The sequence below is a fragment of the Lycorma delicatula genome, chromosome 2 (genome assembly GCF_047948215.1).
Source record: "Lycorma delicatula isolate Av1 chromosome 2, ASM4794821v1, whole genome shotgun sequence".
NCBI lineage: Eukaryota > Metazoa > Arthropoda > Insecta > Hemiptera > Fulgoridae > Lycorma > Lycorma delicatula.
The window spans coordinates 24,846,774-25,135,131 of NC_134456.1; the positions used below are offsets into that span (position 1 = coordinate 24,846,774).

Genomic DNA, 288,358 nt, shown 5'->3' on the forward strand with positions numbered 1-288,358 from the left:
ATTAAAGAGTTGGAGGATCGTATCTCACTTTCAAATGAAATAAGTGCAGTAACAAATGTGTATAAGTAATTTAATAGGCGTACAAGGTAGTCATGTGGTGTTCACATCAGATTTTTTGGTTTATTTAAATATATAATGATCATTTTACAATAAATCTTCTTAATAAAATACCCCACCCCAAAAAATAAATCTTAGGAAACTTTTTCATGTATCATTATTTTTCCACGTTACAGGCTAAGACTATATAACCAAGTGTGGAAATTATTAATTACCTTATTGTGAGCTTTTTTATTAGAATGGAGAGAGTTTTTAAGTAATTGGTAGAAGAAAAAAAAATAAATAAAAATTCATAAAAATTAAATGCATTAAAAAAAGCATTTTAATGCATTTAAATTAAATGATAAAAATTGCATTATTATTATTTTTTTAAATTAATGCAATTTTTATTAAATAGTCCATACTATTTTAATTTAAGCTTTTAAAATTTTATTAAGTATTATCTGGACGGAATGTTTTCAAATTTTTATCACTGGAGGAGTAGATAAATTTAATTTATAAAAACTGAAAATAAGATCTTTCATACATTGTCACTTAAAAACTTTTAAATAAATATTGTGATAAATTATGACAAAGCATCTCCGTACTGGATTTAATTGATGTTAGTTCTTACAAAATTAAATCGTTTTAAATCAACGTAGATCTTTTAAAAAAATTTTTTCGATAAGAGTATTAATATAAGATATAAAGGATAGTAATTATCTTCAAATTTATCACTGAATTATGGGTTAAATTTTTTATCGGATGAATAAGAATTTCAACGAAATTGACACAGTTTTTTTGTATTTTTGTTATATATATAAGTCATTATTTATGTAATCATTTCACTAAAACAATTATATAAAAAAAAATTATTTCAAACAGTAATAGATAAACAAGCACATTAAAGGAGATATGTCAAGTTAGACTAACCGTGTAAAACAAATTAATTCACATGTACGTTCTAAAAATGTATGTATTCTTAATTCAAAATAAGTCATCCAGTACTTCCGTAGGAATTGTAGTGTCTATATATAAGTACAACGGTTACTGATTAAAGCATCTCGATATCAAGAGATAACTTTTTGATATTAGTATAAAATCTGAAAATTTTTTTTAAAATTTCCTAATTATATTTAGCGTAATAAAATTTTTACACTCGTAACCGTTTCATTGTTGAGTGTAATTACAGTTATTTAGGTTGATTATATTTCTATTTCGAATGCTGTTTTGGACTAATAACGCCCCTTCTGATCTTGAAAAAATGATATCGTTATAATTTTGACGAGGTCTAAAAATGTATCTTTCGCAATGGTTATTATAAATTCTAATTGTACGGTTTTAAAATATGAAACCCTAATTTATTCTTATATTTAAAATTGTAATTTTCGTTTAAAATTCACATTTCATGAAAGATTACTTCTTAAGTTATAATTAGAAAGGATAGATCTCCAAAAAAAAAAAAGAATAAATAATCGCGTATATATATAAAATTACTTTTAATTCAATAAAATGTAAAATTTTCTGCAAGATAGAGATTTTTTTTTTATTTGCTAATCAATTATTATTTTTTTTAATTTAAATTAAAACGCTAAAGGAAGTTGAAGAAACTTTTATTAAATCTGTATGTCTTTTATTACGAGCTACGGTTAGAAAAGATTTCATTTCATTTTTTTTTTTATACTAGAAAAGAATATAAAATAAGCAACCACTAAATTGTGTTAAATTAAATTACACTACTTTATATGATGAAGATGTTTATAGTGAAAATTCCTTAGGTTCTAATTATTTATCTACAATTTTGACGATAACAAATCTTTTTTTTTTCTGCGATAATAATCGAACTCAAAAAAAAAAGCAATGAATTCCTTTTTTAATGTAAACAATGTTTAATCTTTAAACTAGTATATTGTTCTTATTCAGTTCAGTTTATTTGTGCTGATAGATTATTGGACTTTCAGTTTTCTTTGTTTAATATAATTGCGCATCAGTTAGTAACTAAAGTTATATGAATATTTTGTATTATTAGACTATTTAATAGTTTAGATAACTTGTGAACTTTCAATGATAGGATAAATTTATTAAAGATTTATTAATTATAGAAGATATGTGTTTATGTTTATATATATATAATATATATATACGGTATGTCCTACGAAGATGTATACGCTTTTGATTTAGTATTTCACTCCTCATTCTCCCAACGATTCTATTGCAACTTTACAGACCTTTTAACTTATGTTCTAAAAATTTGTTTGAAAATTTCAACCGTCTAAGATTTATGGAAACAAAATGAAGGCTTTTAAACAAAAGAAAATCTATTTCAGGTATACCACATTTTTTATTCATTACAAAATAGCTGGTAAAAATCATTAAAATAGATGATGTATTGCTGAACTGCCGATCAAACTGAATAAAACAAGTTGTAATTAGTCATAAATTATCTAACTGTTTTTGATTATTGTAGTTCTAATTATCATGAAAAGCGTATACTTCTTCGTGGAACATGCTGTATATTTGTCAGTTAAGTTAGTAAAAATAAAACTAAAGAAAATGTATGTGTATTTATAAAAAAAAAGAAGATTAATTCAAAATTATAAATTATGAGAAACATGTGTTTTAGTAGCGTAAAATACTTTTTTAGTAGTTTCTTCTAAATTTTAATACAGTATTATTCTACTAAATTTATTTTTAATTATTTAAAAACAAAATTGGCATACCGTAGTACATAAAAAAATAAAATTGAGCTTAACCACCGGTTTGGTCTACTGGTAAAACTTGTCATCATAAATCACCTGATTTCAAAGTTGAGGTTCAAATCTAAGGTTCAAATTCTAATAAAGGTAGTTGCTTATACTCGATATTGGGTACTAGATCGTAAATATCGATGTTTTTTGGCGGTTGAGTTTCAATTTGACACTTCTCAGGAATGGTAGACCTAAGTCTGTTCAAGAATACATGTTTACTTCTATATTCACACAGGTATTGATGAGACGCTAATGACTAGTTGCTATGCACTATAAATAAAAATAGAAAAAGGAAGAAAAAAATTGAGTGTGAAAATAATGTATTGATTTCCTGTTCTCTTTTCTCCTAAAGTAAGTGTTTTAGGTTATCTTATTTATTAGCTTATAAAAATCAATTAAAAATCGTTATGAAGATTGAAAAAATAATAAATCAAATGAAAATGCAGGTGAAAATAATTCTCACTGTAGTTAAATAAAAATTAATTTTCATATTTTGTAAAGAAAAAAAATCAATTAAATATAAGAAAATAAAATTCTCAATTAATTTCATTTCATAGCTCAAAGTAAAAACTCATAATCGGTTCAGATATAAAATATTTTAGGATATTTTGGAATATACCACAGGGTACAGAGTATTTATTATTTAAAATATTAAAAAGATTAAATACCTGTTGTTAAAGAAAAGTGTTTTAATATTTATGTTAGGTAATAAGCAAGATTGGATTGTCAAAAGTCAATCATCCAAATTATAAATTTCTAATTAAACCAAAGTTCAAAGTTTGTCTTTTAGTGAATATCTCTAGTTAGTTTTCCTTAAATATAATTTGTGGCACATTTTATTTTTTTTGCGCAGTATTACAATTTTTAGTAAAATAGAATAGTTCAAGAAGTTTTTCCGTACAGATGAAAAATGTGTTAATTAAATTTTTACTTATATAGTTTCTATAGTTGTATTAATTAAGTTATACAAATTTATCATGAAAATTAAAAAAAAGTATATAATAATAAAAAAAATTAACATTTATTTACTAACATTTCATAAAGAAATATGTATTACATTGTAAAGCTGAATATTCATGTTGTAAGAAAACAATCTAATCTCTTTGATATTAAATTAATAATTCAAAATTTATATATTTTTTTATTTATATTATATATGATATTATTATAAATTATATGTATTATATTTTATTACTATTTTTAATTTTTATATTTATATTTTTTTTTTTGAAATTTAGATTAATAATCAATAATTTTTTTTATTCATTATTATAAAAAAAACTTTCTGTCTTCATTTGTTATATTTTGGATATCTCCAATTTTTTTTTAATTATTATTTTCAGCTTTTTCGTCGTAATGATGTGCTAAAAATATCTCAGTTTTCTTTTGTGTTCTTAATGATTTGCCTTCAAGAAAAAGGTTGAGTGTCTGACAAATTAAGAGATTTTGTAGGCCTTTTTCACCAGACCGAGATATAGCCACTCTCAAACAAACAAACGTTGAACTATTTTGTTCTCTCTCTCTCTCTCTCTCTCTCTCACTCTCTCTCTCTCTCTCTCTCTCTCACTCTCTCTCTCTCTCTCTGTGTGTGTGTGTGTGTCTTTAGTATGAACCGAGCACATCCTTTATATAAGGTATTGCCAAGATCGTACAGATGAGGATGAAAAAAAAAACAAGATTTTTTCGACATTTACAGAAGAGACTATACTACACAAAATAATTCTGAAACAAAACATTTTCGGAATATAGATTGCTAAATCATGTTATAACAGTTATAAATTCATTACTTGTAATAAAAAAAAGAGGAAAATGAATTAGGAAATAAAAAAATTTGTATATACATACATATATTTTGACAACTTAGTGATTTATTAACAAATGAAAAAAATTATTATAATAATATTAATGTACAAGTATCTTAAATTTATACAAACAAAATTATGTTACATTCATGCACCATCTATTACATAAATTACATTATAATAAACTCCATGATTATCAGAATATAATAATTATTTCCAACAATTAAATACAATATTTATATAACATTAAAAAATAAATTTTATTATAAATAAAATTGTAACAATTATCTTTTTGAAAAAAAAATTTAATAACAAATTATAAAAAAATTAACAATTATTTAATTAATTTAGGCTACAGAGCCTACAACAAATAATTTTTGGATATTTATTAAGTAATATAATTAATTATTGGTAACTATTACAGTACAGGATTTCAGTTAAATTACTCATTAACTAAATCAGTCTGGATAATTAAGAAGAAAATTCTTTTAGATACATTAAAATGTTTAAATTTTTTACACAAATTAAAAACTAAACACAATAAAGTTATCTTTTCAAAAAAAGATTTTTTGAAATTCATTTTAAAAATGTATAATTTAATTCTTTCGTACACGTTACCATAATCATCTAACCTTATTTATTATTACTAAATACAAACCAAAAATAAATCGTAAATATTTGTTTCTGTATGTTAATTTTTAAATGTACATTTTATTACTATAATTTTCCTATATTAAATTCTTACCATAAGATTATAATGTTGTTATTCCTTTTGCAAAATTCTTTTTAGATTCCTTAATTACATTAATAATAGTAAGAAAAATATTTGAATATATAATTACTATAATAAATGGGTTATGAGATTTTCAGGTATAGAACTTGATGTATACTTTTCCATTCTAGTGCTGCGTGGACACCATGGACACTTCCTACAACTCTTAAGATGTAAAAAATAAATGTTGAAAAAAAAACAGAACTAATTCAAATGTCACATAATAAATTTGTTTTTATCAAAAGTAATATTATAAAAGATAAGAAAACTTGTTATAGTAAATTATCCAACGAGTCTGTTATGATGCCATTAATACACGAGTTCAAATTAAGTTACGACAGGAACCTTGGCGAATGTCGTAAACTTTGCAAGAGTGCATTAATGGTCATTATAGGGAGTTGCATACCATATTTTTTCTACGGCTGAGAAAATATTGGAATTATTAATTTAAATTAATGATAGAATACATTGTTTACGAATAATTTTTTTAAAATTTCCCAAAAAATACATTAAATAATACATTTCTGTGGCAATATATTGTTAGTCATAAGGTGTGCCGCCTTTTCTTTAATATCGATCGGTGTTAAAGACATTTTTTCCTCAGAATCAAGCATAATTAAAAACGTAAAAAAACAGTGTAGTTTAGGAACTTATTATCTATTGTTGTACTTTCAAATTAGCCTCGGTTTGCTAACTACTAAATCAGATTAAAATCAAAGTAAAAAAATAGCTGATACGTTAAATAATACCCGCTTCTGATCGATCAGTGGTTGAAAAGAATAGGCTTTTAATTGGTTAAACACCTGTATCAAATTGAAAATCTGTTTCACAACGACTCTCATTATGATATAGTAGCTGAGCGATTCAGACTATGTAATGTAGACGTAGAAAAAAAGTCATTTCTCTCCAAAAGACGATTGAAGAGCACCCAATCGCAAGAAACTTCTAGTTCTTTAGACAAGAGCGTTTTCTAAAAAATTTTATTTACGAAAAAAAACATTTTGCACTAAATTCTTTTGCCCGCCAAAAAAAAAAAATATTAAACAAATTAACACTTATTTCCACACATTTGATTCCACACACAAAGTGTGTGGAATCAATTTTTGGATTTAATAAATCACGAATAATGTTTATTTATTTAAATTTCAATCTAAAAATAATAATTTTCATTATTTATTTACATGAAAATGAGACCAGATCAAAAAAAAACATTTGAACATTTGTAAGTAAATGACAAGGAAATTTAAAGAAAATCTAAATTTTATTAGTAATGCAGACTGCTTTATAACAATTTTTTTTTAAAGTAAATTTTATACTTGATGGAATTGTTATTTCCTAAAACTAACATTTAGTTGTGGGTGATGAAACTTCTGATTAGACTTTCATCAGGTTCCACTAATGAATGGAGAAAAATATACTCAAAATTCGGTTAAAATAATATCTGATTACATATAACTGGAATGTAATTATTAGGATTTTTCATTTTGAAGTAGAATAAGAAAAATTCCTATCATTATTTGTTAATCAATGATGTAGTTTTAATATTTAATTTTCAATATTTTTATTCAGTATTGAACTTCAAAATCATTCAAAAATTATTAATTGATACTGTTCAAAAGAATACCGTATTAGTTTGTAATAATATATGAAATTAATACAGTTTTTTCCAAGCTTGTGCTAACTCTATCAATTAAAACTTGTGGTTTTATCATGTGATAGCCGATTTGAAAAACATTAATTATTCACAGAAAGGTGCGGCTAAGGGAAGTTTTTCATAATTTCGAGTAGGGTACGAATAACTTCAGTCGATGGAACAAGTAAAGCAAGTGAAAGCCAACCCAAACTTACAATTTATGAATAAAAAGAGTATATTATAAAAAACAAGTTTGTATTTATCCGTTTACACAGAATATAATTAAATTTTCCTTTATTTAAACAAATGAAAAAAGTTATTTTACTATATACGTATTATCATATTGTAGGGTGTATGTTTTTAACACAGGGCATCCTTGATTATAGGAAAATAATCGATCTGTCGGTTAATACTCTCGTATGATATGAGTATGAAGTGGAAATTCATACACGAAATTAAGTATCGGAAATCTACACAAAACTACGTTGGAATTAACTGACATCAATTAATCTCGTAGTTAATTGTTCTATCTAATAAGAAGTTTATTATGTAATGAGAATTTATTCCGGATTTTTTAAAATCGTTTTGGAATTTGTTTTTCGGTCATTAAATAAAGCAGTTTTTGTAGTTTGATGCGTATAAATATAATTTGTTTTTAATATATTGTGCTTTAACAATAAAAAGGTGTACTTCATAATGGATGTGACGTTTTGGAAATTGTTTTAGAGTTTTTTGGCCATTCAACAAAATATGGATTGTAGTTTCGTGCTTAAGTTTTTATCATTATTAATTATTTAGTATTTTAACAATGGAAACATGTATTTCTAAGTATATGACATAGAATTATAAACCCGTATTTTAAAAAAAGAAAATTGCGGAAATCAAAACCGTTGGATTTATGTTAGACGACATGAATATAACGCATATTGTATGATAGAGAGTTAGAGCTAAATACAGTATAATTTTAATTAAAAATATTGTTTATCAAAATTTACATCCAAATGAAACATTCATGATATGTTATGTATCATTTCGGCTGTCTATGCCCATTACAAACTTTTGTTTCTATAAAATTAACTTATTTTAAATACCATTAAAAAAGTTTTAAAAAGTAGTATACGTTGTTGTGAGTTAAGTCTTTGATTTTCCGATACTATCGTAGATGAAATATATATATATATATATATAAGTATAAAAACATAGTGTCATCTTAACCGTATGTCGGTGAAAAAAATTAGTAGTAGTGGAGGAGGGAATTAAATAATATAGAGAGAAGCAAGAAAGTTGGTCGGTTCTGTAGTTTATAATCAAATTTGGAAACGGGGTGCGGTGTTGTACAGCTTTTATCATGCTGTGAATTCCATATTCCCTAAGAAAGCTTTCAGTAAGACGTTCTCGAGTTACGCGGGTTTCACGGGGTGGGAAACGCTCTTGCCTCGGAATACTAATCCGTGGATATTGAGCCATCATGCCGAGATAAAGTGAAGAAAACCAAAGTGAAGATTTATACGGCAACACTCCTTATACGATACTCTTTTTAGATTTCCAATCTCTCTTCCCAACCTTCTGTTACTTTTATCGTTCTCTCTCTCACTCTCTCTCTCTCTCTTGCTCATTCTTTCTCTATCTTACTTCTACTCTTATACCGATTCCTCTACGCCATCACTCCTACCAGTTTTCTTTTCTAGCGCGGATGAAAAATTTATCTCTCATGTAATGTGAAAACCCTGCTTTCTTTACTCGCTTTTAAAAAGAAATCGAAAAGTAATAGAACATATTTCCTTATTATATAATCTTAAAATAACTGAACTGGATTGTGAATTAATGAATTTATTTGAAACAAATCTATAAATAAAACTGTAATTGCTATTTTGGTTTTACATTTTATAAGCCAGTAATAATTTTTGTTTTCATTTAATCGATTTTACATCAACGTATTTCAAGATTAATAAAATAAAAAAAAGTTACACGGTAAAATATTAAATAAATTGAAATTTGCCATATTTTCGTGGTAGAGTGGTAGCGTCTCGGCCTTTCATCTGGAAGCCCCGGTTTCAAATCTTGGTTAGGCAATACTTTTTCACATGCTAAAAATTTCCATTTCCATATCCTACGCACTAGTTTCACTAATTATGTGGTGATATCATCAAGCAAAAAAATAAATAAATTGATTGTACTGTCTTTCTTATTTCCGATGTATATATGTTTGTAATTAAGTTTAAAGAGATTTTACAAAGTATCCGATATTAATTAATAATAGTAGAAATATTATCAGAAGATTAAAAAAAAAGATTGCAAATCTTCATGCGTCATATCACTGTATAAAAAACAACATGAAAACTATAGCATGAAGTTTATAAAAAAATTACATAACAAAACACGCACGTATATGCTAACATCCACAAATAAAAACAGAAACTGCCTATTAACACATTTCATGATAACGCCCTTCACTGAAAATAATTAACGGTAAAGATAATTGTACTCATGACCTTGCGTTCCCTTTAATTTCCACTTAATAAATTTTCTCTCCTATTTTTCGTTTAGTGATTAAAATCATCATACACTTTCATATATTACGGTTAATAATATTTTAATAAAAATTTAGTCGGGTTAATTTTAATTAAAATGTGTTTTAACTTATTTATACTTTCTCTAAAATCTTACAAGGTTTGCCAGTTTATCTTACTAGGGATACTATTTAACAACCAGTACAAGACGTATAACATTTAATTTTATCACTTTATCTATGGTACCCCCTTACAGATGCATTTAAATCTTGATAGCGGATATATTTACTGAAGAAAAACCTTTTCTGGTTTAAAGTTATGAAAAAATGAAATGCTATTTCTTTAATTACTTTTACTTAGTCTATTGAAAAACCCTTTTATTATGAAATAAAAAGACACTAGACAATTGAAAAAAGTTGATAAAATAAAAATGTAACATTATAATTCTAAATACGCTTATTCTGTGATATGTGATATCTGCTTTTTGACGTTTTTTGACCTTAAATGAATTCGTAATTCAGTAAATAAATTTGCATTTTTCTTGTATTTATAAACTATACTTTAGGATTATTTATTACATAAATATGAAGTAAAAGTTAATATGCATTTAAAAATATTGCCAAAAGTTTTAAGGCTTGCCGAATAAGATACTTTATTTAATTTTCTACGGATGTACGAAGAGTAATAATGGATACAAAGATTTTCATTAACAGCTGTCGATAAAACAGAAAAAGTTAAATGTAAATTATTTAAATAAATGTTTGTAAAGTTTTAACTGCGTTATTTGTTTGTAAAAATAAGTTACTGTTTTTAAATACCTACTAATAATATGGAAAAATAATCGGTTAAATTCATTCAATAACTGACCAAGTAAATGCATAATTATTTAAAATTTAAAAAAAATATATTTAATATTTACATATATTCTAATGAAAATGTAAGTTTAAAAAAATTTGTACAATATTTAAATAACATTAATGAGATCTATATTTTGTAACTTAAGTTTCGTTTAAAAATTTAATACAGAAACAAATATATTGACGAAGTTTAAGACTAGATTAAAGAAAAAAGTATAATTATTTTAGCTTATCATATATATATATATAAATATACATTATGCACATTCATACATTCAGATAACACACAATTAATTTACAATAAACAATGGTCGACATATAAAATATTTATAGTGTAAATTTCAAATTACACCGTAAACTATATTTACATCAAATATTAAGCTATAATATAATATTTACATATAGTACAATCTTAAATAACAAATAAAATTATAGTGAAATATCGTTAAATTTAATATAATTAGCCTATAATTATTTACAATTATAAATTATAATAATACTCGTAAAATTTATTTGTACAATAATTAAACTACAATAAAATCATTTGTATAATGTTTGAAAATTAGTAAGTAAATATCCATGATTTTGACCAGCTATTTCTTTGGTATAGTATATGTAACCTAATTTTGAAACAAAATGATCATTTATTTTTCGAATTTTCTTTTTCTATATCAAGATTTTATACCTCGTGCCTTGAAATTGTTTATTATTATGTAACAATACAAAGAAATTATATTAACATAGTTATAACTGCAATAAATTACTATTAATGAAAAAAAAAGTTAATTAATGATGATTAATTAGATAATAATAATGTAAATTTATTTGATTAGAATTATTAAATTAAAAAGAAACTATTATTTTTTACCCTAAAACTTTGTACCCAATTTCTTAAAATAAAATTTAAGGAATAAAAATTCACGCATTCTTTTTTACAAAAATTACTAGCCAGAGATCATAGAAAATATATTATTTATCATATTTTAATATTAATTCTAAGTACTTCTTTTAAGTATTTTCCCCGAAAATTTATATATTATTCATATCAAAAACGAAATAAAATTTGTATATTTTCTTCATTATTTTCAATAATTAAAAAAAAATAAACTCATAACTGATTTTTAAAAAAATAAGTGAAGTTAAAAAATAATATTAAAAAAAAATGATTGTATAAATTAAATTAGCTAAACAAAAAATTCAAACAGATTAAAAATATAATAAAAATTAAATTTTAATTTTTGTATTTTTTTATTGTAATTTCTTATTTTTACATTCAATGGAATAGAAATAGTTAGGTGCCTGCATAAAATCTATTACACTAATATTTTATTATAAAGTTTGTTTTTTTAATGTAAAAGTATTGGCTGTTTTTAAAATATCTTAATGCAATTAAATACTGTATGAATATAAAGAAAGAAAAAATTTTAATATTTAAAAATCAAAATGATAAATTAATTTAAAAAATATATATAACCCTATAAATATCCTTAAGTCTTAACTGATGATTTTTAAAAAAAGATTACATGTTTTTACATGTAATAAAAGGATAGATTTGTAGAACAAAATCAAAATATAAATTTTACTTAAATGATAATTTTTTCTTTTTTATATTTTTAGAAATGAGTAGCTAAGGTTGATGTAATTAAAATTATTATATTAGTAACTTACATAACTTTTCGTATTGTGGATCTATATTGGGCGGATGTTTTTTACTCCACTAAATAAAATTATTTTTAGTGGAAATGAAAATTAATAATGAAAATAATAATAAATATTATTATTTAATTAAAATACAGTTTAAAATTAATAACTATTTAAGTTATATGAACTATGTGACCGGCCTCATTTCCGTGTGTTGTGTTTCCTTATGTCTTCTAAGATCTACTTTTCGTTGAAATGCTCGTCCGCACAAATCGCAAGCGAAAGGTTTGAATCCAGTGTGCTTACGACTATGAGTTATTAAATTTGATGATTGACTGAATGCTTTGCCACATACTTGACATTTGTGTGGTTTCTCTCCTGTAACAATAGTAAAAATATTTTTTTTATTATATTCTATTTTAAAAAATTATATCAAATTTAATTATTTGTTTTCATTAAAAAAAACGGAATCATCAATTGTATAATCTATATTTTAATTAAATGCATAATTTTAATGAAATTATTAAATAGTTTAAACGAAATGCTCGTTCATTTATGCGTTTTCGTAAATATAGCCCCCGGGTTCTGTCATTTTTACCGTTTTTATGTTACTTTACTTCAGTTAATAGAATAAATAACGGGTTAATTATATTAAACAATAAAAAACATCTAGTAGGTAGTTTTTTTTTGATTTTTATTCAGTATTAATAATTGTATGATGCTATGTATTATTTGACACAATTTTATTAACCTAGAATAGAAACATAAATTAATCTCCTTAAAGTAGTAGTAACATCTCAACCTTTTATCCGGAAGGTGCTACGTTCGAACTCCGGTTATAGATTTTATACGCGAAAAAATTCAACTTACAATGTTATTGGGTATTTAACTTGCTGTCACTAAACCAGTACTAATTAAATTTATTTTAAATAAATATATAAAAGATTTAAAACGATATGATATCTGTAACTTTACTTATAATTATTTTTTTAACGTAATATCATATCGCTCAAACCATTTCAAAAATTAAGTTGGATAATGATATTCTACAAAGTAAGGTGCCCGTATTGTTTTATATTGTAACCTGAGGGTTACAACTATAAAGCAGTAGAATAAAAAGATTCAAGGGATAGAGATCGGAATTTGTAGGAAATTTAAGGAGTCTTGATCGGGCCATTTACACAATTCAGTACGTTCTGTTTTAAATACTTATAGCTTGAACGATAAAATTCTACTTTACGTAATCGATAGTAAAAATGAATATAGAATGAAAGAATACCTTTAAAGATTAAATTTTATACTTTACAAGGAAAAAAGAAAGTCGGATAACCTCGAAGACGATGGCAGTAATATCAAGAATAAATACTTGTTTAACAATCATTAAAATCTTAAAATGTTATCTTACTCTGCCGTTATATTTCCTATTGTAGTTCATCGTCATATTATTAAGTAACTAACTTTGTTAAATATTGATGTTTACAAAAGAAAATTTGGTTTGTAAGCTTGGAAAAGGAGCAAGCCTCTTGAATGTAAAAAAAATTATTCGTAAGTAAATTAAATTTTTTTGAAAAAAAATATAAAAAATTATGTATTTAATTTCAAAAAATTGCCAGTTATTTCCGTTTTAGGAAAATATTTTATATATTTTTAAAGAAGTCTATATTTAGGTGATATTTTTTATTATTATTGTTTTATTATTTTTTTAAATTCCTTAATTTTCAATGTTTGGAACGGTAAAAAATAAAACATATAATAAAAAAATCAACTATAAATAATGTAAATAATTTACTGAAAATTGAAATAGTAATAATAACATAAATAAAATTTGCTTATTAAAAAAGGAATTAATAGAAAGTATTCGGGATCAAAAAATTATAAATTAAATTAACTATTATTAAGTAATTATAATTAAATGAAATTATAAATTAATTTTTGTTAAATTAGTAACAAGGGTTTATTAAAAAAAAGATAATTGAACTGATAGATTTTTCATCAAATCGTTCATTTCCGCTTGAAAACTAAAAAATTTAAGAAAAGATTACTCAATTGAAAAAACTAGTGATAGAGAAAATAAGCCTAACCGGTCCCCTTTCCAATGAATGGGAAAAATTTAGGAAGCGTTTAGTTCTGCCATGCGATCAGCTGCAGACCAGCATGTGAAAACTGATTTTGAATTTCTATTATCACGAATGAGTGTAAACCCAAAATGTTGTGGATGTAATGTCAGAACGATACAACTGTTTACGATAACATTTTAGTGAACGGTTTTTAAAACTGATCTTATTTTTCAATTTATAATGAATTTTTTAATTAGTAGTCATAGTCGATTTTCATTTGCTTATTTGTTTACATTAATTCATTATTTTCGTTATTACTATGAAAATATCCCTCTAATATTCTAAGAATTGTTTAGGAATATTTTATCTAGGAACCTAAAAAACGAAATTTGTTTCTAAATAATAATAAATAATGCTAAATATTATAAATAATTTTTGCGGAACATTTTATAGCAGAGCAATAATTTTAGAAAGGAAAGTATTGTAATCGGTCCAATTTGGGCATATGCGGTTTTCACCACATCATTACGTTTTGACACCTAAGGAACACAAAAAACCAAAATGCTGGATGGACATTTTCCGGATGTTCGTATAAACGTGTGTGTGAGTGTGTTTTCGGTCTTGCACTCCTAATATCTCCAGAACTACTGGATCGATATTTACTAAACTTGGTCAGATTACTTCTATATATGGGGCATTGATGCTACAAAAATTTCAACTTAAAAGGTCAAGGGGATGTGGCTGGGATGAGGCTGTACAGCAAGGTCACCCTCAGTATCTTGAGATTTCGCCTAATTAAGATCTTATTTTTTTTAGGCACATTTGTTAAAAATTAAAAAAAATGAAATATTGCAAAAAAAGCTTTTTGCAAAATCGATTTAAAAAATAAAACTCAAAAGAGATTTAAATAAACTAGCGACTAAGTGGGTATTCTGCATCAATAGTACCCTACAAGAATAGTCGCCATTAATAGTCACCACAAGAAGTGCCATTCTAGCACTGATGTACAGCTATTGTAGTCGTCTGCTATGTTTTGACGTCTCAGGTGAGCGGTAGAATTAAATAAATGAATAATTTTTAAAGTATAAAAAAGTATTTAAAGTGGCCGCTAGTATCGCCACACCCGCGCGAATGAAATACGGTATGTGCGCGTGCTTTAGTTAAAGTAACTGAATTAAATACACAAAAAATATTATATCTAAATAAAATAATAAATATTTTTAATTAAGTTGTGTGTGTAAGCCGTGCATCAGAAAAAAACCTGTGGCGAGAAAGTCCTACAACTGTGTTGTCAGCTTTTTTGTACTTCTATCTGCTATTAACTGGTATCCAGTACAATTGATTAAGTATAAATTTATTAAGATTGAAAAGTTTTTTATTGTTTTTTCTTTTAAAAACATATTTCAGAAAATTTGACTAATAGCTTAAAGAAGATGTTCATGTAAGATAAGATGTTTGGGGTACTGCAAGCAGCAGCAACGTCGAGATAATAGTGTTCCAAAACGAATTACTGAGAAGCATAACAGAAGCAACTTGGCTCGTAAGAAACAGTGAAATCCACGGATATGTGGGTTTACCGTATGTCCGAAAAGAAATATAGCGATTCGGTTCAACGTATAAATTTCCGCCTAACAACCACGTGAATTATTTAGCTATTAACCTTCTAGACAATAATGAAGACGTTAGAAGGCTAAAACGACTCCTCATGTTGGACCTCGTGTATGTGATTTGAGTTTGAGCTGTATCAAATCAGTGTTACTCATCAATTCATTTCATTTCATTCAGTTTCAGTTAGTATTCTTTCGTTATTAATATTTTAGTTTCATTTTCTTTTTTTCTCTCAGTATTTCATCGTTTTTCTTGTTTAATAATCCTTTGATCGTATTTGTTTTGTATTAGCAATAAATGGTACTGTTCTCTGAGTTAACTTCATGTGTGTACTTACATTGAATGTTTTGAATAGGAATATTAGTATGTAATATTTGAGAAACTTCGATGGAAGTCTGTCTGCACGTGATTTTTTTATGCTATCATATTTACTTATGGTTTCTTTAATATTGTAGCCGATTGTAAATAGGTTTTAATATTTGTAAAATATTCCGATTGTTAAATCGGGTTTTATTTTGAAACAAAAAAGTAAAATAAATAACTTTTATATTTTATAAAAAAAAAAATTATACTTATATTTTAGGAGAACTTAATTATTTATTTCCACGAAGGGAAATTATTAGTGGGTTCTTGAATTTCCTATAAACTTATTAATTATTGTTTAATTTAAATTTAACGAGAATTGTGTAAAAAATACATATAAAATATAAAAGTAAAATTATTACATCCTAGCAATCAAAGTTGGAACTTATTGTATATCGTTCATTATTTTAACCAACTGAGCTACAGACATGTAGACTGCAAAAGCCATCCTAGAATTGGATATTTATCAACAAGTAACCTTTTCATTATGTCATGTCATGACAGTTAATAATTAAGTGCTATGAATCACATTATGTTGCAACTACAGTCGAGTGTGGGAAGGTGTAGGCTTCAGTAGAGGGAAAGAGAAGAATAAACTAGACGGTGTGAGAGAGAAAGGGAAAGAGAAGGGAGGAGAGACTGAGAGTGAAAGAGTGATGAGAGGGCAGAGAAGATTATGGTGATGACGAAAACAAGAGCTAAAGATCGGTAAGAAATTGTAGGGGATGATATGAAGCACTCTTTAAGTGTAAGAGGTGCGGGTTGTGGTATGCTGATGAGGGCGGCGTGGGAAGATGGTGGTCGCAAGCAGTGATTGGCTCGCGTCTCGTCGCTTGGCAACGTACTCTCCCCCCCGCTTTTATTCATCCCTTCCATTCAAGACCAAGACGTTACCGGGCTCTTGCAATCCCATTACCACTTCTAATTACACATGTTGTACTTTAGATCATGCGTATGTCACGACGTCTTCAAGACGACTTAAGGATTCGAATTAATAATATACCGATCAGAGTAACTTCTTTCTATTCGGGCTGCCTTAGCGACATTCCGACTTTTGCATTCGGTAATAGTGAAATAAGAAAATTTATTAGTTGTGATAGCCCACGTTATCCCTTTGTGGCTAAGATAGTAGGGTTGGAAGGCCTAATCAATGAATGGTCTTGGGTTCAAATCCTGCCGATCTTGCAACTACTCGAATTTGTAAGGTATACAGCTGAACTTTATTTCCAGAAATTCCAGTTATAAAATCATTAGTCAAATAAATGATTACATGCATGCCTTGTTAAATTCTCATATTTTAAATATGATACTGTTATTCACAAACGCGAGTGCGTTTGTGACATACCTACATACGTTGTACACACACACGTACACACACACACACAGAGAGAGAGAGAGAGAGTGAGAGAGGAGCTACATGTGAACATGTACACGCTTTTTATGACGAATCAAACATTCCAGTAGACTACGTGAAAATGCAACAAAAAAATTTTGTTTTTTTAAATCTTTCTTGGTTTTTAAAAAATTATGTTCAAAAAATCTGTATATCTTTTGTATATTTATACATACATCTGATTAAGTAACTTTTGTTAAGACAAATAATGCACATATATCAGGGTTGAAAAATTAATTCTGTTTTTTAATCACTTCACCCTACCAACAACCCCTTGGCACATAAAATCAACATAGCTAACGGTTCAAAATAGAAATACATGAAAGAGGTTAGTCTCTACATATATCTAATATATACTACTATATACATATATATATATATATATATATATAGTATATAGTAAACTTCTACTATGTTATACATAGTATACTATCTGTATATACATATAAACGTTAATTACTTATTTGGTTATTAATTAATTTATTTTAAATAATATTTTTCTTCTTTTTTCTTTAGTCAGTCTAATCTTATTATCAATTCCATTATGCTCTGTTTTAATGTTTTAACATCAAAATGATTATTACTTCCTACATTCTCAGTTATCTGTTTTTAACATTAATCAATCAAACTTACTTTTCTTTACTATAGAGTCTGCTCGTTTTATTCTCTATTTATGTTCTTCATTTGGAATTTTTAACACAAGCTACTCTATCTATATTCGGCGAATATAGATAGAGTAGCTGTATTAAAGGGGATAGTATGGTGATCAGGTCAAAAGTGCGGTATCGAGTTTTGCAAATCCTTACGTTTTAGGGTCCAACCATCTAGACAAAAAAAAATAATCTATGCACATATGAGTGTCGTACATTTTTTGGTCTTATATTTCAGGATTGACCGAACCAATTTTCTTCAAATTTGGCTCAAATATTTCTATATATAAGGTATTGATAATATTCAATTTTTTTTTTAAATTCGTTAAGAGGTGGGGGATATCGCGAATAAACCAATCTCGATTTTCTTCAGAGGAATTTTAGAGAGAACTTTATTAAAGAAGATTTGTTAACTGCAATGTATATATAAATAATTCAAAAAAACGTTTAAAAAACAATTAACCCCCACCTCTTAAAATTGGATTCTATAGTTTTTGTTCTTTTGTTCTATCTCCCTTCGGTTAAAATATTTTTCAAAAAAATTTTGAAAGTTTCATCCTATATAGAAGTATCAAGAAATTGCTATAAATTTTTAAAATTATAAACCCTGGACCGAATATGCAAAAAGGCTATGTAATGAAAAATCTATTCAAGCTATTGTGTGTCTTGACCGGCGTAGTTGGAAAAGTCATGCAATACTTTGCCAAGTTTTACTAACATAAACTGCTGCACTCCACATAAATATTTAAAAAAATGACTGACTAATACTTAGATTTACATCTGATACTAGCGGACTTCTCTTTTTAACACGAAAGTGCTTTCGTGTCAGTCTATTTTATATCTGCCTTATGCAGGTGATCTTTTGAAATTTTACTAGCGTAATAATAAAACTCACCAATTTTCTCTATATTAGATTCTCTTAACGTCTAATTCCTCATTATCCTTTGTTACATTTCATCAACTTCTTTTTTCTTATTTATTTTAAAATTGAATTTCTCTTTTAGTAATTAATCGATCCTGTTCAGTGTTTTTGTACCTCATTCATTGTACGGTAAATATCTTCAAAATCGATCACTCTTTAGTTTATAAAAAATTTTTGAAAATTTATTATTATTTTTTTTATGGAATTATCAGAAAAAATTATTTAAAAATATAATCTAAATTTAAAATTTTATAAATTGTAATCATTTTTTTGAATTTTAAACGATTTATCACAACTTAAAATTCGGTTTTTCTATTTATATTAAAAATACAGATTTCAGTGAGGACGTTTATGGATTATACGGTACACAATGTATTTTACTATTTGTCTATCTTCTCCAAGGTTCATTGATTTATTGATTTCTACTTTATTATAATTTTAAAGTTAAAATTTATATTTTAATTAAAAGAAATTATTTAACCAAAAATTTTGAAATACTAATAAATACATATGTTTTAATTATTATCAGACTGAATTAAAAAAAAAATAAAATAAATTGATTAATATAATTAATAAAAACAATAATATAAATTAGTATTAAACTCTACAGTTGTACAGTTAATTTGTTTTGAAAACGTCAGAATATGTAGGTACATTAGTCTGGATATTCGTACAAATAACAACGATGATTTCGCATACATAATTAGCATAACTTTTTCAGCAAAAATAACCACGTTGAAATAATTGTAAAAGCTAAATAAACACTCGCTTCGCATTTTAGAAATTTTCTAATCACTTTTGTGTTTATTTTCATACATATTACTAAAATTGTACACTTTAATCTTTAGGCTATATTTATTTATTCCCTCATTATTTTGAAAATATATATATATTTTTTTAATTAATGTATTTATTTTAATAATATACGAAAAACTACGCTATTATACTAGTTGATACCGCTGCAATTATATTTCCTTTTTTTGACGACAGTAAGATGTAAATATAGGAGGTAAAAAAATGTTTAAAAAACAACTGGAATTGGCCTCATAAAACTTAGTATGACAACAAAATTGAAAAGATGTGTTTACATATCACTACAAAACTAATATTATTCTTATAATATTGTATTTAACAGAAGATTTGACATTATTTCCGCCAATTTGAATCCAGTTTTTGTTTTTTAAATAAGATAAATGTATATTTTTGGCATGAAATATTTGACGAGAAAAAGATGATGAAATCAATTTTGTCAGTAACTAACTATTCTTTGTTTTATAAAATTTACATTCCCGTATAGCGCTATAGCAGAGCTATAGCTATAGAAATGAAAGTATGATAATCGTTCCAATTCGGGCATATGCGGTTTTCGCCATATCTTTACGTTTTGACGCCTAAGTAACCCAAAAACCCGGATGGAAAATTTCCGGATGTTGGTATGTACATTTGTGCGTTCGATGTTAGGTATCGCATCCTAAATTACCTTATAGCTCCAGAACTACTCGACCGATTTTGACTAAACTTGGTCAGATTACTTCTTTATGTGGGGCATTGATACCATTAAATTTTTATCTCGAAAGGTTAAAGGGATGAGACTGTAGAGCAAGGTCATCCTCAGTATCACAAGATTTCTTCTAATTAAGGTTTTATTTTCCCAGGCGCATTTTTTTTAATTAAAAAATAATAATATTTAAAAAAAAATTTCTGCAAACTCGCACTCCCATCCCAAAAACTTTTCTAAATAAAATAATGACTAAAGTGTGTCATTAGTCCCCCCTCTCTTCACAAGGAGCGCTAGTAGAGCTCCACTATGGTACAGCTGCTCCAATCGTCTTCTATTTTGCTGGCCTCCGTGGCGCGAGTGGTAGCGTCTCGGCCTTTCATCCGGAGGTCCCGCGTTCAAATTCCGGTCAGGCTTGGCATTTTCACACACGCTACAAATTATTCATCTCATCCTCTGAAGCAATACCTAACGGTGGAGCCGAAGGTTAAAAAAAAAAAGGTCGTCTTCTATGTTGTAACGTCACAGGTTAGCGGCAGAATTAAATAAATGTATAATATTTAAAGTGCAAAAAGGTATTTAAAGTGGCCGGTAGGACTACCATATCTGCGCGAATTAATTACGGTATGTGCGTGCGCTTAGTTGGAATCATTGAATTAAATAAACAAAATGATAAATATTTTAAATTAAGTTGTTTGTGTTAGCCGTGAATCAAAAAAAAGCCGCATGGTGGGAAAGTTCCGACAACTGTATTGTCAGCGTTTTTTTTTGCATTTCACATTCTGAATGTATTCAATAACAAACTTCTAACCGTGACAATTGTAAAACGAATTCAACATTTTATTTATAAACTTTTCAACAGTATTAGATATAATTTGTAAAACTATATAACAAACAGTTGTAGATCAGGAGATATTATTTATTTGAAGAACTACGACGAATTTTTAAGTAAAGAAAATCGGCTGCTATTTAATAATTCAACTGTTATCTTTCAACGATGTAAAAACTTCTTTTTTTTTCATTGCTTAGTTCAAATATTATTTACCGTTGACATATCACGAAAGGAATAAATTCTATAGTTTTGTTTATTGTTCGGTATTAAAATTTTTTTAATCCGATTAAAGATTAGGAAACGAAATTTATAATTATCAGAAAAAAGTGAATTTTTTAATTTTGTAATAATATTGTAATATGGAAGCGATTTTTAGAATTTTTACGTATACATATCGACTAAAGCTGACAAAAAGAGAAAATGTAGCAGTAACGGGTTTAATTTGTCCCCATTTTTAATATTTTGTATATTATAGTGAATCATATATATAGTGAATATTATAGTGATTACGTAGACAAAAATTCATGTCGACCTAAATATTGTAATAAATTTTACTAGTTAAAAACATAAGTAATTATGATCATATTTAACTAGACTTCTAAGTTATGTTTGTGTAGTCATCATAGCATACTGCATTACTATTCGGGTTAAAACAGATAATCTCACAGCCTATCCATGTAATCCCCTTCTCCTTACTATTTTCCCCTATTTTCCTTGATTGCCCATATTTCTTTTCTACCTTCATATACATTATCGACTAACATGTACATTTTCTATCATTTTTGTCTTCAACCTTTATTTCCAAATCATCTTATTCGTTTAATAAGTTTTTATGATTCTTTCTTCACTAATTCTTTTCATCACCGCGTTTCTCACTGTTTTTCTTGGTAGATTTTTCTAAACTTATTTTAGTTTGATACACTTAAACGTATAATTTATGTTACAATTATTATCATTTTTATTACGATATGATTGTCAATTTAAGAACTTTATTTTAAAATTGTCGTAGAATAGGTTTATCAACTAATTTAAAATAGATTAAATATATCGTGCACTAAAAAAAAACTTTTAACGATTGAATTTAAAATTGAATTGATTAAATTTAAATTTAATTAAATTTTTTTCAATTAATTTAATATTGAGATTTTTAATTTTTTGTCATAATTAATTAGCATTAAATTGTGAAACAGTGAAATGAATACGCAATGAACAAACAATAACATAAACAAAAAATTTGGCTGGAAAATTTGCATATGCATCCTAAATATAAAAACGTAGATTTAAAACGATTTTAAAAAACTATTTTGCCTGAATATATTTTTTAATAATATACGTATACTACTAATTAAAGATTTAATATTTTTACATATAGTTCCATATTTTTCAGAAGATTGGGTTTGTGCTTAGTTTACTTGTTTTCACTTCATTCCTTTGCTTAATTTTATGAAGACGCAGATTGCTCGTCTTTTTAACTTTTCCTGTCGGTTTATTCATATTTGCGTTTTATATTTTCTACGCTTATTTGTTTTTTAGCCTCCATCACCACCATTAAGTATTGTGTCAAAGGATTAGGTGGAATGACAATTTTTTAGCGTGTGAAAATTCTTTGCCTGACTGGGATTTGAACCCGGGACCTCCGGATGAAAAACTGAAACGCTACCACTCGCGCTACCGGAGACCGACCATGTTTTCTGCAGCTAATCTTCGTTTTGTGTTTACCCTAACAACTCAAAACTACTTAACCGATTTTGCTGAAAACTTTGCAATTTATTTTTATTTCTCTCGGGAATGTTACGTGTTATTAGTTTCATAATAATTTAATATTTAATAATATAATAACTTTCTGAGGAAATCGATATTGACATATACAACGATCGGTGTAAACGATAATAATCGATGTAGATGATATCTCACGATATGTACAACGACATTAAATTTAGTACAGATTTTTAGGGTTTTTTATTTATTCTTTTTTTTTTTACTTTCCCCTCTAGATATCGCTATAGCTCTAGAAGGGAAAGTATTGTAATCGGTCCAATTTGGGCACATGCGGTTTTCTCAGGATCTTGACGTTTTAACATCTAAGGAACCAAAAAAACCGGACGGAAATTTTCCAGATGTTAATGTTTGTATGTACGTGTGTGTGTTTGATGCCATTAAATTTTCAACTTAAAAGATCAAGGGATTAGGCTATAGAGCAAGGTCACCCTCAGTATCTCAAGAGTTCGTTTAATTAAGATTATGTTTTTCTTAAACACATTTGTTAACAATTAAAAAATAACAATATTTTCAAAAAAAGTTTTCAAAACTTCATCCCACCCCAAAAATGCTGTTGCAGTCGTTTGCTATATTCTGACGACACAGGTGAACAGTAGAATTAAATAAATGAATAATATTAAGAAAAAAAAAACGTAACTCGTTCTGGCTGTGTCTCGAACTCGATCGCCCTGTTGAATCGGTACCTGGTGGGTTAAGCCTCGCGGCTACACTACTCTGCCAACCGTACAAGCGATATTTATTTTATGTAAGTTATGAAATTTCATTATTTTAGTTAATTCCTACCGTCGCCGCTAGTACCGCCACAACCGCGCAAATCTAATACGGTATAACAGTGCACATTAGTTAAACTCATTGAATTCAATAAATGAAGAAATTATATTTAAATAAAATGATATATACTTTAAGTTGTGTATGTAAGCCGTGCATTACAAAAATCCGCAGTTGTACAACTGTGTTATCAGCTTTTTTTTAATAATTTCTATAGTAGTGAAATTAGTGAGGTTTGAACTGTAGTATACATTCTGGCAGTAGCAAAGCATTGCCGGGTCCACCAGTTTTAAATATTGAGGTAAAACATAAAAATTAAGTACACGTAAAAAACAGACTTCAAAGAAAACAAATTAAAAATATTATGTTTCCTTTTATTTTTTAATTTCGACCTAAGTTAGTAGACATCAAACTCTATGAAAGATGGTTAATTTCACACCCCACTTCAGTAAGTTGATATTTAAAGAGTGATTAAAAAAGTGCGTTTTAATATTATTATTATTTTAAGTCTATTGCATATTTTTTTAAAGTTTATTTCTTGTTCGCTTAACAAAAGTGAGGAAATGTACTAAAATATGTTGTTTTTTAAATAAAAATAATTTCTGCGAAATGTTTTGTGTACAGTTTCTATTTAAAAAGAACAAAATTTTTTCAGCTATTCTGGAACTGTAACCTAATATTTATTTGTTACATTAACGATTTAATTTATTAAAAATTGTTATTAATAAGACTGTTAATTATGCATTATATAAAAATTATCTGTTTGAACATCACATCTGAAGGGAAATTGTTTTTATTGATTCGAAGGTTTATCTGATCTTGGATCTAATTTAAACATAAGCTAAACAGCATTTTAATAACGTAATATAGGCTGCCAGTGTCCTCTCATGCGGTTTTTGTCATTTTATTCTTTTAAATGTTAGTTTAATAATAAAACCAAGATCTTAACAAATTTATATGTGAAATATTTTTTGATAAATATAAGTGTTCCTGTAGTTAGCAAACAAATTTTATGATAAAAGAAACATTTAAGTTCAAAAACTCGTACGTTTTCTGTTGGCAGAATACTCAAGACAGGTAATGTTTGTTGAAGATTTATGATAATATTTTAAATTTTGAGTAGAAGTAGAAAAAAAAAAAGAATTCAAGAATATTTTAATTCTGTATGATTTATAGGATATTCCATACTTATTTATTTATCTTAGGTACAAAAGGATAAAAAAAAATAAATAGATTCGTAAATAGAAAACGCTCAAGAACTATACACAAACAAATAAAAGCTTAAAATTATATGAGCATTTCGTCTGTTAGTCATCATCAGTAGATATTGGGAAAAAAGCAAAATAATAATAAAGAAAAAAATAAATATAAAATAAACATAGACAAAAAATTAATAAATAAATATCGTAATAATTATACGTCAGAAAATACAAAAATTGACTTAAAATGAAAGTAAAAGCAATTATTAAATAAAAATGTATACAACCAAAACCACTTAAGCTTTCCACTTGGGGTAGCCAACACAGTTTAATACCCTCGGACTGAAGTGTCTACGATTGTGAAATAACCTGTAGTTTTTTAAAGTATTATTTTTATTAAAGCTGAATATCCTCTTTATACTTACACAACATTACAGTATACGACTTTTTTTCGATATTTGTTTTTATTTTAATTTTACAAATAAAATTAATAAAACTTTTTTTAATGTTTTTTCAATAATGTTATTTATTTATTTATTATTATCGACATTTATATCGTTTTTTGTCAACTTTTAAAGATTTATTTAAATTTTTTCATTCTTCTCTTACCTAATTCCGTTGTTTCTAATGACGATAACTAACAACTGAATTGTGTATTAAAAATTCAGTTATAATGAAAAAAGGTGGTTTTAGCGTTTTTTATTTACAATATAATTTTTTTGTTTTATTTTTTTGTAGGACTGAATCTGAATCGCCGTCTGACGTGGTAGATTCATGTTAGGGAGAAAAGGACCTAGCTTAACATTAACAAGTTGCTGTAATCAGCGATCATGAAACCGATTTGGACCCCGGAGGACCATGACAGGCGAGAGTAACATCGAAGTCGTACAGCGATTTCAGAATAAACTAAAGAGAAATATAATAGCAGCGCTGTGGTTTGCGAAAAACACTGAAATATACAATTATCTGGGATTGCCAACCGTTCGAGAGGATATACGGCGATTCGATACAAGGTATAAAATCGGACTACCAAACACGTGAACTGGCTCGCGGTTAACCTTGTGGATAACAACGAGGATATAAGGCGCCTAAAGCGACTGCATATATTAGATCTGTAAGTTCTCAAAAATTTGAGGTGAATCAGTTAACCTAGGTAACTGATTTGGCAGTTTGGCAGGAGAGAGCCATCTAACCATCTGCTGTTATTGCAATGCGGTTGATGATGCCGAACACACTATTTTCGTGTGCAGGCGATAGGAGGAACATCGTATAAATGCAGGACTGATGCATACCCGACCGGAGCAGCTCTCGGAGTGGCTCTGCATAACTCTGCAAAACTGCATAATTTTGCAATATTTGCAAGAGCAGTGCTCAGAATAAAAGATGATGTAAGATGACTGGGATACTGAGGGTTTTAGTTTATAGCAGGGCAGGGTGGACAGCCCTGTTCCTGAGGGTTCACATGCCCTGGTGTGTGGGTTCCCGTGATGGAGCGGGAACTCCTGTGGTCTGGCTGGCGGTGTGGGTTTTCGGATACGCTTCGGCTCCTGCGCCGACGGTTTGAGGCTGGCAAAAGGAAAGACCGAGACCCGGTCAACGGTGGCTGGGAACGGCATAGTCGGGCCTGGTTTCTTCCGTCGGAGATTACAGGCAGGTAATTAAAAGATCCTGAAAGGACACGTCCCCGAGCCGAGTATACTTAATTGGATGTCCGGCTCGGGGATGTAGGGAAAAAAAAGTTACCCTAGGGTGTATTTGTGCATCGTCAAAATTGTTCAGTTCGTTTCGCCACTTTTGTTGGTTCTTTGATTTGTTTCACTGTTTCTTTTGTTTGATTACTTATTCTTTGTGTGTAAGACTGTTATTTGGCGTTTTTTTTTCAGAATTTTATCAATGTTCCTTGGATTGATGTTTGTATTTACTTTTACGTTTATTATATATTTATGTATATTGTATAAGATATGTATACATTTACTCAATTGAAATCCCTCTCAGCATGTCATTTTTGTAGTCAAATTTACTTATGGTTCCTAAAAATTGAAACCGATTGTAAATTAAACACTGCGTAAATTAAAGTTTGATATCAATTTCTTTCAAGAATTTCCAATAAATCAATAAAAAAAATCTGATGTGAATACTACATGACTTCCTTGTACGCCTATTAAATTACATTTACGCATTTTTAAAAATGAAAAGTACATAAAATTTTATTTCATTAAAAATTTCTGATATTTTTTTGTTGATATTATTGAATTATTCATCGTAAAAGTTTTTCTACAATGAGAGTTTAATTTTTAAATTGTTAATAAATCAATATGTTTTTTTAATTTAAAAAAAAAGTTAAAAAAAGGAGATGAAATCTGATTCGAACCGAAGTGCCTTCCCGTAAGATTGATATATTTCATTAATTAAAACTTCATTCGGGTATAACTCTGGAACTAATGAAAATAGGTACCACTTATGGTATTTCGTTGAAGTGCTCTCAATGAGGGCCTATTAGTGCAGTTAAGAAAAAGTAAAAAATCCAATTATTTTGGATTTTGGGCTTTTTTGGACACTTTTAGTTCAGTCGATTGCAATCAAAAGGGGAGGTGCACACTCTATTTAGGACTATTACCACAGTCCTAAATACAAAATTTCAACATCCTACGGCTAATCGTTTTTGAGTTATGCGAGATACTTACGAACAGATGTTACGCCGAAACTAATCAAAATGGATATTTCCGTTGAAGTCTGGAAATCAAAATTTTTCACGATCACATTATTTTTTTTACTTCGTACAAGAAAGCAATATTTAGTGGTATGAATTTTTATGTTTATTAATATATTAATCAAACGATACATATGTATTCTGTTTTGTTTTATTACTATTTTACACACTTAATGTTATTTTGGATCCTTTTAACGATCAACATTTTTTAAAAAGTTTCTTTTCGAGAATTTTGATACCTGTCTGACTAGTTCTCAAACAAAATGTTGTTTTTCATTAACTTAGTTTTATTTTATAAATTTGACGAACAGATGTATTATTTACGCTTTGTTAGACCGTTATTTTAATTTCAGATCGTCCGTAGTTTACGTTTTAGATTTTTTATGTTTTTATTTCATATCTTATAGTATTAACGTTAAAAGAATATTAATGTTCATCACGTAAAGCTGTAAAACATGAAAGCAGAAGGTTAAAAATGAAATAGAACATTGTTGGATGAACGGGTCGGGAACAACTAATCATGTGACTATATGGAGCATATCAGACAATCTCATTGAGTTTACTGTTGCTGTTATTTATATAATGCGAATAAATGTCAGGGAAGAAGGGAGGAAAACTTAGATAGTCTACTGAAGACGAGGCGGTCATAACCTGCAGTAGTCTCCAGTGGTGGAAAGAGACCCTCTCTCGTAAACATTCAATCTGCGTCCACAGCTCCAAGCACACGGCTATCACAAAAATTGAATCTCTGCGCCACTGCCACCTCACCTCTTTCCCGGCCATCTTGGTCCTAAACTCTAGAATGTCTCTTGACTCTTGTGAGGTCGTATCTATTATTACTTTGCTCTTCTGAGATTTCAACTTTATTCCATAAAGTCTTTTAATTCTGATAATAAAAAGTCATTACGACTTATTATATTTTATTACACGACGGTCTCTTATTCATAAAATATATAACTTACCGAAAATTATTCCGATAAAAATTAAACTATAAACGTACGGTTTATGACATAATTTAACCTCATATGTGATTTTATAATTGCTAAGAAATAAATTCTTAATAAATTTAGGTCATATCTTCAATTTAAAAAACCGATTTTATTAGTTTCACCCAATTCTTTTCTTTGGTAAAGGCAATGTGAAAAAAAATGGTTTTATTCTTTTAAAATAGTAGATCGATCGATAAATTTTATAACCGATTGTATACATTTACTTATGTTCACACTCAAGTACAAATACTTATATGTGAGATAGGAAGCGTGAGAGATTGCGCTCACGATTGTGCGTGAGAAAATCTCTATAAATGAGAAATAATTTTTAAAATTAAATTTAAATGTACTAGTAACTCCTTCGTTGGATTTAAATTAAGCCGTATTATTTAATAAATTAAAGAAAAAGCTGTTTTCATGAAAACGCGTTTATCAATCAATGTTACTATTATTTTTTAAATCAAGAAAAGTTTCTCCTCCACACCAAAAGTTTAATAATTTTTAATTGAAAATCTAAACGATGTTTAACTTTTGAAATCGAAGTGACTAATACAAAATTAAATCTTATTAATATGTGTAATAACTATGTAGTTATTTTCAAGTAAATTAAAAGATAAATGTTCAGAAACTGAAATTCGAAAATTTAAGTTGCAGGTAGTTATTTGTAGATAACAAACAACTTTTTGGTAACTTTAAATTAAAATAATATTCCTCAAACGGCATATCTATTCTCAAAAACAATAATAATCGCATGTCAAGCTAACTAGTAAAAGTAAGAGAAAAAATAATTTTTCATTAGCCAAATATACTCTACTATTATTTATCATGCATGCCAAACATACTAAGTAAAGGTGTATTTATTTAACTTTCAGTTCAAAAATTATTATACATCTTCCATTTCTGTTACATTCTCAATCGCAGGAAGTGTCAGTATATAAATAAATAAATATTTAGTTTTGAGCTAGTGAACAGAAATAAGTCCAGAGGAAATAATTCTGACTGGATTTATTTTAAACTAGCAGACCCGTCAGTGCTTCGCTGTTGCTAGATTTGTTGCTAGAGTTTTTTCTTTTTCCTGTTTATCCTCCGGTAATTACCGTTCAGGTATTACTTTAGAAGATAAATGAGAATGATATGTATGAATGTAAATGAAGTGTACTCTTGTACAGTCTCAGTTCGACCATTCCTGAGATGTGTGGTTGATTAAAACCCGACCACCAAAGAACAACATTATCCATGAATTAGTATTCAAATCCATATAAAAGTAACTGCCTTTACTAGGACTTGAACGCTAGAACTCTCGCCTTCCAAATCATCTGATTTGGGAAGACGCGTTCACACCACTAGACCAACCAGGTGGATTGAGTACATAGGAACACGATTGAAAGTTTGATAAAACATTAATAAAATGAACATTAAGGAAATTCATACAATTTCACCTTTCTCTTTTTACCCTTTCTCCCTTTTAACCTTTCCTCATTACATTTTCGTTCGTTTAATTTAAGAATGGTGTTTAAAAAAAAAATTTACATATTTTTTTATTTTCTGCTTTTGAGTCCATTTAGTAAGTGGTTTAAAAAAAAATTAAATATTTTTTATTTTCTACTTTTTAGTCTTCAAAAGTTTATACTTTACAGCTGCGCTAGCGCACAGGTTTGAGCGTATTTAGGAATAGATCGGATCGGTAAGTTTAAGGTGAGCGAGTGCAATCAAAACACAGGAATAAATGATTAAATTTCCAGAAAACCAAGACCCGGTCGATCAAGAGTGTACCCGATGTGTTAAACAATTAGCGCTCGACCTGCTGATAGATACGCCGTTTGAATCGTGAAAATCGGACAAGCGGTTATCGATATTAAGGTGGCTCCCCATCGCACCCCTAACCAATTTCTGAACGGCGCCCCGGTGACACTTGAAAATATTAACATATGACGGGTATCACTGGAAGTGGGTAGGATGTTATTGGGGTGGTCGAAAAAATTTTTCAGATCGCTAGAACCGACCGTTTTTTTGATATTTGCAATTTTCGTCCGAAAATTAAAGTTAAAAAAATACTAAAATTTCCCAAAACATTTTTGGGAAAATGTAGTTTTTTTCCCAAAACTTCAATATATATTTCGCATAAATATCGATATATATATATATATATATATATATATATATATCGGATTTCGGTGGAAAATGAACAGTCTCTTTATTAATTTTAATAAATGGTTATTTATATTCATTTATTTTATAAATATAATTTAACCAAACTTAACCTACGCTCGCTAACCTTGACTAATTAACACAGTAATTTTTTGAGTATTTATTTAATAAATTCAGTAATTATTGCAATTATTTATTGTTTAAATAATGAAAACACTCCAGTTAATTAGTCAAGGTTAGCGAGCGAAGCGAGCGTAGGTTAAGTTTGGTTAAATTATATTTATAAAATAAATAAATATAAATAACCATTATTAAAATTAATAAAGAGACTGTTTTGAATCTATGTTAAACTTTATATAGGCCCATTTTCCACCGAAATCCGATTGACTACTTTTTAAAAATAAAGCTGTAGCTGTGGTGGCGTTAATACGTAAGTACCAAAATTTATTAATTACACTAATTATTAATTTTACAACGTTTCGATTTTTTACTTCAATTTTCGTCAGACATCTCAATATTTAGTGAAAATAAATATTAACCATACTGCACATAATTAATCAATAAACCCATTACAATAATACAACAATCAGAAACTGATAATATCATACTAATAGTCATTTTAATGAAATTTAGAACACATTCCTGCTAATTTTAACTTAAATAAGTTACTTATATTTATGTGTTGTGCATTTATTACAGAACAACGCCACGTCAGGACAACGTCTGTCGGGTCGCTAGTATATATATATATATATATATATATAGTAATATAACAAGTATACACCTATTCACCTGACCACCACGAGACATGTACTAACGAATTGGGATTTTCCGCTAGTGATCGGTACATTACGGTGCTAAGCTAAGGTGTGTGCGCGCGCACACACACAAACACACACACACACACACACACATAAATGCCATTTAGTTGGGTAGGATATTTAATACAAGATTTGCAATATAGATTATAATACAATTTCTAGAAACTTTTTATGAGGAGGTTTGACTTTTGTCTAAATTAATTTTTATTAAAACATCTTGGCGTAATAAAAATAATAAATGCTTTCATTTGATGATTTCATCTCAAATTACATTTTTCATTCATATAATCTAATAGCTTACAAGATTAAAGCTTACTAACTCTTATTCAGCTTTGTGTATTAACAACATCAAGGTTTCTAATACCACCAAGTTAAGTTTATTGTTTCTGAAACATGTTGAGCTTGTCGTTAATTACAAGGCTGCAGTGATATATATACTCGTATATATGTATTCTAACTGGTAAGAAATAAGCTTATACGAGTATTGTGAATCGGCCTAGAAATAGAAAAATTCGCTAATGAAGGAATTATTTATTTCTACATTATTTTTTATTATTTACTAATTAATTTTAGCCCACCGGGCTGGTCTAGTGGTTAACTCATCGCAAATCAGTTGTTTAACAGGTGATTTTCTGAGTTAAAGATTCTGAGATTCGAATCCTAGTAAACGCTACTTGCTTTTATACGGATTTGAATACTAGGCAGCGGATACAGGTATACTTTGGTGGTTGGGGTTCAATTAACCACATCACATATTTCAGAAGTGGTAGGCCTGAGTCTCTATTAGCCTATATCTAATTTACAAGTCATATACTATAACAAAATATCCTAATAAGAATATTAGGATATCAGTTATTCGGTTGTTTAAAACAGCTTTGTAGGCTTTGTAATTTAAATCCGATGCTATTATAATTTGGTAATGAGGTATATATTTTTATGTAGTTAAACGAATTTGCAGAACTAATAAAAAAAAGGCAAATTTTACTATAAGCTTATTATTATAGTAATTAATATTTGTTTTGTAGAGTCACTTTATAGATGCAATCCAATTTCTGTAAAGATTATATTTTTTTATTGTGGTGTCGTTATGAATTTTATTTCATTGCTATCAGCAATTAATCATGTTAGAATGCTATTAGAAAATTACAGCAAACTATTGCAATATTTTTATGAAATATTGAATTTATTAATGTTACAAATTCAGTAACAAATTCCTTCAATTATCACTTCAAATCAATACTTTCCAACGAATACATTCTCTAAAAGTAATATAAAAGCTACAGAATTATTTTTATTTATTTTATACTATTTCTATTACCATTGCTACTACTATTATTATTATATTACACTTATGAGTGAATTGATAACGCAACGTTGAAAGAGAAATAAAATAGTAGTTACGAGATTTTTAAAATAGAATGACTCGTGTACTGTAATCACAAACTGGGCGTTGGTCTTCTGTAAAGAATACACTCCTCAGTAGAAATGATTATGACTACGTATGTCTCAGAGGGATTATAAAGTAGAACGCAGGCTGATTTGACAGTTCCGCTCGCCCCGACCTCCCGAGATTGATACCTTATCCTCTGCTTCCCATCTCATCCGTCGCTCCTCCCTGGAGAATGACTCGAGGGCTGCTGCCCCGTCTTTTTTAATATAGCTTTGTCACGGTAAAGTGTGATAATGTATTGCATCAGTTGAGTACTCAGTCAAGGGAATGTGTTCATTTTATATTTTGCAATATTTTATAACAAAAAAAAGAAAGTATTTTAGAGGGCAACATAATAATTTATGGACATTGTTTTATAGAAAAAAAGATTTAGTTAATTAAATTCAGTTGATTTTAATCGTAGTTATATATACGAAATGAAATATTACGTACTGATTTCCAACAACATTTTTATATTATATTAATATGACTTATCAGACGCTACAGACATATATAAAACGACTTTGTTCATACTACAACGATCGAGTTGAAGAGCACAATAAAAATCTTTCTATACTGATTTTTATGGAGAGGAAATTATTTACAACAAAATGTCAGTAAGAAATCCTCTTTATTTGTGGTAGAGTTAATTATGAATGTTTTAATTCACAAACATAAATACTGACTGTATACAGAGCATGTTACTGTATATTTCTTAAAGAAAAATTAAATCGTAAAAGATAATACAATATCGTTGAAATCTTTCGATTATTTCATCATAAAACGGACAAAGTATCTTTTATCATGCTTATCACTCTCAGTTTATACTTACACTATCGTTGAAAAAGAAAAGTCACAGTATTTTTTTAATAATAATATCTACTTATATTTATTTAGCGTATGGCACCAAAACACAACACCAATTACAGTCAAAAATTATAAACAAAGATTCAATAAATTAATATAAGTTACTGATTCTAGTGTTGCCATCAGGAAATCTTCAAGATTCCCTTCATAAGCTGCCCTAGGGCAGACTTCTGTGATGTGTTTAACAGTTTCATTTTCACCACACTCGCAAAGGGGCATCGGTGTTTTACCCCATTTATACAGAAAATAGGCGCACCTACCATGCTGAGTTCCTATTCTGTTTAGGGTTGACCATGTCTTACGTGGCAAGTCAAAATCCGGCGGCCTTTGAGTAATACATGGGATTTGGTTATTCTGCTTTGTGGTTCATTCTTGACACCAGGTATCAGTTAGGTTAAATCCGTCCTCCGTGGCAGCAATTGCTGTTTTAATAGGTGGCTTTCTAGATCGAAGGCGACCAGGATTGGCATCCTCAATGTCCTCATGTATTGGTAGATTTCGATTGTTCATAATCTTCTTGTATTCTCTTACAAGAGCGTTCATACGGCGCAGGTTTGGGGATGGTATGTGGCTCAATACCGGGAGCCATTCCACAGGAGTAGACCTGATAACCCCGGCAATCATTTTTATAGTGTTATTAAGTTGAGCATCAATTCTACGAACATAAGCGCTGTTAAGCCACACTGGCGCACAATGTTCAGCAGCCGAGAAGACGTGGTTCAGAGCCGATGTGCGCAAAGTGGAAGGCGATGCTCCCCACATTGTACCACAGAGCTTATATATAAAATGTTGTTTTTCGCTTTCAATTTCTCTGCAGTTTTCATTAGGTGCTTCTTAAATGAAAGCGTTCTATCAAGTGTCAGGCCTAGGTATTTTGGTGTCTTATTGTAAAAGAACCGTGTATTCTCGAATAGAATTTTAAGCTCCCTATTAGCGAACTTGTTACTCAGATGGAAACATGACACCTCTGTTTTACTAGCATTTGGTTGGAGGCGCCATCTCCGGAAGTACCTTCCCAGTTTCTCCAGGTCAGCCATCAGGACCTCCTCCGACTCTTCAAATGATCTACATTTTATTGTTAGCACCCAGTCATCGGCGTAGCCATGCTTTTTAAATCTTGTCTCTGACATGTCTGCAACATAGAGGCTAAAAAGGCGCAAGCACCTCTAATTATAAAAAATGGTTGATTCAGAAATATGGATATAATGTACTTGTTTACCAAAGTATCTTTTATAAAATATTTTTATTTAAAAAAATCTTTTTTAAAAATTTAGTTCGAATCACTGATTTTTAATTATTCAACAGATTTTTTTTTTTTAATAACATATACTTTAAATACTGTAATAAATATTTCAGGAAAAAGTGGCAATGCTTAAATTTTTGAAAAGTAGAATTAAATTATGATATTTGGAAAAATAAATTAAAATGTTGAAAACTTACTGGACTTAGATCACGTAAACGCATAAATTGATCATACTACAAAATTATGATTGATCAGCTTAATTACTGTGTGATCCATTAGTAAATTATATCCTTTTACTGAAGAAAAAAAAAACAATCAATAAGACCAGTCTTGTTGATTTTAAAAACTCGGATAAGACTGTATCGGGACGAACTTGGTTTAACGTGAAACGTTACAGATCTTGGATGAAGTTCCTCCGAGCGACAGACCGACCAGCTTATCTGTTTAGTTAAATGAGTCAGCTACCATCGTATTTTTTTTTGAACAAAACTGAAAGTCTCCAACGAAAAATTTTAGTTCCATCATTTGGCCAACTCTACAGATAAATTGGTCGGTCTGTATGTTAGCAAGTCACTTTTAGTGTATTGGATTGAAATAAAAAGGAGACATTGACTGCGTTCTAAATTTAATTTTAACATAAAAGACACTAAATGGTACATGATATTTTTTTCGACTAATATTCGACGACAATTTTGTTCAACATTGGTCTTGATATGAGAAGTAAGAGACGTAAGGCATAATAAGCTGCGGTAGAGGTGCTCGCGCCTTCGGCGTTGTTCACTGAGCGCGCCGTGCCAGATTTACAACGCTCCCGAAACAGTCTGGCTCGCTCGGCACCGGCTATTGGGGTACCTGTACGTGGCCTATAACCTCCCGCTTCAAACGATATGGGTAATTTATATTTCCGGCTGGCTTTTGCGCGGGCTGAGGCTGACAGATTGTATTTTTATACTTTTTTTTATGTTGCTTTAATTTTTTACATATAAATATGGTCCAAAATACACTTATTATTACTTAAATCAATCTATCTCAACAAACTCTAGACACAAACATACGAATCATCGCGCTATCACGTCTAAGTCGTGAGCTACACTGAATGGAAATGAGCGAGAGCGCCAGTTTTGGTTAATCCGCGTTGTGTCCCCTCCTTACCAACCCACTCATAGTGACGCAAACTCAAATTTGTATCGGTGAGCTGACCAAGTAATTTACATGACACCGCAATTATGTCTCTGAGACTAATAGTTAGGGAGTTATTAAGGCAGGACGGTATATATCTTTTCGTTTCGCTACAAATTTCTTTTCTGGTACCCATATGTTTCGGTGTGATTTTAAAGGTGTTACACATAAAAAAAAAGTTTATCACTTACTAGTTTAAAAAAAATTAAATATAAGAGAATATTTTTTACCTTTTCCTTATTCTTTTAAGTTGTAATGATTTCTAAATAGTTTTTCATATCCAAAAAATCTCCATTCCACATTATTACGCACAAATTACAAATTTATATAATAAATTAATCATAAAAAAATTGTGTTGGAAATGTGAAACTAGCTGATAAATATTTTGATAAAGTAACATAAAATTCTAAACTCCGAAAAATTTACAGATGAAATAATATCGAAGCAAGAATAGATTTTTTTTTTGTCTTCAGTCATTTGACTGGTTTGATGCAGCTCTCCAAGACTCCCTATCTAGTGCTAGTCGTTTCATTTCAGTATACCCTCTACATCCTACATCCCTAACAATTTGTTTTACATATTCCAAACGTGGCCTGCCTACACAATTTTTTCCTTCTACCTGTCCTTCCAATATTAAAGCGACTATTCCAGGATGCCTTAGTATGTGGCCTATAAGTCTGTCTCTTCTTTTAACTATATTTTTCCAAATGCTTCTTTCTTCATCTATTTGTCGCAATACCTCTTCATTTGTCACTTTATCCACCCACCTGTTTTTTAAAATTCTCCTATAGCACCATATTTCAAAAGCTTCTAATCTTTTCTTCTCAGATACTCCGATCGTCAAAGTTTCACTTCCATATAAAGCGACACTCCAAACATATACTTTCAAAAATCTTTTCCTGACATTTAAATTAATTTTTGATGTAAACAAATTATATTTCTTACTGAAAGCTCGTTTCGCTTGTGCTATTCGGCATTTTATATCGCTCCTGCTTCGTCCATCTTTAGTAATTCTACTTCCCAAATAACAAAATTCTTCTACCTCCATAATCTTTTCTCCTCCTATTTTCACATTCAGTGGTGAATGTGAAAATGTGATTAAAATTAAAAATAACTTAAAATAATAAAAATATACTGCAAAAAGGATATACTAATATAATGCAAATTTTAAAAAGAAAAAAGTTACTTGGTATAATTTGTTATACTGGAATACTGGAAGATAGACCAAAATAAAGAAAAAAAAAAATTTAAAATTAGAGAAAAGGTTAATGTTAATTTTGGATAAGTAGACGAGAGTTCGTAATGAAATTATTATAAATTTAATCGAAAGAAACTTTTAAAAGTTAACTAATTATCTGGATTATAATTTAAATATCCGGCATTAGTAAATTCGTTAACGAAATAAACTGAAAGAAAAGATGTGTAAAGAAGGCTGATCGTCGAATAAAAAAAGCGTTGCAAATACTTTGAGGTTAAAGATTAGCGCGGAAGATAAAGATGCAAAAATAATTATTCCGTTCAAGAGAATCATGAAATATTATCCCGTCATTTATTCCAATCGAATAACTATATAAATGGATTCCCAAACCTGATGGAACTTTTGTCTTTTTTAGAACAAATTTTTCATCTAATAACTCCTGCCATGTTACTAATTACGCTAATTTACTAATAAAAAATTATTAATTAAATATTTAATTTAGAATTAAGACATAATTACACTTTGTAACAGGTATTTAGTACTAATTTTAACAAATTAATTAATGATTATGAATTTTATATAGAAAATCGCGTAATTAATATTTGTACCATTCTAAATTCTAAAATATTTTCATTATTTTTTAAATAGATTTTTTTATATGAGGTAATTATTATTTTTTCTGAAAAATTATTTTTATTGTAGAGCGCTATTGAAATGATAAAGAAGCAGAGTGTAAGGTGAAGTACAATTAAGATTTGTCTGAATTCTTTGATACTAGGTCAGGTGTTCTGCAGTTCTCAGATCTAGGTCTGGTTCTACTTTCAATCTTCTTTGCAAACCCCCCGACTCAGAGGACATCCCAGTTACATTGTTTGTGGATGACACACGGCGATTCTAGCTGTGGATGCTGACACTGTTGTAGCTTCTGCTAAGCGGGGAGGTCCAGTCAAGTGAACACCTGATATTTGACTGCCCTGTTCTTTGGGGGGGGGGGGGGTTGGGCAAGACCGGGCCACCTGGCCACTCACAAACGGCGAGTCAATGTGGCGAGAGCCGTATTGTCGGACCATGTGGAAGTTCCTTGATGCGGTTACTATATTCAACCGGCATCAGTAATTTACCTAAAGAAAAGACTCTTACCGCACTGCTGTGTAAAGCTAACGTATATGGCTGACCACCAGCCAATAAAGACTTGGAGTCTTCCAAAGCGTTTGGAACGCTTTAATGTTGTGGACAGGTACTTTCTGGCATTCAACGACCCAGGAGCGGCAGTGAATTGCTGTCTAGACGAAGTAAATTTTAAATTATGGATGTCATATATATTTTTAGTTGTTGACGGGATGCGCTTATTCATTTTAATAAATATATGACAAGTGAGCGATTGGGACATGTAAGCCGGTGGTGTATGGCACCGCGCTTAGCCCGCTCACGCTGCTAGGTAAACTCTAGGGCACTGGTCGCTAAACTGTTTCGAGGCTCAGTAGCCGTTTGTGGCACAGCCATTTCAGTCTTATACTTTAGGGCAACCGAATGGGGTGGTGGCGGGAGAAATGCCAAGGAAACCAATTATAGCTTCTGCTAAACTACAAACTGTATTCGATCTAATTAACAAATTTCTAGATAAATGGAAGATAAGGTTAATCCTGCTAAATCAACGCATGTTACGTTACGTATTTATTTAAATAAAATTATAATATAAATTATAATTCTTTTTTGTTTTATTTTTTAGGTAGGACTGCGTCTGGATCGCCGTCTGACGTGGAAGATTCATGTCAGCGAGAAAAGGAAACTATTGAGTAATAGTAATAGAAGCGCCTTGATTTTTGGAAAAAACTGAAATACACTATTTTGGTTTGCCAACCGTTTGAGAGGAGATTTGGCGATATGGTACAAGGTACAAAATCAGACTAAACAAACAAATAAACTGGTTCGAGGTTAACCTCCTGGATAACAGCGAGGACGTTAGGCGCCTAAAGCGACTGCATATATTAGATTTGTAAGTTCTCCAAGATTTGAAGTGATTCAGCTACCCTAGGGTATTGTGCATCTTCAAATTTCTAAATTTTCATTTTGCCACTTAGTTTTGTTGGTTCTTTGATTTGTTTCACTGTTTTTTTTTTTGTTTGATTTGTTATACTTGTATGACTGCTGAGACTATTTTTTGGTGTTTTCTTTTCTTTTTATGTTCTGAACATTATCAGTGTTCCTTGGCTTCATCTTTAAATGTACTAATTTATGTTCATTATAATAAATTATGATTAAAATATAATAAATTATTAATTTTTTTTTTCATGCTTATATTTATGCTTTATATAAGATATGCTCTGCATGTCATTTTTACTTCCTTGTACGAATTAACGGAAGTATTGTGATTGCGAAAAATTTCGATTTTCAAATTTCAACGGAAATATCCATTTTAATCATCCCTGAATCCATTTTGACTAGTTTCGGCGTGACGTCTGTACGTACGTATGTGTCTCGCATAACTCAAAGATGATTAGCAGTAGGATGTTGAAATTTTGGATTTAGGACTGTTGTGATATTTAGTAGCACATATTTGATTTTTATTGCAATTGACTGAACCAAAAGTGTACAAAAAATCCCAAAATTCCCAAAAATTTGGGTTTTAAACTTTTTTTACCTGCAGTAATAAGCCCTCATTGGGAGCTTTTCAACTATATATATATATATAAGTAGTACTTATTTTCTTTGGTTCCAGAGTTGTAGCCAAATGAAATTTTAATTAATCTATTATTTGGATCTTACAAGGGTCAAGGCACAAGACACATTGGTTCGAATCAGACTTCATCTCATTTTTTTTAACTTTTTTTTTATTTTAAATTTATTGATTTATTAATAATTATTAACTACTGATTGTAAAAGAAAATTTACGATAAATAACAATTTAATAATAACAGAAAAAAAATAAAAATATCAGAAGTTTTATGTACTTTTTATTTTAAAAAAATGCGCACATGTAATTTAATATGCGTACAAGGAAGTCATGTGGTGTCCGCATCAGTTTTTTTTTATTCAAATTTATTTATATTTCCGGTAAATTGGAACCGTTTGTAAATACTGGGCAAAAAAAAATTGTAGAACTGTTCAAATATCAAGTTTAAGCTGTTTGTGATTTATTAAATAATTGTAATTTTTATCATATATTTTAAAAATTCTGAAAAATAATAAATTTAAGTTAAAGATAAAGTTATATCTTTAATAGATAATCTGTAGAATTTTTCCAACCTTGATTCTTGTATAGAAAAGTATATTTTAGAGAGTCATTGGCCTAAAGTATACCAGAATAACAAATAATTAATATCAGGCGATAATTATAAATTTTTATATAATTTTATTTCAGCTTGTGCAATTTACATTCGCGTGTTTAATTTGAGTAATACGTAGTCTTCAATGAATTACAATATTAATAAGTAAAATTATATATTTATTTCATCAGTTTACTTTTATCACCGTGCAACTATCGGTAATGTGGAATTAAAAATCAGATTCTTTAGAATATTTTATTCAGAAATAATTTATTAATTAAATTTGAAAACTTTAATCTACTTTTCATCGATTTTATCAATTTAAATCAATATTTTGATATCGGTTGTAAAAATATATTCCCATTCTTACACTTGAAGAATAAAAAAGGAGCGTTATAATTGATGCGATGTTTTCATTACAGCAGAAATAATATTTGAATAAGTTATGACATAAGAATACAGTACTTGTGGTTGATATATGTTGTTTTGTTTAAGGGGTGGATTTTAATCTCATAACACTAATGCCTTTTTTAATCCCCTTTAGTGTTTGATCTAACGCCTTGTTTGTGCTCGTCTTTATTCATTTAGTGTACGCTGAGCCCTTTTCTTGTACCCCATGTGCATGCCGCATTATTCTTTTGCGTGAATTATTAATAAACCAGAAAAACCAGACTGTTCTGTGCATGGCTGATTTTCCAGATGAAGGATTAGAACGAGGTTGTTGGATTTTCTGGTACAAATGGGAGATTAAGGCTTCTTCAAAGGAAACTCCTATTAATCTTCCTTAACTGTGTGCACCAAAGAGAAGTACCTTGTAAATGAATCATTTTTATTTTTATCAAGCAGTTTTTGAGTATTGGTTAATATATATAAACAACCTTTTTATTCTTATATTGTAGACGTTATGTTTTTTTTTTTTTACTTTAATTGTTGATTCGTATCAGTTTGATAACTTATATAGATAATAGAAAGTAAATCTTTTACGTTATACCAGCGATATTTTATGATAAAAATTATAAAATACACCCTACTTGATACAGATATGTTTTCTTATATTATACTCGTGTATATACATTTTTTTTTTTTGGAAGATCCTTAACCCAATCCTTTACAAATTGGAAGCGATACATCTAACAATTATGTGATACATTTAAAAAAAAACAATAATACACTCAAAAATCATTCACAAATATTTATTTAAAATCTAAAACTAGATGATCTTTTTATAAAATTGAACTACTTCTATTGTACCACATTTCGATAATTAAATAATCATCATCAGTAAATTACGTTAATTTTACTTAGTCTTGTTTTTTCAAATGCTTAAAATACTTTTCTGTTGAAAACAAAGATACTAAAGTTAAAAAAAAATTCAAATATAAAAAAAAAATCACAATGTGTTGTGTATGTATATATGTTGTGTTAAGTATGTATAAATTATCCATTGGAAATATGAGAAGAAAGAAAAACTACATTTTAAAATTATTTCTTATTTCTACTTAGAAGCTTCGCTCGTAAGATAGAGATATACTTTTTTTTACTGAAATAAAATTTTAGTTAATGTATGTAACATCTTTAAATCTTTAATTAAATTTTTAAATCTATCATTAAACCTTTAAAACTTAAAATCGTTAAACCTTTAACTCCTTAAACTTTTAAACCTTAAAACTTTTAATTTTATTTATTAATTGATTACCAAACATTCTTTTTTATTATAAAAAAAAATCCTTTTATTAATGTAAAAAAATTAAATTTTTAAAAATTTAAATTTATTTTAAAATATCTGTTAATACTTTATCGTTTTTTTGCTGTTAGGCTAATAATGAACCACGCAAATATCATTATTTCTGATTTCTTTTTCTTTTCCCCCAATATTCTTTCATACTTTCCACGTGTTTGGTCTTCTCACTTCCAACCATTTCCCTATGCTGTGATTCTTTTCCTTCCTCACCGTTTCAAACTCAACTTCAAGTATTTTTTGTCCGAATAGCTTCTATCATTTATTTTCCTGTTTTTTTTTTTGTTCTCTTGCTCCTTTGGGCCGGCTCAAAATCAAGTATTACTCAGCCCAGGGTCCTTGTGACTCTAATGAGCTTTCCCGTCTACCGGCAATACGCCCGGCATAGCAGGTTAGCTCACCGGTTCCGGATCTTTTCCTTAATTTCATTTTTTTTCTGCTTCTAAACCGCTAAGGCCAGGGACAGCGGGTCGACTATGTCGTTCCCGGGCCCTGTCCCAGCATCCGGGTCTCGGTCGTTATGTTTTTTCTTTTAAAGTAACTCCTCTCACTTCTTGTAATCCACTTCCTTTGCTCGTATAACCTCAGCCACAAATCTCTTTGTTGTCAGCCATCCATCTTTACCTTTCAGCATAAACATTGTCGTAGTGTCCGCGGTAATCTCTTGTATGTTAAACCTTGCTTTTAGATCCTCCCAACGTGCACATTCAAAAAAAGGTGTGGCAGGGAGTGCCCTCTTGACCGCAGTATACACAATTTGGGAGCTCCCTTCTTCTAAACCTATGTAAGTATACACCAAATCCTCCGTGGCCGAAGAGGAGTTATGACAGGTTGTAACTCACGTCACTGTGTTTCCTCCTTAGCCAAGGTCCTATCTCAGAAATAAGCTTCTTTGTCCACGCCCCAGTTGGAGCGGCGTTCCACTTCTCTTGCCATTCTTGTAGCAAGAGATTGGTGGCATCTTTCCTGTTCATGCTCTCATAGATCCGTTTCATTTGGATATTATTTCCTGTACTTGGATCCCTAGGTTCTAAGATTCTTTCTCCATTTGTTATAGGTACCATGGTTGTTCTTTTGTTCCCACAGTTTAATGAATATTTGTTTATTTTTGTCTCTGTTCGTCTATTCTGTACACATATGGCTTAGGAATATCAGTCCGATTATCGATTCTTCATATCGCTTTTTCGATATTCTTTATTTTTTCACACTTTAGTGCTTGGTTGGATTTCAGTCTGTATGCTTCTGGTTTTTTTTGCTTCTATTTTATTCAGCGGTTCCAGGTTGGTTAGGTGTAACGTTTAACTTTCACATAGTAATTTATTGATTTATTTTTTAATTTTTTTATAACGTTTACGATTATTTTAAGAAAAACTACGTTAATACCTAACTGGGTTTCACGTATTTATAAACTCGGGTTTAGCTAATTTGGTGATGGAGAGATGTACAGAAGGTAAAAATCTATTCAGGAAGATGAAAATTAGAACTTATAAAATAAATTATTAAGGACGTAGAATCTAGTAATTATATTGAATTTAAGTGATTAGCTCAAAGCAGTAAAGAGGAGAGAGTAGCATCGAACTAATCAAATAGTTGATGACAAAAAACACTCTAATTTCCTATGCCTAGAATTGTTGCGAAACCTCACAATATGTTTCACTATTTATATCTCCTTATCAGGTTTCCACAATCGTACGTTTGGAGTTTTCCTTACTTATTGCCACTTCTCATCAGTTATATTGTCCAACTAATGTAATCCATAACCTTCTCATCCTTCCGTCATCAACACGTAGGATTATATGATAGGTAATCCGCCGATCTCCGCGACGGAGTGGTAGCGTCTCGGCTTTCATCTGGAGGTTCCTGGTTCGAATTCATGCCATGGAACGAAATCAAAATTCGAACAAAATCAAAATTCTATTTCCATATCCCACAAGCTTCAAGCTTATATGTCGATATCATCAAGTAAAAAAAAAACCCATCACACTGCTATATTATTAAGTTACAACTAACCAGACTGAGTTTAAATTTTTAGCTTTCTTGCTCGATCGTTAATAGTTTTCTTTAAAGTTCTTGAATAAATGAGGAAACGATTTTATCGTAAAATTTCTTTATTCACATCTCTGAACTTCTTAGAAAAATTGACTGATATATCTAATTTAGTAAAAATGAGGGAGTATTGTTATAGATATAAATATTCTACGGTATTAACCTAAATGGATTTATGTTATTAAAAATTGCTTTATATTATTATTTTATTTCAGTTGTAGAATTTTCTTTCACACGTTTATAGGTTAATTAATATATTTGTGAAACTATTTTTAACATTTAAAAACTCATTTAACCTGATATTTTCACCGATTATCTGTAAAAAAGATATCTAAATATATACTAACCAGGTTGATAAGTTTATAATATAATTTTTTTTATTTTATACTTATTTTTTTATTAAACTTCTTTTTTTTAAAGAAAACAATGTGCTAATTAGATAACTTTTATGGAATTAAGTCAAATGTTTGGGGTAGTTTATGAGGAGAGAGTCTTGAAGTAAGAATGTTAACTGTAAATTTGCTAAAAGTACAAAAAAAAAGCAAATAAAACCTGAAAAGGAAAAATATGTGAGCTTAGTAGGTAGGACACTAAAAATTAAAAATACAAAAAAGTAACTAATGAAGAAATATTAAAGAAAATTACAGGTTGTAAAAAGTAATCTATTGAAAGAAAAAAAAATGAAGAAGAATTTAATTGACCTTATCTTTTTAAAAATAATTCTAAAAAGTTGAAGTTAAGAAGGTTAAAAATATGGTACCAGTGATAAAGAAAATGTAGAATAAAGATTAAACCTTGTGATAAAGATTAAACTGTAATAATTTTTTTGGCATGTAAATTATTTATATTGAAAAACTAGTTTTCTTAAGAAATATGTTATTAGAAATTTAAATTTCTTTCTTATTCTTGAATAATACATTGATGTAAAATTATTATATTACTTCTTAATTATATGGTAAGTTTTAATTTTTCCCCATTTGTTATTGTTTGAATACAAGATAATTCCAACTCGATCTCAAATCTTATTGTAATGATTTTAAAGAATAGTTTTATCGATGCATCTAGGGTTTCCCAAAATATACATATATGTTTTTAGGTTAGAGATACGGCAATGAAGCTCCATTAAACAAATAAAAAAAAGTGTAGTTTGATGTGGTGGTTTAGATATAGAGTTGGGGCAGAACCATGGACTAGAGGGGGTGAGACCAAGCAAACATGGAGGGTAAAATAACAGGGGATGTGTGCTTAAGCCGCGTGCCGGTGCAACGTACTTATGAATCATTACTCGACTCCTAAGTGGATTAGAGGAGTGCCACTGTCTGCAGACCGCCACCGCTGGCTTTATGAATCTTTAGAAGCAAACTGGATTACACATTCACAATATTACTCTAATTTCCATTGTCGGGTGGGTGGTCTCCTGCTGCTTACATTGCAGTCTCACTATAATACACAGCTCTGCAAATAACATGCCGACTTTCCTTCGTTTATCCCGTGGTCAAATAGCAAATAATATTATCCTCCAGGACCGATAAAACAAATATTTCTGTTGATTGTTTTTTCTTTAGGAAACCTTTATAATTATAGAATTTTCTGACAGTTTGTTTTGTTTTTTAAAAAATATCTACATTACTTTATTGAAAAAAAAAAACATTATGAAGTAGAAATAGTATATATTGATTAAATAAAAATTCAACTTTTGTACTCGAGAAAGCTGCACCTTAAAAAAATTAGAAATTTGTTAACGACGTATAGAAAATACGTCGTTAACAATAATTTTTGTGAAATATTAATTGGTTAGATGCAACATTCGATAGGATGTGAATGACCGCACTAATCGGCTGATTGGAATAGCGCTAGTTAATAAATCAATCAGAAAGTTCAAGAAACAAATAAGAGGAACTCTCTGAACTATTAAATTAACAGATAAAACTCGAAAAATGGAAAAAGAGAGAAAATACATTGCTCAAATAGCATTAAAATTCTTTAGAAAACTGTACAGAGATGGACGTTATAGAACATAAATTATGAGAAAAATGTAGAGCCTAAAAGTTTTCAGATTAAAGAGTATGAAGTGGAAGCCAACGTAAAAGAGCTAAAAAATAAAAAAAAGCACCAGGGAATGATTGTATTACTAATGAGATGATGAAAATATCCTAACCAATACTTAGAGAAGAAAAACACAGTCATGGTTATCGTGACGTCTTTCCTACCATAAAAAAACAGATACTCAAGACTTAAAAAATTGAAACCAGTAACATTTACCTTTGCCATAAGCAAGATATTCATGAAAGTTATTTTAAACTAAATCAAAATTGGAAGACCATCAACCACCGAAGCAAGCAGGATTTTGTACAGGTTTCTCTATAACAGATCACATCCCCAGGTTATTAATCAGATTATCAAAAACGAAATAGAATTTCAAATACGGATATATATATATACCACTCATTAATTATTATAAAGCGGTAGATTCCATAAAATCCTATAATTAATCCTATAAAGGGCATTAATATCCCCAAACGTGCCTCCTAAAGTCAGTTTAATAAAAATTATATATTCATCGAATAAGGCCAGAATAGTGATGGACGAAGTCGGTTCATATTTTAAAATAGAAAAAAGAGTAAAACAGAAATATCCTTCATTAGCGGTTTTGTTCAGTGAAGTCTTTGAAGAAGCATTTAAAAAACTAAAATGAACAATAAAAAATTTGGAATTAGCTGTAGAAAACTGAAAAGTTTAATATTTGCAGATGATCTTGTATAATTTTTTTCATTTTCAGAAATGTTAGAAGAAACATTGAACGAATTAGAAAAATAAGACCAGGAAGTTGGTTTAATAATTAATGAAAAAAAAGACTTTTCTGACAAATGGAAAGAATTAAAACTGTTAGGAAAGAAACTGCATTGAACAAATGAAAAAATCTATTTAGGACAGTTTGTTAGCTTTAAGGATAGAACAGCAAAGAGACCTAAAAAATAGCAGCTGCTTGAAAGAATACTGCTTCCATAAATTCATTATGAAAAACAACCAGATGAACAGTGTACAGAAAGATAAGTTATCAAACTGTTGTGTAACTCCTTGTCTCACCTGTGGTTCACAAACTTGGACGTTACCGTAGAAGTCCCTACAAACTATTAGAGTTGTAAAGGAAAGACAGAGTTTTTTCTTTTAAAAATGAGAAAAAAGGTAAGGCAATACATTGTAATAGTAGAAATGGTAAAGGCAATTAAGAAATTGAAGTGGAAATGCACTGGTACCTAACATAGTTAGAAGGTAGGAGGTGGAAAACAACAGGTTATGATTTGTAATCCTTTCTATGGGAAAAGTAAAAAAGGTAGTCTGAAGAAACGTTAGGAAGATGATTTGCAGGATGCTGCAGGAATAAATTTGTAAAGGTTGGCATTGGACAAAAAATAAGTAAAAGAATACAAATTTAGTATGCTTGTTTCGTATGTTAGTTTTTAAGAATTAAAATAAATTTGTATTTGAATTTTGATAATTCAAATTGACGACTTAATGATCACCATCTACAGATTATAAAATCAAACGGGAAAAATGATGAATCTAACGGTCATGATCAAACAAGAGCCCAGTTTTCTATTGGAAAATAAAATTGAGAAGCAGCACCTTGGCATTAATACTAAAGAATTATTTACCATTATACCCATTACCGGTAAGAGATTGCTCTTTAAAATTTGGGGTGAAATCGTCACTAACTTCAATATGTGTTTGCAGGTGGTGACTTGTCTAGGCTAGACTTGAGTTCCCATGCCACTTAGCAAGTAGTTCGAGATCGGGTCAGGTCTCTGTGTTCGGTTTCCATTGTTTGTTCGATTTTGCTTAGCTGGTGAATCGGCTATTTCAAGTGACTGTACTAAAATTGGTCGGCCGCGTACAAAAGGACTCGGCCAACCAATGGGAACGAGTTTATAATTCCGACTTCGAGAGCGTAGAGAATTCACATGACCATAGCGAGGTAATCCGAGGGTGAGCTGGGATTTTAACTGGCAAGTTGGTGAATTTCACTATACTTTGCTTCGCGGTCTGCAACGACACGTAAGGGTACCAGGAAAATAGTAATAATTTACCAGATGACAGATGATGCATTTTCAGATCTCATACTACGGAGGGTTCGGCGCAATATACGGTAGGTGATATCCTATCTATGATTTCGATGAAGTCATTAATGTTAAGCATTTAATTAGAGAGCAGATTTAATAGAGCTTCAGGATTAAGTGTTTGCTCGTTTGCCGAATTATAGTTCACGAGAGGTGCACTTATATTTGTGCATCTTTATCCAACAGTCAAGAGTACCTCATCCGTAATAGTTGTAAGAGATTTACAATTTTTTCCGAATAATTATAACGTTTCCTTTACCCTTAATTAATATGTATTAATATTATTATTACAAATACATAAAATAATTATAAAATAAAAATAGTATCGATGGCTATTGTTTTGTTTTGTCTTTTACGAAATATCTTGACTCATTATCTCAGTTCGTTATTGCAACATTAAGAAAAAAGACAAATAAACTGGAAGATAAAATGAAACTTCTTGGGTGGTAAACCTATGTTTACATAAACATTTTTACTAAATTTTATGTAACACACTACCACTTTTTTGTCTTTATATTTTAAGTACAATGTGTGTATATATTTGAAGTACGTTAGTGTGTGTATATATATATATACACATACACACTAACGTTCCCATCGCGGCTTCGCCCGCGCTGTTTGGTTACTTGTGTTTTACCGTCGCAGTCAGGGGACGTTTAGCCGGTCATGGCTCGCTTCTCTCGTCATTCCCATCTAGCCAGAGGACTCCATTCCTTGGACTCTGAATTCATTGAACTCATGCTTGTGAGAAAAATAATGATAAATTAAAATTTAAGCCTGTTCAATTTATAAAAACTATCAGTGTACTGTAATTTCTTCAGAGCAATAGTTTGGCCAGAACAGGACCCGAAACTTTGAGTGATCTGAAGAATGCGGGTTTCAAAATAGTCGGCCTCCATCTTAAAAGTAGTTGTTATATCTGGTTACCCGTTCTTCAAACGGGTAAAAATGTATTTTGGCGGTTCTTAGCGTTACCCGATAAACACCACTAGGATATGAACGTACTTAGTTTCCATATTTTTTTAAATTTATTAATTTTTTTTTAATGTTTTTTAGTCAAGACGTGGAAGGTAGGTGCAGTCAGTCGCGTCGCACATACAGACCAGTGACAGTGGGTGTGTTGGTTGAGCCACCACGCTACACCGTCGCATCCCTTAAAAAATTTAAACTATACAAAAAAAATTCAAAAATGGTTTTTAAATATTTTTCTAAAGAATCTTTGCAAGCCCCTATCTAGTTTTGTATAGTCTGAATCGCGGAGAATTTACAGTAATTGTTCAAAAGTTTTTTTTCTTCACCACCTTTCAAGGTTGAATTTCAAAAAATTTGTTAAATAAAAAAAATAATAAAAATAAATAAAATAGATAATAAATTTTTTTTATTAGTTTTTACATATTCACATGAAGATTACACACACCAAAAATCAAATTGATATCTTCTTTTTTTAGTAAAAAATAAAGAATGAATTTCATTGTTACCCCCCATATTAACCCTTTAAACTCGGAATTCCAAAAATCCTTTCTTAGTGTGAATTGCTCCGTAAGGAGAACGTGTATACGAATACTAATCTTTTATCACTTTATCTTCAGTAATTTCTGTTGGGCGTTGATTATGAATCACTCACCAAATGTTGTTTTATATATATATAGATATGATTGAAAAGTTCTAGATTTATTTGAGTTTGCGTATGTTAGAAATATTTTTGTATGCGTTGTTAATATTTAACAGATTACTAATTAATAAGTAACAGATACACGTTTTTGATAGTTACATTTAATTTTTTCGGTTTTAGTATTATTATTATTATTGTTTGTTAATAGTTAATATCATTTATTTATTATTATGAATTAAATACAGATGATAAACCTTTTATACAGTATTAAAAGCAATAATTTTATTCTAGTTCTTCTATAAATTAGTTTATTTTTTAAAATCAGAATCATTAAATTATTATTTTTTTAAATTATATTCTAATAATTTGCTCATTTTACACAATTAAAAAAAAAAAAATGTTATGATTGAAAGTATATTACGTATAATAAAATATGAATTGGTATTAATTCATTACTATTTAATAAATACCAATAATATAATTTAAGTTATATTAATAATAAAGTAAAAAAATGAAAATCATATATTCGATTTGTAATAATACATTTTAATATATTAATTGGGCAAAACATTTATTGCTTAAGATCGTAAATAAATATTCAAGAAAAAATAGATTATTTTTCAGTCAGAGGCATCGTCTATACGTATCCATAACTATTATCAGCATTAATAATGTTACTTTTCACAAGAGCGAACGGAGAATACCTTGCATATTAATCAAAACTTAATCTTCACTAAAGTTTAAATAACTGTACTATCCAAAGTGTCAATTTTGTGGATATGAAAACATGAAAATAATGAGTTTTAGTTAAAGACGTCCTATAGTTAGTTTTTTAAATGATTGAAAAATATCAAACCACAAACAAAAACGTTTAATTTCCTATCTGACAATAATTTCTGTAATTAAACTATGATTAATTAAAGTAATTGATATATATTTATATTTTTAATAATCGATGTTGAACATTTCTTTTGCTATGAGATGGTGGTATCTGGATCATTAAACAATAGTTTTATCTTGTAATGAATAATAGGAGGGTAAAAACAAAATAAAATAAAAAAAGAAGCAACAAATCATATTTATTATTATGAAAGAAAGAGTATGGTGTAAAATTACTCCACTTGAAATCCCATATAACTAATAATATTGAGCCGTTTCCGCCCTCCTCAGCCAGTATATGTGCATCAGTCTAGCGCCGACACAACGTCCGGTCTGACGACAATCACGCTCCCCTAATGGCTTGGATCATAATTATATTAGCCCTTAATCATAATCTCACGCCGACCCCCTTACAATATAACCACCCCGAACCCTACTCCTTTGTACTCAGTATATATGAGCTAACGTTACACCCTTCATCATCCCTCTTAGGTACACAAACACACAATGACACGCACAAGTATACATATATATATATAAACACATACACACACACAACAGTAGTGACATAATTCACAATAGTTAGAGCGTTTAGTAGTAGAACATTGATAATTTTTACCTTAGTTACGTAATATTCTTAAATAACAATTTAAGTTATAAATACATAAAGAATCATATGTTAACTATTTTTGTGTAAAAATTTTATTTTATGCTATGCAATTCTTCATTTTGATTAATGAAAATAGTAAATTTCAGACTTAAAGTAGATTTACCTTTCGGTGAAATTTGAAGAATAAAATTAAACAAATTTATTAAATAATTATTTATAATGTATGTAAATGGATTATAGATCAGGTAAGGGATAAATTATTCTATTCTGACCATTTGGGATTTTATGTTTCTTATTATAATCTAACATGAATAATTTAACAAATTTCAATTTTCTTAAAAACGACTAGCTTGTACAAGATGAAAAGATTATGTGCAAGAATCTTTTTTCTACGATCCCGATTTATTGTTTTATTACTTCCTTGAACAAAGTAAAGGAAGTATTGTGATCGCGAAAAATTTCGGTTTTCAGATTTCAACGGAAATATCCGTTTTGACCAACCCTAAATCCATTTTGACTAGTTTCGGCGTGACATATGTACGTATGTACCTCGAATAACTCAAAAACGATTAGCCGTAGAATGTTGAAATTTTGGATTTCTGTTGTAAACTGTTGTAAAATCTAGCATCTCCGTTTTTTATTGCAACCAAAAGTGTCCAAACTCCAAATTTCTTTGGATTTTTGATTTTTCCTTAACTGCAGTAATAAGTCCTCGTTAATAGTTTTTCAACGATATATGATAAGTGGTACTTATTTTCACTAGTTCCAGCGTTATAAGCAAATAAAATTTTTATTAATGAAATATTTTGATCGTATAAGGGGAAGGCACATCAATTCGAATCTGACTTCATCTCCTTTTTTTTTAATATAAATATATTGATTTATTAATAATTATTAACCTTTGATTGTAAAAAAAAATTGTACAATAAATAATAATTCAATAAAAAAAATATTACAAGTTATCAATGAAATAAAATTTTATGTACTTTTCATTCAAAAAAAAAAAAAAGTATATTTAATTTAATAGGCGTACAAGGAAATCATGTGGTGTCCACTTCAAATTTTGTTTTTAATTGTAACAAAGAATATAGTATACCAGCATACAGTTAGTTATACACGTTTCAATAAATCATTTTTAGAATTTTATCCTGCAACACATTATAAATGAAGTAAATAAAAAAACGCTAATGCCATTTAATTGATTATATGTTATGTAATTTTGACCTTTTTAGGTCATTAAATTCGAAGTCAGTATATAAATTTATATTTTTAAATATTTTATAAACAAAAATTATTATTAAAATATAATAATACTTAAATGTAATACTTAAAATATTATTGAATCTGGAATAAGTACAAGTAAAATAAACAATTATAATTTAAACCTCAGTTGTTAACAGCACTAGTTCTCATCACTTATCCTTCAAAAAATTCAATCTATATTTATTTATTTATTCTCATAAATATTATATTTTCCATTTGTACTTGTTAATTTTCTTCTTTATAACGATGATAACGTCACACAGTTTCTTTTAGGCGATGATAACGGGGAAGTGTTCTTGCTCAGAAAAAGTTAAAAAAAATCTTCTTTATAAAAAAATTAATTAATTAAATTTTATAGATTTTTTTACAGTAGTTATGTTCTAACTCATTCTAATATATTATGAATAATTTGAGTGCAAATGTTTTTGTATTTAGCCACTCGTTTGCTCTTTAAAAGTGTTTTTGTATCTCAAATTACATTTAAAATTGGTTTCGTAGATTAGAAACCATAAGTAAATTTCATAACAATAGTCAAGTTATGAAGAAGTTTCCCTTGAAACTCCTTAATTACATTATAGACATCAACAGTAAATCAAAGGTAGCATAAGCATTCATAAAGTCTAGCCAGTAACGAACTAGAGATCATAATAATGTCCAGTACTACAAATAAAACCACAATATAAAAAAAATAATAGTAACATAGGAACAGGTAACATTAGAAACATAAATAGTTTGATGATTTACAACTAACTTAAGAAGAGAGGTCTCGTCCTGAGTATCACTTTTAGGTTCCAAGATTCAGTATATGAACCCGCTTTAACCGCCTTACATTTTCCCCACTGTTTAAGAGGCTACGTGGTTGTTAAGTCTTATTTTGTACTTAGTTGCAAGTCGATAGACTTTCTCTCGAACCTACGGTAACTGTAAGTAGACGTGAATTTCGGTGCTCCGTACAAACCATGGTACCTGTGTAATGCATCTCACATATTTGTTGTGGAAAGACTGAATAATCTCAATATTGCTAGTACTCCACCGACTGGGTTGGTCTAGTGGTGAACTCGTCATCAGAAATCAGCTGATTTCGATGTCAAGAGTTCTAAGGTTCAAATCCTAGTAAAGGCAATTACATTTGTACGGATTTTAATCGGGGATACCGGTGTTCTTTGGTGGTTTTTATTCTTCTTCCTTTCCCCAGGCCGGATCCTGCAGTTCAGTATTACAAAGCCCAGGGGAGTGTCCTGTGTCCTTTACCGTAACAGACCTGCACGTCTCGGCCCGCCGGTCGGATCTCACTTTGCGCCTGCCTCAAACCTCCAGAGTAGGATCCACCAGGCCCGGCTATGCCGTCTCTGGGTCCCCAATCCGGGAGCCGGGACTCGGTCTTTATGCCAATGGCTCTAACGGGGACATCTCGAGTGGGCATCCCCGCCGGGACTCGGGTTCTTTGGTGGTTTGGTTTCAATTAACCACACATCTCAAGAATGGTCGATCTGAGACTGTAAAAGACTACACTTCATTTACATTTATACATATCATCGTCATCCATCCTTTGAAGTAATATCTTACGTTGGCCGTAGGCTAAACAGTATTATAACCAATCTGCAATAAATTATATGTTTTTTTACGGGTTTTTATCAGTTGTAACTATACTATTGTGTACACCTATTTTGCGCTATATCTGTGTGATTCTGTTTTATTTTTATAATACGACGATGATCCTTTTGATTCGAAAGGCTCTGTGGTTTAAACGACATATATTTATGTAAGTTGAAGAAACATAAAAAAAATCAGTTCTTATTACATTTTATATATACGACGTTCGTTATATACCAAAAATATCATGTCGTTACAATAATGGTAATCAGCTATTATATTATTCATCAAAAGTTTTCCTATTTATGAAGAATTAGCGGATTATTGAAGAAATACTATTAAATGAGTACCTTTAACATCCTTCAATCCTAACCCCTATATAATTACTACAAAAATTCAAGGTGCATTATTGATTAAAATCACAGTATTAAAGCTTTTTCATTATTTTTGCTCAGTTTGATAAATTTGGGCTTACATCTTCTCTTAATGTCAATTTTTCAGAAAGGAATAAAAATAATTTTTGGAAAATTAAAAACATATCAGTTTTTATGAATACAAAACAAAAAAACCAGCCAGCCACTAATTGATTTTATTTCTATTAATAAGAAATATCGAATTGCCTTAGTTTTATAAATATAGACTGTATAGGTTTATAAAATAGTAACATATACGTACTATATAATACGTTAATACGTATTTAATAAGAACCCTTCATAATATAAAACATAACACACGAAACAGCAATTCACGTTTATTTTTGAATTGTTATTTATTAACAAATACTGAAGATTATTTTAATGAAACCAGTTTTCTTCTTTTTTTGAGGTCACATTGGACCACTTTAGTCAACTCTGATTCGTCATTTCTTTTAATTTTTCTTCTTGATTGCTTCCCAATACTTCATTCTGTCAGATCTTGCTTTCTTGAGGTCTTCTGGACAAACTTTCTTTGTTACTTTCTTTACTTTAATGTTTAATCTGGAGTTTTTTCTTTTAGTATTTTTATATTGTCAGTTTTGTTTCGTAAATCTTCTATTCTGATTTCTAATTCTTGCTTATCTGGTTTAATTTCGGTTATCCAGGTCGGTGTTTTGGACATTTCCTAATATTTTTCAACCAGTTTCCTGACAAGCCTGTTCGGTTCTGTTCTTATTATGTGTCCAAAGAAGGAAATTCTTTTCTTTCTAAAGTAGTCTAGAGCTGGTTCTACGTCTTTATGTGACTCTTGGTTTGGTATGAGTTATCATGATCTGCCATCAGTAAGTCGTCTTTTATTTATGCGTGTTAGAATTCTTTTTTCTGTTCTTTGCATCTCTACTGAGTAGGAAATCTTGGATCTTAGTTTCAAGAGTGTTTCGCTTTCATAATGAAACCATTTGTTTTAGTATATAAGTTATTTCAGCCGATTTTGAATTCGGTTATTACACGGGAGTTGAAATCTTAAAATAAGTTTTATTTATATATTATTTGTTTTTTTTTTAGGACCTAACAGTAGGTTTTTTAAGAGATTCCAATTTTAGTTGCGAAATAAAAGAAGTATTTTTTTATGATTGTTTTCCAAAAGTTATTCACTCGTATTGATATAGCGAATAAGGAGTACTGTGAGATCGGAATGGAACAATTTTTATTAGTATTGTAAAAAGAGACAGAAGATTTCATTTATGTTAGAAGAAATTGATTTACAAAAATGTAGCAACTGGCTTGTATTTTTTTACACGGCTGTTTTTATTTTTCTATAGAAAGAAATCAGGGAAAAATATAAAATATTTTTCCACACTGAATTATATTGAAAGTTTAGTCGGTACAATGTACATCGAACATACGATGCGATAAGGAAGGGTAAACAAAGGCAGGTGAAACGGGAGTTAAAAAAAAACATGCAGCTGTATTAAGGGGAACATTCTGTCCTTTTAAAACTAAGCAAAGTGTGGGCTTTGATTATGGGCAACGTATCGAGGGAACAAGTGTTATGGCAGGCACCAGGATACTTCTATTGTTTGGGTTCGGGTCCCCAGAGGCGCTAGTACGGGTATGAGGGGAGCCAATCGTGTTAATTGGTGATAGGATTTTTGTTGGCAATGGGTCGCCGACTCAATTAGATACTTCAGCCCTGGGACGAGTCAGCGCACGAACAGGAGCGGGAGTGCGCGTTAAACACCACGCAATGGTAAGGGGAAAAGCGCTTCCGTACAATCAAGTGTCCAACTGTTACTTCAACTTCTCTCTCGGATATTTTAAAAATAAAACCCTTTTATTCTTAACTAATTTTGTCTGGTATTAAATAAAACAAATTACAAAATAAATCAAATTTAATAACCATATTATGTTTTACAAAATATTGTTCATAAAAAATCTTAAATATTTTTGATTTCAGTTATACAATTCGTTTATGTATTTTGTCAAGGAAAGTTAATTTTCAGGATTAACATGAAAGTGAACGTGCAATATATTATTAATTGGAAAGATTGTATCTACTGTAATCAGCCATCGTTTAAAAAGCATCATAATTATGCAATTTTTATTATTTTGATTTTAATTTATATTTTTAAACGTCCCTACCATAAATTTTTTCCCTCTGCCACTGAACATGCCTTCACATAATAATTCCTTTTCTCTTCTTAGTTTTATTATTAATGTTTAAATTTATATTTTTTTCAAAATTCGTATAGGCATTTATGTAACCTTCCTTTCTTCGTTATTTTATTTCTTTCAGCTGACGCGCACTCCTAGAAATATATTTAACAATTGATAATGAAAACTGACTTATTTTAAATTTACATGTACAACTAAGTATATTTGCGTTATCCAATTAAATCTCGAAGCCGGCCTCCTTGGCGCGAGTGGTAGCGTCTCGGTCTTTCATCCGGAGGTCCCAGGTTCGAATCCCGGTCAGGCATGGCAGTTTCACACACGCTACAAATCATTCAGCTCATCCTCTGAAGCATTCCTAACGGTAGACCCGAAGGTTAAACAAAAAAAAAAACAAAAAAGTAAATCTGGAAAAGACCAAGACCCGGTGTGAGTGCTCTACACAGGGTGCTCTCACTAGAGGCAATGGCGTCAATGGGAGTCCCGGGTTCTGAGTTGGGGTCCAGGAACGACATAGTCGGGCTTGGATACCCCGCCTTAGGGGTTAGACGCAAGCAATGAAAAGATTTAACCGGCGGGCTGATCTGTCAAACTAGAGTTATGGCTGGCGGCCATAAAAAAAAATTTCAAATGCGTAATTCTGCTATAAAGCTAGTACTAGCTGAAAGTGTATCTTTTAAACATTTGATTAAAGTAAAATAAGAAATATAACAATAATAAAGTCTTAAAAAAAGAAAAACCGTACATTTTTTACCATTTTGCTTAAATTATTATTTTTATGACATATGAATTGCCAAGATTATAATTCAAAACTTCTTTTTATGTATACAAAAGCCAAAATGTAATTTCCATCCAAAAATTGTTTAGAGTAACTTTCTTTGAATCTTTTATTCACTTTATAAAGCAGTAAATTATACAGGAACCGTGTAAAATACTTAATCAATCGAAGGAAGTGTCAGAATAAAGCGATGCGAGCTAAAGAAAGGGGTAACAGAATTAATTGTCGTTAATTAAATCCATTGCTTCCAAAAGGCTTTCGTGCAATAAACATTCGTAAGGGCCCGGTAATGAAAGAAAGAAAATCCTTTGTGTAGTATTTTCCTTCACACACAGGATTTTTAATCGCCAAGTTTTTCTGCGGACACGTCTTCCCTATTCCATTATGTCCCTTATAGATTTCCCTCTGCCTTCATTAAAGGGCGTTCAATTAAGCCAAGACGTGACGGAATTTTTCCCGCTTTCTAAGAAAAATATGCCTCCTTCAATAAAATATGAAAAGGGGATTGTCTGGAGATAATTCTCTCTTTTTACTTTCCTTTTTTTTTTTTTTAAAGCAAATTCTTCTTTAAATTCATTACTTTAAATAATTATTACCATTCTTTTTGTTTCTTTTTTTATTCACAAAAAAAAAAAAAAACATTGCCATAAATAAACGATTGTTACTGGTTAATAATAGTAGTTGAGTTTATTAGGATTTCGCTTAGAACTCATTTACCATATGCGTATTCATTCGATCATTATCAGATGAATTAAAACTCAGTAGAAAAAAAATGAATAGCCGTATGCATTTGGCAAAACGTTTTCATTATTCTTAACATTGAATAGCAATTATTGTAAGCGGTAGTAGAGCACTTAGGTAACTTTTGTAGGTTTGAGACTAAACTTTGGAATAATAAATCCATTTACGTAAAAACTTATAGCCAACGTTTTCAAATTTATTTATAAATTTATGTAACACTGTATATTATAGTTTGTAAGTCTAATTAAATAAATTCATTACTTCTGATTACATGAATTTGAATAATTACCTTTATAGCTTAAAAAAGAATAAAACTATTTCATAAAGTGTTATACGAGTATTATACTGAGCAAACATGGGTTAACTGGTGTTTTCTTTTAACTTTAAGCTTATTTTAAGCTTATTTAAGCTTATTTTACGAAAATTGAGTTAACAATGTTTTTTGTATTTTACTATTACGTTGGCAAGTTTGAATACATAAAAAGAAGTTGTGATCAACCGTGTAGACCTCGCCAGTTCTTATTTCTACTTTTGGCCTTTTCTTTCCAGTTCTGTTTCCAGTTATTCCTAGGTTGGATTTTGTCTAACGGCCTAAATTATACTTAGTTTCTAGTGATTACTATCTCGATTAGATTATCGTTATTCATTTGCAGTAGGTAACTAATTAATTTTTTTTTCGGGTACTTTATTTTCGTCTGATCCCATTTACTAGTTGTTCAATCGTTTAATAGCTCAGCTGTCTTTCTATTTTCGGTTTAAAATTAGTTATATAATCTTTTTTTTGTCTTTTTACTTCCTTGTACGAAGTAAAGGAAGTAATGTGATCGCGAAAAATTTCGGTTTCAGATTTCAATGAAAATATCCATTTTGACCATCCCTGAATCCATTTTGATTAGTTTCAGCGTGACGTCTGCACGTACGTATGTATCTCGCATAACTCAATAACGATTAGCAGTAAATGTTGAAATTTTAGATTTAGGACTGTTGTAACATCTAGTTGTGAACCTCCCCTTTTGATTGCAATCGACTGGACCAAAAGTGTTCAAAATAGCCCTAAATCCAAAATGTACAAATAATCGATAGTTTCCTGGTTGGTATTTAATCCAATTTGCATGTTAAAATTCAGAAGAGATTTCATAATACTGACGTATATTTTTTAGATTCTGCTCACAGAGCCAGATCATGTGCATATACATATTAGGTATTTGAATTTCAAATCCTTCAAGGTCAATTTTATTTTTTCAAAAGTTCACTGATAATATTAAGAAAAAACATGTTAAATAGAATTGGGAAATCCTGTTCTAATGCTTTAATCCCGTTTTGGAATCTAATAAAAATTTCGAAATCATCATCATTTTGCATTAAATATAATAATAATCTTTTAGAAAATATTTTATTCCCATAATTCCTCATCATCATAATAAGAAAATCAGACAAGATGGTTTAAATTACAGTATTCCATGAGTAAAAATAATATTTTAATTTGAAGTATTACCTCATTAACGGAACGTTTCCGGAAAGTACTATCTTTCTTTATTGATAAATTCCTTCTAAATTAGAAAAAAAAAAAAGTAAAACTGTCGTACAAAATATTTCTGTAACTCAAGTAATAAGGATGATTTTCCCTTTTAATAATTAAAAATGAATTTGTTTATGTAACTGTAACTGATGTTTATTTTTTAAAACATAAATGTTGCATTAGAGAAAACCATTATAATAACAATTCTTTTTTATCCCTGAACAAAGGCTCGTATAAATATTTAATTTTCGTACAATAAATTATTACATAGCGGTATGATGAAATCCGTATTCCTCTCTCTTAAACATTTATCCTATTAATTTATTATTTTGTTTTTATATTAGTTAAACAATAGATTTTCTAAACGTCGTATAATAAACTAAGTCGTAAAGCTTTCTCATTATAATAAAAAATAGAAATATAATCGAAATGAAGAAGCTGGAAAAAATCTAACAAAATTTAGAAACGGTTGTTTGTAAGAAATATCATCAGCGATGTATGAAATAGAGCAAACAGCAATTGAATACGGGTCTAGAACGGATTGTAAAAGGGAACGACGCCATTTTATGCATTACGTCTCTCAGTTCAGTTAATTTGTGAAAACAAGTCCAAGTCTGTTGCAAACGAAATAAAATAACAAAATAAGCTTTCTCTGATTAAAACACTGAAGAGCTCTCAGCATGTCAGCCATTCATTTTAGATCATTTTCAAGAAGGAAAATAATGAAGTCTTTACCCTCCTCCCATCATGCTGAGACGATCTGTTTAAAGCAGTAAGTTGTAAAAAACGATAGAAAATAAAATTATTAAAACATATTGTTTTTATTACTTTTTTAAAGAGTATAACTAACGATAATTTTACATTTAAATCAAATGAAAATTTAAATATATTATTAGCTATTCCTTTTTAACGTAAAATGTACACCTTTTACATTAGATTTATATTTATTTATTACATATTAGCCGATCAGGTTTCACTTCACTCGCTCAACCATCTAGCTCGAGATATTCGTTATCCTCATAGCTGTGAGAAACTTTCGTATTTATATGTTCAAACTCCAGGCACTGATCACTTTCCACTGCGGTTTCTTGTTTTCGTGATACCCGGCTTCGCTTAGCGACACTTAATGATCGTCCTAGATTCGAACTCTTCTTAGAGGGCGTAATGAAAAAGTATGAAAAAACAGCAATATTAAAGTGATCCAGAGGTCACGGAACAAGATATTGAGGAAAGTGACGCAACCGCCTTGGTTCGTCAGGCATTCTGAAAAACACTAATACCTGGCGATCCCGTAAAATTCTAGATGAGATTATCGGTTTCATTTTTAATTATATAGTTAAGATTAATAAACAAAAATTCCCTTCCTTTGAACCTGTAAGACAATGGTGATGACATCAGACAATTGAAAAGGGTTCATATGTTGGACCTTAGTGATGGTCGTTGAAGATACTCTATATTCATATTGTTTTTTTGGTAATTTTTTAACATGTGCATATCTGTTTGTTACTATTTTTTGTTTCCGTTGTTTCTACTTAATTATTGCGTTTTTCCAATGCTATTACTGTTTGTCGTATTCTTCCTTTGCAGTTACCTGTATTCTCTTGTTCGCTTATTTTGTCAGCCTTTTATTTATGTCTGTTTAATTTTTCATTCGTTCGTTTATCTACCTGTGTTCATATGTGTATGAGGATCGTCTACTTGATAACATTGCGTGAGAACTGAATATGTTCGACTCGTGTGGTCAATAAATTGGACATGCTGTAGAATCCAGTGATGATAATGTTTATGAGATAATGAGCGATTAATTTTCCTGTTCGTTTTCATGGGAGAGTCATCGTTGGATGACCCTTTCTCTTGTGATGTTTTTAACATATTATTAAATTACGGTTTCGTCAGGAGAAACCGAATGTAAATTTTTGTTCAACAGAAAAATAAAAAGTTCTTTAATGAATATGTTTAATTCACAACTTCACCCGATGTGGTGGGGCCTAAATCTACGGTTTAAAATCCTTCTTTGGGATAATACGAATTTATGTAACCTTAAAATTTGAAAGTAATCGATTGTTTGGTTCTTGCATGATGCTCTTGCAAACATACCTACAGACAAACTTTCGCATTTATACATTATAATATTGAAATGCATTTCTATATAGAAAAAAATATATTTGTTTATATATACGTATATATAATAAAATGAAATTCAATACATATTCAACAATAACTTTAATTTATTCATTTTTTAAACGCATAAATTACAATACGAAAAACTCACCAATAGAAAGAATTATTTTTTTATAAAAAATAATGTTTTTATAAAAAATAATGTAAAAAATAATTTACGTATAAAACACACATTTATTCACTTCTATATAAACTGGATCAGACCAGTCTGAATCTGAGAATTGTGTGTGTGTGTGTGTGTGTGTGTGTGTATGTGAGCGCGTGCACTTTAATTTTAAGAGCTTCTTTCCTATATGCTCTACTAGAAAAAAATGTTGTTTACTTTCTTTTTCAGCCCTGCAAACTTTGTTTAATCTAAAATAAACGAATTTCTTTGTATTATTTATGGAAAGGTACCTTATTACGGCACCATTTTTTTTTTCTTTAGCCGGAACGGTTTCACCTAAATCGGACTATCGTTAGGTATTGCTGCAGAGAATGAGAGGAAATGTCAATTTTGTAGCGTGTGAAAATCCCATGCCTGACTGGATTCGAACCCGGGACCTCCGAATGAAAGGGTGACACGCTACCAATTGCGCCACGGACGCTGGATTATTAATGCATTTGGAACAAAGTAAATTGACTAGAAGGTCACTTAGCCAATTTCCACAAGTTTTTGGTTCGGATTAAATGTCATTAGCTCTGCTACTGAGTCGTATTTCGCATTGATTAGCGGAGTAGTTTAAAAAATAACAGATCGTTGAATATTGGAACAAACCAATCGTTTTTTCTGGCAAGATACTTATTCAAAATCATCATTGAGATCCGTTCCAAATACAGTATATTTCACCAGGTCTTTTTTTAAGAAATAAAAATCTGTTTTATCAGTTTATAATCAAAGTTTTTACCAGAAAATTCTTCTTATTTAATTTTCTCTTTTCATTTAATCGTTGATTAAGAACAATGATTATTAAGAATCTACATCAGAGAATTCTTTTGGGTCAAACTGAAATATAAATTATTGAATTGAAATATTTAACTTCCGCCTATAGGAAAATTTCTCCCATTTTTTATAATAAATTTTTTACCTAGACGTGATTAGAAAGGAATAATTCGTAAGTATTTCAACACTTTTTTCAAATATGTCATCATAAGTATTAATATTTAATAATTTTACTTTTTCTTCAAAAAAAGAAGGAAAATTTACCCTTGTACACAAATTAAGTTTAAAAATGTTAATTCTTTCGCTTTTTCTATTTTTAAGAAAAAAAAGAGTTCTGAAGCGTTTTTCCCTTAGCTTTTTGGTAGTAAAAAAGATTACCATGATAACTGTAAGAACATATAGAAACTAATATGAGTAAAAAACGTATTTATTAAACACAGTTCAACAGTTTGAGCGGTTAAATAATCTATATTCATGAAATTGAAGTACACGAAGAGAATTGAAATACACAATAAAAAAAAAAAAATTATCACTTTCCTATCACAAAATATAATAAATTATTTTATTTGTTTGGTCTATTCATTATTTATGTAAAACAGCTATGGGAGAATTCTGAGTTGATGCTTAGGTATAAAAGAATAAAAATATGTAGGCCTGAGGCTGTAAAGAGTAGGAAATTATAAGTACCTGCCCTGCTGCGAACTTTCAGGTTTTGTATGTATGTGTGGTGCGTGTTTAGAGTATATACATACATATACTGTAATATATAGGTCTTACCATAATTGCAATCGGACTTTTAAAAATTTTAACAAATTAACTCATAAATAACTTTTACAAACATTAATAATCTTATATAACCTTAACTTTATATCAGCTAATATTTAAAATATTTATTTTCAGAAAATAATTATTACTACTGTCATTGGAAGTTGTATTTTAAAATTTACTTCTATATATTTAAAAGTTACGTAATTCAACAAAAGATAAAATTAAAGAATGAAATAATTTTATTTACTCAGTCTGTCACGATAATATCATAAACATTTATTGGTGTAAACTTATGTAATTATTGAACGATTTTTATTTAAATTAATTTGGAAGGAAGTATAATAAAAAAAACATTAGCCTATGGCTTAATGAATTACGTATGCATACGCGTACAAAAAGATTTTCAATTAATTTTTACTGTGAATATTGTTGAAATTCTTTCTAGTGGTACAAAGTATAAGATACGAGAAGCATCAAAACGACCTATGATTTCTTTCAGTATGTTTTAACTGTACGCTTATTTTGATTTTGTAAAGACTGGAAACTAGAATCAGATAAGAGGAGACTGAGGTTGAGATAACAGACAAAGAGAGAAAAAGAGAGAGTACGAGAGAGTCAGGACAGTTGGTTCGTGTAAAAGGGCAGAGATCTGGTATCGGTTGGTGCAGAGGTTCAGGAAATCAATTTGGATGAGTTCTGGGAAGGTAATGAAGTTAGGATCGAACGGCAATCAGGGGCCGGCGCGTGACGCCCCCCCCAGATTTCACACCTCACCACCTAGAACCCCGCGACCCCTTCTCTATAAAACCCGCTACTTCAAACCATTGTGATCCAGCCAACCTTTCAACCTTGCAACACACTTAAACATATCGATCAATAACAAGAGAAATAAGCGCACAATTACTTTTTTCGATAAATACCCAAGTTTTGTGTTCATCTACAAAGAAGAAGTAAAAATTAAGAAAAAACTAAATATAATTATAATAAATTCCAATATAATTTTTAATTCAAAGTATTTGTTTTACATTCAGTAGATTTCTTTAAAAATAAATGTTTTCATTCCTTTCTTGTTTGTATCTAAACTTATCTACAGGTTAGAAAGATTAGGGTTGTTTCATTATAAGGTTTTTGGAGCCGTAACAGGCAAGAAATTCTTCCACGTATGACATCAGATTATCGCGATTATATATTTAAAAAAAAGTTTAATTACTTAATTCAGCGAATACACATTTTTGTAAAATCATAAATAGTCAACACTATCAAAATTCTGTTTTACATACAGCACTTTTTTCAAAATTAAAAACTGCATGATTTATTAAGTTGAATCGAATATCGAGGATTGGATTTGAAGTTGCTTAAAATATTATAGAAATATAATATTATATTACTGTAAGAAAACGTTTGTCTGATTAATTAGATTATACATTAATTAAATTACAAATTAAATTTGTTTCACGGTTTCCGTATTTACGTCTTATTGATTTCTTAAACTTGATACATTTTAAAGAGAAAGACTTCATTTTGTGAAATTTGTAAGTCATTTCATTTTGTGAAAATTACAATAAGAAAAGCTATAAAAAATAAAAAAAGAATCGTGTAACTTGATTTTATTGATACTGACAGATATTGCTTGTTTGGTTTCTTTGTATATTTTTGATAATAGTCTAAAGTATATATCCCACATAAAATTTTAATTCTATCTATACTGAGCTAAGTAGATAATATCTTATAAAAATGTGTTATCATAAAATTTAAATTAAAGAAATATAAAACTGTTTATAGATATTGTTTTATTAAATATATATATATATTAGCTAGCATCCCCCGTCACGGCTTCGCTCTCTCTGTATGGTTATTTGTTTTTCCTATCGCGGTCAATTTTTTATTTATTTTATGTTTTTCAGTCAAATAACTGGAGGTAAGTGCAGCCGGTCGCGTCGAACAGACAGTAACAGTGGCGGTGTTGGTTGAGCAGCTTCGCCGTACACCGTCTTGCCCATTAAAAATTCGAAATTCAAAAAATTTCGAAAATGGTATTAAAAAATATATCTGAAGAATATTTGCAAGCTAAAAAAAATAGAGCATCCTCGTCACGGCTTTGCCCGTGCTATATAGTTACTTGCGCGTTCCCGTCACGGTCAGGGAATATTTAACCAATCATGGCGCGTTTTGCTCGTCTTTCCCGTCTAGCCGGAGAACTCTACCCCTTGCACCCCATTGTGATCTTTAAACTCATACTTCTTAGAATAATAATGATAAATAAAAATTAAAGCCTGTTTAATGTGTAAAGAACATAACGATGTAATTTAATTTCTGCAGAGCAACAGTTTTGGTCTGTTTGGAGGCCGAAACTCCGGCCTCCGTGGCGCGAGTGGTAGCGTCTCGGCCTTTCATCCGGAGGTTCGAATTCCTGTCAGGCATGGCGTTTTCACACGCGCTACAAATCATTCATCTCATCCTCTGAAGCAATACCTTACGGTGGTTAAAAAATAAAATAAAATAAAATAAAAATAAAATAGGATCCGAAGCTATGACTGATCTAAAAATATGGGTATCAAAACAGTCGGCCTCTAAAATTAATTATTAATAAAAATTGAATTATTAGAATAATTAATTAAAAACTGGTTATCCGTACGAAGTACGGATAAAAATATATTTTTCCCGGTTCTTAGCGTTACCCGACAAAACACCATTAGGAGATGACCGTACTTCCTTTCTCATTTAAAACAATTTTTTTAGGTTTTTTAGTTTAGTAAGACATGTGCAGCCAGTCGCCTCGCACATACAGTAACAGTGGCAGTGGCTGTGTTGGTTAAGCAGCCGCGCCGTACCCCGTCGCACCCCATAAAAAATCAAAATTAAAAAAACCGGGAAAATGGATTTTAAATATTTATCTGAAGAGTATTTTGAAACCCCCAATCTAATGAATATCTCTTTTAGTATAGTCGGAAATAGGGAAAATTTCCAGTCATTGTTCAAATTCATTTTACTTTTCTTCACCCCCTTTCAAGGTCGAATTTCGAAAATCTAGAAATTTATTTTTAGATATTTACATGAAAATTACACACACAGATAAAATCAAATTGATTTTTTTTCTTTTATAACCGAGAAATTAAAAAAAAAATCCGAGTTTTAAAAGAAATTCAAAATCCATTTTAAACCTTTAAACACGGAATTTAAAAATTCTATAAAATAGTTTTTAGATATTTACATGAAGATTACATATACCAAAAATCAAGTTGATATCTTTGTTTTTTACTGAGAAATTAAAAAAAAAGAAATTTCATTGTTACTACATTTTAACCCTTTAATCTCGGAATTTCAAAAACAAATCCTTTCTTAGTGTGCACTTACACTGTAAGTAAAATACGTATGAAATTTTAACAAACTATCTTCAGTAGTTTTTTCTTGACGATGATGAATTAGTTACTCAGTCAGGACAAGATTATAGGTACAGGTATATGAATATTGTACTTTTTGGAGTCTACTTCATAGGGAGTAACTCATTTTATTGATTGCAAAACTTTAAATCCATCTATAAATCAATGAAAATATTATATTGTAAAATAAAAAATGCCATAAGAAAGAAACGTTATCAGAAATATATTTTGTATATAAATTGATTTTATACATAAACATATTTATGTATTTTATATATAAAAGGTTTCTCTAAATATCTATAATTCAAAGATGAAGTCTTTATTTTACTGTTCATGCATCACAGTTAAGAAAATGGGGGCATTTTATTAGAAAAACACTGATTGTTTTATTATTAACGTATAAGTTTATTTTTCGTATTTGTAAATTCAACAAATGACCGAATATTATATATATATATATATATATATATATATATATATATGTTACAGTAAATTTCATTAAGCCGGTGTTATGCATAATTACTGGTAAATTTGATTAATCACTCCAATTTTGGAGAATAACATATATAATTTTTATATTTAACGTTAATTAGTCGAGGTTAGGGAGAAAAGCGAGCGTAGGTTTTGTTTGGTTAGGTTATGATAATTTTTTTTTCTCTGGTTAGGGGAGTAATCCCATTTACGGGCAAAGTGTCGGGTTCGCTAACAGGTTCCGCAGATGTTACGGCGTATGTAGCCTGCGCCCTACCGACTAAACCTCCACCTCACCAGTCCCCCCTCCTGAGGCCGGAAACCGCATTTAAGCATTAGCCAGCCCCAGAAGGTGCAGGTTATGATAATCTAATCAAACATAACCGACGTTCGATTCACTCACTAACCTCGACTTATTAACAGTAATGTTTTGATTATTTAAATAATAGATTCAGTAATTACTACTTGTAGTCGAGTTATTTAACATCAGAAATATGTTAATAGGGAGAGTATGAAAAATTAAAAAATTACCAATATATATTTTATAAATTGCTATATATTTAATAAATTCAACAAACTTTGGAGGCGATTAATAAAATTCACTGGTAATTATGCATAATCACCGGATTAATAAAATTTACCGTAACACACACACACACACACACACACACACACACACACACACACACACACACACACACACACACACACACACACACACACACACACACACACACACACACACACACACACACATATATATAAAACTCAACTTTTAAGACTTTTGGTTAACTTTAACAAAAAACTTAGGATTTTTATTTTCCTATAATATTTGTTTTAAGTTTTACAGAACTAATATCCATGAAGTTAGAGTGTTAAAATATATTACAGGATATTTTACTTCATAATTTTAACAAATAGAAACCCACATTTTTAACAGTTTTATATTTTGAGTAATACGCAATTGATGATTGAGTAGGGGATTTTTCGCTGAAGGAAATAGTATGAAATGGAGGAAGGCTAAATAAAGAAAAATCAATAATTAACTGTTAAAGAATTGATTTAAATTTATGAATATAACAATGAAATCAACATGGAAAACCTACGAAGAGTAAAACCCAACGATTATTAAAAACACAAACATTTGTTGACAGTTTGTAAATCAAATAATGCTGTGAGTGGAATGAAAACAGTGGTTCGCTCTTGTATTTGTTGGAGACCGCACAATTTCGCAATCCGTTTTCGTTCCGTCAACACTCGACTGGAAGGATAACAGAGCCCCCATCTGACGGGCTACGAAATTTAGATTGTGGCTCTCGACCCGCTGGGATAATATTTTTCTTAGCTATATAGAGTAGCGGGGAAGAAGGGGGCGCATTGACACAACCCTTGCTCTGCGCTCAACGGGCGTCCCGACCTATTCCGCCCATCCGAACCTTCTGAACTCCTCTTAGCTAACCCTGCTCTGCACAGACTAAGAGAACGAGCCTCCTCCCTTCGTTCGAATCACTCAATTTAATTTCACCTTTGCAGAACAAATCAACCGTGATCTAAAATAACGTTGGGAGATTAAATATATTTCTTTAAATTAAATCAAATAGTATAAAAATTAGGTACCAAAAAAAAAACAAATAAAATAAGTATCTTATCGACGTATAATTATATTTCATGGTTTAAAATAACAAAGATTTATTTAAATTTTACTCTGAATGTATCATTAAAAAAAAAAACGATATCCTAAAATAACAGATAAATTTTCATGCAGCTAAATTATTTTCATTAATCAAAATTACATTATCTGAGCGTTTATTTATATAAAATAACAAAGCCACATAAAATAAGGTAATTTTTAAATACTAACGCATGAGTTATCGTGTTTTATAATATAATTTTATAAAAAAATATTATTTCATTTATAAAAACTAAGGTTTCCTAAAGTTATAATAGATAATTTTTCTTTCACTTTAAAATTAGATTATCTAGGATTTAATATTTTATCTATTTTATTTATTATATGAAATTTGAGCTTGAAATATTGATAATAAAATTTTTATTAATTAATTTTATTTCAGAAAATCGAACTGTGTTTCATTTTTCTTTGATTTGCAATAGTTTTCTTTTATTATCAATTTAATAAAATTGATTGTTTTCCCTTGTTTTGCTCCCTTGTAATAAATAATTCGTTAAGTAGATGGATTCTAAAATGTAATGTGGTTCTCAGTTGTTATATAATTTCCCGTTTTTTTCCTATAAAATAAAATTTTACCTTAAAAATATTTTCTTACTGAAATTAATTTTCGTAGATAAAGATATCTTTTAACTGAAAACGAAGTTAGCAAATGGTTCCTTCAAAATTAATTTATTAAAATAATATTTAAATCTGCTCTAATCAGTAATCTTTCATCTTTAATCCATATTTTAATGAAACATTTAAATTTTTACCAAATTCATATTTTAGTAATATATTATTGTAAAAAATATCATCTGTTTCTTGTAAATGAAATTTCTAGTAGTGGATAATCTTCTATAATGCTTTAACAATTAAAAAAGTAAATAAATTTCAAACAGTTTTAAAATTTCCCATTTTTATCTGCAAATTGATTTAGAATTACATTAGAATAACTTACACTCTTAATAATTTAATTAAATTACGAATGAAAATTTTAGGAATATTTATAAGAAGATAAATTACATTTGATAACCCCAGCGGCAAGTTTTATTATATTTTTTAACAAAGCATAATTTACTTTCTAATATATCTAATTTATTTTGATGAATTTGAAAGGTCTTTTTTATAGTGATGAATTAATTCACACAGAAGCTTTCAAAGAACCTGTTACGTGGGAATTTGGAAATGGAAATTTATAGAGTAAGAAAAATACCGTGCCTGATCGGGATTCAAACCTCCGCATGAATGATCGAGACGCTACCATTCTGCCAAGGAAATTTTCATTATAATATTTAATAAAACAATGAATATGTTAATGAAAAATATTTTTGAAATTTAATGTTTAAGATCAACTGGAGTGAAAAACACTTGTAATTTTTAACTTTTATTCGAATAATAATAGGTAGTCTAAAAAGCATTTAGCCTTTTGCGCATGAGATAGGATTAATGTATTCTAGAAAAGGTAGAGGAATACTGGCACGTAAGTAGTCACAACATCGAAAATGATCATTCATCGCCCGTGTTTAACTATTTGGTGATCTGGCGGCTACAAAAAGAAGCTCGACGTTTGGGTGCCACATGATCCGACTCAAAAAAAAATTATTCAGTCGAATTTCTATCGGTGAATTTCTAATCATACATAACAAAATCGAGCCATTTTTAGGAAGCCGTTGATCACAAGTGGTAAAAAGTGGGTAACTTATGGCATCAATGTGCGAAGAAGATTGTGATTCAAGCGAGGAAAAGCTCCGCAGTCCCAGACCCAGGAAAGTTATGTTGTGCATTTGGTAGGATTGGAAGGGCATCGATTCATCACGAGCGTCTGCCGCCAGGCAGAACGGTAGACTCAGACCTGTACTTTCGACAATTAACGCAATTGCATGTAGCAATCAAAAGAAACGGCCTGAACTGGTCTACGGAAAGGGTGTCGTATACGATGCTGGCAACACCAGGTCGCATATGTCTAATCTGTCAGAACTTGAGTGGGAGGTTTTAATGCATTCACCATATAGCCCGGACCTGCTACCGTTAGACAATCATTTACTTCGATCTCAGCAGAACTCCCTGAATGGTGTTAAGTTAGCTTCTAAAGAGACCTGTGAAAACCACATGTCGCAATCGTTTGACCAGAAACCATAGAAATTCTATAGCGACAGAACTATGGTATTGCCGGAAAAATGGTTGAAGGTCATTGAAAAAATGGTGAATTTGTGGTCTCACAATGCTATTTCCCAATAACAATAAATGTATTATCAATATTGGTCTACAAAGGTTCAGGTTGACAAAAGATTGTCTTTTTAAGACAATCTGATATATTATTAAAATAACAATTAATTAATTATATTATAAAGAAACATCTGCAATTTTCTTGTAGGTATAATAAATCTATTTTACTTGTACTATAAAGAATAAAGGTGTTAATTCTTTAAACAATTGTGTATATTACGATGTGGTAAATACGTTAATGATTTTAAAATAATAATATTTATTACAATTTTATTAAAATAAAAATTTTATAATTTTTACTTCCTTGTACGAGGTAAAGGAAGTATTGTAATAGCAAAAAAATTCGGTTCTCAGATTTCAACGGAAATATCCATTTTGACCTTCCCTGAAACCATTTTGACTAGTTTCGTCGTGATTTCTATTCATACGTATCTATCTCGCATAACTCAAAAACTATTAGCCGTAGAATTTTGAAATTTTGGATTTAGGACTGTTGTAACATCTAGTTGTACAGCTCCCCTTTTGATTACAATCGACTGAGCCAAAAATGTGTACACAGTCAGAACTGTAAATAAAGCGGGGTTTCAATTTTGAAACATTTGGATTTTGGACCTTTTTTTACTGCAGTAATAAGCCCTAGCTGAGAGCTTTTCAACAATATATCATTACTTGTTTCTGAGTTATATTGGTTTCAATTCAATTTGTTCAAATTTGAATGCTTTCAACAAAAAAAATCAGAACTTATTAATGAAATAAAATTTTATGTACTTTAAATATTAATTCAAAAAAATTTATAATCAGTGGTTAATAACTATTAATAAATCAATATATTTAAATTTAAAAAAAAAATATATATATATATATATGCATATGAAGTCGGATTCGAACCGATGTGTGCATGGTTACGTACATTCTCACTTACACTACATATTTATTTAATGAAGTGAAACAAAATTAATATAAAATGCTAAGGAAATTTTTAGGGCCATTTTTCTGTGTAACTGTCCACTTTATTACAGAATTGGAGAATCGTATCTCACTTTCAAATGAAAAAAGTTTAAATGAGTGCAGCAAAAAATGTACATATGTAGTTTAGTAGATGTACAAGGAAGTTATGTGATGTCCAAATCAAATTTTTTTTAAATTTAATTTTTAATTTACGAGGGTTATTTTTTTCAAGGTCCGATCGGTCACGAAATTAAAACCACAGTGAAAACAAAAAAAAAATTATTTATAACAAGTACTAACATAGTTACGCTATTTCTCTACATAGTCGCCACTCCGATTTAGACATTTGTCGTAGCGTGGTACCAACTTTCCAATACACTAGTCATCGAACGGAAACGCGTACTAACCTTAGGGAAAATATAGTACGCTTTCGGATCTTACATATTTCCTATACATTTATAAAGTAATTAATAATTGATATATCCACCTTACCAGCAAATAAGTGAAAAGTCCTCGAAAGTTTTCGGTTTTTTCAAACCATTATCAGGAGTTAAAATATTATAATTAAGTCAGTATACTGTTAACATGCAAACAGTCATAACTGTTTACATATTTTAACGTTTGACTTAATTATAAAATTTTAACTCCTGATGATGGTTTCAAAAAACCAAAGGACCTTGAGGACTTTCCACTTATTTGCTGGTAAGGTGGATAAATCACTTATTAATTACTTTTAATTATTTTATTAAAATATACCAGCGGAACCATGTTCAACAAATTTATGTATATACATATTTATATAAGCGTTTTTATAAATTGAAATTACATAATTAAATAGAATTTGAAGTCTAAAATATCAATTTAAAAATTGTATAACCATATCAGATGAAAAGGAATCATTTAAAAAATATTTTATTCGTGTTTATAGAAATAAATTATTGACAAGTGTTGCCAGATGTGTATAACCTTTTATATGCAAAATAAAATAACAGATTTCCATTACATAATTGGATTAATTAACTAATTGTGCACTATATTATACTACAATGATAGAGGCATAAATAACTAACCTATGTTTATTATTCATATATGCACAAATGGATTCAACACTGAGCATAGTTCATTGTTATTCAATACTCAATACTGAAGTGATTTTATATTCAAATAGAAATTAATTATATTAAATCGTTAAAATTACATTATACTAAAACAATAATCATTAAAGAATATTAAATAATTAGTATTTGTTTGATTTTACTTACATTAAAACGTAATAGTAATATCAAAATACTGTAATAAATAGCGTTTACGGGAAAGGTACAGTGCGTTAATCTCATTAAACAAAATAATATATTGCAATTAAATATTTATACTGTTAAATAATAAATTTAATCATTAATATTTTAAAATAAGATTTTTTCTTTTGTTTTGGTTAAATAATAATGGTATGACATTTTTCATACGCGACAAATTTCCATCGGGCTAATGACCATAAAAGTTGATGATGCCCAGTTGATGCACGTAAAACTAAAAAAAAATAAAATAAAGTTAGTAGTAGAATTAAGATATAATTCCTGAAACTTCTGTTCAGTGACACTTATTAACCTATTAAATATTACGTGCAATCAAGTTTGAAGGCAATTATCTTAGAAATGGATAATCAGATTTTCATTGTAAATAAAAATTTGGTTTAAGTTTTACGTTTGTTAATTTCTTGAGACATTTTATGATTTTAGTTTGGTAGGTAAATTCAAAAAGAACCGTTTTTAAATCTAAAATTTAAGTTTTATAGGTCTAACTTACTTTGGCTAATTATAATTCACGATATTAAAAAACTCACATGTGGTACACATAACTTCCTTGTGCGCCTATTAAATTATATTTAAACATTTTTTTTAAATGAAAAGTACATACAACTTTATTACATTAAAAACTTCTAATATTTTAACATTTTTTTTTTTTTGTTATTGAATTATTATTTATTGTAAATTATTTTTTACAATAAGAGTTTAATAATTATTATTAAATCAATATCTTTAAATTAAAAAAAAGGAGATGAAAACTGATCCGAACCGACCTTCCGCTAACATCCAAATACTTCATTAATTAAAATTTTATTTGGCTATAACTGTGGAACCAATGAAAATAGTTAACACTTACGATATATTGTTGAAAAGCTTTCTATGAAGGTTTATCACTACAATTAAGAAAAAGTACAAAATCCCAAAAAAAAAAATGGATTTTGGGCTTTTTTGGACATCTTTGATTCAGTCGATTGCAATCAAAAGGGGAGGTGCACAACTAGATGTTACAACAGTCCTAAATCCAAAATTTCAACATCTTACGGCTAATCGTTTTTGAGTTATACGAGATACATACGAATGTACGTGCAGACGTCACGCCGAAACTAGTTAAAATGGATTCAGGGATGGTCAAAATAGATTTTTATTTTGAAATCTGGAAGCCAAAATTTTTCGCGATCAAAATATTTTCTTTACTTTGTACAAGGAAGTAAAAACCAGACTGTTTCAAATTTTGAAAAATTATTTGTTAAAGTGTTTTAAATAACAAAAGATATGTGAAATCTCAAACCATTAAATTAGTATTTTTTCTTTGCTTATCCAATTAGTATGTTTGTAGAGTCTATTTTTTGTAACTTTCTTACTTACGTCCACCAATTAATATTTTTTTTTTTTTTTTAACTCTTAATAAAAGATTTTCGTATAATACTTCCAATTTATTTGTTATGACAACGAATTCGTAATCAAGCCAAATCATTTTGTTCCATACCAGTATGAGTTCTTTTTTTTAGGAAATATTACATTTTTATTAAAAAAAAATAGTATAAAACTTAATGATTAGAAAAGTGGCAGATTTGTTTAAAAATGCTTAAAACGTTGAAAGAATGTGATTATAGATTGCACGAGCGAGACAAAAATCTAGAGCTCTATACACAAAGTTTTTCAAATTTACCTAAAAATTTTTAAAATAAACTGTTACAAAAAAATGTTAAATTCAATCACAAACGCAAAGCTTAACGGGAAACTTTTTGATGCCTATTTTATGCACCATTTTATTTTTATTTCACTTCTTTAATTTCAATCATATAAGTTTCTCGAATTTTTCAGGTGTTGCGCAACCATTAGATTAGAAGATATGTGTTTACCATGATATCTATTATTAATAATAATGTATTTCTAACTGGAAAAAAATTGTTACACAACAACAATTACGTTACATTACACCAAGCAATAAAAACATCATGTTGATTGCGACTAAAGAATATCTAATTAAATCATGTCGATGAATATCGCTTCAAGGGACATTTCACGAGTCGGATTACAAGTAATTTATCAAATCACTACCCAAATCATCGATATTCGATTGCTATCATATTAATTAACTAGATATTTTATATAAATATTACTCTAATAATATAGCATAGATTACTAATTTTACTTTATGAGTTGACTGTTTCAGTATTATTTGTTTTTATGGCGTTTTTTCAGTACTTGTTCAATACTGTTTCTATTTTTTTTAAATCTATAGTATTTTATTTACTGTAAATATCGATTATATTTAGAAAAATTTCAGTAGAATTCCCATTAGTAACATTCTGGAAGTGATTTTTGTATTAGTGACAAATCGTACCGATGCAGTATAGTATGGTAGGGGAACAATGAAGTAGGTAATGCTAGAAGAATAGTTATTGATATAGAACAGTTTTGAAAATATTATTTGTACTTTAAGTGCCATAATTTATGCAATATTTAAGCCTGTTACGAGTCACAAGACTCCTAAAAACGATACAGCCATTCGGTTACCCGTTACATTCTTCACCAAACCATATTATACAGCTGCATATCAATATACCAAATCCATCGAAATGCAAATGAAATCAAGCCCTATCCTTCACTCTGTATATCACAGGGATAGGCTGTAAAGTGTAAACAGTAATAGTCGTAAAATTGGAAAAAGCGACTATGACTATGCCGCTTGATTCTCCGGTGATTTTACTTGCGTCACGACTATAAGACAGGTAAATGAAGTGTAAAGTAAACAAATAAAATTATCCCTTTCTGTAATAAACAGTTCATAATAAATACTGTTTCAAATCAGCTAGGGACTTTTGACTATGTTACACTAAAAATAAGATAAATTAAATGTAATTTAAAGCTGATGAATAACTTTATAAAATCAGTTAAATATAGTTGACTTACAAATAAAAATTCCAGTAACACCAAATTAATTTTAGCAAAATTTTATTTTGGTCTGATTTATAAATCCTTTACAAAACTCTTAGTTGTAAATTTTAATTTGTAGGTTTTTCAAAATAGATTATAACTCAAAATAGATTTGAGTTATTTTTCAAATAACGAATAACAATGTATAAAATTACACAGCGTATATTTCATTTATTTAACTAGAAAAAGATGCAAATTCAAAATATAATTATTCAAATATAAATTCAAATAAAATTATTTGTTAAATACGATTTTACTATATTATTATTTATTAGTCCATTAAATATTATTTTATGTAATAATGCAGTAAAAAAACATATTTTATACTGTTCATTTCATAAAATATTCAACTACTACAATAGGTAGGTTGATATATGCATATACACATATATGCATATACACATACATATATATATATATATATATATATATATATATATATATGTGTGTGTGTGTGTGTGTGTGTGTGTGTGTGTGTGTGTGTGTGTGTGTGTGTGTGTAAGATGGAAAAATTAGAATTTATGTATTTTACTGTAAAAAACATATTTTATACTGTTCATTTCATAAAATATTCAACTACTACAATAGGTAGGTTGATCCGTATGTATATATATATATATATATATGTATATATAGTGTGTGTGTGTGTGTGTGTGTGTGTGTGTGTGTGCGCGCGCGTGTGTGTGTGTGTAAGATGGCAAAATTAGAATCACACAGTCATAATCTTAATAACAATTTATTGATATAAAGTAATACAGAATACAACTACATGGAGAAACGTGGCATCAACGGTAACTGACTAACAATAATATCTATCGCACATCTCTTTTTTCCCCGCGTTCGATATGTATATGTATATATATATACCATTATTACACTCATACTTCGTGTCATACGTATATACACTCTAATACTGACTGATAAATATAAAATAACATGTCAGTCATTCATAATCAACGCCCGGAAAAAATTGCTGAAGATGAATTAATGAAAATTTGTATGCACGTTTTCTTACGGTGTAAGTGCACATTAAGAAAGGACTTATTTGAAATTCTAATTTTAAAGGGTTAAAATGGAGTTACAATGAAATTTACTATTTTTTTTTTTAATTTCTCAGTTACAAATGTAGGTAACAACTTGATTTTTTTTTATGTTTGTAATCTTCATATGAATATCTAAAACCAATTTCTAAAGTTTTATGAAATTTCTACTTCAAAGGGTTAAAAAAGATTTTTAAATTTTCTTTGACACCCGGCTGTTTTCTAAATTTCTCGGTAACAAATGAAGATATCAGATTGATTTTTGGCGTGTATAATTTAGGTGTGAATATCTAAAAGTCAATTTTTAGATTTTTAGAAATTCGACTTGAAAATTGCTGAAGAAAGCTAAAAAAAAATTATGAATAATGATGGTTAATTTTCCCTGTTTCAGAATATATTAACGAGTTAATCAGTAGGCATGACAGTTCTGGGCTTACCCATTTTTGAAAAAATATTTCAAAAAAACCAATTTCGGTTTTTTTTGAATTTCGATTTTTTAAGGGGTGCTACTATGCACTATGTACTTGACTGAAAAATACAAAATAAAAAAAGACTGACCGCGACGGGAAACGCAAGTAACCGTATAGAGCGGCAAAGCCCCGACGAGGATGCTAGTACATACATATATAAGGCTTATGTATGCGGTGACAATTACATGAAAGCTACTAAGGAATAAGGAGTAGTTCTCTGTGGTAAAATGTTTATACCATTAAACAATTTGAATATACCAAAAAACTATGATTTTATCTTTAAAAATAAAACATGGTATAGTAACTAACAAATGTATAAGTTGAATTTTAATATACGCTACATTTCGGGTTTCAGAATAAAAAAAAACAAGCTTTTTCTAGGAATTAAATAAGCCTACAATTTAATGTAAGGTGAAAGTAATAAAAATATCTCTTGAGTTTAATATAACTTCCGCTCTACAGGTTCTTCAGAATGAAGAAATTTGATTTAACATATGCTAGGGTCGTTTTTAAAAAACTATATACAATAACCAGAAAAAAGGCGCCCCAAAAATGTTACATAGTTTATGTTTTATATTACACATGATTTTATTAAATGTTTTTGTCAACTGTAACTAAATAACGTTTATGAATTTAGCCTACTAACAACAACAAAAACTTTTACAAAAATAAAAAGCTTGAAAATATTGAACATTTTTAGCTGTTTCTTGAGTTGTGATTTTTTAACACAGCTCTAACCCCAATGTTTTCTTTTTTTATCCCCAAAACACAAATATAATTTTAAATAAATCGTTCGTTTAAAGAAGTATAAATCGTTCGAACGCTATGTACAGTTGCCCAGCTGCCCGGCGCATCACATAGTCCGCTGTGCGCCTGTAGCAGCTAAAATAAAAACGTGTGCACGTACATAAACAAACCCACGCACCATAATTTTTTATAGGAAAGGATACATTTAACCATTCAGCAACAATTAAAATAAAATTTTGAAAATCCTTAATGAAAAAAGATTTGAATACATATTATTTATATATATTAGTCAAAGATGTAAAAAATTTATTTTATTTATTATAATTAAAAATGAGGTCCTGAGTTCGAATCCCGATCAAGCATGACATTTTTCATACGCTACAAAATTCCATTTTCATATCCCACGCACAAGCTTCAAGCTTATGTGGCGAAATCATCAAGCCAAAAAAAAACCTTAACAGAGTGATAATCTTTTAATATGCTTTTTTAACGTTAAAATAATATATAATCCTAGCTAAATTTCAAACACATAAATTGGTTTAAAAAACTTTAAAACAGTCTGATAATTTAATATAATTGTAACAAAAGTTAAAATATTTTCTAATAACCTGAATTTTGTGCTACTTTAAACAATTTAATAATAATAATAATGTTGTTTACCATCGCCATTAATAAATTGATATTAGCCATTCCAGTAGAAATCAGCAATAGCGTCTATGTTGATGACTTGGCAATTGTGTATTCCAGCAACAAGACTGCTATGGTGAAATACAAATTGCAACGGGCGATCGACGCCTTAAACGAAGTTGCGAGGAATAATGGATTTCAATTTTCACCAGAAATAACGTGCTGTGTACACTTCTGCAGGAAAAGAATTCTTCACCAAAGTCCTACGTTGAGAACTGGCAATGATCCAATACAATATACAGACAATGTTTGATTTTTAGGACTAGTATTGTATAAATCCCTTACGTGGGGATTACACATACAGGACTTAAGTGTTAGATGCAAAAAAGCCCTAAACATTATCAAATGTTTATCAAACATTAATTGGGGCTCAGATAAAGAGATATTATTGCGATTGTATAAGGCATTGGTTCAATCGAAACTCGACTACGGATGTATTGTATATTCATCCGCTAGGAAGTCGCATTTAAGAAAGTTAGACGTAATTCATAATAGCGGAATAAGATATGCGACAGGCGCTTTCCGCACAAGTCCGGTGACTAGTCTAATGTCTGAAGCCGGAATACTGCCACTACATTATAGAAGAGAGATCCTTTTGTTAAGATACGCAGCAAATATATGGGTTTTTCCTGCCCATATAAATAACAAACTTTTCAACATACATCCTATGGCTGCATTATACGAACGTCGTGCTACCTATTCCAGACCAGCCGGAATTAGGTACCACGAATTAAAAAGGAAATACGAAATTGCTATTCCAGAGACACTAGCAATTTCTACAGAGAAATACCGCCATGGATTTTGCCAGCGGTAAATACAAGATTGGATTTCTCTCAAGGAGAAATAAAAAAGAAGCCAGCAGTTATCATCCAACAGGAGTTTTGGCAACCGTCAGTAGTTACGAAGAACATATTAGAATTTATACTGACGGTTCTAAAACCAAACATGGTGTTGGATGCTCCATATATATAAATGGAGAAGCCCATTGTTGGAAACAATGGGCTTCTCCATTGATCAACAAAAGACACTGGCCAAATATGGCCAGTGTCTACACGACAGAACTTACTGCCATTCAGCAAGCTCTTCGCTACATAGAACATTATTACGAAGAGAGAGTGCTCATATATGTTCCGATTCTCTAAGTGCACTTGTTGCAATTCGGAACAAGAACATTAAGGATGTCCTAATTGCAAACATCGTGTCCATTTTTTATGTTCTAAACCAACGAGGACAGCGATGCGTATTTGTATGGACTCAAGGGCATGCTGGTATTTCAGGTAATGAAAGCGCAGACGAAGCTGCCAGAAAGGCAACAGTCTGCGATGATTTGGTTACATTTCCTCTAAGAATGGCAGATGTTAAAAACTGTCTAATGAACATAGTAAGAAACAAATGGAATACTGATTGGAGTAGTTTAAATACAAAATTAAACTCGGTGAAAACTTCTCCATATAAATGGCAAAGCGACTTTAAGTTGACTCACCGTGAACAAGTAGCTGTGACCAGACTTAGAATCGGTCACACGCGATTGACAAATTCATATTTGTTAACCGGCGAAGAGAGACCAATGTGCGATGTTTGTAATAAAACACTTACAATTAAGCATCTAATAAGAGCGTACAATATATGAGGGCCTCAGAAAGAGGTTCCGTTTAAGAAGTGACATTACTGCTGATCTGGATGATGGAAATGAAGAAAAGATAGTTGCATTTTGACACGCCAGTGGACTTCTTAGAAGTCTGTAAAAGTTGAAAAATTTTTAAAGCTGTGTTAAAGAATCTCTAAGTGGAATTCATTATGCATATGGGAGTCTCGAAGCGTGGCACGTGTAGTGACGGGAGGTAGCCCTCTTGCCTAGGCCATCCTGGCTCGTCTGCATTCAAGAGCAGTGAGTCTGGGTGTGTTCAGTGATGGCATGAGGGACCCTCAAGGGTAAATTGAGGGCGCGAGGCTACGGGTGGGTGTGGTGCATGCCTACAACCTATTTATAAGGAGGAGTCAACTGCCTAGGCGCCCTGGCGCGACTGATATACTGCTCAACGGCGGTTCTGGTCGCCCCGAGGGTGCTTAAACAAACTATAAACGAGACAGGTAGAAGGAAATGGTATTGATAAGTTGTATTTTTAATTTCATGGTCTTTTGAGAACCTTATCTCAAATTTTAATATCGGGGCCCTTTACACCCCGTAAGTGTTGTGTTTGTCTTTGTTGTTTGTGTCTTAATTTTTTTGTGTAGTTTGTGCTTTTAAATAAAATGTAAGGGCCCTTTACACCCTTACATATGACGATCCTGATGGTGATACTAACTTCTTTCTAAGAACGTGACGTGTACGAGGCATCGACTACTAAGGTCATTTAGTAGTCGATGCCCGTAAAAATTCAAGAAAAAAAGAATAATAATAATGTGTTATCTGGTTTGTTAAACGTGGCTATTTTATATTACTTAATTTCTTTTTAGAAAATTATTATAATTATTCTAGGAAAGGTAAATTTATAAATATATATTTATGGAAGTTAGAAAACGTAAATTTAATGCATATACTCCTATATGTATGGAAGTGGGTTGATATTTAAATACATTTTAGTGACATAATAACATAATTATTTCTAATAAGAAACGTTAAATATGTAGTTTGAATGGATAAACAAACTGATGCAACTTTAAAAAAAATTAAATGTTGTGTTAAATTATTTATTATATAACTTATTAGTAAAACAAATTAAATTTTTTAATGTTGAGTATTAATCCGACTATTTAAAATATATCCCAGAAAACAAGGAAAAGATGTCGGATAATACGTGAGTTTTACTTTTAAGAATATTATTTTGATATTATTAATATTATTCGAGAAATCCTCCTTCATTTATGATGAATATTACGTTTATTTTATGTTGGACACTAAAATCTTACGTTTTAAAATAATAATTTTGTTCTTAAAAAATAATGAATAATACAATTGTACAATTATATTTGTAAATTTAAAAAAATAAAATTTCTCCACCAAAAATCCTCAGAAAAATCTCTTTAAAAGGATATTACAAGGATATTACTTTAAAAAAAATTAAATGTTGTGTTAAATTATTTATTATATAACTTATTAGTAAAACAAATTAAATTTTTTAATGTTGAGTATTAATCCGACTATTTAAAATATATCCCAGAAAACAAGGAAAAGATGTCGGATAATACGTGAGTTTTACTTTTAAGAATATTATTTCGATATTATTAATATTATTCAAGAAATCCTCCTTCATTTATGATGAATATTACGTTTATTTTATGTTGGACACTAAAATCTTACGTTCTAAAATAATAATTTTGTTCTTAAAAAATAATGAATAATACAATTGTACAATTATATTTGTAAATTTAAAAAAATAAAATTTCTCCACCAAAAATCCTCAGAAAAATCTCTTTAAAAGGATATTACATGAAAAGTACGCTTTTAAAAATTCATTTAATGTTCCACAGTACTGCGCTTCTGTATTCTACGTTGTCTCTTAAATAACAACAGATTATTTCTTTCCAGGAGAAAGCGGTTTTTTTTTATTTGACAATAGAACATAATATCCAGCTCAGTATATCCTTGTAACAATTTCCCCTTATCTTTCTCATACCACTACAATTCCAGTCATTGTTCTCAAAGTAATTACAAGCTTTTATTAAAGCAGAAAAAAGGGGATTGTAAAACTGATAGGAATTCTTTAATTTTAAAACCGTATAAAAATGTTTTAAGATGTCGACTACTGCAGCCTATGTACAAATATAAAGCTGTCACATAATAGGACACATTTTATTTTTTTTGACAGCATTATTATTTTTATTTTGAAATGTTAATTAAAATGAGACGTTTAAGTTTAGGGTATTAAATAAATACCCTTTTAAGTAATTAATAAAATATACATTCATAATTCTTTTTTTATGAATAATTTTATTCCAGATCGTACAATGTAACAGTATAATATAACTGAACTGTTATTTCTAAAAGTACAAACAATTACGCGAAAAATTTGACAGAACCGTTAGATCCAGCGGCCAATATTTGAATTATCAGAAATTGATTAAATTAGAATCTAATCTTAACTATTATTTAAGTAGACTAGTTGTAATGTACATACTTGTGTATTTATGTGCGTGCGCGCGTGCGCGTGATCATGTGCTATTGGGTGTGTGTGAATTCGAAGTATGTGAGTGTGGTAAATTCATGAGTGTATTAAAAATTGTCCATTTTCAGCCGTCTTACCAGAAGTGTGGTGTAATTTTAATTATAAATTTCTAGATTTTAATGCGTTGTTGAATTCAGACAAAAGTTTGAGTAGGTACATCTTGAAAACTTTTATATCGTGCTATGTTTATGAAGTGATCTATCTTTTATGTAGTAAGGTTCGTTTTAAATTCTTCTTTTTTATTTTATTAAGTTGGTAGCGTATTTTGTGGAACTCGAAAACATATAGGTCTGAAAACGCTTTTGTACAGGGTCAATTTATTAATACTGAATTATTCTGAATTTCCATTAAATAAAAAATTTTTAAAAATTTCTTGTTCAACTATGTTGTTTTATCTTGAATAGAATATGTATCGACATTCCCAATGAATACCGTGATATTTTCCAAATTATTGTGAAGAATTTCTTTGTTTTTTAATAAGACCAGTGGACAATAATTTTTTTAAGTAAGAAGGTTAAGGATAAAACTTTTACTGAATTTACTTTCGTATGACATAGTTTAAACAAGGTCCTATCAAGTTTTATGTGATACTATGTAATACATTATTGTATTTTGATGACAAAATTTTTCAGTGAATGATAGATATTACTATACTGAGAGTTTCAGAAATTCCTGCCGTATAAATTCTATAGAGAAATGGAAAATAATTTAATTTAAATAATGGGTTTTGTTATTTACGTAACAGTATGATTATTCCGTTAAAGTGAATGATAAATCAATGAAGTTAAGGAATAAACATTAATGAAATTATTAATAATAATAGTTGCAATACGAGAATTGCTTCACATTCTCATTTATTATGGGATACCTTTAATTTAGTCATTATATTTATTTATTGATTCTCACCGTGAAGCACTAGGTGCACCGCGCAATAACGAAGAATGACTTAGATCGCCATACAAGATTTATTTTCATAATTTTAGATGAATACCAATCAAACAGATTGAATATAGTAGATATGAAATGTTTTTATAACTGAAATTTAATTATGATTTTATTATGATATTAGGTGTCGTAATGCAATCTTTAAAATAATTTTTTTTTCACAGTGGGATCTGTTTATATTAAAAACGAAGTTAATTAGTTATTACTCTAATTATTTATTAATGATAATGGTCAATAATAAAAGTTAATGAACTTTACTCAAAGTCTAGAATTAATAAAAAAAGCAGTTGTATAATTTTTTTAAAAATAATGTTATAAACACAAGGTAGATAAACTGCGAAATTTCTTGTAAGACTATATAGTTTTTAATCTCAAACAACGCTACGTAAATAGTAACCTTTTTGAAATAATTTATACATTTTATTTTAATAATTACTTTTTAATGACTTCTGATTCTTTTTTTTTGTATCAGCTGATTTTTATGATAGTTGTGTATCTTTGTGATTCTAACAAAAAGTTATATTTGCTATATATCGTTTTGTTATATTATGTTTGTAGTTACGTCTTGAAAATTAATGCGCATTAAGTATTAAGGTTTTGTTTTTTTATTTAGTTGCAGTATTAGAGATTCTTTTCGATCTACCGCTCCGTTGCTAAGGAGTGTTTTTGTTTGTTTACTTTTTACGTTTAATTGTTCGCCCATTTATTTTTACTTCATGCTCAGTATAGATCAACTACCTTCAGCAGATATGATTGACGTAGGGCTATCTGATGTTGGAGGCTGTCTGATAACATCCAGAAAACATGGTCAGCTGCCGTCGTTGAATAGAGACCCGAGGAGGTTACGCGTAGAAAACGTACTAGAGACAACATAGCAAACAATCTATCGGGAAACACAAGTCATAACGAGAGTGTAATCATGGAATCCCAATGTACTACTAGTCAGTGGAGAACCACTGTGCCGAGGAAACAAACTTTGATTCATAGTTGTAACACTGGCGAGTTACCCTAGTCAAATAGATTTAGTGGCCTTCCATTGGAGGATTCGGAAGTTGTGAACCGGACGGAACCAGTCAAGCCTCCTTCTATGTGCTTTACGGGATAAAATATGCTGAGGCTGTACGAACTATTAGAAACGGTCGTGTATAGGGAGGATTACGTTGTAATCCCCCTGAAATTAATCAGGGAATGCGACTAAGAAATCTTCGGGTTTTGACTTAGTGACGCACAAAATGCTTGTCATGCTACCCCTTAAAGGCGTCATGTACGTTAAGGATCTGTACTGTGTTCTGCAGACGTTACTTCCCAGTGGAATGGAAAGTGTTGCAGCTGGTAATGGTCTTGAAACCAGGGAAGCCTGCATAGAATGTTTCTTCTTACAGGCCAGTTAGCCTCTTACCGGTCTTATCTACTTCGCAGGCCTAGGCCAGTGTTTGAGGGTAAGGGGATAATTCCAGGCTACCAGTTTGGGTTCAGGTGCAGCCCACTCCACCATCAAACAATTCCATAGAGTCGTCAGGGTCTTCAGTAAATAACTGGAGGAGAGGAAATTCTGCTCGGCGGCGTTCTTAGACATCCAACAGACCTTTGATAAGGGATGGATGTCTGGCTTGCTCTATAAATTGAAATTACAACTTCCTAGTCTTATGGAATTATCTTCAGGGGCGTTTCTCTGAAGTGAAATGTAATGAAGAGTTATCGAGATTCTTTGAGGTTAGATTGGGTATCCATCAAGGCTTTGTTCTGGGCCCTGAGTTGTATTCCTATTCACTGAGGACCTTCCAGCTCTAGAGGATTGGATCGTTGCCACATTTGCTGATGACACTGCTATCCTGGCCGTTAACGAAGACTCTGGGCTAGCCTCACAGGAGCTGCAAATGGCATTAGACCATGTCTGTGCGTGGCAGAAAAATGGAGGATTAAAGTCAATCAAGATAAATCGTAGCATGTCACATTCGCCATGCGGAAGGGTGACTGTCCCATTGTGAAGTTAGATGGTGCCTTGATCCCACAAACGTGTAGTGTGCGGTACCTAGGATTTCACCTAGATCAACGTTTGACCTGGAAATGTCACATGAGGATGAAGAGGAAACAACTAGACGCGAGGTATTATATAATTAATGAAATCTTTGGATTTTACTGGGGAAGGCATATCGGTTCGATTCAGACTTCATGTCCTTTTTTTAACTCTTTTTTATTTTTTAATTTAAATATATTGATTTATTAATAATTATTAACCTCTGATTGTAAAAAGATTTTTACGATAAGTAATAATTCAATAATAACAATAAAAATTAAAAAAAAAATTATGAAAATATATCTGACGTTATTAATGAAATCAAATTTTATGTACTTTTCGTTTAAAAAAAAAAAAAAAATTGTATATGTAATTTAATAGCCGTACATGGAATGTGGTGTCGACATTATATTTTTTTCTAAGTGTAGATTTTAGAAATTCGAATTAGTTGTAAATGTACAAAATTATGCTTAACTAACTGAAATTATAAATTACAAGAACCGTAAAGTAAACATAAGTGATGAGATATGCGGATTTCATAAAGGAGAACGAAGCATAACTCATTCTTTTTTATTGGAATTAAAAATTGAGGTTTGATTACCGAGAAAATTTGTCATTTTTGGAAATCCAGTTTTAGGCTATACAATTATATAAGAAACACCTTCATTAATTCTTTCATATACATTTTTGTGTTTACGAAAAAACTTTTTAAATAGAAACCACCAAACAAGATATTAATCGAACCGAATTACGTATCGTCTATTTCAGCTATAGAGAAAATTTGTCATTTTTGGAAATCCAGTTTTAGGCTATACAATTATATAAAAAACACCTTCATTAATTCTTACATATACATATTTGTGTTTACGAAAAAACCTTTTAAATAGAAACCACCAAACAAGATATTAATCAAACCGAATTATGTATCGTCTATTTCAGCTATAGAGAGCTTACGTTTTTGCTAAATTTTTATCGGAAAAATGTCTTCTACACAGTTGGATCTCATTAAAATCTTTCTTCTAAAATTAACAATGAATTAACTTCATGAAATATAATTACTTAAATAATTATTTTTTGTAAAAGCAATTCTTTTAGTAAACATACTCCTCTGTACTAATACAAATTAATTTATATTTAACAGATCAACCCTATAAGGACAGAACAATTGAAATAGGATGATTTACCTTATTTCATAACATATTATTACATAACAGAAGCGCTTTCACGAATTTGATTCGCATCATCAGCTGCATACATCATATATATATATATATATATATATATATATATTAAAAAACCATTAAAAACTTGCAATCCATAACACAATACCGTAAGTACACCATAACACCATACATAAGTGATTGATAGGTATGGTGTTATGGATTGCAAGTTTTTAATTGGTTTGTAATACATATATATATATGATGTATGCAGCTGATTATGCAAATAAAATTCGCAAAAGCGCTTCTGTTATGTAATGAAACAAGGTAAGTCATCCTATTTCATTTGTTCTGTACTTAGGGTTGATCTGTTAAATATAAATTAATTACTTAATAAGTAAATTATTCGTAAGAAAAATAAATAATCTTTTATTCTAAATAAATACGAAAGAAGTACTTCGATGATATATATTAATAAAAGTATAAAGAAGGAACGATGTGGTAGATATGAAGGAAATGTTGGAGACAGAACTAGGTAAGATGGAGTTTTGTGTCTGTGTGTTGCGGTGAGACAAAGCCCAAGAACAAAGTGTGGGTGGAGCAACCTACCAACTTGTTCTCGTTCTACCGTAAGAGACAGACGTTGATTAATACTCGGCTACACAATCCTGTTATTAATTGTCCTTGCCTGTGAATTATTCACTAATTACTCCGCAAGGGAAGGTAGGAAATCTCTTTAAGGGCAGAAGCCCCTCTTGCGAGGAATCTCGCGCTATTAAGCGAGATCTGGGGTTTATACAGGTTTCACAGCGTGGTGCATTCATTCTCCCGGATAAAGTGCTTCCTACTATCTCTAAGCCGTACAAATATTTCTCCTCTCTCCATTACAAAATGAACAACGTTTCTGCCTTTCTTACTTATTAATCATATTCGGAGGAGATATATTTTTGGTTGTTTGTACTAAAACGAATAAACTATTATAAACTTACAAAAGAATTATTTTGAGGCGATAAATTATTTTTATAAACCTTTTAACCGCTCCACTTATGCTATTTTTCTATTAAATAAAGATGATGAGTTAGAAATCTCAAAGTAAGTTCTTTTTGTTCAAATCTTTCACAAGTAAAGTAATCTAAAAATTATGAACGGCTACTTTAACATTTTTTTAATAGTAATTAATGTGTGAAATTAATATTTTGTTGATACAAAATTTAATTTTGTATTATTATTTTTCCGTAATTAAATAAATTGAAATATTTATTCTTACATAATTAGAATTAAATTAAAATCATGATTAGCAATTGAATAACGTTCAATAAAATTATTCAAGTTCGCCGTTAATTAAATGTTTTCACTTGATAAATATCTCTTAAAAACAGATAATCTAACTTAAAACTTATTATTTTATGTTAAATTAATTTAAATAAAGCATGTATACCGTAATAAACTATTCATATGACACAATTTATCTACCAAATAACAATATTTTAAATAGAAATGTAATAGATTATAAAATTTTTAAATGAAAATATAAAATATAAATCAGCCCACCGGGCTGGTCTAATAGTTAACTCGTCGCCTCAAACCAACTATTTAACAGCTGATTTTCGAATTCGAAGGTTTCAAGTTAGAATCCTAGTAAAAACTAGTTGTTTTAATACGGATTTGAATACTAGACAAAAATACCGTTGGCCTTTGGTGGTTAATATGTTATCTCATTCCTTTTGGTGTTTTCCTCTTGGTTAATATGCTATTTCATTCATTTATGTCATTCCTGAGACGTGTGGTTCAATTAACTACACGTCTAAGAAATGGTCGGTCTGAATTTGTATATGACTTTACCTCATTTATATGTCATATATGTTATCCTTTCATCACATTGGACCGTGGGGTATTGCTTCAATAGTTGAACGGATTGTAACGTATACTTAAGGAAAAAAGTAGATTATCATGACCATCGCTGATTTACTCTTACGACACCATCTATTATGGTGAAATAACTGAACTTGTGTTAAAATTCAATGGATAACATAGTTATTATTTTTTTTTTTTTTTAATTGAATTAGAATTTATCAGTGTGATTTGATTATCGAGATTTAATTAACGGAATTTTTTTTATCTTGAATAGAGCTAGCTACTATATAAATAAATCTGTTATTAAAAAAAAATTGTTTACATCATTATACAAGTATGATGGCTTTTCCTTTTTACATAATAATATATGTTATCTTAAAAAAAATCAGTCGTTCTTGTTTGATTTAATTTTATATTTTATTATTGAGTTTAAACTTCTATTTTGAGGAGTAAATCGGCAAAGTGAGCTTTTCCAAAGAAACATACGAGTTAAATTATTAATTTGAATTTTTTCGAGTTAGTATTCCATGATTAATATAGGTATTACGGAAGACAATTCCTATACCAACACAACTCATTTCTCTATTATTTCCAACCGCTACTTTATAATATATTAGCTTCGTAATAATCGTGGTTTAATTGTATTAGTTTAAAACATATTTATGAAAGAATTTGAACCGTGATTGCTTTTTAAATTTAGTCATATATAACAAAGTGCTTATAGTAAACGTAGGGAATAAAAAAAATATTTTATTAATGAATTACAATAGTCAGTATTTATTTAGCCACAGTGTGGCTAAAAAAACGACAGAATACGTAAGTTTGAACAGTTTTAATTCCATTACTAACAATTAAAAGATAATTGTTGTAGATAAGAATTAAAGCTTACTTTTTAAAGATTATTTTAAACATTTTTTTTGTTACAAGATTAGTTTAAACATTAAGAAGCAAAAGGAAGTTTAAAGTTTTCATTAAAATGAAAACTCATTTACGCTGTTGTATAATAAGAAAAATTTTCGTTTTTTATATCTTTGGCAATATAATTTTGCGAGATATTGTAACGTATTTTAAGAATGCTAAAAATATGGACTTTCTCGTCGTTTAATTTCAAATTGTTCTCTTCTTATTTTGATTTAATTATATAATCTAAAAATGATATATCCATTTCTATCATCGAAATAAATTTTTTAAATAATTGAAACAGTTTGTAAAATATTTGTTTTTGAAATATGGTAGTCTAAAAAATTCGAATCAATTGCCCATTAACACCTCAAAAGTATTGTATAATAAATATTTTTGTATAGAAATTCTTGGATTGGTTAAGGAATTACAGAAAATAATAGAAACAATTATAAAAATTAAAACACGACTAACGAAAAAAAAAATTGTTGTATTTACATTTTTTTGTATTTCAGTATTACAAAAAAATATGTATGCATTTGTATGTCTGTATGTGTGTGCGTGTGTGTGTGTGTGTGTGTGTGTGTGTGTGTGTGACCCTTAGCTTAGAACCGTGATGTACCGATCACTAGCGGAAAATCCCGATTTGTTAGTATCAATTTTTAGAATTAAATTTCTAGTTTAACTTTCGTTATATCAGTTTTCATCATTCAAAAAGAATATTTTTATACAAGAGATAATCGATTTTGGACACCTAATAATCCCATTCGGAGACGCCGCCCGCCAGGCCTAGCTGCTGAGGGCGTGCCTGTGGTATGCCTCTGCAGCTAAACTAACGACAATAAATCGAACTAAAAATATCTGATGTGGACGACACATGACTTCCTTGTACCCTATTAAATTACATGTACACATTTTTGTTGCACTTCATTAAACTTATTTCATTTGAAAGTGTGATACGATCCTCCAGTTCTTTAATAAAGGATTTTTTTTTTATTTTAATTTTTTTTGTTATTGAATTATTATTTATTGTAATTTTTTTTTTACAATCAGAGGTTAATAATCATTATAAATCAATATATTTAAATTAAACAAAAGAGTCGGAAATGAATTCGGATTCGAACCGATGTACCTTCCCCTTGTAAGATCCAAATATTTCATTAATTAAACTCTTATTAGGGTGTAACGCTGGAACCAATGAAAATAATTACCAATTATTATATATTGTTAAAAGGTTCTCAATAAGGGATTATTGATCCAGTTAAGATTGTGGGCCATTGGTGTGGGTTCACACTGGTTCCAGGAAGCAGTGTTGTCAGCTGGAGTGGTCGGACAACTCCTGGAACAAAACAATAACTTCTTGTTCAAGGAGTTGTCCGACCACACAATGAAATCCTGTTTAATGCTAACAGGTCCAGGAACGCCATGGACATCTGTTGGCCGATAGGCCAGAGAGAGGCCGTGGATGTTTTCGTCTCAGAACCCAATGGGGGTGGCGGCGGTACATAGTGGCCGCGGTCAGGGGACAACAATGGCTAGTGGATCAGGCTTCAGGAGCTGCGATCGATCTTCTAATAATAAACACCATGTAAAAGAGCTAGTACCACTTTGCAACAGTCGCAGGATACGTGGCAGGGGTCCTAAAAACCCAAGTCCGGGAAGAAAGGAATTGTTTGATGCTTCCAGGTGGATCTTTTAGAGAGTTCCACATTATAAATTTCTCAGACTGAGGTGGAAGAACATGACCGATGGATCGGAGGGTGAAAGACAGCTTTCTGCAGAGCCGTCGTTTGTTCCCGCTTTCGTGAATGGGCAACAGCGATAAAGCACGAAGACTGTGGATCTCTCTGGTCCAAAGGCACCTCCCGGGGAGTGCAATGCATAATTGTGATGCCGTGGTCTGGAAGGGAGGAGCTCCACCCCGGGAGGGTAGGATCGGTGAAATATGAGGTTTAGTCGGTAGGGCGCAGGCACACATACGCTCTCTTAATAACATCTAGCGGAACCTGTTAGCGAGTCCGACACGCCACCTATAAAGGGGATTCCTCAAACTCAACGTAAAAAAAAAAAACAATAAAAAAAAATATATATATATAAGTGTGTGTGTGTGTGTGTGTGTGTGTGTTGTGCACATACATATACTTCTTCGAAAAATACGTGATTAAACCAAAAGTAAATTAAGTAGAAATAGGTTATTATAAAAGGAAATAATATCATTTTATGCAAAATTGTAGTGGGAAAAATAAAAAAATGTATTAGTACCGGATATGTTTATTGGCAGTTCTTAATACGTATCTCAAAAAATAATGTAAAATAGAAAGGCTGACTTATTTCTGCATCATTATTTTTTATAACTGTCAGTTACAAAATTCTAACATTTTCATGTCAGGTTTCTCCTTTCATTAATCCGACTATAGCAACAAAGTTAATAAGTGCCTGAATAGGCTATGCACGAGTAGCTACTACCCCATTTTAGAGCTATTTACATCTTACCTTTCAGATCGGAAGTAGGCTCCCTTAACAGAAAATCAAGTGTTACTTTTTAATGTAAAGTTTGAAATTGCAATATTTTCAAAACGACAAAAAAAAAGATTATATGATATACCATTTGACAAATGAAGGAACAAAGATTAAAATGGCACAACATGAGAACACTATTGTATCAGCCAACCCTGGGAATGAGGGGGTTAAGTTGAGTCGTTTTGCGCCGTTCGGTGCGCACTAAAATTATATCTCTGGACTTCGATATGATAGAACTTTGATTCAGTTGTTGAAATTGGCTCATCGAATACTACCTACATAACATACTTTAATAGCGATAATATTTTTAAAAGATCAAAATAATCGTAATTATTGAAAAAATTATCTGTTTAGACGAAATGTAGTATATCGTTGTTAAACGTGTTCAAAAGAATCGCTAACGCCTATGGGAGAGTGAAACAGATCATGGCAAATTCTAAAAGCATAAAATAGATCAATACTAAACGTCAAAGGGTTTATCCGCTATAAATGAGTACCACCGACCCGCAACCAAGTACATATGCTGTTGATGATGTTTTATGGGAGTGGACGACGGAGATAAAGTAAAAAGAATTCGAAAATGGTGCGGTTGAGGCTGTGAAAATAGATACTATAGTCGAGTTGGACGAAGAAATGCGCCTGACGTTGTAAGTGTATCGACAAATGGATTTCAGCAAAACTTCTGTGGTGATATTGTCAAATATTTGTAGGTTTTAAAAATGAATCTGTCATCTTTCACTTTCTTTCGTAGTATATTAGCAATCCCACACCACACGTCCACACATGATGAATTCTACGTTCTAAATGTTTGTAGCCATGGCTCCGACACAGCCTCCGCCAAATTTTTCTTTGTTGAGATAGCGCAGTTTATGTAATTAATTACAACCTAATATAATGGGTTCAGTAGATTTAATTTTTTTTTTTTTAGAATTTTTTTTTCGTGTGAATTAACAATTTATGAAACTAAATTATATTAAAGCTGTGTTTATTTCTATCATATAATTTAAAGACTTTTATTTCAATTACTTTATCATGTGATTAGGTTTAGTATTAAAATATAAATAGATAGGATTAATAATATTGTTTATGTATATATTAAAATAAAATCTAATTTAAATATTGAAAATAAACATATAAAAAAATTACAATTAAATTTAATGTAAATATATGAATTAATTTTAAAATGTTTAAACTATTTTTAATACTAGTTTATAAAAACACTTTTTTACTGTTTATACTCGCATCCTATTATCATATGCAATTAATTAAAAATAAGTTGTCTAATTTAAAATTTAATAAAATTATTTTCTTGTTTATACATTTTATTGATAAATCACGTGAAATAATTAAATAAAGAAATAAGTATGTAAATAACATCATTTTTTATGCATATAATTTCCTCAAAATTTATTAATGGGTTGTATTACTTTGTTTTCTTATAATTAATATGATATTGTTTTAATTTTATTATTTTTTCGTTAAATAACTGCAATATTTAACACAAAAAAATCAATTTGTTTAAAATTTTTGTATATTTGTTTTTTCTGTTACATATTTTGTAGTTCACCCAAGATTTAATAATCTTAAAAACTTTTAATTGTATATTTCTGTATAAAAGATAGAACTAATATACTACACCAAGAAAGTCAGCTTAGCCCTTGCATACTTTAATAATATGACACGGTTCGCAGTGTATATATTATTATTATTTTTCTTTTCTTTTTAGTTGAATATATCACCACATAAGTTCAAGGCTTATAATACAAGGATATGTGAAATGGAAATCCTGTAGCGTGTGAAAAATTTCAAGCTTGGCCAGGATTCGAACCCGGGAACCTCTGAATTAAAGGCTCAGTCGCTACCACTCCACGGAGATGAACGGAGAAAGAAAGATTTCCATTTATTGAAATTATGTATTTTAGCACGATCACTATCTAAGTAAGAAAAATGGATTAAAGTTTTACATTTTTACATGTATTTCTTTCACTCATAATCTCCTTTCGGAAAGTCTTGAGATTGAATTCCGGTCAGGCAAGAAATTTTTCACAATTGAATTTAAATTCATCTATCATTATTCACATACTAAGCATACGGCTTCATCAGCTATAGTAATTAAATGACAAACAAATAATATGCTTTTTTATTTTTTATTTTTATTTTGACTTTGAAATTTTATTTTCTACTTAAAAATTATTTTTCTATAAAATAATTTAACCAATTTTTTTTAAAGGTATAGTGCAGTCATTTTTTGTAATTTTAATTTTTATCTTAATTTTAATGAACCTATTGATGATTATTACAAATATGTATCAGATATATAACACAAATATGATTGTTAAAAATATGTAGTATTCTTTAGTTGATGCTTCTTTGATTGGTTTTTAATTATAAACAGATTTTTTCATGTGAATTTTATTCTCAAACAAGTTTTTACTGATCGATAATTTAGAAGAAAACCTAAAAAAAATCCCCCGTGTGTTATAATTTTAAACAGAAATTATAAAGGTGTTTTTTTTTTCATTTAATACAATTTTTACTGTAGTTTTAGAAAATTTAACAAAATAATTTATTTCTAAATTTTTAATATAAATAATATATACACTGGAAAGGTTATTTAGAATTTTTGGAAATACAATCCATGTTCGCAATGCCGGTTTTTCCTTTGGGAAAAACAGCAATGGGAACATAGTTTTAAGATACCCTAAGGAACTGAGACTGGGACAGCTTACTGAATAGTGCTTACAAGAGTCAGCCATTTTGAAGCGAATCTGACCCGCCATGCTGTGACGCTAAAACCTTATAAATATATAAAGAGATAGCGATAAAAATCGTCCTAGTATTTTCGCCCGGGCTCGTTTGTCGCGGCATGCACAAGGAGATTCTGAATTTCCCCCGTTTTCCTCACTTGAAAAGCCACTCCATTACCCATTTCACCGCATATACCACTACCACCCGACCATCAAACACACTGCCTTATTCTTCAGCTCTTGATATTCATGACCCCCCCTCTCTTTCTCTAAATATTTTTCTTCTTTTTTACTTCTTCTTGGAAACGTGCACGTAGTAAACAAGCTGTTGTCATCATTGTTAAATTGTAAGGAATTACGAATGATATATTGTTGTCTGATGTGTTCAGATAAATTAAATTTTTAAAACCTTAGATAGAAGTTAAATTATTATGAATTAATTTTTGACTTGCTTTATAAACTATTTTTAATTTGGACTCATTTTTTTCTTAATTTAATTTTAATTGTTGATTAAAGCGATGAAAATTTTGGCTTACTAGGTGAAAATATTTTATTCAGCTTACATGTATTAAATCTCTTTGCTTATAAATAATACCTTCTACCGTTAATATTTACAGAATAAATAAAAATATTATAAATATAGTAAATATAAACTATCTTAAATGTTAACAAAATAATTTTACAATGAACTTATTTAAGCAGATGAGTTTTTCTCTTATAAAATGCTTTATAGGTAAGCGAATTTCTTCAACATTTTACTAAAACGGTATATCCTGCGTAAAAATATCTGATAACCAAATTTAATGGAGTAATAATAATATGGAAGTATTTTATAAAAGTTTTAAAAATAAAAATAAAATAAACTGAAGTCATTATTTATCTAAAAATGAATCCAAAGTTAATATGCATCCATTGTATATTTTGGCAATTGTGACATTTTGAATTGTTTCAGCAATTAGAGTGACATTCAGGCAGGCTTTTACGGAATTAATTAGATGGATCCAGCGATCAAAAAAAGAAGATCACAGTATTTTAATGTCGTAACGGTATCAAATGTTACAAAAATGATGCTTTGAATATTGCTATAGTATTATTATGATAGAATATTGTAATTTTTAATACTTTATTCTAATTCTTAAAAAATTGTGAACACACCAATAATTCACATTTAGAATTGTGTAATTCAGTTAAGTTTTAATTTTAATAACTAGTTTATTATTTATAATAATATAAAAAGTTGAAGAACCTTACCTGTATGAATGTAAGTATGTTTTTTCATATCTGATTTTTGATGAAAACGTTTCCCGCAAAATTGACAAGGATACGGCCTGGTATCGGAATGGATCAGCAAATGAGTTGACAATGTTGAAGATCTCTTGAAAGTTTTTCCGCATTGTTTACACTCGAATACCTTCTCCACATTATGAACAGACCTACGACAACACAACCACCTGTGCTTGCTAGTATCACGTGATGTAAATAAAATCAATTTTAATAATAATTAAGTAAAATGAAATTAAAAAAAAAAAAAAAAAACAAATTAGAATAAATTAAATATTTATTGGTGAATTTTTATAAGATATCTTTTTTAAATATCTATAAAAGATTACTTTTAAAAAATTAAAGTTAGAAATTAGATAATATTACTGTGTCTAGCTTTATTCATCAAAAGCAGAACACGTGTAGAAGATGATGTATCTGTAATGTAATTATTAAATATAGGTAATTAATATATATTATTTAAAAATTTAATAAGATAATTTAGAATAAATTAAATAAAAAACACGACTGGTTGGAAAACGGAGAAATTTATAAAACGTTTTCTTCCATTATTTATTTCAAACTACCGAAAATTTTAACCTATAATTAATACAAAAATAAGCATGACGATCTAATTATTAGATTATCCATTACCTTCTCGTACACGCTATCTTCAAAGACTTTTTTGGTGACTTCTATTCTTTAATTATCTGAGGAATAAAGTGACATATGACTGCATAAGGAGTTTTAAATGTGCCTACGCTTGTCAGTATGTAAATTGAATTAATGTGAACATATATCTCATTTTATATTTTTTTAAATTATATTTCCTTTTGCTGTATCTTTATTATTATATTATTATTTACGATCTGTAAAAAAAGATGATTGTTTAAGATACATACAGCAAATAATATGCAATAAGATATTCAATAATCTTTGAGAGGATTGTGTTCTGTTTTTCTTATCTTTTTGCAAGTTATAAACGAAATTTGGCAATAATTTGTCACAAAAATGTTTGAAAAAATAAGAGAAAATTTGATAAATAGTAAGTATTAACTAATACTAGAGTTAATTTTTACATAAAAATATATTCCATCAGGAAATAAAACTTTTCCACAAAAAAAAAGCTTAAGCTACAACGCGATTAAAACATGACTACATTAGCCACAATTCTAAATTAAAATAATCTGTAACACCAAATCTATTTAATGGTTTTTTTTCTATTTGTATTAACTTTATGCGTGTACAAATTTAATAATTAATTTTATTCATTTTTTTATTTAAAATTATAATAACTTTATAATTTAGTCATAATCTAACATCTACAGCCTTCACTACTGTTGCCGATGATAAACTAAAAAGATTTTGGCGTGAATTAGATTTATTTAGAACTTTCTTTTTATAAAATTTCTTCTTCAACCGTTTTAACAACAAAATTCAGGGAATTTCCGTCTATTATATAGGTTTTAATTTTATTTTCCACTCAGATAATATAAAAAAGAAAGTTTTCGAACACTGATAGCGTGCGCACACACACACACACACACACACACACACAACTACACACGCGTGCTCATGCATACATAACACACCCACACATAAATTTGAACGATTATCATTTTTTAATTTTATATAAAATTAGGAGAAATTAACAGTAATTATAGACCCTTCTAGAAATACTAAAAGAGTATAATTTAAAAAAAAGATCATGAATTTTTTAAAAATTAATCAACAATTAAATAAAAAAGGTGGCACAGTATTGTATGACTTTCCCGGTTATGCTGGTCAAGTCATGATTACCAACATAAGATTTAAGCATCAAATTTCCCAAATTTCTAATGAAAACATTTTAGATTTGCCTTACGCTTAGGTAAGATTTAGGAGACATTTAATTATAAAGATGTGATCCCTAACAAAAAATTTGGGTCCGTAATAGAATATAGATTCCAAACCTAATTTAATATAATAGCCCTTTAAGTGAAAAGAAAAACACAAAGAACCTTTTTTAATAAAATTAAAAGAATTTGAGGCAAATAACAATATATATATTTTTTTAGAAATGAGGAATTTTAAATAAATTTCTAACAAATTTACATTAATCAAATATTCTCTAAATCTATTACTCCCTTCAATAGTGTCTAAAACAAGAAAAAGAAAACTTTAAAAAAACTCGGCATTTTAGATCCATAGTTTATAACTTTAAAAAATTGTAGACGTTTGTTAATAGGTCTAAATATGAAATATAAACTTTCAAAAAATCTTTGAAACATATTTTAACCGAAAGAAGTAAGAACATAAAAACGTTTATTTCAATTTTAAGAGGTGGAAGGTTGATTTTTGAAAAAAAATTGATTGTATACGCATTATAGTTAATAAATTTGCTTTAATAAAGTTATTTCTAAAATGGCTCTGAAGAAATTTGAATTTATTTTTTTACGATATCCCCCCTTAACGAATTAAAAAAAAAATTAATATGACTAATGCCCCAAATCTAGAAATATTTGAGCTACGTTTGAAGAAAATCGTTGCGGTCAATTCAGAGTTATAAAGTCAAAAGTAGTGCAACACATTACGTACATTCAAATATATATATATATGAACAAAAGTTCATTCAAATATTAAGCCCAAAATCCTCAAAAATTTCTTAACTGCAGTAATAAGCCCTCGTTGAGAGATTTTCAACGATATATCATAAGTAATACTTTGGTTCCAGAGTTATAGCCAAATGAAATTTTAATTAATGAAATATTTGAATCTATAAGGTTCAAATCCTTAAACCTATAAGGATTCGTTTTTTTATTTTTTTAACTTTTTTTTTTGTAAATTAAATATATTAGTTTATTAATTATTAACCCGTGATTGTAAACAAATTTTTACAATAAATAATTATTCTATAATAACAATAAAAAAAATATGAAAAAAATCAGACGTTATTAGGGAAATAAAATTTTATGTACTTTAAAAATGTGTATAAGAAATTTAACAGGCCTACAAGAAAGTCATGTGGTGTCCACATCATATTTTGTGAAACATCTGATTATTTAATATTAATTGAAAATTATAATTTAGAATCGTATTATTTTCGGGTTTTCTAGTTTAATTTCTGTTTAATTTTATTTAATTATTTAGGAATCTCTGTTTAATTTTATCTACATTAAACCTTAATTACAGAGTGACTGAAAAATTGACACTCACAAGAACAATATATACAGTGAGACACACATGCCCGGTCTTTATTAAATTACAAAATGTTCTTATCTTTTTGTTCATTAATCCACTGATATTGTAGACAATATATACAAGTATATATTCTTCCTAAGTCGGAGTTGATTATCATTTCGTTTATTTGTTTTTTGTTGCCAATCATTTAATCGCTCTTTGGTTTGATATAACTCTTCTGATCTTAATTTGTGTACACGTTCTCTAGTTTCAAATTTTCTCTCTCTTTATACTCATCATCCGCTGTTAATCTTTTTATTCTTTCCTTGATCTTAACGTTTGCTTCCTCTTTCTATTTATCATATTCTCTTAATCTTTTTATTATTTCTTTGATTTTAAAATTTTCTTCCTCTTTATGAGTGGAAGAAAATGAAATAGAGTGCACTTTAAACTGTCTACTTTATTAAAGAGTTGGAGGATTGTATTTCACTTTTAATTGAAATAAGTTTAAATGAAGTGCAGCAAAATATATTTATACGAGTATGTAATTTGATAAGCGTACAAGAAAGTCATGTGGTGTCCACATCAGTCTTTTTGGCCTAGATAAGGTTGTTGGACCCTAATATGTAAAGATTTTTAGAAACTTGATGTACCCATTATATTCTCATTATATTTTCTCATTATATTCTCCCGTTATATTCTCTCCCATTATATTCTCCGGGAAAGTAATATTTTTGCTTTAACATAAACAATCTTGGAATAAAAAGAATATAAATTTGCGGTGGATTAAATTAAAATAATCTTTAGTACTTACTTTTTATTTATTTATTAAAAAATTATTGCTTAAAACGATTATCCCCATATTGTCATATAATAAAACTAATTAAATTATTTATTGTAAGACATCAATGTATTATGAGGCTAAACGAACTAATAAAAAAAGTAAATGTGATTACTGCGAAATCATACAGCGGTTTTAAAATAAACTGTAAGGTGCATAACAGAGGTATCATGATTTGCAGAAAAACATTGAAGTACACGAATATTTACGTCCGAGAGGAAATACAACGTTTCAGTTCAAAGTACGAACTAGGACTTAACATCCAGGTGAATCAATTAGTTTTGAACCTCTTAGAGAACTGGGATGGCGTAAGAAGACTAATATGGCTACACGTTCTGGATCTTAGTGACTCTATAGTGTTTTAAGTGTAATTTCAGCTGTAACTGCTGTGAATTATCTCTTCGATTTTTATTTTTAAGTGTAATACATATTCTTTTCTTTTTTTCTCACTGTTTCATTGTTTCTCTAGTTATTTATTTCTTCTATTTTTATTTTTATTGTTCTACTGTTAGGAATTGCATGTTCATAATTTCTTAGTGTTTGTGCTGCTTTCCATAAAAGTTCTTTTTAATACTAGTGTATAAGTTTTTTTAGGAGTTTCGCTGGGAACTCCTTATCATGCGATTGCGATTTTTAATTTTTATATTTACGGGTAACTTAATATGTTAAAATTGGTATTTAATTAGGGTATTTATTTAAATTAAAAATAAAAATGTAAAATTAATAATATAAATGAACAATTTTTATAAAAGCGCAGCATAAGAAATTATGGAAACCGATTTAAAATTTTGTGGTTGAAAACAATCGGCAATGTGTGCACACAAAGATCCATATATACTTGTATTTGTTTTATTTTTCTGTTAAAATGAAAGATTCTGTGATACAGCTCATATGAGTATCATCTATTATTAAGACGATACTGACATTTGTTTCGGATACAAATATAGACACGAAATACACGAGTATACATCTACATCTTTCTCGGATATGTGCGTTTCGCTACGTTTTCAGATTTTATTTTCAATTCAAATTCATTTTTTAAGCATTTAGATTTCTTATCTCTTATTTTTATACCTACTCTTACATAAAAAATAAAAAAAAAAAACTTGTAAATCTACTTTTATAAATAATATTAGAAACAATTATTGCTTAGTTTACATTGTTTACGAATAGAAAATGTCACGTCTATCACCACAAGCATAACTAAAGAATCTTTAGTTCGTACCTCAAAGATTTTCTAAATTAGTTCTTTTTGAATAGGGAAATGCGTGAATAATTTTTTTCTCATGCAGTAATTTCTTTTTATCCAGAAATGAAGCGTAAAATGATAATTCTGTGTGTTAACTTTAGTTAAAAATATAGTTCAGCTTACTTCAAACTTAAAATATTCAAAAAAATTAATAATGAATTATATTTAAATTTAAGCAGTTTACCTGTGTTGACTAAGGCTAACTTCAGCTCCAAAAGTTTTGTTACAAAGCTCACACGCGAACGGTCTTTTCCCATTATGAGATCTTCTTGCATGTACTTCCAGTCCATGAGGTGTCGGAAACATTTTATCGCATTTTATACAACTGTAAGCATCACTACCTCTCATCAATAAATGATGATGGTGGTGATGCGGTTCCAAAGGATGTCCACCCCCTAAAAGATGATGACGTAAACGGAATAATTCTTCTGCCGTAGGAGGATGTGGTGGAGGAAATATTGACCCTGTTGTACCTCCACTTGAACCTGAAAAAAATTCATTTGAGATATTACTTTTTACCCGATTGGATATTGGATTTTAAAAGAACAGAAATATTTTTATAAAATGTATCGGCTGAATTGGCACCAAACGTTTTAGACAACACTGGTAATTTATAATAATTACTTAACAGCAATGATTGCTGTGAAAATTCATAACAGTCCGTATTACTTAATTTTAATGTTTCAGTTTTCCGCATAATAAAACTTTATTTATTTATTCACGTTCATAACTACAGACTTGCGACCGACTACAATTGCTGGATGAGTTGTGAACGGGATTCGAAACCAGAAAATTCTGGTGAGAGGCTGAAACGATATCACTTCACTTCGGAATTCAGTATATATTAATAAAATAATAAATTCAATTTATTATTTTTTAACACAGAGCAATGTCCTACTATTAAGAAATTGTTATTCCTACAGATAATTTAAATTATGAGTGATGTGATAAAATATAAATAGGTTATTATATTTGTTTTTTAGATAATAATAATGACAATAGTTCATTTCTGTCAACATAGATTATAATCTTCCATACTACAAAATATAAAATGAAATTTGAAAATTATTGTATATGTAGAGTGTTTCATTTTATTCGCCCCAGGCGGTATTCTCGTAAACTACGTACAATATAAAAAAATAACCTAAGCAAAAGTTACTCAGATTGAAGGGGGAACACTTCATTGTGATCTTGAAAAAATTAAATATAATCATGAGTAAATTCAAGTATGTCGACGTGACATTTTTCGCTTTTTCCATTGGTGCTATCGAAAAAGATAATTCCATTTGAAAAATTTCAATGACCTAGGAACGAACTCCAATGGAGACCCAAGATCATAGTCAAGGTCGCCATCGGATATCCCCCTCCTATCTCAATAACTTAATTTAAATCATTTCTATGTTCTTTTCCATAGTTTGCGAGATAAATAGCCTGAAATATAAATATTCCAGGATTATTGTATGACCGTCAAAAACGTGCAACTCGTATAATACTATCTCTCATGGTTAGCCTGTGATATACAAAAACGTTCCAAGGTCATATGTATGACCACATATTCCAATGTAAAAGTTTTTGCTTTTTTCATTGGTGGGGTCAAAAGTAGGTCATTCATTTGAAAAAAATCGAGTTAACCTTGAGGTAAGGTCCAAGATCAAATAATAGGTCACTATGAGGTTTCCTCATAGTAACTGAGTTACTTTTGTTTAGTTAATTTTTTTTTATTGTGCGTAGTTTACGAGAAAATCGCCTGAGGCGATTAAAATGAAACGCACATACACATTATTGAAAGAATTAAAAAATTAGTAATCATTAAAAAAATATTATTTATAACCTAAAAGTTAGTGGCAATTCGTTTGTCTAACAATTATTGTCATCTGAGGCACCGAAAAATGTACGAGTATATAAATACTAAATACATAAAAACAGATGATAATGAAAAATAATAAATAATTTTTGAAACAGTAAAAGATAAACATTTCTATTTGTATTTATAAATAGCAGTTGATATAAAACGAAATGATTTCGGCAATACCAGATGAAAGTTTCAGTGATTAAATTATTCTTAGGTAATTGTACGCTTTTTTCTGTGGTAGTCATAAATTATACCTAATTTTTATCTTATAAATAGGAAAAATATTCAATTTTTAATATTTCATAATTATTTTAAGTACAATTATCAATTATTATAATGATTGTATCTAACACAAAAGACCCTGTTGAAATATGGAAAGCCACCGAAAATGTTGTTCGTCGGGCGGAGTACTATTTCCACTGTAACGGAGGACATTTTAAGCAGTTTATAATTTAATTGTTTGTAAATTGGTTTTATTATTTTTCTAAAATATTTAATTTTTTGTTTTGTAATTTAAAAATTTTGTTTCTTTTAATATCAGTTGGTTAAGATCTGTCATATTTTTAAATGTTTCGTTTTTAATAAACTTCGAAATTCTTACATTTGTATTTAGTTTCTGTGGACTTTATTCATACAATTTTTCTCAGAAATAAATTTTCTACAATTTTTTAAAAATCCATATATTTCATGGAATGGAATGCAAAAGTGGCGGGAGTATCACAATTCTCCCTTCGAATCGCAGAGCCTGGACAGTGTTCCTTGCTGCTGTATGATTCTGTAATCGGGCGTGTTTCAGGGGTTTATTTTTAGTGTCGGTTATAAGTTTTAAATTTTATTATATTTATGGACGGATTTGTGATTAGCATTCCTATCCGTTTTGGACCAGCATTCTCGTCCCGTTACTGGGTCCGACCGCGGGAGACTAGGCTTTTAAGCCTGGTGCTCCCGACGTAATCCCCCTTCTGACCGTCTGCTTAAGTCCTTTCGGTGCTAGCACTTCATAGGCTAGCAGGAATACGCCACAACGGGGCCGTAGTTGTTTGGCGGGAGCAATGCGCCCCCTTCTCCGGAGGGAGTCGCAATTGCTGATTTAATTAATTGTAAGTATTTAATTGTTTGCTGTGGATAAAGGTAAAGATCTTCATCTTCTTCTTCGGTGGCTGCCCTTCACGTTGCTTCTCTGCTGGGCTCTTCTTCCGGACTCCTGTCCGTATACAATTTATGACCGATTTAACAAAGTTATTTTACGCCAAACATAAAATAGTGTATTTCTTGACTCTAACATTTTGTCTCTTACCCCAGATTTCTCAAAAATTATTAAAAATATTATTTTGGGGCCTATTTTTTTCAATTATCCAATTATATTTCATATAAAACCTATAAATTTACCCCCCTTAATTTGTACCTCAAGAATTACAAACCGGCTTAAGTTTATCGTAGAAGCAGAAATCAGAGCGAAATATTTTGCCAGGCGACACTCCGCTACCGAAGCGTTTTCGAACGTATGTTTATATGAACTTTCTTCTTTATTTTCACCAGTAGAACATGGCCTGAAAACGATTTACTTTCTTTGCAAATCACTCAGCATATATACAGAGTGATTCACGAAATCTTACCAGCGCTTTCTGAGGTCATTCTACTAGCGAAAGTAATAAAAAAAATTCATATAGCATTGGTCCGGAAACTCTTAGTTAGCGAGTTATGTCTAGCAAAAGATTTTTCCCTAATTCCTGGGCAAAGAGTCAAATGAAACCATACTAAAATTCTAGGAACCCAGATTAAAGGGTAAACTTAATAGTTTCTTATGGTTTCTGACCTGACAAATTGAATAGGTTTTAGAACCATATCTCCTGTAGTTTTCATAATATCTGATGTAAAACAGAAATTTTGTTATCTAAAAACATATTTTTTTACGTCTGTAATGTAAAAACTTTGTAAAATGGCTAATAAATATAAAAAATTTATTACCAAAATTTGTAGAGAATTTAGTTCTTAGAAAATTAATGTAAAATAGCCCAATAAAAGACAAATAAAATTTCAAGAAATTTGATTATGAAGTATATTTTAGTATGTAGTATTTTTTGTTTTGTTTCAGAAACTTCTCATTATTTTTAGGAAGGAAGAAATACTCTGGCCATTTAATCGTTATACAGATCTGGTACACCTTGCCAAATCTAATTACACATTGAGTAACAGTAGGTGATTGTGTTCTTGTCAGATCATTCTTCGGGTTGATGTCTTATATGCAGTATTATATTCTACGATAAATAAAATACAGTTTATTAGGAAAAGTGACCTTCTTTTTTCTATAGTCAAATCTTAATTATTTTTATCTTTCCGAAAGTTTTATCAAAGTTCACCAACAGACCGATCTTCTAATATATTACTTACTTAAATTTATATTTTCTCCGTGAACACATAAGCTTAAACATTATCTTTACTGAATTTTATTTAATTTATTGTATTTCAATCCACAGCGTGAATATATTTCAAGTAGCACTGATTAATTACGTCAAAAAGATAACAGTTTTCTTCTTTTATAAAAGGATTTTCTTACAAATAATAATATGACCCGGATTAATAAATGTTCTATTTAATCTCAACTGAAGATTACATAGGTATTAAATTTACTTTATAATATCGCTTTTAAGATATGATATAATAAAACATGATTTATATATATATATATATATATAAGCAAAATCATTAATCCTAGGAAGAAAAAATTTTACAAGGACATATTGTTTACTTTTTATAGCTTAACCTTTAGATCACGCATAGGTTAAATTAAATAAGTTCTGCCACGACTAAACAATTCTTTTACACTGGTTATCATTTTTTTTTTTTTTTTTTTTTTTTTTTTTTTTTTTTTTATTATTAGGTAAACAATTATTTTAATATAAAAATCTAAAAATATTATCTAATAACGATTCGATAAAAAATGTCAAATCAATCGCGACCCTAAGTTTATTTACAAATGAACGAACACCTTTTTGATAAAAAAGAAAATAATACCTAAAAGCTAAGCGTGAAGCATATCAAAAATTATTTTAGCTGCAATTTACCAATGTGTTATGTAATTTAAATAATTTCAATTAAATTCAAACAAAATTTTTGTGTGGTTTTGAAATTTTTTTTTTTTATTAAATGTACCGTAACTTAATTTTATTAATGTAATGCATACACCCAGGTTTTCACACTATTAAACCGTAAAAATTTGCAATTAATAAATGCTAAAATCGAAATTGAAAATATTATATGAAGATATAAATTGTTTAGTTTCGTTATTATTCATCATATAATAAAGATAAATTGTTATATAAATGGTTTTTTAGCTTAGCAATAGTTTATGTTGTTGATATATATAAATTTTAATTCTGTCATTCATTCTTTCATACCTTCTTTCTAGTAGGATCTCATTTAATTTTTGTCTCAAAATATTCATTTTCAATACTGAATAAGGTATTTGAACTGCAACATTTAAAAAATATATCTGAACTAGTTTTATTTTGGGCTTGATGACATCACCACATAAGCTTGAAAAGCTTGTGTGTGGGATATGGAAATGGAATTTTGTAACGTATGAAAAATGTCATGCTTGACCTGGATTTGAAACCCAGGATCTCCGAATGAAAGACCTAGACGCTACTACTCCGCCATGAAGAAATAATTCATCTGGAATTATGCCTCATCCGTTTTAAAATCTCTCACATACGAGTATACAAGGAACATTACAGTTTTTGATTTTATTGAAAAAGGTTAACTATAACTGCTTTCTGATATACAGTACACTCGTATATAAATTTTGTCATTTCTCTTTCAATTTTCTATTTATTCATGTATCAAGGAGCTGTAACACTGACGTCATATTCCAAGAAATAATAACTTTGTTACATTTTTCCAACCGATTTGCTTTTAATCTCTTTGTTCAAGTGACTAGAAATTTTTTTCGACCATCATAAGTAATTTTCACATGAAATTTCAGATTTTCGTTTCTAAATATATTTTTCCCAACAAACACGAAATATTTGGATGTTCATCCAAATCTTTCTTGTCCAAATTGCTTATTGCCGTCCAAATTTGTGGACGACAATAGTTTCAGTATACGAAGTGCTTGTTGTCTTATACGCTAACTGATTTGGCGGTTATAAAAGGGGTTGAATTGCATTTTTGAAGCGGTTCTACATTGGTTACTTCGATCAAAGAGTATTTACCTTTTTTACTGTAAACTTATGCTATAAGCCTTTATAATGGAGCCTATTAACATAGCCTCCATTAAAGCCTTAGGCTTTAACGGAGGTGGAGGCGGAGGCTTTAAGCGGCGGAGGGGCTTTAAGGCGATAATAAGGGCTTTCGGAGGCGATAAGGAGGGGTGGCGACCGGAACAGTCACAAGACACAAGACGGGTGTCTTCCACTACGGGGTTTGAGATGTAAACTTATCGCATAGACAATATATTTTTATTTTATTTTTTCAATTTACGTAAATTTAATAGAATGTATTTATTTATTCACATTTTATTTTCCTATCTCTTGGCATATACAATCATTACTTCACAAGGAACCGTAAATAAATATGATTAATAATAATCACGTGAAGTGTATAAGTTTAAAATTATTTTACAATATTATTAAAAATATAATTGCGTTTATTGTTAACAGAATTTGGACAAAAAAGAACGCTATATAAAATTAAACATTAATAAACATCTGGATTTATAAAATCATTCTTCACTGCACATAGTAGTCTCTATCGGTCATTATTATCCTTTTACTTTAAATTATTTTTTAATTCAAAAAATTTCAATAATATTTTCCTTATCGAACAGTAGTTTCTTTTAATTTCCTGTTTTGTTATGATAAATAAATTCAAAGAATTATTAAGAAATGCTTTTTAATTCAGATATTCAAAACTAGTTCTTTTTTCAAATAACTTTAATGATTTTAACATAAATTCTTTCCATATTTTTTATTATATATAAATAAAAATTGATTTAAAAGAGTTTCCTATAATCAAACTTTAATTTTATTTTTATTATTTTAGTTTTAAATTAGTTTTTATTAATTCTAGTTTTAAATTTTATGAAATTTTTGTAATTATAGATCTCATAACTATTTTTTTCTGAACGTTTCATGTAGCTTTTCTACTAGTTAAGAAAATAAAAAGGCATATATAATTCTAGTGAGATTAAAAATCTCCTTTTTTTACTTACTGTAAGTCTATTAAATAATTAACTTTTTAAATTTTATTTAAAATTTTTTATCTTTTAATATATTTTTAACTGATTTCTAAAATAAAGAACTATTATCATGGAATCAAAGTTCTATGATAGTAAAATTAAAATTTTAATAAAAAAATGAAAATCACTTGAAAAAAAAAATGGTAACGGAAAAATTCAAATTAAAAGTCAGTTAAATTTCTGAAAGCCAATTATTTATTTAGTTTAGTGTTTAAATGAAAATCGTCCAATTATAACTAATGAAAATAATTTTACAGCCATTAAAAAATCCCAATTCTGACCAAGTTTTGAACCTGGAGCTTTCCTGATGAAAGGCACAGACACTACCATTTTCCAAGGACGTCTGTGTTATTATTATTATTATTATTATTATTAGTGAAAACAACGCGCGTTATTCGGACAGCTGTTACGTTTTGGTGCGTACGGGATACGCCCTAACGCTCAGTTTGTATTATATTTATTCGGAAATTATAAATAAATAAACATACTGCAGAGAGAGTTGAGGAGGTTAAGCCTATCTCAAGTCTTACCTGCCCAAGCGTAAGGGGGGACGACTCTGTCAAAATTTTTTAACCGTATTCAGGGTGTTACACGGTTCCTGTCCCATATGATATTTTTGTTATTTTTTTTTCTCGACTTTTGGTTAACCAAACTTAACTAAATTAAATAATTATTTACAAGATTTCTATAAGAAGATTTTGGGTACAATGGCGAACAGCCAAGATGCTGTTTCTTACTCTGGAAACACCTTGGAAGGAGGCGCTGCCAAACATCTGCAAAGATGCAAGGAAATTATCAAAAACATGGTCACCGTTACAGGCAGACAAAAAAACGTGTCCATGGAGATAAAGAACGGGCTCGCTGAGCTTTCTGCCTTAATAGAAGACTTTGAGGCGGAAAGCAGGATCATACGAACAGGAGTTGTGGTGGATGCTGCCACGAACACTGCGGAGTCGAAGGATAACGCAGAGTCGAAGGATAGTGTAATATCGACTAGCCAGAAGCAGTCCAAGGCAGAGAAGAAGAAGAAGAAGAAGAAGAAGAAGAAGAAGAAGAAAAGAGACTCTGGTGGAAACAACGCACCAATACCATCCACGAGCGGGACCCAACCGAGTCCCCTTACATCCGAGGACACTAGTGAATTTCATCCGTGGACACTAGTAGGAAATAAGAACGGAAAAAAGAAGGGCCAGACCTCTGAAGATAAAGAGGTTGCAAAGGAGCCACAAAAATCTCCCAGAGGCAGCAGACAAAAGAAAAATCAGAAAAAGAGGAAGAATCTTAGAGAAGCGATTCTCATTAAAAAGACCGAGGGGAAATCGTATGCCGAAACGCTCAGTCAAATTCGGAAGGGGGTGAATCTGGAGGAGACTGAAGCAGAGGTAGCGGCAATAAGGAAAACTAGGACGGGAGATGTGCTGATTGAACTAGGCAGCGCTACCAAAGACAAAAAGACCTTTAGCGCTGTCCTAAAGTCTGTCCTCGGAGAAGGAGCCGTAGTCCACAGTCTGGAACCGAGGGAGACCCTCGAAATCCGAGATCTAGACTGTGTCACAGAGAAGGAGGACGTGGAAGCAGCACTGAGAAGAGAGCTTGGAGATATAGGAGACTGCCGAGTTAGTGTTACCAGTGCTAATTCCAGGGGGCAGAAAACAGCATTAATACAAATTGGAGAGAAGGCTGCTTCCAGACTACTCAGCCAATCCAAGATAAGGATTGGCTGGTTGTACTGTCAAATCAGATCAAGGGCACAGGTCCCACGGTGTTTCAGGTGCCATGGGTATGGGCATCTGGCTCGTGGATGCAAGGGGCCTGACAGAAGCCGGCTCTGCCATAAGTGCGGGTTAGGGGAGCACAAGGCTAAGGAGTGTTCGGCCCCCCTTCGGTGCATGCTCTGCCAAGAAAAAGGGGTGAACGCTTCGCAGCTGGCTCACGTACCTGGAACAAGGGAGTGTCAGGTCTTCCGGGCAGCCCTGGAGCAGGCGAAGAGAAGGCTCCGTTAAAATGCTGAACATAATACAGGCCAACCTTAACAGGAGCCGACTAGCTGATGATTTGCTGCTGCAGCTAGCCAGAGACAGGGAGGCCGATTTGGTGCTGATCAGCGAGCAGTACCGGAACCGTGACGACTCCCAATGGTTCCGAGACTCGCTCGGGACTGCCGCGATATGGATTCCGTATCGCAGCAGAGCCCAAGTTCGGAGGCACGGCGCAGGCGAGGGTTTCGTTTGGATCTGCTGCGGTGAAGTGACGATTTTTAGCTGCTACCTCACCCCAAATGATTCGATAGCGGACTTTCGCCGGAAAGTTGAAGCGCTGGAGGATGTCATCCTCGCTGCCGCTGGTGAGATGGTGGTAGCTGGGGACTTCAACTCCAGGGCGGTAGACTGGGGTATGGCGCATACCAACTCCAGAGGGAAATACATTCTGGACATGGCGGCACGTACTGGATTCGTGATTCTCAATACAGGGAACACGACGACGTTCCGTCGCCCAGGATATTTGGAAACCATTCCTGATATTTCCCTCGCCTCTGAAGAGTTGGTCACGCTCGTCCAGGACTGGAGAGTCCTCGAGGATTATACCGGTAGCGACCACCAATACATCTCATTTAGAGTCCTACATGGTGGATGAGAGCGCCAGGGGCCTCCACGGCTGTTGAAAATATACAAAATCAATAAAATCGACGAGAAGGAATTCAAAAGAAAGATCCACTTAGGGGTGGTAGCCTCTGAAAACATCACCAACGGGGGGTTGACGCTGGCGCTGAAGCCGTAGTTGCCTCGACCATGCGGCTGATTCCTTCTGCATGCGACGCTCCCATGCCCCATGGAGGGCCGAGGCATCGGAAGCGACCCGTGTACTGGTGGACACCGGAGATTGCGGCATTGCGCCGGGAGTGTCTTCGACTAAGACGAGTGGCGCAACGTGCGAGGAACCGCATAGACGCGAACGCCAGGTCAGCCGAGTACAAGACGGCAAAGAAGCGGCTCCGTCGAGCCATCAATGTGAGCAAGGCACGCTGCTGGAGAGAACTGACGGAGACCGTGGATGCAGACCCTTGGGGGCTAGGTTACAAGATAGTAACTCGGCGATTGGGGGTCTCGCGGTCACCAGCTCCACTAGACGAAGCTAAAGCGGAACACGTCGTTAAGACGTTGTTCCCGGCGCACTCGGTCCGTGCCGAGCGGGACTTCAGCGACGTGGGCGACTTCCCGCTCTTCTCGATGGAGGAATTGGAAGGAGTCCTACGGTCGCTGAAATGTAAAAAAGCCCCTGGTCCCGACGGTATACCGGCCGAGGTACTCAAACTAGTGGGGCCGTCTTCTACTAGACATGTATAATGCATGTCTGAAGGCTGGGTCTTTTAGCGCCAGGTGGAAGACCGCGCGTCTTGTGCTAATTCCCAAAGGAAAAGAAAACCCAGAGTCGCCGTCCTCCTACCGCCCATTGTGTATGCTTGACACAGCTGGGAAGGTATTGGAGAAGCTGTTAAAGAAAAGACTGGTTACGGCGATGAATCAGGCAGGTGGCCTGTCACCTAACCAGTACGGTTTCCGGCAGGGTCGATCGACCCTAGACGCAATTCAGGAGGTTGTTGAGGCAGTGCGGCGAGCAGAGGACCACAATCATTTTTCGCGACGTGTGGTCCTTCTCGTTACGTTGGACGTAAAAAACGCGTTCAACTCCGCACGATGGAGCGATATGATTCGGGCCCTGGAGCATTCGTTCCATGTGCCTCAATACCTTCTGAGAATGGTAGACGCATACCTGAGGAACCGCGGTCTCATTTACGAGACCGCAGCAGGCTGGCGTAGGACTACGATCACGTCAGGGGCGGCGCAGGGGTCGATTCTCGGCCCCGACCTTTGGAACGCCGTCTACGATGGCTTGCTGAGGCTGGAGATGCCTGAAGAATCTGCCTTGGTTGGGTACGCTGACGACGTTGCGCTACTTGTCGCAGACCGCGACGTGGAGCGCGCCCAACTGAGGCTCAGTCGGGCCATGCACAGAGTCGGTGCCTGGCTGGACGATCATGGATTGTCTCTAGCTCTCAGCAAAACGGAGATCGTAGTTCTCACGAAGAAACGTATCGATACCCTTCTTTCCCTGCGGGTCGGGGTAGAGGTTGTCGAGACCAAGCCGGCCGCAAAGTACCTCGGTATGATGATTGACCGGAAACTCAGCTTTGCTGAGCAGCTTCGTACAGCCGCCGACAAAGCTGCGAGAGCCGTAACTGCTCTCAGCCGGCTTATGGCGAATGTCGGCGGACCGAAGGCCAGCAGACGGCGATTGCTGATGTCCACGGTACATTCCATCCTGCTATACGGGTCGGAAGTGTGGGCCCAGGCATTAAGAGTTGCGAGAAACCGGAAGCGGCTCGCGCAGGTGCAACGCACCGCAGCCTTGCGAGTCGCTTCCGCGTATCGGACGGTCTCCGAGCCTGCAGTACTTGTGGTCGCCGGCGTCATACCCATTGCTACTTTAGCAAGGGAGCGCCAGGCGATCTACGGGAGGCGGCGGGCAGGCGGAGACCGGGTGACCATTGCCAACGAGGAACGCACTCGCACATTCCTCGCATGGCAAGAGACTTGGGACCACGAGACCAGAGGACGATGGACCGCAAGGCTTATTCCTCTGGTCAGACCGTGGACGGAGCGACGGCATGGAGAAGTGGAGTACTACATGACCCAATTTTTAACGGGTCACGGGTACTTCCGCGCTTACCTCCATGTCATAGGGAAAGCGACGTCCCCCGACTGCCTGTATTGTCCCGGTGTACGGGACGACGCTGAGCACACCTTTTTCAAATGTGCTCGGTGGGCGGCAGATCGAGGGACATTAGAGGCGGATCACGGAGCACTGAGTCCCCACAACGTGGTTGCGATGATGCTCCGTGACCTGGGCAGCTGGGAAAGCGTAGCCCGATTCGTCGGCAACATACTCAGGGCCAAAAAGGTTGACCTGGACAGTCCTGAAAATTAGGTAGCACCTAACAGGCTAGTATAGGAGGACTCGACCGGAAGTAATGTGATAAACGGTTCCGGGTCGAGCCCTGGTAGAAAGGGGGGTGGTTTTAGTCGGTAGTCCGCTGATGGTGATTGGATAATACCATCAGCGGGAGCCCGACACTCCGTGCGTAAATGCATTTCCACCTCCCTCATCATCAACAAAAAAAAAAAAAAAAAAAAAAAAAAATTATTATTATTATATTATTACTTTGGTAGTTTGTTGTAGGCATATATATTTACGTTGTTGTGTTTTTTTAAAAATTAAACCGGGAATAAAATGAAGAGGGAAGGGATTTTAAACCTGGATACTCCAGACTTTGTTTCACACCCGTAACATTAAATTAACTGCATTACTTTTTAATGTATTTCTCAGAAATTCTATTAAAAATAAATAAATACAGTAGTAATGCTTTTGTCTCTGTTGAATAGTTTTTGTCTTGAAATATAACTAACAAAATGTTAGTAACTTTTTGATCCATTTTTTTATAAGTAAAATTTATAAATCTCACGAAAAACTTATGAATTTGTAAATATTGGTAAAACTTTATCAATTAGCTGATTTATTTTAAAAATATTTAAATTATTATAAAAACCGAACTATTTATAATTAAAAAAATAAAATATTAGTAAATAATTTACAGAAAAACACGAATTATGAAAAAAAAGTTAGATTTAAACATAAATTTTTTGTTACTTTTCTGTACAGATTGAAATTGTTATGAGAAAATAATATTGGAATATTTAAAATTGTGCTAACGATTACCGATTAAATTATGAGTGTTAATTAAATAAAATTACCATAAAGTTATCATTTCAAAAACACAAGTTTTTTTTTTTAAACACAACTAAGTGCTAGTATTTGTACCAGGAGGTGCTGAAGAGTTGGCGATAGCAGCTGCTGCTGCAGCCTGAACAGCGCCCAGGCTGAGGTAGAGCGAGGCGGAACCACTTAGAAGATTACGGTTGGCGTCCACAAGTTCTGCTGTTGAATTTTCCTTGGGAGCTGAATTATAAAGACCGGGAGGTATCGGAAAACCAGGAGGTGCGAGAAAATGTCTTGGTAGAAGAGGACCTCCGGTCGGTTCCTTCAATAAAAGCTCTGAAAATGGTAGTCCCGGGTATAAAAAAGATCTAGTAACAGAAATAGTCTCTGTAAATGAAGGCGGTAATGATTCTGGACTTTTTTTAGCTCGAGGTATATCCGGTCTAAGTAATGCATTAACACTAAATGCTTCTGAGTTCTTCGGTAACGATTTAGTTCTGGTAGGCGATGGTGAAGGTGGAGGAGGGCTATCTACTTCCAGTTCTGGAGAACTTTCTCTTATTGTTTCTTGCCAAGGAGGATCTTCCGTTTTAGGTGATGCAGCTGGACTCACACTTTCAGTCATTGTTGTGACATCGTTACGGTTCGTGTTTTGTCCGACTGAATTTGTACCCCTGCAATTATGCGAATAACTGTTGTTCCCTTCACAATCGTCTTCTTCATCATCCGATTTTTCAACCAATCTGCTTATACCGAACTTGATCCCATCTGCAACAGATAATTATAAAAAAAATTTTAGTGATTATTTTATAAAACTTTTAATGAATTATTTCATAATAAATAGGTCTTTAGATTTATCTACAAAAAAGAGTAGATTCCAATTAAGAAAAAATCTGAAATACTAGGAATTTGAAATAATCCAGCAATTTGAAAATAAGTCGGTGTTTTTTTTTTTAAATAACTTCTGCTTAGTAACTTTAAATTCTATATAAAACTTCAGCAAATGAAGTAAATGGTTGGTAAATATTTTCTACAAATTGCTAATTACTGTGGTAGAAAACATAAGCGGGAGATGAACATACTGAAGAAAGTATTATTTTTTCCTTGTTTCAGAAACACCCGGTAAACTTATTGATTTTTCATGTCTGGAAATTTACCACTGTAGTCATTATATAATTTCTGTACAAACTGAAATGCTCGTTCGTCTTTCTATGTATTTTAATACGACTAAATTTTAATTGAATTAAATTATGAAAAAAATCCGTTATTTTAAAATAAAATTATAGAAAAATTAGTTTTACTCGGTTATAATTTTCTAAAATAAAAATAATTTACATATTTTAGCAAAACTTTTAAGAACTATTTTAATAGCCCAAGAAAGTAGTATAAATGTAAATTTTACGAGATTAATGAGGTTTACCAACTAGTAGACGAAATTGAAGGAAGTCAATTTTTATTACTGAAATCTAAATAAAAATCTGTATTCTAGCGTTTTTTGCATTCTACGTTACTCAATTAGGTTAATAAAATTACATTATTTGAAATTATTATGATACAGTTAATTTCAATTACTTTAAAATTTTAAAAAAATATGAAAATGTCATGCAAATTTGAAGGACTAACTAACTAATTTAAAAAACAAATTTAATTTCAATATTTCAAAAAATTAAATATTTATACTGAGAAATAAATTTGATTAAATATAAATCATAAATTTTCAATATAAATATTGTCATTAATAAAATCCATTCATTCCATTGTAATAAAATTTCATCACACATATTTATGAATTTACTTGTTAGAATTTTTTTATCGAGGTAACTAAAATCTCATTTTCAAAGGTTGCTTTCCAAACTCCAGTTTGACATATTTCTCAGAAAAAAAATAATAATACAAATAAAAGCAAAATAATTACATTATACGTATTTCTATTAACTACCTTTTTTTTTATTTCGCTATAAATAAATATAATTTTTTAATCGTCTTATTAAATTAAGAGTAAACCTTAATTATATAATAATTACTAGTAAAATCGCTTTATTCAATTGTTGGAAAGGTTTTTTTTTTTAACTTTTATTATTTGCATACAATTAATTATGAGGTTACAGATGGTTTAATATATCTTTATTAAAGTCGGTATAATTATTTGAATCTCTTTTCAAGTGTTGCGCATTTAATAGCACAAGTTAGTACAGTCATTGTAGTTTGAGTATGTCACTAAGTAGTTAGATGCATTACATTGCAGTAAAGGATGGTTATAAAGGAACGCGACCGGCAAATCCTCTTCGAGGAGAGAAGTGTTGTTTGTATTATACTTTACAAAAATATTCTTTAATAATGTCGTAATATAAAGTATTAATATTACTCTATAAATTTTTTTCTTAAAATCATTTTTTCTTAAAATTAATTTTTCGTTTTTTTTCTTTACTAACTTACTAATTAAATAATAATAATAATAATAAAAAAAATACTAATTTACTGCCATTAATAAGCATATATTAATTTTTTAAAAATACACGCATTAAATATTTCTCATAGTTCTGCTATGAGAAATTCCATCCAATTAAATTAACAATAGACGTGGGATAATCTAGGAAGTTTGAGTTGCAAATTAAGTTTTACAGCTAACGTTTGGTGGACAAAAAATTTAGTGGTAGAACACAAATTTAATATTTATCAATTTTAGCCATTATTGGAAAATCTGAACTTACAGTTTAATATAAATAAATATTGGCTTAATATTATAGTATCATAAAATTTTATTAGCATTTACAAAAGCTGAGTACTTTTGTAATTGGTCAACTCATTTAGAAGAATGTATTAAACAACTTAGAGATTCATAACTAAATCAATATATTTATGTGTAATCAACCGCTTGGTTACGTATAAACTGTTTTTGTTTCTTAAAAATAAATGATTTATCGATAAGATCACATTCTTGATTTCACCGATTAGAAGTCGTTTAATTTAAAATTGAAGTTTTTAAGAAAAAAATAAACCGATCTATCGCATTGATTTAACTAATGCTGTATATATATATATATATATATATATATATATATATATATATATATATATATAGTGTGTAAACTAATAGTTCTGGGAACAGTTTTAAAACAGAACCATCGATCGTAATTGATTGTGAAAAGTTTAACCAATGACAAAAAATAATCTTATTATATTAGCAATTTTTTTCTTTCCAGGGAAATCTGATAACTGTCGAAAAGTATGTATGTATGTATTATATTTCCGTGTTAATTTTTTAATAAAAAAATTAATTTTCTTAAGTAATAAATTGATCGAAAACCGGTCTAAGATTAAGCATTTAATTATGCAATGAGAAAGATACAGTGCTGTAAGATAGTAGAACAATCTTACAAGCAAACATTACGATTGAATAAAACGATAGAGTAAAACATAAAAGAGTAAAGTATCTTACTCGTAGCCTCTGACAGATTTGAAATTATGGGCGAGATCAGGAAATCTCACATCAAGAATGGAAGTCTACGTGTTCAGTCAATGTTAACTTTCTTCTAATCTCAGCTTTACTTCACTTTACACGTAAGCAATAGCCGTTTTAAAACGGAAAATTTTATGATAAAAGTTACATTTACTTTCTTTCGCCTAATTTAAAGGAACCAAATTCAAATTTATTTTTCGTAAAAATTGGTTAAAAATTTTTAACCATAAAAGGATTTGGCTATAAATTTTTAAAAAGTATAAACTAACAAGTGAAGTTTAGCTTCGCCCGATCAAAAAAAAAAATAAATAAATAAAAGGGATCGTATTTTAATTACATCTTATTATCTAATTTATACAATGATTTTACAACTGATGGGTATCAAACGTATACATTTAACATTATTTGGTGTATCAAAATTTATCGTTCGTAAATTATCATGAGATTATTGAAATGATGTGGGAAATTCAGAGATTAGTTTTCTAATTTATAGGATTCGCTTGTTTTAATATGATAAATATAGTTTAATTTATTAATGTTTATTATAATAATTTAATTTTATATCGCTGGAAATATTATTATTTTTTTAAAAACAAACACGAATGGAACAGCTCAAAGTCAGAAGCATTTGGATATTCAATTGTAAATAAGAGAATTCAAAAATTCATGTAAACAATAAATGAGAAATATGAAAAACCGATAAATGAACAATGAGGATAAATGTGTTATTGAAATAACAAAGAAACTCATCAGGCCGCATTTAGGGGCTTATTACAAGAGTTCAAAGCGTCGGTGTGATTGGTTTTTCCATTATTCACGTTAAAAGGGAGAGGTGTGGATTGAAGTTTCATTATTTCGCTATGTTAAAACCGATCTGTTGATTATTTTCATACACCGCGAGATTCCCAGGATTGGGCCGCTTTGTTTGTGATTCATTGCTAGTTTGTTATCACCAGCAGTCATTAGTATGCACGGGTTTAATCGTGTTCCCGCTTTGTCGCTCGGCAAAGAGACAAAAAACCAGTCGAAAAATAAACATTGCAAATCAAACATTAAATGGGTTTTATTTCACCTCCGGCGCTGAACATGCGATGTTGTGCAAGCACAGCTCAATTATTTCTGCAACGATCCATTTACAGGCAGAAACTCATTTTCACCTTGTTTCCTATTAATTCCAAACACGATGATCATTTTAAAAATTTGACTGGATTTCAAATAAAACCCCTCTTCCATTACAAAACGTTACTCTCTCATCTATAATTGAAAACAATAATTTCCATCGTTTTACTGAAATAATAAAACTGACTATATAAACATGTATACCGGTAATTGATATTTTCGTTTATTACAATTCCAATTAGAAAACTTTTGAATGTAATTCCGTAAGTATCGCAAATAAATGAGCGATTTAATATTAATGAATATATATTAATTATTTCTACTCATTAAATGTATAAAGGCTGAGCATTATCGGATAACGTAAACACATCTTATTTTCTTTTCGCTTCTTATTGTTTTACACCTTTGGTGAAAAACAAAAACAAATTTTTATATTTATTAATATTATTTAAATTATTACTTCTCCACATCTGCTGATCGAAGAATACTTACTAGTTATTTAAAAACTAATATTTATTTTATTAGTTACTTACTACTGGTTGTTATTTTATTAGTTATGTACTAAATCACTAAATACATTCCTAAAAAGGCTAGGCTTTTCTCGACTGAATAAGAGACACTATTTCATAACCAAATTGTTTTTGTCCCATAAATCGTCCATTTACAATCGGAACCGATTACGGAATCACAAATAAACTGTATTAGAAAAAGCACGTAAAGAAAGGTTCCAGCAAACACCCTCAATGAAATGTAAGTAATTATTGGGTCAAAAGTTGAAACATCTCAATAACTTTAAAACCGTTCCAGATAGAATACTGTACCTTTCAGGATAAGGTATCGGTGAATTACTTCACCTTTAACGAAAAATAGAATTTCAACCCCTTCTGTGGTGGGGGGGGGGGGGGATGGCTCAGGGATTGTAACTCAAATATTTTAAATCGTAACACCCTTTGTGCGATAAATCATTTTAAAGGTCTCTTTAAAAAGACAAGAAAAATTGTATAATAAACTATATATGCATAAAAGTCTGTATAAATAAATCCACTTGTATTAATTGGGATCAGAAAGATTCAAGAGATCACAATAGTCTAGAGAAAAAACAAACCAAAAAAGAATTCAAGACATTATTAAAGAATATATAAACAAAATAATAGCATAAAAGTTCATGGAAAGAAATAGAAGAGCTAGGCTTCTCACTAAGGATTAGTAAAGACGTTTACCACATGTCTAATATCGAACCAATTCAAGTGTCATTCAGATATCCCAAGTCCAGCACATGTTGCCGTTTCATTCGCCGGACATCTTCACTACTGTCCAGGAGATTAACCGCTAGAAAGTTCACATGACTCAATCGCTGTATTTAACTTAAACCGAACAATTTGATCTTGTCACGAACAATCCAAGATAGTCGTGAATTTCCTCATTCCGAGCAAACCATGGTGCACTGGGTCTCACCAACTTGTTCTGAAAACACTGTATAATCTCAAATTTACTTTTGCACTTCGTGCTTCATAGCTGAATGCAATTTTTTCAAACCGGTTGTCCAATACCTTGCTCATCAAGGTGATTTTAAAACCTTTATTGGACAACGACAGGAGCAAGTTCTTATCTAACAACCAATAAAGTCTCGTATACTTGATGTTAACTACCACGTGAAAGAGAAAAGGAAGTAACTGTATTATGACTATGAAAAAATTTTGATTTTCCTTAGTTAACAAAATGACTTGACACCCAACTAAATTATAAGCAATTCTAAACTCTCACAATTTACTTATAAAAATTACATATTTTTAATGATATTTAAAACCATATAAATAGTTATTCTGGAACAGAAATGAGAATATAGGCTTTTTCATGTTATGAATTGTTCATAGTTGTAATAGACACATTTTTATTTCTCACATTAACAGTAGTTTACTATATAAAGAACCGTATTAGATAAAGAAGTAAAAACTAAAAAAAAGGCTTTTAGAAAAATTGGATTCTAAAAATCTTTTCAGATCTTTTAATTCAATAGAGTGTGTAACAAATATCGCTGATTTTTCAGCTGGTTGAAAATAATTAATTAAAATTGTTAATGTTTTTTTTTATTTTTATATGAAGACTATTTTTATTTAGTGTTACTTTTACGTAATTTTATTACAATAATTATTTTGCAATAAAATTTCTATATACATTATTCGTTATTTTTCCAACAACTATGATATTCTTATTAAGGTAATAATTTCGTAATTTACAAAGAGTACTAACTATTTTATTTTTCTTCTTGTATATAAAATATCCCATTCTTAATAATAGGAAGTAATAATTTGAATTATGGAGTACAGAAAAACAGCAAAATATTTAGAGGAAAAATCATAGGACCTTTGTAAGCAAATTTTAATTATCAAAATCGGATATCTTTAAATGGCGTGCTGTTACAAAAAATTAATATTTTTATAACTGATATATATATATATATATATATATATATATATACACACGAGTATATACATTGTCATTTTTTTTAAAACTAAAATATTAGTTGAAAAGAATGTAGAAATCTGTAATATGATTGTGTAGGTCAATGAAAGGGAGCAAAAGTCAGTTTTTAATGTCAGTAAAAATGATGTACTAGGAGTATACGGGTAAACCTATATATATATATATATATACACATTTTTTTTTAAGAGAAAGTGTATTTTGCCTATAAAATTACTCAACTAGTTAAGTAATAACTACGGTCTGTGTAATAGATAATGAAAGTATTGGTGAGGGGCTAACCTAAATTCCGCAGACTTTCTTTCGAATTAACAATTCTTCAATAATCAATCTATAATCAGCTTAATTTAACTCAACTATCAAAACAATAAGAAAGAGCTAAGGAGTATTGATAAATTTAATAATTTTTTCCCATCTCTTTATACACTTAACCCATAATATGATCTCTTAAAACGTTAGTATTTAAGTTTTTAACAAGTTTTGAATTGATTTAAATCTTTAATTAAGAATTTTTTTTAATTTTATATATATTATTAAATGAATTACATTATTTTCTACAGATTTTAAAAAAGAATGATAGATTTATATTTCAACTAGAACTAAAGCTGGCAATGATTTTGTTGAACTTTCCTAGCATTTCCATGGAGCATAAAATTTAAGCTTATCCACAGTAATAAAATTAAAGTCTATTTATTTTTATTTATCAACAGATTGTAATAGCAGCAGAATAGTTAATCGTGAGATATTAGATTTATATATCTAATTTTCTAATATTTAAAAGAATATTTTTAGCTATTTTTACTTCCTTGTACGAAGTAAGAGAAGTATTGTAATTACGAAAAATTTCGGATTTCAGATTTCATTGGAAATACCCATCGTAACCATCACTGAATCCATTTTGACTAGTTTCGGCGTGACGTCTGTACGTTCGTACGTACGTATGTGCCTTGTATCTCGCATACAAAAACGATTAGCCGTAAAAAGTTGAAATTTTGGATTTAGGACTGTTGTAATATCTAGTTATGCACCTCTCCTTTTGATTGCAATTGACCAGATCAAAAGCGTCCAAAAAAAGCCCAAAATAAAAAATAATTGGATTTTGAGTGTTTTTTAACTGTAGTATTAAGCCCTCAGTGAGAGCTTTTCAACAATATATCATAAGGGGTACTTTTTTCATTGGTTTCAGTGTTACAGCCAAATAAAAGTTTAATTAATGAAATATTTGGATCTTACAAGGGGAAAGAACTTCGGTTCGAATCTGATATCATCTCCTTTTTTAACTCTTTTTTTATTTTAAATATATTGATTTATTAATAATTATTAACCTCTGATTGTAAAAAAAATTTACATTAAATAATAATTCAATAATACCAATAAAAAGAAGATAAAATATCAGAAGTTAGTAATGAAATAAATTTTTTTGTACTTTTCATTTAAAAAATAAATGTATATATGTAATTTAATAGGCCTACAAGGAAGTTATGTGGTGTCCAGATCAGATTTAAAAAAAATATATTCTTATGAAAAATAAATTTTTGTGAATTTACTAATTTATTAAACAAATAAATGCAATAAGTGATGCATAATGCACACAAGAAGTGTGCATTAATTTCCAACAGAGTAAAGATACTCGTATTATGTAGTCTTGTATGATGTAGAATGTGTCTTATGATACTTAGGGGTTTTATGTTCGGTACTTTATTTCAATAACTGTGTGATATAGTTTACTTCAGTACATTATTTATTTACTTATTTTTATTTATAAAAAAAGGCTTTAAAAATTTTCTAAGTATGTTAGTATGGTATTATGAAGTATATTACCAAGGATGATTCATACGATATTGTCAAATTTATTTTGAATCAAATGAAATTTGATTACATACCTCAAATGAGAGTAAATTAAGCGATTTGAACAAGATAGTTACTTGTTAAGAAAATTTATGGAGATAAATTTTCCAATTATAAGGTTTTACTAATTTATACCTTCTCATTCATTAAGAAAATGTTAAAAACTTAAATTAATATTTTATAATAGTGAAAAGTTTGAAAACCTTTGTTAATACATTATGTAAAAAATCTTATAAATAAGAAAACAAATTTTATACACATTAATTTTAATTATCTTTGTATTAAAATAATAGTAGAAAAACAGGATATCCATTTTTTAAAGTTATTTAAATTAAAAAACAGACGAGTAAAGTTTTTAGAATTCCACATTCAACACCCTTTCATTATTTCAAGACGTTTAACAAGATAGGTTAATTACTACAAAAAGTTTACACATAAATTTATGTAATTCTAACTGAAACTATTGTTTCTCACGATTATACAGAACTGTTAAAAATAATAATAAAATTACTTTCCTTGGCGGAATTATCCACGCTGAAGTAAAGTGTTTTATTAATATTTGTTCAAGATATTAGTAAAATTACCCAAGGAAACTTTCAATCTTCCTTAACCAGAAGATACTGCAGCGAGTACGTAGTTGGTACATTAAGTTTATTTTTAGTTTAGATTTGAAATTTTTTTTTAAACCGTCATTTATCATTACCTAATATTGTGGCTTTATAATTTTAATAAAATTAAACTTAAAAATAAATCTGGAAAATTAATTTTTATGGGTTTAGTCACAAGTTTTACCCTCTTACTATTCCTAATTAAAACTCTTTAAAGTGAATAATAAGTAAAATACGAGCAAGTCATAAAAAGTTTTTGTTGTAAAAGTGTTTAAAAGCTGAAAGATCATTAATAATAATGGGTTTGTTAACGTAAAATTTTTTTGTTATATTTCGGTTATTTTTAGAAGATTTAATTTACAGTTTCTAAAATTAATAATTTACATGAATCATAGATCTATTGTTATTGTGTTAAATAAATGCATCAAATAAGAGTAGCAATAACATGAAATAGTATGAATAGTAGTATGTATATATGTATATATACACATACTACTTTACACTACTTTAGTAGATGTATAATAGAGTATAACACTTATATTTCATGAATAAATTATTTTAATAGCTTGAAAATAAACCAAATCCTTGTTGATAGCCTGTACTGCTTTCATGACAATGATATTACTTGTTACTGAAGAACGTTCGACTCGAATATTATGAGCATATTGAATGTTGTACATGATACGGTTCCCTTAGATAATTCCTCTTCATTTGAGGGCTTGCTGTTGAAATGATAACTACTCTCTAGACGTCAAGATATTTAAACGGCATAGGCTGAAGAACCTTTGCAACAAGTAATTAACATGATAGTAAAAGATTTTCAAAGTTATATTTCATCAAGTCGAAATGATAGCCGACCTCCGTGGCGCGAGTGGTAGCGTCTCGGCCTTTCACCCGGAGATCCTGGGTTCGAATCCCGGTCAGACATGGAATTTTTCATACACGCTACAAAACACTCATCTCATCCTCTGCGGAAAGAATTACTTGACTGCGGATCCGGAGGTTAAACAAAAAAAAAAAAAAAGAAAAGAAAAATGTCTAAATGATAAAATAATTTTAGTCCATTTAATTTAAGCATTAATCTAATACATTTTGTGGTTTAGTAACAAAAATATTATCTATAACACGACATAGACCCAAAAAGTTTGTAATCGAAATAATATGAAATATCTCTTACAATTCTTACAGTTTGCTAATCAGTTGTAGTTATCACTGATCTTTATTCAAGATAATTAAACAGGTAGCGTCTTTGGATTTCGTACGGAGGTTCCGGGTACGAATCCGATCAGGCATGCCATCTTCTCATACGCTAGAATTTCCACCATACTAATGACTATAGCCGTTGATGCTCTTGATAAAAAGTCCCCTATTACAATTTTTTTTTTAATTTTCCCTAAAAATAATAGAACTGAGAATTGTTTAATGTAATTTTGTAATTTTTTTTATAACTTATATTAGGGATTGGAGTTAACTGTATTTAAATAAATTTAAATTCCTTCTGATAAATAATTATTTAAACCATCTCTACAGCACAGGCTATAGCCTGTGATGCTTGTTTGATATACCGAAAGACTAGGATTCAGATCTTAGTCTGAAAAGTTTTACTCGTCAACCACAACTTACTGTAATCTAATTCAGCGCAGAGCGGAGTACGTGGTGGTGCGCGGGAAAGATGCGCGCAGGGCACTAACGATGATTCATTCGTTCGAAAGAATTATAATTTTCGAACGATACATTCATTCGAACGTTTTATACTTCTTTATACGAACGATTTATCTAAAATTATATTTGTGTTTTAGGGATAAGAAAGGAAAACATTGGGGTTAGAGCTGTGTTAAAAAATCACAACTCAAGAAACAGCTAAAAATGTTGAGGATTTTTGAGGAAGCTTTTCGTTGTAAAAGCTTTTGTTGTTAGTACGCTAAATTCATGAATCTTGTTTAGTTACAGATGGTGAAAAAAAAAAAAAAATGTATGAAATATAAACCATGTGACATTTTCGTGGCGGGCCGTAGGCTCCCCTTTTTTCTAATTATAATAAATAATAATTGTAGTAATGTAATAATGTAGTAATTTTAGATGAGTTTTTTATATTTTTACACTTTTTCTTTAATTTACAAATCACAATAATTTATACTATATTTTTAAGATATACTAATTTCACACTGAGATTATTCCAACTAGAGATTTTTTCTATAAATGACATGTGACTTGATTTGTTTAACTTATTATTTAAATAAATATTTAATTTTGTTTGTGATTGATTAGATTGCTTGTCAGTTAGCCATATTTTAGTTTAAAAATAGATAATTGTAATTTCATTGTAAACAAATAATAGAGTTTTCTCCAACAAGTCAGATTACATAAATGTAAATAGAAGAAAAAAAACCGTTATGAAAGTATTTAACAAATATTTAAATTGCATGATTTTACTATAATAAATTAGTATTAAGCAAACGCTAGTATAATATTTATTTATGTTAGCTATCAAACGTACAGGTACAAATAGAAAAAAATGAAAATATAACAGTTTATTATGTAATGAGTTATTTAATCACGACTATTTTTTATTCAATGACACAAATTTGTTATTATTTAGAATAGATTAATTGTAAAAAGATTTAATTTGAATGGCTCAATTATTGGATATCCAATAATAAACTTGGGAAGTTGATTATGGATATCCAGTAATAAACTTGGAAGTTGATGATTTGTATAAGTCTATAAAAAAATATTTATTTTATTATTTGCCCTTCAGTTGTTTTAAATTACAATCAGGTCAAAAAGAATCAGTAAAAAAATGGGGTATAAATTTTTCATTTCTCGATGTTTCATGACCCATGGACCCCAAAAATAAAAAAAAAACAAGTTGGGGATAATGTTCGTAAGTTTATATGTACGTGCGTTGGTGTGTTAGAAGCTTTTTACTAGATAATCGGTTTTGATGAAATTTTTTACAGAAATTCGTGAATATGGAACAATTTGTTGGTCAAATTTTGGGGTCAATATCTCCAGGGAATGTGGAGATTTTGGGAAGCAACTTTTATGAAAATTATAACTCTAACTTAACCCCACAAAAGCCATTTTATACTAAACTCAGTACAAACATACATGCTTATGTTACAATTTTTTTTTTTAATTTTGCTCTAAAATTCCTCGCTTTCTCAAAAATTCGAAAAAGCTATCTTTTTGTTTATTGCATATTTTTTAATTAAATTTTTCTATCTCTTTCTAGGCATAGTAGTAGTGCAAGCGACCCAAAAAAATATTTTGGGACCAATATTAGAGGTAGGGGAGCAGATCAAAGTTTAAAAATATCGATTTTTTGAATATTTAACATATTTTTTGACTTTATTTAGTTTGTGAATAATATTAAAAGTTTAAATAATAAACTTTTGGTAATATTATTACAACAAAATTTCATTATAATTTACCTCCCACTTCTAGATAAGATACCTTAGGTAAATGTTTATAGGTTGTATATGTTTTAGTGGAAATTTTTTTAGTTTTTCCATTTAATATAATAAGGTAGACAAATCAAAAAAAAATTCTTGTAAGGTAATTTTAGAGGTGGAGTAGCTGGAAAAAATGCTAATTTTTTGAATTTTTAAAATATATATTTTTGTTCATTTGAACGTATAATGATTATTTTACAATAAAACTTCATCATAAATTATCCCCATTACAAAAGCAATCTCTGGTAACGTTTTGTATGTGTAGTTATTTTTCTAACCCACCGGGTTGGTCTAGTGGTTAACGCGTCTTCCCAAATCAGCTGATTTGGAAGTCGAGAGTTACAGCGTTCAAGTCCTAGTAAAGCCAGTTATTTTTACACGGATTTGAAGACTAGATCGTGGATACCGGTGTTCTTTGGTGGTTGGGGTTCAATTAACCACACATCTCAGGAATGGTCGAACTGAGATTGTACAAGACTACACTTCATTTACACTCATACATATCATCTTCATTCATCCTCTGAAGAATTATCTAAACGGTAGTTACCGGAGGCTAAACAGGAAAAAAAGAGAGAGTTATTTTTGTAATATATAAGAATAAATAACCAATGTCAGGAAAGTATTACAACTTTGTTGTCAGATTTTTCAATTATTGGCTTTTTTAAAATTGGTAAAATTTTATGTAAAGCTTAATATAAACTTAGGCTACTTTAAGGTGACTCATGATATACAAATAAGATATCGTCGACATTTTCTTTTATTTATTATTTTTTTTGCGTGTTTAATTTACAATCGATTCCAATTTACCAGAACTATAAGTAAATTTTAATAACAAAAAATGACATGCAGAGAGGGGTTTTTATTGAAATCGCTCAAAGAACTGTATTGTTTAGTCATATGTATGGATATGTATACATTATAACTAAATATATTATAAACATAAATAAGTGCATTCAAAAATATGTCCAAGGAACAGTGATAAAGTTCAGAACATAAAAAGCAAAGAAAACACCAAAAAATAGTCTTATTTTTGATAAGACTATTGATTACAATAATTAACACTCATCAATATTATTTTTATAATTTTGAACAATCAATATTACTAATACTTTATTTGATTAGAATAGCTAATCAAATAAAGAAACAGTGAAACAAATCAAAGAACCAACAAAAGTAAGTGGCGAAACGAAATGAAGAATTTTGACGATGCAGAGCACCCTACGATAGCTGATTCACCTAAAATTTTGGGAAAATTACAAATCTACGATGGATATCTCTAAAGTAAAGACCGCTGGAAAATTTCTCTCCTTAAAGTTGGCAAACCTGTGTCGTTCATGGCCACGCTAGTAATGTACACACTGCATTGTTGTCTGTAAGTTGTATTACGTTGTAAAATGAATAGGAGAATCGATGTTGCCGCCGACTGTGAAATACGTGTCATACGTTTTTTAAACCATCAAAACGTTAAGCTGGCTGAAATTCATAGGTAATTGGTTGCTGTGTAGATAATGTAATGAATGAAAGAAACTTCTGAAAATGGTGTGAAAGACTAGAAATAACATAATTAATGTGCATGATGAAGAACGTTCGGGGAGGCGCTCGATAATCACCGAGGACATGTTGAAACGCGTCGATGACGAAATCAGAAAAGGTCATCGCTCGACGATTTCCGACCTGTCCTTCTCTTTCCTGATGTTTCAAGAGTTGTTATCGGTCTCATTGTTCATGACCATTTAGGCTTCAGAAATGTTTGTGCACGTTGGGTACCGCACGTCTTAACGGAACGTCACAAAAAATACGAACAGATCTGCTTTAGAATTTTTGATGCGCTACACAGAAAGAAGTAATAAGTTCCTTAATTCAATCGTTATCGGCGATAATACATGGATTTCGTATTACACGCCAGAGAGAAAACGGCAGTCAAGTGAATGGCGTTATCCACAGTCATCAACCAGACCATCAAAGGTCAAGCCAAAGCCATTTAGACGTAAACTCATGGCCACACTCTTTTGGGATCAGTTTGGCATACGCTGATCGATTTGATGCCACGTGAAACAACTGTAAATGTAGAGTCCTACTGCGAAACTCTACGTAAGTAAGCGCGCCATTCAAAATCGGCGACGTGGGCGGCAGACCGTCAAGGTGCTGCACGATAATGCACGCCCACATGTTGCGGGTCCAACACGTGATTTACTGTGTACATTTGGATGGGAAAATTACGATCATCCATCACATAATCTGGACTTAGCTCCTTGTGGTTACCATTTTTTTGGGAAATTGAAAGAATATTTGAGTGGTAAGCAATTCGCGGTGACGATGAACTTAAAAATACTATATTAATCAGTGGCTAAATGGACTGGCGGCAGAAGAATACGACGAGGGTATATTGAAGCCGGTGTATCGCTACGATATATGTCTTAATTCATCTGGCGATTATATAGAGAAACATCATAAGGTATATAGTTTAAGAGCAATAAAAAATATATATAACGTTTTCAGAATAATTTTTTTTTATAATGAAACGGTCTTTAGAGATAACCTCTCATAAAATATGTAGTCATTTTAGGCTCCCAACGACCTCGCTGTAAATCAGAGATAAACTGCAAGCCAGTTCATTTGCTTGTTCAGTCTCATTTTGTACCTGGTACCGAAAATGTTGGACTGCAACATTTTCTTTGATAAAGAAAAAGATTCATATTGAATATTCTACAAGATAATATCTTGTTTTAAACTTAATTATTTATTTTTTTTTATACAAGAAAAATGTTTCTGAATTTCACACGTAGTTTTAGATAAATTAATATTTTTTGTGATAAAGAAATAAAAAAAAATAGTTTTTCAGTAATAACTATAAAAAGCAGCTTGTTGAAATTGATTTTCTAAGAAATAATATAGCACTTTTTTATTTACGGTTAATGCAGTTTTAGAAACCACAAGTAAATAAGTGTAATAATTACGCAAGCTAATAAAAAAAAAAATGCCAAAAAGAAAATAAATTAAAAAGAAATAAATTATTAAAAATTGAAAAAAGTACAGAACTGAATGTACCCGTTCCTATTTTACTAAGAAAAATAAGGAATATTCTGAAAGAAAAATGGGGAATGGTTTTTCATTCTCTTCAATGAATCAGACATAATACAAGCACGCTAAGTCCATAAAAATTCAAATAATATTCCTTCCAACAATTAACAAATTCACTGGGCTTAATTAACACAGGGGCTTACTGTAAAGTAAACATGAGAAAGGCAGAGAGTAATTTTATTGGACATAGAAACTTTAAAGTGTTGTAGTTAGAAGGAAAATTGGATGGATGGTGTAATCTGATGTCTCCAAAATGGGCAATATATCGCGTTAGGAATACTACAAGAACCATGGAAGGTCTGAACAACATATTTTTATATATTAAAAAGTGGATGATATACATATTTGGGAGTTTTATAAGAACCAAAAAACTATATTGAAGTATAAGCTGTCTAAGAAGATACCAACTTATCTTCAAAAAGATCAACGATAAAATTAGGTTTTCATATCTCCATACATGTATGAAAAAAAAAAAAAAATTTTCAAACTAATGTTCTTAAAACATATTAAAGAGCACTAATTCATAGAAAATTCGCTTATTATACTTCAGCTCATTCTTGATTAATTTTCTATTTAATTTTTGTTAATAGAATAAGGATGATTAAAATTTCCGTTTCATTATCTTTAATTAATTCTTACAACATTATTAGTGAATTTATAAATTTCTCTTTCTCTAAAAGAGAAAGAGAAGTTGTACAATCCAACAAACAGTTTTCTACTTTTTGCTTACTCATTTTAAAAAAAAGCTTACATTATTTTAATAACGTATAACTCAGCTTTTTGGGGAAACCAAGCCAAGTATGCAATTTCTTTTTATTTGTCTATGAATTATTAAAAAAAATCGGATCAAAAGCTGTAATTAAAATTGAGTATTATTTGAATCGCGAAAAATAGTAATTACGTGTAGTTCCCTGTAAAAAAAGTAATAGAACTTAGTTACAGTAATAGTCATAGAGAAATTTATTTGTTATAATTAATTACTGAAATAACAACAAAAATCATGTTCAAAGAATTTTTATTAGTTAAAAAATAAAGTAGGATTTATATATACGTATATACACACACAAATGAAAATATCCTATAAATGTTGAGCTAAAGTGACATTGAAATTATTCATCATAAAATTTTACGCCCGTATATTTTCAATTTTTCTCCCTCAATATTTTATAAGCTATATTAACAGTACAGAATACGTTGTCATTCCTCTCTGCCATCTGTAACCTTTACATTAACATCTTATTTGTAGCGAGAAACTGTGAACTACCAACAAGGGAGTCAATCAGTTTCAATATGGTCCAATTGGACACGCCGAGTCATTAGCCCTTCTCATGTCTGTTCAATTCCTTGCAACATTCACCCTCATCGCTACACTCCTCCCTACATCCCCTTTGTGATGAATTATTCAAAGGGGTGACATCTGTTGAACCTACCGGGAATCAACTCTACTAGGTTACATACTGTTAAGTCCAGTCTATAAACACGATCCGCTGCTAAACATTAAACAAATGACGTGGAAAAATATTTCCTCTATTACTAAACAAAAATGAAATTTAATTGATAAATTATGATAAAATAATACGATACTGTAATCACATCGTGTGTGTACCTACACACAAGATATAATCTAATATAGAAATGCGAAATTTGGGACGGTTCTCTCCGTTTGGTACAGCGTCACTCGAGAACCAACCGATCGACTGCTTTCAAATTTTCAGGATACATTCGCGTTCTCCCAGGGAAAGTTCTAAGTCAAAGATTGAGGTCCTAGCTCCTTTGGGGGTGAAGTTGTGAATTTTTCTTCTGGGCAACAAACGAATATACTTTTTTATTTCGTTTTCCGACTTAAAAATACTATTGTTTGTACGTCTATACTAATGCATTTTCTATACTATGCATTTTATAACGTATCCGATTTTTAGGTCTCTACCTTGACCGCTTCACGAGATACAAGGTATTCTGGAGTCATGGAAAGGGAAACCAACAGGGATAATATGTTCATCTACAACAAGAGCACATCAAAGCTTCTACATCAAGGAACGATGGAAATCTCGGAGGGAAGAGAACTTTTCCGGTTTTAATTGTTATCCACAGCGCTATTATTTCACAACCGTGAGGATAACGAACACAGCGTGGGTTCAGGGACGTAGGTCCTGGTTCGGCTAGTGTACATATGCAGATATAAGATATACAGTTATATAACGTACATAATCTTCACTAACTTCCTTTTTATTTCAAAATAAAACTCCTTTTTCTTAATATTTCGTACTGCAAGACCTATATTTATTTATATATTACATGGAATATTGTATACTCTATATATGTAATAAAATACAACACATTTAAACTGATCAAGAAAGTTTGCATCTATACTGGAAAAATTACATCCGTAAGACAATTCTTCTATTAATTCTGTAGTAATTTTATTCATTTATTATGACTGTAATTATTTTTTTAATTATACGTAGGCTATATAGTTTACATAAAAATATAATTAATTATACATAAAAATTAGAAAAAAAAATACAGAAATTCTCTATTTCAAAGAATTGTATACGCTTTTTAGAGGGGCCCATTATTTGGAGATGTCCTTTAAAGGTAGTTTCGTTAACTATTACTTACGTATCAAACAAAATATTTTTTCTAATAGTTTTAAATAAATTAAAATTGAGTTTACTGCTCAGATACACAATTAGTTATATAATATTAAATGCATTTGAAAAGTATATTGTTAAATTAGTTTTCTCTAAATGTAAATGTAGGCTATAGTATGAAATTGTTGTAGATTATATACTATTTCTTGTCAAGATAAGAAAAGTATTAATAGAATTACCATATTTTATTAATGTTTTTTTAAAAAATACTATTTCTTTCAGCCTAGTGGTAAAGCATTGGTCTTTCCAAGTGTTAGCAAGGCTGTCTAGGTCATGATTAAAGGTTTGAATAGATTTTCGATTAGAAAAATTAGACATAAAATTTCCGAATGAATCATAGATTACATTCTAATTGGTATCCATCATTGTTGACGGATATTTATTAAATGTTATTGAATATTTTGTTAGAAATTATTCTACCTTTCATTATTATGTAGTCATAATTAGCTGTGAAATTAGTTAATTTGCCGGCCTCATCCTGTTAACTTCCGAATAAAATCTAAGGTTAAAATAGTTAAGTTTTAAAATTAATTATTAGAAAGAATTTTTCTAATTAAGCTCCATTTAAAAATTTACATAAAGTGCTTTTTAAAAAAAAAAAATTAAAATGTGAGTAAATTTTAAAACACAACTTTTTTATAAGTTCATGTCAGTTTGACAAATAAACTTCTTTAATAATCTTATATTACAATGATTAAATAAGCACAGTATTAATAAAATCATCTCCCACTGAATTGCAATAAAACAGCTAATTTAATGTTACGTCATTTATTATAAAATTAATAACTTCACTTTAAACAGGTACTGAAAACCACAAATAATTAAATAAAAAATGTATATTATTCAAAGAAAAGGTGCACCAATAAATTGTTTGTAAACGTACTACATTAAAACTTAAGCGCAGTTTTAATTTTATTTATCTTAAAAGAGTACAATAGGAAAGTTTATGTTAAATAATTATTTAACAACTATTTATTGTTAAATAAAGGAAAATTCCTTTATATATCTGCATATTATTATTATTATTATAATATATATATATTATATATTATTCCTTTTAATATCTGCATATCCCTACAAAATTTAAAAGTAAATTTTACTATATATATATATATATATATATATATATATATATATATTTCACAAAATATTTAAAGAACACAATGTTTTTAGTAAATGAATTGAAGACAAATGGAACATCGATTTAAAACGGTCCTTTAGTTTGAGTTAAAGCAAGAAAGGTCCCGAAGGGCTAAAATCGTGCAAGATTTCTGTCGGTGTCACGGAGGCGGGCGCGTGAACGGAATTCGTAATCGCAGTTTGCTCGGATTAACATGGAGATGAGCTGATATAATTATTATCCCTGGGCAGGCAAGGAATACTGATGAGTTCCTGCCGCTGTTAATGAAATCCTTGTCCCTATTGGCGTTCTTCTTCTCTTTCTGTGAGTATGTGATTGTATATTTGTGAGTGTATATGTCGGAACGTTTGTGCATTTATTTACTCGCAAATTACCGAGCAACTGGTGAACGAAAAAAATTTTTGTTATAAGTAAATTGTTATTTAATGTAATAAATATACACATAATATTGTACTAATTTATTTTTTTTTTGTAGTATATTTTTTTTACCCCTAATATCACGACTTTAATTATAATTTATGATGAATCGTGCACTTAGGAATTCCAGTTTATTAAATAGTAAGAATCAATAATTAAATAATTTTTAGTCTATTATATTTTGCAATTCATTCAAAAGTATACAAATTCTTAATGGTCTTCCCACGGATTTCTTTGATTTAATATCATAGTAATTTATCCGCCTTATGAATATCGTCTATTTGTGCACGCTATGGAATTTGGGAAAATAATGTGATCCTCTAATAATATTTCAATACTAAATGCCATAATATTTGCCAAAAACAACCTATTGCATGCACCAAAAGGTTTGCGAATGTAGGACATTAAGATATTAAACACAACAGATATACATTAAAAAGTAAAAAACACGACTGCCAGAAAAAAGACACACTGCTGACAAACAATGCAGACAATGAATGACAATTTTGTATATCGTATAATTTTTTTTAATTTAAATATATATATATATAGCCTATGACACTATGACACTCCCAGTAACGAAATGATTCCAACGCGGGGTCATATTTCTAAATCGGTTCAGCCGTTGAGCTGTTACGATGGAACAAACATACATACCTACATACATCCTAAATACCCTATACTCTTTTTTGGGCCGTCGTGAAAAATCTTTCCCAATGGTTGGCTAATCATTACTATTTACCATTAATCATACTGTAAAATTATAAAAAAATGAATGTTAAATAAGAATTTTACATTCTTTATTTATTCATGGAATGATAAAATTTGTCTAAATTGTCGTCTATGCTTCTATTAATAAGGCTAATCAAACGAACCCTTGTATGTAATTTAAAAAAAAAAAAAAAAAACATTTATAAAAACGTTTTTTAAATTATTTTCCCTTAAGAATAATATTATAAAAAAAAAAACATCAGAAATTGAATATTTAACGAGTTACTATTATAAAAATCTTTTAAAAGTTAACACTGAATATAATAAAACGATGAAAAATTTAGTTTTCAGATATGAATTTTAAAAACAAACATTAAAAACAGAGTGCTTACAGTAATGCTTGTTTGCTTTATAGAACGTTAACGTCTGTTATGGAGTTGTGGAAGGGGGTATAGTAGTCAGTCGCTTATGACGGTCGGTCAATAAAATATTGTTTGAGTTAAAACTATATTTATTGGTCTCTCTGACAAATCTATTTTTGATGGGTGGTGCAGTGGACACCAATATCGAAAAGTAAATATAAACTCCTTAATTTATGAGTTTTAGAAGTAAACTTCATCGGGAGTTCACGAAGCTTTATTGACAAAATCGAGTTTTAACACACAGCTCTGTGCTTTACGTTGTTGACTTAGTGACACGGGGTTGTTAAACTGACGCATTCTTTACATACGAAGATAGGCTTCCTTCCTTACCTGCCACACGACCTAACTACCCTTAAAAAGTAATTCTATTCAGAAGGAAACGAGTTTGTCGATTCAGTTTAATAAACATTTATAAAGAACAAAACAGAAACATAAAGATGTTTTATCGAGGAAAAGAAAATAATTTATTAACTACAGTTTTATTTTCTATTCGTCTCACTTAATATATGTTTGAGACTCTGCTACTCTTTTTAAAATAAATAAAAATTGTATTCCGATTATGTAATCGGTATAGTTTTATTTTAAAACGAGTTGAAAATAACATATAGCAATAATATTCCATATTATTACACTGTTAAAAATATATTCTGGAAAGGTATTTTCCGTCGATGTTTTTAAGAACTGCAGCAACATCAGACGGTCATCAATAGACGGTGTAAATAGTAGAACAATATTCATCAATCAATTATTTAATTCCCTTTAAATAAGTTCAGGTTTGTATTGTGTACATCTCAATCTTAGGTTTGTATTGTGTACATCTCAATCTTAGGTTTGTATAAACATCTATTTCTTAAAGTGATACAAAATTAGTAAAATATAGCAAAACCTTATATAAAAACATAATTTTGAACTGAATTAAAAGTTTATAATTTTAAAAAAAAATTGAAAATTTGTTGAAACTGTTGCGATAAATTTATTTAAAAATACATACTATAGTTCTTTGGTTTTGTTTTCAGATTGGTTAAATGTGCTTTGTATTATTTTCTGTTCTAGGCTATTTCTTCTATAAATCAATTACAGAACGAATTAAATAGCATAACTTAAAGAATTTTCTATTATTAGTTAGTTATCTATTATTATTAGTTTAAGAATTATTAATTCATTAGTATACCGATGGGAATGTCACTCGTGGCATCCTGGCCGAAGCGGATTGGAATATGCCAAAAGCCGAGATTTCGAAGATGACCACCGGTAAAGCCCATAAGGACTTAGAACGGACGGGGGGCTGAGGGTGTCTTCCCTCATTGGGCCAGGATGGTGAATTTATTTATAATAAACTAAAAACTTCCCTCAGCCTTCGTTTTAAAATAAACTTTTTTTTAAATTTATGTAAAATAATATATATATATATATATTTTGGGGTTAATAATTTTAGTTTTAAAAGGTTAATAGTTTAAATTTCAAAAACTCCATCATCTTACGTGGTTGGCTCGATAAAAATTATTTCTCTACATTGAAACGTGTAAAATATTCAAGTATCTCATAATTTTTGCAACATCATAATAGAACTGAGCCAATAAAATCCATACAAAAAAAATTTCATTAATTATCAAAGAAGGTAACAATTTTCAGAATTATTATTAATTTTTTAACTTTTTATTTTATTTTATAATCTTTTAAATTACTGTACTGTGGATGTCATTTAGACAGCACGCAATGTGGGCTTTTGATTATGATGATGACTCATACATTTATCATTTCATATCCAGTCACATCTGTTATATTGTCTTAATGTTAGTGAACTTGCCGCCAATCAAAAGATTTCAGTAAAATTATGTTGATTAGGATTTATAAAAGTGACATAAATAAAGAGAACAACATTGTACCATATAATAGGGCTTTTATCAGTTAAATATAATTTGTGAATGCAAATAAAGTGCTGTAGTACCAAACAACAAGTTTAATGCAATAATTTTCACTCAATAAGACAAATAAATTTAATATTATTGGATATAAAAAATCTTGTATATAATTTTAATCTCCTTTCTTCTTTATCGGTTGCAGAAAGGGTATTTTCCAAGGTATAGAAACCTGAAATTATAGAAATATAATTTTATAGGTTTCGATGAATTGCCTTCATCGAAATTGTCTAAGTTAAAAATAATTCTGAAATTTTTCAAAGGGGAAATCGAATACATCAACAATCCTGTAATTTAGTCCTATTATTCAAATAGCATTAATTTTTAAATATTAAACCAATTTTGCGATATTATAATCTGCTAATATTAATAACCATTTAGATTTTCTTTAAATTTTGCTGGAATTTTGAATTGGATACCATTAAAAATAATTTTATTTAGCTTAATTGTAATTTTTTTTTTAATGAAAATGTTTGTATTCTGTATATATTTATTTATCTGTTATTTTTAAATTTATTAATATTATTCACATATTAAACGCTATGAAAAATCCACGGATAAAAATTAGTTCATTAATATTATATCAATAAAAAACTACGATCTGTGCTACAGAACTTAATTTATAGCTTCAGTTTATTATTTTTGAGAAACTGTTTCTTACAAGAACCTAGAGCAAGGAAATGTTATTTCGGATCATCAATTTGGTTTCAAAAGTGTACAATCTACCGTTGAACAGGCGCATAGATTGAATGTTATCACCAAATGCCTGGAAGAAAACAGGTTATGATCGGAGACCTTCTTGGATGTTCAGTCGGCATTTGAAAGATCTGGTTGCCTGGACTGCTACATAAGCTAAAACACAACCTTCCTTAGCCGTTCTATTTAGTCTTATGGAGCTACTTCGATGGGCGTTTTTCCTAAGTCAGGTGCACGACGAGGTATCTGGATTCTTTGACATTAGATCGGAGGTTCTTCTGGGCTCTGTTTTGAGACTAGTCCTGTACTCAATTTTTACTGCGGACCTTCCGGCTCCGGACTATGTAGCCATCAACTCATTTCTTGAGACACAGCAATCCTGGTGTTTGATGAAGATTCTCGTATGGCCTTGGGGAAGCTTCAATCGGCGTTAAACCTAATAGGCGTGTGGCTAGCAAATTGGAGAATAAAAGTAAATCACAATAAATCAAGTCATGTTACGTTTGCGTTAAGAAGGAGTGATTATCATCGGTCAACTTACACGGCGTTTTCATTGCACATCCTGACCATGTACGGTACTTCGAGCTCCGCCTTGATCGTTGCTTGACATGGAAGTACCATGTGAAAGAATAGAAAAAACTGTTAAACATCAGGTATAAGGAGCTTTATTGGTTACTAAGCAGGAATTCACAGTTGGCACTATCCTTTTCTTTTTTCTGTTTAGCCTCCGGTAACTACCGTTTAGATAATTCTTCAGAGGATGAATGAGAATGATATGTATGAGTGTAAATGAAGTGTAGTCTTGTACATTCTCAGTTCGACCATTCCTGAGATGTGTGGTTAATTGAAAACCCAACCACCAAAGAACACCGGTATCCACGATCTAGTATTCAAATCCGTGTAAAAATAACTAGCTTTACTAGGACTTGAACGCTGTAACTCTCGACTTCCAAATCAGCTGATTTGGGAAGACGCGTTAACCACTAGACCAACCTGGTGGGTTACATTTGGCACTATCCAATAAAATTTTAACATACATTATCATTCTGAAACCCAACTGGGCGTATGGTATGAGGTACGACGAGAAAGAGAACATTGAGGTTATAAACGCTTCCAGAATAAGCTGTCGAAAATCATTATACGGGCACCGTAGTTTGTACGGAACGAAGAAATTCATAACTATCTGGGGTTGCTTTTGTCCGCGAGGAAATCAAGCAATTCGGTTCATATCACAAACAACGGCTAGGTAATTATGTGAACCATCTAGTTCTGAATCTTCTAGAAAACAGTGAATATGTCCGGCGCGACACACCTTTACCTGCTGGACATGGGGAAGTCTGAGTGACTCCTGAGTTGGAATGACATTCCTTAAGTGATGAGAATCTTCTCTATGGCTGATGTAGGGTCTAAATGACTTTCACAAGCAAATTATATTGCTGCTGTGTTTTCTTTTTCCTTTTTTCTTTAATATTATTCGATTTTTTTTATTTTTTGTTTGGGGTTTACGAAATTTTGTACTTTTTATATAGTGTATCTGTTCCAGTGCATTTATAACCAACAAATGTACTATTGTTTTATGTATTTATATATTATCTTATATTTATATCACATTTGAACTATGTCTTATTTATGGGTGTTTCATTGAGGGGATTCATTGGAAACCCCTCATTAAGCGCTTATTGTAATTCTATTTACTTATGGCTCCTTCTTTGAACCGATTATAAATAGACGAATTATAATACAAAAAAAAAAAAATAAATAAATAAAAAAGTTGTTTTTCTTAACTTCAATAATTTTTAATTTACTTAAATTTAATTTGATTTGAGTCGTGTCTGTCTGCATAAGAGAAAATATTTTTGACCCTTTCTTCTAATAGACTATAAATATGTTTATTAATTCGAAAACACTAAAAAAAATTTTTAATTCCAGCAAACATAATTTATTTTAATTGATTCATTAAAATAAAACTGAAAAAATATTTTTCTACTGATTTCTTATAAATTTTAAGAACACTTATATGAAAGCAAATTAAAAATGTTGTAATATTTAAAGAAAATAAATCTGATCTTTAACACGATTAATATTTGATCGGAATACAGCCTAATTATTTAAAGACCGTAAATAAACACTGTATTATCATCAATTATTCGAAGTGAAATAGTTATGACTAAACTTCTATTTATACTTTCAGTAACGATTGCATCCTTTCTAATAGTCAATGATCAATGACATCTTTGGCACTATATATGTTTGCGGATAGATTAAAATTGTTGGATAATTTACTGTACTACACTATCCTGTACTGATATACAAAGTTAATAATTTACATAAACAGACGATTATTTATTTGGTAAAAGTATGTAATCTGTATTTTTATAAAGTTAGAATAAAAACAGATTAAAACTAACGAAGAAAACAAAAATTGTCATTTATAAACTAACTTATATATAAAAACTTATTTTAATTATTATTCCATTGGATGATTTTGCCTAAATCCAAAATGTTTCACTTCAGGATTAGTTTAGTTTACACTCTTACTGAGCTGTTTAACAGGTATAAACAATTTATCTATAATTAATTGTAAATGTTATTGTCGCAACTATCTCTTAATGATTTACATTTCATTACACACCAGTCTCATAAACCAGTTATTGTTGACTATGTTTGAATAATTAAGTCTAGTTAATGGTTTAGAATTACGTTTATTTTAATATTCTGTCCTTAAAAGGAAAATAAAGAAAGTACAGTGAAAAGATTTGCTTTATTTTCAATATATCCAAATGCTGATGCAATAGACCGTTATTAAATTAATACAGAATTGGCAATCTTCCCTAATCTATGTTTTACTTAACAACAAAGATTATTTTACTCTATAAATGTGTGTGTGTGTGTGTGTGTGTGTGTGTGTGTGTGTGTGTGTGTGTGCATGCGCGCGCGTCTGTATGTTTACACGATTTTCTTACTAATTCAGGCATCCAGTTACAAAAAAGCTGATAATAAAATTGTTATACTTTTTTAACAACGGTTACTTATTATTATATTGTAGAAAGATAATGGTACAAGAAAAAATTTATTAAAATTTTAAAAACCGATACTTATTTTTCTGCTCCCCCACCACCAAAATCATCTCTCAAGAATTTTTTTTTTCTACGTTTACTACGAAAGAAACTAAATAAAAATTCCACTGTCTGTATAACCAATAAAAAGTTGCCTAAGATTTATTTTTTGGGGTGGGATGAATTATGATGAAATGTTATTGTTAATATTATATTAAAGATTTAAAAAAGTTAAAAAAATTCATGTTTTTAAACTTTGATCGACTCTTCCACCCATCAATATTGTTCCTAAAGTATACTTTTTGAGCCACTTGCAGTAATACTATGATTAGGAAGGCATAAAATAAAATTCGGTTAAAAAATATGAAAAAATAAAAAGATGGTTTATTTTCTATTATTTTTTGGAAAGGAAGAGAATTTGGGGAAAAATCTTGTTTTTATATGGTAAGATAAGTAAGCGTGTACTGAGCTTAAGATAATGTCGGGTTACGTTTGCAAAATGCAGAGAAAATTGACCCAAAAAACCTTCCCATCCCCTGGAAATATTGACCACAAACTTTTACCAACAAATTGTCCGATATATCTCCGTGCCAAATTTCGTCAAAACCGCTTTTATATAGTCAAAAGATATTCAGCACAAACATACCAAAACATGTGAAAACGTGTTTTAATTTAGAGACTTATTATCTACTTATTAAATTAAATTAAACTCTTCAAAAATGCATGTATTATTTTGATAAAATTTTATTCTTTTATGGATTAAGAATTTTGTACATATCTTAGCACTTCCAGACAATTTGCAAAAAATTATTTTGAAAAAATAATTTATTATTTGTTTAAAGGGTAACATATTGACTGTCAATTTAAGTTGGAGGGAATTTTTATTCATATAAAGTTGAGTTCATATAATATATTTCAGCAGAAAAAAAAATAGAATTAGACAAAAATTAAAATCAGTCTAAGAGAACTCCCACACAAACAAATAAACTCACCCCCAAGGTTATGTTCATTTATCACTCTCCGAATGATACGGATTAAAAGAGAATTATTTTTATTAAATTGACTATTTCTGATAAATTATATATCTTTTTACTATTATTGTGTTAGAAGTTAGAAGATAGAACGTGGTCATAGCAAATATTTTATTTCGTCAGGTAACTATGTTTTTAAACATAACTGTAAACGTGGTTGAATAAATTACGATAACTTTTTTAATTCTAATATACACCGGATGATCATTTGAAAAGTTAGCACGTTTATTATTCAACAGCTATAAGTCCTATCGTATTTTTGTTTGCAGGCATGTACATCATTCTCGGGGGCAACCTTTTTAAAATTATTTTTAAACGGGTGGAACCCACGCTCTCCACTACACCTACCTCAGCTCAAAAATCTTCAATGACAATGGTAATATTTAATTACATTAATTGACAACCCGAAAAAATAATGAATTTTGGTGAAAATAAAATTAAAATCGGCCCACTCCTTTGCTCGGTAGGTGCAAAAATCCATTTAGGGTAGTACTTTTATAAATTTCAGTACAACAAAAATTACGTGATAATATTTCTTAATTCATTTGAAAAATCATAATCTGTGGATTAAACTGTGAAAATTATTTTTTTAATTAACAACACATAATTTCATACATAAATATTTGTAAAATTTTCAAGGATTGAACATTTTTTTTTAATGAGACGATGTAGCTTATGACAAGTAATTTGGTACAAATAAAAAAAAAAAATGGTCACTGGTATCGAAGTTATGATTAAAAATATTGTTTTTTTTTAGGTTATGTTGGGCGTGATAACATCCGGGGCACTCCTTTTTTGCATCCGATAGTGGTCTGTGGTAAGTGGTAAGTATGTTGTATGTCATTGAATGTTTATGTGTGTGTATATTGTTGAGGAATGTATCTATGATGCGGTTCTGTGTGTATGCATGGTACGCGATTGGTGTGTTCCTGTTTATGCTGAAGTAAGTTTTGACGAATGTGGTTGTTGTTAAGGGTGCTATAACTTGTGATATGTAGCGACGTGTGTAGTTTGTGATTGCCGTTATGTTGTGTTGCATGTGTGTCGCTTCTGTCTTACGCGATCTTGTTCGTGTGTGTGAGACTTTCTGCGTGATACTTGATTATGTATGTGGGCATATTATCCGCTTCCTGATGAAATACACACCAACTGTACCAGGAAGGGGTTAGCCAGGGGTGGAGGTTTAGTCGGTAGTGCGCAGGAATACATAAGCTCCTAATATCATCCTGTGGAACTTGTTAGCGAGTCCGACACTTCTTCGGCTCCCGTAAATGGGATTCCTTCATCTCTTTAACAGAAAAAAAAAAAATAAATAAATAAAAAAAGAAAAAGAAAATAGGTTATGTTGGGATATGGTACAGTGTTTCTGATCCAATGAATTAGGTCTGAAATTGTCGTCCTTGTTAAAAATATGGGTTTTAGTTTCAGGTTTCTTCAGCGTTGTAAAAACGTACCAGAAACACAGCACGTACTAGATAACATCAGTTATACGTACGAAAAACCAATAATAGGTACCTACTTCTTTAACCCACCGGGTTGGTCTAGTGGTTAACGCATCTTCCCAAATCAGCTGATTTGGAAGTCGAGAGTTACAGCGTTCAAGTCCTAGTAAAACCAGTTATTTTTACACGGATTTGAATACTAGATCGTGGATACCGGTGTTCTTTGGTGGTTGGGTTTTCAATTAACCACACATCTCAGGAATGGTCGAACTGAGAATGTACAAGACTACACTTCATTTACACTCATACATATCATCCTCATTCATCCTCTGAAGAATTATCTAAACGGTAGTTACCGGAGGCTAAACAGGAAAAAGAAAGAAAAGGTACCTACTTCTTTGCGGGTAACTTGTTGAAAACTTTATTACCAGATAAATTTAATGATTAAATAATTAAATAAAAACTAATTCATAAGTGAATAATTTTTAATAAAAAAATAAAATCTTAAATCATTCATTAGTTAATTTTTTATGAAAGTTTTTTAAGAATAAGAATCCTTAAGAAATAATAAATGAAACATATTTTATTTTTTACTTCAATAAAATGAAAGTATCAATTTTTAAATCACTTATTCACATTTTTAATCATAACTTCAGTGAACCAATTTTTATTTTATTTATACCAAATTACTTGTCATTACAATGAGGTGTCAGAAGCTACATCATCTCATTTAAAAAAAAATAAATTTTTAACCCTTTAAATCTGGAAAACATTTAAGGGCGAATTTTTTGTTATTAATTTAAAAAATAATTTTCACATTTTAATCCACATATTATAATTATTTCAACTCGATTAAGAAATAATATATCGTAATTTTATACTTATCTTTGTTGGACTGAAATTTAGAAAGTACTACCTCAAATGGTTTTTCGTACCTACCGAGCGAACGAATGGGTGGATTTTAATTTTATTTTCAACAAAATTCATTATTTTTTCGAGTTGTCAATTAATATAATTAAATATTACCATTGCCATTAAAGATTTTTGAGTTGGGGTAGGTGCAGCAGAGAGGGTTGGTTCTATCCCTTTGAAAATAATTTTAAAAAGGTTCTCCCCGAGATTGGTGTTCATGTCTGCAAACAAAAATACGATGGGACTTATAGCTGTTGAATAATAAATGTGGTAACTTTTCAAACGATCACTCGGTGTACTGTTTCAAGTTAACGTTTTTGCAAAATATAATATATATTATTTTACGAATAAATTATATCTTATTAGGGAGTGTAATATAATTATTATGTAAAAATAATATTGTTCTCAAGTAGGGATTATCTTTATGTTGCCACTGTTAATTTGGAAAGAAACAAATGGATTAATTTTTATCTATAAAAATCCTAACCTCAAGTATATAATACTTCTAACATTTTTCACGGTTTTACAATCACGGGTAAAAATCGTGTAATAAAGCTTAAATAATATCAGTCAGAACAAGAAATTTTTTTATAAATAGTAAAATCTACCTGAGACCACTTATTTTATAAGTAATTACATCTTTTGGATCAAATCAGAGGCAATAAATATTACGAAATCATTGAGGTAAGAGTGAAATAAAAAATAAACACTTTGGTAATAATTATTATCACAGTTCTTATCGTTTTGTTTCTGTACAGCTTAATAACGTATAAATTGAAAATAAATGAGTTATTAAAAGCCGGTAATGATTCAGTAAGATAAATAATTGTGCTAAACATTATATTTAATGTTTGTTAAATAATATTAAAAAAATATTAAAATAATTATTTTTCATAAAAAAATGTTCTATCAAAACTAATTTTTCTTTTTACTTTTTTTTTAATATTATAAGACATATACTGGTTATCTGCTCAACTATCTTTTTATATGCCAAGTCTACCGTTTCTGATATTTTACCATTAATTTACACCTAATATCAAACTACTGTTTAAAGAACATTGAGATTATTCAATTGTAATTATACTGATATTTAAATTTTACCTCTAAGGAGTTTTCAGCTGTTGTTTATAATGGAAATAGCCATCTTAGGAACTTAGGTAATTGAAATCTTAATTAAGAATATACCTACAAGACTACGGAAAAATCTGACATATCTACCATTTATTAATAATTTCGCTTCTCACTAACCTGAAAAAACATACCACATCACAGATTTTTATTGGAAAAACCAATAAAAATCTAGCAGAAAAATTGTAAGAAAGGGATTAATTTTCAAATTAGACATTATTTGTTCAAAAATCTATTAAAAATTATGGTAATTTTATAGAAATACAAATTATGCACATAATACAGGCAATCTAATGAGGTTGGCTGAAATAATTTTTTGTAATACGCGAGATATTAAAAAATTGATAGACCATAATGGAGTATGCTTTCTTCCAGGTAACTATTCTGCTTTGATAAGGCAGATTCCTTATCGTGTTTAAAACATACGATGATTGGTTAGAAGAATTAAAAAATTAATAATGAACACAATTTTTTTTAAGAGAAAAAAAATAATGGAGTGGTTACATCCACTCTTCCTTAAATCAGAATGTAAAGGGATCTGAAAATGGGTCCTACACCAATATAGAATCGTAAACCTTTACTCACACTATTAAAGATGAGTTTTATGTAACCATATTGTTTTCTACTATTTCTGTAAGTGCTTTCGATTACAATGTACTATTAGAGTGCGTGTAAACATCATGAAATGACCGTTATCGCTGAAATTAGTGAAATCTGATTAAAGAAAAGTCCACGAAACTTTAAGGTAAGCAAAGGAATGTCCCAAAATGAGCTGACATTCCAATCTTTTAATAAAATACATTTTTTATTTGATAATTGATAATATTTTTGCTTAATTAGAAAATAGTGACATAAAGGTTATGTGTGAAAACATTTGACAAATGAGTGGCCCGACCTTGGCTGCACGTAATCACTCTTTTGATATAATCTTCCAAAATATGTTGATATAATTGCTGGGAAATGTCGACACCGTAGTGTCAAATTTTTTGTTTGAGGTTCTCAACTGTTTGTGGTTTACTGATATACACTTTATCCCAAAAAAACAGTCGAACGATGTCAAGTCAATTATCTTGGCGGCCAATTTACATCACCTCGCTGCGAAATAATAGGACTATTATAACTTTTCTTACAATAACTGCATGATTTTATCGGCAATGAGGCATGTTGCACCGTCTTTTTGAAACCACAAGTCTTCCAAATTCATATAATTAATTTTATACCATAAAAAGTCATGACACGACATCGAACTCCAATGACCGTAAAGGTATCTCCATTTTCATTTCCAAAGAAGTGAGGTCCAATCAATCCTTCAGCCCAAAATCCGCACAAAATGACCCGGCGAGGTTCTAAGGAAGTTCTTTAATCGTTTTTAGATTTTTTTATCCCCAAATTCGACAAGTTTGTTTATTAACAAAGCTGGTAAGAAAAAAATTATTTTTTACGAAAACTCGTTATATTGTTATCTTTACAGTTCTTACGCGTTGTTTAGGTATGTATATTCCCATAATTTAATCTCCGTATTTACTGACATAAGCGTATAAACATTTCTACTCTGGTTTTCTGCAAAAAAATGGCGGCAAATTTAAAATATCAGTTCATTTTGGGACATCTTTTAGAATCTTTCTCCCTTCCATTTTTGTATCACAGATTTTTTTTATCTCACATGTTATTCACTACGTAAAATAAAATAATTGATAATTTATTATTACGACTCTTAAACAGCGTGTGTTTCTGATTCTTACTTAAATAAATGGCTATATTAATATTTAATTACTATCCGTCACAGGTTATCTGCCCTGAAGCAGGTTCCTTTACCATGTTCTCTTCTAATTACAGCAAAATTTATGATTTCTTGCGTCATCGTTATCATATGGTTCTTATATTCTTTGAGGGAGATCTTCACATCTATCTCCATTTTCCCCTCTAAATTTGAAAAGATCCTGATAGCTCCTAATTCCTTTTAAGTCGTCTACAATTCTTAATTTTTTTTATTTGATCTTTCTAGCACTGTTTTAATCAATTCTCTTATGACATATTCCAGTCAATAAGCTTTCCTATTCTTCTTCCTCAAGTTTTGAGATATAGCCCGTTAAATTAATACAGCTGATCCTTCCATCGTTTCTTGGGTGACCCAAATTTCTTCGCCCAATCATATAAACGCTTAGGTATTCCGACGTTCATTCATATTGTTGTTCGTAGCTTTCCTATAGTTAATTATTTTAAGTAAACTTTTATTTAAGTTTACTTTATTCATTAGCCTTCATATTTAATTTGTCCATTTAATAATTTCAATAATCTTCATTCTTAAATTTCAATTGCCTTTAGAATTTCTTTTCTTTTTTTTCTTAGTGCATTTCAAAACTGTGCAGAAAAACGCTTCAAAATTCGAATTCCATCTTAGCATATAATAATTTTTCCTTTTTATTGAGCCTTTTCTTTTCTTTATTTTACTTCTTTCATTATATCTTTTCTCATTATATTTCTTTTTATAATTTATTTTTATTCCTCACTTTTTCATATCTTGCAATTTTAAAAACTTTTTTGAATAAATCCTATGCTTTATAGAGTAAAAACATCATGCCAACAACTGTAAACCCTTTACAATTTCTTTTCTTTTCTTGTACCCTGATCCTTTCATCCTTTTGTACAGGATTTTTAATAATTATATCTTCAACAGATATGTTAAATAAAGTTAGGGGTAATCAGAAATTTAATCTTTCTAGTTTAATCTCTCGATTTGTGGATCCCATATTTTTATCACTGTTTTCTGTATCATTTAATTCTTTAATCAATCTTTAACCTTTCGGTTTTATTAACTCCTTTACTTTATCCCATTTGATACAATAAAATGATTTTTCCACAAACACACACACACACACACACACACACACACACACACACACACACACACACACACACACACACACACACACACACACACACACACACACACACACACACACACACACATGTTTAGTAATATTAATTATTAAAAAATAAAATCTGATGTGGACAACACATGACTTCCTTGCTTATACGCAATTATTAAATTAATTTTATACATATTTTTTTTTTTTAAATGAAAAGCACATAAAATTTTATTTCATTAAAAACTTCTGATATTTTTTTTTTTTTTTTGTTATTATTGAATTATTATTCATAGTAAAACATTTTTGTTTTACAATCCGAGTTTAATAATTATTAATAAATAAATATATTTAAATAAAACAAAGTTAAAAAAAATGAGATGTCTGATTCAAACCGATGTGCTTTCCCCTTGTAAGATCTAAATATTTCGGAACCAATGAAAATAAGTACCATTTATGATATATCTTTGAATAGCTCTAAATGAGGGCTTATTACTACTTAAGAAAAAGTCCAAAATCCAAATTGTTTTGGATTTTGAACTTTTTTGGACACTTTTCGTTCAGTAGATTGCAATCAAAAGGGAAGGTGCACAACTAGATGTTATAATAGTCGTAAATCCAAAATTTCAAAATACTACGGATAAACGTGATTGAGTTATTTGAAATAAATACGTACGTACAGACGTCACGCCGAAACTAGTCAAAATGGATTCAGGGATGGTCAAAATGGATATTTTCATTGATATCTGGAAACCGAAATTTACCGCCTCACATTTCCTTTACTTTGTTCAAGGAGGTAATAAGTATAATCGCGATTTATTTTTATTTTTTTTTTGTCAAACCTGTATTTATTTTTAGATTATATAATAGGCTCCTTTGTTTTCTTGGAATTTTTAAAGAATTTATTAGGTAGTATTATCTGATATATATCTAAATTTGCTATGTATAATCTTTCGAATAAATTACATTTGTGACGAAAATATTTTGATTTTATTGGAACTGGTTATTGAAACAAGTGCTAATCGATGTAACAGCAATTAGACACTGGTTTAATGATTATTTCTATTTTACATATACTTATTTTTACATCCTTTAATTATTATTATAATCTTCAATGTGATTAAAAATAAATAAATTTATAGTAATTCTTCTGAAAATTAAATCAATCGTATCAGATTAAAAAAGGGATATTTTGTTTTAAATGCTCTAATATAATTGTTATCATTTAATTTTGATAAAAAGTTAAGATACGTCTCACATGTATTGTGTACAAGTAATAAACAGTTTTAATGTAATTAAACACCCAGAAAATTATTGAAATATTCTGAAATCTTTTAGAAAATCTATTCGTATAATAAACATATGTAGAGATAAAAAAAGGTTTAATATAAATAAGCTTCAGATAAGTTGTGTTTGTAAAGAAATTAAAGGTGGTAGTGGAAAGAAGCGAATTGATTACAGTCTGGGAAAAGGCATCTGATCAAACTGAACTAACGCTTTTAAGAGAACAGGCCACTCTACCAGTCAACTTGTTGGGCGATGTCGTAAATCAGCGTCCCACTATCATAATCCCTTATATCTCTCTTTTACTACTTTTATCTCTCTCAATCAGTCTCTCTCTCTCTTTCAGATATAATAGGTTTTATTTAACTGCGACAAGAATATAAGATTTTGTAAACTTATTGGTTGTAACTAATCTAAATCACAATACAATCAATAAAACAATATCACATAGTATATATATATATATATATATATACATATATTGAGGTATACACACTATCTTACTGATAATTGCTAATATTGTACGATATAATAATTATCTTTAAAAGTCGTTTAAAATACACAAAGCATAAAATATGAAAAAGTTATATTATTAATGGTCCAATAAAATTTATCGGACTAACAAGGAACACTTCACAGTATAAATATTAAATATTTCTTCGTAATCCTCTATCGTGATAATAATAACACATATTATATTTTATTTGTTATTGGAGAATGACGCACCTTAAATTTGTATCTATGTAAAGATCACACCACTAGGAAAACCAACACATACGCATACTTAAGCGCTTGTTCGCGCACGCGCACAAAACACACACACACACACACACACACACACACATACACACACACACACACACACACACACACACACACACACACACACACACACACACACACACACACACTTACATATATAGACAATAAAGCAATGCCAAACAATAGAAAAACAGTCTAGAAAAGGTTATGTAATTTTAAAAATGCAATTACAAGTGAATTTTATCCAATATCTCTAAATTATTAAGCCGTAATAATTCAATATTTTAATTAAACATTTAAATAAACATTAACAACAACACCTTTTGTTTTTAATAAAATAAATTTTATAGTGTGTCAGTCAGATATGAAACTGCGTACTTTTTCTAGTAAATCTAGCACGATGTAATTATGAATCTAAAGAATGGGTAAAACATTCTCTGAATAATTTTTCTCATGCTTGATAAATTATAACCATTTGGTAATGAAAATAAGCAGATAAATTTAAATCAGTCCACTTTGTTTTTTTTTTAACAAGTGGCAACCGTATTTAATAATTTATTTTAATTTTATTTTTACATTCATCTAATTTCATTTTGAGAAAAACTAATAATTAAATAATTTAATTAGTATTCTTTTTTGGGTAAATTAATAAATAAATCAAATTTTTGTGTTATCAGGTAATTTCCCGTTAAAGCCCATCAGGGCTAGGAACGGGGGGGTGGTGGTATGGCGACCGGAAGCGTCACAAAGCGGGTGTCTTCCCCTACGGGGTTGGGATGTATTATCAGGTGGATTGAGTTAAGCAAAAGATTTCAGTTATAGTAGAACTTTCATCGTTATTTATCATAAATCTATATAATAAGTTAAAAGAAAGACATTGAAGGTACATTTTGTTATCGCACCTTCACATTTTTTATGGAACTTCTATGTCAAAAAACAACATATTAAACGTATTATTACAATGTATTAAACAAAAAACATGTTTTTTTGCCAGTGAAGCGGTGTAGATTATGTTTTTTTTAGATTATGTTGACTAGATAGTGGATACGGATGTTCTTTGATAGTTGGGTTTCAATTAACCACACATCTTAAGAATGGTCGACCTGAAACTGAACAAAACTACACTTAATATATATTCATACATATGATCCTCATTCATCCTCTGAAGTAATACCTTATGGTGGTTCCGCAGGCTAAACAGAAAGAGAGATATGTTAACTCCTTGTACTGACGGATCATACGTGCGAGTATATCAATATAACCTAACCTAACATAACCTACGCTCGCTTCGCTCGCTAACCTTATCTAATTAACGTTAAATATGCATATTATTAACAACTTATTAATTACATATACATATATTACATATATTAATAACTTATATACATATAACATATATTTATCAAATAATATTTTCGAGAGGTGTTTAGTGCAGTTGGTCTTTTGTTAGTTTTCATTAAAAATTGTATTTTTTCCTCCTTAAATAAAGGTTATTTTATTCATTTTCTCGTGAAATTTAAAGATGTTGCATCAAGAATAGTGGCGGCGTGATAACAAACAAGTACCACGTTGAAAATAATTAGGCCAATTTACAAGGTCTCATGAACGTCCTAAAACGTACAATTTTATATTAATAAGTAGCCTTAAAATCAATTTGAGAATTGCTAAATAATCTTATTTTATATATATATATTCCAATAAAAACTGTTTGATTTGGCAAATTTTTAAAAAACTATATATTTAAGAAAATTATTGAAAAAAATAAACTTATTAGGAATTATTTGATTTCTCATTATTCTTTATACTTTAAACGTTACTATAATTACTGTAATAAAAAATAATTTTTTTAATCGCCGAAATTTTGTTTTATATAATACATAACACCAATATTTCATAACACTGAATGAAGAAATAGATTTGTTTTTATATTTTTAAAATAGGAAATAGTTTTACACAAAGGTTTTTAAAATTAAGCTTTTAAGTAAAAACAATATTTTTCATTAAGAAAAACTGAGTAATTTTAAGAAACTTCTTTCTTCTAATATCAGAATTATAATAACGTCGTTTTATATAACTAGTTTGTATATTGTCTTACATATTAGATATTAGAATTTTCAAAATAAAAACTTTAATTAGTGAGAATTTCAAAACTGAATTTCTTTAAAACGGCTAGTATGACTTTTTTTAAAAATAAAACTGTAATTTTTTTATAATTCAGGGAATACTTTATTATTCTATTTTTTTTCCATAACATTCTTGATTTTTTTTAATTTTAATGACACAAAAACTTTACAATCTGTTCAACAAGATAATTGAACAATAAGTAAATAAGATCTATATTTGAACTAACAGTAAAGTAGTCACAGACGCAGCGACTGGTGACTTAACGATAACAACGAAATGAAAGAAATAAAATAGAAGAGCACTCCGTACAGCCAGATCATAAAGTCACCTAATTGAAACGATAAGGCAAACCAAGAATATTGTTCTTTAGCAATCTTGAAAAATCACTGATCGTGTTATCCAATAAATTGACCAAATAATCGAGTGCAGATACAAACGATTTTAACAGCGTAGGCTGACCAGCGATATAATCTTGAATAAAACGAGACGCAGTAGCCGGATCCTCGTGGACAGTAAGAATTGCAGAATTGTCAGCAAACATTGCAACTGTGGTATCTGCCGTAATTAGCAAGTCAGCCGTAAACAGAACATACAAAATAGGTCTGAGAACGCGTCCTTGAGGTGCCTCTGATTGTACGAGGAACAAATCCGTTCAAACCTCTCCATGTTTAACCTGAAAACACCTGTATTCTAGGTAAGATTTCATCACTACGTAGAAAACATGCGGTAAAACCTTTTTTAATTTATAGAGAATCCCTACATGCCAAACCTTATCAAAAGCCTGACTGACATTCTTGATGAATAAATTTTTTTTCAGCTTTAAATATTATAAAAATTTAAACATTACTGGTGAGAAAGATTAGTTATATGTTATGCTAATGCTAAGTTATGTTGTGTTGTATGCAATGCTAAGCTTCTTACTTCAATAGTACATAAAAGTAGATATATAGTTTATAAAATATGTCAAAAATAGTTGTATAAATGAATCATTATTTCTCACACAAAAGTGATGTAGATTCTCATCGAGTCCGTTTTGTACGAATTGAAAAATTTCTAAGGAAATTCCCCGACACTCAAAAATACTTCTCTTTTATTAAATTTAAGCTGATTGTATTAAAGATTTATTTATTATAAGGTACTTAGAATGATCGTAACTGTAAACTGTACTTAATAAGCTGATTACTAAATACATGTTGTTATCTACACACGAGTTATCAATAACGTAAAAGATAATTCCTAAGAAAGAATCAGTAGTTAGTGAAGTAAATATTTTTTATTATTTTTCATCTTATGAAAAATATTTTGTATTAAACTAATAAAAGCGATTTAACTTTATAAACAAATTCAGGACAAAATATAATTTATAATTATAATCTAAATTTAGAACAATTATTTTCAAGGCAGAAAACAGTTATAAATAACAGTATATAATCTTTTTAATTGGTTCATCGCACGAATTTAAATTATACATATAAAACTTTTCACGAACTAAAACGTTTTCTTAATTGTTCAGATAATACATATAGTGAATTTTTGGCCAATATTTTGAATATACTTTTTTGACTTAGCAAAAATTATCATTCTGTTAGGTTACACACATTCTTTTTACTAATTAATCAACTGATTTTTATTAAATAAAAAAATCAGGCTTTTTATCCAACTTTATTTAACCTACATTCTTTCAATTCCCACTTTTGCTTAATTCTTATTCCTCCGCTTTCTTTTCAAAATAAAAAAATAAATAAAAATCTACAGTCAGGTTTGTTTCAGCTATATTTTTGTAAATATTTTAATAATTATTGCATAATTGAGAGGACGGTATCTTAGATATTTAGGTAAAAAAAAAATTAATTTAATTTATGTGACAAATTTTAATATTTCTAAAGTATTCCAAAATAAGACCATTGATCTGTCCACATAACTTTCTCAAAAATTTCGGGTTTAACACTACACTTTTGTTTTCTAAATTCCTACTAAAATTAAACAATACATAAGATAAATATAGGCCCCTAAATATATGATAATTTATAACGATTAAAAACAGTCATAAACTTTCCAGGTTTTCTTTCAAAATCTTAAATTTTACCAAAAGTAATCAAAAATTAAAAAAAAGAGTTTTTGATAGGAAAAATTATGTTTTTAACAATACATATATATGTATACATATATACAATACAATACATATAACAATACATATACAATACATATATACATATATTAAAAAAAAAATTAAAAAAACGGATTGTAGATATTACAATTCAATTTTTTCATAAGGTAACGGTTGTAAACGATCTAATACAACATACAAATCACTCATGAAAATAGAGATCCGTTCAAAAGTTAATAAATTCTATAAAATATTGATTGCCTATGAGTATTAGATTTATTATTGTTTGGTTGATATTTAATATCTTTTATTTTAGATATATCACACTTCCTCAACAAAAGATTCGCCCGCAGTTCAAAATCAGTAATATAAATATCGTGGATTATGAAATGGGTAATTTAAAATTGCAAGTAATGAAGAAATGAACTCTTCTATTATTATAATACTTATTAAAATTATATTACAAATGATAGTTATGTACGATTAATTTCAGGAAGACATTATTTATGCACCGACTGTATAGGCTTATATTACAGTAAGGGGTGATTGTGTATACCCTACCATTAAGCGATGAGTTCGTATAACCTACTGCTGCAAATAGAATATAAGGGGGAAGTGTTTTCCCTTACTGTTATTTACACATCAACATATATCTATTAGCATTAACTTTAAGATATTATTATAGCAATATTAAAGTTTAATAATCGCATGATCATATACAGTATTAGTATAAAAGCACACGCGCGCGGTCTTCATTCATAATACTTTGTGTGTGTGTGTGTGTGTGTGTGTGTGTGTGTGTGTGTGTGTGTGTGTGTGTGTGTGTGTGTGTGTGATATATATAATATATATATATATATATGGATGCATGCAGTGAGTATCCTTATGTCAATATGTACGTTTAAGTAAATATTAATCAACAATAATATCGGCATATAAATATTTCAATTCTACATTATACGTTGTAAAATACAAAAACAAAAAACAAATATTATTAAGGTAACACAATGATATTCATGTCTTTATTTAATTTTTATAATAAATTCGTTTAGTCTGAATAATTTATATCAAATCACATTGAAATTTCACAGCGTTTAATAGATAAGATTGTAGCATAATTTTAATCTAGTGACCATTAATTATATACATAAATGATTGGTTTAAGATGAACATGTGGTTCATTATTATTGAAACTATACATTTAAAAATAAAATAATTTTCGGTTTTTGCTAATCTCCGTGGCTAAGTTGGTAGCGTCTCGGTATTTCGTGTGGAGGTACTAGGGTTCAAATACCAATCAGGCATGACATATTTTCATACGCTTTCGATTTACACCGGGATAATGAAACAGCTGTTAAATGCTCGCTTTTTTATAAAAAAATTGACAATTTTAATTTTTTTTTAAATATTTTTTATTAAAACAAATAATAGTTTGTTTTGAATATATAAATTTTTTTATTTGCATAAACTTTTAATTGTAGTAGCATCAACAGTAAAAATCATTAGGGACTTATCAGCGTAATGTAACTCTACCGGTAAATATGTAGTCTTGAACAAACTCAGGCCGATCATTCCTGAGATATGTGTGGTTAATTGAAACCCAATCACCATAGAACAACGGTATCCACGATCTAGTATTCAAATCCGAATAAAAGCAACTTTCCTTATTATGATTTGAACTTGTAAGCTCTTGACTTCGAAATCAGCTGATTTATGACGACGAGTTTACTACTAGATCAACGCGGTGTGACTCACCTGGTTGGTATAGTGGTGAACTTGTAATCCCAAATTAGCTGATTTCGAAGTTGAGAGTTCCTAGGTTCAAATCCTAGTAAAGGCAGTTACGTTTATATGGATTTGAATATTAGATCGTGGAACATCGTTGTTTTTTGTGGTTGGGTTTCAATTATTAACCACACATCTCAGGAATGGTCGGCCTGAGACTATACAAGACTACTCTTCATTTTCATCCGTACATATCATCCTCATTCATCTTCTGAAATTATACCTTACGGTGGTTCCGGAGGCTAAACAGAAAAAGAGAGATCAACTCGATGGGTTTAAATATTAAATTTCCCACATTTTTAATAAATTTAAATAATAATCACTTTTTTCTAATTTTTAAAAAAAATATTAAATGTAAACACTCTTATCGTCTAATGATAAACAGAAGATTTTTTTGGGGGGATATAAATAACACGACGAACATTATATACATTTGTGATTAACGAAAGAGTTCAGTATAAGAGCTTAAAATAATGAAAATGTTAGTCTACGAAATTTAAATTTAGGTCTTGTAAAATGTTTGTTTAGACTAAAAAAAAAATCCTTTTATGATGGAATTGTGTACAAAAAATATTTAAATTATTTTAAATAAATATGTGAATAAAAATTACCATGAGAATATTATTTGTGATAAATAATGTGATAAATAAATATTCATATATTACTGTAAAAATTGATTGCAGTAGAAAACTAGCAGAAAACTTTTATCTATAGATGAGTTATTAAGTTTTTTATAGATAAATAATGGCATTTATTTATTACAAAATTTTGGTTTAAGCATTACGATAAAACTTCTTGAAAATTTAAAACAAAAATATTCTACGTTGTTTCACATCTCATGCTGTAGATTAACCGCGTCCTCTTCTATATGGAATATTGATTTTCTAAAGTACAAGTAGATTTATTTATAAAATATGCAAGGATTGTTTTCAAGCAGTGGCGTAGTAGAAGGGACCAGGTACTCTTAACCTTGGTTTAAAATGCATGGGGCTGGTACAATCAGGGTTATGGTCTCTGGGATTGGGCGTCGTTGTTGGGCACAGGTGCCGCGCGGATGCCTTTAATGCAATGGACTTTGTTTGCTTACACATGGTATGTGCTACGGGACCTACCCTCAATAAAACATTACACCCTACCTAGTATTCCCCACCTCTTTAACCACCCTGTTCACTCCTCTGATGAATCAATACCATTTACTGCATTCATTGTTAAGATCTGTTCTTTTAATCGCCGCTATTATTAGTTTTAAATTATTCGATAAAAATAAAATTGAAAACAATCAGAAAATAACACAAAGACTATTTCGTTTAGCCAATAAAGTTTTATAATCGTATAAAATTAATAGATACTACATTTTATTTAAAGTTGTATAAAACTGGAACTTAACCGTAGTTTAATTCAAAAAATCTGACCTAGACTTGTACAAAAATTTATAATCAAAAAATTAACAAAAAACCTTTTATATTAATAATAAAATTTAATGTAAAGTCCAATCTTTGTACTGATGACGTAATATTCAAGCAACATTTTAGTATTGTAATTGCATTTTGTCTGCAATGTCTTCTATATTATAATCAATGGTCATTTTATCAGATTATTATTCTAGAAGAATTATTTTTATATGTTTTCCATCTGCATCATACATGTAGAGAAAGTAGTAAGGATTACTCCTAATGTGGCACATTTAGTACTACTTAACTTACATTTAACCATTACTGAAATGATTTGGGGAAACAGAAATATGCTCAAAAACTGGTTACAAAATAATTACTTAAAAAAATGTAAAACTAATTTTTCATTATATAATTTTATATTTTACATAAATTTTTTGGAAATAGTTTTTGAAAGCTTTGTTTTGTTTTCTAATTTAACCTAATCTTACCACGAATATTCAGACAATCAGTGTTTTCAAAAAAAGATCTATTACTTTATATTTACCTAATACAATTTCTTTTGTATAATACGAGTATATATTTTTAGGTAGATTTCATAACAAAGCTACGTATTGTAATGAGTAACATGATTTGACTTTCGGAAAATTTCGACATATCTTTGCGTTTCACATTCCCCAGATCCCAAAGCCACCGACAGCTCAAAAGTTTTTATATACGTTTATATATATATATTCACTTTCTTGTGGGCACGATAACTACCGTAATTTTACGCCAATCACTTTCAAATGATTCCCTAAAAAAACTCGACTCAAAATGTCAGTCGAGCTTGTTAACGGCCAAAATCGGATCATGGGGGTAGAAATGGGATGGCTTTATAGAAAAAAACAAAATATCTTATGTATTAAGTAAATATCGAATTCATTTAAAGTTTCTATTGTTTTTTGGATAAGAGCCTAAAACTTATTTCAATAAAGTTTTTTGATATCACCAACCATTGGCTCAGGGGGTGAAAAAATGGGGTTTTGAAGACAAAAAACCATACCGACCTTTATAGGCACACAGTATCGAGTCGCTTTAAAGTGGTTGTTAGTTCTCCAAATATAGTCCTAAAACTTTTGTCTTAAACAATTTTTGATAAAACTAACCCTTACGACAAGGGAATATCATAATGTTGCTGGAATTGTAAGATGGGGCTTGTCGTATGTTGTGAAACTTTTTACACATGCAACCACTATCGCATTGAGTAAATATGAAGTTTTTCTTAATTTTAAGGTGGACTTTTTTTATCCCTTCCTTAGCATTGGTGAAATCTACCTCCACCTTTGGCCATGCCGAAAGGTTTTTTTTTTACAATCAGTTCCACATGTACAGAAACAATAAATAAATTGAATCACAAAACATTGACATGAAAAGACGTTTACATTGAAACTCCTCAAAGGAATTCATATAAGTAAACGTATACATTAGATGTATGAAAAGCAACATACACTGATAAAATTATAAACGAAACTATGAATAACATTACAAAAAATAAATAGTGCAAATGCAATAACAAAATCAAATATAATCATCTAAATCCTAAAAATATGAATGGGATGAATCACAACACAACGGAAGAAGTTCTACTTCTTTTCCTGTGTTTGGGTGTCGTTTCAGTCGTTTAATGTCCTCGCTTTTGTCCAGTAGGTTCTCAGCCAGATGATGCTTTTCATAGAATTTTAATCTTAATTTCTATTTCATACTGAATCTCTGAACTTCCTTATGAACGTTTGATAATCCCAGATAGTCATGGATCCTGCTGTTCCTTACGAAACACGGTGTTCCCGTTTAATTTATTCTGGAACCGCTGGATAATTTCATTGTTGCTGTTACATCTCGTTCCTAAAATATGGATATCGTATGTCCGAAATTCGTGTGCCCGAAGTTTGTATCAAAGATATTTATCAAATGATGTATTTTTAAAATAATTTTTAACTGTATCGATACCTATATGGATTGTTATTTATGTGGTCATTGATGGGGTGAACTAATATAGACTGGTCTAGAACCAATCCAGATACCATTGTTATTAAAAAAAGTAATAATAAATAAATAAAAAAAAATGTAATTCTTTAAATCATTTAATTAATTTTAATATACATAATTGTAATCAAATTAAACATGATTTATAACATGGAAAATTTTGAGTGATTAAAGTGACATTTACTTTTTGAAACGATTCAAGTTGAATAATTTTTTATATTCTCTTGATTATTATGATGTGTAACTGAATTAATCACTACTAGTCAACCAACGTAAATATGGTCCTTCCAATTTTGTATTTTCTAACGTTTTGAGGTTTCTTAAGTAAAAAATATTAAAAAGGTATGTTAAAAAATCTCTATTATGTGTATTTTTTTACATATATATAACTGGTTCTATATTTTGAAGAGGGGTGGACTAAAATTTTATTAAAATCAAAATCTTAAAATTTATTCTTATAATTTTATTCTATAGTATATTTTTTTCTGTATTTGAAATAAAGAATTTTTGAAAATATGCCTACAATCCTAATATTTTTATTTTTGTAAATTTGTCTAACTTTAAACTATTTTAATTAACTGATGGTAAATTATTATTAATTTTTTTATAAGAACCATTCACAAGGTTGAAATCTATTCAAACCTCATCAGAGACTTACGAAGTCCCCCTCCATTTCATAATCTCCAAATCCAAAGGTTAATGTGACATTGTTTAGTTTTAGTACACTGACTTCAAATTTAAAAAAAAAATTGTTTAACATTTCAATTGAATTAGGTTATAAATTTTATCACAGTTATACTAGAAAATTAAACATCTTTGTAAATTTGTTTTTTTTATTTATTTAATAAATAGTCCAAAATATTGCAAACACAATTTTTGGTAGTTTAACTAATTATTTTAGATTGTTTTATTCATTTATCTGTTATTTTTTAGTTACAAAAAAGTAAATAAATAAAAAAGTAATTAAGATAATAAAACTAACAATAATTCTCAATTTTATCAATTGAGAGATTAAATTTTAAGCTCTAATCAAACACTGGAAAAGTTCAGTAACATTGTTGTCAGCTTTCTATGGATATTCTAAAATGATTTAACTATTTACAAAATTGATGTATAAATTGTTTACCTGTATTTGAATTACTTGTAGTGGTGGGTGGTGCGGATGTATATACTGGTAGTAACGGTAAAAAATCACCAGGACGCAAATGAGTAGTTCCCCATAAACGTCCACAATATGGACTCGGTCTTGTATCGGAGTCGGATCCTGAAAATAAAAATTAATCGTTAATTGGTTTGTTTAAAAAATAATTATTTATTAGAAATTATTTCATAATTGTCCTCTTTGCGTTATTAGCTATGCAAAAATAAATTATAAAATTAGAAATTATATCTATTGTTAGAAATGACATCAGAGTATCACCCAATGACGAAGTATTATTATAATAAATAATATTATCTCTATGCCATAGCTGACTTTTAAAAAAATACTTAATTTCATAACTTAATTGAAGATTGATAAGCGTAGAATAAAACTGAACTGTGCCAGATAATCTGTAGCATATATTGAAAAGGCCACTGAGAAACTATTGCTGGTTGATGGGAATCAATAAAATCTTTTTTTTCGCCGATAGGCCTACAAGGATCATCCTGACCCCCCCGTAGAGGAAGACACCCGGTTTGTGATAATCCCGGTCGCCACATCATTCCCTCCTTTCCTAGCCCTGATGAACTTTACCGGAGGTCGTCTTTTAGTCCCTTTAAACTTGATAACACAACACAATCATCAGTTTAACCTCTGTCAGGATGTCAACGATGCATATGCCTCGGCAAATGTTTCCATCTGTGTATCTACACAACCTATTATAGCCTTCGTATGGCCTCTTTCAACTACCACCATCTACCATAACTTAAAACCTTTATCAGATATCCTTATTAATTATCAAATTAACCGATTAGCGGAAGCGGCATCCCCGCGCCATCCTCTAACACCGAAGGTTTCGCCCAAAAGCTCTTCCTAATCTTTCCTTATCTAACTTCAATTAGACTATGCACTCAGTTCATTACATGATTGTGTTTTTAAACACTAGAAATACTATCCTCATACTACCAAAACAAGTGATGATCGCAACAACGACAATTTTGTCCTACAATTCTCAAGAAACAGATTCACTAATATAATAACGGAAACATACCTTGTCTCGGATAAGCCTGCAAGGACCTCTGGAAATATTACTTAATCCGATTTCTTTCTTTTTCTTCCAGAATTTCTTTAATCTTTCGGAATGTTTAGGTCTTTTTTCTTCAGTCTGTTCTCATCTGTAGAGTTTTTTCAACTACAGCAACCTTTAATTCAAAAATCTTCCTTCTATTTTCCCTAAATTTCCAGACAGTTTTTATTTCTGTAATATTGAATTTTTTTAGCTTTTCTTTTATCTGTTTAACATAGCTTCGTAGCTAACGTAGCAATTGAAGAACATAAGAAAGAAGCCATAATAAGAAAGGGAGTCCGACAAGGATGTTCTCTATCTCCGTTACTTTTTAATCTTTACATGGAACTAGCAGTTAATGATGTTAAAGAACAATTTAGATTCGGAGTAACAGTACAAGGTGAAAAGATAAAGATGCTACGATTTGCTGATGATATAGTAATTCTAGCCGAGAATAAAAAGGATTTAGAAGAAACAATGAACGGCATAGATGAAGTCCTACGCAAGAACTATCGCGTGAAAATAAACAAGAACAAAACAAAAGTAATGAAATGTAGTAGAAATAACAAAGATGGACCGCTGAATGTGAAAATAGGAGGAGAAAAGATTATGGAGGTAGAAGAATTTTGTTATTTGGGAAGTAGAATTACTAAAGATGGACGAAGCAGGAGCGATATAAAATGCCGAATAGCACAAGCTAAACGAGCCTTCAGTAAGAAATATAAGTTGTTTACATCAAAAATTAATTTAAATATCAGGAAAAGATTTTTGAAAGTGTATGTTTGGAGTGTCGCTTTATATGGAAGTGAAACTTGGACGATCGGAGTATCTGAGAAGAAAAGGTTAGAAGCTTTTGAAATGTGGTGCTATAGGAGAATGTTAAAAATCAGATGGGTGGATAAAGTGACAAATGAGGAGGTATTGCGGCAAATAGATGAAGAAAGAAGCATTTGGAAAAATATAGTTAAAAGAAGAGACAGACTTATAGGCCACATACTAAGGCATCCTGGAATAGTCGCTTTAATTTTGGAAGGACAGGTAGAAGGGAAAAATTGTGTAGGCAGGCCACGTTTGGAATATGTAAAACAAATTGTTAGGGATGTAGGATGTAGAGGGTATACTGAAATGAAACGACTAGCACTAGATAGGGAATCTTGGAGAGCTGCATCAAACCAGTCAAATGACTGAAGACAAAAAAAAAAAAACATAGCTTCCTTAACCTTTGTAGTTCCAGAATTTATTGAAAACCTAATGGTTTAGCGTTGATTGGTTCATTCGGTCCATGTGTTCATAGAATCTTAGTAGTCGTTTTCTTATTATTTTCTAGGTCTTCAATTTTATCGCATATCTCTTTGAACTCAATCTGTGTTCTTCTTTTTAAAATTCTTCTTTCTATCTTGAATCGATTTTCCATTCTACTTAGATTTGTGGTTTCCTTGCCTGATAAGATAACTGTATTACAGTGTCTTAATTTTGCGTTTTTTTATTGCAAATATTCTTTATATTAACAATTAATTGTTCTAATTTGTGTTTTTGGCTTCAATCTCTAGTTTATTTGATCCATTTCTATTGATTATTTCTCCAAGATGTTTGAAATGGTTTGTGATCTTAATTTTGTTTCCATTATTTTTTTCGTATATTTACTGGCACTTATCACTTCACTTTTTGAAAAAGAGATCTGCAAGCCTGTTTTTTCGGCTACGTTTTAGTTAAATAGTTAAATTTTTTTATAAAACTGATATTAAAATTTTAATTTTGACATTAAGTAAAGGTTTTTATAATGCATGAAATCAAATATAGAATAAAATATTTATTAATATATCTCCATATCCCTAAGAATTATTACAATTCTATACCAAAAAACTGATGCCAATTAAAATGAAACGTAAAAAATCGCTCGATCTAAAATTATTCATTTGAAAGTTTGAAACAACAATAATCCTAAAACAAGAACGTAATTGTTTCCAAAAATGAAGTAAACGAGAGTAATATAGATAAAACATATCTATAGCACAATAAACGATCTAATAAAAAATGATTGATTTTATCAAATGTATATAATATATATATATATATATATATATTAAAATTCATCCATTCTCTTTTATTTATTTGTTTTCTGTTAGAAAATTATGAATTATTAATAATACAACACAAAATTTTGGTTTCATTAATACATTTTTTAATGCATATATTAATGAAAGAAGTTTACTCCCGAATTATTGTTTTTTGTGGTCAGGCCAACCTATGGAACAACGCGAATATCTTTATTCTGGCTTTTTTCTCCCAGTACTCTTTCATTTTTTTCCGCGGCGTCGGAAAATGAATGAATCTTTCATCCTTTGTTCTTGGATCCCTAAATACTGAATTCTTTCTTCATTTATTGGAGGTACCTTTATTTGCTCTTTTGTTCGTAACATTTAATGAATATTTGTTCATTTAGTCTCTGTTCGTCTACTACAATGTACATACGAGCCAAGAATCTCAGTTTTCTTATCGCTTTTTCGATATCCTTTATTTTCTTCATACTTGGTTGTATTTCAGTTTGTATCCTTCAGTTGTTTTATTATTTTATAGCTAGAAATTTATAGTTTTTATAAAAACATTATTTCTTTAGGTAAGTTATTTTACATTTTACATCCTTAAAGAAAATTATTATAACGGTTTTGTAAGTATAACAATAATAACAAATTTTCAGAAAAAATGTGGCTGATATTAAGATTATTTATAAATTTCTTCATAAAAATTATTCATTATTGAATAAAAATAATTTAATAACTTATTTGCAGAACTTATTGTTTTAATTTTAGTAAAATTTACTTTCTTGTATAAAGTAAAGGAAGTATTGTAATCACGAAAAGTTTCGGTTTCAGATTTCAACGGAAATATCCATTTTGACTATCCCTTAATCTATTTTGACTAGTTTCGGCGTAAAGTCTGTACGTATCTCGCATATGTATCTCGCATAACTCAAAAAACGATTGCCGTAGAATGTTGAAATTTTGTATTTAGGACTGTCGTAACAGCTAGTTGTGCACCTTCCCTTTTGATTGCAATCGACTTGGCCAAAAATGTATATATAGTCAGACCTCAAAATAAATTTGGATTTTGAACTTTTTCTTAACTGCAGTAATAAGCCTTCGTTAAGAGATTTTCAACAATAAGTGGTACTTATTTTCATTGGTCCCAGAGTTTAGCCAAATAAAATTTTAATTAATGAAATATTTGGATCTTAGGAGAAGACACATCGCTTCGAATCAGAATTCATCTCCTTTCTTTTTATTTTTTTACTTTTTGTTTAATTTAAATATATAGATTTATTAATAATTAACCTCTGATTGTAAAAAAAAATATTTGACAATAAATAATTTCAATAATAACAATACGAAAAAAAAATCAGAAATTAGTGAAATAAAATTTTATGTACTTTCATTTTAATTCAATAATTTTACAATCAGAGGTAAATAATTTATTTTTTGAACAAATCTCTTATACATATGTTAAGTGTTGTATGCAAATTATTTAGGCGATATGACATGAAATGTCAGCTACTCCTGAAACTAGCATAGTAGTTTAAGCTTATTAATAAAAATGAAGAGTGATGTAGTTTCCCGTTGTCTACACCGAGTTGAATATTCTGTTTCACATCAGCCTGTCTAACTCCCAAAATTTAGGAGACGTTCTGTTCTGTAAGTGACATCATATGTCGCATGGTGATTGCTATAAGATTAATTTCAGAGAAGTTCGCATTCTATGATTTAGATTTATGTAACTAGTAAATTGTTGTAAAAAAATAAATAATAACCTAACGCTTCTGTTATGAAAATGACGAAATGCATAAAAATGATACATATTTTCACATTTCAGAAACCTTAGTGCTCGCTTGGTAACAGTTTTTTACTTCACTTCTAGTTATTCATGTTTTTATTTTTACAAAGTTTTTTATGTTAGAAACTTTTCATTCTGGCAGGTAGTGTTATATGTAGATTTATCCAAATTTTAAATGAAAATGAAAAAATAAAAGAAATTAAAATAAAACATCTTAACCTACACGATCACGAAGAATAAAATAAATATAAAATGATATATTTCAATTCTTCTTTAAATTTTGATTTTGATTCATGCCTAAAGGTAAGGATGGATGAGTAAGTTATTCTAGTTTGTTATTATAATTTGGCACAAATTTCTAAAATTAAAAATTAAAACAAGAATTACAAATTATTTTTTTCGTTATATTTTTTAAAGAAGTTTTATTTGAACATTTTAATTTTTTAAAGTTTCTTTCCTAAAAAATAAAAATTAGAACACTTGAAAATAAATAATTTTTAGTTAAATATTTTTTTCTATGATATTTTATTTAAATTTAATATTTTTTAAATCTTTATAACCTTTATATATATATATATATATTTATATTTATGTGTATAAAAGCTGCTTCTATTCTTGATTAAGAATTATAGATCTAATATTTAGACGTAGTTGAGTAATAATTCAGAGGAGGGTTCTTTTCTTAAGCATGGGTTCACGTATCTAAGATAGTAATACTTTTCTCGAAGAATCTGAAGACTGGAAGTGGTTATAGATCGAAGTACTGGAAGGGGAAGGCTATATCAGAGAGGTCCCCGGTGGACTCTTCTTAATAGAAATATATTGAATTCGGTTTGATGATAACAGTAATAAAAATAAGTGGTTTAAGCTGAGCTTGCTCGAGTTTAATTATTCAGAAGGCCAAGAGCTGGCCACCTATTTACAGCCGTAAGAGGATTGCGGTCAGGAGAAATCGCTCCCGTCGACAGCGCCAAATCCGGATTGGAATTGCAGCACAATCCAGACCCCAGGGATCAGCTGCTGCATCATCAAAACTTCTGACAAATATCTAATGCAGAAAATCTATAAGCTCTTTTTCTCGATAAATAAACTTCAGACAATATTATTATTGATGTATAGAAAAAGATTGTGATAAAAATAAAGCCTTAATTTTTTTTCTTTGAAGTACCAATTAATTTTAGGAATTATTTCTACACATGATTATTGTCCTGTGCGTATGCTTATAACTGTATCATAATTAATACGTATAAATTAGTTTATAATATACTACCTATTTTAACACAAAAGACCTATTTTGATTTTATTAAACGAATTTATTCCGAAGATAATTGTTACAATACTAAATTTAACAAATATTTGATTAATAAATTCTACAAATAACAAATAACACCATTAAAATACAAGTACATACTAAAATTATTAAGCTATTGGTATTAACTGAGACAAATATTAATTTAAAGTATTTGAAACTTACAAACATAAAAAATCTTCGATCTAAAATTGTTAGTATTGACGTTGAAAGTTTGCTAATATAAAATTCTGGCAACGTTGCTGCTAAACTTATCCGAAATTTGAATATTAGGGTTTAAAATTATATTTCTCCCCTCTTGAGAATTATATAAATTGAAATGTGTATTTACGTTAAAAATTTTTATTCTAATACAATGTAAAGTACAAAAAAGATATTATACATTCATTTATTAAATCACAAAAAAATATATTAAAATTTGATACAAATAAAGTAACTATGTATCATCAGACGTAATACAATAGTTTACATGATAGTTTTTTTGTCTTCTCTCCACTCCATCTGGATGGCATTTTAAGCCCCCATGCAGACCACATAAAGTATGTAAATATTTGGATCATTGTCTGACCTGGAAACACCATGTAAGAGAAAAATGGAAGTAACTGATGTTTAAAGAGATGTATTGTTTATTAGGTAGAAGGTTATCGTTGTCAAACAGCTATTATATAAAGTACTTCTAAAATCGGCATGGACCTACGGTATCCGGCTTTGGGGAACGACAAGTAAACGTTTTAAGTAACGATGAAATTATCCAGCGGTTTCAGAATAAATTACTTACGAGCAAGAGATAAAAAACGGTGAGGTCCATGAATATCTGGGGTTGCCGTACGTTCATGAAGAAATTCAACGATATAGTTCAAGATATAAATTACGGGTTAACAATCATGAAAACCATTTTGCTGGATAATAGTGAGGATATTAGAAGCTTGAAACGTCTCTATATATTGGATCTATGATATAATGTGTGATACCTAATGTAGGAGTTTCTTCCCTAAAGTATTGTTGTCTTTCGTTTCATCACTATATTGTCAGAATTTTTGATTATGTTTTTATTTTGTACTCTTTTCATAGAGTACTACTTTTAGTTTTTCTGTATGTATGATACATTTCTCATATACATAACACATACCTTTGCACATATGGATTCTTTTTTGAGAAATTTCATTGAAAAGTTTCTCATTCAAGCCGTTTAATTTAGTCATCTAATTTACTATTTCTGTAAATAAAAGAGATTTAAATAAAACTTTGCACAAAAAAAAATTGTTTTCCATTATTTGATAAAGTTAAAAATAGCTCAGTAGATTAAAACAGGGAAAAATCAAATAAAAATGTATTTATTTTTTCCTTATTTAAGGTGCCCTTATTTTTTTAAGAACATTAAAAATGCCAAGCCTACCAGGATTCGAACCAAGAATCTTTATATAACATCTATTTTTAGTATAGATCTATTTACCTCCTTACCCGCTGATAAGTAATCTGATATTTACACCAAATTACTCCTCATTTATAAAAAAATAAAGTTTCAAATATATCTAAATTAAAAAAGTAAAGATTTCAATATTAATCTTTTGAATCATCAGTCATTTGACTGGTTTTATGATATTATCCATTTCTTTTTGTTCTGTGCTGACCTCATGATAATTTTGATCTTTTATATCCTCAATTATTTATTTTATATTTTCCAATCTTTGTATTTTTCTACAGCTTTTACCCTTTGTTCATCTCTCCATTAAAAATTATCTGTCTTGATGTATAGCAAACAAAAATAATTTTGTTAAGCATAGCCCGTTGGTATAGTATATAATTAGAGTTGGTATACAAAAAATAGCTTACCAACAATTGAATTCGATGCGTTCAAGCGCTTTCGAAATTAAATTCCATCTTCAGGAACTCATATTCGTTTAGTACGTTAAATATCACGATTTTTTGTCATTTATACGTGAAGTTTTAATTTTTATAGTTTTTTTAAGATTATCATTCAAATTCTCGGATCTATATTTTATGAAAATTATTATTTTCTTCATGAAAGCTCTCCTTATTTTTGATAGTTAGTTTAAAATCTCTATCTTATTTTGCTCATACTTTCATAAAATAACTTCTATATGAAAAATCATTAACTTCTGGAAATCATATCTCCCATTTTAATATCTAATTTCTTATTAACTTATTTTTTCTTATGAAACTTAACAGAATTACAATGTTTTTCATTTTATTATCTAAAATGATATTTTTGTGAACTTTATTTTTTAGTAAGCTAAAAACAAAAAAAAAACGACTTCATTTATCTAAACGACTTGAAAAAATGTTATAACAAAAAATAATAGGTCTCTCTCATATATAAAAATAAACTAAATTTCACTCCTGATTGCAAGTTAAATCACTCCCGATTGATTATTGATGATTTTTACGATCGACGTCAAAATAGATGTCAATATACATAATCATACTCATATATATAGGTCTATGAAATCAATATTTCGATAGTTCTCTATTCGAGGTATCTCAAACGCCCACAAACGTAGCAAAATGCAAAATTTATATCTAAAATACTTTTTTATATCTTTTTTAACTGATAGTAAAGCTTTACCTTTATTAAATAAAATAGCTAGGAAAATAAATTCAGATTACCCTGATATATTTTGATTAACATTAGATTTTACTATGTTGAGTATATATTTATTACAAAAAAAGGGGTAATTTTAATTAATATTTATCAAATAAACAATAAAGTATTATACATTTTTAAATTGTTGTACTAATCAATTTGCGTTCCCGCATCTAAATCATACGTAACGTTTATTAAATAGAATAAAATAGATCTACGTTAGACTTGGTTGAATAACTTGTCTGCGTTTATTACAAATCAACGGGGGTGACATCGTAAGTGCTTTTTTAATAAAATAAACGGTGCTTGAAACAAATCAATTCAATTTAGATTTAAATATTGGATTGCAAGAGAATTAGTTCAGTAATAAAGCTTCAACTACGTCCTTGATAATAAGCAACATGTTTGTCCTTGTCTTAATGTTTTGTGTAGTTTGTGCTCTTAAATAAAATGTAAGGGCCCATTACATATGACGATCCTGATGGTGATAATAATTTCTTTTAAAGAATGTGACGAGGGCTAATGACCTTAGTAGTCGATGCCCGTAAAAACTAAAAAAAAAAAAAAAAAAAAAAAAAAAAAAAAAAAAAAATAATTCCTTACAAGAATTAGACTACTTGGCCTAATTTTTAATTACAGAATAACGTTTTTAGGGTCTAATTTTATCTTTCGCAATATTTTTAATAATTATAAGGCACATATATTATGCACGGATAACTTACATGCGTGATCATCATGAGTAAACGTCAAAAAAAAAAAAAATTGAACGTAATTTTCAATGTTAATTACGGCCAGTATTTGAAATAAACTTTAGTATTTTAATTTTATTATTAAGTAGAAATGTATTTCATTCATATCATTTAATCAGAATAGGATGGAAATTAATAGATCAATAATTAGTTACAATTTTTTGCTATTATAAGGAACTGGCTACTGACCTATAAATTAGGATATTTTTCTTGTATAGTAAAGGCTTTCTGTGTTATCGGTAAAGACGGATATCGATGTAAGTATGGTTTCTCATTATAGTTTTCATGCAAGTAACGCGTAGGTGCAAAATAAAACTAATATATAAAGGAATGGACAGAAAAATATATGATACGACTAAGTTTTATATAAATAAAAATTAGCTGTAATAATAAATAATTTTAATTGCGATTTAGAAGAAGGCATTTTATTTACTTTTACTTTTTTTTGAAAGAGAAGAAGAGAAAATTTTTTTTGAAAAATTTAAGAAAGAATTTTATCATTAACTGATGACAACTTATTATAACTCAAAGTTCTTACTTTTACAATAAAAATATTACAAACTATTTTTAAACATAATTTTCTTTGAAATTTAAGAGTTTTGAGATTGGGAAATGAGCTTAACGATTCTCCCTTCGTTTGGAACTCTGTCTCCTGTTCATTCATCCAGCCGGTAACAGTTAGGTGAACGTATTCTCCTGTCGACAGAAGTTTCCCGCTGAGAAATTCTTTTAATTTCAGAAAAGACGAAAATCAGATTTCTCCAGCTCCGGACTATTTGGAAGATGGTTGGTTATATACCTTCCACTGAAACGTTTGTAACTCTTATGCGTTCTTTAGAATAATATGACATCCACGTTATTATGGAGCAGATACATCTCTCAGTGATCAGACCTTGCCAATAGTTCTGTATCACCGCACTGTAATTTCATTAAGATTTTACTTTCTACTTTGATCGTTTCTACTCGAGGTAAATAATCATTTAAAAAATATATTTCCTGTCCGAAAAAATTTTGTTGATGACAGACGGCCGTTCAAATCTTACTTCATTACCTATCTTTGAATTCACTTCGTTAAATACACAATTTACGCACATTCACCTTGTTCATCTTCTCCACTTACTTCAGTTAACTACCGATGAATTTCATCTAAGTGCATTTTTGCATCTAATAAACGTTTGCACCTCACAACTGGTGAGCTGCCCATTTTGATTAATAAAAGGTTACTAAAAACTAAAATCTAATGTACTTACGAGGTTGCTAGCGTAAAATTACTACTAAGATATTTTTCTAATCATACCTCCAGGACTATGTAAAAGACTCAAAATGTCTTGTGTTCTAATATACGTAATTATATCTTACTTACTTTAACCCTTTACTTAGTTTATATTTTAAGAATTACCCTGATAATCTTATGTACTAATAATCTTTAGCTAACATTAGGCTTATTCATGCTGAGAAACGAGTGGATTGGAGTATATGAATGCAGACATGGACGAACATAAGAAAAATTAAGTGAAAAGAAAGGGTCAGGAACATGGCAGCACTAACTAAACGGATAAAAAATAACTAAAGTGATGATAAAGGTATTAATTTTTTGAAATAGATATTATTACATCTGGCTTTCAGTGGAAGAAAGTAAAATTATAACTTGAAGAATGACAGTGTAAAACGTTGTCATTTTTAATTTGACTGGGGATGATTAGGTACTGAAAAAGAAATTTTAGGCTGTGATGTTTGAAAAGAGATCTGTTCTTTTTTTGTTAAATGTAATGTAGCTTATTTGGTTAAAAAATGAGTCTTCTAGATATTTATATCTCTAAATTAAGAGATAAGTACTTAAAATTAAAAAAATCTTAGTGAGAAAAATCTTTATTTATGGATATGTCCGTGACATCTGTTTAAAGTTGTATTTAAGAAATGGTTTAACCAATCTTTACTGAATTTAGTGCTCCTATAAGGCTGTAAGTATTAATTCCATTAAATTAAAAAAAAATCCAATTTTCTTTAAAAACTTATTTATGCTTTTCTAAAAGTTACTAAAAGACACCGGAGTGTTTGGAAGTATATCAGCGAAAATCTTTGAAATCAAATTTTAGGAAAATACAACTGCCCAAAATATTCGCGGTTTTTAAATTATTATTATTTTTTTTTAATCTTTCAAATTATAGACATATTTAAAAAAAATCAATTTTAGATGTTTTTTTAAAAAAAGTTAAACGAGAAACTAGTTTTCAATCTAAATCATAAGGGTAAGTGGTACATTTTAAAGTTTTCCTGAAAGTAGTATTTTATTTAAGTAGATCAAACTATTATTTTATAAAATATTTCAAGATACCTTAGATCAGAATATGTTTGTTCATGACATCATGATAAATAAATACAAAATTGTATAACTTTATACTAAATGGTATGACAAAACTATCTACCATTTTTTTGTTTTAATGCTTTTCAGAAGGCAAAAATTACATTAAGAATTATTTACTAGATAAATGTAGTCGGCTTCAAGAAAAATAATTTTAAATTTATTAAACTGTATGCTTTAATTTTTTAATTCTATGTTGTGAAACTATTGCGATATCTTTGCTTGTTAATTTTTATTTTCATTGTTCTTGAATTAACTGAAAAAAAAAAAATAGTATAAACATTTCTTTTTATTATAATTTAAAATAGGCCAACATCTAAATCATAAGAGCACAATAATTTACAAATTATGGCCATATTTATTTAAATAAATTTAATAATCTTCATATCAAGAATGCAATTCTAGCATTCATCCGGTGGTGTACATCATGTACTGTTATGTGGTAATTCGATCCGGTGTTAGCCAGTTAAAACATAAGTGGACGAGGTCAGACTAAGTTGCGTCGCACCAATGAATAAATAGCAATTAATAATACTGTTTTCCTTGCATTTATTTCAACAATAGATACGTAATGTTATAAAGACTAGCATTTATATTCCTGTAATCATTATTATGATTATTATAATTTTGTTCTCAGTTTGCTTTTGATTTGCAAATATTAACCTTTGAATTTTTAAAATAAAGTAGTTATGAATGAACGGTAACTAAATTAAACTGCATTTTAACATTTTATTGTAACGACACAGCAACTTTACAATCTGTTCAGCAAAATAATTTAACAGTAAGTAAATAAGATGTATTTGAACTAACATTAAGTTGCCACAGACCCAGAGACTTGTGACTTAATAATGAAATAGAAGAGCACTCCGTACGGCCAGACCATACAGTCACGTAATTGAAACGGTAAGGCAAACCAAGAATCTTGTTTCTCAGCAATCTTTAAAAATCACTGATTGTGTTATCTAATAAATTGACCGTTATCTAATAAAGGACCGAGCCCCGGCTCCCGGGGTGGGGACCCAGGGACGGCATAGTCGGGCCTAGTGGATCCTACTCTGGGGGTTTGAGGCGGGCGCAAGGTGAGATCCGACCGGCGGGCCGAGATGTGGAGGCCCAAGGACACTCCCCTGGGCTGTATAATACTTAACTGCAGGATCCGGCCCGGGGAGAAGAAAAAAAAATTGACCGCCAATTAATTCGGGTGCCGATCCAAACGATTTTGATATTATAGGCTGACCAGAAAGATTTCCTGCCGAACGGTTCGCAACTTAAGATCATTATATATAAAGCTATTAGTTATGTACCAGGGTATGTTGAGCATTTTCCATAGTGCTTTTTTTTTGGTAGTGTTCAAGAATGTCGATACTGGAGTTGCACGCTGTACCCCACAATTCAAGCCCGTTAAGTCCAAACAGGCTTCAAAAGGGATTTATAAATCAATAATTTACTTTCTGCTTAAAGCCGAAATCTATGTCCTATCAGCCAGTAGATGTGCTTAAACTTGAGATCAAACTGTTTCCGTTTGGAAGTGATATGTTTCGCCCAAGTAAATCGTCGATAAAGATGATGTATTTATTTATTTATTATGATTTTAAATAATCTGTTAATTATTTTGTTTTATTAAATTGCAGACAGTTTTTTCGTACGATTACTAAGACATAACTCTATAATAGAAATCTATTATTTTACCAAATTTTCGATAAAAAATATAAAATTTGACATATCTATTCATTTACGCTGTTAAATATGTATTGTCGATCACGTCAGTGCAGATTGATTGAAAATTAAAATTATAAATTTAAGTATATAAAATATCTTTGATTTTTCATATCTCAAATAAATAACTTGCATAGAGGTTTTTCACTGTAAAATTCCAAGAGCAAAATAGTTGTGCTACACTCATCAAAATATCAAAAAGTTATTATTAATTAAACTTTTATACTGTCTATATGAACCTATACTGACCTGATACAGAAAAAACTGATAGTAATATCTGCAGATGATACTGTAATACAAGTTACACATGAATCACTAAGAACGGCTACAAATATTTTTTATAAGAACTTCATTTACGACCAATAAAAGAAATGACCAATGAAGACGAACATAATAGAAATATTTGTATCATCTTTATGCTTCGTAAAGAGACATGAATATCGGAATTTCTGAGTAATGATTAACATCTATAATAAAATTTTTGATAACAAAATGCAAAACCTTCTTCACATTTTATTCATGACACGAATATATAATATGATCTCATATCGGAACTTTGTGAAATGTCTGGGATCCAGCTTTCGGGTACTACAAGCAGCAGCAAAATCCAGATAATTCAGCGATTTCAAAATAAATTACTTGAGGTGCATAACAGAAGCGCCTTAGTTCATAAGAATCGGTGAGATGCACGAATATCTGGGCTTACCGTATGTTCTGTGCAGCGATTCGGTACAAAATACAAACTGAGGCTAAACAACCAGATGAACTATTTTATTAACCTTCTAGACAGTAATGAAAATTAGAAAGCCTTCTAATGGTATATTAAAAGGCTAAAATTATTTCACGTCTTGGACCTGGTGCGATATGTGATTTGAATTTGTGCTGCATCAACTGAGTGTTTTCCCATCAATTCATTATTTCAGTTAATTCAATTTTAGTTATTATTCTTTCTTTATTAATTTTAGTTTTATATCCATTTTTTCACTCGGTGTTCATCGTTTCTCTTGTTTATTAATTTTTCGATTATTTTCGTTTTATGTTACTGTTCTCTGACTTATCTTTATGTGATTACTCGAATGTTCTCTGTATTGGAATATTAGTATATAATTTTTGAGAAACTTCGATGAAAGCCTCCTTGCCTTGATATGCATATCTGCTTTTGAAAACTCGGTCTCAAATCAGATCAAAATTCAAGACTGTATTATCTCGCCCTTTTCCTCTCTTTATTATAAAACAAAACTTTCATGCCTTTATTACATAGGAGTTTAATTATTTTAATGATCGTAATCTGCCTAATTTAAATTTCCTTAAAAGATTTCTTCTGTTCTGAATGAGCCTTCCGTTATGATTGTATAAGGCAGATTGACCACTCATTGGCGTTTTTTGGTAGTTGGGTTTCAATTAACCACACATCTCAGGAACGGTTGACCTGAGACTGTACAAGACTACACTTCATTTACATTCATACATATTATCCTCATTCATCCTCTGAAGTAAGGTGGTTCCGGAGGTTAAACAGAAAAAGAGAGAGACTGACCACTCATAAATAAAGTAACTGTATCTAAAACTTATGTAATTTATCTTCCTTAATCAGAAGATAAACTATAACCATTCTTCATTTCCTCTTATAAAGCCGTTTATCGACATTAATCCATCACCTAAAATGTTATATATTATTTTCAAAAAAAAAAAACAACAATATCTGGTAGAACACATTTTCTATCACTTGATAGAATACATTTTTTACTCTTATTACATTTTTAATTTTTATGTTAACGAAACCGATTATCTCAATTTGATTGTTTGAATGGGGCATAAGAACGGTCACATTAATTTTAATAAAACTTTTATGATGAATTTATCATAAAGATAATTAAAAATTGGACACGTTCAAACAATATTCATTTTTTTAGCATCTATTAGAGCACTATTTCTCATTTATTAACTGAGAATATATTCTGACAATAAATTCAAATATATAGAATAAAGCAGATAAAATATTCAATCTATACTACTGAATAATTGAATGTGTGTCTATGTATGCGTAATACTAATACGAAATCGAGAAAAACAAATGATATATTCTAGTAATGGACCAATTGGCACTTAATAATACCAACTGGCAGTTTGCACCAAACTTGACAGTTTATGAAATAATCGAGGGGGATATGAGGGGATATCAGAGCATCATGAGAATTAACAAACAGATTGCTTTCAAATTTCAGGATATATTTGTATATCCCAGGGAAGATTTTAAGCCATAAATTGAATCTGTAACTATTTTGTGGGGGAGTATGGGAGGGTATTAGAGGTTGTACGTCAAGAACGAGGAAAACGTAGCTGGAAAAAGAGCTTTCCATAGTTGAATTGTAAATTATCAGAATTATCCTCACAAAATGAAAATAAATACAGCGGAGCTAGTATCTTTTAAAAAATATTTTTAAAATCAATAGTAGTCTGTGCACACCTATTATCGGAACATTATTTTATGATTATTAGACCTATGAAATATTCTTTTCTTATGAATTGTAATATATTTACTATGTATTCGTCTTTGAACAACGAATAAATATGTAATATGAATAATTTGATTGAGAAGATACCAATTTTTATCGCAGTAATAACTGTGTATCAATGAGTTATGATTGCGTAATTTTTAAATTAAGTCTTTAGGCTTTAGTCATTTCTAGAAGTTTCACTATTTTGGAATTAGTTGATTTTCTTGTGTTCTTTTGTATAGGTTAGAGTTTTAATTTCATCATGTATTTTGTAAGTGTTTATATTTTGGTGAATTACTACATATAAATGAGTAAGAGGGTGAATTTAAGATAGTTCAAAGTAATTTTATTGAGATTTATTAACTTCTCAATGTGACTATGACATTACATACCACACAAATTTTGACTTTTTGTCAAATATCCAACAGTGTTTCTGCATTAGCAAAAAAAGGAGTTATTTAAATTCAAACATAACTTAGGAATCATTTTTTTATATTTTGAATGCAATCATCTTATTTTTCTTGAAGAAAAATATATAATGTTTTTTTAGTTTTTCTAGATTAGTTTAATGTTTAGAAAAAGAATCAATTATTTTAAAAACAAATTTTATTTTAATATGTTTTCGAAATTTTGCCTGAGTATTCTCCCTAAACATTAAACTGATAAAATAAATTTTAGTTCTTCAACAGGTTGACTGCTATGAAACCCGATCATGGGTCTTAAGTTATAAATGCAGATGGCCTATGAAACCCGTTTTCATGTCTTATTGTAACAGTAATTTCCAGCTCCTAATGATCTTTATTGAGTCTCCTTTTTCAGGGCAAAAATATCATAGTACAAAAAATAAAATTATTGCAATTTTAGCGGTATACTAAGCGTTTTTGTGCATTTCCTCTTTCAAAAGTTACTAAACGAGTTTTCATAGATCATAAATGTTACGTTACTGTTGTAAAATAACAGCTGATTTTTATATTAAAAAAATTATTTAAATAAATTTTTTTTCCTGATGTGAACACGTTGCAATCTATTCAATTAGTGAAAAGGAAGTAACCTCCACGCTCACGACTTATGAGATGAGGATGACATGTTTGACATGTAAATAAGGTTGTATGTAGTCTTGTAAATGAGATACAGTCTTATAGGGACTCAAGTCGACCATTCCTAAGACTTGTGGTTAATTGAATCCTAACTACCAAAATATACCGGTATCCACCGTCTAGTATTCAGTTACATATAAGAACAACTAACTTTTACGAGGATTTCAATCTCACTTCAACTTCGAAAATCAGCTGTAAAACAACTGGTTTGTGACGACGACTTAACCACTAGACCAGCCCAGTTGGCTAAAAAAAAAGAAAAAAAATTGTTGAATAATTTTATTATTTAGGTCAGAAAACATACCGACCTAATTTTTATCAAAATAATTATTGATAGAAAAAACTAAATAGTATATATAAATTCTTTTAATTATTTTTTAAAACTGCTATTTTCATTAGAAATATATATTTTTTTCCATTACAAAATTCCTTTTGAATTATATTATTACAAAATGGTAAATAAAATAAAACAGTGAATGGTATAAAAAAAAATGTAAAGTTTTTTTTAATGTTCGTTGTGAACTACATAAACCTATAATATTTTTGAATTTCATATTTCAGACAACTGAAATTGTTTCCTCTTTATTTCATAATTGTAAACAAAATAGTGTAGTGTTTAACATTACTAACATAGTGTTTAACAAAGTAGTTTTAAGATCCACTGTGTGGTGTTTATCTACCAATCTATGAATTTATCTTCTTTTTTTTTTTTGAAACACCAGTTTGTGTTTCACTAAATAAGTGCTATGTCTCTTTATTTGTTATAATTACAAACAATTCAAGATTTTGTATAAAAAAAATGTATAGATTTAAAAAAAATTGAGGAAGATAATTTCTGTTGCAATGTAGTTAATTAATGCTGTGTTGGGTGCAACAGCCTGTCTGTTAAATCGTTGCAGAACCTAATCCTGCAGGCTTCTGGCTGGGAAAGCATATTAATTATTACATCTTCATAGCTGAAATTATTAGGTTGTAGTATAATATATTTTTTAATTAAAAATTTATTTTGATTGATTGTAGGTAAAAATTACGGAATTTTCACAAAATTTCCATTTCATCTCATCCTCTGAAGCAATACCTAACGGTGGTCACGGAGAATAAAAAAAAAAGGAAGAAGTAAAAAGTATAATTAGATTACTACAAGACTAAAGAAATTCTGTGTTTTTTCTTTAAAATCTTTATTTTTAGCTCAATATTGATTTAACTAAGCTTCAGCACTTATATAGCATTTTTTAATTTTATTATTTAAAAGAAAAAATTAAGTAAATTCCTCCATTCAATAGAATGTTTTAATGGGAAGGGAGGTACTTCCCTCCAATATATCTTGTATTCATACATTCCCTTATATCTTATATTTATCCATATTTATAATTTATACTGTATAATTTAATATATCTGCGGATCTACCGGCGCGCCCGTAGTGAGTACGTTCATGCTATCAAGGAAGCCAAAATTAAATTTTGTCAAGATTCTATGCGCATGCTGCAACGCAGCCCGTGACAGCTCGCTAAGTCATGTTACCGGCCAAAGCCATTGCACGTGTTCGATGCGGGTTTGGTGGTCGGGACCACACGGTAACATCAGTGGCGACTTACCAGGAGTTTCTGGATACTCTGTTTCCAGATGCTCCACCCTCCGGAGGGTGAAGCAGAAGTCGGTGTCAGGGTGAGGAGACACTATTCCCTGACGTACGGGATGTGGATATAGACCGAGTGGTTTCTCGAATGGCACTGAGAAAGGCACTGGGGATTAACCAGCCCGGATATATTCTATCATTTGCTGCTTATCATAAGAGAGCCACTTGTCAGGCTGTTCTTGGAGTGCCTTAGCTGGAGTTGCTTTCCGACTTGCTGGAAGGTGGCTTTGATGAGGGTGCTCTTAAAATCAGGCAAGGATCCGATTGAGGCCAGCAGTTATCGGCCCATCAGCCTCTTGCTGATAATCGGCAAGTTGCATGAAAGGCTGGTTGTGCAACGGCTCTGGGAAAACATAGATATGAACGGTTTTCTAAATTGAGGCCAATACGGCTTCACGAAAGGGGTTGGCACCGAGGATTGCATCTTAAATGCACTTGCCGAGGTAGAAAGCGCCGACAGTAAACATGTTTTGGCAATTTTTATTGACATAGAGGAAGCATTTCCTTCCTTGTGTTGGAGTTCTGTTCCTTATGAGTTGGAACGCCGCAATGTTCCCATAGCCCTGCAGACTGTGGTATGACTATTTGTGTAACCGTACGGCTCTGTTTAAGGATGCACGACTAGTTATGGAAAACTTCGTCGCCGGTGAAGCCCGCAGGGTTCCGTTCTGGGTTCCTTGCTGTGGAACCTGGTATTCGACGGATTTCTGAGCTTGACATTCCCAGAAGGGGTCATGGTCCAGGCTTTCGCCGATGAATGTCTTCTGTTAGTTCGTGGAGGCGGCGTGCAGGCGGCTTTGTCAACCGCAGAGGGCTGGATGGACATGCAAAATTTAAAGATTTCTGTGCCCAAGACGAAGTGTATGCTTCTCAAGGGTGCAAAGAAATTATCGTACAGTATTATCGTACTCCCATATTAAGTATAAACGCTGTGTAATCAGACGTTCATAAGTACCTAGGTGTTTTGTTTGATGAGAAGTTGCTGTTTAGCAACCACATTAGGCAAGTAGCGGCGGACGCCGTCTCTGTGGTGCACAAGCTTAGAAGGATTGCTCGAAAGGATTACGGGCTGTCGGACTCTCATTTGTACATGGTGTACCGAGGTCTTCGAAAGTATGACCTCTTATGATGCGTCAGTTTGGGCGCATAGGTTGGAAAGAAATCGAGCACTTTTTCAGAATTTAAGGACTGCTCAATGCGGAGCCTTAATCATAGGTACTGGTGTATTTAAAACAACCTTCTACGAGGCTACCACCGTGGAAAGGCTCTCCAAATCGATTTATTAGTGAAGGGCGGTCATGTGAAAATTGCAAGAAGTTAGGGAGGCCGAGGCATTTGGGATGCGGTTTCGAGCCGGGCCTGTACCGGAGCGGAACGGTGACGCAATGCACCGGTTCCTAATTTCGAACAGCTGCCCATCTCCCGCCTGCGGAGGAGGCTTTACAGCCTCGCGATTGAAGCATGTCAGCAAGAATGACACGCCACGACTACACGACTAAGGTTAGGTCCTTGTACAGATTTAAACAGGATTGAAGGAATGGTTTGCTTCTAGTTCGTTTTTAAAGGCAACGGAAGCCCAAGTGCTCTCCAACCACGCGAATTTGAACCAATATTTGTTTCGATTCCACCTGGCATCTGATGAGCTGTGCGCCTGCGGGGATGTCCAGTCGAACGAAAACATGATGTTCGACTTCTCAGCTCTTGAGGGGGCCAGAACTCAGGCCATCCTGGAACTTAGAGGTCAAAGGGAAAATTGGCGAGTCAATCTGCCGTGAGCCACATTGACTCGCCGCTTGGGAGTTCCTTGATGCGGTTGCTTTGTTCAACCGACATCAGTAGTTTAAGGGATGTAAGACTCCTTACCGCTTGCTGTAGGAAGCTACCCTCGATAAATGGCTGACCATCGGTCAAATGTAGCCCCAAGCGATATAATACGGTGGACAGGTATTTGCTGGCATTGAGCGACCTAGGCGTGGCAGCAAATTGCTGTCCTTGAATAAATTTTAATTTATTGACAAATCATATATTTTAGTATGTAGACGGGATGCGCCAAACCATTTTAGTTATATATGACAAGTGAGTGGTGGAACACGCAAGCGAGTAGTGTAGGGCACCACGCTTATTCCGCTCACGCAGTTAGGTAAGCTCTAGGAGTTAATTAGGATATTGGTCGCTAAACCATTTTAGGCACAGTAGCCGTCTGTGGCTCGGACATTCGGTCTTATGCTTTAGGGCGACCGAATGGGGTGGTGGTGGGAGAAATTTCAGACAAAACAAATATATATTTATTGTTTTATGACTAATAAAATTGTACTACTTAATTAAATCAAAATCATCTATTTTTATTCATTTTTTTCTTGTTTGTAAGTCTTATTTATTAGAGATGCAATAATCGACGAAGAAATCCATTTACAATGATTCAAACATTATGGGAGGTCGCACAATCTCAACCAATTGTCTAATTGCTTTGTTTATCAATCAGCTGACTCCCACATAGCGGCATGAATAAAAATAGAGATAGAAGTATAGATAAATTAATTCCAATTATAGAAACTCATTGAACATTTAAAATTGTAGGCCGCTATATTAATTAAAACACTTTTAAAAATAACTTCTACTGTAATAAAATAATTCATCATTTTAAAATCAGCAGTCGCAGTCAAATAATGCTTTCGTATGTATATTAATGATTATTTAATAAACTTATTGTAATTAAACCCATGACATATATTTTAAGTACGTGTAAATTTTGTTCATTATTTATTGTTACAAATATTAATGAGCTACAGATAAATTATCGGTATCTAAATTTGGGGAAAGTATTCCAAATGTTAAGTTATTAAATTATAAAATGAAGAGTAATATAAAAATCATAATACCTAAGTTTGTTTAAAAATTTCAACAGAAAGTCATTAATTAATAATACTGATAAGTTCTAATTTATGAATATTGCATAACATGATACAAAAAAAAAGGATATGAAAGCTTTTTAAACAGTGATTGATTGATCATCATTATACGATATCAACGTTTAACAACCTATTATAGATTTAAAAGAAGTTGAATTCGTTTTCTACAAAAAAAAAACAGTTGTACATACCACATTTAAAAACGTTACTTAATCCACCAGATTGGTCTAGTGGTAAACATTTCAGTGATAAAAATTACAGTTTCAACATTTAATATCTTTAAAAATTAGAGAAAGTAGCTGGCAACACAGTTGTACGGAACGCGGTTTTAAACGCGTAACGAGTAAGTTCTACAACTGACTTGTTTCTGATGTACGGCTTACCCACACAACTTAATTTAAAAATCTATCATTTTATATAATATAATATTTTTTTCGTTTATTTAATTCAATGATTCTCATTAAAGCGCGCGCTTATACCGTATGTAATTCGCGCAGGTATGGCGGTACTAGCGGCGACGGTCGGCACTAAATAAACTAATGTAATTTTACAACTTACGTACAACAAATTTCGTTTGTGCGGTCGGCAGACTGAAGTAACCGCGAGGCTTAACGCACCAGCTACCGAGTCAACCGGGCGATCCAGTTTGAGTCCCAGCCAGACCGAGTTACTTTTATACAGTTTAAATATTATTAATTTATTTAATTCTACCGCTTACCTGTAACGTCAAAACATAGCAGACGACTACCACAGCATGTTTTTTGGGGGAAAAATGCTGTAGAGGCGCAATTTTGCAAAAATGTCTTTTTACATATTGTTATTTTTTAATTATAAATAAATGTCCTAAGAAAATTATGACCTTAATTATGCGAAATCGAGATATACTGAAGGTGAACTTGTTCTACAGCCTCATCCCTTCATCTTTTTAAGTTGAAAATTTAACGGCATAATATATAGAAATAATCTGACCAAGTTTGTTCAAAGTCGATCCAGTAGTTTTGGAGACCGAACACACATGCATACGAACATTAACATCCGGAAAATTTCCATCCGATTTTTTCCATTCCTTAGGTGTCAAAACGTCAAGATCAGGTGTAAACCGCATATGCCCAAATTGGACCGAAAACAATACTTTCCTTTTTAGAGGTATAGCTCTCCTACAGCGCTATCTAGATTAAAAAATAGTAAGTGATAATTTTAATTTAACAAAAATGTGAGAAATTTAAATATTTAAACTCATCGGGTTGGTCTAGTGGTAAACTCGTCGTCGTAAATCAGCTGATTTCGAAGACGAGGGTTCTCAGGTTTAAATCTTAATGAAAGGTAGTTGCTTTTTTCGGATTTGAATACTAGATCGTGGATACCGGTGTTCATTGGTGGTTGGGTTTCAATTAACTACACGTTTTAGGAATGGTCGATCTGAGCGTTTGTTCAACACTGCATATTTACCGGTGCAGTTACATTACACTAAGTTGCTAAAGACTTTAATTGTTGATGTGACAATAAATAAAAATATTTAAAAAAGGAACCGCTACCTTTATTAAAAATGTTCTAAATATTTGTCGTTAAACGTAAAAGTGTAAAATAAAAACTATTGAAACATAAAATTGATTACTTTTTATTTTTTAATATGTTTTTACACTTCAAAACTAGTAAATTCCCGGTCATAGCATAAACTGTTTTTTTTAATTACGATTGTAGATAATAAATAATTAATTTTAATGAGTTTTCTCTCAATATGAACTTTCTGCTTCCTTTTAGTATTTAAGAAACTACTTTAAAATGTTCGATGAAATTCATTGACTCATACGGTAGTTAACATCGGTCAGTAAACGCCGATCAATAAATTTTGTACTGAGATCTCGAATTCGTTTCAAAGACATCAGAACGCTCAACTGATTAGTGTATTTTAGCTAGACAAAAAAATACTTTTAATTTTCAATTAATATTATCAGTAACAACGTATATTATAAGCTCTTAGAGTAAATATTAAACCTGTTTCCGTATTAAAAAAAAATATATATTTCAAACAAGTATTCTAAGAACTAATTTATATAATTAAATAATTATAAGAATTAAAATTTGTTAACATATTATTACATTATAAGGAAAAATTTAAACATTTTCGTTCCTACATTTAAAAGTAGGTACTTTTTAGAAAATAGATATTTTATGAGTGCCTTACACTCTTTGAAGGCATACAGGAGGGAATTATTTAGGAATTTCTTTAGGTCATTTTTTTAGAAATTTTCTTCCATATAACCTCAGATGAAAAATTTTTTAAAGTGCAAATTACATTACGTAGATGGAAGATTTAAAAATATTTTACACAATTTTTATAATTATCATTGCTTGTATTGAATTATTATAACATAAGCCCAAGGTAATTCTGATATTTTATGTATTTTTGAGTTAAAATTGGTAAAAACATATATCACGTAAAAAAATAATACAAGTTCCCATGTTATAAAGACCTCTCACATTCGTAGTAAACCCTTAACATCATTTTTAAATATTCTGCAACTTATATTCTAAAAAAAAAAGTTTGAATTGTTTCGAATGACTTTATTCCATATGAGTAGCGTTTTTTATTAGCCCATTCAAATTTTAAATAAAACTAAACCTAAAACATATTAAACAATCTTTTAATAAAGAGTCCTAACTCACAAAATAAATTGCGATAAAAAACACTTAATTTGAAAAAAAGCTTTTTAAATATTTCTATTATTCTTGACTTTTTGAAGCAGGGGTTAATTAAGTTTAATAAGATGACGGCAGTAGCTAATTTTAAAATTGTTTTAAAATTCTAAATAACAATTTTGACAAAAAATGAAAAAAATATTATATTTTAGTTTTAAAAAAAAGTTACTCAATTTTTAGCTGTTCGTCGTCATCATTAATTTACATAGTATTGCAGCTAAATTATATGTAAATAAATAAGTCATCATGACTCGTTATAAATATTTTTAAATGAATTCGTAAAACTGAAGAAATCAACGGGAAAACATAAAGTTAAAAATTATAAGAGCGAGAAAATTTTATCGAAACCTGGATAAAAGTTAATTACTTAATTACTTTTCTCTTCTCACTATAGTTCATTTTTTTCTTATAAAAATCGAGTTTTTTTAGATCTTCATTTCTTTTGTGCTTCTTGCGAATTATTTTTAGTGAACATATCAATTCTTACATATAATTGAAACTAAACAATTTAAAATACTCGTAGAATAGCATGAAGATAAATAAAAATACTGATTTATTAACAAAGATACTTTCAAAAGTATAAAATAGCAGGAGTCAATTTTTCTTTAAATTTCGGTTATATACTTACTTGCACGAAATAAAGGAAGTATTTTGATCGCGAAAAATGTCGGTTTTCAGATTTCAACGGAAATATCCTTTCTGACCATCCCTGAATCCATTCTGACTAGTTTCGGCGTGACCTCTGTACGTATGTGTGTACAGTATAGATTATCGTATATATATGATTAATCTATATACGATATAGATTATCGTTTATATATGTATCTATATACGATAATCTCGCATAACTCAAAAACGATTAGGATCTTGAAATTTTGGTTTTAGGACTATTTCAATCTAGTTGTCCATTTCCTCTTTTGATTGCAATCACTGGACCAAAAGTGTCCAAAAAAACCCAAAATCAAATAAATTTGGATTTTTTATTTTTCTTAACAGTAATAAGCCTCATTGATAGCTTTTCAACGATATATTATAACCGGTACTTATTTTTGTGGGTTCCAGAGTAGAAGAATTTTGCGGTAGAAGACCCACAGAAAATTGGTGGCGTTCAGACGGTCTAGGAAGACGATGGCTGATTTAAAAAAACGCAAAAATTATGTTTTCCCGATATTTAAAACTAAAATTAAATACCTGCTACACTAGTACAAAAAATTAAAGGAAATCGAATTTCTTCTTTGAAATCCTCAATTGTATGTGGTTTATTGATGTACACTTTATTCTTAAGATAACCCTAAAAAAACAACTGCAGCGGAGTCAAATAACCTGATCTTGGCGGAAAATTCACTTCACCTCGCTTCGAGATAACATTTCCATTAAAATTTGCTTGCAATAATTGTATGGTTTCATTGGCAGTGTTGTATGTTGCACCGTCTTGCTGAAACGACACGCTTTCCAAATCCACATCATTAATTTTAGGCCATTAAAAGTTTGAAATCATCTCACGATATCGAACTCCATTGATACTAATGTCATCTCCATTTTCATTTTCGAAAAAGTAAGGTCCAATCAATCCACCAGCACAAAATCCTCGAGGATATATATATAGGAAGTTCTTCAATATTTTTTTAGATTTTCTCATCTCCAAATTTGACAATTTTGTTTATGGAAAAAGCCGGGAAGAAGAAATTTACCTCATCACTGAAGTTGATTTTTTCAAAACCGGTTATCAAGTCGTTATAGTGTTATTTTTACAATTTATACACGTTTTTCAAGTGTGGTTCCATAATTTAACCTCAATATTTACTGATAAAATCGTATAAAAATCTGTACTCTGGTTTTCCTGCAAAAAAAATTGCGGTAAATTAAAAATATCAGTTCATTTTGGGACATCCTTTATATAAGTATATGCTAATTGATATTTATAGTAGTGCACAAAGCATTGACGATGATAATACTTCTAGAATTACACCAAGACTTTTTCTTGGCACTCATATGCAAATCTGGTGGCTAATCTGGTTATGAAGTAATATTTTCATATAAGTTTGAAAACAAAATTTTCTGGATTTAATAATAATTTATATATCATCTTCACGCAGTGTAATTGGGAAAGTAATTTAATTATTTTATATAATTTTTTTTTAAAAACATGTTAAAATAAATATTAAATATTTTTATTAAAACTTAAATAAGTGTTATCACAGTTTAGTGTATTCATAGATATAACAAATAGATTTTTTTTTATGTACCAAAATGAGCAGGTACTTAATGGCTAAAATTGAAGAACGAAATATTTGATTTGCAAATTTATTATTCTAAGGATTTGAATACAAGATAATACAAACTTAAAAATTACATATAAAAGAATTCTGACAAAATTCATGCGTCTAAATATCAGTTTTTCTTTCACGTAGATTTTAATTCTGTAACAGGTGAGAAACTGAAATTAATCAGCTGATATAATTACTATTCAATTATAGTTTAGTATATTTTTTTATCGGTATTGAGAATAATATTAAGATGAGACAACTCAAGTTGCTATGTCCTTCAAGATAGATAATACCTCAATTGAACTTTTCTTTAACAGTTTAAGGAACATATGAATGACCACCACTTTCAGGTAATTTAAGGCCGTGTGATTTTTTTTCGTTCTGGGAAATACTCAAACACGTAGTATTTTATAACCAAACGACTTGAACTGCCTCAGACTATCGATTGAAAACTCAATTCGTTTCATAAATCAGTATAAAATGGTATTGCCGGATAAAATATGTGATACTGCTTAAATACTGCCGTAATACATAAGGAAGATATTTTAATATTTTTTTGACATTAATTAAACATGCAATAATAAAAAAATTAATTAAAATTTTTTCATTAACTGTTTTCTGATTAGTAATTGAAGATAATAATTTTTATCCTGACTAATTTATTACAGAGATTTGTTTAAAAAGAAAATATCAGATCCTTGCCCCCATTAACTGTGGAAGTCTATATAAATTCATGTACACGATTGTGTTATTGTAAGAATACACAGCTGGCGCTCACATTAGTATCATTTTTAATTTATTAGACTGTTTTTATTCCTCATATTCATTCAAATATCAATAACATTAATCCTTTAGAGTATTCAAAAAGATTAAATTCAATGTAAATGACAACATATATGATTTATTAGACATTAGAAATACATTTTATAACCGTGTGATTTAATTAAATCATCATTAAGTAGAGAATTGTTAAAAAATAATGATAAATGGTTTTATATCATGTAAATGATTTCATCTGTATGTGACAAAGGATTTGATTTGTTTATATTCAAACCTGTTGAAATTTTGTTTCATTTTACCTTTTATCTGTTTTATGAATACAGCCTATCTGATCAATCACAGGAGAGTTGATCCTAATAGACAAGTAAAATGAAATTAACTGATTCCTTTCATGATATAAGGATCATTTAGCAATTACTCAATTCATATTTAATAACAGTTAAGAACTTTAAGCTTCTTCTTTATAAAGCTTGAGGGATATTATCATCCCTCGATAAAAGATAACCTACCTGTAGAATCTGTATGCGTATTAAATATAACATACATGTATGAGAAAAGTAGAATAATGAAAAAAATATGTTCAAACTAATACACATATCAGATTATGAAGTAACAACTAAAATTACTATACTCCCTTAGACGATAAATTCTGTTTATATTCTTATAATAATAAAATTATGTATAAATTAAAATATAGATGCTAATTTTTTTATGAAAAATCAAGAGAGATCTCATGTTTACTCGGTAATATCTGTCTGTTAAGGTCATAATCATAAAACATCTTAATAATAAGTTGGAAAAGCTGATTAAATTTTGCTAAACATGTAATAATTGTTGTAAAATGTAAATTGCTGCATTACACTACTTTAGCTACAAAGCAGTACATGAGACAGCAACCAGAATTGCTATCTATAGGATCGATGAATTCATATTACAGCCAGTCACTGTGATGAATCGAATTAAGGCGACACTTTCCTGAGTAAATATTAACTGAATTTCGGAAGAATTAATATGGAAAACCACTTCACTACTCAGCCTGTTCTAATAAGACTGATATGAATGCTTCTTATAGAATGGTTGTGCCATTTTAAAAATGGTATACCTCATGTCACGTTTTTACTACCATTTAGTTATGGTATCAGACATAGATACATTTTAATAATTGCCCGCTAGTATTACACTGTTGTTACAGAGCGTAAACATTTTAATATTATATGAACTGAATGCGATTTAAAGGTTATTTTATTGATTTAAAATAAATTTCTGAATTGTTTTATGATGTTTAAATTTTTAAAATTATATGTATAGTTCAATTTTATTTAATTATCTGAAATCTGTTTTCCTTTCAATTAGAATTTACTAATTTAATATTTAATTTATCTATTAACAAAATTTAAGATTATTTTATTCTAATATTATCTGTATGTAAATCAAAATATTTATAGATAAATTACAGATATTAATCTTTTTATTTTTTATTTTTTTCATTAATATTAGTATTTATTTTTTTTTTATCATAATTTCAGAAAATTTAAATTTTTGTAAACTCTTTCAGAATTGAATTTTTTGAAGAAAATAAGATACGAAAATGATTTTTATTTGTACAGCCTGTATGCACACACACGCGCACGCGCGTGTGCCATCTTCATTTTACCAGTAAAACAAAAATAATTATTAGTTAATATACAAATGTAACTATCATTTTTTCTATACACATAAATGTGAATTGTATTATGTTAAACAGTAATAAGTCTTTGTCCTTTATGTAAGCGTGCGCATACGTGTATTTTGTGTGGGCTGTGCCAGTTAAGTATATCGCTATCAACATTTTGCGTGTTTGAATTTGACATGAGCATGAGCACTGATTTTATTTAGAGAATAATTTCTATGTTACTACTTTATTATATTTTTTTTTTGCAGATAAGTGAATTTAAGATTCCCAATGTACGTACATCGAAAAGTCAAGAGTAATGACAGTTTGAAGTATATTAACATCAATTATGATGAATTGGAAGTAGATAAAGCAAAATAAATACAAAAACAGCACTTACATATTATTTTACTATAAAAAAGTTAACTAAATAAAATAATTCACTTTAATGAAATAATTCACTTCATTTATTCAGTTTATAGGAACCCATTATTATTATTATTATTATTATTATTATTATTTTAAGTAATAAGTAAATACAGTTTTATTTATCAAGAAAAGATTATTGATGGTAAATTTTTATTGTAACAAAATTTCAATTGGTATCCATTTCGAATACAACAATAACAAATGCTTACATCTCTTTTTCTATAACCAAGCCAAATTTACTTTCTGTTACCTTTAATTATTTAGTTACTTTATCTGTAACCAAATTTACTTTCGAGTTGGATACTAAAATCAAAAATTTATTAACTTTAATAATTACCATCTACGAAAAAAAAAACTATTTCTTCGATTATCTGTTTACAAGGGATGTAATATTCTGTACTGATAAAATAATGAAAGTTCACTTAAAATGATTTTAAAAAATTACGAATTTCTAATAATTGGACCGTAATTTCGTTTTTATGAAGGCAATGTTTGTTCAAGCAGTAGATTTTACTAAAATTGATTTCGATGTTTCTTTTTGATGTTTAACAGGAGATTTCTTTGTTAGTAACGAGGACCGTGCCTTCTAGGTAACTTTAGTTGAAGAATTTTTAATTGAAAAATTTTATGTTAGGTTATTTTTAAAATAATTTTTATTTAATTCTCATCAGGTTTTCTTAACACAAATTTTCTATAACGTAATGTGAATAATTTACATCAATCTGATATTCAAAGCATTTTTACGAAAAAAAAATGTTATTGAAAATTCTCGTTATCATAAATTTAAAAACTGGATTTGCAAAAAGTGTTTGAGTTAATTGATTTTGAAATAAAAATCATATAAGTTTCTTAAAAATCGTATACAAATCCTTTTTAGGTTAGGAAGTTTAAAAGGTTAAAATGGGTTTTTTTATTTTTTTGAAAAAACTTGTGAACTTCTCAGTAACAAATGAAGATACCAGCTTGATTTTTGAGGAGTATAATCTTCGTTTGCATATCTAAAAACTAATGATTGAAAATTTTTCCCATTTCCACTATACTAAACAAGATATTCACTCGATTTGGGTATTTTCTATATTTAGCCTCTGGAACAAATACTCTTTAGATAAATATATAAAACTCATTTACGAGTTTTTTTAATTTCGATTTTTTAAGTAGTACGGCAGTGTACGGTTCGGTGGATTTGCATTTGCCAATACACCACTGTTACTATGTGTGCGACGCAACTGGCTTTTCCTCTATCTGGTTGCTTGACTAAAAAACATAATAAACGTAATGATTAAAAAAATATATATAAACGAAGTACGGTCATTTTCTAGTAGTATTTTTCGGGTCACAACCAAGAAAAATACATATTTACTCGTACGAAGTACGGGTAACTTGTTATAAGTAATATTTTTAGATGGAAGCCGACTGTTTAGAGATCCATATTCTTAAATCACTCAAAGTTTCAGGTCCTGTAATGACAAAATTGTTGCTTTGAAGAAATTACAATAATTGATAATTTATATAAATTTAATAGGGTTTAATTTTTATTTATTATTATTGTCACAACATGAGTTTAATGAAAACAGCGGGTCTAAGAGGCAGAGCCCTCTGGCTAGACGGGAAGGGCGAACGAAGCGAGGCATATCAGGCTAAATATTCCTTGACTGCGACGGGAAACGAAAGTAACCATGTAGCGCGAGCGAAGCTTCCACGGGCATCGTAGGTTACTAAATGTTTCGGATCTCGTACTGATCAAACTGTAGCTCTGAAAAAATTACAATACACTGAAATTTTTTATAAACTGACCGCGACAGGAAACGCAAATAAGCATACACCGCGGGTAAAGCCGCGACGGGATCCTATAGTACAACATGTCGTGAGCAATTCATAATCAACGTCCAGCAAAAACTGCTGAAGATAATTTGATCGAAATTGGCATAAACGTTCTTCATACAGTTTAAATGCACAATAATAAATTATATTTTGAAATTCCGAGTTTAAAACGTTAACTGGAATAACACTGGATAAATATATTCCAGTATATTTATATATATTTGTAACAAACGAAGATATCAACTTGATTTTTTATGTGTTTAATCTTTGTGAATATGTAAAAACGTACTTATAGATTTTCTGAAATTCGACCTTGAAAGGGGTGAAAAAAGATAAAAAGATTTTATCATCTTGAAAATGCTCTTCAGATAAATATCTAAAAACCATTTTCGCGTTTTTTTTTTTTTAATTTCGATTTCTTAATGAGTGCTACGGTTGCTCAACCAATACAGCCACAGCCAATGTTACTGTATGTGCAACATGACTGGTTGCTCCTACTTCAAGTTACTTGCCTAAAAATAAAAAAATAAAAAAAAAAATAAAATTGACCGTGACGAGAAACTAAAGAACAATAATCAGATAGCGTGGGCGAAGCCGCGATGAGGTTTCCAGTAGTTACACATACAAAGTTAGTTGAAAAATAATTATACACAAAAATAAACCATAAGAAGTTTTAAAAAATTAAAAAATGATCAGTCTCTACCCCAATACTGCCCCCATTGTATTTTTTTGAGTCACTTGCATAACTATTATGCCTCGGAAGACATAAAAAAAATCTCGGTTAAAAATATTCAATAAAAAAAAGATAGCGGTTTTCAATTTTTAGTGAAGTGAGGAATTTTAAGGCAAATTTTTTAAAAAGTGGTAATATAAGCACGCACACAAGTACTGAACTTAATATAAAGTGGCGTTATGTTAGTAAGATTTTGAGAAAATTAACCCCAAAAAACTATCTACCCCACCTCCTGCAGGTATTGACCACAAAATTTTCCAAAAAATTGGCCCGTATTTCGAGTCTCTGTGAAAAATCTCATTAAAATCGGTGTATTCAGTCAAAAGTTACTAAACTTCAAACACGCCGAAACGAGAACACTTCGTACATACGTATGTACGACGTACGAACGAATATTACACTCCACTTTTTTTTGTTCTGTGACGCCAGGAAAGTAAAAAAGCTACTGATTTTATTACCTGGTCAGAACATCAGTAAACAAGATGGATATTGAAAAAGAGACTGGGCTACGAAAAAATTCTACATTGCATTCGATGTTTACTAGCTGATGGTATCGCATTTATCAGAAAATAAAATAAATGTTTATACTAATTAAGAAATAAGATGAAGTAGAAAACTTCTTGATATCTGTTGATTTAATTGTTTAGATTGGTAATAGTTGTAAGAGAATTACGTGTAACAAGTAAAGATTATAGAGTTTGTTCAAAAATTGCTTTTCTAGATTGGTACAAACGATGAATTATACTTTATCCAAGAAAATTTAATTTTTTAAAAACCAATTTCGTAAAATATATTTTTTAATTTAATTTCTAAAAAGTACAATTACTTTTCTTACTTTTTTAAAAACTAATTAAAAATTACTTTTTTAATTAAATGTGATGATCCAATCGAAATTTCTTTTTAAATATCCGATTATAATAATTTTAATATTTATTAAATTTACCTGAATAATATTTTAAATTGTTACTTTTGCTCTTATTTTTTTTTAATATTTAGAGTAAATAATAATAATAATTTTTTGTTGATAATATTGTTGAAATACGCGATATTTTTTAAGTTTTATGTTCCTGCTTGATTAGTAATAGAGAATTTTCCAGTTTGAAAAATTTGGTTTACACGTCTATCATTTTGATTTATTTTCAGATGTATACTAATATTCGTAGTACTTGAAAATTCAATTTCCTTTAATCATTTAAAAAAAATTTATTTCAAACATTAACCTATCAATAATTTAGTCATACAACCTATGTAATTAGCCTATTAAATTTATATCATCTGAGGGACTACAATTCATTGTAAACATCAGAAGTACTAATTTAGAGTACGAAGCCAAATTTTCTTAGATTGTTTTTCTATAATTATCTATCTATACCTATATCTATACTGTTACACAAAGAGGAAGAGGGTTTATGTTTGTTGGAGATAAACAAAAAAAAACTACTCCATCAATCACAACCAAACCTTTACCCATGTTTCTTTGCATAAATGAGAAGGATTTTAGATATATTTCATCTCGAAAAAAATAAATATATATATATTTTTTCTCTATCACTGTTTGAGTTGGCTTTGAACTGAATGATTCGAATCAATCGAATGAATAATATTACAAAAATAATAAAATTAAATTTACGTTATATAAAATAATATTAAATAAATTTAAAAAATTTCTATTTAGCAATAATGGTCTTTCCGTGGGGACTACGTGTGAGGCTAGAGTGATGAGGTATGCAAGCACCTTGTGGGAGGCTAGACTAATTATCACCATGAACTGGTAACAAAGGGGGGTGCCACTGGGGCGTTGTTTTGGGAGGTGCAATGGGGTGCTCTTATAGTATCTTTGCAAACAATCGTCCGATCTTAAAAATTCAAACAAACAGAGTACTTGTTGGTTAGTAGGTTGAAGGCTAACTTTTGTATGCATCAAATACACCTCGATCTAACAGAACACGATTATTTGGAAATGTATATATATATATATATATATATAAAGTTTGTTTGTTTGTTATCGCATCATGCGAGAACCAACCGCTCAATTATTTTCAAATTTACGGGATGCATTAGTGTTATTCCAGGAAAGGATTTAAGCCATCGACCGAGGCTCTAACTTCCTTGAAGGTTAAGATACTAAAAATATTCATTATTTCTTCGTCCCCAAAAGAGTGAAGTTGTAAATTAAAGATATTCATTCAGGAGAAAATAGATAGATAATCCTTTTACTTTATTATTATATTTCTGCCAGCATGGCAAAGAAATAAGTTATGAATTTTTCGTCGTCACAGGTGTGTTTATTTATCATAGTTATTATTATTCTACCTTTTGTAAATTAGTTTCTTATTCAGGTTTTTATAAAACCTAAATATTATAATTATTATTTATCAGTATTATTCTCACAACCATGAGGATAATGTTCAGTGCGTGGTTCTAGGGAGTAGAGCCATCTGGGTAGATGAGAATGGCGACAGAAGCAAGCTCTACGGGTGTCCAGGACGCCGGTCCACCTGGAAAATAGGGAATGGCGAGCGAACCGAGCTCTACGGCCAAGGGATAGGCCCTTTGGTCCCGAGGAGCCCCTGAGTTGGCTCTGAGGTATTTGCCTGGGCTGATGTGAGTCCCAAGGGTCCAGGTTCTGGCTAGAGGGGACGGCTATTATTTTATAAACCTTAGAAATACCATTTATTTACAACTGAAAGTTAAACTCTAAACCTGTACTAGATAATCTAATAAAGCTGTTAAACTTGATTTTTGTTGTTAGCTTATACGAAACGATACTTTGTAAAAAAAATTATACACCAATATAATGTTAATTAAGAGATTAAGTTAAAAAATATATAATTTTTGTTGGTTTTTTATTGTCGCCTATTAGTTCAATTAACTTTACACAAAGCACAATTAGATAATAAATGTGTTAACAATATTTCTTTCTTTTTTGTATAATAGATTAATATTACTTTTTAACGAATTTAAAAGTATTTAATCTCTTTCCGTGATTGTTAAGATAAGAAAGTTTACTTTATTTCTGGAAATATAGTACAGCTTTACTGCGTAAATCATTATTGCGCAATAAATTTTAATCATTTGTCAATATTTATTAAAAACAAAAAAGGTTTTAATAGTTTGTATTTGCTATTTATTCTATTTTATACATTACATTTCGGTATTATAATGTACACTTCCTTATCACGTGATCAATAATTAACCACGTCATCACGATGACACGATATATCATCAAAAAGATGAAAAGAACTCCGATTTAAAAGAAAAAAAAATTAGACAGATAGTGGTACATTATATTGTTAAAATTTCAAAATATATACGAAATTTTTGTTATTTTTCCATTCGTTCGATAAATTTCAATCATAATGGGCCTCAAATTCCGTTAGTTTAATAAGGAAATGAATTAGAAAAGAATCTTTTTGTATATTTTACAATATTTTTTAAATTTTCTATTTTTTTTTTTTTTTTTTTTGTCTTCAGTCATTCGACTGGTTTGATGCAGCTCTCCAAGATTCCCTATCTAGTGCTAGTCGTTTCATTTCAGTATACCCTCTACATCCTACATCCCTAACAATTTGTTTTCCATATTCCAAACGTGGCCTGCCTACACAATTTTTCCCTTCTACCTGTCCTTCCAAAATTAAAGCGACTATTCCAGGATGCCTTAGTATGTGGCCTATAAGTCTGTCTCTTCTTTTAACTATATTTTTCCAAATGCTTCTTTCTTCATCTATTTGCCGCAATACCTCCTCATTTGTCACTTTATCCACCCATCTGATTTTTAACATTCTCCTATAGCACCACATTTCAAAAGCTTCTAACCTTTTCTTCTCAGATACTCCGATTGTCCAAGTTTCACTTCCATATAAAGCGACACTCCAAACATACACTTTCAAAAATCTTTTCCTGACATTTAAATTAATTTTTGATGTAAACAACTTATATTTCTTACTGAAGGCTCGTTTAGCTTGTGCTATTCGGCATTTTATATCGCTCCTGCTTCGTCCATCTTTAGTAATTCTACTTCCCAAATAACAAAATTCTTCTACCTCCATAATCTTTTCTCCTCCTATTTTCACATTCAGCGGTCCATCTTTGTTATTTCTACTACATTTCATTACTTTTGTTTTGTTCTTGTTTATTTTCATGCGATAGTTCTTGCGTAGGACTTCATCTATGCCGTTCATTGTTGCTTCTAAATCCTTTTTATTCTCGGCTAGAATTACTATATCATCAGCAAATCGTAGCATCTTTATCTTTTCACCTTGTACTGTTACTCCGAATCTAAATTGTTCTTTAACCTCATTAACTGCTAGTTCCATGTAAAGATTAAAAAGTAACGGAGATAGAGAACATCCTTGTCGGACTCCCTTTCTTATTATGGCTTCTTTCTTATGTTCTTCAATTGCTACTGTTGCTGTTTGGTTCCTGTACATGTTAGCAATTGTTCTTCTATCTCTGTATTTGAACCCTAATTTTTTTAAAATGCTGAACATTTTATTCCAGTCTACGTTATCGAATGCCTTTTCTAGGTCTATAAACGCCAAGTATGTTGGTTTGTTTTTCTTTAATCTTCCTTCTACTATTAATCTGAGGCCTAAAATTGCTTCCCTTGTCCCTATACTTTTCCTGAAACCAAATTGGTCTTCTCCTAACACTTCCTCCACTCTCCTCTCAATTCTTCTGTATAGAATTCTAGTTAAGATTTTTGATGCATGACTAGTTAAACTAATTGTTCTGTATTCTTCACATTTATCTGCCCCTGATTTCTTTGGTATCATTACTATAACACTTTTTTTGAAGTCTGACGGAAATTCCCCTTTTTCATAAATATTACACACCAGTTTGTATAATCTATCAATCGCCTCCTCCCCTGCACTGCGCAGTAATTCTACAGGTATTCCGTCTATTCCAGAAGCCTTTCTGCCATTTAAAATTTTTTTTTTTTTTTTCTGCCATTAAAAGATATAAATGGCAGAAAAAAATTTTCTATTGTTAAATTTAAATATTTACAAAATTACGGAAATCAACGTGTGTTCGGCCGGTTATGTGGGAAGTAATATTATATTAGCTTCTCTTTAAAACGTATATTTATAAAAATGTATATGTTACCGTGAATGATCGTTATCTGGCAAATGTCGATATGCTCCAGTGAATACCAAATATACACATACCAAATATATCGATGAAAAACCAAAATATTTGCTTATTTTGGTTTTTCGCCAATATATGTCGACAAACACAGGTAAGTTCTGGTGGGAGTCGAAACGATAACTAGAAATTTAAAAAAATATTCATCCAATACCAATCTCTAAGGTACATAGATTACGAGAAACCCTCGAAAAAAAAAGTTTAAATTTAAGCCAAACATAACCAATTCTTGCTTCGCTCGCTAACTTCGTCTAATTAAAGTTAAATATAAAAATTATATATGATGTTATTCTCAAACACTGGAGACGATTGATCAAATTCATCGCATTCAGCATGCACTGGATGGTGAAAGTTTTTTTTTTTTTTTAACAACTAGTATAATTACAAGTGGAGGCGTAAGTAAGTCTCTTGACAAAAAGCACGTGATAAGGGGGTTCTTAAGGAGCTCCCAAAATAAGTTATTCACAAAAATAGTTACAACTAATTTTAAAGTCCAATGTGGAATTTCAAGTCCAGTCTTAAATTTTCCTTCCTTTTTTCCTGTTAAGCACTGCTCCATCGAACAAGGGTCATCAGTAGATGTCTGGAGGAAAGGAAATTCTGCTCGGCGGCGCTCTTAGACATCCAACAGGCCTTTGATAAGGTATAAATACCTGGCTTGCTCTATAAATTGAAACTACAACTTCCTCAACCCTACTTTCTAGTCTTACGGAATTATCTTGAACGGCGTTTCGCTCAGGTGAAATGCAATGAAGAGTTATCAAGATTCTTTGAGATTAGGTCGGGTGTCCCTCAGGACTCCATACTGGATCGTGTGTTGTAGGCCCTATATTCGCTGCGGACCGTGTCTGCGTGCGGAAAAAAATTGAGGGTTAAAGTTAAAGTAAATCAAACATGTCACATTGGCCATGCGGAAGGGTGACTGTCCCAGTGTGTACTTAGATGTATTGATCCCACAAACAGAGACTGTGCGGTACCTAGGAGTTCACCTGGATCGGCGTTAGACCTGGAAGTGCCACGTGAGGATGAAGAGAAAACAATTAAACACAAGGTATAAGGAACTAAATTGGCTATTACGGAGAAACTCAGGCTTCAGGTTATCTAACAAGATATTAATTTCCAAGGCTATCCTGCGACCAATTTGGACGTAAGGTGTGGAGTTGTTTGGAACAGCTAGTACTAGTAACACAGAAATTTTACAACGCTTCCACAACAAAGTAACGAGAGCAATTGCTGAAGCACCACGGTTCACGCGGATTGATGAAATTCACGATTATCTAGAGCTTCCGTCGGTTTGCGAGGTTGCACGGCAGTGCAGTGTTAAATGCTGAAAGTTGATAAAAATATTTTTATAAAAAAATAAACAAAGGGAAAACCAACTGACCATTTATTTGTATCGTTATCGTTCATCCATGAAGTTAACATATTTTGTATAACCGGATTGGCCTTTTCAATTTATAAAATGCTGAAAATTTAATTAATTTTTTTTTATAAATGCGACGAATTTGATTAATCGCCTCCGACGTTAGAGAATAACATATCATTTGTATATTATCGTTAATTATACGTGATTAATGAGCGAAGCGAGCGTAGGTTATGTTTTGTTAAATTTAAACTTCCTTTTCTTTACGAGGGTTTCTCGTAATCTACTTACCTTAGAGATTGGTACTGAGTGATTTTTTTTTTTAATCTCTAGTTATCGTTTCGACCCTACCAGAGCTTATCTATGTTTGTCGACATATACTGGAGAAGGTTCAAATAAGTAAATATTTCGGTTTTCACCGATGTATATGGTATGTGTCGTCATTTACTGGAGAATATCGACATTCTCTAATTTTGGCCTTTCACGGTAACATATGCATTTAATTATTTTTTTTAAGTAAACATTTTTTTTTAATAAATTTAAAAAAAAAATACTAGTAAAATTTTTTTTCATTTATCACATCACTTTACAATTTACTTCAGAATTTATCAAAAATTATTTTTCAATTTACCTAAAAATATATTCGTTCCAAAAGGTATATTCAGTGATGTTATTTCATACTATGAAAATTTATTTTAAAGAGGATTAATAATTTTTTTTAGATTTAAAAACATTTGAGAAACCATATCTCAAATATCGAAGTTCTACAGCACGAGTTTATTAACACAATCCTATATTGTTTTAACTAGCATTATCAAGATTAAAAATTAAAGCGCTACATTTGCACATAAAATGTTATTTCAATGTACTGTAAAAAATTGACAAACTCTATCAAGAGATTGGAAATTAAAAGTAGAACCCAATTGAATCTGATCAATCAGAAATGTATATATTTTAAGCTAGAATAGTGATTCACCTAACTCAGTAATAACAAAAACTAAAATTTGATTAGAATAGATTATAAAATTAGGAAATTTAATTTTACTTTTTATGATCATAATTTTACATACTTTTTAATAATAATAATAATTTTTTATTTATTTATTGAGTTATTTCACAATCATGATAAAATTTCCTCTAAACTACATAAGCTTTTTTGAGAAGTTATATAGAAAACTATTTCTGTTTAATCTATAATATTAATTATAATACAGTATTTTATAATATGCATTATACAATAATACATAATGTAATGTACAATAATACAATATACAATAATATATTAAATAGATTTTATATATTTTATTATTAGACTAAAATTTTTCTTGTTATAAAAATTTTGTTTTTACGAAGAAAATTATTTCAGTTTCAGTAACTAAAATGAACATGAATATAAACTTATTTCGCATACAAATCAAAACTGTATTCTGACAGATGGAACAAAGATTTTAGTGAAAGTTTAGGCTAATGCCAGAAAGTGATGTCTCAGTTCAGTGTAATCTAAAAATGCAGTCTATAGATCTCAAATGAATCGGCAATTCATTAAGATAAGAAGGAACAAAAACCTTGGGGGTTGACTTCCCATAACTAGTGAAATATCCCGGCACATTAAACAATATATCTGTTCCTCTTAATTCATAATTCGTTATAAATTGTTATAAGTTTTCACACTAGCCATATCAGGATGTCCAAATAAAACTTTTAAAATTCTAATTAAAAGGGTTTCGACCGAATTTAAAACATACTGTGGTGCAAAACCATAAGATGTAAGACCATATCTCATAATGGTATTTAATAATAAATATTAAATTCAATTGAAAATAGAATAATAAAACTGGAGAACCTTAGATTTATCACCAAAAAAATCTACAGTAAAAATAATCTTTCCAAGATCGCAAAATTAAGACATAATACTCTAATAAGAGCAGTAATCTTATATAGCACTCAAACCTTACACCTAACCGACCTCGAAAAATTGTAAAAGATTGAAAGAATAAGTTGGCTGAGGAAAATCCATAGTTCACAGAGAACTGAGGAACGCTGTAGACTAAAATCAAACAAAATCTATCAAATCAAGAAAATCTAGAAACAGCGATAAGGAAAAGAAGATAAACTTTCTAGGAACATATGATCAGGATGGATCCAAACAGATTAAATAAACAAATGTTTAACAAGCTGTGAGATATGAAAAGCAAATCAAATTAGGTGAAACAGTTGAAAGAGGACTTCCAAAGGACAGGCTTGAAAGAAGAGGACTGTTCCTTTACAGATAAATTCCGAAGAATAGGTACTATATAAATGTCCTTATGACAGAAAAAAGGACGTAAAGAAAATTAATAGATGGTAAAATACGAAGCCATGTCGAAAATATTAGAAACGCAAGGAAAAAAAGAAAAGAAGCTAGAAAGAAGTGATATTTGCGTGGGCCTAATTTAGTCTTTTTGCAAAATAAAGAAAAATAATTCCATATGCTAAACTATTTCTCAATCTCGCTAAATCAGTATTATTTTTATTCGTATGTTCCCGTATGTATATTTTGTGAAGGAACAATATCACTTAAGTGGAACTTAAAAATTAAATAGTTAAATAGATCATTTTCATTCATGTAAATTGATAAACCATTAAATTACCTTGATGTCAGCAAAGTATCAGTAACAAAGAATATAAATTTGTTTGTAAGAAAATAACTTTTTAGTATATACAGTTTACCCATCGGGTTAGGCTAGTGGTTAACGCGTCTTCCCAAATCAGCTGATTTGGAAAGTCGGGAGTTACAGCGTTCAAGTCCTAGTAGAGCCAGTTATTTTTACACGGATTTGAATACTAGATCGTGGATACCGGTGTTCTTTGGTGATTGGGTTTCAATTAATCACATATCTCAGGAATGGTCGAACTGAGACTGTACTACACTTCATTTACATTCACACATATCACCCTCATTCATTCTCTTAAGTAACACCTGACGGTGGTTCCAGAGGCTAAACAGAAAAAGAAAGAAAAGTACTTTTTAACCAGATCCGGATTTTCGGATGAAAATCGAAACTATCTCGAAATCGGTTGCTCCTAGGACTCTGAAAATTTTCTTTCGACTTTCGCGATGATGTCCCATCCGCTCTCAGTGGTACACGTCGGATGATAATATTTTGAGGTGTCCCCCCCGGGGCGCCGTTTGGAAATTGGTGAAGGGGTGCAATGGGGTACCACCGTAATATCTCGTCCAATTTTCACGATTCAAACGGCGTATATATATCAGCGGGTCAAGAACTAACTGCTTAACGCATCGGGTACATTATTGATCGACTGGGTCTTGATTATCCGGAGATTAAATCATTTAGCCCTATCGCACTCACCCACCGTAAAACGTACAGATTCGATCTTTTGCTAAATACGCTCAAACCTGCGCGCTAGCAGAGCTGTAAAGTATAAATCTATGAAGACTAAAAAGTATAAAACAAACAATATAAAAAAAAACCTTTTTAAAAACCAGTTATATTATATGCACTAAAAAGTAGAAAATAAAAATATGTAAAAACCAATTTAAAACATCAGTTTTAAATTAAACGCACTAAAATGTAAATAAATAATTTTAGGACGGTATCTCAGAATGGATTTGACAATAAGCTTTGATGGTGCTATGTAAGATTATGTGAAAGTCATAGCTTCAAATTAAAAATCTGATGTTTTTACCAAATTTTTCTAATGCGTGATGAATGGCCTAAAACGTCGGGTGCAAACACACAAAAGAAAAAATTGGCAAAAACATGAAATTTTTCATTTGAAACTATGACTTTCATATAATCTTACATCACCATCAAAGCTTGTTATCAAATCTATTCTGAGATACCGTCCTAAAATTATTTTTCACCTTTTAATGCGTTTAATTTAAGAGTGGTATTTTAAAGATTTTTTAACAATTTTTTTATTTATTTATGTGATTGTTTTTCTTCATAAAATAATGAACTACAACCAAAACGTAGGCATTGAAATGTACATATCACTAGCGGAAAATTCTGGTTGGTTGGTATCAGTTTATAGAGTTCAATTTCTAATGTAACTTTCGTTTCACCAATTTTCGTGATTCAAAAAAAATATATTTACACAAGACGTAATCAATTTTGGACAGCTAATAATCCCATTCCGAGACGTCGTCTGCCAAGGCAAGCCGCCCGGAGGGCCTAGTTGTAGAGGCAAATCGTAGGCACGCCCTGCAGCTAGTATTTAAATAAAATGATAAATATTTTAAGTTAGGTGTGTGTGTGTGTGGTGTGTAAGCCGTGCATCAGAAAAAACCGCGTGATGGAAAAGTCCTACAACTGTGTTGTCACATTTTTTTAACTTCCACTTATTAATCATATCTTTTTTTTTTTGCTTTCTGTTGTCCTAGTGGTGTCATTTATAATTGTAAGTGCTAATTGTATGTGCTTTGCATAAACGTTTTTATTATACTACTGTGTAATTTTTTAAGGGTTTCGCTGAGGACTCCTTATCATGTGATTTGAGTCATCTAATCATGAATTTCTCTACATCTAAAGTGAAGGAAAGAATTTACAGAAGAGCCCTAACTTTGATTTAATCACAAACAAAATGCTTTAAATGCTACAAACAAAATGCTCCCGTCCAAAGTTATCGTGTAACACTTATTTAATAACACACTTATTTAGACACCCTCCAGATAACAAACTTCACAACGAAGGGAAAATTTTGCAAATAGTCATGGCCCCAATAAGCTTGTTACTTATTCTATGAAAGGTGTTCGAAAGATTGTTCCTTAGGAATTTGAGGCTTGTTTTGGAGCATGGCTATGTAATTCCTGACCATCAGTTGGGTTTCCGTTGTGTGCATTCCACTATCAAGCAAAAACACGGGTTCGTAAATATAATCAGCAGAAGCCTTAAAGAGAAAAATTACTGTTCGGCACCCTTCTTAGACATCCAACAGGAGGTGACAAGGTCTAGCGCCTTTTGTACAAATTGAAGATGTAATTTCATCAACCTTATTACCTTATTCTACGCTGCCCAACAATAAGCATCGAGTATCCTACAAATTGAGTTGGAATTAATAATCAGGTGGTTGAGTACATGGAGAATACGCGTTAACCAGAGAAGATCGAACCATGTGACTGCCCGCGAGACCACCTTTATGGAGTTGTAATTCCGCAAACTGACGGTGTGAGGTACCTAGGTCTACACTTCGACCGTCGACCAACGTGGGAAGTTCATATAAGAGAGAAGTGCAGGCAAGTTGAGATAAAGTTCCAAGGAAATGTTCTGGTTGTTGGGCAGACGTTCTCATTTGTCCTTGTCGAATAAGCTGCTGGCATACTCAACAATTCTAAAACTTATCTGAAATTATGGGATCAAAGTGTGGGACATCGCTAGCAGAAGCAATACCGTCATGTTTAGCTGTTTCAGAATAAGGTAGCGAGTTGTATAACAGAGGCTCTTTGGTTCACAAAGAACAACGAGATCCAGGATATTTACGAATACATTCCGTACGAGAAAAGATACAACGGTTTCAGTTTGAACAAACTATCACACAAATCACTTGGCAGTAAACCTAGACAATATAGATGAAATTAGAAGGCTGAACCGACTATACCTAAGTGTCTTAATATGTCTACAGTTAACTCGGTTATGAGTAGTTTTGTTCATTGTCTATTCGCTTTTTAATTTCTTATTGTTTCATTTACTTTTCTATTTTTTTCAGTGGTTCATCATTTTTTTTTATTTCTACTTATATCATAGTTTGTTTTCTGTTGTTCTAGTGGTGTTAAGTGTCATTTATAATTGCTAGTTGTATGTCTTTGCCGTAAAATTTTTTATTATATTAGTATGTATTTTTTGAGAAGTTTCGCTGAGGACTCCTTATCATGTGATTTGGGATGTGATCCGATTTACCAAAGGTTTACCTAATTGTAACCGATTTTAAATACACTTCGAAACAATAAAAAATAATAAAAATACGACAACATAAAAGATTATTAATTAAAAGTGTGTTTAAAAAACTAATTGTAATTTTCATTGTATTCAATTCAATTTATTCAATTTTCTTATAGAATATTCTTATATGTAATTAACTTTACGAATAAGAAATACTCAAAGTTAATTTAAGTTTGTTTGTTTAAAAAGACATTAAAATATTATATTATTGAATGTCTAAGCTACGCGTTACTCTTCATAATTTTCTTTGAAATTTTCAAAATTCGAATTGATGAAAAATAATTTCTTCAATTCAGGCAAAAAAGTATTTACATAAACATACGTACCCCATAGTACATCAATATAGAATAAAAAAAATTGTAAATATATTTTATTCAGATACTATATTTATAGATTTATAAAACGAAAATCTTTGTTCAGTTATAAATCGTAATTCATGAATAATAGGTTGGTAATTTATAATAGCTTATCGTATCGATGAAAAATCGTTTAAATTATTTCTTCCTTCAAGTTTAGAAAAGCCTCATTAAACAAAGGATTGTTCTTCTGATATTAGGAATACACTATATTATTTATAAGAATTGTCTGCTATTACTGACTATCATTACTTTATTATTTATGTTTTAAAAACCAGATAGATCGACAAAGGGTAAGCGATCATTATTAATAATAAAAAGTCAATCGGTCACTCTTATTCAATTATATTTCCTTATTACTAAAGAGTAAATTTTAAATAAATATTAGTAAGATACAATTTTAATTATAAAAAGCCTTGAATTATCCTTAAAAATGGATTATTACTTCCTGTCTTCATTACATTGTTCGTATTATGCTTTAATTTTTTTCTATAATTTTCAGTATATAAGGAAACTGATCGATTGTTTTCTTTTTTTTATATTTAAATTTAAGTTAAATGTAGGATTGATGGAAAGTTCTTATGTATGGAAAGTATGTAGTTCAGTGGTAGTTCACAAATCCACGATAAATTTTTTTTTTAAATTAAAATTCAAACGATTGAAATTTTAATTACACAGTTATAATTTCATAAAATTTTATAACTACGATCTGGTCTTAAATCTTATCCTATTGCATAATTCTTCAATAAAAATGAATGAAAATTTTCTGAAGTTATTTTTTTTATTGAATTTTATTTAATCCGGTTGTTTTTATTTTAAATTTTCATTTTATAGCGTTTATTACTTTAAATTAAATTTTAACAATTACACTTTTTTATTTGTAAGGGTGCCAAGTAAAATGTTTTCTGCTTGAAATTAATAAACTAATTTATACAAGTGATTTAAAAGAATATAATTTTATTTTCAATGTGTATTTTCAATTTCGAATTGTTGTACGTTCAAACCGGTTTAATAGGTGAAAAAATAGATTGAATTATAATATTTAAATCACCTAAAATACGTTTTAAATACTGTAAAGGGATAGCACGGAAAAAATTCATTATTATTTAATATAATTTTATTATCAAAAATAAAGGGGCTGTTACATTTTTAGCTTCTTTTAATTATGAAGTTTTTCTAAGTAGTTTTATTATTATTATCATAAATAATAATTACTAAATATCAATTCAATGGTTTTTAAAATACAGTTTAAATATCTCTCTTAAAATATTTTCAATATTTTTTATAACACTCGAAATAATTTCGATAATAATGTACAATGAATAAATAAATATATACTGCCAACTTCGTTTTTTTATGCAAGATTGTTTTACAATTATTGTAGGCTTAAATGTTATTATTAATTTTATAAAGCAATGACTACTAAAGAAATACGAGATGTATTTAAAGATATATTAATAATTTTTTATAATAATAATGATTTTAATTAATAAAAAAATTTCAAGTTGTTACCATATTTTAATAAATGACAAATGGAAAACTTTTTACGTCTTTTAAATTTATTTTGATTAAATTTAAAGTTAACACAATATAAAATTAACGCTTAAAATTATTCTACTCTGAAAAAATATAGTTTAATATTTTGTGAACATAAATTAATTAATTTATTATTCAGAGTGCCATCATTGCACAGTACGCGTAAAATTGCTTAAAATCATATTACTGTCAAAAATAACTACTTCCTTATTATATAGTTCACACTAAACTTTTAATTAATTAATGAAAGTAGCAATTTTGGGAACAATGACTACATTTTCTGTGTAAGTTGAAAATATACACATTAGTAGAAAATATTAGTGGAATTAAAAATAATTAAAATTAAATTAATTAATAATTTGCAAAAATCAGAGTGCGTTCAAAAAGAACACTTTACAAATATTTTAAAAATAATTTGAATACATTGAGAGAGTAAAAAAATATAAAAAATTGCAAAAAATATTTTGTTTGTAAGTTAGAGTTAAGAATATAGTTCACAAATTGACGTAGTTAAACTATGCTGTGGTTATGATTTTAACTATTAAAGGTTAGATTTTTAACCCAAAAAATTATATATATATACAGGTGTATCACAAAGTTCTTCCGGGACTTTCACAACCTATTCTACCCGTGAAAATAATCCAAAAACTTCATATAAACATATGTCCTAAAATGCTTCGTTTGCGAGTTTTGGCTAGTGAAAGATTTCACTCGGATTTCAGCAACCCCGGTGAAATGAGGTCATATTGAAATTTTTAGGACGTTAATTAAGGAGCAGAGTTAGTGATTTCTTATAGTTCTGATAATTTTCCACTGCAGTGGATTCACCGATATCTCAAAGAACCTTACAAATCCAATATGTGCAGCCGCTTTACCCGCCGAACGTTCTCGCTATTCCCCAAGAGGTTGACTGCGAGCCAGCTCACATGACTTTAAATTTGGCTTGACTGTCTTCCTTTATATTTGGTAAAAATACCCCTCTTCAATGCAAAAGTAACGTGTGCAGACTAAAATTATTAAAAGAAAATGCTCCAAAATGGATCAATGTTATTTTCTTTGACAAAAATTTGTTGAAATAATAAACATTTAAAATTATTCAATTTATTTTACATAATTTTTGGTAAGTTGTTCTCAAGTGCTAAAAATATGTTTAGAGAAATGGGATTCTATTCAACAATTAATAGTCATTTCATTCGTAGTCTAGTACCATACCATTCATCCCATCTTAAGTATTATACCGAGCAACCTACGAAAAATTAATTTTAAGAAATTTAGCTTTTCTTAATAAATATTAAAAATAGTTATAAAAATAAAATCTATGAAGATTTGCAAGTACTAAAACTTTTGCAAAAATAAAATAATTATTCTATAAAATTATTATTTAAAACTTTATTACGATTCTTCTTTATTGATTATTTAAAATAAAAGTCCAATAATTTTCAGATTATAAATTCTTATATTTTTATTGATGATATCACCACATAAGTTAAGACGCTCTGTATGGCTCACGCAGCTCCTGGCGGCTCATTCGGTTCCATCCACGCTATAAAAGCTGGCTCCGCACTAGAATAAGTCAGCCTCTTCCCATCGTTCGAAGACCCAAATTGTGTTTGTTACAAATTTATAATAATTTAATAATGATATATATGTGAATTACAAATCAAGATTATAATAAATATAATTTATATTATAAATTATGTAATTTACTTTAAATGAACCAGCGAATAACTAAATATTTAGAATAATTAAACCTAACCGAGATATTGAACCACGGCGGCGTATTATTCACCAATAAGCTTGAAAGCTTATGCGTAAGATAGGGGAATGAAATTTTTTAGCGTATGAAAAATACCATGCCTAACCGAAATTCGCCCGAGACCGCCGGATTAAACGTCGAGACACTACCACTCCACTACGGAGATATTCAGGTCATTTTTTTAAAGATGTTTAAAATTATCCAGAAATTCCTATAGGGTAATAATGTCGGTATGTCAGTGATAGAAAATTTATATAATCCCTTGTAGCTGCCGGCCTCCGTGGTGCGAGTGGTATTGTCTCGGCCTTTCACCGGAGGTCCCGGGTTCGAATCCCGGTCAGGCATGGCATTTTTACACACGCTACAGATCATTTATCTCATCCTCTGAAGCAATAACGGTAGTCCCAGAGGTTAAACAAAAAAAAAATCTCTTTTATCTGTTGTTATAGAATACTTCGATCATTTTAGCCCCAACTAACGAGTTATATCAATAACAGAAAACAGTGGTAGACACTAGAACGAAGGAGCTTAAAAAGCTTTAAAAAATATTGAAACATATATATAATTTTTCCTATAATACAAAATTAAAACAAATTCTTTATTATGATTATTATATTTAAATTAAACTTTTATATTTAGATAAATAAATTATTCAGACGTGACTTAAATGATATATCAGATGTTTACTACTATACTAATTACAGCCTCACCAGCATTTTTTAAATGAGTTTTAATTAAATTCGATCTGGAATCAATATGAAGTACATCCAATCAGTATCTCTAAACTGGTAACTGATTTTGTACAGAAGCAATTTTAATAGAAACAATTTTTTTTCAAGAGTTAATCAGGATTATCTAGAGCTTAAAAAATGTACAAAAAAATTATCAATTAATACAACAGTGAACCTATTGGAAATTTTATCGGAAAATTAGAACTTTTTTGAAAGTTTTAGTTTTGTAATATAACAAAACAAATATTTAATTCTGTTTAAGATCGGTGGATTGGTAGAAATGGTAGTTTTGTATCTGCTACAATGGCATTTTTGCATCGTAATTCATAATTATGGAATTGGCTACGTCAAATGGAGAAATAACATGATAAAAATGGATTATAAGTACTGCAGGGGAATACTTATACTTATACTTATAGTTATCTACTTTTAATATATATTTCAGCTGTTTTTTACCGGAAAACATAAGTAATATTTGACTTTAACAAACTATGAGGAAGATCTTATGATATGGGAACAGACCATAACCATTTTAGGAAAAATAAAAATGTTTTTAAAATATATTTTTCTAATTATTATATAATTTTCGTTTTAATATCAGTAAATTTTTTAAATTTACAGATTTGAATTTTTTTCTTTAACCAATAATGAAAAACTCGCTAATACAATTAGTTTTTTAATAATTTTAAGTAAATTTGTTAGATAAATAGTTATTTTTATTTAATCTGAATAAATTTCTAATAAATAATAATGTGTACATAATGCCAAATACGTAATAACAATTTTCTTAAAAGTTTTATTCAAAACTTGTTTTAAGATGTTTTATTCCTGTTCAGATTTTACTTAATTAATAAAAACTTAGAACAAAAATTGTATTACTTTCCCGGCAAATATAACTAGAATACCTATATTAAAGAGAAAATTAGTGATCATTTCAAAAGTGGGGTATCAGAGTTATTTCACAAATCTTTACGTTTTATGGTCGAACTAGTTCATATGTATGATGTACATACGTTTGTATGTATGTGAGTCGCAATGCTTTTGGCCTTACACTCTCAGGATTGACCAAACGGATTTTCTTCAAATTTGGCTCATATATTTCTATATATTACCATATTACCATTAATTAACCATGTTAATTTTTTTTTCAAAATTCGTTAAGGGATTGGGGATATAGCGAAAAATCAATTTCGATTTTCTTCAGAGGTATTTCAAAAAAAAACTTTATTAAAGAAAATTTATCTACTACAATGGATAATATAAATAATTCAATTTTTTTTCGAAAAATTAACCTCTACCTCTTAAAATTGAAATACATATTTTTTGTTCTTTTGCTTTACCTCCCTTCTATTTAAATATTTTTCAAAAAATTTGGAAAGTTTATTCTTCAATAAAGCTTTCAAAATTGTCTACAATTTTTTTTTAATTACAGATCTCGGACCTAAAATACAGAAAAGGTTTTTTGAGATTTTTCTCTTTCTTATTTGAATTGAACAGTTTAGTAGGGAAAATCATGCAATTCATTGTCAGCTTTTTTTAACGACAAATTGGACTTAATATGGACTTATACGTAACAATCGTATTACTTCAATATAATATTTTTCCACTTACTACCGCTAACTTCCTCGGTAGCAAGACTTTTATAAAAATAAAGTCGTCTCGATTTCGATAAATAATGAAATATCTTTGACACAGATTAAAACGTAGTTTTTGTTGTAAAATAATAATTAGAACTAATTATTATTTTATTTTATTTTTACCTAGCTCATCCTTGGATAATAAAAGTATAAAAATTTCACGGGATCATTGATGAAATAAGGGAAAATTATTTTCATTTAAGATAAATATAAAAAAGATGTAATAAGTATAAAAAAAAAAATCGATGTACTTATTTCATAATTTATTAATTATTCTAATCACAGATTATTTACGATTTTTACATAACTAATTATGTAAAAACAAGTTACACAATTATCTCTAAACAAATATTTTGGGGCATAAAATAATTTAATGCGTGATTTTTATGTGTACATCTTTCTACTTAGAGTACACAAATTTTTATAAAAAAGAGGACGGTAACAATTATTTCACCATAAAACTGTCCTATACACCGCAGTGACTTAAATTGTAGCTTTCTAATCCCGAGGCTGAGTGCGGTCGATAAGTGACAAGAGCGCCAGGAGACTTGTAAGTTCCTCCAGGTAGACATTTTCTACTTTGTTTTCTTACTTTAATATAATGGAACTTAACCACTGTATGGAAGATAGTATAATACGGATACATTGCTTATAAAAGGACTATAAAATTTTAGATCGGTGCGGGAAAAATTAAGTTCGTAAACTCTTCTCCACATTAAATACTCTTTTAAATACTCCTGCCCCAATTTTGTGTAGATTATAATTCTAGTAACGAGTAAAAACTATACCTAGATTTTTAAAAGTTGATAAAATTTTCTAAGAATCGTTTTCAGGGATCTAATGTAATAAAACCTCATTATAATACTTTACCGAGAAATTCCGATTTCCTAATTCATAGAAGTGTATCAGGAATAAAAACTATGACTTTTTTCAGATTTTTTTAACTATATCAATTAATTTCGTAAAACAAACTAATTTTTAATTGATGAATTTTAGTAGTACAGTCCACCGATATTTAAAAATTCTACATTATCAGGTTACATCTTTACGAATGAATTTGAACTTAATATTTCGCTTCGTAATATCAGAGATGTTATAATTTTATTTTTCTTAACGTTTTCTGTTATGTATGCGATATTATTAGGCTTAAATTTTTACTTAAAATAAAATCAAGAAAATTAAAAAACCGACCCGATTTTATTATATTTTAACGGCAACTTGACTTCGTAGCCATGTGAAACGTACAGTAATTTATTTTTAGATATGTCCTATTAATTGACAAATAAAAAGTTTCTCTTTATTGATTTTGGTAAATTTTTTTGACAAATATTTATTTCAATTATTAAGCAGCTTTTTTTAGTACCAGCTATATCAGTTAAGTTTAAATTTTCTTTTTTAAATGAAAAAAAAGTACGGTATTAATAAGATAAATAAAAATAAATGCGTATTGTATCGTCGGCTTAATAATATTTCAAAGAAGAAAACGTGATTAGGTATTTCGCGCTAGTACGGTCAACGTATGATAAGTTTTGCATGGAAATTATTAGTTTGCATTTTATCTGATAAAAATCAATTCAAAATAGTAGCACCTACGTAATTAATTACGTCATCGTAGAAGTAGTTTTTCGCTCCACTATATTTATGAAACAGTTCGTTATGCAAAATGTTGTTTTTTTTAATTTCAAATGCCACATCGATAAAGCCGAAGTGTTTTTTATTTAAATTAGTGCATCCATTTCCTTAACGAATACGTACATACTCTTTTTAATTTAAACAAACAAATTTATTTTCCTTGATTCAATAACTACGATTATTGCGTACTTAAAAAAAAAACAGCTGTTAATTGGAAACGTATTAATAAAAAACAGCTAAATCTGGTAATGACTATGATAAATTATGGTTATTAAACATATAATATTAGAATTTTTTGGGTGTTTTACATGGCAGTTAGATCTAGTTAAGTTAAATTGTAGTCGTCAGTCACTTCTTCAGTTTTTTGAAGAAACTTTTTAGTATTTTTTTTAGATTATGGTTAACTATGCATGATCAACTATATTATTTCTTCTCTTTTTTGTTCAACTACTATAATTACAATCGGCTCCCCAAATGGAGCCATATGTAACTCTCTTGACAAAAAGGACGTGTAAGGGGGTTCCTAAGAAACTTCCAAAATAAGTAATTCACAAAAATAGATACAAGTAATCTTAAAGTCAAATGTATAATTTCAAGTCCAGTCTTAAATTTAAAAAAAAATATTTATATCAACACTTCATAGTCCACAGGAACCAAACATTAATGATAAAAAAAAAAAATAAAAAAAATAAAAACAATACTAGTAGATTTGGCGTTGTCAAATTTCAGACTGTCATGCAGAATTCCTATGTCGAGTACATGGACACGTCTCAACCGTCGAATGTCCCTGCTGTCATCGATTAGATTAACTGCAAAGTTGTTGACGTGATTTTCTAGTCTCTGCTGGTATTTAACACTGCGCTGGTGTGCAACTTCACGAACCGACGGAAGCTCTAGATAATCGTGAACTTCATAATTTTACGTGAACCATGGTGCTTCAGCAATTACCGTCATCTGTTTCGGAAGTGTTGTATAATTTGTATGTTACTAGTACTAGCTGTTCCCCACAACTCCACACCGTACGTTCAGATTGGTCGCAGGATACCCTTGTAAATTAATATCTTGTTGGATAACCTAAGCCTGAGTTACTCCGTAGCAGCCAATATAGTTCCTTATACCTAGCGTTTAGTTGTTTTCTCTTCATTCTCATGTGGCACTTCCAGGTCAAACGCCGATCCAGGTGAAGTCCTAGGTACCGCAGAGTCTATGTTTGTGTGCTCAAGACACACACTGTGACAGTTACTCTTACACATGCTGAATGTGACATGCTTCTATTTACCTTGATTAACTTTAATCCTCCATTTTTTCTGTCACGCGCAGAAACTGTCTTATACCGTTTGCAGCTCTCGTGAGACCAGGCCAGGGTCTTCCTTAACGGCCAGGATAGCAGTGTCATCGGTAAATGTGGTGATGATGCAATCCTCCAGGGCTGGAAGCTCCGCAGCGAATATAGAATACAACAGAGGGCCCAGTACAGAGCCTTGAGAGACAGCTGACATAATCTCAAACTATATAATTAAAAGAAAAAAACAAATTGGAAACAAAATAAGATTTCGTTCAATTTCTTTGCATAATTCTTACTGTAACCAATTATTAAGCTTCAAACTTACGAAAAAAGATTTAATGCGACTTATATACAGGCCGTATTGAAAATAAAATCTAACAATTCATTACTGTTCTGTAAATAATTATTTACCAGCCACCTTTTTCATTTTTCCGAATACAGATAAACTGTATTTAATTAATTCCACAAAAAAACTTAATTATAGCATATAAATTACATGAATTATCTGTCATTTTTTACTTTGTTAACAAACGTTTTTTTTTTCAAAATTTTACTTTAATTTTTCAGTCATTATACTTACATGAAATATTATTATAAATTCGTATTATATATTTTACAATCTTATGAAAACCAATATATTACATTTATACCGTTAACTATGTAAATAATAATATTGACTAATCTGGTTAGTAAATTTTATACCTGGCAATACTAAATTGCATGAGTACACGTCCTGTCACATTACACAGTAGTTAAGCGTAATATGCTTTTAGAGGCTTTTACGCATCCATTATCAACAACTCTCGTTATTTACATAACAATAAGGAAAATACTGAATTTTTATTTTTTGGGTGTTAAGGGAAGTTTAATAAAACTGTTTTTACTCTTATTATAGGTTTTTATGGATTTTTTGTCACACGTTTGAGTAAAAAATAATTTTTAACAGGCTTCAAAAAAGGAGGTTATGTAATCGACCCGTATATTTTTTTGTATTTGTTTGCGCATAACTTTTTTCCTACTAATTCTATTGAAATAAATCTTGTTGCAATCGACGCAGTTACTTTTTGCGGTGATACCATAATGTTGAAAAAAGTTTTAGACATAAAAGATTGGTCTGAAAGTTGCCAAAAAAACTTTTTCGCCGTCCGGCGGATAGATAGGGACAGTGGGATTACTGATATTCTATATGTGTGCGTCACGTTCTGTAGGGCAAGTAGTTTGAGTTTCCGTACAAGATATGTAGCATCGTTACTAAAATCATCAAAAAACGAGATATCTCGTCTTTAAGTTTTCAGACTCGGTATACAATATACAGTATCGTTGGGACTCTTATAATTCAACCGACATCACGGTTCTGATATCGGTTCCATTTTTTAAAAATAATTATTTCTCTCAATTATCTTACATAATGAAAAGATATTGTTAACACTTTATAAAATAGAAGTATTTTCATGCACTTTATCCACATCATCAGTTTTATACTCTTACACAGATATTTCACATATAAAATAATAAATAAATAAGAACTATTCGGTTTTTCTTTTACCAAGTTTTTAAATACTTATTTTTATTACAATAGGTAATTAATGAATTAATATTTAAACATAAATGGAATTTTTTTAAAGTTAGTTATGAATAAAAAAATATTATAAATTGTTGATTTTTATTAAAAAATTTCTCCGGGATTTAAATATTTATATAAGAAATTCTATATTTATTAATATGAATGTATAATTGTATCTATATTATTATTATGTAAATAAAATTTTATCAATATCTTTTTTTTTTATCTCCCATTCACTTTTAAAGTTATCAGATTTTTCAAAAGAACTCTTATAACAAAAATCACTGTAACATCAACAAATAGTGTAAATAGAATTTTTAATTAGCATGAAAATTATTATTTTTCGTTTTACAGCTTCCAGTTGATTATAAACATTTTATAAGAAAGTTTTTTTAATGGTTGTAAAATAAATACATAAAAAAGCGCAAAAAAACTCTCACTTGGCACATTACTTTAATTTTTATATTAGAAAATGCTTAATTCAAAAGTTATCTTTTTTACGATTTTACGTTTTTTGTTTCCCATGTTTAAAAATATTGCAACATAATTACATTTTATATTTAAACTTTTGGTACGAGTTAAGTTAAAGAATAAAATTTGAAAATGACGTTCGTGATATAATGAAAAAAATGCTTGATGAGGTAAAAACAGGGAATCAAACCGTCGAGGTTTGTTATATCATACTGGAAAGCTTATGCATCGATTCTTGAATAATCATTCTCCTAAAATTTTCGAGTAATTAATATTTTTTTTGGATTCAACATAACGTTAATACTATTTGAAAAAATTATTACAACTTAAATATTTTTAACTTAAATTTAAGAAAAACTGGAGAAACGTAAGCAATCAAAGATACTTTTTTGAAAATAATTATTCTCTATAAATAACCAACACGACTACAGATCTCATTCCTTTAAAGGAAAAACAACAATTCTTCCATCTTTTAAAATTCTGTATAATATTAAATCTTATTTTACTTCACCTAGAATACAATATACTTAAAAAATTTAGCTCTATCATGCAAAATGAGTTAAAGGAAAGTTCTGTAGGATTATTAATTATCTAATGATTTAAAATCATTCATTAATGTTTATTGCACGAAAAATGATAAATTACTTATATATTCTTGATTAGAGAAGATTGAGTATTCTTTTCGCTTTGTAATCATGTTCGTAAAAACAAACATATCATAATTAAGTAATTTATGTACAAAATCTGTTATTTTATTTTACAAAAAAAAAATAAATAAATATCAATATTTAAATTTATTTTTATACCACGATTGATCGATCTTAATAAGAAAAGGTTCATTGTATATTCAATAAAAATTATGGAGTTTATTTTCTTACACAAGCCTCTGAGCCCCAGTACCCTTGCGGAAGGGAAAAATTTAAAAGAAAAACATTTTTTTTTTGAATTGTTTTACATATATTCTTAACTATGTCGATTATACGTAGATTTTATCATAAAAATTCGTAATTGAAGAAGGGATTGTCTACAACATTTATTAAAAAGGATCTACTACACAAATTGAACTTGAAAGGGTAGTTTTAATGAAATTTGTTCTTCAAAATGTTATTTATTGGTTATAAGTATGTTTGTTATAATGATACAGAAATCGAAATTTTATGAAACTATTTATATTATTCAAATAATTTAGATTTTTATCCTGCAAGTATGGTTTACTTAGCGAAAAAACCACTTTGAATTATAACAAGTTTGTTAGAAACTGATGTAAAATGTTGGTAGTATAATATATTAAATTCTATTTTTTCCATATTATTTTATGAAAAATTCATTTATTTTTGAAATAAATTTTAAAAATTTATAAAATTAATATAAAATCGAAAAACGTACAATTTCCGCCATCTTGATGCAAGCAATTTTCAAAACAATAATAATAATAAAAAAATATGAACTAGGATAAAATAATAACGCTAACTCATATTAAAATTTAGATTATTTCATTTTAAATTTATCAAAATTATAATTATTTCGTTCGTTATTTTTTTAGATGAATAAGCTTTCTAAAAGAGATTTCCTTCTCCCTTTAAGTTATTTTTAATAAAATGACTTTTTAAAGTTATCAACTTTTACAACAAAAAAATTTATTATTTCTAAATTTTTACTGTAAGTTAAAAAGGAAGTAACGTAAAGATTTTTTTTATTTTTAAAAATCGTTCAACCAACTATCCATTGCACTTTAACAGCACAGGGACTGTCCTTGTAGCTGTAGTAACTAATACTAGAAATTTTTTTAACTTTGGTTAGCTTCTCTTGAGCGAATTTTATCGTACTGTTAAATGTGCATCAGCAAACATAAAAATTTATACAATACTTTTATTCTAGTTATATGTAATAAATGTATTCTATTGTTAAATATAATTTATATTTATAATTTAAATTTAATTTATAATTATTGTTAAATATAATTTAAATTTTATGAATGATCGGATTTTTAAATTTTACGTTAAAATGTTTATTACCGTGGGAAAGAAATCATTTTTATATGACATTGATAAAAATATGGTTTTTAAAAACTCTCTCATTGTCAATGAAGTCGATCAACAACCTGAAATTTATTGATAGTATCGGTAAAAGTTAATAATCTAAAACAAGATATATAAATATTTTTTTATATTTGGGTAAATCAAGATAAAAATAATCTAAAAATAAACAAAAATTTTAAGTTTTATTGAGGATGTTTGTTTTAGAAAAAGGCTAATTTTTGCATTTAAATTTAATCCTTAGCGTTTTTCATCTAAAGGAAAATTACATTACTGGAGTAATGTGTGCTGCTACGAATTAGAAGGCTTAAATTTTTTTAATACTTTTTTAATAAATTTCTTTGTTTATTTTTAACTATCAATGGAAATTTAAAATTATTACTAATTTCTATTGCAAAATGTTAACATTCTAAAAAACCCTTTATATTCATACTTAAAAACAAAAACTTTAATTTTTTACAGAAATAACCACATAAAAATTAATGGATGAAAAGACTTAAAATTTAATGAAGGGCAAATGAATACCATATTTTAACATATGGAAAATTAAAAAAAATAAAATCCTAATTATTGTGGTTGGAAATCGTACCAGAATATTTGAAAAAACTGCAATGAAATAAATCAGAAACGAATAGGTTATGATTTGATATATAATATGATTATATTTTTAAATAGTTCATTAAAACATTATAGTAGTTTACGAGTAAAGTCAGGTGTATTCTTTATTTAACCGTTACATTTCATTTACAGAAATCCATCTAATGTCATAATTATAGTTTTTTATTTCACTAAAACTAAGTTTATACATTTTTTATCACCTTTACATATTTTATCCAGCTTTAAACCCATATTAAGAAATGATATTTCAAATATAATCTAGAACAATTCTTTTTATTAATACATAAATATATTGAAAAGAAATCCTTACAATTAAAAAAAAAAAAAAAATATTGTAAACTATAAAATTTGCCGAGTGCCAATTTTATCAAAGTTTGTTTTTAATTTTGTAATAGTAAATAAAATTCCTTATCAGTATAATACAAAAGGATATAGCATCGGCTAGAATACTCAAATAAATCATCATTATTAATTTTAAGTGCGTGTTAACATTTTGTCTTATTAAACGATTGAGTTCGTCTGTTATTGGTTTTTGTATAAATAACTATAAATGGGTTTTACGGTGAAATATAACTTGATTTTTATTTTTGTAAAGATTTGAAAAACCTTTTCAACCACTGCTACAACCGTTTTTCTTTCTTTAAAAATATATACGTATATTCTATTTTCTACGTCATTTAGCAATAAAATTTACTTGACTTTTTGTCAAGTATATATATTGTATATATATTTTTAATCGCTGTTATTTAAAAAAAATATTATTTAAGTTCATTGTAAGACCGTAAAGTAATTTTTCATTAGATGTTTATAATTAATCTGTAGTATTTTCTCTTATAATGACTAATTTATTTTAAATCTTGAGTAATTATTCGTGAAAATATTGAAGAGGAAAGAGGGCTAAATGTAAGTAATGGCTAAAGTATAAATTAATCTAAATTTTTCTCATTAACATATTTTTAACGATTTTAAGTTTGAATAAAAGTACTGCAATCTACATTCTACAAAAAAATTCTGCTTATAAATTTTATTTTTTTAAAGAGAATAGTGATTAAAAATTTATCATTGTTTTATAACAGTTTAATTGTTATTATCATTATTATTTGTTTTTTATTTTTAGCTAATTTATATCAGGAAACTAATCCCCTTTATCAGTAAAAATTTGAAAATTTTTACCGTTTAACATTAGAATGTTATACTAATTTATAGATAATCAATTAAAATTAATCGTTATAAAATACTGAATTACTTTTATAATTTTTATTAAATTTCGCATTAGAAACCTTTATATAACAAAAATTATTCTGTCACTATAAAAACCAATATATTTCAATAATTAAACGTAAAGGAAAGATTTAATTCTTTTTTTTTTTTAAATTAACAATTTTTTTATTTTTGCTTATTTTATTTCTTTCCATATTATGATAACATGCGTTTACATCTTAGGGAAAATATATAGCAATATATATAGCAGATAAGTTTTGCAAATAAAAATTCTTGATCTTCATTACAATTAAAGTTGAATTTCAAAAATATTTAGGTTATGTTACTATGATATCGGACAAATTTAACCGGCAGGTTATTAAATTGTTACTTTAGATTTTATTTAAAACACAAGAAATTTCTATTGTAATCCGTGCAGTTTAAAATAAGGTTAGGTTTTTAATTTTATAGTTCTATTTTAAATTATATTCAAAATAATTATTCTACAAAAAAAGTACAACTTATTTAACAATTACACGTTCTTACATTTCAAAACGCTAGACGTGCAACATTAAATCATTTATCAAAATACAAAATGTAAACCTAAACTCGATTAAGTATTATAATGTAATTTTTAATATATATATATATATATATATATACATAAACATATTTGACTTACCATCTTGTTTACCCTTCGGTGTAACTACTCGAAATGCGCTAGTTGATGGTGGCTGAGGTAAAAGTCCTGGGGACGTACGATTACCTTTGACAGCAACGCTGAAATCAAGCGGTGTCGATAATGTGACTTCCATGCCGACACGTCTTTACAGAAGCTAGAAACAATTCTTCTGGAGAAACATCTTTCAGAGCACTCACGGTGCGGGCGGATGTGCGCGACTACGAACAACTGTATGAAACGAACTGGCGCTCCGCCCCTGTCTCCCCCCGCCGTCGCACTCCACCACTGATAACGTGCTGTCCTCTCTTTCCCCACCCTTCCAGTTATCCCTTACATACAACCCTCGTGCTGCTGTGCTGCTATCAACTGCTACTTTGCTTCCCTAATATCACACATACACACACCGAAGCATTTGATGCTCTCGACTCGGTTTTTAAAGCATTTTTATTATTATCATTAGAATTACAGGATTTCAGTTAACGATCTTAAAGTTAAAAAATAATAGAAAAGAGAGATATTTTGAAACGTAGAAATGTAACAGGTTTATACTCTATTTACATAAATTATGAGAACGGTTCTACTGTAAACTTAACCGATCATAACGTGCTATTTTTTCTAATTTTCCTTACATTATGTTTGCCATAAGACATTCCCAGATTAGTAATCTTAAAATTTAGTCTTCTCGCTGACTCAGTTTTTAAAATGAAATGAGTTAGACCAACAAAAGTCTAAGATTATCAGTTTTTAAGAAGAATAAAATTTAATTTTTGTAAAATATTTTATTTCTATAGGGTAACATTTAAAGAATTCTTTTTCAAAGTTCAATGATTTTTAGATGTAAAACTCGGTCCAAAGTTACTGTCCAAATACTGTTACTGTAAAATATTGTAATTAAACGTAATATATTTTCTTTTTTCATTGAAAAAAAAATAGGCTATTTTAAAGCTAAGTACTAAAAACTAAAATATTATGTTCTAGTCTTTTTAGTTAATTTCAATTGACTATTTTTCCCTTTAAGAAGCTAGTGATATAATTACAATTAATAATATTTATAATTATAATTTTTAAAACATAATTAAATCAATTCTATACCTAATTTTCTTCCTATGCCTGTTAAAGATTCGGGATATAAAGAGATTATTTTTTTTTTTATTAATTTAACGCTTTTTAAAAAATATTTTATTTTTTTTGCCTCACAATTTGCCAACCACAATCTGTTCCGAGTAAGAACCCTCAAATAAATCGCATTACAAAAAGGACATGAAGAAGGATTTCCAACGAACACCCTCAATAAAACGTACATAGACAATAATTCATACGTACATATATAAGGTTCATATATGCGGTATATATAAAAAAACACTAAATAAGACCACATAGGTACAAGAGCTCACAAAGGTCTAATAAAAGACATATAAAAAGAATCTATAACATCTTCAAACAATAGATAAAGACAAACAAATAGTAATATAACAAGCTCATGGAGATAAATGGAAAAAGGCTAGGCTCCTCATCAAGGCACAGAAAGATGGTCATCTGTGTGATATTGAACCAGCACTCAGATTTCCTCAATTCTAGGACTTGCAGGCATTTTAGTCGCCGGACATCGTCGCTGTTGTCTAGGAGATCAACTGCTAGAAATTTCTTATGATTATCTAACCGCTGTTTATAATTTGAATCGAACCGTTTGACCTCTTCACGAAAATAAGGTTAATCTAAGTAGTGAATTACTTCGTTTCGTGCGAACCACGGTGCCTCTGCAATGGATCTCGCCAACTTATTTTGAAAAACCGGAGTGTTACTCTTAATGCTATCTCAATCTTACTCTTGCTTGTCGTATCCCGTAGCTCTATGCCATACGTGTAAATCGGATTTACAATCATCTTTTTTATTAAATTTGGTAATATTAATGTTAAAAAACTTATTTTGGTGTTTCTGCTAATTTATTTTTACTAGATTAATAAAATATGAATTTATACGTTTATGTTTACGAAACGTTATTGATTAAATGTTAATTCTATTCAGAACATTCATACCGGAATGAGACTGATAATAATTATTAATTTTTTAAATGATTATATACATAGATTATGATTCCTTGATAAAAAAATATTCCTTTTTATTCACTTTTTATTAATAAAAAAAGAGATACATTATTTTAAGAAAGATAATTGTCTATAATCTCTATTTTTTACAAACATACAAAAGCATCACACTAAATGAATAGACAGGTACCAAAATGGAAAAATTATATTAAAAATACGTATATTACCTTTTGGTTAAACTAATTTATAAATAAATATTTTGTAATTTTTTCAACTATTTTAAATGTTTATTATTATTTTTTTAATCTTAATATAAAAATGTTACAATTGCCAGTTTATCCTCTTCAAATGACAAGGTGTAATAAAAAAATATGAAAAGTTTTTCATTTAATAAGCTGTAAAATACTAACCTATAAACCATTTATCTTAAAAATATTTATTTTTTATTTTATCTTCTGTAGAAGTTACACGTTTGAACTATCATATAACAGGTTAGCTTGTAATATTACTAGATCATATACCTTATTTTTTAATCTATTACTTTTTTAATCTAATTCCATAGAGTAGAGAACCACTTTTTACATTTTAACACAGAATTAGTCACAGTTTATTTTTTATATTAAAAAAAAGTTCTATACACGCACAAATATTAAAAGTGTACACTTAAAAGAGTGATACTAAAAAATACGAAATACAACTGTTTTTTGCTGAAAATAGATTTACTAGTATTTATAAAAACATATACTTTTAATGGAGGAAACATTTTAAAATATAATTTCATTAATAAATACCACTTGTCATTCAAATTTAATTCATTAATGAAATAAATAATAATACTCGTTTACGATAAATATTAATTTTTAAATTTGTTGCTTATACTATATATATATATATATATATATATATATATATAACCTCCGGGACCACCATTAGGTATTGTTTTAGAGAATGAGATGAATGATAACTTTTGTAGCATGTAAAAATGCCATGCCTGACCGGGATTCGAACCCGGATGAAAGACCGATTTGTGCTACCACTCACGCCGGCAAATATCATTAATTTCATGGATGGTGGTTATTATTAATATTCTATTTTAATCTTAACAATTGATTATAACTTTATCTGATTAGGTATGTTAAATTAAAACTTTTTCCTTAGATTACATACTACAAGAATACCTCATTATGTTTCATAATTAATTAAAGGAGTTATACGTTTGAACAATCAAGTCCGAGTATAATTTTCTTTTTTGTGCGTGATAGCTAATACACACTTTTTAAACCGATTGATTCTACAAAGACTCATTTTCATTTATATAATCCTATACTTTAAAAAATATAATACTTCAACAATAATTTTTATTCTACGTCTTTATTATAACGTTTGAATTATGCGACTGGAACTTGTAGCATAATGAGGGTCATTATGAAACAGATTTTCATTATGATACGGGTGTTCAACCGATCAAAAGCTTACTCTTTTAAACCACTGACCGATTAGAAGCGGGTATTTTTTAATGTATCAGTTGGTTTTTACTTTGATTTTAATCCGTTTTAGTAGTTAACAAACATAGGTTAATTTGTATGTACACCAATAGGTAACTAAGTTTCTATATTACACTGCTTATCCTTTTATTAATTATGTTGGATTTTGAGGAAGAAATGTATTTAACACCGATCGATATTAAAGAAAGGGCAGAACTTATGACTTTTTTTCCGTAGGAAGTGCGAAAAGTTTGCCTGAACCAAACGCCCAACAGTCCGCTCATACTGGGTGTGTGGGGTTCACCGCCTGTGCGGTTGGACCCACTAAAAATCCAATCCCTCAAGCAGAATGGTGCTGAAATTGACGTAAAGGCATAACATAAGTGACCACCCGCGTCATAAGCGCACTTAATAACCTATTGCCACAGAAATGTATTTTTTAATGTATTTTTTGAAAAATTAAAAACTATCCGTAAAAATTGTATTTTATCATAGATTTAAATCAATAATCCCAATTTTCTCATCCATAGGAAAAATATGGTTTGCAACTCTCTATAATAGTCATTAATGTATTTTTAATATACTTGGGCACTCCTGCATCAATGGTTATCATTATAGGATCGTTGCCTAATGTACTATTAAATTAATTCTTTTCTTAAACTTCAAATCTTTCAATAGAGTGTAGATCTATATTTACACTTAACTAACAATTATGATTACTATAATCTATATAACTACACTTTTTTTATTGTTTCCTTCTTTTACATTTTTATTTCCTTAAGGATCATTTTTTTTTTTTTTAAATGAAATCTTTACTTTGATTTGAATTCGACTGAATAATCATGATTTAAATTTAAACTTCCGAGTAATTGAACTGATCTCTGCTGAATTTGTTAATTCCTTTCTTTGCTGTTTTAAAAGGATCAACCGCAATTGTATTCCAACCCACGTCACTATTTGTAATGCTGATTCTATTCATTCAATTAGCCTATTAGTCTTCTTTACATCACCACAAACCAAGTGAATTAATCCCTTTCCTCTACACTGCTTCTATCAAATTGATTCAACCCCTGTAGGAGTAACCTGACAGTCTGTATAGTATTTAAGTAAACGTAACTGCTGCATAGTCGATTACAATTTAAAATTAAGTTCAAATATCGTATGACCAATCATTTAATAAATCTACTGTACAAAACACATTTCCATAAGAATAGTTTAACAAATACTTAGGCTATCATTACTGAATCAGGTTATATATTGACTATTTAAATGAACGAATTACAGTAACATTTTTTGTTTGCATAAAATAAAAGCCCTATTAAGTCAATCTAAAAATAAATTATTTTATAACATCTTTATCAAGTAGGCCTAAACATGAGCCAGATAATTAACGATTAGCTAGTCTATTAAATTAAAATTTTTTCTTTAAGTCAATACATTGGTCTGCATGCTACTTTAACGTACAAATTTAAAATCGCAGCTGCAATAAACAATTGAATGAAACGTGAATATTAACAAATTAATATGTATGTATATATGTTTATGTAATTATGTACTTAAGCATTTTGAATTACCTCAAAACGGTTTTAATTATTCTAATCTTCCTTGAGTAAGTACCCAAAAAAGTGCTGTTTCTTTCCCATAATTTGGTTTCTCTGATCTCCGTGGTGGAATGATACCTTCATTCCTTTAATCTAGAAGATTCTGTGTCTGAATTTCGATTAGGATTGGCAATTTTCATACTCTGCAAAATTAATTTTTCATATGTAATTGTAATCGGGTAATTTAGCTAAAATTATTAGTAATTATTATGATTTATATTACATTTTTTTAACTAAGAAGAAAGTAATTCGGGAAATAAATGAAAGTTGTATAATATCTGAGCCATGTCTGTTCTTTTAGTACCGTTAATTTTGTAGAAAAATTTGTTTAAAAAAAACAGTTCAAAAATGAAATATAAATATTTGTTTGGTTGTAATATGAAATTAGAAAAAAATTTTAGATCTAAATACTAATGAAATTTTAACTGGCCTAAAAGAATTAAAACAAAAACTTGTGTCACTATTAGCTAATTACTAAAGTTTAAGGATCCTATTCATTTATTGTAAAGCATATATTTAGAATAAATTCCAACCTAATATCTTAAAATATCAATAATAAAAATAAGGAAAAAAGTATATAATTCTTCTAAACGTTATATATAAAAAAAATCCTGTATATTTGTTAACCAACATGGCATCGTTTCTTTTAATAAAAGTCACTGGTTGAACTGATATCAAAATTATACTGAACATCAATTCAAAAATAAGTTTACGAGACTAGCCCTTCACAAAAAAAAATTTAGATGCATTAATTATGTTATATTTGACAATATGTTCTTAATGGCGGTAATTACTTAATATGAGAATAAAAAATCTGATGTGGACATCACATGACTTCCTAGTACGTCTATTAAATTATATCTATACATTTTTCCTGTACTTCATTTAAACTTATTTCATTTGAAAGTGAGATACAACCCTCCAGTTCTTAAATAAAAGTAGACAGTTACACTATTGCTAAAATATTAGTTTTTATTAACATCAAATATTTATACAATTAAATTAATTCAACAATCTCACCTGAATAAGTTAGAGTAAGAGCCTCTTGATTACTCTTTAAATAAATTGTTACCAAATAATCCAGTAGTAAAAACTTATTATTCTACACCGCAAGGTCAAAATTAACATTGTAACCAGTATACAAGAGTTCACTAAATGGAATAATTTAATTATTATTAAATTTTATTTATACTAAACACTAGAAATCTTGTGCGTATTACGCACAAGTGAAAAAAAATTTCAACAATCACTTTAAATTGAATACATTTCAAAAATGTATTTTATTTTTCTGTCAAATAATTAAATAAAATGGTTTTTTAAAAATAAATATCAGTTTTTATAATAATTTGCTAAGAAACCCAAAAATAATACGATTCTAAATTATAATTTTCAAATAATATTAAATAATCAGATGTTTCACCAAATATGTTACATATACACAAATGTAATGCCTATTACATTACATTTACACATTTTTAAAAAAATAAAATTTTATTTCCCTAATTTTTCATTTTTTTATTATCATTGAATTATTATTTATGGTATTTTTTTTAATGATCACAGGTTAATAATTATTAAATCAATATATTTAAATTAAAAAAAGAAAAGTTAAAAAAAAAATATTAAAAAAAGAACGAGATGAAATCTGATTCGAACCGATATGCCTTTCGTTTATTCAAATATTTCATTAATTAAAATTTTAATTTCGATTGCAATCAAATAGGGAGGTGCACAACTAGATGTTACAACAGTGCTAAATCCAAAATTTCTAACATCCTACAGCTTATCGTTTTTGTGTTATGCGAGATACATACGCACATACATATGTACGTACAAACGTCACGCAGAAACTGGTCAAAATGAATATTTCCGTTGAAGTATGAAAACTGAAATGTTTCGCGATTACAATATTTCCTTTAGTACAAGGAAGTAAAAACGAGATAAGCTAAAAAGTTATTGACCACTCCGAATCAGTAAGTTAAATAGTTTGTATTGAATTCAAGCTAACATTGCCCGTTCGACTTAAGCGATATCTTAAACGATATTGCAACATTTGGTAGTTAAAAAATGTTTTTATTTTTTTATAGAGATAAATATTTTGTTTTGTAGTGTTTCGTAAATATTGATTTTTTTTTTAATTTTGTTATTTATTAAGTGATTTTATAATACTGTTGCTTTTGAATTTTCCTATTTTAAGTAGTTATTTTTACTTTTGCTAATTCCTTTGTATTTACAGATGATAATTTTTTTTAAATTGAAATTCAAACTACTATTAAAATAAATATTTTTGATAAACTGTTTTCGATCGTTTTTTTCTTGTCGACATTAATTCATTTTTTGGTTAATCGATATGGTATATTACTTCATTGACTATATAAAAAGGTTTATCTGAACACTTATAGATTATGTTTGCCGAAACTGTTCAATTCTGTAGTAACATCAGATCTTGATTTATTTTTGTACGAGTAGCTTCTTGAATGTTTTTTTTTTTGTTTTTCAGATTTATTAACTCAACTTAATTTTATAGAATAATATGATTAGTTTACCAATTGTCGACTCTTATCAAAACGTCAACTTTGATATATTTATTTTTGAAAATGTATTTCTTTATTATCAAATGTATATTAAATAAAATATGCCAAAATTTAAAAGATAAGTATAAGCAAATTATTGTTAGCTCGTAAAATGTTGCAGAATTTAAGAAAAATTCTTCTATTTATAAGAAATTAATTAAGATTTGGTAGATTTTTCTCTGTAATACATACTATAATATCAGGATAAGATTCTAGGTTCATTTTGATTCTTATCGTAAATAACGAAAAGTAATTCCGAACGTTCTCCTGTTGAAGAATTTCAATAATTACAAAAAATGTGAAGGTATATTTACAACTTAAATGTAAACAATATTTTTTTATAATAGGCTAACTGTGATTGTTATAATTATAATTAAATTTTTGCTACACACGTAAAACTTGAGTAAATTAACTGAGCGGCCAATTAGTATAGTCGTTATTGGCTTGTAGATCAACTGATCTCAGGTTCGATTCCTGTCGAGGATTAGGCATTTATTACGCTTATCATTTCATATTCACTTCATCTTCCTGGTGTTAAGTCATGTCCGATGTTATAATAATTATTTTATTTATTTACATAATAACAACATGCTTACGCCCTCTAGTTACTAGATGACTGATAAATGAATTTTGTGGCGTGCAAAAAATGCCATGTCTGACCGTGATTCGAACGTGGGACCTCGAGGTTATTATAATAATAATGACTACTGTCCATCTAAGTAAAGCAAGATACTTTTATTTTTATTTTACCTACCTGTTTAGGAAGAACAGTAAATAAGTCCTAATTTAAAAATAAATATGAAAAAAAAACTGAATGTAAATTAATTTAAAAAAAATTAAGGTATTTTTTTAATGAAAACTTGATTTAACACGAGCAATGTATTGTTTGTAAATAAAATCTGTTATTACAGGATGACGTGCGTATTTAAGTTACACTAAAATAGAATCAATATATTCTTGAAAATTATTTATTTTCTTATTGATGAAAGGTCTGTATTAAGTTAATATTCTGAAGTAAGATAAACAGTATTTGCGTAAAATTAGTAGATGGTGTAGGCTGTTAAGAAAATACAATAAAATTTGAGATAGTTTTTCCTTCCCTTAATTTTCTTCTTTATTTTTTTGAATGACTCATACTATACGTAAAAGAAATAAACCGCATAGGGTTCAGAGCTAGCTGCAGATTAAGTGAGTAGGTTAGATGGAATCAGACCAGACGGCAAGAGCGGCAGCAGAAGCAGCAGTAGTAATAGTGGTAGGGGTTGTGTTGTTAGGGGAGGGGGTAGGAGGGGCGCTGATTGGAGCCGTTAGGCTCCGCCTCTCACCCCTTGATTTGCATCCCCCGATCAACACACCGCACGACCGACACCACATCCACAATACACCACCGCCACCGCATCTCGTTAGTGCTAGTGTTCTTATGTCGAAAGTATTCTACCCTTAGTACTAAGCAACATCTGGAAAAGAAAAATAATAATACACTGACTGTGGTAGTCGGATCATTTAACGCCTCAGAAAGCTAAGATTACCGAAAAGCTTCTAAAATTAAAGGTATCCCATAAAAAAGATTTTTCTCAACTTCCTTTCTCAGCTGAAAATATTTTAGTACCTTCTTATGTAAAAAGATTTTTTGAACGTAAATCTAAGAAAAATTAAGAATAATTCCTGATGAAAAAAATTCATAGGTTTGACATACGGCTCAAGAAGGGAATGTATATTTCAATAGTTAGCTATTAAATTACAGAAAAATTTTTTTTATTCACTCATTATTAAAATATAACATAAATTCGATAATATATTCCACAATGCAAATCAGAAACTGATTTGGTTTATAAATGTTTTTAAACCATTTAAATTAACCAAGTTAATTATATATGCCGGCTTCCGTGGCGCAAGTGGTATCGTCTCGGCCTTTCATCTGGAGGTCCCGGGTTCGAATCCCGGTCAGGCATGGCATTTTCACACAAGCTACAAATCATTCATATTATCCTTTGAAGCAAATACCTAAGGGTGGTCCTGGAGCTTAAATAAATTATAAAAAAGTTAATATATGTTAGAAAGAATTTATTACGATAAATGTGTTACGAAGCTTATTCTTTGATTTATAATCATTAATAAAAGGAATGTTTCATGGGATAATTTTACAAGATATTACTATAAAGCTATAAAAAATTATTTACGTTGTGAATGAAAATGGTTAAACGTATCAGGCATTAATAGATCGTAAAATTTTTATGTTATGATTGTTATTTCATGAAAAAAGGTTTAATAATTTACGAGATGCTGGTACAAACATATGTTGTTTTTTTTTGGATTCACTAACACAAAAATTTCCAAGTTGCTAGTTTTTAGAAATAGGATTATTCAACTAAAAAATGTGTACTAAATATTAATTAAACATATTTGCTACGATATGTATTTGGAAATTATTAAATAAATTGTGTGTTTCTACCAGTTTCACAATATATGTGTTAGGCATTAAAATTTACGTTCATATAACTTTGATAGCCCATCGGGCTGGTCGAGTAAAATTTACTTGCTTTTATACGGATTTGTATACTAGACAGTGGATACCGGTGTCCTTTGGTGATTGGGATTCAATTAACCACACGTCTCAGGAATATCGGCCTGGGTCTGTATAAGACTACACCTCATTTACAGTAACATGTAAACTAGGTGAGATATATTCGCCTTACTAGGCCGTGGAGAGATGCTTATTGTTATAAGCAACTTATTGGAATAGTTTTATAAAAAATGTCTAAGAAATGCTACAGAAAATACAATACTTATAAACTTTTGTCAATGAAATCTGTTTTATATAAGAGTAATAAAATGATAGTCTATTTGCTTATTCTGATTTGTACTTTAATACAGATTTTGCATTTGATTTGTATATTTTCTTCCAAGATGAATTACGTATTCAATAGTCTAATAAACTTCCAACAATAACATCTAGGAAGGTAACTTTTTATTTACAGTGTAAAAGAAATGTCAATATTATGTGTTCATCCTAATTAATGCTCATAGAATTTTCTAGTTTGATGACAGTACGAATAAGAGAAACGCAGTTTGTATTATAATTCAAGTAATTGTGTGTGTTAACCGTGTAAGTTTGTGTCCGGAGGGCCATTGATGAAGTGTGTCATGTCTTATACGTCTGCCCCAGGTGCAAAGCTGAACGTACCAAAGTAGCTAGAGAGCTTGCATGGATCAATTCTGGGTTTGATTTGCAAGTTAATTATAAAATCGAAAGGGAATGGAACGTAGTTACTAGCTTCCCTGCAAAGGATGACTGAGGGGGGCCGACGCTGCTATAGATGAATAGATAGGATAGCAACCCGAGTTGCTAGGGCCAACCCGCCTGAGTGCTTACTTTACCAAGATAGACGTTTTGGCGTCGAGCCCCGACAAGCTGAAATATTTGCAGTTACGATGAAAATGGATGTATAGAGAACTCTGTGATGGAGATGCGGTGTGGGAAGGTGTAGGCATTGACCTCGTTCCAGAAAGCAAACCAGAGCAATTTGTGAATCAGTTTCTTGATTTTTAAGAAAATCAAGATCAAAAAATCAAAATCAGAAAAACCGAAGTAATATGGTAAGAGTTTTGTGAGAAATCTTCAGTGTTAGAGGATGGTGCAGGGATCGCGCTTCCAAGAATCGGTTAATTTGATAGTTGAGAGTTACAAGTTATGGTGGTCGAGGTTGGAAAAGGCCATACGAAGACGATAGTAGGTTGTGAAAGTATACCGATGGAAATATCTCTCGAGGTATGGCATCCTGACAGTGCCTGATACAGTAACTGATGATTGTGATGTGCAATCAGGTTTAGCGTGTCTAAAAGACAATCCCCGGTAAAGCCCATCAGGGCTACGAACGGAGGGAATGTGTGGCCACCGGAATAGTCACAAGGCGGATGTCATCCCCTATGGGAGTAAGGATGTTCGCCGTGTTAGTTAAGATAGATACTCGGTAAAGTGATTTCAACTTAACCATTACTTTTATTTTACAGTAACGGGAGCATGAAAAATTGCTAAATTTCCTGTAAGGGCACACCCTTATAAAAAAAAAAAAAATAATTTTGTATTAGATTTACTTAAAGATATCAATCACCCAATACCAAAACTTAGTAAACGAATTTCTAAATCTAATGTAAATCAGATACTGAAAGATTACATGTATACAAATTTTAAGTTGGTAGTAGTGCTAAATACGTGAAATCATTAGACGTTATGCTGGACAAAGACAATGAAGAATATTGGAACGTGTTTATTTTCATGGATGAGGGACATTTTGATGTTAATCGTTGAGAAAATCAGCATAATCTGCCAGGTTTTGGGGTTAGAGCAAGTAAATGAGGAAGTTGATTATGTCTCAAATTATCCAAAAATGCAACTTTGGCTTGGATTAATGTGCAGAAACGTTATAACTCTGTCTTCCTTTCGAGAGTAAACCGTAATGACTAGCAGCTACTTAAATATGCTTCTGCTGATTTTTTACTTCCTTGTACGAAGTAAAGGAAATATTGTAATCGCGAAAAATTTCGGTTTTCAATGGAAATATCAATTTTGACCATCCCAGAATCCGTTTTGACTAGTTTCGGCGTGACGTCTGTAGGTACGTACGTATATGCATATGTATTTTGCATAATTAAAAAACGATTAGTCGTAGGATGTTGATATTTTGGATTTTGGACTGTTGTAATATTTAGTTGTGCACCTTCCCTTTTGATTGCAATCGACTGAACGAAAAGTGTCCAGAAAAGACCAAAATCTGGATTTTGGACTTTTTGTTAACTGCAGTAATAAGCCTTCATCGAGAGCTTTACAACTATATATGATAAGTGGTATATATTTTCATTGGTTTCAGAGTTATAGCCAATCAAAATTGTAATTAATGAAATATTTGCATCTTACAAGGGTCAAATACATTGCAGATCGGTTCAAATTCGACTTCATATTTAAAAAAAAAAAAAAAAAATTTAATCTAAATATATTGATTTATTAATAATTATTAACCTCTGATTGTAAAAAATATTTAAGTAAATAACAATTCAATAATATCAATAAAAAATATATATGAAAAAAAATCAGAAGTTATTAATGAAATAAATTTTATTTTTTATTGTAAATAAACGTGTATATGTAATTTAATAGGTGAACAAAGAAGTCGTGTGGTATCCACATCAATTTTTTTTGCACAAGTTGATAAGAAATACGTTTAGGTTGTGTACTACAGAATGGTGCACTTCCATACTTCAACTTGGATTTTATTAACGTGCTTAATGGAAGATTGCTCAATTTGAGGATTGATATATGAACCACCACGAAGTCCAAATCTCACTCCGTTGTTTTTTTTATTGTTTCATATAAAGATCGTTTATTTTGTAAACGTCGTGATTTAGATCTGTAGTTTGGTAGGATAATAGAATTTGTTGGTACGATCGTGTGGAATCCAGTGAATATGGATAAAAATAGTCATTTGTTGCTTGGTGTGCTACAAATATTACAATATAAACTTATTATACCATATACACCACAATTATATAAATCATATAATACCATGTATACTTAATTCAGGAACTTAAACGTTTCTTAGTGTTTTTGTTCAAAATAAACTTTGAAGATTTAACTAATGATAAGGTATTACAGCGTCAAACGTTTTGATTCCCTTTCGAAAACTCTGTGCATAGAGTTTTCATTAATGTAGTGGATCTTTTTTTTATTTGAAGATTTACGCTCATGTTAACAAAAAATCTATTATTATGATTTCAAGTCAGAAAAAAATCAAGATTTAATTTCATACGCTTTGTAACAAGTAAATTACGGTAACGTTTGAAAAATACAGAGAAAATTAAATTATAATGGATGTATAAAGTATATTAAAAAATTCATCCGAGGAGAGTTAAAGAAAAATCAGTTACATAAGCCTGCAATTATTATGGCTGTTTTACTCTGTTCGTAGTAATTTGATTACATTAGAACTGAATAGAAAGATAAGCGCTACAGTCGGGATATAAATGGCGGTAGGCGGTGGTTGCAGGCCGAGGGAGTTTGTGAAAGGGATGGTAACAGGCGCTGGGAGTTTGTGATTAATTTCCAAGAAAGTGTTGCCGCGCTTCCAGCTTTGATCATGATGAGCAGCGGGCTGGCATTAAAATCATGCAAATGACTGACTGGGAGCAATCATGCCCTTAGCAAAGTAGAAGAGAGTTTAATTTCAAGGCAATTGTAAATTGTACTTTACCTCTTACCTAAGGCGCTTTAAATCCTTCTTTGAATACAGACAGAATATATACTCTCCTTTAAACTTAACTTCCAACTTCTTATTTAAATAAGCTAACTGGAAACTTTATTAGATTCCTTTTCAAAACTTAATTCAAAATTTTACTAATATTTTTTAAGTAAGAAAATTAAAAGTTATAAATGAAATATTACTATTATATTTTCCTTTAAAAAAGTGCAATTATTACTCACGATAGTTATATAAAATACTTACTTAATAACTGTAGAACAATTATGCTTCTTATAATTAGGTGACAACTAGGAAATCAAAAATAGCGGGTACATGTACTAATTTTCATAAGAAAGAACTAAACTAATAAAATGGAAAAAAATCTAAAAATCTTTTTGCCTTTTTAGCGAAGGATTCTTCTCTTCGCAATCATACATATAAATTATTATTTGTATGAGCTACATTTAATTCTACAAATTCTTGGATTCTTGGGTAATCAGAATTTTATTTCAGTAATAAATTTAAAAATTTCTTATTTTTAGAGTTAAAATGGTAAGCTAAAGGATTAATTGGCTGTAATTTGTTTCTCTTTACATTGGGAGTATCTATAAAAAAAAAAAAAAAAAAAAAAAAAAAAAAAAAACAGAAAATTAAGAACGTCGTATAAGATTTTTCAATATTATTTTCTTATGTGATTTCGTTACAGTTCGCGAATATATAATATGTTTATATTTCCAGGAAAAAATAAGCGATTTAAAACAAAAGCCAACATTATTTCCCGAAAAAATTAACAAATATTCATCGCCGACACCTCTTCTGAATTATTTCGGTTGTGTAATTTGTTAATGAATGTTACTCGGAAACAAAAAACTTAGTTCATTAAAGGAATATTTAATGAAATATTTGTACATTAAATACGGAGAGAAGCCAGATCTCCGTGGCAGAGTGATATCATCTTTAGAAAGTTCAGATTTTGAATCCTTCTCAGGTACAATTTTTTCGTACACGTTTTTGATTACTTTATTTCCTGTATTATGTTTGTACCAGATAGAACACAGCTGTAATGATCCTGCCTAACCAAGGAAAATACGGTGTAAGAAATGCATGAACAGTAGTACTATTTGGAATTGCAAAGAATGGCATATTTTAATATGGAATTTAATAATTTTGGCCTTATAAAAGAAAATAAGTTATTAATACAAATAATCGCTATCTGAAATATACCTTTTTCTAACGTTGTAATAAAAAAGACATTCAAAATTAAAAAAAAAAAAGCTCTTAACAGAAAAAAAAACTTAATCTGTAAAATTACCATCAAAATACAGTAAAAAAATGGGTAAATAGGGAAACATAAGATGAATATTAAAATGCTAAAAAAAGTTTCCAAATTTAAAGATCCTGAACAAGAGATAAATATTAAAAAAAAAAAAAAATGCGACTGCTAAAAAAATACATTGCTGGCAAACATTGCTGTTTAATATAGGATAATTACTAATATAGGTACCCATCGAGTTGGTCTAGTGGTGAACGTATCCTCGCAAATCAGCTTATTCCGAAGTCGAGAGTTCCAACGTTCAAAGTAAAGTTCGAGATTTCCTAGTAAAGGCAGTTACTTTTATACGGATTTGAATACTATATCTTTGATACCGGTGTTCTTTGGTGGTTGGGTTTCAGTTAACCACATATCTTAGAAATGGTCGACTTTTTTTGTTTTTATTTTCCATTTGTTAACAGTGTTGCGGAGAAATATAATTTACTACCCCTCACAAATGGGGGAGTATCGGACTCGCAGACTACGGAAGACTACACTTTACTTGCACTCAAAATATCATCCTCTGATGTATACCTGACGGTGATTTCCGGAGGCTAAACAGGGGACAAAATTACTAATATAGGATATTAAAAACGTGGGTGCGGTTGACAATTTTGTATACAGTATTTGTCAAAACCAACAAACAAGAGCAAGAAGAAAGAACATGCTTACATGATCGAAAATACTGCCAGTCAAAAAATCATATCATTTTTTTAAATGGATATATATATATATATAGACCACTCCCGGTAACATAAGGATTCCAGAGCGGGGTTATACATCTAAATCGGTTCAGACGTTAAGCTGCTATGGTGGAACAAACAAACATACATATACCCTAAATACATCACTCCTTTTTGGGCAGTTGTGTGAAATGTGGGATGTAACAAAGAAATAGGGGAACGGATAGTTAAGAATACCAGAAAGAGTTTATAATTTGGTATACCCTCGGTAAGAATTAAAAAATATCAGAAAGTGTAGTTTTTCTTAAGGGAATATTAAATCTATTGAGAAGCCAATAAAAAATATATATATATATAAATTATTTAAAAGCAGTTAAAATTTAAAAAACGGTTCTGCACATTACTTTTACTTTATCGCGTCGTGTTTACCAGTAAATTTTATTCTGTTTATATATTTATAAAGGTTTTTTAAAAATTTCATTTATTTTCAAATATTTATAATTAAATGGTACAAAAATGTTTACGAATAAAAATAAAGAAATATTTAAATATTAAAAATATTTAAGAATTCTTATAATATTCTTTTATAAATGGGTTTTAACATTTATTAAAATCAAAAATTTATCGAGTATTAATTAAAATTAAAATAGAGATACGAATTAATGTAAATCATCATTCATATTATACCAATGATGTTATTATTATTTTTATCTTTGTAACGTATGAACAGATTCACAACATCTGCAAAGTGTTAATGCGTATAGAAGGCCCAAGTTTCTTATGGCAGCAATTGATTGTGACTCATGTGAGAAGATCCTGGTATGCAAACATCCTCCTCGTGCCCTTTTTTATAACCATCTTTCTGCAAGTTGTGATTTAATGACATGGACCTACGCAAAACACAGTTTTTTCATAACTCTCAATGACGTACTTAATATCTAATTGTAAGTTTTTTCTTCTTTTTTCTATGTAATTAAAATGATTAATTTATTTTTAAATTAATTTCAGATTGAATACTGTTGTAGAAAATACATATCTGAGAACTGACAGAATCTGTTTCATCGAGGATCATCATATGGAAATTAAAAATTATTTGATATGCATATAAAACGAGTTATAATTAAAAAGTATTATTATCAAAACCTATTTTTCTGGTGCCAATAGATTTTATATTCTTTTTATTCTATATCCATTAAAATAGGCTGCTCGCTTTGTCAACCACTCGGTAATAGTTCTATTAACCTCTTAATAATTGCCAAAATTACTGCTCCCTTTATTTGTTCTTTGGTTTAGAAAATAAATTGCCACCGCGGACCAAATCAGGGTTGTTTAATGGTTGCTCAAATATTTCCGAGCAAAGTTTTTTTTTAACACCTTTGAATTGTTGCATGGGATTATATCTAACATATTCAAGATTTATCAAGAGAAAAGGTAAAAATGTTTAGGAAAAGTGCAGAACTTTCTACTACGTTTCGGTCTATTTCTATTTAATAAAAATCAGATTTCTTAAATTTTACTTCATGTTCAGTTGGCGTTACTTACATAGATTTTTCTCAGTATTAAAGTTTCTAAAATTCTTGTTGCGATACGTTATTTTTTTTACCGATATAATTTAACGAAGTTGTTGTAGGTTGAACCTAAAAAATTGCATTTTTGTAACACCATTTTTTATTTTTTATAATAAGTTTCTAAAACTTTACTAAAGATAACTTCTGGGATCTTGTTTTATTCAATTTTTAGGTCAGTAAAAAATTTTTAGGTATACAAAATCATCAAATTTACCGCTTAATTTAAATTCTAATAATTTCAGTATGACTTCATTTTATCCTTGGAATAAAAATCTGGGGGAAAATTTAAGCAGTCTATAATCCAAAATGAAGGACCCATTTTTTAAAATTTTTTCTTTATTTTCAACTGTAGAACACGATCTGAAATTCATTCAATTTCTTAGCGAGACACTCTGTATAAAAAACTTAATTGGTTTGTACTTAAATATCCTAGATAACCTAAGAAGTCTAAGAAGATATAGCAAATAAAAACTGAGATTTCCAGTCGGAGAACTTTGAATTAAACAAAACAGTTACATAAACAGGCGATTAAAATTATAACAGTTTTGATTGTATGTTATTATTATAACTTATAATCAAATTAAGACCTAAATGGTAAAATTATAAACATCTGAAAATTCTGAAAAACAGACAGAATTAAATTACTTCTTAAAATAAAATTTATTTCTAATTGGGATCACTCAGACTCAAGCGTAAAATATTTCTTTATACTAAACCAAAGAAAAAATTAAGAAAATTGGAAACGATTACGGTTTATAAAACTTAAAGCATATAATGTAACAAAATTCGGTCCGTGAAATATATATATATACTACTCAGTCGGGGCTCGCTTCACTTGCCCGACTATCTAGCCAGGGGACTCCACCCCGTGGACCCCCAGGGGTCGATCATCCCAAGGGAACATCGGAGCCGACCTAAGAGTTAATCGGGGCCACACGGCCTACTCAAGGGCCGTAGAACTCGCTGCGCTCGCCGTTCCGTCTAGCCAGTGCTCCATATCGTAGACCCCCCGCAGAGTTCGTTACCCTCATGGTTAGGAAAATAATACTGATAAATAGCATTAAAAGTATTGAGTCTTTAAAATACAGAATAGTAGTAATTACGGTAAATAAAGGGCACACACCTTTGACGACAAAAAATTCATAACTCATTATTGTTGTAATAGTGACAGAAATATAATAATAAAGTAAAAGGACTAATCTTTCTTTTTTCTTTAATCAATAACTTTAATGAACAACTTCACCGCGAAGAGTGCTGTGGTTTAAAACCTCCCCGACCGGATATCCATTTAAGTATACTCAGTCGGGGAGGGTGTCCTTTTACTCTAAGGGAGCGTTCCCCGCTCACCGGTTGTATACCCGGCACGGCAGGTTAGCTACCCCGGTCTCGGATCTTTAATTTTATTTTATTCGCCTGCCTCTAACGGGGTGGCGTAGCCATACCCCGTCTCCGAGGTGTAAGTCTTTCAGGTGTAAGGCCGTTGTCTGAAATTTCTCTTCTATTTGGAGCCCATCTTGGGCATACAAACACAGTGTGTTCCGCATCATCAGTCTCTGGGCAGTACACACATTGTGGGGTAGGTCTTTTTCCAATTCTAAACAAGTAATGGCCGAACGAGCCATGCCCCGTCAACAGTTGTGTCGTATAAAAAATCTACATTACCTAGTCTATTACTAGTCCACGTATTTATGTTGGGGATTAGTCGCCTGGTCCAATCCCCAACTCTAGAGTGTGTCCATGTATCCTGCCACTCTTGATCAATTAGCCGTTCAACCTCATCTTTGGGCATACCCCTATATCTAAGTGTTCTTCCTTTAATTTGTAAATCAATGGGTATAACCTTCGTTAATATACACAACGCGTCGTATGACACTGTTCTGTATCCCGCGGCTACACGCAGTAAAGCAAGCCTGTGTACTCTTTTTAATTTTGTTTTGTTTCTCTGAATATTCATTGTATCTCCCCATATCGGGGCCGCGTATAAAATTGCTGACGTGGTAGCCGCAGTTATCAGCCTCCCGCAGTTAAGTCTCCTTAAAACCTTCCCTGGTGAAACACAACTGTACCCTGAAAATTTGAAAGCAATCAGTCAGTCGGATTGTTCTCGCCTGATACTGTTACAAATAAATCCACAGCCAGACAAACTATCGGCTTTATGTCTAAGGTAAGAGAAGGTATATGAATGTCCGAATTTAAGGTAAAATCACTGGATAGTAAAAGTTGTTTCAGTAATAAAACGTCATAATTATTCCCAGCAAACCATAAGTATACATTTAATTCAACTGTGTAATTCAATCACGAATCTGCCTGGGATGTAGTAAAATGTACAAAGCATAACCAAAATGAAGGAATGAAAAAATGGGAAAGAAAGAATAGTGAAAATGGGATGATAAAATCCTTCCAAATCCATTCATCTTCCACCTAGGCAATGGTTATTCTCAAAATTACTCGAAAAATTTAGGTATCTTTGCCCACAGGATCTTATAGTACAAATAGAAAAAAAGTAACTAAGATTTTCTTACATCCAGCCGTAAAAAATGCATAAATATAGAATTTTATAACAAATTTACTTAAGGTCAAGGTCAACTTATATAAGCTTTTAAGAGTTAATAGAATGATTTGTTATGTATCTTAAATTAAAATTGTTGTTAGGGCGAGTGAAAGTATATTTGATTACCGTTAAAAAATGTAGATATATCAGTATATTTACTTCAATTAAGTGGGATTAAGCTTATGTAGTGATATTTTAAATAAGATAAGAGTTGGTCGGATTGGATAGTTAGTCAAATGATCTATAAGTATCTGTGTTGCAGGATGTATTCATACAATTTAACCGGCAGAACACAATCAGTGCGGAGCGCCTGCTATTTTGACCAATTAATTATTCAAATTCACTCTGACGGCGCCCACTACTTCCCGCCGTCCGGCGCCACGCGTCACTGTCTTAGGGCCTCTCTCTCACGCTCTTCCTCTTTCACTTATGTACACATACGTACATGCATCGCACACATTTATACGCATCATTGATGCACGCACGCATAAATGCATGTTGCAGAGGGATCTCATTCACTGTCGGGTTTAGTTGTCACTTGACCCTTCTTCATCCTAAAGTATTATTCAGTGTGACATTTGACACATTCAACCTTCCAGAGTACGTATACTACAAAATATAGGGGAATGAGACAATATCATTATTCTTGGTTTAATTCCTCTTTTTAGTGTCATATTATGTACATTACAATAATAAAAATTTATAGCACGTTACGCATAAAACATTTAGTACTTGTCGTATGCTTCTGTGCGCTGTAATCAAAGTGTAAAATATAAGGCATCGTTTACTTGCTATGATATGTAGGCCACTGAAACCAGTTAAAGCACATAATATGATTTATATTTTATTAAATACATTAAAAAGAGTACAATATTGATGTACCATATTCGAAAAAAGGCTGTACAAAGTACAAAGTACATTTACTTTTAATTTTTAAAGGTCTTCAAGTTGCAATGCAATGAGAAATTATTTAATTCCATATTACACATAATATATTTGTTCACTACTATATAAAGTTATTTTTCGTTTGTTCTCGATAACCGCGAAATCAACTGAACCGAACATTAAGAGATTTTAACTTAAGCGTTCTTATTGATTCCAAGGATGTTTACCCCTGTTCAAACTCCACCAATCTCACTACTTTATAAATTATAAATAAATAAACTACAATTTTATTTTTTTCTTGCTTGATGAAATTCACTACAGAAAATCAAAGCTTGTGCGTAGGAATATGAAATGTAATTTTTGAAGGTTATGAAAAATGATGCTATGAACGGGATTCGAACCCGGGACCTCCAGATAGCCTCCATAAACACTACCAAACGCGCCACGAGGCCGGCGAATAAATTTAATTTAATTTAATTTTTTTTTTTTTAGATTTAATTTCCTAGTTTATATCAATGTCTATGTCAGTATCTAATTCTTCAGACAGTTAATTTGTGATTTACTAAATTTAATATCGTTGTCTATAAAATATTGATTTATATTATTAAATTAAGTATGTATTTGTATTATTAACGAGAAAAAAAATTATTCTGATAATAAAATTAAAGGGAATGAAGGAATATTTATATATTTAACCCCTGAAAAGTTGTTATCCAAATTAATCTATTTTGGTGAGCTGTTTACTGGTTGAACTGTCTCATGAGCTGAACTGTCTTACGCAATTCCTGACCGGCCATGGGTTCTTCCGCGCCTACCTGTGTGGTAGGAGGATAACGGATGACACCTACTGCTCTTACTGTGGTGACCCGGATATCCCAGAACACGTGGTGTTCTGGTGCCTGCAGTGGGATGAATACCGCGTAGCTTGCTTGGCGATTACCGGACCGCTCAGCGTGGAGAATATTATCGCCACCATGTTGCGGAGCCCGAAGAGGTTTGATACCATCGCAGGGTTCGTGGTGAGGGTTCTTCAGGAGATCGGGGAGCTCGGGGATGAGGAACAGCGTTCTGCGGAGCTGCCGTTTGCACGTGCTAGCACGAATGGGCGGTAGCGATGAGGCACGGGGACTCTTGCACCCCCGAGCGAAAAACACCGAGTCCCGGCGGGGATGCTCCACTCGGGGTGTTCCCGTTAGAGACATTGGCATAAAGAATGAGTCCTGGATCCCGAAGTGGGAACCCAAGGACGCCATAGCCGGCGGGCCTGGTGGATCGTACTCTGGGGGTTTTAGGAAGGTGCAAATTAAGATCCAACCGGTGAGCCAAGACGTGAAGGTCCGTTAGATTAAAGGACACTCCCCTGTACTGTGTAATAGTTAACTGCAGGATCCGACCCGGGAGAAAGGTTAAAAAAAAAAATAATGTATTTTATCCGGTAAGTTTTGAATAACGATAACTGTGAGAGTAGCAAACCATACACAGTTGCTAAAAAATATTTCCCATTTTTGAATTTCTATGCGCAAGAGTATGCTAATCTTTTTTAAGAGTATAACTGTAACTAAATATGTTTTTTTTTTTATCTTTATCCCAAAACTACACATTAATAGACTAGAATAATCTCTTGTGATGATGTCTAATTATTCCCGAAAAATACTTTTACACATGAAAAAAGAAATTAAAAGAAAATTTAAATTAAGGTATTTACAACATTTCTTTGAATTAACAAAATACATATTAAATATTACACTAATTTTGTTAAAAAAAAAATATATGCTTGGTTATTTTATATGCAATTTTATCAGTTATATTTTCCATTTATAATATTTAATTCCACTAAAAATATTTTCTGATTAAATTTTGGAATTTTTCTTTCAAATTTTTTTACCTCAGACAATCTACTCATTGATACAAAATTAGTGTATGAAATTAATCTTCAGTACAAAATTAATCCATTCCAAACAAAAAAAAAATCAAATAATAAATTATATAATTCCTTAAAGCCCATTTAAATATTCTGTACTGTATATAATTTTTTCTAGTGCTTATATTGAAGATTTACTGCGTAGTAGCTAACTCCAAGCGATTTTCTAGCATAATACCTCGTTCTGCTTCTATTAGATAAAATCTATAACTGAATTACTAAACCTTTTGGTTTTATTAATTACGAGTAATTCAAAATGATTAATCCGATTTCAAATAAGTTTATTTCTATACTTATCAACCATATATTAACCTACCGGTTAAAAAGAAAATTTTACATTATTGAAGTGTCCGCTAGGTACCACCGTTAAGTTTTCTTTTCACTCAGTCTTCCGAGAAAATTGCAATCAAATAATAAAAAGCTTTCTCCAAGATGAAGATTTGTAAGTGTGAGTTGATGGTAAATGTGAATCGTGAATTTTGTCAACGCTATGGAATAGAAAAAACGGATGGTCAGAATCTCTGTCAAATGTATAATTAGTTTGGGGAAGCAAGATTTTTGTGTAAAGAAAAGAATATAGAATCCTTGTTTATCTGATGATTAGTCTTTCTAACATAACCCTATTAGTTATCCTATCTCACATATCAAAAACTAGGGATTTCACAGTTGTATGTTTATCATATCTTTAGCCAACGTTGATTTTTTTAGTTATACAAATTGCACCTTCAGCAATTTCTTTTACAAGACCAGTGAACAAATTTAATATTTGTTGAAATTTCTCCTCCAGACTAAAAGAAAAAATAACTACTTCTTCCTTCAGAATAAAGGAAGAAGGATTTCAAAATGTTCATAGGATTCAGCAATGAAGTCAAGATTTCATTTAAGTGACAACGTGAAATGTCTCGAGGTTCACTACGGTAAACCCACTTTCAACAACAATCTACGTAAAATGATGATTCACCTAAACTTTAAGTCAATTAATCCCTTTATTTTTTATAGAAATAGGAATGAATGATCATTCCTATCTGGATGTAGTACAGAAATATTTATTTCAGCAAATCATTTTCAAAAAAGATGCGTTGCCATCCTACAGACATTTAAATCTCTCTAAAAAGCTTTCCTATTTTTGGATTATTCATTACGTGACTTGATGCTTAATAATTGCTATCTTAACTAGTAATTAACCGAATCTTATTCCCTGCGCCTTCTTCTGGGTTTATTATGATGGATGCTGTACTGTTATCGCCATTGATCACAATTCGTTGATAAAATAATTGCATCTGTATTAGCATGAAGTCGGTAACAGTGACAACAAAAAGCGAATTTTTGACAAGTTTTTTTTTTGGTAATTTTTTTAATGACAGTTTCCCTAATCACTCTGTGATTAATGGACGTGAAATGTATACTTGAAAAAAAAAAACAAAACCAAAAAAGGAAAAAGATTTATGAATAGAAATCTCAAGATTTAAAAGTGAATAGATTATAATGAACTGTGCGTTTCGTTTTTCTTTACGTTGCAAATCTATGTATTTGTGCTGTTATATAATTATCTCTAATATAGTCAATAAGATATAAATAATCAAATTTCATACATATTCGAATAAATATAGTATTAATCTCAAACACGTGTAGTTAATCTTTCTTCTTTACTCTTTCTTCCTAATGTATTTATACAAAACCATTACTTGCTGAAGAACGAAGAGGTCTTCGGGAGAAGAAGAGGGAGAAGATGAAGAAGAAGGAAGACCAGCCACTCGTCTCAACATCACGGACTGGAGTCCGGAACAGAGCCCAGCAGAGATGCGTCCTGAAGGGCAGCCATACCAGAAGCGGATGAAGAGCTTCTTAACAACCTCTCCTAATTCAAACTTACAATCAGACCAAATAACCCAGCAATAGCGACTCCTCCGGAAAAGGGGACGCATTGCTCCCTCCTTAAAGCTAGTGCCCCGTTGTGGCGTATTCCTGCTAGCCGATTAAAGAGTTAGCACCGAAAGGACTTCAGTGGACGGTCTGAAGGGGAATTACGTCGGGAGGACAGGCTTTATAAGCTTAGCCTTCCGCGGTCGGCCCATAAAATGGGTTCGATAACGCTGGTATAACAACGGAATTGGAATGCAATTAAATCCGTCTTAAATTCACTATAATAATAATATACAAAAATTGAAAAATTAGATCCGAGACTAAAAATAACCCTTTTAAAAACAAGCCCGATTAGAAAGATCCAGCAGCAAGGGACTCTGTCCAGGCTCTGCGATAAAGTAGGGAGTAATAGACTCCTGCCAACTTTGCATTCCATTACTTGCAGTAAATATTCTATCGCGTTTCAATATCATTGGACGTTTTGTACTATAATACCGCTATAAAGTTACTTTTTTGAACTGGTACTAAACTTACTTTTTTATTACAAATAACATCATTCAACAAAAATCAGTTTTTTTACTGTAAAATTTGCTTGGCATAAGATAAAAAATCGCTTCCGAAAACGACAAAAACATTTTAAAAAATACCAAGTTCCCAATGGTAGTTATCACCATAATATAATTACATCATTACATCATCAAAATACTTATCACTGTTTTGAAGAACATACATTCCTATTAGAAGCAAAAATATGTAAGGGTAAGTTTTAATTCGTAGGAACTTAAGAAAGACTTCTATCTATATATATAGAATTAATCGAATTCTGTCTATACTAGACGCAAACCGATGTAATTTAATATGTTTCGGTAAAACCGCATACATATGAGTACAGTATATAAATTGAAAGCCTCAGCTGACTATTTTGATATCTACCGGAACCGTCGATCTATCAGATCAGATCTATCAAGTCGATATCTATCAGAACTTTACAATTCAATTAGTTACTAGTGTAGCCTAACCGAAATTTATATGTAGGTTTTCGTAAACAATATGTTATTTATTATTTTTTTTAAATCAGTTACATTGTTTCTCTGTTGAATACTTTCTTAGCTTCATTCTTTTATTATACGTTGACGCGTTTCGGAATAACTCCATTGTCAAAACTTATTGTACTGGTATTTTTACGCGGCAACATAATAATAAAAAAATGAAGATAAGAAAGGTAAACAGAACTCAACCTAGAAATCACAGTGTTCTTAGCAGAAAATATATAATAATTATTATCTTTATAACAGCAATTCTACTACACTATATTATTTGTTATAATATTAGTATATATTTCTTTTTATTACTGAAGCAGATTTATAACGCACTGTTTCACAATAGATAAGGGTTCTTATAGTTGTGACAATGCAGTGAATCTGAATACTAGAGGCAGAAGGTAGAATTAGTTTCTTTAATAATGTTTATTGTAGGTTTATTATCCTATCTCTGCAGTCTGTTACCTACCCTGTTTCTAACAAGCAGAATGGAAGGGCTACTTGAAGGATTTGATATCACTTGAGCTTTGGAATTCTAATCATCCTGGTATTGGATGGTGGCTAAATTCGGCTGAGCGAAGAAAACATTAGAAATTCACCTATCAGTTACACTATTATGCCTGTCATGAGATTCTTGTTATTCTTGAAAGTGACTATACCGTTTCAGAAATGATTTCTATTTAATACCGATAAATGCAATATTATTTCATAACATTACAGTTATGATATCTATCACTTGTTAATTATTTTACTCCATATGTTGTGTACAGTGATTAAACAATATTTTTAATAATATATTTATTAATACAATGTACGTACTCATTATTATGTATTTATTAAAAATGATTTACACGTATTTTAATCGTGATGAAAGTTATTATTAAGTAAAATGAACCGGTATAATATCACAGATATTAAATTCTTTCTCTTTATTATGCTTGGAGAAATGAGAATAATGAATATCGCAAAAGAATTATAACATCGTTCAGAATATTTTTTTTAAAAAAATCCAATAAACTTCTAACTGCGCTTCAGAGTAGAAAAAATTTTTACATTCTTTATTTTGTGGTGACGTATATTTTTTTCTTTCTATTTATTAAGACAATTTAAGAATATAATCTTGAGATTTCTATTCATTAATTTATTTCTTTTCTGTTTTTGTTTTAAAGATTTCCAAGAACCAGATACTTTATTTTTATTGTTGTTATTGTTGTCACAATTAAATATCTATAACCTCTTCCTTCAGAATAATGAATAGATATGTTGATTAACTAAGTTGAAGAAGAGAAAGCCCAACAGCAAATAATTCCTCTATATCAGTATTATTCTTGTTGGTTACCTATAACATCTGCCGACGAATGATAATGAAATTAAATTTTTGTAGCGTGTGAAAAAATAACTTGCCTGATCGGGATTCAAATCCAGAATGTCGATTGAAAGGTAGAGACGATGCCACTCCGCCACGGAAAACGGAAATTTTATTAACAGTTTATTTTTTTGTTCTGATATCAGTAGCTTTTTTGTTCATTAATAACATTTATCAGTTATACCAATTTTATTTTTTTTACAAAAAAAAATATTTTTAAAAGTTTCACGCAGTTCAATTTTTATTTTAATATAAAAAAATACCATGTGAAATAGAATATAGTGTAATAGAAAACGTACTGTGGTGTGCAAATTAATCCAAACACAGGAAATATTTTGTTTATCTATATGTTGTTGCTACACTGCTTGCTATTATTTAAGTTTTCTACGTAATGTGATGTTAAATAGCAATTTTCATGTTATGAATAGTGTTTTGTGAAAGTATTTTTTTTTTTTTTTTGTTACAGAATCGTATTTTCGTATTTTTCTTCTGCGAGTCTTGGATATATAATAATGGACAAAACTCCAAGAAAGAGTTCGAAAATTGTTTCTCTTTCTTAATATACCAGTATGACAAAGATTTATAGCTTCTAAGTGTGGTGTACGACTAGGGACAGTGAATGCTATTTTTAAACAATTTAAAGAAACTGGTTCCTTTTCACTTCAAAGGAAAGACAAATGTGTATGTAAAAGAATAATTACCCCTATACAGGATTGGTTATTAGTGAAAAAAAAAAATTAACTTGATCCAAAATTATCTGCTGTGGGTCTAAATCGAGAATTAGCAGTCAGCGGAACAGATTTACACTTGACAACTGTTAGACGCCAACTTCTTGCAGCTGGACGGAATGTTCGTCGACCAGTTAAAAAAACAACTTTTTACACCAATAATGTACAAAAAAATGTGCTCTTATAGACCAAAGCACATGCTAACTAGACCAAAGAAGACTGGAGAAATGATATATTTTCCGACGAATTACATTTTTATGTTCAGGGCCAAAGGGTTCCATCCGTTAGAAAAATATCATATCAAAATAGATCACCGGCTCAAATCCAACAATCAGAAAAACATCCCCATAATTAAAATGTTTTGGGGTTGTTTCACATTTGAAAGCTCTTGTTCATTACTTCTAATAGATGGTATGCTGAAAAGTGATGAGTATATTAAGATTCAGAAGAAAAGAGTTGTGACACAACTTCAAAATAAAATCCCATAAGGTAACAAAGTGATCCAAAAAGAGTTGGCGGCGTGCAATACTACCAAACGTAGAAAAATCTTTAGAAGAATGAAACAATAAACTGTTCCCGTAGCTAGGCAACTCCCCAAACCTAAACCCATTTGAAAATCTTTAGGCAATAGTAAAAAAGCCACTCTCAAAAATGATTTGTACCACAAAGTCTGACATCATTAAAGTAACATTATCGGTATGATTTCATGATGAAAAATAAAAAAAAAACGTGTAGTACACTTTTGAAGTGTAGCATTAAAGGAAAACATATTAATTAAAAATTACATTTATTCACTTACTGTACAGGTACAATTTAAAAAAAAAATTAATTAGTTTTTATTACATAACATCTGCGATCAAAATTATTTGCACGCTAGTGTAGGTGTGAAACAAATAATCCAAAATTCATGCAATCTAAAATTAAAAAATTATCGTCTCTAGGTCGTAAAAATATATAGAATATGTAGGGAAAATTATTCTTTTGGGGGTTGGTAACACTGCAATTTTTCTAAACGTGTTATGCGTTTCTTTAATTAAAAGTCAGCCATATTTGTTTTTTTTAAGTATATGTTCCGTAGAGATATGTAGTTGATTTTTTACTACAGCAACGAATTTATATGCACATATTTGAACATCTTACGCACTAAAGAACTCGTGAACGTAAGAATTATTTCAGAATAACTTTTCTGGCATTCATTTGGCAAGCAAAACAACTATTCACTCACTCACTCCCGTAAAAATAATAGGATAATACGTGATGTGATTTTAGCACAAACGATCGAAATGGTTTAAGATATTGAAAACTGACGGTTTCAGTATCACAGAAAATAGCTGCGTAAACTATCTTTGCAGGGCAGAAATTCTAAAAAAAAAATTAAGAGCCGCATAAAATTGCAAAATAACCATCTTCAAAAATGATTGTTCAAGAACTTATAAATCTAAACCTGGTTAATTACTGGAAGTAATTTGAATCAGTTATTAAATAAAACTAATGATATTTGGTAGCATTTATTCCAGCGATGAACTACGTTTTAAGTGGGTAAGTTGAAGAATATAATGATGGAGTTTAGAACAGCATAAATTTACAGAGATTTCAATAATTGCCATTATGTAATGAAAAAGGTTGTTTTAGTGAGCCATTTTACGGAAGAAAATTATTGGATTGATTTTATTAAACGATAATAAAAATAAACTTAACACATTACAGCTAAATATACAGACTTAAGTACTGCACCTAACTTAGGTCATAGTTCTTTTCTCGGTCATGACACCGTCGTGAATTGGATGGTGAAATCATGAATTTTTGAAAGAATTTTTGATGAAGGTTTAAAAATATTATGAAATTTTCTGATCTCACATAATCATATTTTTCTCAATGAGGTTTTCAGAATAATATCATTTCTATCAAGAAATTTTCCACCGTATAGTTGGTGCTTGTTATCAATGCGACTGGCTGGAAATCGATATGATTAATTTTTTTTTATATTCGTTTCAAACAAAATTCAATTTTAATAAAAGTGCTGTAATGCTCAGAACGTTAAAACATTCCAGCGTTTGTCCCAATTTTTTTACAAACTTCCTTAGTTTTTCTTTTATAATCGATTTCAAATATGGAAAGAAGTTCTCAGTTTAAGGTATGTATTTTTCAAACCTTACTCTTTAAAAAATGGATCAGTTGCAATTTTAGTTAATATGGAAAAAAGGTTCTGTTTTTTTTTTTCAGATAACTTAAGTAACAAATTTTTTAAGATTAAAAATTAATATTTTTTTTTTTTAAATTTGAAATATTTTCTTTAATTATTTTCACCATTGTTTAGTATAGATTGATTTTGTGTAATGATATATAACACAATTTCATTCTAATATTCAAACTATTTCACCGTAAAAATTTAAGAAAATTATTCGGAAAATTTTAGATAATAGTCCTTTGCTCACGTTCAGTAGTAGTTCCAAACATTTGTTCCCCTTTACTCTTTTTGTTATTTTTATATTTTTTATTAACTCTTTGCCTTTTTTGAAAGGTTTTTTAACGTCACAGCAATTTATTTCTTTAGGACTATTAAAAAAAAAAACAAAACATAAACAAATAAACTTAACTTCTAAAAGCATTCTATAATAGTAAAAATTAAACATGTAAACCAATGATTTGTTTTAAATTTGTTGTCCTTACCTAAACTTTAAGGACAATTGAATAAGTTTTTTTTTTTAATGGGGTATGTTAAAAAGCCGGTTTATTATTATTTTTTTTTAAATTTATTTTATAAAATAGTAAAAAAGTAAATTTTAATAATTGGGGTTGGGTTCAAATTATTTATAATTGTGTCTTCTAAATCAGCTGATCAAGAAACCAACTAATCTTGTATATGATCAACTGATCTCAGGATGATTCCAGAAAAGAATCTGTTATTAGTTTATCTATTATTCCATCTATCTCATATTCTTTAATTTTGCATAAAATTATTTAAATAATTTTTCAAATATTTAACAGATTTTCAAATATTTAAATCTTTACATGGAACTAGCAGTTAATGATGTTAAAGAACAATTTAGATTCGGAGTAACAGTACAAGGTGAAAAGATAAAGATGCTACGATTTGCTGATGATATAGTAATTCTAGCCGAGAGTAAAAAGGATTTAGAAGAAACAATGAACGGCATAGATGAAGTCCTACGCAAGAACTATCGCATGAAAATAAACAAGAACAAAACAAAAGTAATGAAATGTAGTAGAGTAAAGATTATGGAGGTAGAAGAATTTTGTTATTTGGGAAGTAGAATTACTAAAGATGGACGAAGCAGGAGCGATATAAAATGCCGAATAGCACAAGCTAAACGAGCCTTCAGTAAGAAATATAGTTTGTTTACATCAAAAATTAATTTAAATGTCAGGAAAAGATTTTTGAAAGTGTATGTTTGGAGTGTCGCTTTATATGGAAGTGAAACTTGGGCAATCGGAGTATCTGAGAAGAAAAGATTAGAAGCTTTTGAAATGTGGTGCTATAGGAGAATGTTAAAAATCAGATGGGTGGATAAAGTGACAAATGAAGAGGTATTGCGGCAAATAGATTAAGAAAGAAGCATTTGGAAAAATATAGTTAAAAGAAGAGACAGACTTATAGGCCACATACTAAGGCATCCTGGAATAGTCGCTTTAATATTGGAAGGACAGGTAGAAGGGAAAAATTGTGTAGGCAGGCCACGTTTGGAATATGTAAAACAAATTGTTAGGGATGTAGGATGTAGAGGGTATACTGAAATGAAACGACTAGCACTAGATAGGGAATCTTGGAGAGCATTAAACCAGTCAAATGACTGAATACAAAAAAAAAATTAACAGTAAGTTAAGTATTTGAAAATTTGGATTTTAAATGGAAAAATGTTACAATATTTACAGATATACCAAAACTAACTTATCAGTTTCCTTTTACGTTTATATAATATAAAATATATTTTATATATAATATATATAATTTATATATTCTATATTATATATATATATAAATGTATATATAAAACCTTCGATATTTTATTTTTCTGTCGTTCTGAATAACTTATGTTAAAGTCTGCTCATATAATTCGAATTCACTAATTCTGAGTGCTTTCAAAATAATATCTTGTTTTCTTAAAGCTCCCTCATGAGATCGTTTTAAATCTATAGCTATCTTCCCCCTAGTAGCCCCGAAGCGTTTATTCTCTAACTAAGGGGTGGACTACAGGCAGTTTTGGCCATTCACTCTTGCTTGAAATCCACACCTTATTTAGTAGTAGTACATGAATCTAAATAACTAATCTTTGTTTTGCACATATTGAGCACTCTGTTGTCTGAATTCATTTAAAATAGTGTACAGTTTTATTCTCCCGTTATTTTTACTACTCATATTTTTTAAAACGAAATCTTTTTGGTTTTATTAAACATACAACCACTTATCTAATGAGTTAAATAAACTAGCTTAAAGAAATAATGAAATTAGTAAGTACGTAAGTAATTGGTCATTATGAACAACTGCATTTGTATCACTATTTGAATGGATGGTTATCAACTGCATCTAAAATTATTTATTAATGATAAGCAGTATTAATGTTTATTTATTTTACGTTATTTAAATTATTTTATAAAACTTTTCTCTTAATAAAGGCCTAAATAAATAACTAAACATTAATGTAAAAATTGATATATAACAAAATTAAAAGTGGAAATCCACACCTTAAATATAATAAATACTAAATATGTATATTTATAAATAATTGAAAAATGTTGTAAATATTGTATGTTTACCCCCTCCATGACGAGACTATCGTCATTTATAATATCTATATCATCGAATAAGCCTTTCATCCGGAGTTCCAGGGTTCGAATCCCGCTCAGGCATGAAATTTTTCATACGCTTAAAAAATTACATTTCTACAATAATTACATTTCATATTCCTACAGACAAGCTTCGAGTTTCTGTAGTGAATTTCATCTAGCAAAAAAAAACAAAACAATGTTCTAATGATGTGTTGTTTTATTTGATTTTCCTTTTTTCTAAATATGATTTTTTATTCTTCTAAAATACTGGTATTATTTAATTCTTTTGTTTTGTAAGATTGACTATTTGTTATACCTATAATAACTAAGTAAAATTTCCCACATTTTGGTAAGTTTTATTTCTTATTATACTTCCAAATTCGTAAGTTGATATTTAGTTTCTGTTTGGTTTATTCATATTATTTTATTAAAAATCAAATTCTTTTAAAGTTTTATTTAAAACGTTTACATATTTATTAGCCATTAATAGTTATTTTACATCAAACATAAGATCGATTCCAATCTTTTGTCTTTTACCTCATATTTCTCAAAAACTACTAAAAATTACAATTTTGAAACCTATTTTTTTCAGTGTTTCAGATCAGATTTCATATAAAACCTCTTAATTTGGGTTCCAAGAATTACACTCTGGCTTAATTTTACCGACGGCGCAAAAATCTGGAGGAAATTTTTTACCGGCTGACACTGGCTAACGAAGCGTTTCCGAATCTATGTTTACATGATCTTTCTTCTTTATTTTCACCAGTAGGACATGTCCTTTCAGGACATGTTTTATATATATCACCCTATATATAAATATAATTATATAATATAGTTTAAATATAAATATACTTATAAATATAATTTATATATAAATTTTATATCACCCTATATATATATATATATATAGTTCTGTGGCTCGAAAATCTCCAAAACTACTAGATAAATTTCATTGAAATTTATATATGCTGTAGTAAAGTGTCTAAATTGTGCATGTGAAAATTTGATGAAGATTGGTGACTAGTTTCTAATTAATGCTCAATTTTAGGTTGATATTAGACAACATAGCCTCAATCTGAGGTATTAATTTTAGTGACATGGTTATATTTGAGAAGGGGGGAGTTAAAATGAATTTTCTTTACATTTTGAAGTTAGAGGAGTACGAAAATACAATTTATGTATAAAATATTGTTGCTCGAAAGTTTTCAAAATTACTGAATTAGCTTTATTGAATATTTGATATTCTAGTAGTATATCTGAAGTTATGCATGTGAAAATTTGATGAAGATTGGTTGAGACTATGTTGACATGTATTTTTCACACGCGCTTATGCAGGGAGTTGCAGTGATGATTGAGTTGAATCTTGGTGCTTGTATGTAGGGTCTACTCGTTAATCTAATGTATTTAGTGCGTTATACTCTGATAATCAATGTGTTTCTGACCGCGAAATAGTTAGAACGTCGGAAACAAAAAGTGGGCCTTCTTTCACAGAACTGCGCAAAAACGTATTTTTTTTTTTTTTTTTTTTTCATTCGTTATTAATAATAAACTTCCTTTTTAATAATTTCAAGTTTGTCATGAATATGACAAACTTGAATTGTTAAACTAAATTTATCTATATTACTTTTATAGTAAACTTTTATGCGAATTTTATTTTATCTTACAAATTAAAATCTGAGTAGTTGCATTTGTTATCAATTCGCTTTCTGGTTTCCGACGATTACCATATCAAAGAAAAAGAAGAAGTATTATTGAAGGTAAGATAAAAAAAAAAATAATCGTAAAAATTAGTTTCATCCTAGAAAGGAGTCTTAAATAATTATATCCTATCCCCCTCCACATGTAAGGAAGCGAGAGTAAAAAAAAAAAATAACGAAACAACAGAAAGGACAATGATGAGAAGGTAAAAAAATTACTGAAATTCTTTATTTAAGTAGTCAAAGAAAGATCGAGTAAAAGAGGCATCAAAAGTAGACTGCGAGAGCTTTCATGAAAAAAGAAATATGTTGTATCAAATAAATATTTAAGTATTTGAAAAAACTCTTATTGAAGTGTAGCGTTTTACAATAGCAAATCATGGGCAGTAGATAAGCCAGAAAAACAAGGAATAGGGACTTGATATAGCGTGGATTATTACAGGAGAATACTAACGATTTAGCGGATTGATTAAGAAAATAATGATGAGGTAATGTTCTGACAAATTTTAATGAATTTAAAGAGGTAAGTCTGTGAAAGATTCTTCTAAGAAGAATTATAATCTTAAGCCAGCAAAGATTACTGCTAAGTTTCAAAGATTTTATATGTAAATTAGTGTAGAGGATAAAATTAGTAAACGGAAAAGAAAATTAGAATATATAAAACAAATTGAGGATGTTTCGTATAAGAGATATGTTGAAGCTAAAAGAATAGCAGAACAAAAATAACGGAAAAACCATTCAAAGTATTGATTATTCTGAAAATGATCTTTTCTAGATAATACTTTTCCTAAGATTTTTTTATTTTATTTAAGGAAATTAAATAAAAACAGAATATAGAAATTTATTCAAAAATTAATTCGGAGGAATTAAAAGTTTATAATTATACTAAATCTTCTAAGATAAAAAAGTAATCAACTGAAATTACTTCATAACGTATTACAAATGATAATCAGTACACCCGCGGAAGAGATACCAAAATGAAAAAAGCTAACGCTTCAATGGAATATTTTTGAAAGGTATATCAGATTTACATTACTTCAAAATATAACTTAAAACGATATTCTTGGCAAGCAATAGCCTTTAAAACTACTGCGTGGGTGGATCTGTTTTTCTGATATTCATGATGCATAGAGTACTGGAACAGTGAGTTGACAGAGTTAACGATTGTGTAATATGGAAGTTTTCACAAATTATCCGAGCACGTGAAGAAAGATATTCTAATAACAATATAACAATTATCATAAATATATTAATTGCTGATAAACATTTAATTTAATAACAATTTTATTGATGAGAAATAAAATAAATTTTTAATCAACGGGAATATTGTTTTGCAATTAGAAAAACTTTTTTTTTCTTCAGCTTACTTTGGGCTTCTGGCTTCTGAAAATATTTCTTTGTTAGTTGTTGTAACTTTTTATCACCTGATAAATTCAGAATTATATTTAACTACTTACACTATTTGATGAGTTAATAAAATAAAAATAAGAGCTCCATTTATGTGGAAAAACAATTATAAATAAATAAATTATTGACTAACCATAACTTTTGAATTTGAATAATTTTCATTAAAAGTACGACTTTCTTGAAAATTTCAGTTAAAAACATATGTAAGTTTTTACAGGAGAAATTACCAAGAAAAATTAATAATTTGACTGAAAAATGGTAATGTTAACAGCTCGTCCATTTACATTTTTCCAATCTCTTTAACTTTTCTAGTTAAATTAGATTTTTTATCGAAATCTAGAATCACTTATTAAATGAGATTACCCCCATAATTACCCTATGAGACAAGAATGTAAATCATTATTAATATTACGAGTAAATCGTATGAAGTCAGTTAATTAGATTTATTACATTACTAACAGCGTTTTAGTTACTATTACCTTTTTTATTTCTTTTTTTTTGAGAATTTATTATTAATAATCAATTAATAAATAGTTTAATGTAGTATTAAAGTAATAAAACATTTATTATAATATAATATTCTACATTAATACCTATTACATAGTTATTTTGTTACTTGTGTGAAAATCATTTTTCAAAATTATTTTAATAATAAAATTCATTAGCACTGGGTACATAATGTCGTAGTCGAACTCGATAAAGGGAGGGTGACGGTGACAATCAGCTATGCTCATGCGCTCGGGTTATAATATACCCTTTGGAGGAGGTGGGTGACAGAGGGTTGCGTACACAGTTACAATGAAGGGTCGACATACTCCTTTGTCCCAAAGATAGCTGGACGTAAATTAGACGTCTAAATCACTAGATCGGGAGATAAATGGCCCGGTTCACTGTTGATCATAGTCTCCAAAGCACAATGCTAATCCTCTGTACGTCTTAAATGTGTTCATCCCTTCATTTCTACCCTCTTATCTATCCTTTAGTCTTTGTTTCAATTACATTTATCATGCGATTCTCTTTGACTACACTACTGATCTCTAGCAGTTAAGTGACCCAGCATTTTTTATTTCTTAATCAAATGCAAATTATGTTATGAATTCAAAATGTATTTATTAAATTGTACAGTACTAACGTATCAATCTGTGATCAAACTTTTTTTTAACTTACAGTTTCTAGAATAATTCCAAATTGTCTGCAAACTAATAAGTTCTTCAAATTCGGTCACATTAGCAAGCTTGCGTACATTATCTTACGGGATAATTTGCTTTTGCAGAGTATTATGAACTGACTGTTTTCTGAGGTAGCGATATTTTTCATAACGTATAGAAATACATATTTCTTGTCTTGGAACCTTTTGTTCGTGTCTTGAAACTTAATTTAATTGAACTCAACTACAATAAACCTGATTTAGTTCCATTGAACATATTTATATATATGAACAAAATCTATTGTATTTATCATAATGATTAGAGAAAATAGTAGAAAATTAATTTTATGATTATATCAGGAATAAAAAAAAGAAGTATTTTCAGAAATGATTAGAAACGCAATTAAATTTATAAAACTTTTAACATAGTCAAAAGTTAAAATAGACTTTGAGATACCAAAAAATAAAAAAAAATTGATGTGAATACTACATGATTTCCTAGTATGCCTATTAAATTACATATAAACGTTTTTTTTTTTTAATGAAAAGTACATACAATTTTATTTCATTAATAACTTCTGATATTTTTCTTTTATTGTTATTATTGAATTATTATTTATCGTAAATTTTCTTTTACAATCAGGGGTTAATAATTATTAATAAATCAATATATTTAAAATAAAAAAAAAAGTTAAAAAAAAAGCAGATGAAGTCTGATTCGAACCGATTTCCTTTTCCTTATAAGATCCAAATAGTTCATTCATTAAAATTTTATTTGGATGTAACTCTGGAACCAATGAAAATAAGTACCACTTATGATATATCCTTGAAAAATTCTGAATCAGGGCTTATTACCACAGTTAAGAAAAAATCCAAAATCCAAATTGTTTTGTTTTGAGCTTTTTGGGACACTTTTGGTTCAGTCGATTGCAGTAAAAAGGGGAAGTACACAACTAGATGTTACAACAGTCCTAAATCCAAAATTTCAACATCCTACGTCTAATTGTTTTTGAGTTATTTGAGATACAAACATACGTACGTACAGACTTCATGCCGAAACTAGTAAAAACGGATTCAGGGATGGTCAAAATCGATATTTCTGTCGAATTCTGAAAACGGAAATTTTTCGCGATCACAATACTTCCTTTACTTCGTACAAGGAAGTAAAAATCAAGAATGCTCATCAGGAAAATAGAATCTAAATTATTTAATCTAAAAAGCTTTCTTTCAACAAAAAAAAAAACACAAAAAAAATTATTTTCAAATTTCATCAGATGGAAGACAAATTTAAATTAATTTAAAAAAAATAAAATTTGGAATATATTTTATTTATAAAATGTCATAGTATTTTTGTAATTATCTTAACCCTAGATTTTAAAAATATTATAAAAATTTAGATTGAATTTTATTTATAAATTCAACCATTTCTCGGGTATAAATACGATTCACATTATGATTTATTATAATGGAAGGTGATGTCCGCAGGTTAGCTATTGGGTTGTAACTGCATTAACAAATACAGACTAAATCAACATTTTTGCATGTGTTATTTATCATTCAACTATACTGGGAGTTATTGTTTGTTTAATTCTCATCATTTTTCTTATAAAACTCCACGTAGCACTGATAGGCGAACAAAGAATGTGTTTATCGTTACTTTATCAAGTGTTACGTAATGTCAATAAATAAGTGTAAGATCCCATAGTTTTAATGTCTGTTGGTAACCAGACATTGATCACAGTTATCTCTCTCACAGTTATTTAAGCATAACAAGCCACAGCATACTAAGCATACTAGGAAATGTTAGGAGTGAAACGGTCTTCATTAAATCAAATATAGACTAAATATCAGCATGCTAAATAAACTATAATTCAGGTCAAAATTTGGCTCTATAAGCGAAATCTTTACTATGTTCACCAGCAAAAGATTATTAAGATTCCTATATCGCTTCTTTATAGTGAACAATTAATTACGGTCACAGAAAATAACTTTTGTTTGTTGTATCAAGTAATTTGCATAAATCACAAGCATAATGGAACGGATAATGTAAAGGAACAATATATGTTCTTTTTGCTATGAAATAATGCGCCATATACATTTCATTGTTAGGAGAAAGTGTGGAATACAATTAATCCTTTACTTCGTACAAGTAAGTATGTAATCCTGTACTTCGTAAATTGTAAGTAAAATCTAGCTCAAAAAAGAACCAATATTACAATAATCTTTCATTGCAAATAAAGTTTATTTTCGTTATAGTTACAAGTACATTGTACCAGGAGCCAGAGGTATTTCAACTTATTAGTAAAAATATTAAAATTTCTTATTGAAGACTCGACTAAGTAAGACAGAATGATTTGATTAAACATAAAAATATAATTATTTCATGAACATTTCTACTATAGGCACGTGACTTCTTTGTATCTACAAGCCTTGTACTCATAAATTAACATATTTTTAATGAAACATTTAGTCTTTTAAGAAATAGTAATTATTGCTAATCCTTGCATCGTTTCTCAACGTTCTTTTCTTTTTCTTTTCTTGTTTAGCCTCCAGAAATTACAGTCCAAGTATTCCTTCAGAGGCTGAATGAGGATGATATGTATGAGACGGTAAATGAAGTGTAGTCTTGTAGAGTCTCAGTTCGACCATTCCTGAGATGTGTTAATTGAAACCCAACCACCAACGAACACCGGTATCCACGATCTAGTATTCAAATCAATATAAAAGTAACTGCCTTTACTAGGACTTGAACGCTGGAACTGTCGAATTCCAAATCAACTGATTTGGGAAGACGCGTCCACCACTAGACCAACCCGGTGGGTTTTCTCAACGTTCTTAGCTATTAGCTACAGGGTATCCTTTTCGCCATATTTCTAAATGTTGTTGCAATTAGCCATGGTAATCAACCACTCTTACAGTTGAACTTCAAACATTTAACTCAATTCTAGCTAGAATTTGTACAAAATTTGTTCCGATCGTGACACATATTTTTACTTCACTAAAATAATATAACAGCTTCCTGAAGATTTATTTCCTTTTTCATCGTATTAATTCATACTCACCAGTACAGACTGGGTCAGACATTTAAAGCTGTAAAACTTCATTAATGTTTTTTTGTGATTCTTTACATTGGAATCGATATCAAAACTGCTGTTGCGAAGAGAAGTTTGTGGTATCAAGTACAATTTTTTAACAAGTAGTATATTTTATTTGGGAATGTAATAAATTATACAACCCCAAAAGTATAGTTTTTGTACAATTTAAATATAAAGCGAAAAGTTATCTCTGAAAGGTCATCCTCAAACTTTTTAAGCGTCATCCACAAATAGTAAAGCATTTATGTAATTTTTATTACTTATTCTAATGCTAGAACTAATAATATCATATTTTTATTTTATAAAAATAAAATCAATATGCCCATTATATAAAGTAACTGAATAAAATTCAGATTTAAAAAAAATCTAATTTATAATAAAGTATAATTTAGTTATGGATGAAATCACAAAATTCTAATCAGGCATATTATTTCTGGTTATTTATTATTAACTGAATTTCTGTAGAAATTCTATTAAAAATGTTTATGTAATGTTCTCAGTAGGATAAAACGAATTAAAAATTACATTCTTTTTTAGTTACTTGAATAGAATATATGTATAAATATTACAAAACTTGGTGAACCAGGCGGGGGTGAAAAACAGAGATTAGCGACAGATAATTAAGTGGGTGACAGGGGGGTTACTTTGCCTGAGGACAGAAAGAACAAAAGTGGGGTGTAATAGAACCCACTGTCTGCGAACAATGAGGGATTAGCGGCCCATTGTTGCAAAAAGGCGCGGTTTGTTGTGTTTAGCACTTGCCAGTTCCCATACACCCCTACCCTAAAACTTTCTACAATGTAGCGAATAGTAACTACTGTTGTGCACACCCTTCTTGCGTTTGGGGTTGACCTTACATATACAAACTGTGTGGTCTGTTCACAATGTGTGACCTCCTGTTTTCAGAACGTGTAAAGCAACTTGTTATTTTATTATCAACAAAAGAGCGATTTTATTATCTAAATGCATTAATATAAACGCTAATGAATTAACTCTGCGCTTTTCCAGTTTTCACTAAGCACACCTTTAAATGACCTCATAATTGATGGGCTTAGAATATTACGTAATAATGATTTTAATATACCTTTTTTTAAAATAAGTAATTAATTTATTTGCATTTCGCCGGAAAATAAATGCATTAGTAATTAATTTTATATAATAAAAATGATGTAACATATAACTCAGTATACGATTAAAACCTCTATAAGTAGAAACCTGAATAGTAGAATTTACATGGTAAAACCTCAAAATTAAATTTTATTAAAAGTATTCTTTTCAGGAGGTCAAAGGTTGTGCTAAGGATACTAAATGATAAGCTGTTTTCGAGTTGTTCTAAACGATAGTAGGACTAAACACTCAAAGAGATAAATACAAAGAAAGAGGTGTTAAGTAGAAATGTAATCAAAAATTTTACAACAATAGTAATAATTGGTTCAAACTTTCGAATTCAAGGAGTTTCTTTCTCAACTAGTTTTGGCAGTATGTACGATGTCCTTATGTAGTTTTAAAAAAAATAACAACTAAAAAACACTGAATGACTGATTTTTATGATATTATAAATATTCTATATCTCATCCAATTTTCTTGATTTGAAACCCATAGGAAAAATTGTTCGTATAATGAATTCATTCATTACACGGATGTAACATGTGTAGCTTTATTTCTCTACATTACAATTTCGGGGAGTTGTAAGCGTTAAAATATAACTGAATAGACTTTGTCTCAAATTATCAAACCCACCGGGTTGATCTAGTGATGAACTCGTCATCACAAATCAGCTGATATTTCAAAATCGAGAGTTCTGATGTTCAAATAATAGAAAGGCAGTTATTTTTATACGGATTTGAATGTCAGATCGTGGATACCGGTGTTCTTTGATGGTTGGGTTTCAATTAATCACACATCTCAAGATTAGTCGACCCGAGACTGTACAAGACTACACTTCATTTACATTCATACATATCATCCTCAATTATCCTCTGAAGTAATACATTACGGTGGTTGCGGAGGCTAAACAGTACAAGGAGGTCTCAAATCATCAACTTGAAAAGCAAGCCGAATTCCAACACATACTTCAAAAGTAGATCATTTTAAATAAGAGAATTCCGTTTTAAAAAAAAAACATTTTCTGGTTCTCTAAGTGAATTGGAATAAAGTCGTGAATTGGAATTAAAGATCTACGATCTATCTTCTCAACAAAATATAACTTTTTAATTAAAATTGGTTTAGGACTGGAAATACGAAAACCATTTTCCGTAATAATTAGCCACGCTGAGTTTTAGTAAAGATTCATATAATTAATTAGATCTCTGACATATTTTTCCAACTTTATCAACCGAAAGGTATATTTAAAAGATTTTATGAGTATGTGGCTCTTAGGATTTTTACTTAACTGATTTATTATCAAAGTAGATCGTGCTTATTAAATAAAAGAAACCTGGTACACAGATAGTTGAATTTGGTGTGTGTGTTTTCACGACAGCTAATCTCGTTTTACTTTGCGTTTGTAATTAAATTTGATGGTAAAATACAATTGTAATTACAAGAACACCTAATTTCAAGCTATGCAATTATATTTGATAAAATTTTGGTAAAATTATTTTCAGTCGATGAATAATTTTATGTCTTTACAGTGTTACGAAAATTCATTTATTACGCAATATGGTATAGATAAATTTGTTGGTAAAGAAAATGTTTCTCACTCTATTTTGTATTTAGATGTAATTTGTATTTAGGGATACTGAATAATAGGCTGTTCTCTAGTAACTCTATATGATAGTACAAGTAAACACACAAAGAAGTAAATAAAAAATAGTGTTAAATATCATCAAAAATTAAATAACAATAATAAAACTGATTTGTATCAATAAAATTAAGTACTTAAACTAAACTTTCGGAATGAAGGAAGTTTCTTTCCCGATTACTTATGGTATAAATGAATTCTAAAAATATATTAAAAATATATTTACCAAACATCCTCCAGAAAAAAAAAAAACATTCATTAATAACGAATTTGATTGGATATAAAATCGTGTTTTTATTAGTCTTCTAATTTAAAAAAAAAAAAAAATTATTCGTTAAAAATCCACTGATTACTAGCCATTAGTAGAAATAAAAATGTAGAAATTCCGAGAAACTAGATAAGTAAAACAAAAAAAATTTACGCATTGTTATTTTATACTAAAGGGATTAATTAACACTTCAAAATTTCAAGATAATAAAGATAAACCATTCAGAAACTACTTGTTTATTCTTCCATGTCATCCGTAGAGTGAGTTATTAATTATTTAATCAATAAAATGAACAAAATATGATAAAAATTAATTACAGACATTTAATACCGAGGTTTTAAAACTAACTTGAAAATACTACAACTCTTTTAATATGACTCACTAAATTAGTGTTGAAATCAACAAATTATTGAGTTCTACAACGAATTTAAATTAAGAAAATGAAAACTGAAATCAGTAGTCGTACTAAACAAAATACAGTAAGCTCTTTTTCCAAAGATAACGGACATCACTAATTGATGAGTGACGAGATGGTACATCTACTATATCCCCATGATTTCTTTTTTTTAAAATTCTCTTTAGTATTTTTTTCAGGCTTTTTTAACTGCAATTTCATCATCATCATCATCATGTGGTGTTCTGCCTGTTGGCAGGTCCCTTGCGTCATTATTGTCTCCATGTGTTTCTGTTCTATGCTTTCCTTTTCGTCTCATCAAAATCGTAATTATTCTTTATGTCATTTATTAACTTTAAACTCTTTCTTCCTCTTCTTTTTTCACCTTCAACGGAGCCTTCAAGGACTGTATTTATTATTCCTTTTCCCTATTTTTTGCTCGATCCAATTTCCTTTTCTCCTTTTGATAGTCGCCAACATTGTTTTATTTTCATTTATCCTTCTTAATGTTTCTACGTTACTTATTCCGTCCACCCGTATAATTTTCTCCATCCTCCTCCAGAGCTACATCTCAAAAACCTCATCCTTTCTTTTTTCTTTTCCCCCAGTGTTCATGATTCACTACGTATAAACGAATACTTTAAACGTAGCATTTTACTAATCTTACCTTCGTCTCTAAAAAAGACTTTTTTTGCCATTGAAAATTTCTTCTTTGCTCTTCCAGGTTTCAGTTAATACCGTCTCGATATATTTGTATTTTTTTATTCGTTCAATTTTTCCTTCTGCTGTTACAACATCCATGTCTTCCCTATTATTTTACTTCATAGTTTTTGTTAGCAAATCTGACACAACCTATATTTCTTCCACCTGAATGCTTACTCCTTTTTGGCTATCCAATATTTTTTCACCATTTCCTCGACATAATGTTGGTGATAAACAACAGGCTTGCCTCAATGTATAGACTACAGATGATAATTTAGTGAATGAAGGTTAACAATCGATGCTCTTCACAACTTTACTGGTTGACATTTTTAAACAGGAAATTTTATGGAAAATTGTTAAACATACGTCATTGCGCCTAATAGAAAGTAAATTTAATCTAAAATCAAAAAAAAAAAAATGGGATAATTCGTAAGGCCGTAACTTCATTATAAGCACACAAACAGAAGAAATGCCAAAAGACCAATTAAAAACAGGAATTTCGTTCGATGAGTGAAAAATATTATCTGAGCACCGTTATTTTATCATTAAAATATTATCAATCTTAATTATCATTAATTAACCACATTAAAAACTAACTCACTTAATGTGTACAAAGTATATTTTTATAAATATTAAAAAGAAAACCATTTCATTCGTTATTTTTATCGCAATTATTTAACAGTGGTATAGTAAAGCGTATTCTTTACAATATATAAATTGATGAATGTTTTGTTTTCCGGTTCTTCCATCTGTCTGTTTTATCAATTATTTGGAATTGTTCTTGATGCGGGTGATCACGTGTCATCAGCTCACGCTGTTAAACAGTTGGCAGGCTACTATCTTCTACACACATAAATTTTACATTAGATATTAATCTATTCCTTAAATAATTCGTAAAACTAAATTAATGGTATTAGTGATTTTTATTTTATAAATAAGTAATTTATGAATGAAAAATAATACAAAATTTTACATTATTATAAAATTAGGATGATACAAAAATTTCTTTTACATTTTTTTATCTTCAGAAATTCTAAGAATTGATATGTAATTAATATTAAATTGATTTCAGAAATAAATTATGAAAGAAAAAGTCATAATAAATTATAGAATCCATTAATACAATGGATTATATAGAATCCATTAAAGACAAAAAATTATTTTAGGTTTTTTGTACTATTTCCATTCGAGCAATTTTCTTTTAATTAAATATTTTTTACAGTAGAATAACTTTTTTATACTCCTGAGGGTAAATTAATAAAAAATTGACTTTAATAAAAATAAAAATCAACATTAATTTAGTTCTAAAAACAAAAAAAAAAAAAAAAAACACTTAAAAAAAAGTTTTACTTTATTTTATTATTTAGACCAGCTATTTTAATTCATCGTTTATTATAATTAAGCACATGACTATTTTACTCATTATAAGATAATGGAGGTGAAAAACTAACTAAAACTTGTCGGACTAGAGGGAATTAAACTTGGTGGTAAATTTGTGATTAGTCCAACTAGCTGATTCATCCCTAACAATCAGTGTTACTAATTACTACAATTAACAAAAAGACATGTGAGTAATTTATTTTTTTATTCAGTTGCATGCATGAAGAAATTCTACATTAATTTTTTTAATGACAAGTACCGTACTTCCTCAAATACAGGTTTTTTCCTTCATATTCCCCAATAAGGTGAGGGAGTCAGTTAATATACGGAGTCGACCTACATGCGGGGACGACTTACATTATATTCAACCAGTCTTTTAAGTTGTTTTGTAGTTTATTTTCGCTTCTGTATTCGTAATGGGGAACTTATTGTAGTTTATAGTAATAACTTTTTATTTTTATTTTATTTTTTATTTTTATTTTCGTGATTGCTTCCCAATAGTTAATTCCGTTAGATCTTACTTTTTTGAGTTCTTCTGAACAAACTCTCGTTGTTGTTTTCTATTCTTTAATTTTAAATCTGGAGTTTGCTTCTTTTAGTATTTTTATATTGTCAGTTTTGTTTCGTAAATCTTCTATTATGATTTCTCTAGTTCTTGCATATCTTGTTTAATTTCGGTTATCCAGGTCGATGTTTTGGACATTTTCCAATATTTCTCAACCAGTTTCCTGACGAGCCTGTTCGGTTCTGTTCTTATTATGTGTTCAAAGAAGAAGATTATTTTCTTTCTGAAGTAGTCTAGAGCTGGTTCTACGTCTTTATGTACCTCTTAGCTTGGTATGATTCTCCATTCTCCTCCATCAGTAAGTCGTCTTTTATTTATGCATGTTCTTAGAATTCTTCTTTCTATTGTTTGCATCTCTGCTGAGTAGGAAATGTTGGATTTTAGTTTGAAGAGTGTTTCGCTTCCATATGATATTATAGGTCTGATTATAGTTTATTATCTTTTATTATTAGTAAAAGTACCTAATTAATGAAAGAGATTGGATAGATGAGTGTTTGGTTAGACTGACTTAATGGTCTGGTTCAGAAACTTAGGTCATAGAAGACAGCGATCCATGTTAATATTAGATGTATTCAGGGTCATTTGACTGAAAATGTAAAATCGGAAGTAAAAAAACTAAACATGGATTTAGTTATGATACCAGGAGAATGACTTCACAGTTACAGTTTTTGGATTGTAGTTATAAACGAATTTTAAAGATAATCGTAAAAGAATTATAATTGTTGTATGCGAGATAACAAACATCAGCTAACTCCTACTGAAAGGATTAAATAAAACCTTACGTGAGCTTATTAGATGAATGAATTATTAAAACATGGAATTTGATTCCAGGTAGCATTAGACAAGGATTTAAAGATTGTTGCATTAGCATTATATTAGATGGAACTGAAGATGACATTCTATGGAAGGAAGATTAAATAATGAAAACAACAAACATTTTATTTTTAGATTGCAGTAGTAATGATAATAGCTTCTATCCAAGTGTTCATGTGTTGTGAGTAAATCTTTTAGTGCAATTTTTTATTTCGAGACAGTATAGCAAAATAATTTAAATAAAAATTTAAATCAATATTATTGCTTTAAAAGTATTTCTTACAAAAAATTTTGTAAGAAATACTTTACTTTCCCGTCTAGCGCTATAGCTTTAGAACAGGTAGTATTGTAATCGATCCAATTTGGGCATATGTAGTTTTCAACAGATATTACGTTTTGACACCTAAGAACCCAAAAAACTCAAAAACTGGATGGAAATTTTCCGGTTGTTTGTATGTACGTGTGTATGTTTGGTGTCGTCCTCTAAATCACCTTATATCTCCAGAACTGCTAAACCGATTGTGGTCAGATTACTTCTGATAATGGGGCATTGATGCCATTAAATTTTCAAATTAAAAGGTGAAGAGGGTGAGGCTGTAGAGCAAGGACACCCTTGGTATCTCGAGATTTTGCCTAATTAAGGTCTAATTTTTAAACATACGTTCACAATTAAAAAATATATTTCCCCAAAAAAAGTTTTGCAAAATCGCACATAAATAAACTATAAACTAAAACTTCAAATAAACTGTCGCCCTAAATAAACTAATGGCTAAGTGGGTATAATGCGTCAATAGTACCCATTCTCACTACAAGGACCGCAAGTATAGCACTGAGGTACAGTTGTTGTAGTCGGATCCTATGGTGTGGCGTCACAAGTGAGCAGTAGAATAAGTGAGCGGTAGAATTAAATAAATGAATAATATTTAAACTGTAAAAAAGTATTTAAAGTGGCCACTAGTACCGCCACACTGGCCCGAATGAAATACGGTGTGCGCCTGCACTTTAGCTGGAATCATCGAATTAAATAAACAAAAAATATTATATTTAAATAAAATGATAAATATTTTAAATTAAGTTGTGTGTGTGTGTGTCATGAATCAGAAAAAAGCCGCGTGACGGGAAAGTCACCGATTTTAACGAACTTACTACAGAATGAACTAAACGCTGATTGATATTTTAACGTGTTCTGCAGAGGGGTCTGCCTCCTTTTAATAAAATCCATCTGGCGTTCACTCGCTTAGGATGCATTTTAACGAAGTATTTAATAGAATGAAATTCAAAGTCCATACCTATGTTACATTTTTAAATTTTAAACGATGTCCTACTCCCTTCGAGATGATTTTTTTGTTTTTAGTTTCCTAGCAGAAGATGGATTTAGAAAAAAATTTCAAGGGAATGTAAAGGATAATATTTGAAAAAAAAAAATTGTATTTCTGTCAAAGGGGACGTCATTCAGTTGACTAATTTTATTTTATTTAAAGAGTTATTCACTAAGGTCCATTCTGGTAATTCTGTTGAAAAATTTATCATTAGAGAAAACATAATTTTTCATCTTTCATAATAAGTAAATAATTTTTAAATCTCTAATAAAGTTTTCATCCTATTTTCGAAAGGTTTTTGTTATTACTTTCATGTTTGGCGTATATTTTAGTCAAGAATTATAAAACATTATTACATAATAATAATAAGTTAAAAATAAAATTTGAATGATTTTCCATTCGAAATATTTTTATAAAGACTAAAGCTTTCCTTCCCGATAATAAGTATTTATAACCGGAGGGAAGTTGAATCGTTAGCTTGTATATATATATATACTAACAATATATATGTATATATATATATACTAACAATATATATGTATATATATATATATATATATATATATATATATATATATATATACAGAGCGATTCTTAAGGAAAGGTAAATAATTTGGGAACTGTGGAAAAACGTTCATACAAACATATATCCGAAAAGGTTTTGTTATCGAAAAACACGGCTAGCGAATATTTTCACCCGGATTTCGGTTCCCCGTGAAATGAGGTCATATTGACATTTTAAAGGCATTATATAAAAGGTGAACTTGGTGGTTTGTTACGTGTTTTTCTGAAAAATCGAATAAAATAGTAAGAATGGAATTAAGTTAACCAATTTACAAAATTGCAGTCGTCTGGAATTGTCACCAAGCTGGAGGTGTTGAATTTTCTGAACATGATAAAGATGCAGTCCGTGAGCATGTAATGTCCTCCATACCGTACGTTTTGAAACGTTGAGTCGTGCAGAAATTCTTCGCGTGCTCGTTGTAGAACTAAGTCGTACCACCTAAGGAATGTTTTCCATTTCATCACCGTGTACCGGTTGACGTTCAGATGAGACATAAGCGCTGGGAAGTGTACCGTCCTCACAAAGATAAGATATTACAAATTCTACAAAATACAGTTTGGAACTTATCATCCAGGATACCTAGGTCGATATTCTTCTACCACAGTTGGAGAACTATCATCGCAAAAACCGTACACAAAAATCATATCAACATATTCTGCATGAGTGAAGAGGTGCAGCATTTTTTAAAACAAAGAATTCAAAATGGAATTTCCCTTTTTTAAATTCAAATTTGATTAGGAAAAATGAAGGTACAGTTTAGAGCCCAACAAACGAAAAAACATTACGTAACTTGATTCTCAAAAATAATAATTACACACAATCACAATTACGTCAAAAACAACTAAACCGCGTTTATTATTACACATAACCACAATTTTATTGCAACAATGAGTAGTACCCAAATTAATTTCGAAGCATAAAGTTAGTGTTGCCAACCTTATTTTTTCAGAGGTCTAAATTTATTCCATTTAAAACATCTGTTTTTAATTTTTACAAATTCACAACATTTTTCTGGTAAGTTTATTTAATTTTGTTTTTCATAACTTAATTAAATCGATTTTCTCAGAACTAAATTCTTTACAAATTTTGGTAATAAAATTTGCGCATCTATTTACGCATTTAAATAAGTAATTATACTTCAAACCTAAAAAAATAAATGTGTTTTTGTTATCGAATTTTTATATTTTACGATAGATATCATTAAAACTAAGGAAAATACTAAGTTTATTAGGTTTCATGTTCATATTTTTCATGGTTTCACGTTTTGTTTTTTCAGATAAAACAATGTAAGAAGTAATCAAGTTTACTCCTTTATAACGCTTCAAAAATTTTAGTATGACCTCATTTCACCTGCGGAATCCGGGGGAAATTTTTCGCTGTAACACGATAACAAAACATTTTCGAACATAGTTTCTGTGAATATTTTTCTTATTTTAGGCTCAAGAATTAGTTCCCAAATTATTTCTCTCTCTTCCTAAATCAATTAAATTATAATACGTAATGTACAGTTATAAAAATTCAAATCCATTCATTAATGATCACATTTTCGATGATTTTAATATCTAATTTATTTTAACAACTGTCTACATTTCAGAAAATGATTCATGATAAAAAAATATCATTTATACAATTTTATTTTTAATAAAAAAAAATAATTATGTTTAATCCCCATAGAGGAAATTGGTAGAAATCGGTTAATCATTCCTAAATCCGTGGGAGGCCGGCTGGAGTCGGCGCCAGAATATAACTTGAATCAGGCTTAATTGTTTGAGTTATGATTTCTAATTTCCCGAGGATGAGGGGATTATTAACTCATTAAGAGGTCAACATTAAAAAAATACCGTCTCTCCCTTTCACTTTATTGTCCATATGTCAGTTCTTCCACTTAAGAAATATTGTGGGTGATGAACGTACATTACCCGCAGTCCGTGCAGTCACAATTTATCAAATTATTTCCCTTCATTCTTCGCTAAGAATATTTCATATACGTTTAAAAACATAACCATTGAATTTGTTTCTGTGCTTTTTAATAAAATTTATTCTAAAAGAGAAGTAAAATTTAAGTTGTCATTTAAAAATTATTATAAAAATCAATTAATTGTAAATAATTTGAAGGATATTAATTAGGTTATTCCCTTATTTTTTACTATTAATATTGACCTAAATAGAATATCTAATTTATTTAGGCAATGCATACATAGTTAGGATATAAAAATCAATAGTTTCTGAGTCATAACGTACACAAATATGAGAAATGTACTAGAACTAGTTCGGTTTTATTGTATATGGGAGCCGCATGAAAGAAAAATTTCTGATGTAGACACCAAATGACTTCCTTGTACTCCTATTAAATTACATATACACATTTTTTTAAAGATAAAACTACATAAAATTTTATTTTATTAATAACTTCTGATATTTTTTCATTTCTTCTTGTTATTATTATTATTGAATTATTATTATTATTATTTTTATTGAATTATTATTTATTGTAAAACATTTTTACAATCAGAGGTTAATAATTATTAATAAATCAATATATTTAAATTAAAAAAATAAAGTTAAAAAAAAGAGATGAAGTCAGATATTTACAGTGGCGTATCAATATGTCAAGCCTTGTTAAATGCTGTTAAAATTCGGCCTTACAAGTGACATCTCTTCTTTTTAGAGATCCAATCGAGTATATAAATAAACATCATTACTCTAACAGAAAGTAAGCTATGATTGGTCTCTCTTGTATCTTAATTGTTTGATACGTCTTATAATCATATATGATAGACAAATAGAGCAACAAAATGATGTACACCTTAAATTTTGAAAAGTTTGAAGTATTGCAACACATTCATTTTCTGAAGAAAAAAAACGTAAAAGGATTATAAAAAAAAATTAAATCATATTGAATTAATGTGTATTTCTAATTTGCATACATTCTTATTGCATTTAAGCAATAAATTTATTTATTGCTTAAATGCAAATTAAATGCAAAATAAATTTATTGCTTAAATGATATTAATTTGTAATATATACTTATTACATAAACATTGTGGGTATAATTGTTGCCGTATCCGTAATGATTGTAGGAAAACTTGACAAGAAAAAGTCAGTCATTTTCACAAGAAAAATCTGTATAGTCATATCAGGAAAATAATAACCCCATGTCAGGCTTATTAAGAAATATAATAAATGAAGAGATTTATTGTTATCTTCAAATATACTGTTTCGTATCAACATACCACTCTCAAAATGTGCAGGAGATATTCAGATGTGATGGTAAAATATTTATTCTAAACAACATCATTAGTGGATTTATAATAAACATCATAACTCTCAGAGAAAATAGTTTCTTACAAGTAAAATATAAAAAATGACAAGTGATATATCAAATATCTACAGGTGAAATATCAATCTTAGATTATTTTATATATTAGTATAGGGCGAGAGTTACCCTTTCGCCGTAACACACCTTCAAGTTTGTCATATTGCCTTCTGGGCAAGCGAGCATAGAGTTGGTACGACTGCGGTTGGGTATGCGAGATTCCGATCGCGTCATTTGCCTTCCAGTTATTATAGTGCAAACATTTCCGCTCCGCTACCGGTTTTCACTATGGAGGAAAAAAAACGAGCAGTGATCCGATTTCCCTCCAGGTCGGAGGGTGTGAAAGGGGCTGAAACTCATCGTAGATTTTTCCACAATACAGAGACAGTTTTTTATCACGTAAAAGTGTTTTTTCGTGAATGAGAAGTTTAAAAGTGGCCGGATGAGCGTGACGTATGAAGAGGAAGACCTGTCAACCTCTACCGTAGATGACAAGATTCAACAACCTCGAGAGATGGTTCTGGCGAGTAGGCGATTTACCATCGATGAGATAACGCGTTTTCTTTGAAAATTAGTCATAATTATGTCCATAAAATCATCCATGACGAGCTCGGCTTCCGTAAAATCTGTGCGCGATGGTTCTCAAGACAGCTTAGTGCAGAAACAAGCTTTAACGTGTTGACATATTACTCGATGCTTCTTAAAAAAAGGCGATACATTTTCGAGCAACATAATCACCGGTGTTGAAACGTGTGTTCATCTCTTTGAGTCAGGATCGATACGCCAGAGTATCGGGTGTAAACGTCCGGGATCTCTGACGAAGAAAAAAATTCAAGACTGAGCTACCGGCGAGAAAGGTTATGCTATCCTTTTTATTGGAAACAGTATATGCAAAAATGCTTGTACTGGAAAAATTCATGGAAAATGGAATACAATCAACAGCGCGAGTTACAGTGAAATGTCGGAAAGCAAGCTGAAACCAACAATTCACAAGAAACGTTGAAGTCTATTATCGAAGAGAGTGTATTTTTTTTTTGCATACCAATGCTCGCCCCGCTTGGCTCATCACACCGTTTAAATCATCAAGATAAATTTGAGGTACTGGAACAACCTCTCTACGGCTTAGATTTTGCTCCTTCCGACTTTCCTCTGTTTGGTCCACTCAAGAATGCTTAGCATGATCGTCTTTTTTTCCAAAGACTTAGACGTGCACGAAGCGATGTAATAGTGGCTCCTCGATCAACCGAAAACCTTTGAAAGGAATACGCAAGCTTGTGAAAAACCGGAACAAGTGCATTGACAAGGGAGGTGACTATGTAGAAAAAGTATGTACTAGTTAAATCCTTACCTTTGTGTAAATAAATTGTAGAATGAAAAATGCTGACAATTTTTTACTCGTCCTCGTATTTAGCAGTTGAAATATATTTTAACCTATTTATGCTTACTAAGTATTAGATAACTTAATTATAATTAACAGATTTTACGAAATAAATTATTATTAAAAAAATAAAGATAAAAAAATAATTTCGTTTATTTTTTAATTATAATATTAATAATTATTTACATAAAATAATTGCCGAGGTTTGTTAGTCATTTAAGCAAATCACAAAGTATACATAATTAAGATAAAAAATTATATATCTTTATGAGGAAAACACTATTAGAATTTTTGTACACAAAAAAATTATAAGATATATTTATAATAATAGGATTTTTCGTTTTTCGATAGTCATTTAACGGTAATTAAAGAAACAAATTCCATTTTGAAGAATCGAACAAAAATACATTATTTTTTTAATTTAAAATATTAATTATATAAGCTGCATATGTGTTTTTTACACGATTTTATTTAACTTACTCTATGCACTGTGTCACACGGCGGGTTGTTCAGAATTTTGTCAGCAATATTAGTAAAATATTAGTTATATAAGCTGCATATGTATTTTTTAGACGCTTTTATTTAACTTACTCTATGCACTGTGTCGCACAGCGGGTTGTTCAGAATTTATCAGCAATATTTAACCTACTTCCAGATGAGAAATAAGGCTAAAATTTTGCACCCGTGCTTCTTGTTGTTGACAAAATTGGATTATGAAAAGAAAAAATTTCATAAAAAAAAAATCGATTTTCATAGAAAATTTGTTGTTTGCAAAAACGAAAAACCAAACAACCCCTCATGCATACGAAAGAATTCGATTCAGAGTGACCGGTGAGCTGTGCTTTCTGCTACCCAAGAAAATTAATAGCCTATAATGTGGAGATAGGTTATAGATAAATGGACAGCTGTCAATTAGTGTCAGTAAATTTTTGCTCTTAGATTTATGCACAAATGTGTTTGAGTCGGTTTTTCATTTTGCTATATAATTATATTTCAGAAGATCTATGCTCTTCAAAAAAAAAGCGTGGGATGCCCTTCATTGTATTAGACTATATTTTATAATCATTTCACTGATAATTTGCTATGTAATACAATGAAGGTCGTTCCACGCTTTTGTTATTCTCGATATAAAATTTAAAGGATTTTTGTTAATAGATTCATTCAATATACATTATTAAAATTAAATATATCTGAGAGATTTAATAAAAATGTTCACATAAAAGTACATTCAATATCGTGAATAGAAAACAGATTTATAGATCTTAATTATCAAACAAAATAATATGTTATTTGAATTTAATCAAGGAGTTTATAAAAAAAAACATTTATTCTTTCTTTTTTTAATACTTTTTTTTATTTATAAAACATCAACAAATTTAAGTCATTAGCGACTTAAAGTAACGTAATTTAACTGTACCGGTAAATTTGTAATCTTGAACAAATTCAAGTTGTCCTGAGATGTGTGGTTAATTGAAACCCAACCACCAAAGAACATCGGTATCCACGATCTAGCAGTCAAATCCGAATAAAAGTATACCTTTATAAGGATTTGAACCTGTGAACTTTGACTTCGAAATCAGCTGATTTACAACGACGAGTTTACCATTAGACCAACCCGGTGGATTGACATTTACTCTTGATTTAATATAGAATTGAATTTATTTTTATTTTTTTAGTGCATCTTTAAATGCATTTGTACTGGAAGATTTTTCCAAACAATTTATACTGAAATTCAATAATTTCCAATTAGTGAAATTTCAATACTTTTTTGTAATTTTTTCATTAGTTATATAATAGTGTATTTTTAATTTTTTTAATATTTTTTTTTATTTTTTTTATTTTTACATCACTATATTTATGGATTTTTTAACATTTTGTTCGTTAAAATTGAAACTGCTTTAAACCCTGAGGGGTTATTTTTAACGCTAATAAACGATCTAATTGTCAATTTGTCTGTATAGCTATTGTTTAACGTTATCCTTGGAAAGTTTCCAAAACGGATTAATTTGTTTTATATTTTCTCAATCTAATCTAATCTTAATCACTAAAACTAAGTTACACATATATAAAAATTATTAGTCCGGGTGTAAAAGAAAAACAAGGATTACGTTTCTATAAAAAAACAAACTATTTTATTGAATTATACCTTACGAATATCAGTAAAAATATTGACTGTACAACTATCTACTACAATTACAAGACATACATTCTGCTTCAGATATTCTCCATTTGCTCTACTAACCACCCACACATGCAGATAACATTGCCACTCTATACAATACAATATAAGAACTTGATGAATACAATACAATATAAGAAATTGATGAAAAATAAACAATAACATTGAGAGTCTGAGATATAAGAATATATCTGTACAACTACTTATCTGTACTGATAATAAAAAACAATAAACATGATTACACTGATGTTTACTTTAGATTAGTGAATTACGAAGGACGATTTGTAAAAGTAATCACAATTGACTAGTTATTTTTTAGCACAGTGTACACATAATAACGTATCTGCTAATAAACTTAATTTAGTGTTTCCTACCCATACATAATGTAATTAGTTATACAAATTTGTAATTATATAACATAAATTATTCTGTTAAATATAAAAATGTTGGGTATATAAAAAAGAATATCAGATTTTTAATTTTTTTAAAAATATATCTTGGATGCCGGCCTCGGTGGCGCGAATGGTAACGTCTCGGACTTTTATTCTGAAGTTCCGGGTTCTAATCCCGGTCAGGCATGACATTTTCACACGCTAAAAAATTGTCATTTCATCTCATCCTCTGAAGCAATACCTAACGGTGGTCCTAGACGTTAAAAAAAATGAATTAAAGTTAAAATAAATTAAATATATCTTGGATGAGGTGTCCAGTTTTATTGATTAAAGATTAGGATTAAAATAAAAAAGAATAGTTTTAGTTAGTCGCTTGGCCCTATCTTTCCGCTACTAGCAAAGATGGTGACTCCTGAACAGTAAACTTTCTGTATTTTACAGTTTGCTAAATGTGAACCTGTTGTTATAGTTGAACACCTGTTCCGTAAAATGTTTAATTATGATCCTTGCAATGACAATACGGGTAACATTCATCGATAATAGTCGGCTTGATACGATTGGATATCTGTGTAAAGGAAAGAGTTCGGGATGACCGACGGTCTCTGAAGAAAATGTTGAATCTGTTAGAGAATCTTTCTTGAGTAGTCCTAAAAAAAATTTAAACAAGATCGGCCGCGATGCCGGTGATGACGTTGTGGAATGTTTTAAGGAAATATTTACACTTGGTTCATACAATTTACAGTTGTTAAGGATTTGAAGCCTATCGACTACGCTGTGCGTGACGATTTCGCGATCGAAATTTTGCATGAAGATCATGCAACTTTCTTGATAATATTGTGTTTAATGATGACTCAATATTTCATCTTAATGAAAATGCTAACACGCATAATGTCCATATCTGGGGGGGAGGTCAAAAAATTCATATGAATTCGTACAATGCGAAAATATTCCCAAAATTAATCGTTTTCTGTAAGATATCACGAAAGCAAGTTATTTTTTTTTGGATCAAGCGTAACAGAAATTGCTTATTTGAATATATTGCTTTTTCGGCCGCTCTTCCTCAATTGCAACTTGGATCAGAAAATCTTATTTGGCAACTTGGCAACAAGATGATTTGTCTCTTCATTGACCTAACTCTATACGGGGATCGACTGAATGACTTTTTCCCTATTGCTGGATCGATCGTTGTGGATCCGATGGCAGAGCTTGTTTGTGGTGGCCTCCAAGGTCGATCTGAGCCAAATGATTTTTCCTTTTTTGTTTTATAATGTATGTGCCTTTGCTACCTACCCGATTTGAGGCACATAATTGAAGCAGCTGTCTCTTCTATTACTTCAGAGATGCCGGTGTATGAGGCGAACTCTCCTATTGGTTGGATGTGTGCTGAGTGACGAAAACATTTGTACGGAAAATACGTGAGAGTTAGTCTTTGCTTTTATTTGTTATTCATTACTATTAATCAAAGTTAAGAGTAATTAAATTACTTTAAATCGCCGACATCGTTTTTGTATAAGCTGTATATTCGCTGTTGTTTGCTTATAATTATAGAGGACTCAAATATATTTATTTATAAGTATGCTCTACAAAGAAAGACATTATCAAATATATTTTTTTTTAAGTCGGTTTATTTTTTTAATAAAATAGATCAGGATTAAACAGTATTGTGTCAAATAGCCTGCTATGAATGAATTTAAGACTAACAGCATCATACAAACCCTTGATATTCAAGTGACTTCAAACAGTCGAAATTTTAAATAATTAAAGGAAAATATTCAAAAGTTTTCGATCAGTTTTATTTTTATACAAATCTTATTTTGTTTCAGGTTTAGAATTATAAACGCTGCCCGTTAAAGAATAAGATGTTTTCATGCAACGGAAAGACGAGAAATTTATTTTGATAAGATAAGAAAAGGTATTCCAAAAAAACGATCTAAAAGACTGCTACGAAGTTAAAACCTTCTGAAAAAAATTTATTTTGACCCCACATGACATCCTTACGCCTATTAAATTACATATACATATTTTTTAAATGTGAAAGGTACATAACCTTTTATTTCATTAATAAAATCTGATAATTCTTTATTTTTTTTTATTGTTGGTGAATTATTATTTATCGTAAATTTTTTTCCCAATCAGAGATTAACAAATAACAAAGAGATAAATAATATTAACAAATCAATTAATTTAAATTAAAAAAAAATTTAAAAAAAGGTGATGAAGTCTGATTTGAACCGATGTACCTTCCCCTTGTAAAATCCAAAAATAAAAATTTTATTTGGATATAACTCTGGAACCAATGAAAATAAGTACCACTTAATGATACATCGTTGAAAAGCTCCCAATGAGGGGTTATTACTGCAGTTAAGAAAAAGTAAAAAAATCCCAATTGTTTTGGATTTTGGGCTTTTTTGGTCAAGTCTATTGCAATGAAATGGGGAGGAGCGCAACTAGATGTTACAACAGTCCTAAATCCAAAATTTCAACATCCTACGGCTAATCGTTTTTGAGTTATGCGAAATGCACACGTACGTACAGACGTCGCGCCGAAACTAGTCAAAATGGATTCAGGGATGGTCAAAATGGATATTTCCGTTGAAATCTGAAAACCGAAATTTCGCGATCATATTACGTCCTTTATTTCGTACAAGGAAGTAAAAAAATGCGGGATGTACATTATTTTTTTATTCTTAGTTTTTTGATTAATTCTATTGATATTTACTGGAAAATTTTCAAATATTATAATGAAATCAGGGGATATGATTATCGGATTTGAATACTAGGTCGCGGATACCGGTGATGGTTGGGTTTCAGTTAACCACACATATTAGGAATGGTCGACCTGAGATTGTACAAGAATATGCATGATTTACATTCATACATATCATCCTCATTCATCCTCTGAAGTAATACCTTACGGTGGTTCAGCAGGCTAAGCAGAGAAAGGAAGAAGAGGATATGGTTATATCCATTGAATTTTTATTCAGAGGATTTGATATATATTACTATATATCATTTTAATATTAAGTAATGGCAAAAAGAAATTAAAATTGCCTTAGAGATCAATGTAATATTTTGTTTAAAAAAAATTACCTGCGTAATTCGTAAAAATTAAAAACTGAATAACGAAAGAAAAGCCCTCATCAAAACAAAAATAGATAAACGAAATCGAGTTAGGTTTGAATATCAATAAACCAAAAGCATACTAATTCAATAAGAATCTCCTTTTTTAAAAAAATATCTGTTAAAAGTAAGCTAGTATTTGTCATTTTCTGGAGCTGTATTTTAGGCCGGTTTACAATTATTATTATTATAATTATAATTTTTGTTAGGTGGAAAATTTGTTCACTCTTACAGCGAATGATAACGTTTCACATCACACAATAACAATAAGTTAACCCGAATATAATTATTTTACCCTAAAAAAAATCCCTATTTCTCTAGAAAATGTGGACAAAAGTTATTAATTTATTTGAAATGTCTTCATTTTACACAAATAAACAGAAAACATTGGTTCTAGATGAAGTTTTTGCTATTTATATCTTAAATGATCATTTCTTTTAAATTTTGATTAAAGCAGTAAATGTATAACATTTAGGGTGGTGAAGTAATTTTCTCAAGGACTAATTTTATCCTAACATACAGATTTCTTGCTGCATGAATTGAGTCGGAATTAAATTGGTCAAATTTAATCTAGTCTAAGGGATGACAGAAATCGAGTAAGAAGTAAAATAGAAGTAGAGGTCAACAGTTTGTGGAGGGATATACAAACATCGAGAGAGAAAGATAATACATGAAGAAGAAAATGTTAGTAAAAGAGAGAGAGAATGAGTGAGGACGCACCATTTAGCGGCATGCATCAGTGACGTCTGGCGACGTCGGATTAATTCATTAAATGAAGGGACGCTGCGTCATAGAACCGCGCGGCCAATTCTCTTTACGAGCTCCATTAATTAGGCCTCGAGATCCGCAAACACTCCAGTACCGACAACAGCACCAGTTCTCCGAAAATCCTATCTATACAACCCCTTTTAACTCGGTATACCTTTCTTGCAATCATTTAATACTTTATACTTAACAATAATAAAAATTAAATATTTAATTTAATTATATATATTTCTTTTGCAGTTATAATTTAATATTTTATTTCTAATAAAGCTTACCATAATTATTCCACATAATTTTTAATTAAATAGCTTACATAATACTCAATTGCGGAAAAATTCTCTAACGTAATTACCATATTGTTTTCATCAGATACACTTGAAGTTAAACGAATATTTCTAATCCTACTAATATTTTGCTTATATCTTAATTATTGCATAATCGGTTGGTTGTTACACAATACACCCTAAATATAAGTTATCTCTGTTATAACGGTCTCATTTTATTCTTAGAGACTTTAGTAACACAGTTTATTAAACATCGATTCCAAAATACCATCCCTTAACGTATAACTTCAAATAATATTATATTTTTCATCAATTTAAGTGAAATTTAAAAATTTTTGTTTTATGCTTTTTTTATATCTTTTATTCTTTGACAACTAATTTTCTTTCTCACAAAGAATCTAGTATCATAATTTTTTTACAGTTAGCATTTAAATGGTTTATTTGAATAATTACATAAGTAATAATCGACAATATCAATATTTGTAATAGGGATATGATACAGTTAAAGGTGATGTAGATACAAAGATTAATTTCAGATATGATATTTTTTTTTATTTACCGGTAAAAAAAAAAGAAGTTATTTATAGATTTTAATCTGATGGAATGTCATATACCTCACAGTTTCTTTTTTTTAGGAATTCCTGCGGATAATGTCCATATTATTAAATATTCTGTAATTATTCAAATAATTATCGATGAAATTACTTTCTTTTCGACACCGATCGGTATAGAACCACGTAGAGTAATTAATTTCTAGCTAGTTTTTTAACTCCCCAATATTCATTTATTCTTTCATGTCCCGCTTCCTTCTTTCTTCAGATCGCTTTAGATTAGCGTATTCTTTTTTCTCCTGGATTTTTTTGAATTCTAAGATTTTTTCCTAAACACCTTTCTTTTAAATCCGTCACGTTTATGAAGTGTGTGAGAAAAGTAATGAGATTCGTAACATTACGAGCGATCTGGCAACGCTGTGTCTACCGGTCTGTGCTAGACCGGTTTGTTCATCCCTTCCACATGCTCAGTACGAGTTTCAACTCCGTTCAGCCAACACGTTATTTTTGACAGCTGAAGTTGTGTTTTTGTTGTGTGTTACGAAAATGGAGCATCGGAATTTAGAGCAACGTTGTGCAATCAAGTTTTGTGTTAAACTTGGGGAATCCGCGAGTGTGATCTTTGAAAAATTGAAACAGGCCTATGGGGAACATTACTTATCAAGACCACAAGTTTTCCGCTGGTACAAATCATTTTTGGAAGGCCGAGAACACGTTGAAGATCAACTTCGCTCAGGGAGACCTTCAACTTCAAAATCAGACGAAAACGTTGAGCATGTAAGGGTTCTTGTGAGATCAGACTGTCGTTTAACAATAAGGATGATGAGTGAACAGTTACATTTAAACACTTTCACCGTACACCGTACATCAAATTTTGACAGATGATGACAAAGACAATGACAGAGGATTGACAATTACTAAGAATTCTTCAATCGTGCGATCACAGGTGATGAATCCTGGATATCTGAGTACGATCCTGAAACAAAGCGACAAAGAGAAGAGATGCACACTCCATCATCTCCTCAACCGAAAAAATGTCGAATGAACAAATCAAACATCAAAACCATGCTGATTTGCTTTTTTGACATTAGGGGTTTCCTGCATAAAGAATTTGTTCCTCCAGGACAAACTGTCAACCAAGTGTTTTACAGAGGTCTCCTTGAAAGGCTCAGGATAAGAGTAATTCGCGCGACACCAGACGTTGCAGACAAGTGGCTGCTTCATCATGATAATGCCCCGTGTCACACGGCCATTTCCATCACGGAATTTTTGACCTCAAAACGCATTCCTACGGTTCCTCAACCTTAGGAATCAAATCAGGATTCACCTGATTTGAGTCTTTGTGAGTTTTTCCTTTTCCCAAAGTTGAAACATGACTTAAAAAGACGTCATTTTGGAACTCTGGAGAACATTAAAAAGACTGTGACCGACCAGTTGAAGCCTTCCAGCACTGCTATCAAGAGTAGAAACAACGACTCCGTCGGTGTATAGATACCCAAGGGAACTACTTTGAAGAGGATAAGATTGTTGTTTGAAAAAATGAAAATTTTGGTACGTAAAAAGTCAGTCTCATTACTTTTCTCACACACCTCGTATGATTGCTATCCTTAGCTCCTCTTTAGCTTGCTTGAACCATTGTTCCTCTTGTCATCATTACATTTGCCAAGAATTTTCTTCGTAAGTCTGTGTGAATTCATTCTTTTCATATGTCTGTTGAATGTCAGTCTTCGCTTATGTATTGCTTCCATGATTCCGTCTACCTCCCAGTAAAGTTCCTTATTCTTCCTTAATTTTCAACCATCGTTAGTGTTTTTGGGTCCTAGGATTTTCCTTAGTATCCTCTATCAGCATGTTCCAGTTTATCTATTTCCCTTGATTCAGAGCTACACATTCTACCGCGTATATAACTCCTGGTCGGATTACCGTTGTAGAGTGCCTGATCTTGCCCACCCTTGAGATCCGTTTCTTATTGTACAGGACCTTCGTTAGTGCCATAGGATTTTAGAATCTTATTTTTCCTGGCGATCTTTGCTTCCTTGGCCATCCATTTGGTTAGATAACTTCACCAAAGTATCTAAATTTGCTGATCTTCTTAATTCTTGCGAGCTCTATCCTCTACATTTCGGTGCGTTCTTAATATTTGTCATATACTCCATTTTTTCTATGGAAATTTGTAAACCTGCTTTTTTGGCTATTCCGTGTAGAACATTTAATTGTTGCTCTGCTGTTTCTATTTCTTCTGCCAAGAGGACGTGGTCATCTGCAAAGACCAATCAATCTTCTGATTCTTCCTCCAATTGGACTTGCTTCAGGTCTTTATATTGTCAAGTTTTCTTCATTCTCTTATAACCTTTTTCAAGGCGAGACTAAAGAGAAGAGGAGACAGTCCGTCCCCCTGCCTGATTCCTGTCTTGATTTCAAAAGAATGATGTATTTTCCCTTCAAATTCAATCTAACACTTTGTGTTTGTGAGAGTTCTTAGAGGACTGGTTAGTTCCATGTCTGCCCCTGACCACCTCAACATACGTTCGCAGTTGCATCGGTGCCGGGGCCAGTTTCTGAGCTGCAGTTATTTTTTTAGGCCTTGAGACAAGATTTTCGAAATCCTCGACGAGAGCTGTGAAAGCCGCACGGAAGAATTCGATTCGAGGCAATAATCTTCTCTTGGTAGCAGCACTAGTACACTTGGGGTTTGCTAAATAGGAAGACAAGCCACCCAGTTCCGCCAAAACATCACGGGCCAAAGGAGCAAAGCAACCAGGCCTGCCCCCTGCTTGCAAAAACTCTTCAACAAGTGAGTTCATACCCTCCCGGTTGGTCACCCCTATATATACTTCTGAACTTTCGTTGTCAGGACCGGTGTTCGAGGAGGTCGAAGGATAAAGCTCCGGCTAGGCTTCTTACCTACCTCACTAACATCTGTCATGGTCGAAGATGCCTGACCTAACAGTATACGAACAAAATGCTTGCTGTATTCCTTCTATTTAGAGATATTGGGCACAAGCCCTCAAGCGTGACGACTACCTGCAGCGAGCCACGGGCAGCTGGAAACCTTCTGTATTCTCCTTTCACTCTTTGCACCTCTTCGCCGCTACTGGATCAAATGTGTGAAATCAAAGATCAACACACAGTTACAGATTACGGCCGTCGCTCTAAAAGAGCGCTGGCAGGACTAAGGGTAAGTGCCCCTTTGCTCGCAACAGGGACTTGCGACCAGGAGTCGTTACCACTCTTTTCGCCTCGATGAGGTGGGTGCTCAAACAAATCGTGCGCCAAATTTTCTTAATCCCCATGAAAAGGGTATGAATAGTCTTAACAGTAAGGGCGCAAAACTGTTGTAACAGTTCTCAGACAGCAAGATTGTGAAACTGGGGAAGGTATACACTCGACTACCAGCTCAAAAATAACACTGAAAAAGACTTTATACAACGCAAACCTCTGCTCGTGAAAAGAGAAATAATCACATCCCAAATCTGTAGGGGGAAGACACCCACCTTGTGACGTTACCGGCCCCCGCATTTTCCAGGGAAATGTATTTCCTTTTCCATTTTAACGATAGACTCTTTTTATAATAATAAAATAAGTTTTAAACTAAATTATCTAGTAATTTAATTTCTATAATCAAAAATTACTTTTAATAAGAACTCGTGTGGTACTACTTCAAATATTCATTCGGTAGTATTGAAACATATAAAGTGACATATTTGTCAAACTGGATTATTAATAAGTTATCCAGCTTTCATACAATGAAAATAATATCCTAAATTACAAAATAACTTTTTAAAATACTTTTATTGGAATATTGTAAATTTAAAAAGTCAAAAAATATTAGGAATTCTTATACAAAGAGCTTGTGTTTTGTTATACTTATGTGTGTGTGTGGGAGAGAGTGTGTGTGTATGTATGTATATATGTGTGTGTGTGTGTGTGTGTGTGTGTGTGTGTGTGTGTGTGTGTATTACGCAACGAATAAAGGGGGAAACAGAGACACACAGACTTGTATAATAACTGCAGGCTGTGATCAGATATAAAAGGAACATATCTCTGTATTCCGTTAAAAAAGCAACAAACGATCATTCGGATTTAATTTTTAATACAGTCGAGCAGTGTAGCAGGAGGGGTCGACCACTGTACTAGCAAGGAGGGTAGAAACACCACCACTCATAATCATTGCCATTACCGAGGGGCGCGGCAATCAGCCGTGAAACACGGGGCTCTCCCCTGGGAGGTTTAACCTCGCACGATTTTTTTCTCTAACCTTATAAATTTTGGATGGACTGTCACGCTACTAGGAGGGAAAACACTTTTCATGAATTTGTATTTCTCCCTCCCTTTTCTCAGTCCAGTGGTATGAAGCGATAAATTTCGCCAACTATCCGATATATATCAGTAAAACGAAATAATTAAAAATCATTATCTGTAAACACTATCTCTTTCTTAATTACGTTTCTGAATAATCTAACCCAGAAATAATACTAAAAAAAGTAAAACGGGTACAATTTTGGTTATTGTTTGATGAACTTTCTACATAACTCAAAGAAATAGTATAAAAATCAACTCAGACATTATAATCCGAAATTACTGTAAAATATATTTATACAATTTTAGGAATTACTATATTATAATG

General features: G+C 29.8%; 1 protein-coding gene across 1 annotated transcript; it reads right to left on the reverse strand.

Moving 5' to 3' along the window:
- Positions 1–11,875: 11,875 nt before the first annotated feature.
- sens-2 (zinc finger transcription factor senseless-2) lies at positions 11,876–223,194 on the reverse strand. Its single transcript, XM_075357823.1, has 6 exons — positions 223,011–223,194; positions 162,889–163,026; positions 115,942–116,607; positions 103,158–103,458; positions 97,716–97,915; positions 11,876–12,376 (listed from the first exon to the last, which is right to left on the reverse strand). Exons 1-6 carry the CDS (start codon positions 223,141–223,143, stop codon positions 12,186–12,188), a joined length of 1,629 nt encoding a protein of 542 aa, XP_075213938.1. The 5' UTR covers positions 223,144–223,194; the 3' UTR covers positions 11,876–12,185.
- Between the last annotated feature and the right edge of the window lie 65,164 nt (positions 223,195–288,358).

What these genes read in the sequence shown, in the direction of transcription:
- sens-2 (XM_075357823.1), bottom strand. Translation starts at nt 223,143, where the DNA reads ATGGAAGTCACATTATCGACACCGCTTGATTTCAGCGTTGCTGTCAAA. An exon ending in CAACTCTTCAGCACCTCCTG is followed by an intron (nt 103,459 to 115,941) that starts GTACAAATACTA and finishes AATTTTTTTCAG; the next exon opens with GTTCAAGTGGAGGTACAACA. An exon ending in GTTAGCCTTAGTCAACACAG is followed by an intron (nt 97,916 to 103,157) that starts GTAAACTGCTTA and finishes TAGCAAGCACAG; the next exon opens with GTGGTTGTGTTGTCGTAGGT.